Source organism: Lynx rufus, unplaced genomic scaffold (genome assembly GCF_022079265.1).
Source record: "Lynx rufus isolate CCGP_SWC_20201006 ecotype Redwood Valley unplaced genomic scaffold, mLynRuf1.p SCAF_8, whole genome shotgun sequence".
Lineage (NCBI taxonomy): Eukaryota > Metazoa > Chordata > Mammalia > Carnivora > Felidae > Lynx > Lynx rufus.
Genome location: NW_025814896.1, coordinates 121,547,482 through 121,835,839, shown reverse-complemented (window position 1 = coordinate 121,835,839; position 288,358 = coordinate 121,547,482). Strand labels below are relative to the sequence as shown.

Genomic DNA, 288,358 nt, shown 5'->3' with positions numbered 1-288,358 from the left:
CACTAAGAGGGAAGGTCCAAGATATTCACAGACACTTGTTAACCAAAGGGAAAGACTACACAATACAGTCTTAGACATGTAACAACCAATACCACTACCCAAGAAGCTCACCCTCAGATCTCTAACAATGTGCTGTCACCTGAATGGCCATTTATAGAACTGACTTCTGTTTCAAGGACAGGGTACCCATATTGACAAAGGTGTTAACTGTAAAGCAAGTATTATTCAAATGTATTGGCGTGGTTAATACTGGTTGATGTTACAGCAACTTTTTATGTAAGCATTTTATTCATTCAACCAACACAATGAGCTTTGGTTTCCTTATCTGCAAAATGGAGATACCTATCTTCACTGAGTTGTTAACATTCAATAAATGACAGCGCTGTAGAAACTTCCCACGATGGTTAAGCACTGGGCTGGACACCAGAGGCATTAAGAATACAGAAAAGTCTCTGCTCTAAAGAAGCTTGGTCTTGGGGCACCTGGGTGGCTCAGTTGGTTAAGCATCTGAGTTCTGCTCAGGTCATGATCTCACAGTTCGTGGGTTCAAGCCCCACGTCAGGCTCTGGGCTGACAGCTCAGAGCCTGGAGCCTGCTTCAGATTCTGTGTCTCCCTCCCTCCCTCTCTCTCTCTCTCTCTGCCCCTCTCCCACTTGTGCTCTCCCTCTGTCTCAAAAATAAATAAACATTAAGAAAAAAAGCTTGGTATCTATGACCACCTACCATCAAACAATTCTTGATACGGTTCAACTACGGATTTGTCTTTTTTCTGGGATCAAATAAAAGGGGAAATTTCAAGACAAAACACTGACATGTTTTACAAAAAGCTACAAGTTTATTCACATAACATATTCTAACAGGTATCAAAGTCTCAAGCAGGTTGTTTTGAATCTCAATTAAGAAATCACAACATTCAGTATTAATTTAAAAACAAAAAAGGGTGATGGTGGTTATTCATGGGTTTTAGTCCAAAATGAAAATGCAGAAAACGTTTATTTTGGTGGATCTGTGTTGATGCCGTATTTCTCCTTGAGAAGCTTCAACTGTTCTTCCTTCTTTTTTGTGTCCATCTTCTGAAATGCCTGAAAATGTGGTAAGCACCAAAGTTAACTTACTGACCTGTAGGTGAAATGAATTTCACCAACAGCACTAGCCAGAAAAGAACACACAGTACACTCTACCTGCCCACCCCACGGTACCCTAATTCTTACATGGGCTCCCCGGGTGACGAGGACAGTGACTAATACTTACCCTGTTGGCATTATAGTACAAAACCACCAGGTATCTGTTACAAACATTGAATCCTGAAAGGTGATCACATGCGTTTTTGGCATCAAAGATGTCTTCATAGACCACATAAGCTGTTCCTCTGGTTTCAGGTGTGTTCCCCCTGCAGCGTGAAATCAGACTTAATTAAAATACACATTTACCCGAGTTAGGAAGGACAACAGGTCTGAGGTTGGTGTCGAGAATAACTACCATGACTTCCAGTCTTTGACAAAACCTCAGATATGAGGCCTTCTGGCCAAGCACCTGTGATTTCATATGTGAGAGCATTCCCTGGGGGTTGTGGCTTTCTTTAAGTTTGCTATGGCCAAACCAAGAAAGAAGGATATGGAGATTTCTACAGAAATTACGATTCCATGGAAGATTTTAAAGGGACGAAGAAGACTGGTATCTTGCAGACTGCAAAGTGATTTTAGAATATAAAGAATTTCTTTGGGTTGAGTTCCATGGAGTTTTGTCACTGTCCTGTGTTCCTGAACTATGAAACATGAATACTGGGCTATGGAATAGTTTCTCTTTATAAATAAACTAATAAATACTGTGGGGAAAAAAATTAACCGGAGCATTGATAGCTGAATAACAACTGTCTTTTAAACCACTAACCAGAGAAGATTAAGGATAGTAAGTGAAGTTTTAAGTATTTTGAGATCAACCTGAACACCATTAGAGGAAATAAACATTATAGATAGGTATGTTGGATAAGCCTACTATTTCTTGAATTGAGGTAATTTTTGTTTTGTTTTGAAGTAAAACAGCTACAGGTTGAACTTGCTCTGTCGGGACTACTGCTGCAGCTGCCAAAGAACCAGCTTGAAACTGTCACGGTCTTCCGTGTACACTGTTCCAGTCTTTCTTACTTCCCATACTAAGAACCAGTTCCCAGTCTCAAGCTGAAAAGTACCGTACTTAGGGGTGATGGCTCCTATTAGTCAGTCATCAAAGTCTAGAATGAGGTTTTTCTTAGTGTGCATTTACGCAGAACGAAAACTTAAGTTATTTACCACAATTACCCCGTTACTAGTCCCTTGTTTCTAAAGATTTTGATTTTTTACCGCACTATTAGTTTCAATACTCCAAGACAAGCCCGTCTCCATGTTTCTGAGCAGTATTCTACTAAGGTTTACCAAATCCATAAAAATAAAACCTATTTTGTGTCTGTAGAGCGGGGTGGGGTTGGAGGGAAGCCCCTACCAAGATGGCAAAATTATGCTATCTAGGAAAACAGACAGCCATTAATCCTTTATGGCTGGGAAAGGATGTTCTCTAATGTCACGTTAACGTGGTTTCTCCCGCTTAGAAGATTCACTCACTGCCTTTCTAAAATGCGGTAGTCAGCTCCCAGCTTTTCATACATACGTTAATAATGTATGCACTTTCATGCATTACACAGCCCTGTCTGGCTCGGGAGAAGGGCTCGGCTTTGGCAGAGACCAGAGGGAGGGCGTGTGCTTATGGCTGGGATTATCTGCCTGCCAGAGGAGAATGCTGGAAGGTCACTGGGAGTGGAAGCTGGACCTTGCTCATGGATTCGGAGCTGCTGCTTGTGTAAGTTTTCCTTGCCACCTCCTCTCTTCACCTCACCAGCTTCCTTCGGCGGGGAGGAAGGGAAGTGTGAAGAGCAACAAACTGCAGGCAGCAGATGGCCATGTGCTTGTCAGTGGGGGCAGTGGGCACAGGTCCCACTCAGCTTATGCTCCCAGTGTGATAAAGATGGACCCTTCCATCTGTGTTCTAGCCACCCAGTGCCAACTGTGGAATAAGGTTTAAGACTGTGGGCTGCCTCTCCGTCTGCCATAGTCCCTGCAGAGGGTCAAGAAAAGGTAGCAGGCCATGGGAAGGGGAGGTACCTCTTTAAATGTGACCTAGGATGTGGCTACAGTCTTGGGCCCCAGTCACAGTTTATGCTTCCTATAAAAGGGTTAGGAAGAGATACAGGGTGCTGGGGCGGTGGGAGGGTGCCGGTGTCACTGAATGCTTACGGGCTGTCAGGCTACAGAGGGATTTTGTAATAGTCCTTACTCTCTGGGGATAGTCTAACAACTTTTGGACCTCTTTAAGTTTTCTTTTTTTTAAGTTTATTTATTTTGAGAGAGAGAGAGAGAGAGAGAGAGAGAGAAACGAGAGAGAGAATCCTAAGCAGGCTCTGCACTGTCAGCGCAGAGTCTGATGTGGGGCTCAAACTCACACAAACTCACGCGAGATCAAGGCCTGAGCAGAAATCAAGAGTCAGAGGTTTAACCAACTGAGCCACCAGGGTGCCCCTGGACCTTTTTAAAACGGATTTGTTTGTTTGTTTATTTGTAATCTCTACAACCAACGTGCAGAATCACATGCTCTTCCTACTGAGCCAGACAGGTGCCCCAACTTTTCACTTTTAATTTTTAATAATGCATTAGCTGGGGGGGGGGGGGGAAGCAATGCATTAGCTATGAAAGTTGGGGAATACCCAAAGAAAAAAACACTTCTCCAAAGATTTTGCCAAAATGTCTATTTTCCCTTTGGAATAAAAACATAAAAAAACCTTAATATTTTAGTTCTTGCTAACTGGGCAAAGAAGACCTTATATTTCATTTTACTCTCACACCATGCACCCAACAAGTGCTAATGAGCATTTGAAAAGTGGAGGTCTACTTTCTCCCACATATTCTCTCATACATCCTTTCTCCCGGAAGCTAAAAAACAAAACAAAACAAAACAAAAGCATCTCTTCCTCTCACATCTTAGGAACTAGAATAGGGATGGGCACTAACCCCATTTTAAAGATTCTCATCTCAAGTGTCCCAGCTCCTAATTAACAACCTAGTATCTTAACCATATTGTAACTTTGATTTTTAAAAGTATATACTTATACCTACTGTAGGGTAGGCACTGAGCCAACATTATTCTCTTGATTGGTGGTAAATCTTAGAGTAGGAATAAGAAAACCTAATCATGTGACAACCTCTCTTGAGCTTCGGTTGCTTCATGTGTCAAGTAACGTTATCAGGCTGTATCAGCTGCCCTACACCTTACACATTTTAATAATCGAAAAAGGTAAAAGGTATGAAAGAGCTTTAAAAAGTTCAATGCACCAGGGGCACCTGGGTGGCTCAGTCAGTTAAGCATCCAGCTTCAGCTGAGGATATGATCTAGAGGTTCACGAGTTAAAGCCCAGCATCAGGTTCTCTGCTGTCAGCACAGAGCTCTCTTCAGATCCTGTCTCCACCCCTTCCCCGCTCACGCTCTCTCTCCCTCTCTCAAAAATGAACATTAAAAATTTTTTCAAAAAAATAGAAGAGAAGCAGTAAAAAGTTCAAAGCACCAAGTGTCTGCTATATACCAGGTAGGCTGATCAATCATCCTAGTTTGCCCAAGACTGTCCAGATTTTGGTACTGAAAGTCCACATCCCAGAAACCATGGTCCTGGGCAAACTGGGAAGGTTGGTCACCCTAGTGCTAGGTGCCAAATATGTGATAAAGCATGAACACAGCTAGGGAACAGAAAAACATCTGTTTCTTAATCTATTAATTTAGACCCAAGTTCCTGCACACCAAACTTTTATGAATTTATTCAACAAATATATATTGTGTTCTTGGGGTGCCTAGATGGCTCAGCTGATTAAGCGTTGGACTCTTTGATTTCAACTCAGGTCACGATCTCACTGTTCGTGAGTTTGAGCCCCACATCACGCTCTGTGCTGACAGCGTGCAGCGTGCTTGGGATTGTCTCCCTCTCTCTCTGCCCCTCCTCCCCTTGCTCTCTCTCAAAAAAATAAATACAAATTTACAAAATATATACTGTGTTCTTTCTGTATGACAGGCACTGGAAATATAATAGTGAAAAAGACAAGCATCATCCCTCCCTTCAAGGACCTTTATTCAAGTGGGAGAAAGATAAAGAAATAATTACAGACAAGAAATCTTATTAAGGAAGTAGACGGAGATGAATGGGAGGACAGGGGATTACTTAAAGCTAGGGTGGTCAGGGTAAACCTCTCTGAGAAGGTGACGATGAGGCTGAGACCTGAAGAATGAGGAGCCAGACAGGAGATGAGCCAGGTGACAATCATTCCAGATGGAGGGAGCAGAGTACAAAGGCCCTGAGCTACTGTGCAGCCTTCTACACGTGCCACTGCTTAATTATCTGTCCTTTTACCTTGGCTCTCTGAAACTCTCTCCAATCTCACTGTGGACCATCAATACATTTTATAACACTTTCAAAGTCAAGTACAACCACTTTCTATATTATTCATTTACTTAGATAACTGGGGTGTTTAACATGAATCAGGCACAACAGCTGTCAACACAAAATGAAAAGAATATATATGGTACCTGCCCTAGAGGAGCTCACAGGCTGGCAGGAGAGACCAGGAAATACACAGACAACAACAAAATCACCTGTTAGGAGATGTTCACAGAAGGTGCTGTGGGAGCATAGAGAGGGGTGGCTAACACACACGAGAAGGAAATACTCCATGACAAAGTGCTTTCACAGGAATGATCTAATTTGATCCTTACTAGAATTCCTTTAAGAACACAGGTTAGGAAGATTGTGTTTCATAAGTAATTGAAGCTCAGAGGGGTTAAATATTTTGCCCAGTTATACGCAACTAGCAAATGTCCAGCTAGTATCTGAACTTAGGTCTTACAACCGATTCAGTAAATTTATCATACTGCCTCCATGTTAAAAACTGAAAGGCACTAGATTACCTTACATGTGAGGGTAAGAAAACCAAAAAGTGGGACACCTTGTCCAGGGTCACAGGGCCTGAAGCAGAATCTTGTTTCCTGACCTCCAAGTCAGGGGATCTTCTGTATGACATTCTTACGTGTCTAGGACAGGGTTTCTTAACCTAGGTTTCATGTACCCCCTGAAATCATATGCAAAATTTTGTATTCTTCTGTAGAAAGGGTCCAAAGCTTTCACCAAATATCCAGAGGACTGAGACTTCCTAAAGAGAATGGCTAGTCTATAACACTTCATTTCTATCCCTACTTGAGTACCAATGATGATGTATTGCTAGCACTTGGTTTACTTTCTGGAGGGACAGTGATCATTTCAAAGGACAGTCCTCAAGATCTCAAAGAGTTCTTAAAAAAAAAAAAAAGAAAGGAAAGAAAAAAATCTCTCAGAATGTTAAAAGCCAAGAAGAAGCTCTCAGGTCATTAAGGAAAATTTATTAAGAAAGAGATAGTCAGGGGTGCCTGGCTGGCTCAGTCGGGGGGAGCATGAGACTCTTGATAAAAGGATCATGTTGAGTGTACAGATTACTAAAAAATAAAGAAATAAACTTAAGGAAAAAAATATAAAGAAATCCTTCCAAATGGACTCTTAGGTAAGTAGAGTGTCAGTGGCTATGAATCTGAGTAGTGTCAATATTCAGTTTAGAATCAGAAGTTTTATCACTAAATAGCTGTGTGAATCTAGAAAGGTACTTGTACTCTATGGGCCTCAAAATAGTCTCACCTGTGAAACAGAGTATCAACTCCACACAGGGCTGTAGTACTGGTCATGGAAATAAAAGCACCTGTTACAATAAATGGCATTTTGTAGATGTTCAATAAATACCATTTGAAGATATGAACACCAATTTTTAGATTAAAACACGAATTCGTGTTGCAATTATTCTCCCCTCTTTTAAATCTTCAATAGAAAAAAAAAATAAATTTCAACAGAAAGCTATAGCTGAAAAAGAAAAAAGAGAGCTGTAGTTGAAAAAAAAAATCATTTTTTTCAGTTACTTGTCACTTAGTTTATTCAGAAATTCTGAGTAAAGGAGACACCAAAGCAAATTAGAGTTAATGGACATAAAAAAACAGAGTATTGTCTCTGACTTTACAAATAATAGTTACGCTATTATGTTAGTTCTTTCTTTTCCCACCCATTCCCCTGAAACCATTCATTACTGCTTCAAGCCTTCTCTAATTTCACTACTATCCTTGGCTCTCACTGAGCTGGATCAGGAGGGTCTCATGTTTTTCCATACAAAATAAATAAATAAATAAATCTCATTTCTCAGATTCCAATCTATTTAGTCTCTAGGCTCTTGGTTAGACCCTGTTGTCAGCTATAATTGAGATTATACAATCATTTTCCTGAAATGACATTTCAAAAGTCTCAGTTAAGACTCACACTCGAATTTGACGAATAGGTCCATATTTTCCAAATATATCATACATTTCTTCAGCTGTGATTTTGTACGGCAAATTTCTTATGTATAAAATCCGATTTACTTCAGGTGGAAGTCGAATCTAAAATGAGAAATACGTACTATTATTGTAATCAGGGGCAGGAGTGCTACCACCTAAAATAAACTTCTCATAATTATAAATTCTCACAGTAAAACGAAAACACAACAAAAAAAACATAATAGTCAAGAATAAGAATTATTAAAAAATAATAAGAATTATAATCTGAAATTATTTTCTGAAAATAGCATGCTTTTCAGAAAATCAACTGGGCTCTCATTTTAGGGAGTACGCTTTCAGGCAGTGCAGTTAAACACGGATTTCCAACCTCATTTAAAAGTCCACAATGCCTTAGACACATAGGGGAATGAAGGGAACTCTTCCTGTTTCTTACACAATAAAACTCCCACTGATGACTCTTATCTGGTCTTTTTAAGAACCTGTTACATTAATGATATCTTCTCCCTCTTGAATTTAGTGTTCCCTTCACTATGACCTTCTTCTATTCCTCCAATGAGCAGCTGCTTATGTCCTGCCAACTGTTACACAAAACTAAATACTTATTTGGATCCCTCGTTGTTCATTCATCAATATTTACTGAGCACCTTCCTTTTGTATATACCAGGCTAGGTATTAGGATTAAACAGTGAAGGAAAAAAGACAAGGTTTCTGCCTTCCCTGAACTTATTAGCTCTCTACTTATTATCCTATTTTGTTTTTTTTCCCCTCTCAGTCAAGCATCTGGAAAGATAAAGTTTGTACTCACTACTTCATATTCTTTCCTTCACTGATACACATCAACGTACCACAACCTAGCTTCCACCCCAGCACTATGACGAAATGCTCTTATTCACTAAGACCTCTTCACTGCAGTGTTCAATTCTCATCACACTTAACTTCTCTGGGGCTTCTGACACTGTTGACTATTACTTTCTTGACAACAATGACACTATTTCCTTGGCTTCCCCCTGTCTGGCTAGTTCTTCTCATTCTTGTCATTAACATATGCTCTTCAACAGAATTTTACTTTTAGACTTTTGTTTTAAGTTTATTTATTTATTTATGGGGGGGGTGGCAGAGAGAGAGGGAGAGAGAATTGCAAGCAGGCTCCGCACTATCAGCATAGAGCCCCTGAACCACGAGGTCACGACCTGAAATGAAATCAAGTCGAACACTTAACCGACTCAGCCACCCGGGCGCCCCCAGACTTTTCTTTACCTTTGTATACTGTCCTTAAGTCCACATTCTCTTTGGTCTCTTAACGACAACACATGGTTTCCACATCTCCCATCCAGGGTTCACTCCTGTGTTATTAACATATTCAACTACACATTGGATATTAATTTGCTCAAAACTATTAAGGTGGCAACTATTTCAGACATTAAACTAAGTGCTGTATAAAAGGAAAAAGAGGAGGGGCACTGGATGGCTCAATTGGTTAAGCAGTGGACTTTGGCTCAGGTCATGATCTCAAGGTTCATGAGTTCAAACCCCACATCAGGCTCTCTGCTGTCAGCACAGAGGCTGCTTTGGATCCTGTCTCCTCTCTCTGCCCCTCCCGTGCTGGTTCCCTTCTCTCTCTAAATAAATAAATAAATAAATAAATAAACTTAAAAAAAAAAAAGAAAAAGAAGATACTTCTTCCTTGCCCTCAAACTAGTAGTAGTGACAAATGGTCAACAAATAAGTATAATAAAGTTTTAGATTTAAAATTCAAGACTGCCTTCAAATAGACAATCAGCACTGCCAATTATAATACACGTCTCTAGTACATCTGCTTTCTCACTAAGACACTGTATCACACTTACTCTTTTCTCCTCAAGACTTACCACCACCACTCCTTCTAACAACTGAGTTGGGCGGTAACCTCTTCCCTGCCCATCTCAGGAGATGATCTTGGCTCTTCCTTATTGAAAAAATATATGACTAAATGGTAAGTACCTTATAGTCATATCACTAAACCCATCAATCTAAATTCATCCATATCCACCCCTCTCCCTCTCATTATTATGCCAACCTTCATCTATTCAAAACCTTAACTCCTGAACTTACTTCATCTTTCTCCCACATCATCAGTTTCTCCCACACTACTGAATCATTCTCTCTGGCATGCAAATACACCTCGTATCACACATCTTGAAAGAGAGAAGATATCAACCATCATCCAATCTCTCTGCTTCCTATTGACATGAAAACTTGTGGAAACAGCTGTCTCCATTTTCTTAACTTTCATCCTCTTTTCATCCCACTGCAACCAACTTTTCATCCGCTAAGATGATCATCAAGGTTACCAAACTTCTGCATCTCACCATATCTAATTATGTGTTCATTACACTATATCTCTCAGCCTTATGGCTGACCTACCATCTCCCTGGGACTATTTTTCTTAGGTTCCCATATAACACCCCACTCTTTAACAGAATGTAAACAGAAGAACGCTTTTATTCACTGTTGTATCCACAATGTGTAAACTATGTCAGGCACAAAGTAGGTATTCAATAAATATAACTTCTCAGTTGTTTCTTATCGCAGTTTTGGTATATAGTCGGTGCTCAAAAACACTGAGTTAAAACGTTAATCAAGGATCCACAAAGCTCCATGACTTGAGGAGAATCCCAGGCTCTGGTTGCCTGTGAGCTATTAGGTTATTTACTGGAGACTCGTCTGCGCTTTTGGCTTTTGGGTGAAGATCCTGTCGTCAGTTCGCAGGTGCAGATCAAGCAACAAAGGCTGTAGGATTAACACTATCGCTGACACCCGAATAAAAGACCGAGAGAACTCTCAAAAGGAGTGGACGCGGAAACGTGGCTCAGGGAGCATATCCGTAAGGATGGGGCTAAGATGGAACCCCCAGTGATAAGATAGCAAATTGTGGGCTACCCTGGCCCGGGGACCGAGGAAGGGCAAGATACACAGCGCCACACCGTTGAGAAAGTCCAACAGCGAAGTCCTCCCCCTCTTTGGCAGAAGGCCCCGATACTCACGTTCGCCCTCTTGGCCGCTTGCATCGCCATCTTGGCGGGCTGATAAGGTTACCGCTGCAGACACTGGAATTCCTCCGGACACCCCCGGAGCTGCTCTGCAAGACCCCAACACCGCGTCAAACACAGGACATCAACATCCACCACCGGAAGCTCTAAAACACGCCGGAATATCGCCGTCTCACGCCGAGACGTGCTTACGTAATATCCCCTTTCGAAAAGACTCTGGGGCAAAACGAGCCTGAGATGACAAAGAGGCGGGGCGGATAGTTGAAAGGTGAGGATTCAAGACGGGGCTGAGCTGTGCACCGGAAAGGGCGGGGCCTGGGCTTAAGAAGGGGAGGTGTTCCCGTCACGGCAGCCCTGAGCAAAGGAAGCTGGCCGGAGGTTGCGGGGCCTGGCCCCTGTGGGGCGCGCGCGGCGGTACCCGGGGACTGGTGTGTGGGCCCGGTCCTCCAGCGCTGGGCAAAGCTGGGCTTACGGGGTTGTGGCAGGTGGGGTTGTGGCCGACCATGTCCCCGTACCCGGAACCCCCGACCCTGAAGTTGAGCACTCCTGGAACGCCTGCGGCAACGCCAGTCCCGACCCCCACCTCATCCCCGCCCCGGCTGCCTCAGTCAGCGATCTGGGGCCGCCGAAGTGAGAAGGCCGCCCTTTAGCTCTACTTTATTTTTATTTCCCTAGATTGGCTTTACACGGGTCAGTTGAGGAGGCCGGGGAAGGGCCAATGGGTTACAGGGCAGCCAGGAGTCGCACCCGATCTCCTTCCGGCGTACTGTGAACTTTGTCCAAGTTTGTCCTGGGAAGGCCTGAGTACTACCCCCTCCTCCTTCATTGCGGCAGTTCCAGGACGATTTTGCCCACGTTCTTGTTGCTCTCCATGTATGCATGGGCCTCTTGGATCGCAGTCACGGGGTAGACTCTGTCCAAAACCGGCACTAGACGTTGTGGGCTCTCCGTGGAGAAGTGGGGCAGAATCTGTTTTGTGAAAGCCTCCACCAGCATTTGCTTGTACTTAAAACAAGGAAAAGGAGACCATCAGTCTAGACAGAGACTTTACCTTGCTACTCCCCATCCTGCTTATTTATTAGCTTTTGTGCTCTCTCTGAAACGTGTACACATCTGAAAATGCACACAGGGGTACCTAACTCCTTTACTACCAGCTTGTATATGCATGCCCCTAAATGTATAACCACTCTTCTGTAGCAGATAAAGACGGAATCCTGGACTAAAATATTAGTGGCACAGACCACAGGACTGTTTTTAAGGGTTTAAAGCAGGAGTTGGGCCACAGAACGGGCTTCTATAGGCTGAGTTCAAAAGGGATGTTTATGCTTTGCTATCCCACAGGTGTGAAAACGTAGGTTGGGAAACATTCCCAAATCTGGCACCTGCTAAAGTGCCACACAGAGAAGGTTTCAGTAATATATAATATGTTGCAGGTCCAGCCTTAACTAACCTTACTCACCTAAGCGGCTTTATATCACACTGAAAAGAGTTCTGCCTTTGGAGACAACCCCTATTTCCTAATATTGTCAATGCTTCATTCATTCTGTTACAAAGGTTAAATAATATGTGAGGGATTAGTTACCTTCTTTCCAAGATGTTGAGACTTCTGACCAATTTTAATTAGTTCTGTGAAAATGATTACTTATTTATCCATAGCGGGGCAGGTTTCTACATGGGCTGTCTAACAGAAGATGTGTCAGATCTAACTTTTTTGTAGTTATGTAAACAAATCACACTTTTCTGGGCAATAAAATCATGTTTTCTTTTCATTCATCATTCACCTTTTCGTCCCTTGATCTCAGCAGAGTGGTGATCAGACTTCCTCGTTTAAAAAGTAGCTTTGAAAGTAGAGGTCCATTGATGTCATTTCCTCCCATCAGACCATAGAGAACCCAGCGACCGTCAAGAGCCAGGCAGTTGACATTTTTCTCCCAGTAGGATCCACCTATGCAGTCTAGAATAAGGTTGACTCCAGCACCTTTCACATGAAATACAGATTTGTAGTGCTAGTCAGACACAGAAAGCTTTGTGCAAAGTAAGATTCCATGGTATATTTGTGAATATATGGATATGTACATGTATACAATGTATAGGTTAGAACTAGAAACATTGCTCAAAGAAACATTGCTGTAAATGGAGTTTAGATAGCTGAATTCTATCATACATGTGTGCTGTAGTTCATCTTTTATGATTCCTAGCCACAGCAAGAGGGAAATGGGGCAACACCATGACCTGGTATCTCTCTTGATCCCCATGTAAGTATAGAACCCACTGGCACCCAAGCATGAAAGAGAAAGAACAGGGGAAATCCACCCAGTCTACAGAGCAGGCTAATTCACATCTAAATTATGAAGTGTCTGTACTGGGTTGTCTGAATCATTTTACTAGCTTTGGTTTCATCTCTCCTTTTCGACTCAAAATGGAAAAGGGATGACCCCAAAATATACAGATTTGGCTTTGGAATACAGAGGCTTACCCATTTGGGGAGCTACCATCCTACCCCTCCTATGACCAGCACTAAACTGGTCTCTGCCCTACGCTCCTGGTAACTCATTGCAGAGTGACTTGGAAGAAGAGGTCCTGGATAATTCCGGGCCAGTTCTTTGGTTTATCCAGTTTTTAAAATGAGTAGGAATCCTATCACTTACAAGAATGCACACAGAAACATTTTAGTCCTAAATACTGTCTGCCTGTCTCCAGAGGTCAAACACCAGAGTACTAGAAATTGGCCAGGGCAGCTGTTGGGCATTTAGCAGAGGCAAGACAGATCCAGAGTACTGGCAACCTTCAGGCTGGTGAGGATTTTGTTTAATCACCTCTGAAATTCCTGTAGAGCTGCAGAAGCTATTGTTTACCTTTGGTGAATTTCAGTGTTGCTTCAGAAAAATCCTCTTCTTTGTAATTGAATCCAGCAGCTGCTCCAAGCTTCTCTGCCATCTGAAGCTTGTGCTGGGAGCCAGCTGTGACTAGAGGAATAGCTCCAGCCATCCGGGCGAGTTGGATGGCAGCTGTGCCCACACCACTTGATCCTGCATGGATTAGCACAGAGTCTCCAGCCTGAACGTGTCCTGTGACACAAAGTACAGGAACCATTCTCTTTACTTTGCAAGTGTTACACATTCCCCACGCAGGCATATTCTGCCACATGTGCCTGGCCCTGGACCACCGAATGCCAAATCTCTTGCTCTCTTCAGAGTGCTCGACAATTCTTTTTTTGTTTTCCTGCCTCTTGTCAAAGTGGGAAACAACCTTTTGAAACAGCTATTAGCAGCCACATCCATAATCTATATTTTCCTTATGAAGTAATACCGAGATGCACATCTCTGACATATACCTTAATAAGTAAGAAGTAACGGCTCTTCCCACTGTCACCACCTGAAGCCAGTCCCTCTTTAGTCTGAAACTGGCCTCCAGCTGGTCTCAGTGATCCAGGCACCATGGACAACCACCAGGCTTCTCTTCCTGAAATGGAGCTTTCATTATGTCACTTTCTCCTCAAAATCTAAAGTGGTTCTCAGTTGGCTTTTGCATCCAGTCCAGACAATGTGCCACTCAAGGCCACTACAACCCAGTCCGAGTCTCATCTGTCACAGATAATAATCATTGTCCTTCACTCTGAGTGGAGCAGCCAATCTCACCTTGACACTCTCTTAAGCTGCCTTGGCCTGCCTTCTGTGCACCTCAACTTTACTCACCCTTCAAGTCCTTCTCTTCCAGAAAGCCCTCTCTGACCACGCTTACCCACGCTAACTGTTGCCATCTGGAGTTTCTATTGTAGTTAGAGACAGGGCCACCTGCTGAACTCTATGGTTCTATGTGCATGCCTGGTCTTCCCAGTTTCACTGAGCTCCCTCATGGCAGGGACCAAGTCTTCTTAGGCTCCCTCCCATCAGAGGGATTGGGAAGAATAAAAGTTGATTGAATAGCCCCTTCTGCTGCATCAGGCTCACAGAGAGAAGCTCGGCAGGACTGTGAGCAGCTGGGACTACTGGGGGGCCTACAGTGTGAAGATGTGCACAGGCCTTCTATCCAGTGCTTTCCAGGCTCCATCTACCAACCATGATTTTCAGCCTCAACATCAGGCCATTGCTAACGTGGTATGAGGACCTGATACTACCGGCAGTACATTAGGGTGGGGTGCTGGGGTTGGGTGTGACTCAGTGGCCAGGCCAAAGCTGCCTCTGAGGGCTGCTGGGTTTTGAGGTGGCTGAGTCAGGAAGTAACTAAGCCACACTGTATGGAGCGAGCACGGTGCGGGGGGCCTCCTCACCCAAGAGATGTAACAGCTGGAAGGCGGTAAGCCAGGCCTCTGGGATGGCTGCAGCCTGGGACAGGGTCAGTCCTGCTGGAATAGGCATGAGGAGCCCTTCAGGGACAGTGACATACTGAGCCTGTCCCCCGCCAGGCAGCAGAACCATGACTGGGTCCCCAATCTTCCAGTGCCCCTGGCAGGCGGGCCCCAGCGCTGCTATGTGTCCAGATGCCTCCAATCCCAAAATGCTGCTGGCTCCCGGGGGTGGGGGATACTGGCCTTGTCTCTGCAGAAAGAGGGGTGCACTAAGTGGTGAGCATGATCAGAAATGTGTGTGTCACCATCCCTGGCTCTCTTCCAATGGCCCCTCTTTTTCTCAGAAAAAATAGGATAAAGTCAGGTTTTGCTAAGTCAGCACAGGAGACAGGAGAAGTAATTCAGATACTGTAAGTCACATAATAGGTGGATGTCAGAAGTGGTTGGGCCCTTAGCTATTTACTTCATCAAAACACCTTGTTTTACAAAGAGAGAAACTGAGACCTGCACAGGGAAATGCCTTGTCCAAGGTCACAAAGTAAATCAGTAGCAGGACAAGGAACAAAACCGTGGACTCCTTAAAGACAGTTTTCATATATCAAGTGCCAGGCTTTGTACTCACTCACTGCAAGCCTCAGAAGCCTCTGACTGGAGGTTTCAGACCAGAGGGGCTGAACTAAGACTGCACTAGAACCATTTGAGGAGCTTTTTCAAAGTACATATGCCTGGGTTGTGGTAATGTTTATTTTGGAAAAGTGGCCCAGGTGATTCTGGCACACATTTCTCAATTATCCCAATCAATGCAACTGTCTCAGTTTAGTGCTTCAAAGAGCAGAAAAAAGAAGATTCCTAGAGTACAGTCCCCTGCCAGCTCCAGGACCCTCAGAGCTGAAGGAATGCAGAACTTTGGAGCCACACCAGACCTCAGTTTGAATTAGAGCTGCCCTGATTATTAGTGTTCTGAGTATTGCTTAACCTCTCTGACTCTCAGTTTATCTATATGATACAAATGGTAAACAGGGTTGCCAGAAGAGTAAATGAGATAGAACAAGGCCTCACACGCACACACCCCACACGCTCAACAAATGGTAGTCCCCATCTCCTTATGTGGAAGCCTGAGCAGGTAATGGGGTAACACAGAGTAGATGCCGCTTTGCAAATATCCCTATATATTGTGGAAACAAAGGAGGCTAACTGGTTCTTTGTCTTAGAACCCCCGGCACACATTCTGCAGACATATCATGAAGACTGTTACTGGCAGTGCCATAGGTCATTCCTTTTATCTATCTGGTGAATATTTCTCTAAGGCCCCGAAGCCCCTCCCTGACCCTTGGGTACCTGGAGTAAGTCTGCCCGGTTCAGGGCGCTGGCCGCCACTTTCAGGAGGACTTCACTTTCTACTGGGCTGGGCTTGGCCACCTCCTTCAAGTAAAGGTTTTCTGGTCCTCCCGGCTTGTCAAAGTGCACAGCTAACATGTTCTCTGAGGACACTGTAGAAGCAAGGGAGGGAGCCCGAGGTCCTTCGGAGAGCGCAGCGCCTAACCCGACGCTGCAGCGCCTAACCCGACGCTGCAGCGCCCCCTGCCGGCCAGCGGCTTCCCTTAAAAAGTGGTCTCCAGGACGTCCGGCCCGCGCCGCGCCCCGCGCTCCTTCCCTGGAGGTCCCAGCCTCCCGCACACGGACCCCCTGCAGAGGACTCTGGTTAGGCCAAGGTGGCTCTGTCCCGGCTAGGATGCAGCGTAGGGGGAAGACACAGAAGAGCGTGAGGCAAGTTGCGCTCCCTCTGAGTTGGAACCCACCCCCACCCCGCCTCACCCGCCCGCGTGTGAGTTCCTGGACACTTACTGGGGCCGGACTCTCCGCTGCTCCGCGCGGCGCGGTCCTGCGCTCCCTCGGGTCCCTGGAGCAGAAGAACCCTGGAGTCCGGGACTGCCTCGGCCGCGACCGCGAAGGACGGCTGGACTCCGGACAGCGCCAGGGGTGGGACTGACCTGGACCAACCCTCCTCTTCCTTCTCCTTCTCCCCCACCTTGCAAAGATAGTGATAGCGAATCAGATTCTCTATTCATTTGAGCCTCGGAAACTAGTCTTTCTTCGGTTGGCCGGAAATCCTGTTATAGTCTCACTTCCAGAAGAGAAAACTTCCTTCTCTCTAGAGAACTAGTCTCTTGGCCGGCGATCGGTCCATTTTCCACCCAGGCCAGGCTTTTAACTCACTGACACTGCAGGGCCAGCATCTTGAGTATGGTTGGGCAAGATGGGTGCAGCTGACAGAATTGAGGAGGATTGGAGAAAGGGGAAGGTAAATGCCGTCCTGGGATCCTTACCACTTCTGCTCTTCCTCCTGGGGATGAGGGAGCAGCGCCTGGAAGATGCTGCCCAGGGAGGCAATTTTGACTGGTTAAAGTTGTATAAATAGGCTACATCAGGTTTCTCAGATTTGGCACTGTTGACATTTTGGACTAGATACATCTTTTTTTTTTTTTAATTTTTAATGTTTATTTTTGAGCGAGGGTGACAGTGTGAGTGGGGGAGGGTCAGAGAGAGAGAGGGAGACACAGAATTTGAAGCAGGCTCCAGGTTGGGAGCTGTAAGCACAGAACCCTATGCAGGGCTGGAACTCAGGAACCCTGAGATCATGACCTGAGCCAAAGTCGAACACTTAACCTATTGAGCCACCCAGGCGCCCCTGGACTAGATAATTATTTTTGAAAGACTGCCCGGTGCATTGTGCAATGTTTAACAGCATCCCGGTCTTCACCCACTATCCAGTCATGACAATAAAAAAATGCTTCCAGACATCCTCTGGGGGGGAGGAGGGGCTGTCAAAATTGCTCCTCTTTCCTCCCCCCCCCACCCCAGTTAAGCGCTGATTTAGAAGAATACACACATGTGTGTGCTTGTACAAAAACAAGTTAGGTAACATCTTGTGGTGCCTTATAATTTACAACCTCTTCACATGCATCCTCATTGGATCTTCATAACACTTTACTAGAAAGGAACTCAGATATAGAAAGACTAATTTGATTTCAAGGAGCACATAGCTAGTGAGTGTCAGAGCCAAAAATCAAATTCATATCTTCTGGGTCCTGGTCCAAGGCTCTAACTACAGCAAGCTGTCTTGTATATGTCTCTCCTGCCAATTGCAAAATCTTATCTCTTTATTTACATCCCTCTGCTGAGCACACCTCTTGCAAGAAGGTTATTAGAAAAAAAAAAATGTTTTTGTAGGCTTCATGCCCAGTGTGGAGCCCAACACGGGGCTTGAATCTGACCTGAGCTAAGGTCAAGAGTCTGATGCTTAACTGACTGAGCCGCCCAGGCACCCCCAAATTATGTTTTTTCATAAAGCTTTCTGTTTTACAAAAATGCCCATCAGGGGTGCCTGGGTGGCTCTGTCAGTTGGGCATCCGACTTTGGCTCAGGTCATGATCTCACGGTCTGTGAATTTGAGCCCTATGTCTGGCTCTCCGCTGACAGGGTGGAGCCTGCTTCGGATCCTCTGTCTCCCTCTCTCTGCCCCTCCCCTGCTCATGCTCTCTCTCAAGAGATAAGATAAGATAAGATAAGATAAGATAAGATAAGATAAGATAAGATAAGATAAGATAAATAAAATATAAAATAAAATAGAAAAAAAATGTAATGCCCATCAGCTACTGTCCCTCTTCTTGCCATCTATATCAAATGGCCAAGAAATATATGAAAAACAGTAGTAAGTATATTACCAGATGTCAGACAATGCTATGATAATGATAACAATGATAGTATAGTACATGTTTCTGAAGTGTTTGTTCTATAGAAATAAATGCCAGTATATAAGGACATATGTAGAGAAATGTTTCTTGCAGCATTGATCATAGAGAAAAAATGTAGAAACAAAATAAATCCCATTACTCAGGGAATGGCTGGATAAATGATGAACCCATACATCCATTTGAAAAATGCCTTAGAGCTATAGCAGTTGACATAGAGGGATTTCTGTGAAACATTCATTTAATGAGAGTAACATTTTGGTAAAAGAATGGCAAATGTCCATATATGCATATACATGGCTATACACATACTTATATGGTCATGTGAGCATGAAAAAAGATACAGAATCTTTTTATATGGAGTTATTTTTATATATCTTATTTTGGGAGAGAGTGCCTACCTCATGGGAGGTAGGGAACAAAATACAAAATACAAAAAGAATAAGCACTTTATGGGGCGCCTGGGTGGCTCAGTCGGTTAGGCGGCTGAATTCGGCTCGGGTCATGATCTCGCGGTCCGTGAGTTCAAGCCCCGCGTCGGGCTCTGTGCTTACAGCTCAGAGCCTGGAGCCTGTTTCGGATTCTGTGTCTCTCTCTCTCTGACCCTCCCCTGTTCATGCTCTGTCTCTGTCTCAAAAATAAATAAAAGTTAAAAAAAATTAAAAAAAAAAGAATAAGCACTTTATATGTAGAGCTATGTGAAAGAAATGAAACATTTAAAATTTAAAAAATTGAGTTGGAATGCTACACTCATAGTCTCAATGAACCATATCTCCCTGTAACCACACCAGACCCTGAGCTGGAGGACTCAGCTAAATTGTCCCCAGGTTCCTGACCCATAGAAACTGTGAGATAATACATGTTTGCTGTTTTAAGCCACTAAGTTTGGGGGGGCAATTTGTTATGCAACAATAGGTAACTAATACAAGAGAGAAAAGAGGAGGAAAAGATTATGGAAGAAGAGTAGGTAGGACAAAAGACAGCTCCCTTGAGCTGGGGAGTAAGGATCAGTTTGGCCTTTCCTCCAAATGCACAAGCCACTGCAGAAACATGCACATCTGTACTCTGCATGGCCTTCAGCCTCTTTGCAGAGAAGTCCTCCTTATAACCAAACCCCGTTGTGGCACCCAGCGTCTAGGCCATCTCAATTTTCTCCTTGGGGCTCGTGGTCGCCAGGGAGATGGCTCTGAATAGTCTGGCCAACTGAACGGCAGCTGTGCCCACATCCCCAGTGCCAGGAGGGATGAGCCCTCTCAGCCCCTCTTGTACGCCTCCTGTGGCAGCAACCCAGGTTAGAATATGCTGAGCCAGCAACGGCACAGGGGAGGGAAGTTATAGGGTTGGCTTTGGAAAGATAAACCATCTAGTGTATTGAGGGTGTGATGAGAGACAAGCCAAGGGTCAGGTGGGCCCTGGGTCACAGAAGGCACCGAGTGTGAGAAGCCATCCAGAGTTCTGGGGCTCAGGGAGCCTTGATCAGCACTGGGTTTGTACAAAATCAATCCAGCAGGCAAGGAGAGGGTTGAGGGTCAGAATTGTTCTAAAGGGGCCTCCTGGGGTGCACGGCTAGTTCAGTCAGTTAAGCATCCGACTCTTGGTTTCAGCTCAGGTCAAGATCTCGCCATTTCTCGTGAGTTTGAGCCCTGCATTGGGCTCTGTACTGACAAGGTGGAGCCTGTTTGGGAATCTCTCTCTCTCTCTTTCAACAAATAAATAAATAGATACACTTAAAATAAAAAGAGCAGGGGGTGGGGAGCTAAGAGTCTAGGGAGCTTCTGGGACAGACAGCCCCCAGGACAGATGGCTGGGCCGCTCTGTTCCCTCTTTGTAGCAGATGAATGGAACAGGAAGGTCTCCTCCACTGCCTGTGAGGGACCCAGCAGAAGGACCGAAGGACAGTTTCCTCTCGGGATGAGGACAAGCAGCTGGAACTGCTCTGAGAAGCTTGGTTCTGCCTCACATTGGTCATAAAAATTGTCCACAGTTATCTCCATGGGGGACAGGTCCCATCAACATTGGGATTAAAGGTTAGAGTGTGTCAGAGCATCGGTGAGGGGCTTAGAGATGAAGGTTAGGGCAGTCAGAGGCCTGAGTTGGTGTCAGCAGTTAGCTTTGAGTGACAGGGCAGGGCTAGCGGGAGGGGTCTCTGGGGGTTGAGGGTCTTCCTCACGCATGCAGTGTAGCGGCCAGAAAACAGTGAGCCAGGCCTTCAGGATAGCTGCCGCCTAGGGCAGGGTCAGTCCTCCAGGATGGGCATGGGCATGAGCGTGAGGAGCCCTTCGGGGATGGTGGCATACTGAGCTTGACTCCTGCCAGGCAGCAAAACCATGGCTGGGTGTCTGATCTCCCACTGCTGCTGGCAGCGTGGGCTCCAGCTCTGCCCATGTCTAGATGTCTAGAGTCCCAAAATGCTGCTGGCTACTGAGGGCTGGAATACTGGCTTTGTCTTGCAGAAAGAGGGGCACATGGGTGAGTAAGTGGGTCTGATGAGACAGGTCCGGGGGTCCAGTGCCAGTCTTGCCAGTCTTGCCAGTTGTTGCTGGAGGAAGATGGCCACCCCACAGAACAAGCTGCTTTTTAAAGCAACTTTTCCTGCTCTAGTTCCCTTTCTGTGAAGAGCTACATGTAGGGATTGGGTGGAATTTTTGCAGTGGCAGTATTTCACAATCCCCCATATCGCTGGCCTCTAAAGAGTCTCCCCCAAAGGTTTCTATTTTAGCAGAACAAACAAGATCTTCTGCGTTAGGAATGGGGTGGAGGAAGTGATCTGAGGTGCAGTTGCTGCTCCTGCTGCTGCTGCTGCTGCTGAAGTTAAATGGGGTTGGGGGCCTGGAAGAATCTCGTCCAGATGTCCAGCAGGCTCCCGGCTCCTTCAAAGGGTTTTTGCACAGTGCTGCTGAGTCACCTTGAGGCATTAGCTTCTCTGATGACCAAGCTCAGTGGTGACTCATGGTTCTGGAGCAGACCCTCTTCCCTGGAGGAGCTGGGCCAGCTCTTGTCTAGGTTGTTCGTGCAGCTTTTGTGCCTGCAGGCCTTTCTGTGGGCTCTTTCTCCCCTCCCTCTGTGCGTACTCCACACTGAGCTTGATGGAGCAAATCCTAGGAGCAGGGACTTAGGAAGGCTCTGGGAGAGAGAAGACTTGGAGTCAGCCTGGTGGAGTCCTCTGCCTCCATCTTCTGGGGTCTGCTTTTTGGCTACCTGCCCCTGCCATCTTCCTGGGCACCCATCCACATGACTCAATGCCCAAGGCACTTCTTACTCTGGGCAGTGGTCTTCACATTTTGTCTCGAACAGACAAAACTTTTTCAAAAACTATGTGTCTGGGGGCGCCTGGGTGGCGCAGTCGGTTAAGCGTCCGACTTCAGCCAGGTCACGATCTCGCGGTCCGTGAGTTCGAGCCCCGCGTCGGGCTCTGGGCTGATGGCTCAGAGCCTGGAGCCTGTTTCCGATTCTGTGTCTCCCTCTCTCTCTGCCCCTCCCCCATTCATGCTCTGTCTCTCTCTGTCCCAAAAATAAATAAACGTTAAAAAAAAAAAACAAAACTATGTGTCTGTCCCCGCTCACATTTTAAAGTTGATACCTAAAATATTTTTTCCTTTTTTTTTTTTTTTGAGAAAAAGAGAGAGAGAGGGAGGGAGGGAATGAGTGGGGGAGGGGCAGAGAAAGAGGGAGGGAGAGAATCTTCAGCAGGCTCCATGCCCAGGACCCAGTGAAGAACCTAACCCAGAGCTTGATCTCACTACCATGAGATCATGACCTGAGACAAAATTAACTGAGCCACCCAGGCACCGCAATATCTAAAATATTTAATCTTAAATGTAAATAGTGTAAAAGATATGATTTCTGGTCATAAATACTAACATTTTAAAACTCATATCAGGCTTTTATTTATTTACTTATTTTTAAAGGTTTATTTATTTATTTTGACAGCGAGAGCATGCAAGCAGGGGAGGGGTAGAGAGAGAGAGGGAGAGAGAATCCCAAGCAGGCTACATTCTGTCAGCACAGAGTCTGATGCAGAGCTCAAACTCATGAACTGTGAGATCGTGACCTGAGCTGAAACCAAGAGTTGGAGGCTTAACCAACTGAGCCCCCCCAGGTGCTCTACTCATATAAGGCTTTTATTTTTTTATTTTTTATTTTTTTTAAATTTTTTTTTCAACGTTTATTTATTTTTGGGACAGAGAGAGACAGAGCATGAACGGGCGAGGGGCAGAGAGAGAGGGAGACACAGAATCGGAAACAGGCTCCAGGCTCCGAGCCATCAGCCCAGAGCCTGACGCGGGGCTCGAACTCACGGACCACGAGATCGTGACCTGGCTGAAGTCGGACGCTTAACCGACTGCGCCACCCAGGCGCCCCCATATAAGGCTTTTAAATGCATCAAGTAGAATCCAGATTTCAGAGCAATTTGATATCTACGGTCATCCACTAAAAATGCCCCAAACAGTTCTTTAACAGTTAGAAGCTTTAAAATGTAATTTTCTTCTTGTACTCATATTCCATTCTACTTTTCTCATAGAATTATATACTGCTGCATTTCATGCTTTATTGATCATTGTTATCTGCAAGAAAATGTGTACAAAAACTGACATTAATTTAAAAAGTTATTTCCTGTGACCATAGGGCTGTGAGTGTTACATTTCTTCTGGAATTTATTTTTATTACAATATTATTAGTTCACAATTGATCAAAACATTATTTGAGTTTTTATATTATTATAAGTATTATTTCAAATATTAATAATTATTGAACATGAAAAGTAGAATTTTATTGGAAAGACATCTCTTAATGACCAATGGTGGGGTTGAATTTTTCCAAGTAATTACTATGTCTATGGATGAATATTACTCATTGCTGGAATGAGACTGGGATCAACATAAATTCTCTTCCTATTTTTCATTTTTATAGACAAGCTCTGAGGAATCTAATTTGCATAAATTAGATGGGAAAGAGAAATTTCATTATAGAAATGTCAGCCAATTCTCTGAATACCTCTGAGTTATATGATTAAAAACTATATAATGATCTATCATCAAAAATTATTTTCAAAGATTAGCTGGCAACTTAATTAGGTCTTTTTTCAATTTTGTTGAAAGCAAAGACTGGGAAACCAATCAACCTGTAAAGGATTTGTTACCCACCCCTAAGTGTTGTTCAGGATCTTAGCTTCTGGAATTATACAAACAAAGCTTTGTGAAGATTTATCACATGATTATTAATTATATCTACTATTTTTTCACTTAGAGGCACTTTTTTTTAAGTTTATTTATTTTGAGAGAGAGAGAAAAGGCAAGTGGGGGAGGGGCAGAAAGAGAGGAAGAGAAAGAGAATCCCAAGCAGGCTCCATGAGCTCGAATTCCTGAACCCTTGAACTGTGAGATCATGACCTGAGCTGTGACTGACTGAGCCACCCAGGCGCCCTAAGGCCCCTTGTTTAAATTAATATACTTACATGGGCGCCTGGGTGGCTCAGTCGGTTAAGTGTCCGACTTCAGCTCAGGTCACGATCTTGTGGTCCGTGAGTTCGAGCCCCGCGTCGGACTCTGGGCTGATGGCTCAGAGCCTGGAGCCTGCTTCCGATTCTGTGTTTCCCTCTCTCTCTACCCCTCCCCCGTTCATGCTCTGTCTCTCTCTGTCTCAAAAATAAATAAACATTAAAAAAAAATTTAAAAAAAATTAAAAAATTGATATACTCACAAAGGATTTGGAAAGTAAAAATGTTAATTTCAATACACTTTTTTAAAAATAATTTTCAGATTAAAAAATTTTTTTTACATTTTATTTATTTTTGTTTTTTTGTTTTTTTATTTTTTTTAACGTTTATTTATTTTTGAGACAGAGAGAGACAGAGCATGAACAGGGGAGGGTCAGAGAGAGAGAGACACAGAATCCGAAACAGGCTCCAGGCTCTGAGCTGTCAGCACAGAGGCCGACGCGGAGCTCGAACTCACAAACCGTGAGATCGTGACCTGAGCCAAAGACCGACGCTCAACCGACTGAGCCACCCAGGTGCCCCTCAATACACTTTTGCTATGACAGTTTTTTTTTTTTTTTAATTTTTTTTTTTCAACGTTTATTTATTTTTGGGACAGAGAGAGACAGAGCATGAACGGGGGAGGGGCACAGAGAGAGGGAGACACAGAATCGGAAGCAAGCTCCAGGCTCTGAGCCATCAGCCCAGAGCCTGACGCGGGGCTCGAACTCACGGACCGCAAGATCGTGACCTGGCTGAAGTCGGACGCTTAACCGACTGCGCCACCCAGGCGCCCCTACTATGACAGTTTTTAAAAATCAAATCCTTCTAGGGGCGCCTGGTGGTTCAGTTGGTTAAGTGTCCGACTTCGGCTCAGGTCATGATCCCACGGATCATGAGTTCGAGCCCCAGGTTGGGCTCCGTGCTGACAGCTCAGAGTCTGGAGCCTGCTTCGGATTCTTTGTCTCCCTCTCTCTCTGCCCCTCCCCCACTCATTCTCTGTCTCTCTGTCTCAAAAGTAAAAATAAATAAATAAATAAATAAATAAATAAATAAACAAATAAATAAATAAATCTCATTAAAAAAAATCCTTCTACCTTATCACATACTTCAAATACATTTTCATTAAAATGTATTCATACATTGAAGCTGCAGACTTAATTATGAAAAACATCTGTGACATTCTTATTGGCAAAGCCAATCCTCATTGTTAAATAATCAGCCAGATAAAATTACTTTCTATCAGAGGTTTCTCATTTTTCAATTCAAATAGTTATGTTAAATACATGTCCTATTCATATTAAAAAATTTTTTTTTAACGTTTATTTATCATTGAGAGACAGAGAGAGACAGAGCATGAGCATGGGAGGGGCAGAGAGAGGAGGAGACACAGGGTCAGAAGCAGGCTCCAGGCTCTGAGCTGTCAGCACAGAGCCTGACGTGGGGCTCGAACTCACAAACCGGGAGATCATGACCTGAGCTGAAGTCAGACGTTTAACCAACAGAGCCACTCAGGTGCTCCAACAATCATCTTAATTCTGAATTTTAAGAAATATAGGGGTGCCTGGATGGTTCAGTCGGTTAAGTGTCCAACTCTTGATTTCGGCTCAGATCTTGATCTCATTCCCTCTTAGGATTCTCTCTCTCCCAATCTCTCTCTGCCTCTCCCCTCCTCCCTCTCTCAAAATAAATAAACATTAAAAAAAGAAATATAGGTAAGACATAAAGCCTTCCTCTCATAGAACAATTATGACACAAAGATTTTCACTATTTCTCACTAATACTTTTTACTTTATTCTCATGGATCTCTCCACATATATTTTTTGACAGTAGAGGATGGATTTAAAAACGTTAAAAAATATTGAGAGTTTTCCTTTCCTCTGTCACACTGCAGTTTTTGTACTCCAAGCCAAGCATCATGGCAAGACTGGGGCTGAATGAGAGCATACCTTCCTTTTGTGTACTGGGGGAAGGGTGCTTGGGGAGGGGAGGTGGGAAGCTAGAGCTGACATGACTCCTCAACCACAGCGGTTTTAGGCAAGTACATATGGAAGTTGAGGATCTGGTAAAAAATTAATCACTTAAATCCATTCACGCCTGTGTGCCCCTTCTAAAGTCTTTGTGGACCACCAGGACACAAATCTCTTTAGTTTGGAGACCCCTGGACCAGAAGATCATCTGGCCAGGACACCTCTGCAGGTACTGTGTGGCTACACCAAAGGGTCACTTTGGTGGGTCTCTCTGAATAGCTGGACACAGCTGGAACTTTATAATAAGAATTGTAGAAGTAACTGGGCAGGTCTATATATGATGGCTGTAGGTAGTGAGGCATTTGCCTTGAGATGGTTTACAAAAGGGCCCCCCAGGCACCTAGCAGTGCAGTGAGTATGTGTCTAGGAAAGGCTGGCTGACCAGCTGGTGAGCAGGCAAGAGGCTTCATGATGGCCTCTAGCACTTTAGAGATTACCACGGGCCAGGGCCAGAACTTCTGCCTCGCAGGCTCAAAACCCCAGCTTGACAGCATGTGGAGAGCGGGTGTATAATGCACATGACTGAGTTATAAAATCCAGAAGTCAATGTGCTGATTTACAAGGAGAAATCATTGGCATGAGGACTGACTCCAAAATCTGTAGGTAGATCTACATGGAAAGCCCCAGATAGCATGTTTTCAGAATTCAGAAAACTGTACCTTGCTGCCTGATAATGTCAAGAACTGCAAAAGGTCTAAGACCTGATGCCAGTGGTGTAAGATGTTCCCTCCCCAGGGACACCTGAAGGGTGTGCCAACCAGGTTGGCCTGCAGTTGCTGTTAGGGGAAAGAAAGATGCATCATGGACAGGATGGAATACTAAATTTTCAAAATAGGTTGTATAACTCCCCACCCTTATTGTCCTGATCATCACCCTGGAGGTAAACAGCAGATGAACCCTTTCTGGAGATGACTGCATTCATTGCCCATACTAAGTTGTGTGGACTAGGAGGAAGGAAGGGAGACAGAGTCAAAAATCTTTTTGAGTTGATTAAAAAAAATTTTTTTTGGTTGATTTTTTTAAGTGTTAATTTATTTTTGAGAGAGAGGACAGAGTGTGAGCAGGGGACGGTCAGAGAGAGAGGGAGACACAGAATCTAAAGCAGTCTCCAGGCTCCAAGCTGTCAGCACAGAGCCCCACGTGGGGCTTGAACCCAAGAACCATGGGATCATGACCTGAGCCAAAGTTAGACGCTTAACCAACTGAGCCACCCATGCGCCCTTGAGTTGATTTTTGAAAGGCCATTTCCAATGTTCAACAAAATCAGATGCCTGCAGATGGTGGGGAGTATGGAATGCCCATCAAACACTTTGACTACGGCCCAAAGGGTGGCCTTTGTGTTGCCCTTCTCCCCAAATCCTACAGGGGTGATGTGGACCAGATGGCTGTCACACATGTGGTGAGCAGCATTATAGGGCAACAACACTGAGTTCAGGGAACTTACCTTTTTTTATAGCAAGCAGTAAGAAAGCTCGCTCTTTGCTCTGAAGGGAGACATTACTTCATTTTTCGGGGTTGCTTCCTGGAACATAACCCTGAGAAATGCCCTGGGTGAAGAGTGGTTAGGGCCTTGCACTCTTGACATACTCAGCAGGATGTGGGAGTCCAAGAGACTCATGGAGGAGTCTCTCAACAGATATGCCCGTGCAGCTATCAATGTCCTCACATTCATACCAATGACCAACGCTTAAAAAAATCAAACAAACAGGTAAAGCTTATCAAAGAATTCTAATTAAAGAAGAGGATCTCTTGAAATAAGAAACATCGCTCCCTTAACTCATTCTTCCTTTTTGGTACCTTCTTCCTAGTGTTTTTCAATCACAAAATAAGGCATTACTTTTTCTTTAGAATTGATTTCCTATAATAACAAAAGCTGTTTTTCATGGTCCTTTGATGACTTAATTTCCTTTTCTTCTTAGATATTCTCCTGAAAGAAACCAGAACATGGTTATTACTTGTGAGCAGCAAATTCTCACCACAATATGATTCATTAATTTATTTATTCCACAGACATTGGGAGTGACTACCATGTGCCAAATGCTGGACATACAAGGATGACTGGATAGTTAACCCATCGCTGCTCTCAAAGATATATATGTTTCCTAGAATCTTTCATAATAAAACATTTAAAAATAGTTATAATTCTTTATTTCCCAAATTTTCTGTAATTATCGTGTATAATTTTGATATAATTTTTTGATAGTGAAAAATATAATTAAAAGAAAAACAAGGGAAGGAAACAGAAGTAATGAGATAAGTAACTGGCTCCTGAGTAGGTGTCAGGCCTCAATCATCCTTCATGAGAATCCAACCACTTCCAAGATAGCCCATCCCTTCCTAGAGCAGGAGGATTTTTATTTATTTTTTTTTTGAGAGAGAGAGAGAGAGAAAGAGAGAGAGAGAGAGCAAGGAGGGGAGGAGCAGAGAAAGAGAGGCAGACACAGGATCTGAAGCAGGCTCCAGGTTCTGAGCTATCAGCACAGAGCCCGATGCAGGGCTCAAACTCATGAACTGTGAGATATGACCTGAGCCAAAGTCAGTCGCTTAACTGACTGAGTCACCCAAATGCCTTGAGCAGTAGGATTTTAGTAGCATGATGTCAGCTATCTCCTTCTAACTAGTATAGATTCTTTGGAGTATTTTGTGGTTGTAAACAAGAACCTCAACCTTTACTGCCAGCCACAGAATCTACTTTACAGGGCTGAGGCAACTTCCCTGGTCTCCACGGGAGACCTGGGGAATTAGCCCTGGGCCCCAGTTGATAGGATAGAATCTGGCCTCTTGACAGCCTAATTCCCCCTTTCCCTAGCCTCATCTTCTGGATACCTTTAATTATATAATTAACCCAAATCTACATGTCTCTGTTCTGTCTTCCTGCTCCAGCCCTAGTCTACTGAAACTGAACTTCCCTCAAATTTTGACACCTGCCCAGAAAAGGACCTTGGTGGTTGTAATTGCCTGTTCCTCCCATGTTGGAGGTCACTCCTTCTGTGTCTTCTTCAGGTTCAGTCCTATTTACTCTTAGAATACCTCATTGCCAGCTGTGTAGCATGGTTTATGACACTCCATGACAGGAAACTATTTATAACAACTGGGAAGTTCTGTGCATACATACATTTGTGTGTGTGTGTGTGTGTTTCTGTGATGGTACTTAATTTCTCAGTTTTTTGAGATTCATTTCTCTGCAGCCTTCCCTGATTCTGCTAGGCAGAGGCTATTCATTTATTTGTTCATCAAACATGTATTAATTACCTACTCAACACTAGAGGCTGTTTTAGGTACTGGAGATAGGAGATTAAGACACAATTCTTATCTTCTAGGGGCTCACAATCTAGGTAAACAAAGATCTCTAATGGCAATGATAGTAAAGGTATGCATAAAATGCATAGCATACCGGGAATATGCATAGTGCATAGCCCAAGAACTGACTTGTGTCTCCATTGATGATTAGGAATTTGACAACTGAATGTGAAGGGGCAGGGCAGAAAGGGACACTTATTTTTAGACAGCATGTATAGAGGCCTGGGAGGTAGAGACTATGTCTGCTTGCAGCTTTGATATCCTTGTTTATTTGGATAGAAGAACACACATGGTAGATCATCACTGAATATGTGTTGAAAGAATGAAAGAATGGCTGCTTTCCTCACTAGTAGAAGTAGAGGATTCTACTATCTTAAAGGAGTGTTCAAGTAACACCCCCCCCCCCAATTTTTTTTAGGAATTTAGGTTTACATTTAAAAATCTGAACACAAATATAATTTATCATTCATTAAGCTCAACTCTCATAGGTATAATTTCCCAGTTAGTCCTATATTAGATCTTCATTCAAAAACATAAAGACACAGAAGGGGAATGCAGTAGACATCAATAAGGTAGCTGCCTGGCTCAGTAATTTTTCTGTAAAAGGCTCCTTTACATAGGGTGGCCCCCAGCAGTTAACATTTCTGTTTTGTTTTGTTTCGTTTTGTTTTTTACCCTGCTGCCTTCCTCACCCCTAACCCCCCAAAAGCTGACTGATATAGGGGTAAACCATATGACCCAAGACTTGTCAAATCAGTGTCCTAAAAGAAATTAAGAGGCAGTATGTGAGCCTTGGCCATGATACCAGCCAGGAAAGGCTTTGCAATAGGACAGAACAAAGCTGATGCCCTTAGAAACAGACTAGAGGGGTGCCTAGGTGGCTCAGTCTGTTGAGCATCTGACTCTTGATTTTGGCTTGGTCATGATCCCAGGGCCGTGGGATTGAGCCCCACATTGGGCTCCGCACTGAGCTTGGAGCCTACATAATATTCTCCTTCTCTCTCTCCCCCTTTTTTTCCTCTACCCCCTCCCCTGCTTGTACTCACTTTCATGCTCTCTATCTAAAAAAAAAGAAAGAAAGAAAGAAAGAGAAAAAAAGAGACTAGAGAAGCATTCTAGCAGTATTTCTGTCCCTGGAGTCCATTTTCCCTGTGGCTCAGCTGCACTAACTCCAGTACTCTTCCAATAAATTCCTCCTTTCTGCCCTTGGTGGTGTGAATTGGTTCTCAGTTATTGGCAGTCAGAAGGCCTCACTACCATAGGGAACAAAGACAGGCATAGGGAGACAAACTTACCCAGTTTCTCTGTGGCTTCCACACAAACACTAGGATACATGCCTTCAGTGTAAGTTGCCACCAGAAGATACAGATGGGTCTTCACAACAACCACACCAGTGTTTTCCTGGATAAGAGTAAAACAGAATGCCCTTCTTCTGGTTCTTGTCACAGGACTAGCAGTTGCACTTCAGCCACATTTCTTGCCATTTCTTTACTTCCATAACGCTGATAAATATCTGTTTTTGGACTCTTCACTCTTTTCCACTAATTTAGTTGTCTTTTCTCAAAAAATTTCAGACTTGTAATAACAGCATGTGTGTTTTGAGAAAGTTCCCCAGCTGATTGTAATCTACCCCTATCTCAATGAGAACAAATGATATAATGAAAAGGTTATACATTTTGGAATTGGACAGCTTTGGGCTTGAATCCCGGCACCTCCATTTTTTTGCTGCATGACTAAGGAAGAATTATTTAACCTCGTTAAATCACAGTTTCGTCACCTGAAAAATGAGGCTACTTACTTTATAATACGGATGAAGTATGCTTATGCCATAATATAGGGCATCCAATAAATGTGAATTTCATCTCCTTGTTTCCTTACAGGCAACAGAGAGCCAAGAGAGGTTTTAAGCACATGAATGCTGACTTTTTCTTTTTTCTTTTCTTTTTTTAAGAAAGAGGATGTAGAGTATGGAGTAGTGAAAGGAGATACTTTAGGCAAGGTTCAGTTGACAGATTCTGGAATGAGTATTTCTCAGCTAGGCTCTCTGTTCATACTTTCTTTTACTTACGCCTTTCTGGCATTAGACTGCTGTCTCAGACATTGCCACTGCAGTAATGGGCTCAGTTTGTTTTATAAATGGGATCAGTAGGGACAGAGCAAATTGGAGTCAAATTCTTAAGGTTTTTTACCTAGCCATCTTCAAATCTTGAACACTCACATTCTTAGCATAAAGAGAATAGTCATCTGCCCGGACACATTTGTAGTCCTTTTCCTTGAAATACAGTCCTTCTCTTCTGGTTTGCAAAGGGTTCTTGGCGAATCCATTCACAAGAGTTCGGACATCACTGGGCATTACCTGCAGAAGTTAGACTAGGAGTGGGCAAACTATGGCAGGCTGGCCAAATTTGGCCCACTACCTGTTTTTGTAGGCCTGGAAGCTAAGAATGTTTTTTTCTATTATTAAGTCATTGGAAAAAACAAATAGTATGTTTTGTGATATGTAAAAATTACATGAAATTCAAATTTCAGTGTTCATAAAGATTTATTGGAACACAGTCACACCCATTTTTTAATGTACTGTCCTTGCTTGTTTCCCCATTAAAACTGCATAGTAGTGTACTTGTGACATGGGCCATATAGCCCAGAAACCGAAAATGTTTACTATGGCTCTTTACAGAAAGAGTTTGTAATGCTTATGCCGAAACTGGCTTTTTCTTACACTAAATCCTGGTGATGCTACACTCAAGCTTCGCTCCTGGAGTTTGATGAGGGCCGCACTGTCCACATGCTTTGTTCCCAGGAGGGTATCTAACAGTAAGTTCTGCAAATGGCTCATGCTCCCTCAGCCCTGAAAAAGGGAACCGCAGTTGATACGATTCACCCTATGAGAATACAAACCTCCCTAAGACCCTTTGGACAGGTCTCAGCGTGAAAACTGTGGTCCGTTACCTAATATCCAAAGAGGAAAATAGAATAATAGAAAATCACAGTTCACAAAGCAGGTTATTAAGTGAGCTTAGAAAATCACTGCTCATAATTTTCTAGTTATGTCAGTGGTTCACATCGGAATCACCTGAGACTATAAACCCCAAAGCGTGGCACAAAAACAGACACATAGACCAATGGAATAGAATAGAAACCCCAGAACTAGACCCACAAATGTATGGCCAACTAATCTTTGACAAAGCAGGAAAGAACATCCAATGGAAAAAAGACAGTCTCTTTAACAAATGGTGCTGGGAGAACTGGACAGCAACATGCAGAAGGTTGAAACTAGACCACTTTCTCACACCATTCACAAAAATAAACTCAAAATGGATAAAGGACCTGAATGTGAGACAGGAAACCATCAAAACCCTAGAGGAGAAAGCAGGAAAAGACCTCTCTGACCTCAGCCGTAACAATCTCTTAGTTGACACATCCCCAAAGGCAAGGGAATTGAAAGCAAAAATGAATTACTGGGACCTTATGAAGATAAAAAGCTTCTGCACAGCAAAGGAAACAACCAACAAAACTAAAAGGCAACCAACGGAATGGGAAAAGATATTTGCAAATGACATATCGGACAAAGGGCTAGTATCCAAAATCTATAAAGAGCTCACCAAACTCCACACCAGAAAAACAAATAACCCAGTGAAGAAATGGGCAGAAAGCATGAATAGACACTTCTCTAAAGAAGACATCCAGATGGCCAACAGGCACATGAAAAGATGCTCAACATCGCTCCTTATCAGGGAAATACAAATCAAAACCACACTCAGATATCACCTCACGCCAGTCAGAGTGGCCAAAATGAACAAATCAGGAGACTATAGATGCTGGAGAGGATGTGGAGAAACGGGAACCCTCTTGCACTGTTGGTGGGAATGCAAATTGGTGCAGCCACTCTGGAAAACAGTGTGGAGGTTCCTCAAAAAATTAAAAATAGACCTACCCTATGACCCAGCAATAGCACTGCTAGGAATTTACCCAAGGGATACAGGAGTACTGGTGCATAGGGGCACTTGTACCCCAATGTTTAGAGCAGCACTCTCAACAATAGCCAAATTATGGAAAGAGCCTAAATGTCCATCAACTGATGAATGGATAAAGAAATTGTGGTTTATATACACAATGGAGTACTACATGGCAATGAGAAAGAACGAAATATGGCCCTTTGTAGCAACGTGGATGGAACTGGAGAGTGTGATGCTAAGTGAAATAAGCCATACAGAGAAAGACAGATACCATATGTGTTCACTCTTACGTGGGTCCTGAGAAACTTAACAGGAACCCATGGGGGAGGGGAAGGGAAAAAAAAAAAAAGAGGTTAGAGTGGGAGAGAGCCAAAGCATAAGTGACTCTTACAAACTGAGAACAAACTGAGGGTTGACGGGGGTGGGGGGGGGTGGGGGGGGGTGGGAGGGAGGGGAGGCTGGGTGATGGGTATTGAGGAGGGCACCTTTTGGGATGAGCACTGGGTGTTGTATGGAAACCAATTTGACAATAAATTTCATATATTGAAAAAAAAAGTATAAAAAAATAAAAATAAAAATAAACCCCAAAGCGAAAAACACCTGCGGGATGCACAGCCAATGATCTAAGCAAGGCTGAATGAGGTCAGCTGATCCTGAGTCCTCACATTCTCTTACCGCTCGCAGACCAGCATCAGCGCCAACTATAGGCTCTGATACAGGGGACTGAATAAACCTTTAACGCATTTAAAGCGACATTTCCCGTCTTCATAAGGGAAACCTCCACAAACACTCGTCCTTATAAGGGATAATTCTGAGGGCAGCGCCCCTTCTCGGTCATCCCTGGGGTGTTTCCTGAAGTGGGACTGGAGGCCAGGCAGGAGGACCACTGTCTAGTCCGGTTGGCCGGGGGACGCCCAGACGGCTCAGGGGAGCACGGTGAGCCTGGCGGAGGCAGAAGGAACCAAGCACTCAGGGAAAGCCGTCCCGTCAACGGTCGCGGGGGAGGGCGGGGCGGGAAGGCGATGTGCCTCGCTATTGGCTGCGATGCCTGCCCGTCACCGAGAAGGGCTTCGGTTTGGCTCTCTAACCACGACCCGCCCACTAGTGCGGGCACCACAGGTGTCCAGGTTACAAACCCGCGGGACTGGTCTTGAGGAGCGCAGTTGGTTGCGGCTCAGGAGTTCCGGGGCCGCTCTCCAGGCCCTGAGCCCCGCAGAATTCTGACTCGTCGTCGTCTGTCGCGGCACAGGGTCCGCTGGGGGTGCGTCGGGAGACGCTAGACGCGAACGTTCTGCCATTCCGAGGCGACGGGCCCGAGCTGAGAGGGCCGCAGGCTCGGGCGGGCTCACTCTCTCTCCGCAGCCGACGACTGCTGGGCCGTGGGCCGTCGGGCCGGGCCCCCGCGTGCTGCAGGGAGCCGAGGGCCCAGTCAGTCTTGGGGGAGGGAGGAGCTGGGGTAGCTGTCGTGGTCTGCAACTCTCCTGCCGGGCCGGGCAGAGCACGCACGCATCTTGCGGACAGGGTGGGAGGGGAGGGATGGGGGTCGTGGTTGCTGTAGGTCTACAGCGGGCGCAAGCCTTAATGATAGCTTCCCCCTCAGATGACAGTCCTTGTGTGTGTATGTGTTGGGGGGAGTGCTTTGGGCGTCCTAGAGCTTGAGGTCACGCAGAGATGGTCTGAAAACCCCTCCTTTCTATAAGCAGCCCTGCTTGTGTGGGCTTCGGTAGCCAGGAACTTGCAACTCTCCGGGTTGGCGGCCCTCGGTCAGGAAAGTGCTGCAGTGCGACCCTTAGAGACCCGGCTGGTAATTGCCACCCCGGCTCCGACGGGCTGTAGGAGGACGTGGGAAGTCTGGAATTACAGGGGGACGCGGGTCAGTCCAGAGAGAACCTCCCCTGCTTAGAAGAGGCTGGGTCTGAAGACATCATCAGAAACTATGGTGAAGGCCTCTGTGTGGGTGGCTACTAATTCAGAATCCGTTCTACACCTGTTCATAGTGGCCAAGGCTTGTTAATTCAGAGAAAATAGGACTGAAGCCTCATTAATGAATAAGTGAATCTTCTAGTTTTTCTAGGGGCTCCGTTATTTGTGACCACAATGACAAATTTAGACAGTGATGATATGCTAACTGACAAGCTTCATAAGCCCAAGAGCTCGAAAGAATGGTTGGAACCACAGCCACTTCATCTTATGGAGGTAACGGTAGTATGGCATTTTGAAGTTTATATTTGGGCAGTTGCATTGAGATCTGGCTTGTGCTTAACAGTTTTTCTGTTTTGTATTTAATTTCTGTCCTTTATTATTCCATTTATTCTACTTTGTATTTTCATTTTCTAGTTTCTTAAGGCGGAATCATCGGTAATTGATTATAGGCCTTTACTGTATAACAAAGTTAATAAGTTTCTCCTGAAGCGCTCTTAAAAAAAATAAAAAGTTTATCCATTTTTGAGGGAGAGAGAGCTCACGTGAGCGGGGGAGGGGCAGACACAGAAGGGGAGAGAGACTCTCAAGCAGGCTGAGTCCTGCCAGCACTGAGCTGGACTTGGGGTGCCATCTCATGAACTGTGAGATCATGACCTGAACGGAAATTGAGAGTTCGGTGCTCAACTGACCGAACCACCCAGGCGCCACTCTCCTGAAGTACTCTTGCAAACTGCATCACCTAAATTTATATATGTTGTATTTTGAAAAACGATTGTAATTTCTTTTTTTCTAAACAGCTTTATTAAGGTATAATTGGTACACAATAAACTGCGTATATTTGAAGTGTACAGTTTGAACATTTTTGACACATGTAGCCACGCGTGAAACCACCACAATTAAGAGAATGAACGTATTCGTTATGCCCCAAATTTCCTCCTCCTGTACCTACCCTCCTTCCTTTGCCTATCCCCAACCAAGGCAATCACTGATGTGCTGTCACTTGGGTTAATTTTGCCCTTAAAAAATTTTATGCAGATGTAATCTTACAGTATGCTTTTTGTCTGGCTGCTTTTACTCAGCATAATTATTTTGCGATTCATCTGTGTTGTGGCATGTATCAGTATTTTATTTACTTATTTGCTAAATGCTGTATAGTTTATCCATCCTGCTGATGGACATTTGGGTTGTTTGCATTTTTTGGCTGTCACAAATAAAGCTGTTAGGAACAATCATGCACATGTCTTTTTATGGACATACACTTTCATTTCTCTTGGGTACGTATCTAGTTGTAGAAGGACTGGGTCATATGGTAAATGAATTTAACTTTTTATGAAAGTGCCGAACTGTTTTCCAAAGGAGTCTGCCTTGTACATACACAGTTCAAGGATCTGCCAGAGATTTGGTCAATTAATTTGTAAAATTTATGGCATCCGCTCTATGACTTTCTCCTTTCAGGTATTTCTCCTTTGACTTTCCAGCTACTCTGGTTTCCCTGAACTCTGTCTTCTAATTCTTGAATTTTGTAAAACTTCATGTTTCAGAGTTTGAGCCCTCTCCTTTAGCTCTGATGGAGGCCTGCTCTTAGACAAAAGTCCATAAAAACTGAAAATTTATCCACTGCCGTTAGTCTCTTTTTCTAATTATTGACTACATTCTTGTTTCTCCCTGTTTTTGGTCAGTCTCCAGTGTCTTCAGATTGTTGTTTTTTCTATTTTTGTCTAGAATATTAATTCAGTACCCATCTTGGTTTTGAGAACAACAGATTTGCCAGGAATAGCAATCCTGTGAGGCAGAAAGAACAAAGAAAGTAAATCTGGAGTTAGATACATTTGAGATTAAATTCTTGTCTGCAGGCAGGATTTTCTAGGCTTCTAGTTGTTGCTTAACTCCCATGACTCTTAATTTACTTGGGTGTTAACCATCCTTGGGAAGTTAGGTTCTTGGATTTTCAGATTTTACTCATCTGTTTTGAAAACAAGAGTAGTGGAACTGAAAACAGCTATTTCCAATGATAGTTAATTTGAGAATATTTTTTGTGTAATTATGAATGGATTTTAAAGGCCCACCCAAAATGTCTGTCACTTTGGGCAATTAAAAAAAAAATTAATCATGTTTCCATTGTGGTAAAATAAATATAGTATCAAAGTTCGCTATTTTTAACCATTTTTAAGTGTACAATTCAATGACATTAATTACAACATCTTGTATTTCTGGCGGATATTAATTGTGGAAGATTTGTTATAAAAATGGAAAAAATTAATGTTATGGCCTATTTCCAAAAGATTGTGTTGCTTTAAAATCTAAAAATGACTTGTATATAAACAAATTTATTATTAGTATTTGATAGCTATAATGACTAAATGAATTAAAGTAGAATTCACTAATGATTGAATGAATTCAAATAGAGGCCTGATTGTGTTTTAACCCAAAAAGGTGAAAGCGTTTTATGAAATGTGAAAAAAAAGATGAGTTCTGCTTACCATGTGACTCTGGGCAAGTCATTTGTCCATACTGGAATTCAAAATGTCTGTGATTTGAGTTATTTTTTGCCCTTGGATGAGCTATAGCAAATAGCAGAAAGATTCAAATGCTCTTTAAGAGTACTGGATGATATGATTTGAGGTAGAAAAATTGTATTTATGGAGAACTTTCCAGGGAGATGTCTGTGAGTCCAGATAGTATTAATAATTTGATTTTTTTTTAAGATTTGATTTTCAAAATTTCATTCTGTAATTATAGGCATTAGCTAAAGAAGATATTGATGCAGCTATTCAATCAATATTATATAGAGAAAATCATGTAATTAAGGTAAGAATTGGCTACAGAATGTGTCATGATTAAAAATTAATTTTGTTTTTCCCTTTTAGATGGAAAATAGAATTGAAAACACTCATTAGTGCCTAGGATTAACCTTAAGAGAAATCTGAGATTGTTTTAATTGACTTCCTATCTTTTTATTTGTGGGGATTCTTTCACAGGTACTTTTTTTTAAGTTTATTTATTTATTTTGAGAGAGTGTGGGCAGGGGAGGGGCAGAGGGAGGTAGAGAGAAAGGATCCCACACAGGCTCTGTGCTTAGAGCACAAGATGCAAGGCTTGAACTCATGAACTGTGAGATCATGACCTGAGTTGAAACCAAGAGTCTGATTCTTAATCGACTAAGCCACCCAGATGCCCCTCACAGATACTTTTATGAGTTTTCCCCTAGTCACTTGTTCTTTCATCTAATGGGGCTTCTGTGGAGTCACTGTGTATTCTTACGAGTTTTAAGAGCTGTTATTGGGACTCACTGACTAATTATTACTCAGGTATGCATAGGTAGAAGAAGGCTTTAACTGTATCAGCATGGGCTTAATTATAAGACAAGATGAATGTCCACGTGTGGTGAGCACTGGAGTGGGTAACAGGAAAAGAGCTATTCGTTAAGAATGATTAAAGTGTGGAGCTCCTGGGTAGTTCAATTGGTTAAGCATCGGACTCTTGATCTCAGCTCAGGTCTTGATCTCAGGGTCATGAGTTCAAGCCCTGCATTAGGCTCTGCCCTGGGCATGAAGCCTACTTAAAAAAAAAAAAAAGGTTGAAGTGTGCTATGACCTGAATCTAAGAAGGGGTATAAGTTAGAGAAGCTCTCAGGGTTCTTGGTTTATTTTTTTTTTTCATTTTGAATTTCATGTGGTTGATTGTAGTAATCACATGATTTCATTTGCTAGATGAAAGGTGGATAAGTTTTGGATAAAAAAAGTTTAGTGTATAGCCTAAATCAGTCATTTTCTTTATTTACAGGCTGCTTGCCATTTCATCCAGGTTGTGCTACATTTCTGCCTGTTTACTCTTGTCTTTTTTTTTTCCCAATAGATTTTTCTTCTTCCACATTCTCTCATACCTTCTCTTCCTAGATAACTCCTTATATTTTGAGAGAGAGAGAGAGAGAGAGAGAGAGCAAGTGAGCACGAGTTGGGGAAGGGCAGAGAGGGAGAGAGGGAGACACATAATCTGAAGTAGGCTCCAGGCTCTGAGCTGTCAGCACAGAGCCTGATGTGGGGCTCGATCTCATGAGCTGTGAAATCATGACCTGAGCCTAAGCTGGATGGTCAACTGCTTGAGTCACCCAGGTGCCCCCTAGGTAACTCCTTTAAGGCCCATCCCAAATGTGTCCCACTGTATGAATAAAAAAAAAAATTAGTCACTTTTTTCCATTGTGGTAAAATATATATAACATAAAATTAGCTATTTTAAACCTTTTTTTTTTTTTTTATGAGAGAGAGAGAGTGAGCGAGAGTGCACACTTGAGGGGAAGGGGCAGAGGGAGAAGGAAAAAGAATCTTAAGCAGGCTCCACACCCAATGTGGAGCCTGACACAGGTCTTGATCTCATGAACTTGAGATCTATGACCTGAGCCAAAATCAAGAGTCAGACACTTAACTGACTGAGCCACCCCGATGCCCCTTAACCATTTTTAAGTGTACAATTCAGTGACATTAATTATTCACAGGTTGTGCAATCATCATTACTATTTATTTCCAAATAGATGGATGTTGTGAAACCATCACCATTTATTTATCTCTAAAACTTTTCATCACCCCAGCCAAAACTGTATATGCATTAAGTAATGACTTTCCATTCCTCCCTCCCCAGAGGTCCCTCTGGTAACTTCTGGCTTACCATCTGTCTTTATGAATTTGTTTACTCTAGATAATTTCATATAAGTGGAATCCTACAGTATTTGTCCTTTTGTGTCTGGCTTATTTCACTTAGCATATTGTCTTCAAGATTCATCCATGTTGTAGCCTATGTCAGAACTTCATTCCATTTTATGGCTGTATAATATTGCATTTTGTGTATATACCACATTTTGTTTATACATTCATCTTTTGATGGACACTTGGGTTGTTTTCATCTTTTGGCTATTGTGAATAATGCTGTTACGAACATTGGTATATACGTATCTGAGTCTTTGTTTTTAGTTCTTTTATAGATACATGCTTATATCTATATGTATTACAGACAATCTATATGTATTACCTATATGTATATATGTATACATATGTGTATATTATATATACACACACATACATGTTGCTATATTGTCCCTCCTATTTTGTGTATTTGTCTTGTAGTCTATCTCTCTAGGGAGAGTAGGCATGTTGTCTAATTAATCTATATATTCATCATTTCTAGTGTAGTGTGTATCACACAGTAGAAGCCAAATAAATCAGTGAATGACTTTGTGAGTTATTCTTAGGAATATAAATGAAGTTTAAATTTTAGTACAAAATAACTTTAGGATAATTGCCTTTTCTGTCATTGTTTAATAGGAACTAGATAAGTATTTACAACATCATGACTTCTTAAATGCAAGAAGAAAAGAGAGGTTATATAAAAGATGGACTGACCACGTGGCAGATCCTCTCCAGAAGAAAATTATAGAAAAAGTTTGTTCACATAAGAATATTAAAAAAAGGAGACAAGAAGAATTAGATGGTTTTTTAAAACATGTAAATAAAAAGGTACTAAGAAGTCATTTGATACTTGTTTCAGTTGGTTTAAAATGGTGATTATAATCATTCAAATAGCTTATCTCTTCCACTGTATATATGTATAACCTCTACTCTGTTAGAGCATATACTATTCCTAAATCTAGGACATGTGGAAAGTATGGAGGGAAGAAGGTTAGGTCTGGATTTAAATATTTAAATGTGTATATTAGAGTTATTATTCTTTGCTTTTCTCATGTAATATTTTTGTATACCAATTAAATTTGGCCTCTAGGTTCAATAAATAGGTATAGTTCTAGAACACAGTTATTTACAAAACTATAAGATATTTCTGTTTTGGCATTTCTAAGAGATCTGAGATGTTGACTACTAAACATTTAAAAACAATTTCCCAAATCTGTTAGTGTTCCAACATTCATTATTAATTATAACAAATTTTAAGTAGATCCCTTCTATCAGTATAATATTTATTACTTGGCTACCTTAAGTTTAACTTCAAATTTGGCCTTCCCTTCCATTTTGTATTTGTCATTAATGCCGTTTTGAAGCAGAAGAATGGAATTGTGTGTTTGACTCTTGACTCCTGTTATGCTCAAAGTTGTGTACCTCTTGTTATGTGTAGTTTTATTTCCTTCCTGTAGGGAAATGCATTTATAGAGCATTATGATCCGAAAGAGTATGATCCTTTTTATATGAACAAAGAGGACCCGAATTTTCTGAAGGTACGATAGACTTCTAATTTTTGATATTATGTGGTTGGTTTTTTTGAGCAGCCCTAATGTATGGGTAGTCCTTTAGTGATTCCCCAGGAATGCAGTAGCATCTTTTTTTTTTTTTTTTTGAGAGATCGTGAGTGGGGGAAGGGCAGAGAGAGGGGGACAGAGGATCAAAAGCAGGCTCTGTGCTAACAGCAGCCAGCCTGATGCGGGGCTCAAACCCATGAACTGACCTGTGAGATCATGACCTGAGCTGAAGTTGGAGGCTCAACTGACTGAGCCACCTAGGTGCCCCAGAATACAGTAACATCTTAAGAATTGTTACCCATCTCCATATCTTAGGAAGAAAAAACCCCGAAGTCCAGGGGTGCCTTGGTGACTCTTGACTTTGGCTCAGGTCATGATCTCGCAGTTGGTGAGATTGAACCTGCATCAAGCTCTGTGCTGACGGTGCGGAAACTGCTTGGGATTCTTTCTCCCTCTCTCTCTGCCCCTTACCCACTCACTCATGCTCTCTTTCAAAATAAATAAACTAAAAAAAAAAAAAAAACAAATCAAAAAACAACAAAGTCCAAAGTAAATTAAACTTCAGTAAAAGTTGAAAATATTATATAATACTCGGATGATAGGTAACATTTAAAATTTTCAAACTCTAAAAAGTTTGTTACAAATGTAATACATTTTCATGATAAATGAACAGAATTGATACTTAAATAAAACCACTCACAATTCCATTACCCAGAATGAACTCATTAACACTTCCCTGTATATCATTTTGGATATCCAAGGTTTCTTTGTAAAATAGATTTATTTTACAAAAATGGAGTAACACACATTAGGTTCATACCCTGCATTTTTTTCCTCAATAGGTTTGTGTGTGTGTGTGTGTGTGCGCGTGTGTGTGTGTGTGTGTGTGTTTTAAAGAGAGAAAGATTGGGACGACTGGGTGGTTCAGTCATTAAGCGTCCAACTTCGGCTCAGGTCATTTCAAGGTTAGTGGGTTCAAGCCCTGCGTTAGGCTCTGTGCTGGCAGCTCAGAGCCTGGAGCCTGCTTCAGATTCTGTCTCCCTCTCTCTCTGCCCCTCCCCCACTCATGCTTTGTCTGTCTGTCTCTCTCTCAAAAATAAGTAAACATTAAAATTTCAAGAGAGAACTATAGCATGAGTAGGGGAGAGGGGCAGAGGGAGAGACAATCTCAAGCATGCTGTATGTTCAGTGTGGAGTCTGACACGGGACTCAGTCCCATGACCCCAGCCGAAATTAAGAGTTGGTTGCTCAACTGACTGAACCACCCAGATGCTCACCTTTTTTTTCTCAATAGTTTTATGATTTGCTCTTTCTTTGTCAATAAATGTAAATACATAATTTTAATCATTGCATAGTATTCTATTAATAATAACTGCTAACTTACACTGAGGGCTTAACCAAATGTTAGGACTTTTTTTTCCCCCCATCTTTACTACTCCCACATGAAGTAATTTGCAGATGAGGCAAGTGAGACACAGACTGGTTAAGTTACTTTTCACAATCACACAGCTGTAAATAGCAGAACATACATGGTGTTTCTAACCATATATGGTATCTTGCTATACCACCATTTTTTAAAAACATATTCCCTGTTTTGAACATTTAGATTGTTTTGTATTGTTATAAATGACATGATGAACTTCCCTGTAACTGTTTAATTTTTTCCTTAGGGTAACTTGCTAGAAGTAGAATTGCTAAGTTAAAGGTTATGCATGATTTTGATTCATATTGCCAAATCATCCTCCAGAATAGTTGTATAAATTTATACCCCTACCAGAGTCCATTTTCCCACACTTTTGCTAATAGTGGATATTCTTTCTTTTTTTTTTAAGTTTATTTATTTTGAGAGAGAGAAAGCACAAGTGGGGAAGGGGCAGAGAGAGAGAGAGAGAGAGAGAGAGAGAGAGAGAGAGAGAGAGAGAATCCCAAGCAGGCTTCTCATAACCAGTGCAGAGCCTGGTGCGGGACTTGAACTCATGAACTGCGAGATCATGACCTGGGCTGTAATAGGACATTTAACCACCTGAGCCACCCAGGCAGCCTGCTAATAGTGGATATTATTAAACAAAATTAAAATCCTTGAGTCATTGCCATTTTATTTTTTTAAATGTTTATTTTTGAGAGAGAGTGAGTGGGAGAGGGGCAGAAAGAGAGAAGACAGAGAAACCCAAGCGGGCTCCACACTGTCAGTGCAAATCCTGATGTGGGGCTTGAACTCACAAACCGTGAGATCCTGAGCTGAGCCAAATCAAGAATCGAATATCTAACCAACTGAACCACCCAGGCACCTGAGTCATAGACATTTTAAACTGTTGGCATTTGCAGGCAAAGCAGATTTTTGTTTTTTGTTTTTTGCCAAATTGGGGTGTGTGCATGTGCCATTGTCCCTATTTTAATAGGTAGGAGTTAAACTGAGAGTTTAAAGTTAGAGCCTTAGTTTACTAACTAGTATAATAACTAGTTAAGGGACAGAATTGGGATTTGAAACTATATCTTTTTGGTATCAAAATTCAAGTTCTTTTGCCATTCTTTTTTTTCTTTTTTTAATTTAAAAAATTTTTTTAATTTTAAAAATTAAAAAAAAAATTTTTAATTTACATCCAAATTAGTATATAGTGCAACAGTGATTTCAGGAGTAGATTCCTTAGTGCCCCTTACCCATTTAGCCCATCCCCCCTCCCACAACCCCTCCCGTAACCCTCTGTTGTCCATGTTTATGAGTCTCTTCTGTTTTGTCCCCCTCCCTGTTTTGATATTATTTTTGTTTCCCTTCCCTTATGTTTATCTGTTTTGTCTCTTAAAGTCCTCATATGAGTGAAGTCGTATGATTTTTGTCTTTCTCTGATTAATTTCACTTAGCATAATACCCTCCAGTTCCATCCACATAGTTGCAAATAGCAAGATTTCATTCTTTTTGATTGCTGAGTAATACTCCATTGTGTGTGTGTGTGTGTGTCTGTGTGTGTGTGTCTGTGTCTGTGTGTATACACACCACATCTTTATCCATTCATCCATTGATGGACATTTGGGCTCTTTCCATACTTTGGCTATTGTTGATAGTGCTGCTATAAACATGGAGGTGCATGTGTCCCTTCGAAACAGCACACCTGTATCCCTTGGATAAATGCCTAGTAGTGCAATTGCTGGGTAGTAGGGTAGTTCTATTTTCCGTTTTTTGAGGAAACTCAATACTGTTTTCCAGAGTGGCTGCACCAGCTTGCATTCCCAGCCATTCTGCTTTTATAAATGAACCTGATAGGTGACCTCTTAAGTGGAACACTTTGAGGTTATAACAGCAGTTCTCAGAGTGAGGTACATAGATCTTTGAGAGCCCTGAAACCCTTTTAAGGGACCTATTAGGCCAACTGTTTCATAATAGTGCCAAATATTATTTACCTTTTTTATAGTGTTGACATTGACTCTGATTGTGCAAAAGCAATGGTGGGTAAAGCTGTTGGTACTTAGAACAACTTAAATCAGTGTCACCAAATCATACCAGTCATTATTCTTCATTGCCATGTACTCACATTTAAAAAATTGCAATTTCACTTAAGGATGTCCTTGACCAAACACTAAAAATTATTAATTTTATTAAATCTTGCTCACATCTAAGTACACATCTTTTTAAATATGGTAAATATGGAAACAGTACTTCTGCCTACTGAAATGCAGCATGATTGCTTGAATTGTCAGCTATACTGGTTGATTTTTTTTTTCATGGTACATTTTTTTTTAAAGAATGATTTATAAATTGTGGTTATTAAGTGTTGGGTATTTGGCAGACATTTTTTGGAAAAGTAATGAAGTCACTTCAAGAAAAATAACTGACAGTGTTTGTTGCCAATGATAAAATGTGAGCTTTCAAGCAAAAAACTGAATTTTGGAAAAATATTCAGCATCATGAGTGTTACAGCTTTCTGCTACTCTTAGAATTTTCTGATGAGATTGATAATGATGTTAATGACTGTGATTATAGCATAATGAAATGTATTGACAATTTGGAAGATCTCACGTAACTCAGTGATATAATTTCTTCCAAATAATCCATGACATGGATAAAAGATCCATTCAAAGCTCAAGATAGACCAATGGGTTTTTATGTAACTGAGGTTGAATAATTTATTGACATAGTTTCACATTCCATGTCATAACTTTTAAGAAACTACAACTTATTGAATTTGGGTATAGTGTCTAAGAAGAATATCCACAATAATCTGAAAAAACCATTAACACAAGAGCTAACCATGACTGGTGGGCCTTGCAAAGAGATGTATTGGAGTGCTCCCATCTCTTTGTAAATGGATAAACTGAAGTAGTTTGTAGATACTATATTCTTGATTTTTTCAGGCTTAGGTGTCATACACAGATGATTAGGATACACTGAAAAAGACGCAATCCTGCCCTTAAACACTTGCTTTTCTTGTAGGTTACCATTCCACCATTTCGTGATCCTTTGAAAAAGGCACAATATGACAAAGATGATGATAAAAGAACTCTTCTTCAGTGTGAGACTGGTACTTAGTGCCTAATTGTTACGTGATTTCATAACCCAGAAGCAATGGGAGTTGCATTTAAGTGTGCTGATTTAGGTTACTAATCTTCCTACAGGCAAAATATGTACAATGAAAGAATTTAAAGAGGTTGAGAAGGCCAAACTGCATTCCAGGTTTCCAAGAATTTCTAATTCAAGGCACTTTATGACTCCAAATAAATGGCTTATGCTGCCTACAACCTACATAGAAAGTGAATTTTGTAAAAGGAGCAGGTAATGGTTAATAGAAATTATTGAACCTCTTGGAATTTGAAAACTGGAGACAGTGGTATAAATTTTGTCATAATTATGATTTTTTTTAAATTTCATTTTTCAATGAGGAATCCATAATTCTTTGTTCCTTTTTGTGATGTTTCTTTTCTCTTGGGCACTTTCAAGATTTTCTCTTTGCTTTTCATTAGCTAGGTTATGTTGTCTTTATTTTCCTTTCTTTCTATTTATCCTACTTAGGGTTCTTTGAGATTCTTGTATCTGTGGTTTGACATCTTTCATTATTTGGAAAATTTGAGGCCATTATCACTTGAAATATTTCTTATGCCCCATTCTTTGTTTTTCTTTTCCTTCTGAGACTCCTTATATGTATGTTACACCATTTGATATTGTCTCATAGCTCCATAGTTCTTTGTTTTTTGTGTTAAAAAAATTTTTTTTCCTAGTTGTATTTCAGTTGGACAATGTCTACTAACCCATCTTTTTTTTTTTTTTTTTTCTACTACCCTATCTTTAAGTTCACTGAGCCTTTCCTCAGCCGTGCCTCATTTGTTGATCAGCTCATCAGAGGAATCCTTGGTCTCTGTTGTGATTTTTATTTTTAACATTTCCATTTGATTTTTAAAAAATAGTTTTAATTTCTCCTGAAATTTGCCATCTGTTTATATATGTTCACCTTTCCACTAGATGCTTTAACATATTAATCATAGTTATTTTAAATTCTTTATCTGATAGTTCCCATGGTAGGGGGGAGGGGTCATTTCTCAATCTGGTTCTGTTGATTGCTTTCACTCTTGACAATGGGTTATTTTGTCTTGCCCCTCTCCCCAATATCTTGTAATGTTTTATTAAATGCTCGATATTTGAGGTTATTGTGTCTTGCCTTTTTTTTTCTTTGCATGTCTTGTTATTTTTGATTGAATGCCAGGCATTAGAGGTAGACCAGTATAGACGGAGTATGTCTAGAAAACGGATATGCTTTTTCTTCTGTCAACCATTAGTGTGGAGAATTGGGCTTATCTAGTCAGAAGTTGAGCTGGGTTTAGGTATTATTGCTATTGTTACCTTTAGTGCACCTTAGGCTTCAAATACCTCTAGTGGTGAGCTGCTGTTACCTTGTGCTTAGGGTGGGGGCTGGTAGGCCAGAAGGGTTTTCTGAAGTGTTCCTGCTCCCTCTTCATTTTTTGGCTATCTCTGCAAGCCTGCATCACAGAGGTGTGTGTGAGAGGTGTGGGGTGAGTCTCTCTGTGTTCTTGCTTCATCCCCAGAAGTACACTGCTATTGCTTGTTGCTTATTGCTAGGCTTATAGTGGCAGCAGAGGAATTTTTCTGTTTTCTTGTCCTGCCTCAGTTTTAGGCATGTTCTATGTGGTTGGGCCTCAGGAGCAGCATGTTCTTAGAGTTCCTTCCCCTTCTCTGTGGCAGTCAAACTATCTTGTGTGGTTGTTCTTGGGTAATAGTTTCCTGCCCCTCTGCCAATAGTAGCAGATCTCTGCTTGGTATAGGTATAGGATTCTGGACTGAAAGCTGTTTCTTGTCCCTCCTCCTGGGACAGAGGGTTTTTGCTTCTGTCCTTATCCTAGTAGCAGTGGATCCTTGCCTTGCTCCTGGGTGTACCCCTCTTATTCCTCCTCCATAGGCAGGCAGGTTTTGCTTTTCTCTCCCAGAAGCAGTATATCTTTGCTTGTTGTTCTGGAGGGGGGTGGGAAGAATTACTTGCCTCTTTCCAGCAGCTTAAGGCTTTTGCTTTATAGTAGGGAAGGATCCAAGGAAGGGGGTAGGGCATTGCGCTTGTTTACCTGAAGCTCTTGATCTCTTCCTATACTTCTTTGCCACTGATGGTGCCTTTCTCTGGTGTTCTGCTCTGTGCCCATTCTTTTTTTGAGGAAAACACTGTTCCCAAGACTTTGTTAAATGCTACTTTAACACTTCCTCTGTGAAATATTTCCAGTTCACCTCCTTATACTAGGCAGTCTGGTCCAGGCCCTCTTTTGTCCCACCAGTTGGCATACATGTATTTTTTCACTTATCACACAGTTTGCAACTGTCTGCTTATCTGTGAAGTGAATGAGTATATGACCAGTCACTGGTTAAGTCTGTGAAACTAGGTTGGAGCAATTTTGTGAAAAGCCTTCAATACCAGCTTAAAATTGGGATTTTATCATGTAGAGATTGGGGAGTCATTGAGGACAGCATGAAATCCTGGAAACTTTAATCTGGCATATGATGTATACGATAGATTGGAGATAAGATAGGACAAGAAGCTGGAGATTGTTGAAGTTTTATAAGGATCTATCTTCTGTTGATAAAGGCCTCAGGATGTGGCAAAAGGAATTGAAATGAAGAGACTGATGTGATGAAACAAAGGAATTTTAGATTTTGTTGGCCAGATTTGGAAGGCCAGGGAAAAGAGTCAGAGAGGAATTCAGATTTGAGATTTATCTTATATATTAGTCTCCTAAGGCATTTGTAACAAAGTGGTACACACTGTGTGGCTTAAAACAACAGAAATTTATTCTCTCATAGTTCTGGAGGCTGGAACTATAAAATCAAGATGTCAGCAGGACCATTCCCTCTATGAAGGCTCTAGGGGAGGCTCCTTCCTTGCCTCCTTTCTAGCTGCTGGTGGGTGCTGGCAATCTTTTTAGTTGGTTTACATACAGCCTTAACACTCTAATGTCTGCCTCCATGGTCATATGGTCTTCCCTCTGTGTCTGCATCCAGTTTCCCTCTTATAACATCTGACACTGGATTAGAGCCCACCCTAATCCATCATGACCTCATTTTAACTTGATTACATCTACAAAGACCTTATTTCCAAACAAGGTCACATTCACAGAGATGAGAGTTTAGGATTTGAATATATCTTTTCTGGGGGACACAGTTCAACTCCTATATCAAATTAATTCAATCAAAGTATCATGCGTTGAGTTGTAATTGCTTTAAATAACTTAGAGAAGATAGCCATTTAAAATAATTCCAGGGGCGCCTGGGTGGCGCAGTCGGTTAAGCGTCCGACTTCAGCCAGGTCACGATCTCGCGGTCCGGGAGTCAGGCTCTGGGCTGATGGCTCAGAGCCTGGAGCCTGTTTCCGATTCTGTGTCTCCCTCTCTCTCTGCCCCTCCCCCGTTCATGCTCTGTCTCTCTCTGTCCCAAAAATAAATAAAAAACGTTGAAAAAAAAATTAAAAAAAAAATAAATAAAATAGATAATTCCATTACAATGTGGCAAATGTGATAATACTGATATGCACAGGTTATTATGGAAGCACAGAGGAAGGACACTTAACCCAGCCTAGTAGAAAATATAACAGTGGGATCTTGGATAGAAATAAAATAACGAAGAGGAGCATCAGTTTCTTGGGACTGAAATCATTCAATGTTTGTCTTATATAATTATATTAATTAAAAAAAATGATGTCTAGTTTGGGTGAATCCAAGACTTAGCAGACACATCTGTAGGAAAATCAATATGGGAGACCGCTGTATACAGGAGGGACTCCTCCATAGAGGAGGGTTGCCATTCTGTCTTCCATTTTATTTATTTATTTATTAAGTTTATTTATTTTGAGAGAGAAACAGAGCGAGCAGGGGAAGGGTAGAGAGAAAGGGAGAGAGAGAGAATCCCAAGCAGCCTCCACACTGTCAGTGCAGAGCCCAATGTGGACTTGAACTCACAAACCATGAGTTCCTCACCTGAGCTGAAACCAAAAGTCGGTTGCTTAACTGACTTGAGACGCCCAGGGCCTCCCTGTCTTCCATTTTCTACTGTAATAGTGAAGACATTTTCTCCCTGAAATTCAGCCTTTAATATTCAATTTTAGTGTAGCTTAAATATCTTTATTTTATTCTCATTCTTTAAAGACAGTTTGCATTGTAGGTTGATAACTTATTTTATCTGAATGCTCTAAAGATATAATTCTCTTGCTTTTGGTTTCTATTGTTTATGAGAAGTCTGCTGTCATTCTGGTTTTTGTCCTTTCTCCGTGGCTGCTTATAAAATCTTTGTCTTTAGTGTTCGGCACTCTTGCTACAGGTGTCTAGGTACGGATTTCTTTTTATTTAACCTACTGGTATATATTGTGCTTTCTGGATCTCTGTATTCATGTTTTTCATCAGTCAGGAAAATTCACAGCAATGATCTCTTTATTGTTTTTTTTTTATTCTTTCCCTTTTTCTTCTGGATTCAGACATATATTAGACCTTTTTATATCTTAATATCTTTTAATTTGTCTTTCATATTTTCCATCTTCTTAGAATGGAATATGTTTTGAATATGTTTTCCAGTTTACTAATTCTTTCCTCACTGTGCTCAATATTAGCATTTAAATTTCTTAAATTTCCTCCTTCCAATATGCTTCTTCATTTCTGATAGACTCTTAACTGTTTTCTTATATTGGTGATTGGATCATTTCTTTCTTTAAAATACATTGGTATATACTACATTCTACATTTGATAATTCCAAATTCTGTATTCCTTGAAGAAGCTAAATCTATTGTTTTCTCTGCTAATTCTCAATTATAATGGTTTATTTTCTTGTATGCTTTGCTTAGTGAATTTTATTTATGATTTAATGACATGATTTGAACTTTGGGTATCCTATTGGCCCAGTCTGGGGGAAGATTTGTTTCTGTTTCTGCCTCTGCTTGTAGCTAGGATACCATTAACCTGGGCCTACTTAAGCTCCCTTAAAAGTCTATGCTTAGTGTGATAGTCTCAAGTTTGGTGTCCTCACATTATAGCTGGTACATGGCTTAGTATCAAGTTAACTCTGTTATTGGCATCTGCCTTCAGGTGTGTTCTACTTGCTCTTGCTGCCCACCACTATAGATGGACCCAGCTTCCCACATTTCTGGGCTCTACTGTGTGTGTGTGTGTTAAGATGACTTTTTTTTCCCCTTTAATATCTCTTGTGAGATAGTGATGCCTCAAAGAATGAGTGGGTTCCCTCTAAGCTGTGAATTTCAAACTGGCATAGACAGTGCAGGTTTCTATAGACTTTCTAAGGTATTCACAGATACTTTTAAGGAACTCAATTTTCCTGATTCTGAAGTCTATATGTACTCTTTTTAAAAATTGATCTGCCTGGGAACAAGCCTGCATTCACATCACATCTTAACTCACTTTTTAAAAGAAAGTCATACCTTTCAACCTGGGTGTAAAAAATTCCAGGGTGCCAAATAAAGGGATAAATAAAAATACTGTCTTTATTTGTTTTTTTTTTATTTGTTATTAAAAAAATTTTTTTTAATGTTTATTTTTGAGACAAAGAGAGACAGAGCATGAACGGGGGAGGGTGAGAGAGAGGGAGACACAGAATCTGAAACAGGCTCCAGGCTCTGAGCTGTTAGCACAGAGCCCGAAGTGGGGCTCGAACTCACGGACCGCAAGATCATGACCTGAGCTGAAGTTGGCCACTTAACCAACTGAGCCACCCAGGCGCCCCTAAAAATACTGTCTTTAAAGAGAATTCCTTTAATGATGAAGCAAGGAAATTCAACCCATAGGTCTTTCTGTATTTCCCTGTCATGTATATTTTATTTTACTTTAATTAGTTGATTGATGATTGATAGATTTAAAGACTTGCCTTAGAATCAGGGTACTTGGTCTGTGTTGGGTTGCTCTGAATTTGGAATAAAGTCCTATAATTTAGTGATACTTCTTATGAATATAACTGGAATGTTTTGTGGAACTGATAAAATTTTCAAAGTACATTGGCTATAATGCTCATCTAACAGTTTTATGTGATTACTTTCAGATTTGGTGTGCTTTATTAATATGTTGGTTAAAATCCATTTTATCAAATTATATCCTTAAAGTTTCATAGTAAGACCAACAACACTCATCTTATCCCAAATCTGTTTGAAACAAGAGTTACAAGAGAAATGAGAAACAAAGTTACTTAAACTTACAGTGAAAAATTTTAGGTGTGTCAGTTTTTTTTTTTTTTTTCAATGTTTATTTATTTTTGAGACAGAGAGAGACACAGCATGAGCAGGGAAGGGGCAGAGAGAGAGGGAGACACAGAATGGGAAGCAGGCTCCAGGCTCTGAGCTGTCAGCACAGAGCTCGACGCGGGGCTCGAACTCACGAACTGTGAGATCGTGACCTGAGCCAAAGTCGGACGCTTAACCGACTGAACCACCCAGGTGCCCCTAGGTGTGTCAGTTTTAAAATGTGCAAGGTGGTGTGTGGTGTTTCAAACTTCTTTTAAGGAGTATATAAACAAAACTCTTTAAGATCACTGTTTCGTTTTCAAAATATCCTTCAAAACATCCTCACACATGTTATCTTGTTAAAGGTTAAAAGTGAAAGTGAATTTTAACAATGGTAATTTTGATTTGAAACCCGTGGCAAGAACTCCTCATCCCCTGGAATCTCAGGAAGCAGGAAAAGCACTCATTTACAAGTAAGTCTGGCATTCCATGGCTTTACTGTTTTTTCATTAAAGACGCCTGGCTGTGTTTCCACTCCCACCATCCTTTCAAGTTCTTGGAGCAGTGCTGAGGCATACACCGGGCTCTTGTAGTGTGACATCAGGCATCTCCCACCTCTGTGTCTGGGTGAGGTGGCAACTTTCCTCAACTTCTTCTGGTCTTAAAGAACAAACTGCTGGGGCACCTGGGTGGCTTAGTTGGTTAAGCATCCGACTCTGGATTTCGGCTGAGGTCATGATCTCACAGTTCACGAGTTCAAGTCCCACATCGGGCTCTGTGTTGACAGCATGGCATCTGCTTCAGATTCTCTCTCCCCTCTCTCTCTGCCCCTACCCCACTTGCACGTGCACATGCTCTCTCTCTCTCTCGAAACAAGCAAAAAACCCCACAAACTGCTGATACATTCAGAAATAACAAGCACAGACAGAAAATAAATTGTTAAAATTAAAAGTTAGGAGATATTTCATTGGAGTTGGAGCTGTAAAAATGGAATTTTGGACTACTTTTGTTGGATAGTAGGTATAGTCGGAGTGAAGAGATGTTATAAGCAGAGTGGTGGTCCTTACTCTTGTGTGTGTGACTGAGGGAATCATCTCAATTAACTAGTTATGGAATTAAAGTAAGAGATCTCTCTATATAGTTACATAATGTGTTTAACTATCTGATTAAAACTAATGAGAACCCTCAGATGTTGCTGCAGGGAATGTGAAATGGTCCAGTCACTTTGGAAAATAGTTTGGCAGTTTCTCAAAATGTGAAACATTAAGCAATTCAGCTCCTACCCAGGAGAAATGAAAACATATGTCCATAAAGACTTATACATGAATTCACAATAGCCAAGAAGTGGAAATAACCCAAATATTCATCAGCTGGTAGATGGATAAGCAAAATGTGGTATATCTATACATGGATTATTTGGTGGTTAAAAGGAAAGAAGTGCTGATACATGTTACTAAATGGATGAACTTCAAAACCATTATACTCAGTGAAAGAGGACAATCACAAAAGAGCACATATTGTATGCTTATATTTATATGAAATGTTCAGAAAGGCAGATCTATAGAGACAGAAGTAGATTGTTGTTGAGCTAGGGCTAGGGTTGGGAAATGGAGACTGACTGTAAATGAGCCTGAGGTTTTTAGACTGATAGAAATGTTCCAAAATTAGATTATGGTGATGGTTGCACAACTCTGTAAATATACTAAAAGTCATTGATTTGAATCACTTAAAATGAATGAATTTTATGATGTGTAAGTTACACCTCAGTAACACTGTTGATGATAATAAAACAAGAACCTGGAGTGCCTGGGTAGCCTAGCTGGTTGTGTCTGACTCTTGATTTTGGCTCAGGTCATGATCCCAGGGTTGTGGGATTGAGCCCTGTGCCAGGGTCCACACTGAGCGTGGAGCCTGCGTAAGATTTTCTTCCTCTCTCTCTGCCCTTCCCCCGCTTACACAAGTGTGCTTGCACATGGGGTCTCTCTCTCTCTCTCTCTCTCTCTCTCTCTCTCTCTCAAACAAAACAAAAAAACCCTAGCAAAGCAGAAGAAAAATGAGCTTGTGTAATATTCTCTAGGATGTTGGTGTACAATTCTCTGTCCCTAAAAAGCCCCAAAGTAAGCTGCAGTATTCTTTCCTTTTTCTGAATAGGCTCAGAATTTGATAAATAAATGCAGTATGGCAGAAGGCACAGGGCTTTTAGAGATGTTTGATGCTGGCATGGGCAGCAGAGAGAATGACTAACTGTAGAAACCGATGACTTTAGAGATGGAGCTGGCCGTCGTTCTAGAGGTGTGGTTTAATTATTGGCTGCCTTTTGAATGGGAGCTGAAATTAAGGAATAATAGAAAGTATTGACGCTAAGCCTTATTCACTTGGTAGCTAAAGGCCTTAAAATGGAATATGTCAGAAACACTCTTGTATACTCGGTTTCAATAGAGTAAGTTTCTGTATAATCCCTAACTGCCACAGTCTCATGCATACCTGTTTGGGTCAGGTTTTAGGACAGTAAACATTTAAATCCTATTTAATTTCTATATATAATGTAAAAGGAGGGGTTTTGTCCTCAAATATCTCTTCTAGCAGAGTGGGATCCAGATCTGAAGGAGAATATTGCAAGTTGGAGTACCTGGGGGCCGATATTTTAGACTACTTAAGTCTCTGAGTTCCCCTTGGAAAAAGGAGGTGGAAGATTAGATTCTGGTCTGTGAATTAGGGAAATATCCCAATTATGACATCGGGGAGGCATATTTGTTTTTGGCAAGTTAGACCTTCCTTGGGAAGACACAGTGGACAGCTCTTTGAGGGGGTCATTGACCCTGAAAGAGCCTCACTCAGCTGTTTGATTAAGCAGCAAAGAGATTTCAAATGAAACTATTATTAGAGTAAGGTAATGCTATTTATTTGGGTTTCTTTTTCATAAAAATGTGTGGATTCAAATAGAACTTACCAACTTCAGGGGCGCCTGGGTGGCTCAGTCGGTTAGGCGACCGACTTCAGCTCAGGTCATGATCTCATGGTCTGTGGGTTTGAGCCCAGCATCAGGCCCTGTGCTGACCACTCAGAGCCTGGAGCCTGCTTTAGATTCTGTGTCTCCCTCTCTCTCTTCTCCTCCCCCCCTTTGTGTTCTATCAGAAATAAATAAACGTTAGAACTCCTCAACTTCAAATTAAAATATTAAACGCTGCAATTGAGTTGCTATTTAAGAGAATTCTTTCTGGTTCCTTCCTGCAGAAACAAAGGATCATCCTTTCTGGAAAAAGAGCCTCTATGTTTTCATGAGAGAAAAGAAACCAAGTCCCAAAGAGGTCAACTCTGAAGGGCACTTTTCTTCCATGGCCCTCAGCCAAGAAATAGAAAGGGATGAGGACCAGGATGTGGTGAGTGCTGGGATGGTCCTGTTTTGCCATTCACAAGGTAGCAATTGCTGATGCCAAAGTCTGAGTAGCTGGGAGCTTCTCTGTATGACAGGCCTTCAGGAGGAGAGGAAGCAGGGGACTGTACCCCTTTACTCCCAAACAAGGCAAGGGAGAGAGTAGAAGAAACTGAGAAGCATTCAGAGGGAATGGAGAGAATTTCCCTGAGAGTTTCACAATGGATATGCCCTCTGGTGGGTGGGCTATCAGATTTTCCTACTTTCTTGTGAATTTTTGCCCTTCTGTCTCCCCACCATCTCTAGTATCTCTACTATTTACCACTTATCACACCCAAGCCAGGCCCTAAATTTTGTTTCCCTTAACTCAACCAAAACAGGCAGAAAATTATCAAAAGAACCATGTACTAAATTCAATGTGGTAAAATTTAAGGAGTAAAGTAAAAGCCCCCAAATGTAAAATGTATACAAATGTAAGTGTTCACAGAACACAGATTTCTCATCCTAAGGTGACTACAATTAAACTTGGTGACCATGTGACTGGTCTAGCGTAGTCTACTGCTTCTAGGTCTAGGTCTACTTGCCACTTTTCTCCTTCAGTTTTCTTCTCTACCCTATGTACAAGGCTCTGGAGTAGAGCCTGTTTTAGGAGTGGATTTGGAGGAGAAGTCACAGCCCACCCTCCTCATCTCCTGGTTAGAAATCAGTATGGGAATGGTGTGTTAGTCTGAATATACAGTCTTTCCATCTTCTTCTCTGTCTCTCCAGTTCCTTACTCCCACCCCAGAAGATAAGGGAGCTACTTTTATTTTTACTCACTCATAGAAGTTTTAGTAAAACTTTATTTTGTAGTTTAACTCCTTTTACTGTCATGTTTTAGTATCCTCCCCTGTGCTTGCTTGCTTGCTTCCTCAAAATATAACAGGCACCTACTCTGAGCTGGGCAATCTTTGAGGGGCATAGTGGTAAACAAGAGATAAATCTCTGATCCTTAGGAACTTACATTTGATGGGGGAGCCAGACAATAAACCAATAAGTGTGTAATGTGTGAGCTGGTAGTAAGTGCTATGAGGAAAATAAAACAGGTAAAGCAGGGCAGGAGAACTACATCAACAGAACAGGCTTAAATAGACAGCGAGGAAAAAAAGTAAGTTGCTTTATACTGATACCTTATGAACCCTCCTTATATATTGTAGTGGTTACGAGTATCTTGAATTTAACCAGCCCCCAGAAGGATTATTCTTTACTTTTGTATTTGCTCCCCTCTTGCTGCCAAACTCGCTTTGCCTTCAGATTTCCCCTTGATTATAATCCAACCAGGATGCCTCAGGACAAAAATCCAAGTGTTGTCTTTGATTTCTTGCTTTACTCACTTTCCACGTCTAACAGGTACTGAGTTCTGTCAGTTTATTCACTTTTCAGTTCCTCACTACTACCACCAGCTCAAGCCATTGTGATCTTAACTGGCTTAGTGCACTGGCCTCCTAACTGATTTTCCTGCTTCTGCTGTTGCCCCTGTATAACCAGTTCTCCATGAAGAAGCTATATTCATTTAAAAAATGTTAGATTTCTTCCCTACTGTAAACCTTTGAATGACTTTCCCTTCACGCTTTGGATTTTATTCTAATTCCTTAGCATGGTCTCTAAGTCCCTATACCATTAGGCACCTGCCTTCTCTCCACAGTCATTATGCTCCAGCCTCACCAGCTTTGTTTTTGTTTTCTTAATATACCAACTTCATTCCCATCTCAGGTTTTTGCTTCTGCTAGTCCTTCCACCTGGAACACTCTTTCCCTAGATCTCTCCATGTCTCCCTCAGTTCACTCACACCTCTGCACAAATACCTTCTCAGAGAAGACTTCTCTGACTTCTCTACCTAAAATAGTCCCCCTCATCCATTCGCCTATCCTCCCTACACCCTTTACCTGTAAAGAGGTGGGATCCAGGACTCAAATGGAGGGCAAGACAAGCCATCCATTTTAAGAGGAAGGAAGGCAGAGTACATGGATATAGCATGGTGAATTTTGTGAAAGAACATCATTCACTTCTGTTTACCTCATTTTCTCAGTGAAGTGAGAAGGTCATCTGTCAGCTGATAGTGAAGGTGGAGGATCAAGTTTCAGAGGTTTGAAAAAAGGGAAGAAAGGAAGGTAGTATTTTCTAAATCATGATAATCCCAGTATAACTTAGTATCCCAGATATCCCGACATATAAAAGCAGGACCACGGGGGAGGTCCCTCAACTCCTAGCACACGTCAGCAATCTACCCCACCTATAATAGGGTTGGCTGTGTCCTGGAATCTCTGCAAGTTTCTGAATCCAGATAGAGTGAGGAGAGGCTGAGGCAGGTTTGGATGGGGCCCTGGCCTGCGAGATGAATCACTTGGCTCTGGCCGCACTAGGCTTCAGAGGGTTCAGCTGAGCTGAGGAACTCTTTCTGCTCTTGTTGGCCTCTCATTCCTATATCACACGTATCTCTTCTTTTCTGTCACCTTCCAAAGGTTTTAGCAACAAAGGAGCACACACCTTGATCCTTGATTGGTAAGAAGACACAAAAGAAGGCTGCTGTAGAGAAGCCATTTGCCAGCAGGATTCATTCATGCTGAGGACCAAGGAAGGCACTCAAGCACCTGCAATAAACTCCACTTAAATTCAGTGTCTGTATGATAATTAAGAAATCACAATACCTTGTATTGATAATTATTACAAATGTATGTTCCCCAGAAGTTAAATATTGCCTGAAAGATCCAATAAAAATAATGACAGCTGGGGCACCTGGGTGGCTCAGTTGGTTAAGCCTCCGACTCCTGATTTCTGCTCAGGTCATGATCTCATGGTTAGTGGGGTTTGAGCCCCATGTGGGACTGTGTGCTGATGGCATGGAACCTGCTTGGGATTCTTTTTCTCTCTGTCTCTCTCTCCCCCCCCTCACCCCTCCCCTACTGGTGTTCTCTCTCACGAAATCGTTGAAAAAAAAAATGATAGCTATTTTACTGAATGCCTGTCAATTCACTTGATCTTTCCCTAAATCAAGGTAGGTGTGTCCCCTTTGGTCAGACACCCTTAAAATCCATTGCCACATATTCTCCCCAGGTTTTTCTAACAGTTTTTAGAATATTAAAAAAATTTATTTTGAGTATGATTACACACTTGCTGATTCTGATTCTGCATAGCACCCTCTGGCTCATGTTGAGGCTGACCCCTGGTCTTGGGAAGACACAGTAAGACCTAGAACACAGGAGAGAAGAATTTTGTTTTCCTTAGGCAAAGGGAACACTAAAAATCATTCCTCTCCTGATTGTAGCCCTAGATCATGCAGATAAACTGTATGTTCTTTGTAGTATCAATTTAGAAGACGTCTGTTCATTTAAAGCCAGTCAAAATGTAGGGTGGTGTTGGGTTGGACAGTTGAAGGCCCCAGGTGGGTGGACATGGCATCTCCTGGGGACCCTCCTCCTCCCTGACCTGCCCTCATCCTTGGCGTCCCCTGTGGGAACAAGAAAAGGGTAGGGCCTGTTGAGGGAAGTGGAGCTTCGAGTTTCAACCCAGTGCTTTGTTTTTATTTATCTATCTATCTATCTATCTATCTATTTATTATTTATTCTTTTTTTTCCCCCCAGTGCTTTGTTTTTAAAAGGACGCCCCCTTTTCCGTCTTGCAATACTCCGTCTGGTGGTGGGTTAGCTGGCTGGGGAGGGGCTTGGGGGTTCAGGAGTAGCTGTCCTGCATCTTGGAGAGCCCACGCCGTCCACCGTGGAGCCCCAGGCTGGGTGGGTGACCCCACAGCAATATGTGGGGGAAGCGTAATTACCCCTTTTGAAACTGAGTCTTGGGGGGTGCCAGGATTTTGTTTTTGTTTGTTTTACTTAGGGACTTTACCACGTGGCAGAGCCAGGATTCAAACTGCTTTCTGCCTTACCAAGTCTCTTCAATTTACTCTCTCCCCTCAGGGATCCTATTATCTATGGCTTCCAAGAAAGTGTCTACGTGTGGTGAACATTTCAGGCCAGAAAAATTAAAAGAATGTCCAGAGCTCGAGTCAGTTGCTTTAATGGAGGTAAAGTAACGTGGCACTTAGGGACATTATTTTGGCGATGGAACATAAATCCCTTGAGAAGTATTTTGTCTTAGTCACGGTTGGATTCCCTAGAACTAGAACAATGCCTGGCAGAAGCAAGGCACTGTTGAGAATTCACTGAATGGGAATGATCCGGGACCAAATTTGACCAAGAGTGGTTCGAGTGCCCCTGCTGTCGCTCACTAGAGGTTCAGGACACCCACAGGGCGGTACGGTGGGTGGGTACAGGCTGCAGTCCCGGAGCTCTGCCGGCGGTGGAGAAGCCAGGTCTGGGCTCGCCAGTTGATTCTGCTACTTAAGGGTCTGGTAAAGCAATGATTTCCTCATAAAGGAAGTGTCATTATTTTACATGATCCTATAATTTGCCTCACTGTAAAGAGAAGCTCTTGGAGTAGTCCTTTATTTTGCTCCTTTTGCAGTGGTAGCAGTAAAAGTGGTGAGACCTTTAAACATTTGTGTCTGTGCGCGTGCGTGGGCATGAAAAGCTGTGGGTTTCAAAAGTGCTGCCAAAAGTCATTAACATCTTCCTTATGTTTTCTGGCAAAATCACAAAGAAAGCTCGGAGCTATGGAAGTCAAAAATGTTTATTTCCTTAAACAAACAAAAAGTAGTTTGAAAATCAGACACATGATCAATATTATAATATATGCTGAGAATAGAATGGGTAAAAAAAATGTGATTTTCCACGATGTTTGTCAAAGTAGATGTTTCTACTTCTCCAAATAAATAGATTGATTTGTTCTAAGTCTATAGTATCAGGGGAAAACACTTAATTGTTTTACATGGTTTTTCAATTGCCATCTTAAAATGAGTCTAAGAAGGAGTCAAAGCAAAATTCTGCTTACATCAACAAGATAGTTTTATTTTGAAGACCTGAAGAGCTGTCTGAATATTATTTTAGATTTCATGTGTTGCTGTTAAATATATGGGTAACAATGCAACTCTCCTTTTTGAGATTTCTTTTATTCACAGATTTGTTATCTGAGTTTGGGGTCTAGTTTGTTTTGATGCATTCACTTGAAAGAACTGAAAGAAGAGCCAGAGGTTGAAAAACATAGTTTTAAGAACCTGTATTATTTTACACTAGTTCTAGGTAATAGCATATTTCTTCTAGATACTGGATTTTTATTGTCTTTCCATTTGTTCCTTCTTAGTCCTATAAGCATAAAAGTTGGACGATCAGTTCATAGTGATCCAGATGAAAAACCCTAAGGTGATAAATATTGAACTTGGGTTCACAGAAAATCGTGTTTGAAAATTTCTCGTAATAACACAAGAAACAACAGCTGTTGGTGAGGATGCAGACAAAGGGGAACCCTCTGGCACTGATGGCGGGAATGCAAACTGGTTCAGCCACTCTGGAGAGCAGTGCGGAGATTGCTCAAGAAACTAAAAATAGAACATCACCCACCATCCAGCAATTGCACTGTTAGGTATTTACTGAAAGGATACAAAAATACAGATTTGAAGGATACATGCACCCCGATGTTTATAGCAGCATTCGTCAACTATAGCCAAACTATGGGGAGAGTCCAAATGCCCATTGACTGATGAATGGATAAAGAAGATGTGGTATATATACACACTGGAATATTACTCAGCTATCAAAAAGAACGAAATCTTGCCATTTGCAATGACATGGATGGAGCTAGAGTGTATTATGCTAAGCAGAATAACTCAATCAGAGAAAGACAAATGCCATATGATCGCACTCATATGTGGAATTTAAGAAACCAAAACAGATGAACATATGGGGAGGGGGAGAGAAGAGAGGGAAACAAACCACAAGAGACTTTGAGTGATAGAGAACAAACTGGGCTGATGGAGGGAGGTGGGTGGGAGACGGGCTAGATGGGTAATGCGTACTAAGGAGTGCACTTGTGATGAGCACTGGGTATTGTATGTAAGAGATGAATCCCTGAATTCTACTCATGAAACCAATATCGCACTGAATGCAAATTAACTAAAATTTAAATTAAAAATTTCCTTAATAAAAATGTTACAAAATATTCTTTGAGGTATAAGCAGTAGATTTACAGTAAAAGTATTGGTAAAATACAATGAATTTTGTCATTCTGTTTTATTTCTTTAGGATTTACATCCTGACATTCAGTTCTGTAATTTTAGGTGTTAGCTAGAGAAGACATTGATGAAGCTGTACATGCAATATTATTTAGAGAAAATTACATTGCCAAGGTAAGAGTTGGCTACAGCCTGGATTCTAAGTATGTTCCAGGTAAGCAAGAGTGGTGCAGAGCAACACGGCTAAGAGGATGTCACTGTGTCACAGAGATTCATTTTGCTGAGAGAATGAACCTCCTCTGGTTGATCTGTTTATACAACATAGATCTGAAATTGTGCCACCTCCTTGCAGGGTCACTGAGAGGTCTGGATTCCTAGATCTGCCCGTAAAGGATCTGAGAGATCGTTCTAAGAGCTCCCCCTCTTTGTTCTGGTACTGAATAGAAATTCTTTCTGACTAAAACTTACCTCTTTCTCATGTGTTCCCACATCGAAAAGGGGATATATAAAACCACCAGAAATAGTATTTAAGGGTAATGTCCAATTGTACTCAGAGTTACTATGAAATTAATAAAGTTAAAGGAGTTTTCATTTTAATGAGATTGAAATTTGGTGTTACAGTGGTACTTTAATGTTTGTGTTCTAATTTACAAAGGAAGTTCACGTATATTTTCAGCTAAGCATCAAAAAGAGGTAGGTGGGGGGCACCTGGGTGGCTCAGTGGGTTAAGCATGTGACTCTTGGTTTCGACTCAGGTCATGATCCGGTCATATTTGAGCCTGGCAGTGTGGAGCCTGCTTGGGATTCTCTGTCTCTTCTCTCTCTGCCCCCCGCCCCCAACTTGCTCTATCTCTGTCTCTCTCAAAAAAATAAACTTAAAAAAGAGCGGGGGACACCTGGGTGGCTCAGTTGGTTGAGCGCCGACTTGGGCTTAGGCCATAATCTCATGGTGAGTTCGAGCCTTGTGTCAGGCTCTGTGCTGACAGTGCAGAGGCTGGAGCCTGCTTCTGATCCTGTGTCTCCCTCTCTTCCTGCCCCTCCCCCTGCTCGTGCTGTCTCTCTCTCAATAATAAACATTAAAAAAAAAGGTAGGTGGGATTACCCTCCTATAGATTCAGACAGAGGTGCTGGTGTAAGTCTAGCGCTCTTTCTACTCTACCAGTTTTGTCACAGACTTTGATGATGAAGGCTAGAGACATGCAGTGGGTGACAGGAATGCTTTGAAATCCTTAAAAAAAAAAAAAAAGGAGTTTCATGAGTTAGAAGTGGTTTGAATGTGGTTTAATCTCCAGGTACACTTCTGCTTTAGAACCTTTCATGGGTTCTTCCTGCTCTATGCTCTCAGGTTCCCCTGAGAGCTTTATTATGTTCTTTGATTATCTTATGCTAGGACCTTGCAACCCTAATGTGTTGAGAGTTTAAAAGTGGGAACAAGTGTTTCTCCCCCTTATTCAAATGACAATAAATGGAAACCTTAATAATTTGTTTTCCTTGTTTGTATCATTTCATTAAAGACTGGATATGTATTTTCAGCATCTGGATATTTTTAAGGAAAGACGAGGAGAGGTGTTACATAAAAAATGGATTGAAAATGTTGCAGAGCCTGTTCAGAGAATTGCAGAAAAAGTAATTTCATACGGAGGGTTGGAGAAAATGAAACAAGAGAATCTTGAATGTCTTTTAAAGCGCACAAATAAAATGGTACTGAGAGTTCTTTGTTTTCTTAATAAAGTATACTTTAAAGAGTTGGGCCAACATTTTCACTGGTTATTATGCAAGCAGTCCTGACATTATTTTTGTATTTAAGATGAATTCACTGAATTGTAATACAGCTTACTACATTTTTAAACTTGGAGTTTCAGAAGGAAGGAATAAAAGTATTGATTTGGAACTAGATTTATCAGGAATGCTTTTAAGTAAATGTAAAGAGAATAGCAGTAGCTTAAATCATAAGGACACTTATTGTTCACTTAACAAGAAATTGATGGGTAGGTGGTCTCACTGTGGGTTTTGGCAGTGTAGAAATGTCATTTATCACCCAGGTTTTTTCCTATAATTCTTTTCTGCTATCCTTAATATTTTTGTTTTTTCCTCATCACTCTTACATTTGTAAGCACATTTGGTTACTTACAGCTTCAGGTGTTAGGTCTGTGCTCAAGACAGGAAGAAGGGGTAAGGAGTGGTGCCAGGGTACCTTTATCTTATACCTGATCCTTTGATCTGGAAGCAAAGAGTCCCCAGAAGCTCCTAGCAGATTTCCCCTTAGATCCTCTTCGCCATAAATGGGCCACATTGCAAGTCCTAGCTAGAAGCAGGGCCAGGAAAGAGAGAGTAAGGCACTCTAATCTTTCAAGTAGGAAGAGAGCAAGGGAGAAGGGGATTCCATGCTATTCAGTCAGTCAAACATTAGGTGTAGGGACCATAGCTTTCTACATACTGTTCCTCAATTTGGCTTTATAAAAGAATAAAATTTTGCTGCTGCTTTTGGAAATTTTTCTGTTTTAACCTTGAGGTCAAGACCCTCTTTTGGAATTTAGGTCTGCCTAAGTTCCCAGGTACTTACTGGAGATCTAGCATAGTTTGCCTGGAAAGTTAGAGTATTGATTTTGTGAGCAAAATTTCTGGATATGAACATTAAATACTTCTTTCTAAGCACTCTAAGAGGCAGAGCTCAGTGTCAAATCCAGGTGTCTTTGAAACCAAAGTGCACAGGCTTACAGTTGTGCTCAGAAATGTGATTGTACAAGTACAGGATGGGGAAGCCATGCCTTAGAAAAGGCATGTGTTGAAGTCCGAGTGGTTAAAAAAAAATTTTTTTTTAATGTTTATTTTGAGAGAGAGAGAGAGAGAGAGAGAGAGAGAGAGAGAGAGAGTGCAAGCAGGGGAAGGGCAGAAGGAGGGAGATAGAGTATCTGAAACAGGCTCCAGGCCCTAGCTGTCAGCACAGAGCCCAACGCGGGACTCAAACTCACAAACTGTGAGATCATGACCTGAACCAAGGTCAGATGCTTAACCAACTGAGACACCCAGGCACCCCTGGAGTGGTTTTAAATGACAGTAAATTCAATGTGAGTTGACTATGGGAGCGGACTTCTAAGAAAACATCTGGGCTCTTAGGCTGTATTGAGGGAGGCAGTGCTTGGAGTGGGAAGCATCAAAGTCCACCATGTTGCTATCTTGTCACTCCTGATTCACATTGTAGAGGGGATCTTCAGCAGTTGCAGAACCTTTAGAAGAGGGTGGAAGCTTGACAACATCTCCTGGGAGGAAAAGTGGGAAGAAATATGGGTTATTTAGTCAGAGGAAGAAATGACAGGAAGGGGGATGAAAACGAAACATTTAAAAGACAGATGGGTGGGTGATGGGTAGATAAATTTTGTGTTGTTTTGAGGTAGAGTATTAGTGTCTCCAGTGCCAAGGCAGATTTCAACTCAGTCTAAGGACAGACTGGTGGTTAGAATGACCAAAAGAGTACTTGGCTGGCAGAGCAGAAAGTTCTCAGACTAAGGCTAGTTGATGACTTCAGACTAAACTTGATGATTACTACCCCCAGAAGGTGGCGAGCTGTCTCTGCAGTCTAAATTACTTCTGAGGTTTCTTCTAACCCTTTGAATCTATGATTTTCTACAAAAACAGAATAAAGCGTTTGGCTTTTTTGAATCTTGCAAAACACATTGTATACAGTGATTTGCTCTTAGGTGTATTTTTTTTTTCTAAAGGAAATTGTATTTGGAAATCTTTATGATCCTGAAGTATACAACCCTTTTTATATGACAAAAAAGGACCCAAATTATGGAAAGGTAAGTAAGTTTCATTCATTCATTCATTCATTCACCCTTAGAAGCTCTGGGGTTGGGGAAAACCTAGTCATTTTAGAAGTCTTCTAGTTATCCTGTATTCATTAAAGAAAGTCCATAAAAGCATTTCCTCTGAGTTTTAGATTAGGAACCCAAAATAATTTCACCTACTGGGAAAATTACATGTTTGTGTGATAATGTTTCTGCTCATTCATTCTTCCATTCACATTTAGCAAACTGGAAAGGAAGACATGGACAGCAAGATATGGGTGTGACAAGTGTCACAGAATTAGTACAGGGAGCAATGGCCTGAGAGGCAGAGCTCCTTTCTGTGAAAGGTGGAAGGAGGGATGCAGAAAAGGCTGCCCAGAGAACTAGTAGTTGGGCCTGTAACGAGTGTTCACGTTTTAAACTTGCCAATATAGGAGTTAAAATTTTGAGATGTAGATTCAGGTTTTTTACTCCTGTGTAGGAAAAGTACCCACCAGGTAGCATAAGTTATTTAAAAGTATGTGTGTGGCTCTGAAGAAAGAAGTGGTTGGTTTTGCTTCTCTTGGAAAACCAAGGCAGATCACTGTTATGAAGATAAGAAGGTTCCTTTGGCTCTGAGAGACTCGCTAATATGGTGTAGGTTAGTCATTTTGCTGCCTTGCTTATCCAGTAATTGTTTACCTCAGACATACTTTGGGGACCAGCATTGGGCCAGGTGTATGGGGGAAAAAAAAGAAGGGGAATATGGTTTCTAGTGTAAAGTGTGAAGTTAGGAATGGGGAGGAGAAAACCACCTCTCTCCACAACCTCTGTACCCCAGCCTCTCGACACTCACCCACACTGAGGTTTACCTGCCCTCCTGTTTTCACAGACCCTTAAAGACTGGTTGTCAGCTCTCCCAGGAGCACTCTTACTCCCAGGCCACTCACTGCCTTGTGCTCCTAAAGCATCCTCTTCTGATACCTCTCATGACTAGATTGTCACTGTATATGATTTTCTGTTCTAGACAGGTTCTTGAGGATAGGAACTCACTGGGAGGTGGCACCCAGTGGCATCAGCACATATTTATTGACTGGTGCACTGATGCAGTAGAAGTCTTGATGGAGTGTGCTACTTCTATCGGGAGGCCCTCCTTCCAGTCAGCCACTTATGACTCAATGAAATGTCCTAATGTGAGACAGATAACCTTTACCCTTTCCCTGCTCTATGAGTTGACATTATTCACGGGTTGACATTATTCATGGGTCATTAATCTTTGGTGTACAGTAAGGCCATACTCGAATGCTTCAGACAGACTTAGAGAGCTTAATACAAAGCACTTGGATCCTCGAAATTATTTTTCTTGTAGGTTATGTTGCCTTTGTTTTGTGATTCCCTTTTTAGAAGATGGCAAGAGATGGATGAAGAGAAGAGAGCTGTTTTTCAAAATAAGACAGGTATTTTGTGATCATTGGGCTTTATTTTTAGAGACTTATAATCGTCCGGTGATTTCCTACCAGAAGAGTGACTAAGTTGACATTAAGACTGTTTATTTAGATTTTTTTTTATCTTCCTATAGGAAAACGATACACCTTAAAAGAATGTAAAGACCTAGAGAAGGCCAGGCTTTATGCCACATTGCCCCATTTCACTTTTACTCTACATGATGTTATTCTAAGAGTGGCATAAAGCCTCTGCGAGATCTGTGAGAAACAAAACACCTAGTAAATGCAGGTAAGGGTGCACTAACTAATGAATGGATCCTTTTACCATCTCCATTGTTTTGCCTTTTACAGAATGTCATGTGGTTAGAATCGCACAGTATAGCTATAGCCTTTTCCATATTTTATCTTTATCCTTAAAGGATGTTTTCACAGGATTAAGAATATTAGGTTGGCAATTCTTTTTCTTTTTTTTTTTTTTAAGTATTTATTTATTTTGAGAGAGAGGTAGAGAATGAGCAAGGTAGGGGCAGAGAGAGAGAGAGAGGGGAGACAGAAGATCCGAAGCAGGATCTCTGCTGACAGCAGAGAGCCTGATGTGGGGCTTGAACTCAGGAACCATGAAATCATGACCTGAGCTGAAATGGGACGCTTAACTGATTGAGCCACCCAGGCACCCCAGCAATTATTTTTCTTTAACACATATCCCACTGTATTTAAAAAAAATGTTTATTTATTTTGGAGAGAGAGAGAGCGCAAGCAGGGGAGGGGCAGAGAGAGATGGAGACACAGAGTCCGAAGCAAGCTCCAGGCTCTGAACTGTCAGCACAGAGCCCAGTGGGTTCATGGGGCTCGAACCCACGAACTGTGAGATTATGACCTGAGCCAAAGTCTGACACTTAACCCACTGAGCCACCCAGGCACCCTTGTATTTTTTTATTCTACCCAGAAGATAGTTTTATTTTATTTTAAATTTATTTATTTATTTTGAGAGAGATAGAAAACGGGCAGAGGGGCAGAGAGAGAGAGAAGAGAGAGAATCTCAAGCAGGCTCTGCACTGTCAGCTCAGAGCCTAATGCAGGGCTGGATCTCATGAACCGAGAGATCATGACAGGAGCCCAAATCAAGAGTTAGATGCTTAACTGACAGAGCCACCCAGGTGCCCCTCCCCAGAAGATAGTTTTGATCAGCATACAGGAGCTTGATAAAAAAATCCATCCACACCTGTAGGATAACAGCCCACTTTTAAAAACTGGTCCCAGTACACTGACCAAATTTCCCAGTGAGTATTACTAATAGCAAATTTATTTATTTTTCTTTTTCCTCTCATAACTATTTTAAAGATTTTTTTCCCACAGACTTTTTATTTTATTTTTTAATAACTATTTTAATCACCCAGTGCTCATCACAACAAGTGCACTTCTTAATCCTCATTACCTATTTAACCCATCCCCTAACCCACCTACCCTCTGGTAACCATCAGTTCTCTATAGTTAAGAGTTTGGGGGTGCCTGGGTGTTCAGTCATTTGAGAGTCCAGTTCTTGATTTTGGCTCAGTTTCTTAATTTTGTCCAGTTCTTGATTTCATGATCCTAGGGTTGTGGGATTGAGCCCCTTGTTGAACTCCACGCTGAGCATGGAGCCTGCTTAAGATTCTCTCTCCCCAAGAAGAGGTGGTATGTATGTATGTATGTATGTATGTATGTATGTATGTATATGTATGTATGTGTGTATATATACATACGTACATACACACATATACCTACATACATACATACAATGGAGTATTACTCGGCAATCAAAAAGAATGAAATCTTGCCATTTGCAACTACATGGATGGAACTGGAGGGTATTATGCTAAGCGAAATTAGTCAGAGAAAGACAAAAATCATATGACTTCACTCATATGAGGACCCTAAGACACAGGACAGATGAACATAAGGGAAGGGAAGCAAAAATAATATAAAAACAGGGAGGGGGGACAACACATAAGAGACTCTTAAACTGGAGAACAAACAGAGGGTTACTGGAGGGGTTGTGGGAGGGGGGATGGGCTAAATGGGTAAAGGGCACTAAGGAATCTACTCCTGAAATCATTGTTGCACTATATGCTAACTAATTTGGATGTAAATTAAAAACTTATGGGGTTTCCTTTGTATGTAACTATCTTTTTTGGATTACTGCATTTAATTTTTTTTATTACTATATTTTGCCACCTTAATTACAATGTCTTGGATATGTTTTGTTGATTTTGTCGGGGGGTTTCTCTGTGCCTCCTGGATTAGATGTTTCCTTCCCCAGATTAAGTAAATTTTCAGCTATTATTTCTTCAAATAAATTTTATGCCTCCATTTCTCTCTCTCTTCTTCTTGTGGGACTCCTATTATATGAGTGTTATTACATTTGATTGAATCACTGAGTTCCCTAAGTCTATTCTCATTTTGCATAATTCTTTTTTCTCTCTTTTCAACTTGATTCTTTTCATTACTCTGTCTTCCAGGTCATTAATTCATTCTTCTGCTTCTTCCAGCCTGCTGTTCATTCCATCGAGTGTGTGTTTCATTTTGTTTACTGAACCCTTTATTTCTGCTATGTTATTCTTATCTCTGTGTTAATGGTCTGATATCCTCCATTGTTTTCTCTTCCAGTGTGTATCCTTATGACCATTACTTTAAATTATCCATCAGCCATATTACTTATATCTGTTCCATTTAGATCTCTGGCCATGGCCTTGTCCTGTTCTTTCATTTGGGACAAAGTCCTCTGTCTTCTCATTTTGTCTAAGTCTCTGCCTGTTTCTGTGTGTTGGGAAAGTCAGCTATGTCTCTTGTTCTTGAGGTTAATGGTTTTATGAAGAAGAGATCTTATAGTGCCCTGCCATGCAGTGTCTCCTGTGTACTAGGGCCTAGCAGTTCCAGGGGTGTCTCCAGTGTGTGGTGTCTGTGCTCTGCTGTTTTGTTCTGCCTGCTTTATCCTTCAGGCCAGTTGTCTCCATAGTCTCTCTTTGCCTGTTGTGGGCAGTGTTTGGTCTCTGGTCTTAATGTGGTGTGTTTTAACTAGGTGTGCCCTGTCTGCTTGTTAAATGAGCTCTGTCACCACCGCCCCTGGAACTGAGGCTCTGCAAAACTCCCAGGTCAGGAAGTGTGGTTTGGGCAGAGATTTGGGCCCATCTTTGGCTGCACTGGGACTGAGGCAAGCATGACTTTAGAAAGGGCAGTTCCACTGAAGCATGGGGTGTGACAAGGGTTGGTGTAAGCAAGTTAGGTAGGGAGTATTTGTGCTGTGCTGGGTCCCACAGGTAGCTCTGTGCTTTTGCTGAAGGGTAGGGGAGGGAAATGGCACCTGCCAGTTCCTTGGTTCCTGGAGGAGTCTCTCTGTGAATGCTGCTTCTCTGGGACACGCCCTGATAGGAGCAACTGATTTCCCCACTGTGTGCCCCAGGTGCTCTTGAGGTTGTTGTTTCCATGCTGTATATCTGCAAGTTGTTTGCCCTGCCTTCTCTCCAAGAGCATTCCTGATGTCCTCTGAGATTTTCCAGAGCCAAGAACCCTGACCTTTAGAACTCCAGGCTTTAAGTCCCACTGGTTGCAAGAACTCATGAAATTTGGCCCCTCCTGCTTTCCAAGCCAATTACTATGGGGATTCATTTCCCCCCCTGTGGGCTCCCCTGTTAGTCTGGCTCTCATCCTTTTCCACTACCATGGCTCCCTTCCCACTGGCCATGATCTGTTTCTCTCCCAGACTGTGTCTCTGCATTTCTTACTTTCTTTGATGTGGCTCTTCTCTGCCTTTAGTTGTGGAGTTAGTTCTGCCAGTCTTCAGGTCAATTTTTGGGGTATTTAGGATGATATGATAGTTGTCTAGTTGTATTTGTGAGATGAGGTGAGTTTAGCCTCCTTCTACTCTACTGCCATCTTCCCCTTCCTCCTATCCCGTTGTCTTTTACTCTTTCAGTTGAAAACTCAGCTGCTGGCCTCACTGTTGATCCTTTGAAGAAAATTGTCTTTTTCTCTGGAGGTTTTTAAAATTTTCTTATTGTCTGATTTTCTGTAGTTTTATGAATTTCTTTTTATCTTTCCTACTTGGAATCCATAGGTCATCTTGTACCTGTAAACTGATGTCTTTAATCAGTTCTGGTGATTATTACCTCTGCCATATTCTCTCTCTCCTCTTTCTGGCACTGCAGTTAAATATATTTTAGATTTTCTCACTATCTCACTGCATCCTTACTGTCTCTTACCATTTTTTTTGTGTATTTTCCATCTTTTTTGTTACTTTGTATTTGATTCTAGATATTTTACTAATTTCTCTTCAGTTATATCTAATACTCTTTTGTTAAACCTATCAATGAATTATTTTTAGTTGTTTTATTTTTATAGTTCTAGCTCTAGCATTTTATTTCTTTTTCAGGTAGGTTTTGGGGAAGGCTGTCTGGAATCAGGGCCTGGAGTATCTCTATCCTCTACTGGGACCCTATCTCAATGCACTGCTTGACTTGCCTGCCACTAGGAAGGAGTTGAGAACAAGGTTAACTCCCCACCTGCCAAGATCACAACCAGGCCTGGGAGAAAAAAAAATCCACAAAAGAAATGCTGAGACCATGGAGAAGTGTGTGTACCCTGCTACCTGAGGTTGGCAAATTCCCCCAGTGGAGAAAATAGCCAGAGATTGCCAGCTCATTCTGAAAGAGCTGTCTCCTCTCTGAAAATTTCCAATGACTTTAAAATTACAAAAAATTTTTTTTCCTAGGGTGGGGCAGTAAATATTCTGTTTTTCTAGTTGTTGCAGCAAGATTGTTGGCCTGTGCAAAGTTCTAAATCCTATATGAAACATGGAAGTCCTGTCATGCTCTTGACATTTCCCCTTTTTAAAAAAATTGTTATTTATTTATGAGAGAGAGAGTGAGTGAGCAGGGGAGGGGCAGAGAGACATGGACACAGAATCTGAAACAGGCTCCAGACTCTGAGCTGTCAGCACAGAGCCTGACACAGGGCTTGAACCCATGAACTGTGAGATCATGACCTGAGCTGAAGTCAGATGTTTAACCGTCTGAGCCACCCAGGCACTCCAACATTTCCTTTTTATCTTTCATCCAGAGTTTTACTGGAGTGAACAGTGCTACTTACTGTTTCCCCTTCTGATTTGGAAGTTTTATGTTTTATTTCTTGGCTTGTTTATACATTTTAACAAACAATTTAGACTTCAATAATTATATAACTTCCCATCTTCCAGCAAGACAAAGGCTTTATTTTGCTTTATTTCATCATCCCCACTTTGTAGCTCCTCAGCTCCTTAAGTGGTATTCTGCCCTTTAATCTGGTATCCTCCAGTGAATTCTCCACCTAGCAGCTGGAGGAATGTCTTTGAAGTGATGGAGCTTCTCCAGTCAAAAACCCTTCAGTAGCTTCCCATAACCCTTACAATAAAGTCCAGACACTTAACATAGCACATAAGGTGCTATGGGCCTTGCCAGCCTTTCTGGCTTCATCTAAAAATATCCCTTTCCCTTAAGGAAAAGAAGTATAAATAAACTACAAAAATATCTGGGTCAAATCAGCACAGTTATAACTGCCTGACCTGCCATGTTGTTTCATGGCTTTGTTCCATTTTATTACTGGCCATTGTGATCCAGCCAAGAGAGGGAATTATCACATGGTGTGATACCATTACACCCTCCATCTGCCTTTTCCCACCCCAGCAAGCCCCTTGAGGGCAGGGACTGTGTCTTATTTATCCTGGTGTTCCCAGCACTTAGCTGGAATGCAGTAGAGGATGAGTAAATGCTTGTGGAAGGAAGGAAGGAAGAAGGCAGGCAGGCAAGAATGAAGGCAGGAATGAATGGAGGAATGAAGGAGAAAGCTGCTTTCCCTCCACAGGTCTGGGCTTCTCTGGATGGTGCTGGAAACCCTCTGGGAGGACACACCTGGAAGTGTGTTCACATGGCCGCTCAGTAAAGTAAGAAAAGGACTTAAAGACAAGGTGTCTATGTTAGAGACAGTGTGATTACAAAAAGCAGAATCCTTAAGTTAAAAAAAAGAGTGAGGAACCTAGGTAGCTTAGAAATCACTGGTCTGTTACAGAAGCCATGGTCAGTGTCCCAGTTCGTTTGACTCATGTAACAGAATGCCAGAGATTGGGGGGGCTTATAAACAACAGAAATTTATTTCTCACAGTTGTGGAGGCTGGAAAATCCAAGATCATGGTAGTGGCAGATTCAGTATCTGTTGGGGACCCACTTTCTTGTTCTTAGATGGCACCTTCTTGTTGTGTTCTCACATGTTGGGAAGGGTGAGGGAGTTTTCTAGGGTCTCTTTTATAGGGGCACTAATCTTATTCATGAGGGCTCTGCCTGCATGACCTAATCACCTCCCCTAAACCCCACATCTTAATACCATCACATTGGGGGTTAGGTGTCAACATATGAATTTTGGGGGGACACAAACATTCAGACCATAGCAGTCAGGAGGACAAACAGGCTGCTTACGGGACTAAGAGCCATGTTCTTTCCTCTTTGGGACTATGTGGCTTTCATCAGAGCTTCTTTGTGAACCTACTTCCTTACTTTCTCTGCTTTCTTATGCATGTGCTGGAAAATGGATGCCCCAGGCCTGCCTGAGTTTCTGGTTTGAGCAGTGACAGACTGCCTGGAAGCCACCCTATCCCACTTACAACTCTAGGGGTTTGAGGCTCTGGCCCAGGTGCCTCAGCCACGACCAGAGAAGGGTCACATGACTCACTGCCTACCTAACGGTTGTGCCAGCAGGAGTGGGGGGGGGGGAGACTGATACGTGGACAGCCACCAAGTGATGTCTACTCAGTCCTTCCTTTTCATGAAGTATGAGTTTGCTAACTTAATTTGCAGCAATTATTGAATAATACAATTCTGTTTGTATGGAGTTGAAATACTTTTCTCTGTTTTTCTTTGCAGTCCTGAGAAACTTATCTGTTCAGAAAATAAATATCTGCCTGATAAAGAGAATGAGACTACTGACCTAAGACCATTTTTGAAAGGCAATTTCACTCCTCAAAGCTCAGCCAGGAGAATGGAAGGGAAGAGAGGAATTGTGTGGTGAGCAGAGATCTGGGGGAGCAGGGCTGGGATGGCACAAGTTGCAACATGCACAAGATGACAGGCATTGATTTTGGAATTTGAGCCATTGACACATCCCTCCTTGTGACACAGGTTCCCCAGGGTAGAGAAGGCAGGAGGCAAAAAAGGGAGTGGAAAGGATGTTGCAGAAGATTTACTTCATGCACAGGAAATGGTGGGGTTGCCTCTGGGCTTGGTGCTGCTGCGCCCTGTGGCAGGGAGTCTGGGGTTTGGAAACTCAGAAAAGGTGCACACAGTGGGACCCCGGAACCTGCTTTGGAGGACAGATTGTGTCCTCACGAGGTGAGAGAAATCCTGGTCAGAGAAATTTTCAGAGAAAATTTTCCTTGAATTTTTGCTCCTCTGCCATTTTCCTACCATTTATACATCCACACCAGACCGAAAAAAAAAAAAAAAGAAAAATCTGTTCTCCTTAGTGCAGTCACAGTAGGTAGGAATCTTCTGAAATTTATACTAAAAAAAAAAATTAGGCCAAATGATGGTTTACACACGTAAAAGTTATTTATTTAATCATAAAAGTTGTTTTATATGCAAGCGTTTTCCATGCACAGATTTCTCATCCTGAGCTCACAATCTGACTGGCACATGTATAGCTCTTGCTCGCTTTTCCCTTCCATCCTCTCGTCTCCCACATCCCGTATCCTAATGCCTTTGGGTGCTTGGGAGTTGTAAGGGTTCGTGGGTGTCTTAAGTGCAGTGGATCTGTGTGTTCACTGACCTCCCCACTCTTGCCTCCATTGCAAAGAGCGTGAAAATCTTGTCAGATAGGTTGTTAACCCAGGTTCCACCCAATCCCATTGTTTTCCCTAGTCTCTCAAGAGAGAAACGGATTTTCCTAAATGGGAGAATGGAAGTTTCCATTCCACAGCAATTTTCTCTGTGAATAACTGAGAGCCAAGCCCCTCTGTCAGATCTGGATGGGACTGTAGTCAGCTCTGCCCTTCTGGAAGGGTAGCCTCACTGCTGTCACCAGGAGAGCCAAACAATGGAGTCTGGTTTACACACAATAGAAGTTTATTTCTCGCTCATGTACCAGAAAAGGTTAGGTCAGCAGGGTGTCAGGCTGTCCCTCTTTCATGAGTTTGGCTGATGGATCCTTTGTCATCTTCAGTGCCTGGCTTCCAAGCTTGCCCTGGGGAACCTGAAAAGGGAAGAGGTCATGGAGGAGTTCTCCCTGGGCATAAAGTGTAGGTGGGCCAGGTCTCACATGTTCCACTGGGGAGGACATGGCTGTCCCTAACTGCAGAGGGAGGGTGCTGGGAGAAGTAGCCTCTGCTGCTCTGAGCACAATGGCAGGGAGAGCAGGTGTTCTGTGGACAGCTAGTCACCTCCACCCTACCATGGAGAGGTCAGTACTGTGTGGAGTCCAAAGACCTGGGAAGCCTTGGCTGAGAGTTGCAGAAACCAAAGAGAGTAGGGGAGAGGTGAGGAGAGGACTGCCTGGAAGGTCTCAGCTCAGGCAGGAGGGCGGAGTGTTGGGTGAGATCCACTGGGGCCTTCTTCTCTGCCCCAGTCAGCCCCTCTTCCCTGCCCTACACTTAGCACTTCCCTTCTGTTCACAGGTTCGAGGTGCCAGACAGCACAGACCACAACCCTGGGTGCCTGGGGAAGGCCAGTGTAGGTGGGGGTCACAGCCCGTGTTAAGAAGAGTGATGATGGCAAAAGTCCTGGGGTGGCACCCGGCCTCCCTGCAGCTGGGGTTCAGGCATGGCTGCCGGGAACGGTGCCATCTGTAAGGAGGCCATGGTAATAAAGCTTCGCTGAGCTTTACTTCCTCATTTGTGTGCCAACAGTTAAAATGCTGCCAATGGGTTTTCTCTCTCCAGAAGTGTAAGATGTTGCAAGCAGTAACAAACAATAATAGTTACTGTTTATTGAGCTGTTGTGAACTAGGAACTGTGTGAGATATTTTTATATATTAAAAAAAAAAATTTAAGTTTAGTTATTTATTTTGAGAGAGAGAGAGTACTAGTGGAGGAAGGGCAGAAAGAGACAGGGAGTGAGAATCCTAAGCAGGCTCCACGCTGTCGGCAAAGAGCCCGATGGGGGGCTTGAACTCACACACTGTGAGAACACGACCTGAGCTGAAATCAAGAGCTGGAAGCTTAACTGACTGAGCCACGCAGGAGCCCTGGAACTGCGAGAGGTATTTATATTCATGTAAAAGTTTTCACAGCAAAATGACAGCATGATCTCCCCTTACGTGAAGCTTGGAGAGGGGTTGAGTAACTTGTTCAATGTCAGCTGCACGGCTGAAAGTGGTGGTGGTCTCGATTCCAAGTCTAGGCCATCTAGTGCCAAAGCACCGGTCCAATCACCAGAATACACACCCCACTCAGACTCTGTCATGTCAGTCAAATTGCTCAGAGTTTCGGTCCCCTTCAGAGAGTGGTTATCCTGTTGGCGTGCCGCAGAGTCCTGATTCTGAAGAGCACTGGGGGTCGGGGGAGGGGGTCGGTGGTGGCTTGCTGGGCATCTCTCCTATCTGCTCAGTCCTTCTCCAGGGGACGCAAGGAGTCTAAGGGCACACCCCCCTCCCTCATCCTTCAGAAAATTAGGCTCATGTTTTAGTCAGGAGAGAACTTCATTTCTTAAGAGGCAGAGCTGCAGTCCCAGGTCAAAGCAGGTGACTGGAGTTGTGAAGAGCATGGACATTGAATGTCCTCTGGAGTTTTGTAGAAGTCTGACTCACCTCCTGCAGGCTCCTCTGTCCTAAATCTGAAAAGAACCCTGACACATGTAGACATGGGGAAAGGGCAGTAGCCACAGTTCATCCCAGGGAGAATTCAAGTCCCTGCTGTCCTGGGAAAAGGATTATCCTTTAGCTCGGGTCACAAGTAAACCCACAACTGGTTTTAAACTGGCCTTGACTCATCAGAGACTGTCTCAGGCTTTGGAACTCAGCCAGTCAGAGGCAGACTTGTTGGACATCGCCCCATACCTGCCTTCAAGACCCTATAGAAGATCAGCAATTTGCTTTGCTCAGTGAGGCTGCGCCTGACCAGCCAAACTTTCCCTTAATTAATACATTCAGGTGTTTTGGTTTCAGATGTTGAGTGGCGTCTCTTCTATTGACACTGGCCATATTTCTTTTACATCTAAGTTTTAACAAATAAGTGCCCAGGATTAATACCCAGAATGGCAGATTTTTTTTTTTTTAACTTGAACATTCTGAGTTATGTTTTCCAGCCCTTTGCTCAGTGGTTATGTTTAGACAGAAACGGGGTCTGTGGTGGAGGGACATTTGAATCTTTCCTGTTCTTCTAGCTCCCTAAGACGTGCTCCCTGAGAATCAAGGCTCCTATAGCCTGCGTGGTTCCTTCTAAAAAGCAGATCTTTTTCCAGTTGTACTCATTAACCCAGGAATTTAGTGGGTAAGACCTGATTTTTGTCAATGTTCAAAACAAATCTCACACTACAAAATCCAGAGCCCAAACCAGCAGCGCTGACAGGTGTGGATGTGGGTCTGACAGGACAGGGGACAGGGAGAGACAGGTGATTCTGGAGCTGGAGGCCGAGGTCCTGCTGAAGATGTTTAATGCCTGTGTATTTTCTTGACTCCGAAGTTACCTCTGAGGTTCCTGCTCAACCAAGTAGGCAGAAGGACTCAAGAAGGTATGGTCTTACTCCCACAGAGATCAGCAGTCTAGCCATCAGTGACACCACGCCCCAGAAACCGTAGGTCAATTTACTAGAGTCATGGAGCAAGTCAGAGTCAAGACGAGGCTCCAGGGTCTCCTAGGCACCACACCCTCCCTCCCCCACCCCCTCTTGGTTTTTGCCACTGTCACAGAAAGGAAATTTGGTTTCACTACAAGCAACCCCTGAACTTACCTTTCAAGAGCTTTTCAGGTGGAAAGTAAATCAGTCAAGCTTTGAAAGAAGTTACATTCATAAACTTATATTTTTATTCTCTTTCTGTACATATTGGCAATGATAAAGCTTAAAGATGCATGTCCTATGAAATATGCAAAACAAGGAATTTACATAAATAATTTATACTTCAGAAAATTAAAGTTGAAAAATATTTTCCACATCATTAGAGTTCACAGTATTTAAAGTAAATCAAGCTTTCCCCTTTAGATTTCAAACTATATTGTCTGAGCAGAGATGATAAAATCTAGTCAGGAATAAAATGATCAAGTTTCTGTTTTCATTCAGTGCACGAGTAGACCTACTTCGGTATCAGGCTGTTCCTGCGCTGAGGCTGCAGCGTTTCTTCCCGATCCTTCGCCTCCTGAGTGGCTGTGACCCCGCAGAGGTCACATGGCGTGGAATGGTTACAGCATCACCAAAACCACCCACACTGGACACATTCAACCAAGTGGTAACGTCTGCTGTTCCGATGCCTCATTTCCACATAATACTTTTTATAGCCCTGAAAATGGAAACCTTGGCATCTAAACACAGCCAAACATGTTAACACTAATACAAGGCACTGTGCTGTGGGTTTGGTTTATTTCTAGGAAAGATCATGTTTGCATAGATTGCTAGCTATTTAGTGTGCAATAAAATAGAGGGCCGGACCTGGCACGTGTGGCCTGCGATGGATGAAGCCTTGTGATGCTCCTTTAGCCTAGGGGCAGCACCGTCCGTCTCTAGCCCCAGCCTTTTGGGCAGATCCCTGAGGCCCCTACAGGAGAGTTTTTTGCTCAAAAAGCTGCAGGTCAAAGCGGACCCAGACCTCCCCGGTGGGGACCTCGTGCAGCAGGAGTCGGCGGGTTGTGGGGCCTTTGCTTTCCTGTTCTGTGCGAATTTTTGCCACTGGAACTTCAGTGCGACCCAGGAAATCTGGAGAATAGACATGTGAGAGTCAAAGCTACTTCTTTATAAGGAGGAGTGTCTGAAAACATTCATAAGACTTTCAAGTCCAGAACAGTTAATTTCCTTTGGTTAGTGGCTGTCTGATAACTACATGGACGCATGCCCAGGGAGAGGTCCGTGGGAGGGAAACTGCCTTCTTGGAATCCAAGTTCCTTCAGGCAGAGCATGTCTCACCCATTCAGTAGGTGCTGGGAGCAATGTCTCTGTTGTGTACGTAGGGAGTGACTGGGGTCCACGACTGACACATGCCGGAGACCACCCTTTCCCCCTGAGAAGACCCCTGACCCACTTCCCACACGAGCTGCAGGTGCCCATGGGCCCGTGTCATTTCCCGTAGGTATCACAGGGAAAAATAAAGCCAAGTACCCTGGATCTAGACCCTAAATTCTGGAGTATTCAAATTCCTCCCTGGTCGAGTTATACTTTACCATCTGGTGAAAACTGGTCTCTGTCAAACATGGTGAGACACAGCACATCTTGGTAAAGGTCCTTAATAAAGAATTGGCAGTTAAAGTTCCACTTGGGATTGAGTGTGTCCTGGAGGGTTCTGGTGGTATAGCTCTGGGAGCCCATGCTGATTTCACAGTATGGATTGCTCTTTCCTGAACAAAAACAAACCAAAGACACATGTGACATCTGTACGTAAAATAAATGACAACAGGACCTTCCTTGAGCAGAAGCAGGATCCAAATGGATGCTTCTCTGTAAACCACGACAGCGGGGGCACTGTCTGAGGGCCCAGATCTGCCTTGTGGGCTCCAGTGCCCCAAATGCTCCCCATGAGCCTGGACGAGTGTTCGTGCAATTTCTACTCAGAAGCACTGAAGAAAGGGGCACTGGTACTTATTGGGAAGAGACAGTGAGGATAATATTGGTACGATAACCATTTTAGTGGCACTGGAAACACTGCTTTTTAAAAAGCGTCCCGTTATTCAATGTACAGAAGAGTCATCAGCAAAGAATAGGGCAGTTACCACATCTGTTGAATGAAAGAAGCATTTACCATTCGGTTTACAGGCTTTTAATTCTGTAGCTTCGATGACGTGCACCATCAGACGCCCAATGCCTGAAGTCTTTTGAGAGCGAGCTACAAAAGAAGACAAGTGACGTCAATTTCTTCTCTGAGATCGAAGGACGTGCATGGAATGCACGGAGGACACTGAGCTGTGAGTATAGTCTGTCCTTCTAACCAATCCTGACACTCCCCAGTGTCACCTGCCACTGCACTGGGCCTGGCAGACCAGCATCTGGCTGCTGTGTGCCTTTGCCCAGGCCATGGCACCCGCTGGAATACCTGTCCACCACCTCTGCTTGTCTGCATCCCACCCAGCCTTGAAGATGTGCATCCAATCTCACATGTCACTCTCCCCTCTCTGCCCCACTCTGCGCATCCATTATCCTCGACTTATGAGCGTCCTGCAGCCTGCTGGTTCTGAAATTCCGTGTCCTATCCATCTCCTCTGCCAGGAGAGGCCGCTGCAGAGTGCGTATTGTTTATTCAGCCTTGTATTAATAAACACTCAATTGCCTAGCAAATGGTAATATTAATTAAAAAAAATACATTATATCCATTCAGCACTTAAAAGCAGCTAACATTTATTGGATACTTACTTTGTGTTAGGCATGTGCTAGACCTCTACAAAAATTTTATTATGTAAATTGTACAATTATGCTGCATGGTAGCTCTTTATAACTGCCATCTCCATATGTGGGAGAACTGAGGCTTAGAAAAGCCCATAACCTGCCCATGTCAGAACCTAGGAGTGGCAAGGTAAAAAATTAACTAGCAGGTACCAAAGTCAATTTGCCACCCACATCATTCCAATTACATGTAAACACTTCAGCTTATAAAGCAGTTTCACTTAAGACCTTATTCTATTTGAGGATGGACTCAAAACTCTTTTCATATGGAGGGAAATGGGTCTGTGAACTCAGATTGGTAAATATGAAGTAGTTAAGCAGGTGTTGCCCACAGGGGTTTAAAAAGGCTGCTTAGTGAGCTATTGATTTTTTAAAACTTAGGGCAAGTAGAACTTATGAGAAGCCCCCCAACCTTGTTTGTGCCAACCTCTCCAGTGCGGCACCTACACTCAGTTTCCCTTAAAGACAAATAAGTTCCCCTTATTCATCTTTGAAGGTCCGGTTAAGACTAGCATAGGGCTTAGCACAGAGTAAGTAATCAATAAATGTCTAAAGAACACATAGAAAATGCATAACAATATGTATAGATATTGATACTAAGCAAAACTAACAAAAACTCTTGATTTTTATCTTTACCAATTAAGAGATCATTATATGCTTTCCGAATCATTCAGTCGTTGATTTTTTTAATAGCAAGCTTTTGAAGTACCATTAAAACAAGATTCAATCAGCAAAAGCCAATTTACACATACCTTTCAGGAGTATATAACAAAATAAGGGAAACCTGAATAAAAAAACATACAAAGAGCTGCAGCTCTAGCAGCCAGGAACAGAAGAGGGAGGACCGAACAGGGAAGGCCTGGGGGTGGGGGGGGACAGGCAGGGGGGCTCAGAGGTGGTTTGTTCAATCAGGCAGTGGTACAGGCGAAGCAGAGAGAGGAAACGGGGCTGGGGAACAGATGATACTGGGGATCGGCCCTGAGTCTGGGGTAAGAATTTGTTCTTAATTTGGGAGGCAATGGGGAAGATGCTTCAGCAAGGAGAGTCAGCCCTGTAAAAAGAATACTCCAGGAATGAAGGGGATGGTGATGGGGGCCTCATGCCTAAGTGGAGACTGGAGGGTCTGTGCCACTGGGAAAGGCCCAGGACACGGGAAGAGAATGGGGTAGGACCTGGCCTCTGACTAGAGAAGCAGGAGGGCTGAGGGCACGCTTCTGGTCTGGGTGGTGAGGACAGTACTGCCATCTGCAGAGCTGCTCAGGAGATGCCATGGTGTGAAGCCTGGCTGGTGGCGGGGAGAAGTCGAAGTGTGTCTGGAGCGTGGGCTCGGGGAAGCAGCCCAGCACGATTTTCATGAAACTGAGGGAGGAGAGGGACAGACAGGCTTGGGCTTGGGTGGAGCTCCAGGTACAAGGGGGAGGAGGAGCCTTGACTTCCTGCCATCGGGTGCAGGGGGCAAAGTGAGTCAAGCGGTGGGTCAGGTCACTGGTGTCGAGCGAGGGAGCCCTCTGAACAGAATGAGAACTGCAAGCGGGTGAAGGGCCGGTGATGGGGAGGAGGGCCTCGAGGTCCAGGACCTGGTGTCAAGGGAGGGAGGACGGACGGATGTGGAGGAGGGCCGGAGCAGAGGCCGGGGTGGGAGAGGAGGAGCAGAGCTGACGGGGAAACAGGCCAGAGAAGTGAAGTTGGGTGAAGCAAAACGGACCACGCAGAAGTGGGCTTGGTTGTGCAAAAGGACCCTCTTCCTTCACCACAGACTGAAGGGAGGTCCCGGGGCTGGCCTGGGTGACCCCGTCTGTGTAGTGGGCAGGGGGCTCGGGGAGGCCCCAAGGGCAGGAGCCACCAAGCAGGTCCTGCTGTCGGATCCCATAGCAAGTCTGCTCCTTTAGGCTGTCTCTGTGCAGTCCCACCCTGCAGGAGCAGCAGCTTGTGTCCAGAGGGTGGGACCCTCTCCCTCCCCCTCTCCCGGGAGCCCTGGCGGCTGCTTCCAGCTCTCTAGGGCACCACCAACTACCTTGATAAGCCTTCTCCCGTTTCTTCTTTTCCGTGTCAATGTACTGCTCAGATGCCGCCTTGATCTTCTGGACCCAAGCAGTCCTGGAGGAGAAGCAGAGCACAGCCATTGGGTGGCTTTTCCGAGTACCTCCCAGGTTCAGCCAGGAGCCCCAGAGCTCTGCACTTGTTCTTCACTCCTTTGTTAACCTTGGCTTTGACAAGTTTCCCATCATAGACCTAATATTAGTTTAACTGAAAGACTTGTTTGCTAACTGACTTTGAAGCTGAGAATTTCTAGAGTTACTCACGGTTTATAAGACACCAGGCACTTGCAAGATGCAGGCACACAGAAATAGAAGATGCAATTTGCCACATCAGTGGCAATTTGGCACAACAGAGCGACATTCTACCGTACAAAGAACACCAAGAACCACATGCACAGAGGGGAGGAGCATCCCCTGGTTTGCCATCACCCAGGTGCTGAGCTATCCTGTAGAGGATGCAGGGCTGGCCAGGCAAAGAGCAGAAGGAAGACATTCTGGCTGGAGTACAGGTCCTGTTCAGTAGAGGGATGGGACTGAGGCTGAGACACACAAAGAGGGCCTCAGATATCAGGTGAAGGAGCCCGGACTGCTGCAGAAGGGATTTAAGGAAGCAAGGTGCTGGCTCTCCCATTTTGGAAGATCCTAAGGAGAGACTGGAAGCAGGGACACATATAGAGGTGGTTGCAGTAACCCAGCATATCTAAACCAAGGCTGACCAGTGGGACCAGGGTGGAGAGCACTGGTTAGGAGAGCTCGAGGATACAGAATTAGTAGGACTGAGCACGGACTGGAGGTGCATTTATGGAAGGGAGACGTCCAGGCTTCAAGGCAGGTCACACGTGGTCAAGACTGACCTCTCGTTAATGTTGTCTGTTCGGAGGGTGTAGACCCGGTCAATGTGAGAAATGTGGAAGACAGGCTCATCGCTGGAAGGGTCTGTGGGCAGTTTCACCAAGACTTCATTCAGGAAAATGGGCTGAAAGAGGGCCAAAACACAGAGTGTGAAATGTGCCAGAACCCTCCACCCACCTACAGCTAGGGAGAGTTCTGTCTGTCCTGAAGAGCCTTTTTGAGGAGGAGAGAAGGGTCTAGCTTCTTGAGTCTTTTACTTTTGTGGAAGAAAACATCTTGGGCAGATGAGATGTCACTGAACTGAGAACAGGAGCTCCCAGTGTCTATGACTGCTCATGTGACAGGGTGTCTCCTCCATGTACCTACACTTAGCACCTTGTCTCAGTTTTACAGAGAGACCTGCTGCTGAGTGTGGACAGAGGCGGGATCATATCACATCTGCCAGGGAGGAAGCCAGAATCCAAAGCTGGAATCCAGTTGTTAGAGGACAGTGAGGACCCAGCCACGCTGGGGCTTCTTCCCTGGGAAATGACAGAGGAGGAGTGACCCATCTGGAGACGGGCAAAGAGTGTCCCATGAGGACAGGAAAGGATCCTGGAAGGAGGTCCTCCAGGAGAAGGACACACCTTGTTATGCTCCTGATGCCACGGCCAGGAATGTGACACTTACCGTTTTATACATTTTGAACTGGGCATTGGACTTAGAGCTGAAAAGCTTCTCAGAACCTGAGGAAACAGCAAACTGCTTGACCATGTAGGTAAGAAGCAGAAAGTCATTGAAGAGGAATCCGTGTAGTTCCTTGTTGCTCTTGGTCTTGTATAGTTTCCCACTGTGCAGAAGCTTCCGGGGCCCCAGGCAGTTGGTGAGGGAGTTGAAAATAAGTTGCTTAAAAAGAAATTGTCACTTTGTGAGTCCCAGCGCAAACCATCCCAGAGCTCCATGAGAGGCCCGTGCCCTGGATCTGAGGGTGCACTGATTTTCCTTCAGAGTCCAAACTGACATGGGAAAGTGATGACTTCTACCCACAGAATATGGATTCTACTGGCTGAATTCAAAGAACTCAAAACAAAAATATCACATTTCCCTTCTAAGAAAGGAAAATGACAGCCCAAGAAGGGGCAGGACACTGAGTGCACATGGGCTGGACTGAGGCATATCCTGTCCACACTAGGGGAAGGCTTGAACTGGGTTCCCCACCCAGAGCCTGCCTAGTGGCACCCAGCTCAACACCACAGGCCTCACCTCTGCAAGACCTTCACACTGAACGTGTGCCTGGATCCACTCGAGTCGGTCTGAATTTTCTTTTTCCCGAACTCCTTCATTAACTTGGGAACAAAGCTCCTCTGCCCGCTCAAGAGCCAGCTTTAGGGAGGAATGGTCCACATGACTCTCCAGGGTGTTCTCCAGAATCTGGAAAAGAGCGGTTCTGTCATGTGGGAAGTAGAGTGTCTTCCACCCAGAAGTCCTACTGCCTGCTGTATGTGCTGGGCACTGGGTATACGACAGTAAGACGATTGTTTGCCCTTAACAAGTGGATAGCCCCAGAGTTCTTGGGGAGCCAGGTTGACTCAGTGCCAATTGCTACGTGGATCAAGTGCCCTGAAACCTGTGGGTGGCCAGCGGCTCTGGCTTGGTCTTGGTACATGCGTTACCACACGTGGCTCCCTCCCTCCCCCCAGTCATTTAAGCCATTGCCTTTAGGGTGAACCCACCACATAACCTGGCTGCAGCTTTCATAAGCGTATTAACTTGCTGAATAGCAATGGCTTATAACATTTTTGGGGTCACTGATCTTTTTTATAAATCTGAAAAAAGCAATGAATCCTCTGCTATAGGAAAAATAGAATAAAATCATGTCATCAGCTTGTAGGAAAACATACTGTTGATTCTAAAGTGACTTCAAACTAATGTGACAAATGTAAAAGAATAGAGGCTGGCATACAACCGTGTCGTGTCCCTCTGGAAGTTAGCAGTCCCAACAGCAGATGGCTCCTGTCTGGACTCTGGCCACCTGGGGCCACCGTCTTTTGTTTACAACTCCAAAATGGGAAAAAGCCCTGAAAGCCTAAAGCTTTTCTTCAATATTCATTTGGTGGCAAAACCTGACCTAAACTGAAGAGATGTATCTGTTTATTCTACTTAAAAGTAATTATTCATGTATTTCGCTGTAGAAATATTACTGTGTTTGGCTATAGGTGATGCCCAGGCTTTGTTGGGGTATCATGTAATATGCCATTTTTGAATTAAATTCTGAATTCTGAAAATACATCTGCTTCAAAGTATTTCAGGTAAGGGACTGTGGGTTATTATGTATGAATGGGTCAGTTTTGTATCATAACAAACATAAGCTCTGTAACATAAGGTCCATAATGAGTTAACATGGCTTAGAGATCAATGGTCAAGGGATAATCAATAAAAGTAACGGTCTTATATTATTTCTACTGGTTTTCTTTGTAAGATGATTAAAATTGTATCAGTGATAATTTGTGGAAAAATCCTTTGTAAAGTACACCTTCTCCTTAGAAGGCATATTGGCTCAAGAGGCCCACATCGCTTATGCTAAAAGATGGATGGTATCTTAGGACTGTTTAGTTAGCAGGTTGAAGTGGGGAACAGCAAGGGGATGGTGATGAGCTCAGGGTAGGACACAGTGAGCTGGGGACTCCTGAGACATCTAGGGAAAGGTGTTGAGCTGGTGGATGAATTTAGATCTCAGCAGAAAGACTGGAGTGGAAGACTGTGCCAATAGTGGACTCCATATGGGCTCACGACAGGCTCCACAGATGCAGACCTACAGGGCACTTGCCCGGTCTAGAAAAACACATTCGTGACTTTGAGAGACCCAGGGGAGTTTCCCGGGGGGGGGGGGTGGTGAAGAGGACAGGTTACCTAAGCAACACTGGATGGCTTTTCTTTGCCTAATCCAGATTGTATGTGCGTGTTCGTGCCCACATACATGTGCGTCTGGGTGCATGCACACACGGTGCCTGGTCCATCACCCATGTGCCAGGGCCGGCTCCCTGACTATGGCCCCTGTGGACCTCAAGGGGTCTGGCTCCTCTGTCCCAGCTGGGGCACTCACACTTCTGATGAGCAGAGGGTAGCGGGTGATTCTCTGCATGGGCTTCAGCAGGAAGCTGGAAAGGGGCATTCCTTTACATCGAGGGTCAGATGCCAGCTTCTACAAATAACGGACAGGCTCATGAGGAAATCAAAGCTTCAACGAGAACAAAAGAAACACCGACTGTACTCTTGACTTTGACCATCTTTTAGATTTCTAATTTCTTTTAAAAACTCAGGATTCAAAATAATATATATCAGATTAACAGCAAGGGTATCTCCCTTCGGTTGGTGAACCCAGCAGATGCTTTTCAGCTCTTTCTTTCTTACGTGGACTTGGCAGCCTGTGCCATCACGCCCTCCTTTGCTTCCAGAACAATTGACGGCTGTCTTCCCAGTCCACTCCTTCCCAATCCTCACTTCTTTCTTCTTCTCTACCTGCTTTTAACTGTAGGTGCTGCCCAAAGACCCCCAGCAGTTGAGTCCCAGGGCACCACCCGGACCCTCCCTAGAGCTCCATACTGGCCGAGTTACTCTCCTTCTTACCTGGACCTCCTACAGGTACCTCAATACCTCAGTACACCCCAAAGTCTTCATCTTCCTTCATGAAAGCTTCTCTTCCACCTGCATCCCTGAGTTGGTAGCACCATTCTGCACCACCCACCTCCCTTCCACACACCTAGGAGTCACCTTCAACTCTGCCTTCTAAACGGCTGGTGATTTCCCCTGCCTCTGCCTGCCTGCTGTCCCTGCTTTATTAGAAACAATCACTACCATTTATTGAGCACCTATGATGTGCCAGGTAATGAATGCATTAGCCTTTGCTAAGTCCCTTCTGTTCTTTCTTCACTTGGCTAATTCATACTCATTTATGTAGACTCAGATTATGACTCCTCTTGGCCAGGCTCTCCCCCTTCCTTGATGCTTTCCCTCATGTTCAGTGACCTTTCTGGAGCCCCTGCAATCATCCGTGGCCACCTTTATCAGGACACCACATCTGGACTGGGGAAGACAGGTAGTGGTACCCCATTTGAGGTGTCTCCATGATCTTGAAGACTGTTATCTCCAGGAGACAAAGGACCACATCTTATTTGCCTCTACTCCTTTTATTAACACAGTACTTGAATAGAGTAGCTAGTACTCTTGGATGACTTTTTTTTTTTTTTTTTGATGACCATTTTTAATAACTGAAAAGCACAGTTACTATAATTTACCTATTTGTTTCCCACTATGGGTTATTAAAACTGCCCCCTCCTTTTGTTTTTGGATATATCTATATATGTTGCTACAGCAAGCATCTTCATGCTTTTTCTGTATTTTCTGAGACTTTTTAAAAAGTAACATTTAGCACACAGATTATTGCTAGATTTTGTTGTTAATGTAATCAACACAATGCCTTTTATTATTAAACTATAAACTTTTTATTTATTCTTTCTACTGTTATAGTTGTGATGGCACTGATACCTTATTTACATTCCTATTGTTATTACTATTTGGAAAATTAAAAAAAATTACTTAGAAGGTAAGTGTCCAATTTGTTTTTAAAGATTTTATTTTTGGGGCACCTGGGTAGCTCAGTAGGTTAAGCAGCCAACTTCAGCTCAGGTCATGATCTTGCAGTCCGTGGGGTCAAGGCCCACATCAGGCTCTGTGCTGACAGCTCAGAGCCTGGAGCTTGCTTCGGATTCTGTGTCTCCCTCTCTCTATGCTGCTCCCCAACTCATGCTCTGTCTCTCTCTCTCTCTCAAAAATAAACATTTTTTATAAAATGTTTATAAAATAAAAAATAAAAAAAAATTTTTAAAGATTTTATCTTTTTTTTTTTTTTTTAATTTTTTTAATGTTTATTTATTTTTGAGACAGAGAGAGACAGAGCATGAACGGGGGAGGGTCAGAGAGAGAGGGAGACACAGAATCGGAAACAGGCTCCAGGCTCTGAGCAGGCAGCACAGAGCCCAACGCGGGGCTCGAACTCACAGACCACGAGATCGTGACCTGAGCCGAAGTCGGACGCTTAACCGACTGCGCCACCCAGGCGCCCCAAAGATTTTATCTTTAAGTAATCTCTACACTCAACATGGGGCCTAAATTCACAACCCTGATTAAGAGTTGCATGTTCCACTGACTAAGCCAGCCAAGCTCCCCTAAACATCCTATTTTTAATTCTACTATTATTATTATTCATTCATTCATTCATTCATTTTTATTTTAGAAAGAGAGAGAGAGATAGAGCATACAAGTAGGGGAGAGGGACAGAGGGAGAGAGAATCCTAAGCAGAGCCCCCCTGATGCAGGGCTCGATCCCACGAGCCTGTATCATGACCTAAGCTGAAATCAAGAGTCGGATGCTCAACCAACTGAGCCACCCAGATGCCCCTCTACTATTTTAAAACATTTGCATGCACTCACAATCCCACATTTATCTTATTCTGACCAGTGTTTGTGTCTGTGGTTTTGGTTCCCTTGTATGTTGTCTCTAGTTCACTTATTTTTTTCTTTGTTTAATGTCTATTTTGAGAGAGAGAGAGAGAGAAAACACATGTGGGTGAGAGGGGAAGGGGCAAAAAGAGAGGGAAAGAATCCCAGGCAGATTCCACCTGTCAGCACAGAACTCAACATGGGGCTCAATCTCATGAACTGTGAGATCATGACCTGAGCCGAAGTCAAGAGCCGAAGTCAAGATGCTTAACTGACTGAGCCACCCAGGCGCCCCTCTTCTAGTTCATTTCTAAGCAACCCTGTGCCACCCACCCTTATCACCAATTGAAGAGTCGGTCCTCAGTGCCTTACTTATATTGAATCATTTTTGCATCCCTAAGATCATCATAAGGAAGGTAAATATAATTAGCATTTATTGCTTATTATGTGCTGGTCTCTGTGCTAAAAAGTACTTTAAATTGTTTTTAAAAATGTTTTATTTTTGAGAGAGACAGAGAGTGCACACAGTGAGGGAGGGGCAGAGAGAAAGGGGGACAGAAAATCCAAAGCAGGCTCTGTAATGACAGCAACGAGCCTGATTCGGGGCTCAAACTGATGAACCGTGAGATCATGACCTGAGCCGAACCCAAGAGTTGGATGCTTAGCCGACTGAGACACCTAGCTGCCCCTCATTTTTGTAATTAAATACAAATGTGAAAACAGGCCTTGGGGTCAGGAACTCTTTTGGTTTAAACAATGAATTAGGTGGATTTCTGTTTTTTTTTCTATGATCTGTAATAGTTTGTATAGTATGGAATAATCTATTCCTTTATAGTTAGAAAGAATTCACCATCAAGTCCATCAAGTGCACCTAGCTCCTCTTTTGGGGGTAAGCTACTCAGTTTTATCCTTGGCTAATAGTATCTTCAGATTTTCTATTCTTACTGAAGCAGTTTTCAAATTGTAATAGAAAACTACAGATTTTGTCGATGTTTTGACATTTATTAGCACATATTTTTGGCTTATATACTCTTTTACTTTAAGAAATACTTTCATGTCTGTTCCTTTTGTGTTTTTCTGTTTTTCTATTAGATTTACCACAGTTATATTTTATTCTTTTCAACATACCTGTTCTTAGATATATTGATATCATTTGTGCTTTTATCTTTATTACTTACTCCATTTTCTTGTTGGAATTTTTATCCTCTGCCTAAACATCTTATATTTTATGCTTAATTATGTTTCCATTCTTTTTGGATAATGAAGACATTAAAATTATGCATTCTCCCTTAAGGCACTGTGGCTGTATAACAGATCCCGACAGGCACTATTTCAGAAACCAAAAAAAGAAGAAGATATGTAAAAAAAGCTAGAAAACAGATTTTACTTTCATTTCCCTTGCCACCGTCACATGTGTAGTAATAGTTTCTGTTACCAAACGACGCCAGGGAGATGTTCTCACACATGACACTCTATGATAACAAGCAGCCATGCGAAGCGTGTGGCTGGATCACTCACAGGGTGTTGTTCATGCGTTATTACACTGTGTTCTCTGAGTGTCGTGCTAGCATTACTTTTCCTTACCAAGTGTTTGGTTTTAGTTTATAACCATGGCATCATGGAACCAATCATGTCCTCCTCCTCTCATTGGTTTCTGGATGCTGTGAGGACATCTCGGTGCACTTTGGAGCACAGGACAGGGTCCCACATGTGCATTTATGAAGCTGCCCTAGTCCTCTCCTATCCTTTCGTCCCACTGTATTCGTCCACTTACATCATGTCATCTTATCTTGCTGCATTTTATATATTTGAGTAGGCTATTTTATACCCTTGGTGGCATAAGATGGATATAGAATAAATACAATTTACAAAATTAATAAAGTGACATTCTGGAAAATTTTGGTGTATAAAATAGCTGATTTAAGTAAATAGGCTTAAATGACACTACTAATAGATGGGCAAAATTATGGCCCCAGTGCCAAGAAACACCAATTCAACACGGAAGGTAACACAAGCACTCAGAAAATTCTCTGCCGTATTGGTGTTTCCTTTGGAAACTGGTGGGATGCCCTTTCCCATGCGGAGTCCTGACTGCGCAGCTGCACATCTCTGTCTCCAGCTCGGAACGGGGCTGGCCTGCTCATGATTCCAGAACGGAGTTACCTTTAAAAATTCCTTGAAATCCGTGTCTTCATCGGTCTTCTGCTGTAACAGAGCTGCTCCATTAAGCTGACAGCTACAGAACCGGATATAAGCCTGCATGTGGGACAGCTCGGCTGCCAGGATGTCCCCAATCATCTGCACGGGCATCTTCTCTCCCCCGGTCTTCTTCCGTACCCGCAAGGCCCTGCAAACAACACACTCTCACTGTGAATGTGGTTGGTAAATAAAGGATGACTATCACGGGAACAATGGTAATGATCCCTAGTGAGTTACCGACAAACCTGGCACTGTGAGGGAAGAGTCAGGAGGAGGAGGCAGCTTGTGCCTATGTTCTGCTGGCAAGCCAACCTGGGCAAAATGTTGGCAAAGAAGAGTAAGAAAATGAAGTCTATACACTTGGGTGTTTCCAGGTCCTCGGAATTGTTTTGGATTTCTTCATTTCTTAGCAAAGTTCCTTTAGAAAAATTCTAACTTGTTCTCAGCTGAACCAAGAAGAAAGGAATTTTCTACACTCTGTAGGGAAAAAAGGGAGCAGGAGCCCAGTTGTGGAGGTGGAGGTGAGCACTGTCCCCAGGAGAGCTGCTGAGCTGGGTGCCTCCACGAGGGCGGAGACACAGGACAACTGGGACTGCTGATCCCGCCTGCCAAGGAGTCTGTCCTCACAGGCTTCAGGGATGGGAAATCACCCCAAGGGGACTTAGGAGAATGTCAGACCAGCCAGTAATGTCCAGGCCATGGGCTACAGCTTCTCTCCTACTCTACCCGGTACAGTCAAGTATATTTTGAAATCATATGTTAATATATTGTTTATATTATGATTTCATTTTTTCATTGTTTAATCAAAGTATTTTCTTTGTTATATTTCTCGACTTCAGAAATTATGTATTTTACAGTTACAAGGCATGTTGTAAAATGATAATAAGTAAAAGCTTGAGGGAGAAGACAGTTCAAAGTAACTTTGCTAACTAAATAGCCCTGCAGGGAGTTACGTGTGAAAGTGTCAGTCCTGGGGGCTGGCAGGCCGGTGCACACAACTCACTTGAGTAGCTTTGTGTTAGACATGATGAGTTCTTTCCAGTTTACAAAAATCAAGGCCATTTCTCCTTCACTGAGAAAGCCCGACTCCACCATCCGTTTCTGAAAAACCTAAATTCAAAACATAAAAGAAAAGTTATCTTAGGTGTGCATATACAGTGGTCTAAATCAAACAGTATCTTCATAGAGTGAAACTAATACAATCATGATGTTTTTATTTTTTCGATCATGATGTTTTAAAATAAGCCTACTTAGAATTGCTAAATTTTAAACTGTATAATTTCCCTAAATTCAAAACCTAAAAGAAAGAAGTTGTCTTAGGTGTGCATATACAGTGGTCTAACTCAAACAGTATCTTCACAGAGTGAAACTAATATGATCATGATGTTTTTGTTTTTTTAAGATCATGATGTTTTTAAATAAGCCTACTTAGGATTGCTAAAATTTAAATTGCATAATTTCCCTACTGTTTGCTATTTGGGTTCTTCTTAGGCTAATTCTCTCTCTCTCTCTCTCTCTCTCTCTCTGTAGGCTCCACCCCAAAGTGGGGCTTGAACTCACAACTCAGGAGCTGCATGCACCACTGACTGACCCCAGGTGCCCCTTATTAGGGCTAATTCTAAGGACTGAGTCCAGTAGCCTCATCAATAAGAGGAGAGGCTATCTATCTGCAAGAGAGATCAGGAAAGTTAAATAAAACCATGTGCATAAAGCATCTACACCCTGTAAAAGCTGCAGAACTGAGGAAACTGTCACATGGGTGCCTCAGAGGTCGGGAAGCTGTGAGAAGTTCAGCAAAAGAAACAGTGACAACTTATACAATGCCCGAGACTGACCACCAAGCAGACATGATTTCAGAGGCTGGCTGACTGAAGGGGAAATGATAATGCCGTACATCTGCACTGTGGAACACTGAAGGATTTACAAAGTGCTGATACGTATATGTGTGCACATGCCTGTGTGTGCATGGGTTCTGAATGAACTTCACAGATGACACAGGTCAAGCTGAATCAGCTATGATTATTCCCGGGGCACTCAGGAATAAAGGCTGGGAGAGTGATCTGCTCAAGGTCACAAACCTAGAACACGGAGGAGCCAGAACCAAAACCCCAGTCTTTTTGGTTAGAAATCCAGGTTTCCATAAAGAACTAGGATTCCTAGGGAATGACTTTAAAAGTCTTAAGGAAACTGTGAAGTTATCTGAGACAACCCTTCTTGTGTGTGATCTTTCCAAGATACACACAACAGGTCAGTCTATTTAAATCGTTCAGTGGCCTGTGATAAGATGCAGGCTCTTTCTTGAGGTTCACCAGGGCTGTGCGACCTGCCCCCTGCCCACCCTCCCAGCTTGGGCCTCAAGAACTTGACACTCCAGCCACCGCAACTGCTTGCAGGATCTTAATTCCCCAGCACAGGCCTTCCTGCTTCCATGTCCTCTTCTGGGCACAGAAAACTCATCCTTGTCCTTCTAGCCTTGGCCAGAGCCTAACTGGGAGGGTCCTTCCCGACTCTCCTTTGTGGCAGAGGGTGGTTATCCCTCTCCCGGCCCCCACCTCAGTGTTCTGCAGCTGTCTGTCTGTCTCTCCACACGACCGTGAACTCCTTGAGGGTAGGAGTTCTCTCTTCTCTCTCTTCTCCAGCACAGTGCTTTCTGCATACGGTAGGTTTTGAATTAATGTTTATTTACTGAGTTGAGTTGAACACAGATTCGAAGAATTCAGATAACAGTGCCATGAACTGGGCATCTCTAAATCTCTATAGTTCCCAAATCAGACTGAAGATGTCAGGACCCTCCCGTGGGAGTGAGCCCTGGAGAGGTGGTGGATCTGCTCTGAGGGGCTCCTGAAGGACAAGGAAGGCATCTGGTGATCTCTTCTTTCATCCACTGCTGAATATATGTTACTTTTTTATTCATTCCATTTACCTGCTCAGGGAGATAAGCAGACGAGGAAGGCGGCTGGGACCTCTGGGAACCTCTGTGGGAATGGCAACGAGAACACCTAGCCTGGGAACAGTGCTTTTGCCCTAAATCCCTGACCCTGACATGACCTCTTGCCCCTCAGGCAAGGTAAGGTGGGCAGAGTGGGAATGACCAAGGCCCAAGTGGTTAAGTGACAAGTCTCAGTGGGGCAAGCATGTGGCCCCGGTCCCCTCTGTGCTGGGGTCAGAAAGGTACTTCCATACCCATTCAGCCTCTCGGGACTGGGATCTGACCAGCAGCAGGGCTGATACTCGTAGGGGTTAGTAATAAAGACGGGCTTTTCTTCTAGGCCGTCTTTCCTGGTCAGAGAAGCGGGGAGATAAACATACATAGTTCATTTAGTACTGACGGGAAGGCCTGCAAAGGGCAGGTGAAGTTTTGGGGATGCAGGATGTGGGGTACACGCCCCTGCTGTCACGAGCTCAGAGCCTTGCGGGGGACTTCTCAACTGAGAGAAGTTAGCAACTGAGACGTGCGGTGCAGTGTCCACGTGAGAACACGTATGCGGGTCTGCAGGTCCCCGCTGGCGTGTCGGGTGGAAACGAATCAGGGGAGGGCCTTGCTGGGGTGCAGATGCAGAAGGATGCTCCGTGCCACTAGCGAGGTCACGGCCAGGCATAACGGTGCACCTGCTGGGCCTGTGTGAGGACACGTGCTCTCTTCAGGTCCCTTGTTTATTTACTGGGTTTCTCATCTGAGGGCCCTGACACACTGAGTGGGAACTAAGTGCCATGGAAACAAGAGTATAAGTATACAGTCTCACTGTGTGTACCCAAACACAAATCCTTTCAGAGTGCTACTCCAACACCTGTTACTGGCCTACAGGTCACTGGCAACATTAATAGGCACAAACAGTAAGGACATCACAACTGGGAAATATTTTACCACGTGGTCCTGTCGGTTTTCCAAAGCGATACAAACGTTAGATGAACACTGCCACTGTTTCACAGTCCCTTTGGAAACATCAAAGTCTATGAACACGGCAGGCGTCAGAAGAGCAGAGCAAACAGGCAAAAACTGAGGGAGATGAAGTTTGCTTCAGTGCCTTCCGACCGGCTCTACCCTCGTCCTTCCCCTTCCTCGATGGGGCCTCTCCCAACATGCAGCTGAGGCGTCTCTTGTTCTCTCCACCCTGAATGGCCTCGTCTGGGGGAAGGAGTGCACTTGGGCTCTTCGGGCACCCTCCCAGAGCCACAAAGCGTTCTGAGGGTGTGAGAGCTCCTGTCACTACTCGCTACTCTACTCGTGAATTCCCAAATCAAAGGTGATGCCTGACTCTGAGGCCAAGGCCCGCCCCCCCTCCGCGGGCACAGCCCTCACCTCCACGACGAGCTGAAGGTCGTCCACGTACCGCTCTTCGGTCTGAATCAGCTCGTGAATATAGCCCTGCCTCTTCCTCTCAACTGGCTGCATGGTGTCCAGGCTTTGGAGATCAGCACACCCTGCGGAAAGACAGGGTAGAGTTTCAAAACAGTATCTGAGTCTTCTTGGTAGGGAACAGACATTTACCAGATGTGCTGGGTTTGCAAATGGTGCCTCGAAAAAGCCACGCACGGCTTTTCCAACTCGTGCAGAGCCTCGCACCTGCGGAAAGCTGGCCTGACCACCTGCCGCTCAACCAGAGCAGCAAATCGGCACCGCCTGTAACATCTCAACATGGTCCTGACTTCTTTCCCAAATGAATGACCGATTTAGGACTTTTTAGAAATGGCCTCAGAGAGTTCAGAACTGTGATGAACTTGTGAACATCTATGCGGTCCTCATCACGTCAGGCCATTTTCAAAGATATTGAAATGATTCAATGAATCATATGCTTAAGACCAGCGTTTTCCAAATTGCAGGCTATGAGCTATCGGTGGGTCCTGATGTTCATTTCGTTTTTAAAAGTGTGGGTCAGGCCTAGCATTGAGACAAACACACAAATAAACACAAATTACCTTGTGCACAGCTCTCATAAGCACTGAAAGTGAACACTTTTAGTTAGGTATTAATGTGGGGATGCAGAATATATTTCCCACTGTGAGCTACTGTTAGAAAAATGAGACACATTTGTTTTCTCAAAATGCAGTGTTAAGGTTAGGAAACCTGAAATTCCCAGGATCCAGCAGTTCCCAACAAGACCACTGCCTTAACTCACCAGAACAGAGAAGTGGTTTTGGGACACCACAGACGTTAAGTGAGACTTTGAGGGAAGTCCCTAGCAGCCTTGCATCAGGGTGGGCGGCACTGCATTCACTTCGGGTCAATTTACAGGCACATGGGAGCCGAACTGAATGTCAGGACTGCGAAGTAACATAATTCCAGAATCGCTTCGTAAGAAGCTGAGGGCTTGCTTCTTTGCACAGCGGGAGGGGAAATATCTCAGGTAGCCCCTCCTCCGGCAAAAAGAAAAAGCAGGTAGGCACCTAGCAAGCTACAAATGAGGGAGAGAGAAAGCCCAGCGAGGCGTGGATGACCCTGAGGCAGCAGGTGTCAGGTGAACCTGGCCCCAGCCTTCGTAGGCAGGGCAGGGTCGGCACAGACACAGAGGCACCTCGCTGGCAACACAGAAACAAAGCCACAGAGGCCGAGAATGCAAGGAGCAGACTGGGTATTTCAAGGGGGTTTACCTTTGAATTTGTTTTTTCATTTTTTTTAATGTTTATTTTTGAGAGAGAAAAAGAGAGAGAGAGAGAGAGAGGCAAAGAATGTGAGTGGGGAGGGCAGAGAGGGAGACAGAGGATCCGAAGCAGACTCGGAGCTCGAACCCGTCAGCCGTGAGATCGTGACCTGAGCTGAAGTCGGACGCTCGACCGACTGAGCCACCCAGGCGCCCCCCCCTCTGCTTACCTTTGAGTTTTTATGTGTTTTGTATAGATTTGGACTAAGAGTTCTCATGAAGACGACTGGTCTATTTTCTGTGCATGTTGCCAACAGCTTAAAAAAATTATTCTCACAGTAAAACAAAAATAGAACAAGGCAAGAAGACGTTATGGTGCCACTGTCATGTTCAAAATTATCGAGCTTTTCTGGGGATTGTATTTTATTCTGTTCTGTGGGAGAGCACTGCAGGAAAGCTAAGTGTTCTGAGCCCAGGCGGCTAATATAGACACCTGTCTGACTAGGTTGTGTGTAGCCAGGAGGCTGGAGGCAATGGCTGGGCACCTAGTGGCAAGTGGCTCTCATGATGTGAGCCGGGGTCACCGGGCAGAGGAACGAGCGGACTCTGATGGAAGCCATCGGCTCAGTTTCTAAGGTTACCCCACCCTCACACTAGGCACTAGGGTTCTACAAATTCCAGTCACTGACATTCTGCCACATCCACATTCTATCTCTACTTTTATGTCATACTTTTTAATAAATTTACTCATGTTTGAGTTACATATTTGGGCAACCATGGGTTTTATGTACTGGTTACATGTCTTCTAATACTCACTAAAATAAATATAACCATTAGAAAAAAATAAGTCTCCGAAGGTACTATTTTGTGTGCCATCACGTATATCACAGGGATAGGTCCATCGCACTTGGGGAAACACTGATTTACATTAAAACCCACAAGCAACGGCCTCTCTAACTGTTCTGTACCTCGGAATAATAGGAAAAGTCCCAGATATTTTATCATTTCTAAGGTGAGAACATGCATGACATTAGCTCCATCAGGGTGGATGTGAGGACAATCCTTACACTCCACCTCTGACCGACCCCTTTGCATTTCATTACAGTGGTTCTTAAACTTCTGTTCTCTTCAAGTTTTCAACGTGACCCTGATTCTCACTTTCAGATGTTCTTACCTCTTATGTCAGGGAAAAGAAAGAAAGGTGGTGGCCCTTTTACTTCCTGCCTTTCATCTCCCTGCTCACTCATCCCTGTACTTCCTTCCTGTGTCAGGGGATGAGGAAATCCTGTTTCTTCCTGAAACCAGCATCCTTAACTGACCCTTTCCTTTTGACCCCTTGCCATCCTCCCCACACTGTACAACATGGTAGCCATTAGCAACACGTGGCTATTGAGCATTTGAACTGTGGTGGCCGCTCCAAACAGAGAAGTGCTCTAAGTGTAAACTACGCACCAGATCTCAAAGACCTAATATAAAAAAACCCAGAATGTAAAATAATGCACTAAAAATTCTTACGTTGATTACATATTAAATGGTAGTATTTTGCATAACGGTGAGCTGACCCAAAGAATTATTCAAGTTTTAATTTCACGTTTTACTTTTTAAAATGTGGCCTTTGGGAAATCTTAGATTCCATCTGGGCTGCATTTGGGACTTTCATTCCATTTCTATTGAACAGCTCAAGCCAGCCACTGATTTTTTATTACGTTCCTTCCTGAACAATGTTTTAGTGGCTTCTGCTATTTGCAGAATGAAGTCCTGGCTCAGCAGCACAGGGCTCCAGAGTCTCCATAATCCACCCACGGCCTCCATTTGCAGCCTCACCTCTGACCATGCAGCCCACCTTTCGGCCACCCTGGCCCGGGTTCAGTCCTCAAGAGGTGCTGGACACGCTGTGCACACTGTCTGTGGCCTGCTCCTCCACACACAGCCATCTTACCCTTCGAGGTGCAGCTCACACGATCCTACTTGGGGGAAACCTTCCTATGCCCTGTCCCACTTACCCCCAGACCGCCTCTCTTTTGTGTTTCTGGGGTAGTCTGCGTCTGTATTTAACACTTCCCACGCGGTCACCTGCATCGTAGTTCATCTCTGTAGTGTTAGTATGGCTGTTGCTCCCACTGGAGGTCAGCGGCTGTGTCTCACACAGTTCTACATCAGACTCAGCACAGTGTTTTGACCACGGGAGCCAGGAAATATTTGCCAAATGGTGGACTACCGGGTTGGTCCCAGACCTGTTTGTCACCTCTCCTCTGCTCTGGACTGCAGGGAGGTCAACCCCACAGCCTGCTTATGTAAGCTCCTACTTCACTTGGCCTCTGCCCACGTTTGGCCGATGAGAGGAGGCTCTGGCAGGAGCCTGAAGACTACAGGGAAAACGGGGAAAACACTCCTTCTGCCAGAAAAGAGAGGACAGGAGACCTTTTAGTCTCCGCTGGGCAGAGAACATTAGAATTGCTGGGCTCGCGTCTCATAAATTTGGAATTCAAGGATTCTACAACTGATGGATTAACAGAAAAGTTGGTCCCTGGTTGGTGATACCCTTAGGGTGCTTGGTCAAAGAAAATGTACAACTGTCCAGAGGGTCTCCCTCACAACCTTGGTGCCACAGGATTTCCACATAAAAGCCAAGTGTCACTAAAGATGAGCTCAACATAAAAAATTACAAGAAATAAGGAGTGATCCACCATAAATAAAAAATGATGATTAGAAAGGACCCCAAGAGGGGCACCCGGTTGGCTCGCTTGGCAGAGCATGTGACTTTTGATCTCAGGGTTGTGAGTTTGAGCCCCACATTGGATATAGAGATGACTTAAAATCTTGAAGAAAAAAAAAACAAAAAACAAAAAAAAACAACAACCCAAGAACATAAGGTAACAGAACAAAATCTAAAAAAAAAAAAAAAAAAAAAAAAAGTAAAAATATGTCTATTTAAAAAATAACTCAAGACATATGAAGGGTTGAAACCACAGAGTCTATAAAAAAGAATAGGCAGATTTGAAAAAGAAACTAGGGGCGCCTGGGTGGCTTGGTTGGTTGAGCGTCTGACTTCGGCTCAGGTCATGATCTCACGGTCCGTGAGTTTGAGCCCCACATCGGGCTCTGTGCTAGCAGCTCAGAGCCTGGAGCCTGTTTTGGATTCTGTGTCTCCCTCTCTCTCTGACCCTCCCCCGTTCATGCTCTGTCTCTCTCTGTCTCAAAAATAAATAAACGTTAAAAAAAAATTTGAAAAAGAAACTATTAAAAATGGCAAATCTTATGGAAATAATAACACATAGCTGTTCAAACATATCTGAGGAAAGGATTAGTAAATCTGAAGACAGATATGTAGAAATTAATGCAGCCTACGGGCACCTGGGTGGCTCAGTCAGTTAAGCATCTGACTTCGGCTCAGGTCATGATCTTGCCATTTGTGGATTCGAGCCCCGTGCCGGGCTCTGTGCTGACAGCTCAGAGCCTGGAGCCTGCTTCAGATTCTGTGTCTCCCTCTCTCTCTGCCCCTCCCCCACTCACACTCTGTCTCTCTCTCTCTTAAAAAAAAAAAAAAAGAATGCAGCTTAGAAAGACAAAAAGATGGAAAACATAAAATGGAGATTAGGAGAATAGAGGACAGAATGACAATGTCCAACATACATCTAATGGGAGTCCAGGAGGGGAGAACAGAAAAAATGGAGAGAAGTAATATAGAGATTATAATGGTTGAGATTGCCTAGAACTGATGAAAGATAGACCTCCACATACTCAGAAAGAAAAATGACTCCTGATTAGGGAAAAAAATAAAAATAAATCCATACCTAAACTGCAAAACACCAAGGAGAAAAAAAAAATGATTAGAACAGTTAGAAAGAGGGGTGCCTGGGTAGCTCAGTCAGTTAAGTGTCCAACTCTTGATTTGGGCTCAGGTCATGATCTCAAGGTTCTGTGGGATCGAGCCCTGTGTCAGGTTTTGTGCTGGCAGCATGGAGCCTGCTTGGGATTCTCTCTTTCCTTCTCTCTCTGACTTGCTTGCCTGCACTCTCTCTCTCCCAAAATAAATAAATTAAAATAAAAAAAAAAGAGAAATAAAAAGCAGAATAACTACACAGGAAGGGCAGTCAGACTGACTGTACACATCTCCACACAACAACAGGGGGTACTGAGCAAAAATAACTGTCAAATCAGAATTCTAATTATACTACCTTTTGTGGGTAAGGAAGACAAAGGCATTTTTAGGCAAAGTTTGAAAGCATTTACTACTAATAGGTTGACTAAAGGAACTATAAAGAGGTGTGTTTTTGGAAGAAGGAAATTGAATAAGAAGGAAAAAAGAGTAAGGAGTGGTGGAGAGGAAGGAAGGAAGGAAGCAAGGAAGGAAGGAAGGAAGGAAGGAAGGAAGGAAGGAAGGGACAGAGGACAGGAAGGAAGAAGAGAGGGAGGGAGGGAAGGGTGAGTGAAAATACTAGTAAATATGTGAAGACTCAAAATAATCATTGATGATCTAAAATAACAATATACCCAATAGTGGGTATATATTCAAGATGGGGGGGGGTGTCTGGATGGCTCAGTCGGTTGAGTATCCGACTCTTGATCTCTGGGTTGTGAGTTCAAGCCCTGCTTTGGGCTCCACACTGGACATGGAGCTTACTTAAAAAGGAGTATAAATTCAAGGTGGATTTTAAATTTACCTAAAACTAACCTTTTTAACACAAAAAAGCAGTAACATGAGAAATAGGGGAGAATCCTTACAGATAAAGCATCCCACCTGCACTGATTAGAAGAAGTAAGATAAATATGAAATTTAGACTTTGTGGAGACAAACACATATGTTAGAAATGCAAAGGTAACTACTCAAAGAATAGACATTGAAACCATAACTTCCAAACCAGTAAAGGGAAAGAAAGGAAGTACATTTGATCAAAGCAATAGATGTATAGGCAGAACAACAATAAGAAAAAAAATTCATGGTAAATAAAGAATATATAATAAGATAGCTATAAATAGGAGTATTCCATTATTCCAATAAGAGTAAATTGCTTCAATCTGTCAGTTAAAATAAAACTTTAGATTGGATTTTAAAATTCAGCTAGATGTTGGGGAAGATGGCAGAGTAGGAGGATCCTACTCACCCCGCCCCACATAAACAACTAGATAACACCCATATCAGTGTGAATAACCCAGAAAACAACAGGAAGACTGGCAGAACAGAGTCTCCATAGCAAAATGTAGAGAAGAAGCCACACTGAAAAGAGCTGCAAGGGCAGAGACTTGGTTGGGAGCCAAAACTGACCCACAGGACTGTCCTTGGGAGGTAGGGATGCTGTGGGCAAAGAGAAGGGCCAGAAGCAAACTCCACCCCAGGCATCCCAGGCCCAGGGGACCCTCACTCGGAGGATGAATCCCCATAAAATTGGGTTTTGAAAACCAGAGGGGATGAAGTTTGAGAGTTCTTACAATCAGTGGGGCTTAACACTTGGAACTGTAAAAATCAGCGGGCATGGCTCTGAGGGAGCCAGAGGGTGATAGGAAACTGAGTCCCCACGCTTATAGAGACAGCACAACAAACAGCCCCACTGAGAAACAGCATAGAAACAGCAGTTTGAAAAACTCCTGGAATATATAGGAAGGAGATTTATTTACTAATTTCAGAATGTGTGTTGGAGGGACAGGGATCTTTGGGAGACTTCTCCAAGGGCAAAGGAGCCGGTGGGACCATTTCTCTCCATTGCCCCCCAAGCCTGGATACACGAACACCTGTGGGAATCAGCACATTGAAAATATTCTCCATCTAGCTTACCAACACCAGGGGCCCACCCTTGTGTTCTCCTGTGGACCCACCCCTCAGGTTGACCCTGGCCTCAATAGGAATCCATCCAAAGTGGTGCCCAAACACGGTAGTGTGCAAGCAGCCCCAAGAAGGGTCAGCACCACCCCAAAGTGATTCCTGCCCCAGGGAGAGGGGAAGAAAACCACACATACCAGTTCCATTTCAGCCCCAGCAGTGGGCTGGGGGCAGAAATCTGGTCTGACTACAGGCCCCGCCCACCAGTGAAAGCTTCTTGGGGGACAACACAGGGAGAAAGCCCTACAGTACAGTGCTTCGCAGCTCTGGCAAATGACTGGTCTGACTCAACTTAAGCCCAAGATGGCCTCAGACTGGCCCACTAACAACACAGGGGCCAAACCCTGTCCACAACAGATAGAGCTACTGTAGATGACTGGAGTGAAGGCAAACACAGCTCAGCCACAACAGCAGGGCACATACAACACACACAGGAGACATCCCTGAAGTGCCAGGTTCTAGTGAACAGGGGACATTGTGCTGCAGAGCACTACAGGACTTCATCTTCATAAGGCCACTACTTTCAAGAGCAGGAGACATAGTTGACCTTAACACATAGAAACAGACACACAGAGTCAGACAAAATAAGGAGACAGAAGACTATGTACCAGATGAAAGAACAGGACAAACTCACAGCAAGAGAACTAAACAAACCAGGGATGAGTTATATGCCTGATAAAGAATTTAAAGTAATGGTCATAAAGAGACTCAATGGACTTGAGAAAAGAGTCAAGGACCTCAATGAGACCCTCAACAAAGAGAGAAAACACAAAAAAAGAACCAATGAGAGATGGAGAACTTAATAGCTGAAATTAAAAATATACTAGAAGTGGGGCGGGGGGTGCCTGGGTGGCTCAGTTGGTTAAAACATCTGACTCTTGCTTTTGGTTGGTCATAATCTCACGGCTCATGAGTTTGAGCCCCGTATCGGGCTCTGTGCTGACAGTGTGGGGCTTGCTTGAGATTCTCTGCGTCTCTCTCTGCCTCTCCCCGGCTTGCATGTGCTCTCTCTCTCTCTCTCTCTCTCTCTCTCTCAAAATAAATAAATAAATTTAAAAACAAAAACAAAATACACTAGAGGGAATAAAAAGTAGACCAGAGGAAGCATGACCTGGAGGACAGAGTAATGGAAAGCATTATCACTGAACAAGAGAAAGAAAAAACAGTAATAAAAAATAAGAATAGAAGGGAACTCAGTGACACCATCAGGTGTGATAACATTTACATTATAGGGATCCCAAGAGGAAAAAAGAGAGAAAAGGGGACAGAAAATTTATCTGAGGAAATAATAGCTAAAAACTTCATGAATCTGGGGAAGGAAACAGAAATCCAGATTCCAGAGGCAGAAAGACTCCAACAAAATCAACTCAAAGAGGTCCACACCAAGACATAATAATTAAAATGGTAAAAAACAGTGATAAAGAGAGAATTTTATAGGGCACCTGGGTGGGTCAGTTGGTTAAGCATCCGACTTTGGCTCAGGTCATGATCTCATCGTTCGTGGGTTTGAGCCCCATGTCAGGCTGTGTGCTGACAGCTCAGAGCCTGGAGACTGCTTCAGATTCTGTGTCCAGCACCTCCCCCCCCAACTCTCTGCTCCTTCCCCACTTGTGCACTCTCTCTCTCAAAAATAAACATTGAAAAATTTTTTTTAAAAATTAAAAAATTTGAAAGCAGCAAGAGAAAAGAAAATAGTTACATACAAAGGAAACCCCATAAGACTATCAGCCTATTTTTCAGCAAGAACTTTGCAGGCCAAAGGGAGTGGCATGACATATTCAAAGTGCTGAAAAAAAACCAAACCCTGCAACCAAGACTACTCTATCCAGCCAGGCTATCATTTCAAATAGAAGGAGAGATAAAGAGTTTCCCAGACAAACAAAAGTTAAAGGAATTCATGACTACTAAACCCGCCTTACAAGAAATGTTAAAGGGGACTCTCTTGAGTGTAAAGGAAAGACCATAAGCAGGAGGAAGAAAAGTAGGAAGCACAAAAGGAGTAAAATTAAGTATATCTATAAAAACAAAAATCAGTCAAGGGATTCCCCAAATAAAAGGATGTAAAGTATGACACCATATACCTAAAACGTGGGAGGAAAGGGGTAAAAATGTGGTGATTTTTTTTTATTTTTATTTGTTTTTTGAGAGAGAGATAGAGTGCAAGCAGGGGAGGGGCAAAGAGAGAGGGAGACAGAAACCCAAGCAGACTCCACACTGTTGGTGCAGAGCCCAATGTGCGGCTTGAACTCAAACCATGAGATCCTGACCTGAGCCAAAGTCAAGAGTTGGAGGCTCAACTGGCTGAACCACCCAGGCACCCCAAAAATGTAGTGCTTTTGGAATGGGTTCAAACTTAACTGACCATTAGCTTAATATAGACTGCTATATGTATAAGATGTTATATACAAACCTAATGGTAACCAAAAAACAAAAAACTGGTAACAGATATGCAAAAAATAAAGAGAAAGGAATCCAAGAATAGAAAGCTAGGAAACTGTGAGAGAAGGGCAAGAGACGAAAGAAATAAAGAACTATAAAACAAATATAAAAAAGTAGCAAAACTGCAATAAGTACATACCTATCAATAATTACTTTGAATGTAAATGGACTAAACACTCCAATAAAAGACATAGGATAACACAATGTATGTAAAGTGATGAATCACTGAATTCTACTCCTGAAACCAATATAGCACTGTATATTAACTAAATAAAATTAAAAAAAAAAAAATCAAGACCCATCTAGATGTTGCCTGTGAGACTCACGTCAGATCTAAAGACCATGCATATTGAAAGTGAAGGGATGTAAAAGTTTTTATCATACAAATGGAAGTGAAAAGAAAGGCAGGGAGCAATACTTATATCAGATGAAATAGACTTTAAAACAAAGACTGTAACAAGAGACAAAGAAAGACCACATAATCTTAAAGGGCACAATCCAACAAGAAGATATAACAAGTGTAAACATTTATGTACCCAAAATGAGAGTGCTCAAATACATAGAGCAGCTAATAACAGACATAAAGGAAGAAATCAATAGTAACACAATAATAGTAGAGGACTTTAACACTCCACTTACATCAATTGATAGAGCAACCAAACACAAAATCAACAAGGAAACAATGGCTTTGAATGACACGCTGGACCAAATGGATCTTACAGATATATTCAGAACATTCCATCCTAAAACAGCAGACTACACATTCTTTTCAAATGCACACTGAACATTCTCCAGAATAGATGGCATGTTAGGCTACAACACAAGTTCTCTGAACAAATTAAAAAAGACTGAAGTTGCACCATCCATCTTTTCTGACTGCATACTATGAAATTAGAAATCAACCATAAGAGGGGGTGCCTGGGTGGCTCAGTCGGTTAAGTGTCCAACTCTTGATTTCAGCTCAGGTCATTATCTCACAGTTTGTGGGTTCAAGCCCTGTGTCAGGCTGATAGCACAGAGTCTGCCTGGGATCTTTTCTCTCTGCCCCTACTCTGTTCATGCTCTCTTTCATCTCTCAAAATAAATACATAAATAAACTTTATTTTAAAAAGAGCTGTTAAAAAAAAGTAAACCACAAGAAAAAAATCCAGAAAAAACACAAATATATGGAGGTTCAATAATATGCTACTAAACAATGAATGGGTCAACCAAGAAATCAAAAAGGAAATAAGAAAGTACATGGAGACAAATGAAAATAAAAACACAACTGTCCAAAAATCTTTGGGGTACAGCAAAAAGCTGTTCTAAGAGGGAGGTTCATAGCAATACAGGCCTACCTTAAGAAGCAGGAAAAAATCTCAAACAACCTAACCTTACACCTACAGGCACTATAAAAAAGAACAAACAAACCCCAAACCAGCAGAAGGAAGGAAATAATAAAGATTAGAGCAGAAATAAGTGAAATAGAATCTAAAAATTAATAGAACAGATCAATGAAACCAGGAGCTAGTTCTTTGAAAAGATCAACAAAATTGATAAACCTTTAGCCAGACTCATCGAGAGAGAGAGAAAGAGAGAGAGAGAGAGAAAGAGAGAATTCAAAATCACAGATGAAAGAGGAGAAATAACAATTGACACCACAGAAATACAAAAGATTATAAGAGAATATTATGAAAAATTATGTGCCAGCATATTGGACAACCTACAAGAAATGGATTAAATTCCCAGAAACATATAACCTCCCAAATATGAATCAGGAAGAAATAGAACATTTAAACAGACCAATTACCAGCAATGAAATTGAACTGGTAATCAAAAACTCTTCCAACAAATAAAAGTCCAGGACCAGATGGCATCACAGGTGGTAAATTCTACCAAACATTTAAAGAAGACTTATACCTCTTCTCAAATTACTAAAAAAAAAAAAAAAAAAAAAAAAAAAAAAAATTGAAGGGGGAGAGGCGCCTGGTGGCTCAGTCGGTTAAGCATCTGACTTCTGATTTTGGCTCAGGTTATGATCTCACAATTCATGGGTTTAAACCCCATGTTGGGCTCTGTTCTGACAGCATGGAGCCTGCTTGGGATTCTCTCTCCCTCTCTCTACCCCTCCCCCACTTGCACTGTCTCTGTCTCTCTCAAAATAAATAAATAAACTAAAAAAAAAAAAAGTAGGGGCGTCTGGGTGGCTCAGTCGGTTGAGCATCCGACTTCGGCTCAGGTCATGATCTTGCGGTTTGTGAGTTTGAGCCCCACGTTGGGCTCTTTGTTGACAGCTCAGAGCCTGAAGCTTGCTTTGGATTCTGTGTCTCGCTCTCTCTCTACCCCTCCCTGCTTATGCTCTGTCTCTGTCTCAAAAATAAATAAAACATTTAAAAAAATAAAAAAAATAAAATAGAAGGGGACAAAAAACTTCCAAACTAATTTTTGAGGCCAGTATTACCCTGATACTAAAACTGGACAGACACTACAAAAGAAAAGAACTATAGGCCAATGTCTCTGATAAACATAAATGTAAAAATCTTCAACAAAACATCAGCAAACAAAATCCAACAATACATTAAAAAAAATCATTCACCAAAATTGAGTGGGATTTATTCCTGAGATGCAAGGGTGGTTCAATATTTGCAAATCAATCAATATGATATATCACATCAACCCATAGCTAACATACTCAATGGTGAAAAACTGAGAACTCTTCCCCAAAGATCAGGAACAACACAAGGATGTCCACTCTTACCACTTTTATCCAATATAGTACTGGAAGTCCTAGCCATAGCAATCAGACGAGAAAAAGAAATAAAAGGCATCCAAATTGATAAGGAAGAAGTACAACTTTCACTATTTACAGACCCTAAAGACTCCACCAAAAAACTACTAGAGCTGATAAATGAATTCACAGTATACAAAATTAATATACAGAAATCTGTTACATTTCTATACATTAATAATGAAGTAGCAGAAAGAGAAATTAATAATCCCATTTACAATTATACCATTCATCAGTTTTTTTATTCAAAAAAACCCTCTTTGAATAAGCTTAACCAAAGAGGTGAAAGACCTGTACTCTCAAAATTATAAAACACTGATGAAAGGGACATCTGGGTGGCTCAGTCAGTTAAGCATCCGACTTCGGCTCAGGTCATGATCTCACAGTTTGTGGGTTCGAGCCCCGCGTTGGGCTCTGTGCTGATAGCTCAGAGCCTGGAGCCGGCTTCGACTTCTGTGTCCCCCTCTCTCTGCCCCTCCCCTGCTCACACTCTGTCTCTCAAAAATAAACATTAAAAAAAATTAAAAAAAAACTGATGAAAGAAATAGAAGATGACACAAATGGAAATATATTCCATGCTCATGGATTGGGAGGACAAATATTGTTAAAATGTCTCTACTACTCAAAGTAATCCACAGATTTCATACAATCCCTAACAAAATACCAACAGCATTTTTCACAGAACTAGAATATCCTAAAATTTGTACGGAACCACGAAAGACCCTAAGTAGCCAAGGCAATCTTGAAAAGAACAAAACCAGAGGTATCATAATCCCACATTTTAAGATAAACTACAAATCTGTAGTAATCAAAAGAGTATGGCACTGGCACAAAAACAGACACATTGATCAATGGAACAGAACAGACAGCCCAGAAGTAAACCCATGATTAAATGGTCAATTTATCTTTGACAAAGGAGACAAGAATATTCAATGGGAAAAAAGACAGTTTCTTCAACAAATGGTGTTGGGAAAATTGTACAGCTAATGCAAAAGAATGAAAAGGGCCCATTTTCTTATACCATACACAAAAATATACTCAAAATGGATTGAAGACCTAAATATGAGACCTGAATCCATAAAAATCCTAGAGAAGAGTACAGGCAGTAATCTGTCTGACATTGGCCACAGCAACTTTTTTTCTAGATATGTCTCCTGGGGCAAGGGTAACAAAAGCAAAAATAAACTATTGGGACCACATCAAAATAAAAAACTTCTGCACAGAAATAGAAACAATCAACAAAATAACAAGACAACTTAATGAATGGGAAGAGATACTTGCAAATGACCTATCTGATAAAGGGCTAGTATCCAAAATTTATAAAGAATTTACACAACTCAACACTAAAACCCCCCAAATAATCTAATAAAAAATGGGCAAAGGACCTGAAAAGGCATTTGTCCAAAGAAGATATCCAGATGGCAAACAGACACATGAAAAGATGCTCAATATCATTCATCATCAGGGAAATGCAAATCAAAACCACAATGACATATCACCTCACGCCTGTCAAAATGGTTGAAAGCAAACACAAGAAACAACAGGTGTAGCCACTGTGGGAAACAGTATGGGGGTTCCTCAAAAAATTAAAGATAAAATTGCCATATGGTCCAGGAATTCCATTACTATTTACCCAAAGAATATGGAAACACCAAACCAAAAAGATAAATGTACCCTGATGGTTTACTGCAGCATTATTTATGATAGCCATATTATGGAAGCAACCCAAGTGTCAATCGACTGATGAATGGATAAAGAAGATGTGGTATGGGGCGCCTGGGTGGCGCAGTCGGTTAAGCGACCGACATCAGCCAGGTCACGATCTTGCGGTCCGTGAGTTCGAGCCCCGCGTCGGGCTCTGGGCTGATGGCTCGGAGCCTGGAGCCTGTTTCCGATTCTGTGTCTCCCTCTCTCTCTGCCCCTCCCCCATTCATGCTCTGTCTCTCTCTGTCCCAAAAATAAATAAAAAACGTTAAAAAAAAAAAAAAAGAAGATGTGGTATATATGTACAATGGAATATTAGCCATAAAAAAGAATGAAATCTTGCCATCTGCAACAACATGGATGGATCTAGAGGGTATAGTGCTAAGTGAAGTAAGTTAAGTCTGCAGGGGCGCCTGGGTGGCTCAGTTGGTTAAGTGTCCAACTCCGGCTCAGGTCATGATCTCGCGGTTCGTGAGTTCGAGCTCCGTGTCAGGCTCTGTTCTGACAGCTCAGAGCTTGGAGCCTGCTTTGGATTCTATGTCTTCCTCTCTCTCTGCCCCTCCTCCACTCATGCTCTCTCTCTCAAAAATAGATAAATATTAAAAAAAAAAAAGAAGTAAAGGTTGGAAAACGCTACACATTTACAAAATATTAAAAAGCAGCTGAGGTGGTTTGATTAGCAACAGACAAGATAGGCTTTCAAGGATCTATGTAAACGTTATAAACATTTAGGATGATACAATAATTTTGATCTTATTTGCAACTAACTGGAGAGCCTCAAAAGGTAAAATTAAAAACTGACAAAATTGCCTCTGGAAGGAAGGAAGGAAGGAAGGAAGGAAGGAAGGAAGGAAGGAAGGAAAAATAAAGATCTGAAAGATCTATAATCAAAGTAGTCAACTGTAATATCTCTCTCAATGAAAATGAGTAAATATGAAAGATTTGAACACTATTAACAGGTTTAATATAATGAACATATCTACAAAGCAACAACACTTTTTTCAACAAAAACTACTGTGTAAAAAAATTTCCTGAATATACCCGGAAAATCAAACATTAAAATTATTTTCAAGAGGCACCTGGGTGGCTCAGTCGGTTAAGTGACCGACTTCAGCTCAGGTCATGATCTCAAGGCTTGTGGGTTCAAGCCCCACATCGGGCTCTGTGCTGACAGCTCAGAGCCTGGAGCCTGCTTCAGATTCTGTCTCCCTCTCTCTCTGCCCCTCCCCTGCTCACTGTCTCTCTCTCTCAAAATAAACATAATAAAAAAATAACTTTTAAATGTTGTAGTTTAAAGAAGAGGTTCCTAAAAGCTCCATGTACCTTCCTCCTTCCACCTCAATTTGCTTGACCTATCACAAGCATTTGTGACAGTGGATCACTCCCTCCTCTTTAAAATCCTCCTTTACTTGGCTTCTAGGTCACCACCTCACCTCATGTCCTCCTACCGCACTGGCAGTCGCCTCCTCTCCTTTCCTAGCTCCTCCTCAACCCACAGACTTAATTAATGTTGAAACCCAAAGACTCTGCCGTAGAACTCTTCTCCACATACTCACAGCGTTGGTGGTGCCACCGAGTCTTGTGGCTTTAAGTATCATCTATGCACTGATATACTCCCAAATGCACACTCCAGGCTGAATATATCCTCTGGATCTCACTGTGTTCTACTGCCTACCCAGGATCTCCACTTACCTATCTTAAGGGTGGGTGAAAGTAACATATCCAAAACCAAACTCCTAATAGTCTCTCCTACCCTTCCTCTCTCATCATGTGCCTTCACTTAATGGTGATTCCATCTCTCTGCTTGCCTGGGCCAAGATCTTTGGGGATATCCTTGATATTTTTCTTTTTCTCACACCCCTACATTCAATTCTATCTGTTGAATCTATCTTCAGAATATACCCACAGTCTGACACTTCTCACTATGTTCACTACTATCATTCTGATCGCGCCGTCATTGTTCACCCGGATTACTGATCTAGCCTCCTAATATGTCTCCTTGGTTCTGAGCCCTTCCCTGCCCCAACCCCTGCTTTAATCTAGCAAGCTAGAGCTATTCTGTTAAAGCACATCGGATCATGTCCTTCCTTTGATTAGAACTCCTTGATGGGTTCTTGTCACTCCCAGCCAAAGCCAAAGTTCTTACAAACAGCCTCCAAGAACTTAAGTAGTCTCCCCCATTTCCCCAGTCCCCTCTGTCCTCACTGCCTCTTTTGCTTCTCCCTCTGTTCCAGCCACCCCGGCCTCAAGCATTACCGTCATGTTCCTGATTGGGGCCCTGGCATGTGCTGTTCCCTCTGCCTAGAATGGTCTTCCAGCTATTTACATGACTCTCTCCAGATATCTCTCATGTCCTTTAAGTCTTTGCTCACATGACATCATTTCAGAGAGGCTTTCTCTGAGAAGCTTGTTTGAAATCCGTCCAGCTCCATCCTCTTTCCACCAACCCTTCACTCACTCCCTTTCCCTAACTTGCTTTATTTTTCTAAGGTACGGCATATTTATTCATTTTGTTTTCTGTCCTGCCCTACTTAAATGTCAGCTCCAAGAGGGGAGGAATTTTTGCCTATTTTATCATCTGCTATATCCCTAGTGGCTGACACATAGTAGGTCTTCAGCAAGCATTTATAGAATGTGATACGAAGATAAACTGTGAGCTGCAGGAGACAGTACATCATATTAACTACAGGTGGCCGGAGAGAATGATGAAAATTTCCTGGTAAGTTCTTCCTAGAAGACAGGAAGGGTGGGAAAATGAGAAAAATGAGAGACCACGCTACTATCAGGTCAAAGTCCTCAGGGCCACAAGACCCCCCCCCCCCCCACTTGTGAGAGGACACGGAGACTGACAGCCAAATTATGCATAACGAATAACAGTCACATAAACTGTGTCCCACAGAGTTGGGAGGCCATTGCAGATTACAGTGCAAACAAGATCAAGAAGCAAATGAGAGACGCCTGAGAGGAGAGGAGGGAGCGACGCGAAGACTCCAAAAGGTGAAGGACAAAAGATGGTCTGTGACGACTCATACAAAGAGAGCTTGTTCGGATTATGTCATAAAGTCCCAGAAAAGTCCTTGCCCATTGTGAGAAGAGCGATGTCACTGAACAACGCTATTCTCTGTGCCCGAAGCAGCAGCCAGGGTTGACATAATGGTTTTCAGTCTCACTGTGTTGACGCTCAGTGAAAAGACAATTTTTAGCAGTAAATCCAGATAACTAAGCTGTGTGCATTTTCTGAAGGCTGCCTTTAATGCAGAAGTTTTGTCAGAGCACTAGAAAATCATCGAATATCTTATTTTGTACAAGAACAGCATTTTATGCACTTGGCAACTATTTATTGAATACGAACTGTGTAACAGGTAGTATGGTCCCACTTGGAAGCCACAGATATTTGTGATTTTGTTTCCAGAAATTTAAAGATTGTTGAACAATTTTTAAAACTCTGTGTCTCTTTGATGCCTATCAATTCTTTGTCACCAGGAGTTAGGTTGCCTGTTTAAGCATGAAAAGGGAAGAAGTTAATACTGTATTCTGATGCTGCACACCGTCAGAAAGCAAAAGATTTGGTTATCAGAAAATGGAAGTATTCCAGAACTTCCCAAAGCAACTCTGTTGATAAATGCAAGTGGAGAAAGAAAAATGTTGTTGGTTGTATTTTTATTTTTGAATCTACAGTGATAGGTCATAAGCCTAAAAGAAAGTAGAGACCTCCTGGGGCACCTGGGTGGCTCAGTCAGTTAAGTGTCCAACTTTGGCTCAGGTCATGATCTCACGGTTTGTGGGTTTGAGCCCCCTGTTGGGCTCTGTGATGACAGTGCAGAGCCTGGAGCCTGCTTCAGATTCTGTGTCTCCCTCTTTCTCTGTCCCTCCCCTGCTTGAGCTCTGTCTCCTTCTCTCTCAAAAATAAACAAACATTAAAAAAAAAAGAAGAAGAGAGCAAAGACCTCCTAACAGTAGACAGAGGGCCCTCCGAGACTCGGCCTCAGAGAGTAGTTCTTTCAGGCTGATACTTGCAACACCTTCTAGACTGCCAGAGTCCTATCGCTGACTCAACTGAGAGAATTAACGTGCCATCCAGATACAGAACATTATGAAGAGAAAGTTTTTTCATGTTCGCTGAACACATAGCGTGTAATCCTAACAATCAAAATAATTATTACGCACATGTGTGTGATGATTTACCACCTCTGATCAATCCTCTGAAGAACTGATACAACTTTGAACCCTACTGTATATACAGAATCTAAAGGTTGGTGGTGAAGAGACAGTACAGAATTCAGAGCTACTAAACCCCTACATCTTGGCTCAAGTCTTACACTTTGAAATGCCAGGCCATTTTATATGGTGCTTACACTGCAATCCGCCTTGAGACAAAACATGGATGACAGGGTGTATAAACTTGACCTGGTCTCATGCTTGCTGGACTGAATTCTAGAGGAAAAAAGGGGGTTTAGGTTAAGTATTCTGAATGCCAAATGGCGCAAATGCACTTCTCTGGAAATGCCAATAGAGTTCTCACTCTCCTTTGACTCATTTTTGTGTCTAAGTGACGACGGGTCCCTACATACCTTCTCCTCTGTCACATATGCAATGAGTAGCTGTGTCCAATAGCCAATTTCATGTTGACTGTTCCAGACACTTGAGCCCTTCACGTCATACATCTGCTACCACACCACCACTGTCCTGGGGGGGGGGGTTTCATGCACACGTGTATTTTTTTTCTCATGGTTACTGAACAGCTTGCTGTACTCCTAATTTTCCCCACTGGTATGACCACACAGCCCATACTTTCAAACTGTTTGTGACTCCATAACTGGTCACTCCGCCCCACTGTGCTCAGTGTAGGACACACGCACTCTGTAGCCCTGCCTAACTTCATGGAGATTATCATATGACCGCTGGGGGCCCAGGGATCCCAGTAGCAGGTCCTTCTAATACTTTAAATGTAACCTGACCGGCCTGGAGGTACTGAAAACAGCTAATTCTCCTTACATTCTTCTCACCTGAATCTTGGGATTAAGTGATGGTTGTTCTGCTTTTATGATCTGGAGTAACAGCAGCTCTCAGTTAATGGAAAGGTGTGTGGGCAGAGGCTAGGAGCACGAGCTTTGGAGTCAGACTGGGACTCGAGTTCTAACTTCCAGCACTGACTAACCCAGACACGTACCCGAAGTACTCAGTCCACTGCTCAGCACAAAGCAAGCACTTAGTACGTGTTAGACAGTGACCTAGCACTTCAGAAATCCCTGAGTCTCATCTGCAATGTAGGTATTATCATCATTATAGGGGCGAGGCTAAGGTTCAGCAAGTGAGTGGGAAGAGCCAGGGATTCAAAGCAACCCTCCCAATGCACTCCCCCCACATTCACTCCATCGCTCTCTCTGCTTTTTTTCCTTGACTAAGTGATTCTGCCTTCTGACAACAACATTGAGACATCTCTCTCAAGGGTGTTTCATAATTTGTTGTTCTTGTTTAAAACAAAGTTTAAAGCATGAAGACAAATGACTCAAACGAGAGGCAAAGGATCTAAACACACATTTCTCTAACGAAGATCTGCAAATGGCCAAGAAACACATGACAAGATGCTCAACATCATTAGTCACTGAGGAGATGTCAAGCAAAACCACAGAGAGATGTCTGTCGCTCCACACCCAGAGGGATGCCATAGTAAAAAGTCAGATAATAACCAGTGTTGGGAAGGACATGGAGAAACAGAAACTTCGTGCACTGCTGGTGGGAATAAAACGGTGCAGCTACTTTGGAAACCAGTCTGGCAGTTCCTCAAAAAGTTAAACACAGAATTACCGTTTGACACAGACATGTGACAAGACATGTCTGCCCCAAAACTTGTACACAAACATGCACAGCAGCTTGTTCTTAACAGCTAAAAAGTAGAAACAACCCAACGTCCACCAACTAAAGAACGGATAAACAGCGTGGCGCCCAATACAACGGAACACGCCTTTGTCATAAAAAGGAATGAGGTACTGACACACAGACAACATGGATGTACCTCGAAAACATCATGCTAAGTAAAACAAGCCAACCACACGTTTTATGATTCCATTTATATATGTCCAGAACGGGCAAACATACGCATGGAGACAGCAAGGAGGTTGTCAGTGGCTGCCTACGGCTCCCCGCGGCGGTGGTATAGCGAGATAGGAGGACAACAGCTGAAGGGCACAGGACTTCTTTTGGGAGTGATGCAATGTTCTGGAGTTAACCATCCTGGGTGCCGGTCACACAACACTGAATAAACTAAAAACCATTCGGCTGTACACTTTAAGTGGGTGAATTGTATGCTATGTGATTTGAATCTCAACAAAGCTGTTACCAAAAGAAGTGATTACGTCCAGCTTTATCTTTCTAGACACTATTCTTAAAGATTCCTGTCCTTGTTTATCACATTCAGTCTTTGCCTCCTGGCCTCTTCTCCGTGTGTACCTTCTACAGAGAGAAAACACAAGGCGGCCTCTGTCTTCTCTTTTCTTTTCACTGGTTCCAGTGATGACTGTGGTGCAGGAACTTCACTGCTACTAACAGGGTGGCCGTGACCACACGCTAGGGGAGGTTTAAGAGCATGGGCTCTGGAGCCAGACCATGTGGGTTTGAACCCAACCCTCCCACTTACTGGCTCTGTGACCTTGGACAAGTTATTTAGCTTGTGCTTTAATGGCCGTATCTGTGAAAAGAAAATAATAATGAGGTGAAACATTAGGGAACCTCAGAAAAGGACCCAGATCAGTAAGTACTCAATGAAGGGCACTTTTCGTCTTTTCTTTTTACCGGTATGGGCAATGGTTGTGCAGCCAGAGCTTTGTTCACTATTCTCCTATAGAACCTGTTCCCTGCCTCCACAGGTCCCTTCGCTACCCCACCCTTAACTGTTGACACCCTCAAAGGGCCGGCATGAACTCACTCTCCCCGAGTCATCTCATTTACTTTCATGGGCGCAGCACCATCCATCTGCCTTCACCCCACCGGCTGACATCCTGCTGCTGTGGGTCTCAACCCTGTCTGACCACCCGGGTGCCCCACTGGTGCTTTGCAGTCAAAACCAAACTCCTCCTTTCCCCAACTGTGACTCCTTACTGTAGCCGGTGGCACCACTATTCTGCCTGTCACCAAGATAAAATCTGGGAATCAAACTGACACTTCCACCTGCCTACACATCCAATCAGTTCCCAACTCCTGCCAATGTTCCTTCAGAAACGGTTCTGAGCTCTGTTTCGTCACACTTCCCCCACCTTGGCAACGTATCAGAATCATCTGGGAAGCTCTGAAAAATCCCCACACGCAGGCCATGCTTTAGACCATTTAAATCAGGACTCAGGCATCAATAGTTTTTTAAAGTTTCCCAGGTGATCCCAACGAATCTCTGATTCAAGCTAGAGAATCTCTGATTCAGCCCCTGGCCTGCCTCTCAAGCCCCGAGTTTCACTGTTCCTGGCTTTGCACTTCCACTCCAGCTTATAGAGTCCCCTCCCCTCCTCCGCTGTTTCTTGTCTTTGTCATACTCTCCACCATCCCACCCCACCCCACCCCCCATCTGCCTTACTCCTATTTACCTTATGGGTCTCACAGTTGCCACCTCCGGGAGGTCTCCTCTAATTCACCAATCTATGGTTGAATTAGGTACTCCTCCTCTGTACTCTCTTGGTGTCCAGTAAATACCTATCACTGTGCTTAGCATGTTGTTCTAGAATGATCTGCGTATGTGCCTGATCCCCTCACAGAGCTACACACTACCTGAGCCAAGGACTGACACTCTTTTTCATATTCTCAGAAGTTAGTCCTTTGCTTGGCCTTATGCAAATGCTAAGTTAGTTGAATGATTTTCCAGAGACGAGGAAACGTTTTCTGGAAAGAGGTTGTTTATGCCAGATATTCATGGATGGGTTGGATTTTGATCCATATGTTGCACTCAAGGTGAAAGCACCAACTTGATTACTTAAGTGTAAACTTCTACTTAACTCTGGTGCCTCCAAGCATTCACTAAAGTTACTTTGTACTAAGAATGTTTAATTCTACGTTTGCAAAGAGTATCAACTTGTAAGTTCCCTCCAATGTTTTCAGAAAAAGGTTGTGGAGCAAAAATTGTAAATAATAACATTATCCATTTATCCTAGATATTGTCTTTTACTTTCAAATCAAAATGTCTTTTGCTTTTGAGATACATATGATTATTTTGGATCAAACTATCTCAAGCTTGACGATTTAAAATTTCTTTTGCCCCTTGTGATATAAAACAATTCACTGGCCTGTACCCAGAGACCATGTTAAGGAAAAAGAGAAATTCCAAAGAAATTCAATCACGACTACATACAAATACTTAAAAATAAGTTTTAAAGGATGCTTCAAAAGAAATACACAATACAAGTAATGTAGTTTGTGTCATTTTAATAAACACACTTGCATAGTTATATTACAACTTTGTAAAAATAAAAACAGATTACCTCATGCCAAGCGTGCCCAGCATCTGCACAATCTCAAGACCTTTAATACTATAGTTTCAAGACACACAAAATAAAAATTTAAGGCAAAAACAGCACTTTGCAACAATTTAATAACTTATTACAGTAGCATCACAGCAGCATCCAATAATGCCACTTTAGGCAAAGTCTCTCAGTATTTCCATTATAGATTCTATTTACAAGAGTTTATAACTTGGTAAAATGTATTCTAAGAAAACTTGGCAAATAAAGCTTTGGACTGGAATTGGCATTTCTTTCTCTACTTTTCCTTCCCCCACTTTCTTTTAAACTATTAGTATTTCTTATTGTATTTTAAAATAATAAAACAGCAGTTACATTTTTTAATAGTTGTATTATTGTAAAATGACTCTTTAAGATAAAGTTTTAGAGGAACCTATGCAATGGGTAGGACTGACTTAAATTTTCAAGTTTTCTAAAAAATCAGCTTTGGTTTTACAACTGATTTTTTCATTGCTGGAAAACCTATGAGATTTAATCACATACTTTAAAAATGATTATCACATACTATAATCTTTAAATAAATAGGTATTTTTAAAAATAAATAGGTATTTTGATTCTTTACTTCCCATGGGGTTCAGATTTATTCCATTTTAAGATTCTGTGTTCCTGATAAGCTCTTTCCTTCTACCGTTGCTTTCTAAGCAAACTGAAAGCTGCCCTCCCATACTGAATGAGGGAGAGAGCAAGTACTTGGCTGAATATGAGGTACTACAAAGGAATGACTGCATGCGTTTTTAAGAAGGACTATTACATGTCATACAATTTCCTTTACTTTTAGCTTTCTCTCAAATATATGGCAAAATACCTACACGAAGAGTAGTATTTCAGTAAATACAGTAATTTTATTTTCCAGACCAACAATTCAGCTTAAATATGCCATTATGTGATTTGATTTAGCTCCTGGGTACCTGACAAATACATTATTTTCGGATTGATTACAGATGCTAAGCTCCACCTGAATGTCATTCTTAGTCACTTATATTTATCAGTGTTACAGTGAAACAATTTGAGCTGTAAAAATACCTTTGAAATAATTTACCAGTGTATTAGATAAGCCCAAATTCAAAATTATAAAGAGAAAATATTATACCAAACTATGCAGCTAATTAACAGGTCTGATTTCCAACCCCAGGTTTTAAAATAGATTTAAAGTAACTGTACTTAACCCGAACCCGCCCAAAGAGTGCAAAAGCGGAGAGTTCAGAAAATACAAGGTGAGACCAAGTAATCCATACAATTTGGAAGATCAGGTGAGTTCACAAGGACTCAGTCTTTGCGCTGTCTCCTTTAGTGACTGCGGGCAAATCTGTTATTCCACTTTGTAAAGTGTTATTATTGCTTTCCTATTAATGTCATATTTTATAAAAGTTATCATGATGATGCCAAATGCTAAAAATTGAGGTGGTCTAATAACTAGAAATCCCTGCCCCAGGGAGCACACATACACATCATCATACATCCCTGTAATGTTAATAAGCATTTTGAAACACAGACATTTGAACTTTGTAAAGTTCTAACTAGAGTACTGATTCTTTCTCAAAAAAAAAAAAAAGTTATGATTTAGGCAATGACTGAAATTATTCATTCACAATGTATAGGCACATTAACATAAATATTGCACAAAATATGCCTCTAACTGAAACTCAGAGATATAAAAACACACTTCACTCTTCTTAAAGAACTCTGTGAGGAAATAAGATTCTATGATTGTATGTACACTTTTCCTGATAATACTCTGACATTCATAAACAGTAGATTGCACTGCAGTTTGTAAACATTTTAAGTTGCATAAACGTCTCATTGATTTTCAAACATAGTTTAATACTGCCTACTAACAATCCTTTTTGTTTCAGCTAAGTACTCTCCAATTTACTTGTTTATAATAATGTTTATTATCTTTAAAGTGTTTTCCATTCAAGGAAAACAAGTAAAATCCTATGCCGAAGTAGCCGATGTGTCTGAAGACAAGATATTAGCCAGAGAATTCTGGATGGTAAAATCAATCTTCCAGCCTCAAAGCATCTTCATGGACAGAGAAGAATGCCAGCTCTCACACATCATTCTTTTGCTTGAACTCATTCCTGACTAGATAGAGCCTACAGGCCCGCATCAGGGGCATTTAAACTCTTCAAGGATTCCTTATGATTTTTACTAAACACATTAAGAAGAACGTCAACCAGTGTCCTTTTGTGACCTGAAACAGGCAGTCACCTAATTAAAATAGATAACATGAATTCTGACTTTAGAATGTAGTACAAACGTTAAGCAAGGGAAGGTTTTCCTGTCTCAACTGTCAATGATGGGAGCCTTTCATTCCTCAAAAAGAATCCATTTTTAGGTCACCAAGAAAGAAGTGACAACTGACTGCTATAGCACATGATGCACTATCTTGATTAGCCCAGAGCTCACAGACCCTAAGGGAACTCCCACAGTGCAGTACTCGTTTGTGGGCAGCCGAGACAGAAGAAACCCAGCCTACTTTGCATATACTGCTGGAGCAGGGTGCTTTCCTCTTTTCTGAGAAAGCTTCCCCAGTGTGTTACTGCTCCCACCCCGAAATACACAGAAAATAGAGAAAAGGTTATTTCCAGTTATTGGCCTTTAAACGAATTTAAATATTGGTACTCATGATGGCACACTAGAAAGGAACAGAGCAAACAGTGCATATTTGGGAGCAAATCACGTACTGAACCAGTTAAGAGCTCACTGTGATTAGGATTAGATCAAACATAAGAGCAAAACATAAGCAAGTTTTATCTGAATTGTAATGAATATACATGTTGCGGTAACATTAGAAAAGCATGGCGGCCCATTCCAAACCAGTGAGAATAGTCTGTGCAAATAGTGGGTCTTTGTGTGTTTGAACTCCCACCATGTACGGGCAAACTCAATATGCATGCTAATGACCTACAATTACCAAATTAAAAAAAGAAGAAAAATGCTAAAAGATGCCAGAGTGAACAGCAGGGAAAGCCACACAAAGACCCACTATCCTTTAACTTGTTACAAATAAATTTTAACTGTAAATTAGAAACACAAAGAAATAATCACAAGTGGCTCTAACATTCAAACGAAGTTAATGAATTGTGTAGGAGATATTTGATCAGGGCTGCCTGCCCTGCCTCCACGCTAGAGTCAAACTTGGATAGTGGGTCTCTGGGGTGCTTTCACACTGGAAGACAACATTGGGTCCTATAAAAAGAAAAATGAGGAATAAAATGAACATAAAGCAAATTAAGTGGGTGAGAAAAAATTTGACTAGTAACATGCAACATCAACTAAACAAATTTGAACTATTAAAATTCTCAAACTTTAAAAAACATCCTAATTGCATTACAAAATGAAAATAATAATTATAAAGGCCCAAGAAACTTGCAAATGGTAATCTAAAATTTAACCAATCTTCACGGACTCATATACTCCTGGCTGTTCTTCCTCTAGAACAGCTTTTATCTGTTCTTTATATTCCTGACTACCTAAGACTTAATTGGAAGAAGCGTTCTGCCACTGGAAAACAAGATAAACAACAACAACGCATCTGGAGAACGACCACTTTACATCCTAGGTGCTGTAACAGCCAAACATCCTGGAGAACTGGAATGCCTCCAAGAATCACTAGCCAAAGAGCTTCCAGCCCTGGTCCACATGAAAGGCAGCTTCCTCTCTCAGGGCCAGGGAAGGCCCTCAGCTATGTCTAATTAATTAGATGAACTGGCTATAGCACCGAAAGCTGCCAGACCATCAGCGGAGCTTAAAACCGGTCATTCACTTAGGTAGCCCCAGTTTTGGGGGGGATGTTCAAATCATAAAAAACTGAACTGTTCCCATATTCAAATTAGGAAATTTAGTTGCTTTATCTAAATGAAAATCTCCCAGGATCAAAACTATCTTTAGAACTATAAGCCCTAAAGTATAAACAGTGCACTAATATTTCAAAATTATAGATACAGTAAAAATTCTTAATACTCGCACTGAATCACGAGTGTATCTCTAGCTTTGACCGAGTTACCATTTATATGTTCCCAAAACTCAATTAAAATGAAAGGCTAAATATTTTAGATAATTTCACAAGAATGATAAAAATATAAATCATGATGTATCTTGTAAAAAAAAAAAAAAAAAAGAAACCAAAAATCAAAAGGGTGGGAAAAAGTGACATTTTACAAAGGTAAAAAGTATTTCCAAGTGCTGTTTATTCTCTATTATGAATGCATTTTTATTGTCAAATGTAAGTAAGGCTAGGTAACTACGAAGAGATAGTTTTATATATAATACCAAATTTCACACTGAGATCTGGATCCTTGTTCTAAAAATAGTGAAAGAGATCTTGATTCATATGTCTCTTATGGCATCAGGTATCTTTTTAAAAAAATCACCTAACAGAGTTTTGCGCACAGTTTAAACCGGTTTTTAATTTTCTCCTAATCTGGATGATCTGTAAATATGTGAGTAATAAATGAGAAGGTTGCAAAGATTAATAGCACCTGTACACTAAAAGGGTAATTTGAATAGGTGAGTACAGTAATTACTAGATACTCTTTATTAAGCAGGAAAAGATTGTTAGAGGCTAAAAAAGGATGGTGGTAATGGGAAGTTGAAGCATAGACTGCTTACACCCAAGAACCTGTTAAAGACTTACAAATTTTTTCAGATGAAGTCTAACAGTAAGGTCTAAAGCTAAGAAAAAAGTATAAAATAAAGCAGTATAATTTTTGATTTTGTAAAAAATTTTCTTTTGCATTTTATTGCTTTAGTCACTAATATTCGCTTGCTAAGAGTGCTGAGTTTAAGATATGCTCCAGGACAGAATGAGTACAGTGCTGTGTCTATTAAAGCTTTTGCACTAGTTGAGGGGCAAATAGTTGGATATTACTCACACTGTTGACTTGGATCGGAGTCTGTTGTCATCTTAACATAGTTTGAAGGAAAAAGACCAGTCAGCCCGTTGATTTCTCCTTGCCACCAGTCAGGATCATCTTTGTTCAAAACATTGATAAGTTGTCCCTTGGAGAAATTCAGCTCATCCTCGTTATTTGCTACATAGTCATACATAGCAATCACCTGACATACTACGAGAAAAAGAACCAAATAATAAAGTAAATTAATTATTAATACAAAGATCACATGTTATAACTCGCCTAGAACTTAAATGACTCTACTATTAAATGTTAAAATTAGGGTAAAATTTTCCTTGAGCTGCTCTGCTTCACCCTCCTTCCTCCATTTTCCTATTTTATAAAACAAGAATCTCCCAACTACGGTTAATCCAAGTGAACTGCTTCACTTTAAATAGTTGCCTTTTTTTGCAGAGAGTGAGAAAGAGAGAGTGCAAGTGGAGGAGTGGTAGAGGGAGAAAGAATCCCACCCAAGCAGGCTCCTTGCCTAGCCTGAAGCCTGCACAAGGCTTGATCTGGCAACCGTGACATCACGACCTGAGCCGAAATCAAGAGCTGGACACTTAACCAACTGAGACACCCCAGTACCCCAACTGCTTCACTTTAAGTATAATAGCATAGCAATTCCACTTTGAAAAATTTCAAGGAATGAAGTGGTTCAAGTATCACTTAAACAGTTGGCTGTTTGTATACAGATCTTTTTAGAAAGGAAGTTCTCATTGTAACATTACTTTCAGACAGAGTTAGAAAAAGAACCAATTTTTAATATTTTTCAAAGCATATGCTAATCTAAGAAGTGGCTGAATTTCAACAAAACTTCTGTAAGATGAAATACAAGTTAATTCACTTCCATACCAGGATGAAAGGCAGGTGTAGTTCTTTCACTACTTGGACCCAAAAGTTTAACATGGCTGGCAGGAAACCATCCTTTCTGTCGCTTTTTTCCTCTGGCCTATAAAATTAGCAAAAGGAATATGAAAGATGGGATCAAAAATAATTACTGAGACATAAACTAAAAATGGCTGTGCAGTAAAGAATTTACCCTTGTCCCAAGAGAGGTCTGGACTCTACCTTTGGCTCCTGGGAGGTAATCTCTAAACCTGTGGTATGTCCTGACTGATAAGTGTCTTATTTCCTCTGGGCCTTGACCATGCCAGACAGTCTAACAATGTGACTTATGGGGGGCGCTCTGGGTGATACAGTATGAACTCAACCTCTAAAAGGATTGGAGACTAAGTTTAGCCATAAGTGCAGAACCATGTCTATGATGTAAAAACTCTGGACACCAAGGCTCAAATGAGCTTCTGTGCTTGGCAATACTTGATGTTTATTGTTGCCAGGAGTCAATGCTGTCCATGACTCCACTGGGAGAGGACAATGAAACCTCTGTTTTTGGAACCCTCCTGAACTCAGCCCCATACATCTCTTTCCTTGTCTAATTATAATCTAAATTACTTTGCTGTAACAAACTGTAACTATGAGAAGAATAGCTCTCAGTGTCTCATGAGTCTTTCTAGTTAATTACTGAACTTGAGAGTGGTCTTGGGGACCTCCAAACTTCCAGCTGGTGTCAGAAGTCAGGGTGGTCTTGGGGACCCCTGAATTCTGCACTGGCCTTCCAGGTCAGTATTAAACAACTGGAAGGCTCAATATGCATATCAAAATGGCGCTGAGAACACTACTTGCAGAAGTCTGTTAGAGAAGTCTATTAGGAGGTCTTCTGGACTCAAGAGTTCTCTGGATACTTCACACAAATAATATTTATAAACTAAAAAGACCCTTCCAGAGTTCTCCTAGGAATCAAGTCAGTACTTAAAATGGTACTGTGCACAATGAACACCTCTTGGGGCTCTGTCAATAATTAATGCAGAGATCACAAATAAAATTTGTGGAAAGCCATGCTCGTCATATTGTTGGGTCAATCTTTAAAGCAAATCAGGAAGGTGGGATTTCAAGGAGTTACTCAAGAAGATACTCAATTTTGAACCTCCAGTGTTCTTTAGGATTGTTTAAGACTGATGTGCAAGAATGAAGCTGTGTTTATCCTCCATATTACAACCCTATATCAAACCTACATAAAAATATAGCTATTATACCTCTCATGATCTTTTCATCTTTTTTAAATTTTTTTTTTTCCAATGTTTATTTATTTTTTTTGGGACAGAGAGAGACAGAGCATGAACGGGGGAGGGGCAGAGAGAGAGGGAGACACAGAATCGGAAACAGGCTCCAGGCTCTGAGCCATCAGCCCAGAGCCCGACGCGGGGCTCGAACTCCCGGACCGCGAGATCGTGACCTGGCTGAAGTCGGACGCTTAACCGACTGCGCCACCCAGGCGCCCCTAAAAAGCTTTTTAAGATTAAAAGATGGGGCGCCTGGGTGGCGCAGTCGGTTAAGCGTCCGACTTCAGCCAGGTCACGATCTCGCGGTCCGGGAGTTCGAGCCCCGCGTCGGGCTCTGGGCTGATGGCTCAGAGCCTGGAGCCTGTTTCCGATTCTGTGTCTCCCTCTCTCTCTGCCCCTCCCCCGTTCATGCTCTGTCTCTCTCTGTCCCAAAAATAAATAAACGTTGAAAAAAAATTTAAAAAAAAAAAAAAAAAAGCTTTTTATTTTTAGTCTTTCTAGTAAGGAACTTTTAAGAGAAAAGAACTTTCTGTATCAAAACATATGCAATAACTACTTCTGTTAACATTTTAGGAAAACATAGGTTCATTTATGCCTGCATTTCCTTTCCTTGCATTGCTGTTTCAAAAACATAAGACTATGGTAGAGAAAGTCCAATGAGTAGCATTTTCTCAGTACACAGCCTGGATAATGTTTCTTCTCCTAGATAGAAGAGGCTATATACGGTAAGCCTGGGGTTATTCCAGGCAAAGATGATAGTATGCTTTCCTTTAAGACGGTGACCTGTGGTTTATTAAAGCAGGTATTGGAAAACAATTATGTCTGTAGAGAAAATTATTCTTGGTATCGTTACTTATACCAATTCAGCTGTGCTAAAAATAAGCAGGGAAGAAACTAGAGGGGAACATAATACACCACAATGTTAATATTGATTACCTCTAAGTGGTATGATTATAGGTGATCTAAAATTGTTATTAATTTTATTTTCTAATGAGCGTGCATTATTTTTATAATAAAATTGATAAATATTATTTAAAGGTTATTACCTGTAATTCCCCTTGCCACCACCCACTTGAATTTTTCTTTAGGATTAGTATTAACTGCCCGGGTGCAAGGCTAAGTTGTTCAGAACCAGAAGCCACATATGCTGAAGTTACTTGAGCAATCTCTGAAAAGAAGACAGACAAGAAACTATGAATTCAAGACTATTAAACACTGTAGTACTTTTTTAACTCCATTATTATACATACCAGGTTTCTTGTTTGATGTTCCAGATTTGCTAGCACTCCCAAAACTCTGTAAGGAAAAGACATACTGTTTTATCATTTTCTAATAATCCAGATGTAAGAGTACAAAGGCTATTATGAATTAGATTTCTAATCCCCAGGGTTCTTCTTTCTTTAAAATGAAGGTCTACTAACAGACATTACAAATGGATGATGCTGGCATCTAGTGACTCAACAAGAATAGCTCATTTTCTGCATCTTACCTGAATATCAAACATGAGCATCTGGGCCAGATACCTCTCATTTATCAGGTTAGCATCAATGCCCACTACATACAATATATCTTAAGGCATGTGTGAGTTCTGCTTCCTCTACCTAGGAGGTTTTTAATTTTTTTTGTATGTTCCCCATGAACGTAAGAACAACAACAACAAAAATCCATTTCCTGGGTGGCAACTATAACCTCAGTCTGACTTAACAGGATAGGGGTGCCTGGGTGGCTCAGTCGCTTAAGCGTCCGAGCTCTTGATGTGAGGTCATGATCTCACAGTTTGTGAGTTCGAGCCCCACACTGGGCTCTGGAGCCTGCTTTATATTCTGTGTCTCCCTCTCTCTCTGCCCCTCCCCAGCTTGTGCTCTCTCTCAAAAATAAATAAACATTAAAAAAAAAAAAACCCAAATAGTTGGGCCAACTACATTCCTTCTTTTCAGGAATTTGAACAAATAAAGGGATGGAATAGACAATTTTTTTGTTGTTGTTAGTGAACACAGTTATCGTTCAAGTATTGAAGTGGAATTGATGGGAGTCCTGGCCTAACATTTTCTGGGTACTTATGACAGAACAGTGGTCTAAGAATCTTACATATATTCATTTATTCAGTTCTCATGACACTAGTAAGTATTATAATTGTCCCCATTTTACAGAGAATGAAACTGAGGTACAGAAAGGTGAAATAACTTGTACAAGGTCACCTAGCCTCTAAGTGTTAGAGCCAGAAGTCAACCTACATGGTTGTCCCATGTGGTGTGTGCATCCCTGGGGATAGTCCTTGAGGCCCTTCCAGGAATCCAGAAGATAAAGACTTTTTTGCATAACATTTTTAAGACATTATTTGCCTCTTTCACAGTGTTGACATTTACAGTGGAGGGTAAAACTGCTGATGCCTTAGCATGAATCATGGCAGCGGAGCCACATTATACTAGCAGTCCTAGTATCCTCACCACCACAAGCTCACAGGAAAACAAACAAAATGGTTCCACTTAAGAATGTCCTTGATCAGGGGCGCCTAGGTGGCTCAGTCGGGTAAGCATCCGACTTCGGCTCAGGTCATGATCTCACGGTCCGGGAGTTCGAGCCCCGCGTCGGGCTCTGTGCTGACAGCTCAGAGCCTGGAGCCTGCTTCAGATTCTGTGTCTCCCTCTCTCTCTGCACCTCCCCTGCCCATGCTCTCTCTCAAAAATAAACAAACATGAAAAGAATGCCCTTGATCAAGGGGCGTCTTGGTGGCTCAGTCAAGTTAAGTGTCTGACTTCAGCTCAAGTCATGATCTCATGGTTCTGTGCTGATAGCTTGGAGCCTGGAGCCTGCATCGGATTCTTTGTCTCCCTCTCTATATCCCTCCCCCACTCTCACTCTGTCTCTCACTCAAAAATAAATAAACATTAACAAAAAAAATATTTTTTTTAATTTAAGAAAAAATGTCCTTGATCAAGGAGTAAAAAATTAAATCTTAATGAAATACAATCTTTTAATATTTTTATTTTATTTTCAAAGTATGTTCCATACCCAATGTGGGGCTCGAACTCACAGCCCAGAGATCAAGCTCCACCAATTGAGCCAGCCAGGCGTCCTGAAATAAAATCTTTTAAAAATTCTGTGTGACTCAACAGAAGCATGCCTGCGGCCATTTCCGCCGCATACTGAAGAACCAAGACAGCTGTCTCAAGGAGAAGCACTTGTGTGATTACACTGTGAGCTAAACTAGGTTTGTCATGGAACGACATTTTTACTTGAAAGCACGACTGAATGACAAACTATCCCGACTTGGGGTTTAGCAGACATTTTCTCCAAGATAAAGTATGCTTGTCATATCAATGAAAACCGCTGACAAATTTGCTGTCAATGATCAAATTCAAGATTTCAAGAGAAACCTGAAATTTTGGAAAACTTGAATCTACTACCCTGAGCTTGACAGTTTCACAGTATTTAAAGACTTTCCTATGAGGGGCACCTGGGTGGCTCAGTTGCTCAGGCGACCGACTTCAGCTCGGGTCATGATCTCGTGGTCTGTGAGTTTGAGCCCCGTGTCGGGCTCTGTGCTGACAACTCAGAGCCTGGAGCCTGCTTCGGATTCTGTGTCTCCCCCTCTCTCTACCTGTCCCCTGCTGAAACTCTGTGTCTCTCTGTCTCTCAATAATAAATAAACATTAAAAAAAATAAAAAAAAATAAAGATTTTCCTAGGAGATCAGTGGTGACATTAACAAATGTTAACTTTTTGGTATTGTATGATGAAACGTGTCAATACTAAGAATATGTGCATAACTCAGTGATTCAGTATTTTCCAAATGACCAATGAATGATGTCACCACACGGGTAATGAATAATGTTACCAGCATGGGTAAAAAATCCATTCAATTTTAATTCAACAGTAAGAAATGTTCACTGATATGGCTTTAGATTCCATGTGTAACTAACCTGTAAAAATTTAACACTTACCAAGTTTTGGTGTAGTAATATCAAGATATCTAAAGATATCTAAAAATGTTATTAAAGTATGTCTCTGATGGGGCACCTGGGTGGCTCAGTCGGTTGAGCATCCAACTTCAGCTCAGGTCACGATATCACGGTTCGTGAGCTCAAGCCCCGCGTTGGGCTCTGTGTTGTCAGTGCAGACAGAGCCTGCTTCAGATCCTCTGTCCCCCTCCCCACCCCACCCCCACTTCCTGCTCATGCTCTCTAAAATAAACAAACATTTTTTTAAAAATTAAAACAGTATTTTTCTGTTTTCTCCCATATGTGCGTGAGGTTGAATTTTCTTTGTGCACGTCAACCAAAAGAATGTATCACAACAGACTGAATACAGAAACAGGAGAATCCACCTGTCTTCAGGTTAAGCCAGACATTAAAGAGATTTGCAGAAATATAAAACAATGCCCCTCTTTTCACCAAACTTTTTTGTTTGAAAATATATTGGTTTTCATAAGAAGCAAGTTATTTATATAACCATGTAATGGGTTTAATTTTGTTACTTTAAAATAAGTAAATATTTTTAAAACTGCAGTTTTAATTTCTAACATGGAATATATAACTATATTTAACCCATGAATTAAAAAAAACTCTTTAGAGTCCCCAATTTTTTAAGAATGTAGAAAGTTCCAGAAACCTAAAAGTTTGAGAACTGCTGCACTGTACCATACTAGTAGAAGGATGAAAAGCAGCAGGAACTCATAATGTAGGGCAAGTCACATTAACATCAGGGCCTTAAGGTAAAATTTTACAGACTCCTTCTTGGTGATCCCTTGGTAAGCTTGCCTGGATCTGGGATCATCCCTAGCTTTAGTTACCATGAGACCAGCCCTACCTCTGGGTCCTGTTCTTAGAAATTTAATGAAATCCTGTCTCTCTTACCTAACAGGATCCCTATAATAAACTGGTGCTACCTTAAGTGGTTTTCTTACAACCAAATCCTGACCAAACCCATATATACAGGAGTCTCTGTTTTAAGTATGAATCTCAAGACACAAGAATGGAATCATTTTGTTTCTATATCAAAATAACTTTACCTCTTGATCTTTTGGTTTGACATAATTTGATGGAAAAATTCCAGTTCTATCTCCAATACTTCCTGTCCACCATTCTCCATCTTTCTGGGTCACCAATATTTCTTCACCTTCAGTGAAAGTCAAATCTCCAGGTTCTACACTTGAATATGGATAAAGTGCAATATATTCTGTCGGAAACAAAGCAAAAAGAAACTAACTTGGGTTGTAAGATTATAGAAGGAAAAAAATTATGTTAATCTCCAAATCCTGTGTAAATTACTGTAAAAGACCTTATAACTTAAGAAAACCTAATGTAAAAAGATCTTAAAACAGAAAAAGGAATGAAGCGATTGTTTAATAATTTCTTAGAAAAAGACTACTCAACATAAGTCATTATCATCGAGTTTCTTTTTTTTCCAACTGTATCATCATCTTATCACAGAGAATAATCCATAAACACAAACAGATCCAAGTATCTCTACAGAGTCAAGATATGGAAAGTATTCTTCAACCTCCTTACACAAAATATATTTTAATATGCTAGGTTCTTTTCTCTTTAATTCTTATACAAATACAGTTATGAAAATGCCCAATATTCAGCTGACACCAGCACCAGAGGCCAAGCTCCACCACAATGACCCAGCTTCTAGCACAGTGCTTGGCACACAGATGCTCAAAAAATACTTGTTAACAAATGGCGTCAAGGGAAACGTCTACATGTCAATATTGGCTTTGGTTTCCGTCCCTGTTATTACTACTACTTGGAACAAACAGTCGATGATCTGGCTTTAGTCTTTCTTTTCTAGTTATTTTTATTTGTCAACCTGGAATTTCATCTGTACATCCTAAACTAGAGATGACCGGGAACATCATCTACGACCTGTTTACTATTCACATTGCCAGGATTACTCAATTTACGGGATTTAACAAAACCAGAAATGCATGCAACATTTAGGTATGCAGTAATAAGCAAGGTCCTTCCCAAAAAACTCCTCACTACTTTCCCAGACTCATCCCATAGCACTCACTCCACAGTGAACCTATTATTCCAGCCTTGCTGGTGACATGAGTTTCCTAACCATTCATAGCTATGTTCTGGCTCATAACTTTCTCTCATTCCACAAGACCTGTCTCTTCCTAGGTCACTATGCAAAACGCTACTCCTTTCTTGAGATGATTCAGTACTGCCATGTCTGTGGATTCCCAGTTCCCACTTAAAACGAAGTTATGTCCACTCATTATAGAATTTATTACAATGGTACCCCTATCTTCCCCAGTCTACTGTGAAGACTCGGGAGACTGTGTTTTATTCATCCTTGTATCTTTTAGGCGCTAGCATAAAACCTTAAACACAGTAGCTACTATATAAGCAGTTTAAATTACCACTAAACTGATTTTCTTGAGCAAAAACAGAAACATATAATTACTTCACTTCAACTAATTTTACAATGGACGTATATAATTCATTTATAAATAACGTTAAATAAAAATGCCCGAAATGAGGATAGACAATCTTTCATTTTTTCAAAATAAATAATAAGTTATTAGTCAAACAACCTAAAGGGCTACAGAAAAAATTTTTGTAATAATTATAATAAAACATACATTGATTTCAAATCCTACTTAATGATTTATAGGATCCACCATAATTAAAATGCAATTTGTAAACATCTAAACGTACTAAAATTGCCTTATTTTCTAAATTACTGTAACGCAGGTGTATTATAAGAAAACAAAAAATTTCATGCTATCTCACTGCGGCATCTTTTATTTATGATCTTACTTACCAAGTCTATGCTGAATGTTTGTAGTACTGATTCTCTAAAAATATGCCCTATTTTTTCTCTAGTCTCAATATTCACATGAAATAAACAAAGGACAGGTTTTCCTAAACTCACTTTAAGACTGAAGACACAGAAACAGGGAGGATAACCACTGAGGGAAGTCAGATAGTCAATAGCTAATCTGACGCCCATATAATTTACAAATTGCCGAAAACTCACCCTCTCCACCTGTGTAGGCTGCAGAGGTAGGTTTCTTGTTTACAGCTGCATACAAAGCTTCTGGTCTGCCAGATAAATACAGAAACAGATAGGAAAAAACAACAATGAAACAAAAAGCCATCAACAAGCAAAACCAAGAAACGTGACAGAAGGTGTTTGCGGTACATTCTTTTAGGACTTTCTAAAAGGAATTTAAATATTGTCTCAGTAAACAGGCTAGAAATATTCTCATACAAAAAACTGTAGGGGACTAAGAATGCCTAGTTACAGACTTCTAAATTTTTTACTACAGTCAAGTAATTTCAACATGATTTTTAAATAGTTTTTTAAGTGTAAGATATTTTGCCTTTCTAAAAGAATGTAAAAGTCACCAATGCTTTGGTAAATGGACAGTTATTTGGAAAAGCACATGGCAGGCTTGGCTTCATACAGGGAGAACAAGGACAGTATGTAAATTTTAGTACCTGTTTAGAGTACACTACACTTAAATATATAAAAATAACAACTTTATTTTTTATATTTCAGAGCAGGTAAAACTTTAATTTCTAATTTAACCCAGGAAATGGAAAAAATCTGGAAGCCTGTCATGTTTAAGAGCTAGACATCTGGGGGAGCCTGGGTGGCTCAGTCAGTTAAGTGTCCGACTTTGGCTCAGGTCGTGATCTTGCAGTTTGTGAGTTCGAGCCCCGCGTCAGGCTCTGTGCTGACAGCTCAGAGCCTGGAGCCTGCTTCAGATTCTGTGTCTCCCTCTCTCTCTCTCTGCCCCTCCCCTGCTCACACACTCTCTCTCTCAATAATAAATAAACGTTAAAAAAAATTAAAAAAAAAAAGCTAGACATCTGTAGCATGCACCAGGACTTCCCAGGATCCTTGAGGAAACTATATAGCAATAAGTCAGTACTCAGAATGGAACCTTGCTACAACTCATGGCCACAACTGAACGCACCACCGCCTTGTTTAGGGCATGATCTCTCCATTACTGCAGGTTTTCAAATTACAGGTCTTATCTGTTAGAAAAGATCAGTAATGAATGAGAAGTTGGGGGGAACAGCATTTAAACTTACTGCCTTTACGCTGAAGTTTTCTTCTCTGTAAAATGTTATGGCGTTTAAGATAATTCCTGTAAAGGGCCCACCACAGTGCCACACGTCAGCTCTGAATTGTTATCATTTACACACTTCTAAATCTAAAATTCTGTGTCAGTCTGAAGAGCAAATTTCTGCACTGGAACTAAAAATTCATACAGAGAATCTCAGCCTTGAAAATGTTTTTAAAGATTAATTTACTCTTTTTATCCCATCAATTGGAAAACCGAAGGCAAATAGGTTATTCCACATAGGCTGACAAAAAGAACAATCAGAACTCAAGCCTCTTGATTTCCAAAGACCTGTCTCTTTTCATTCAATCAGATCACTTTTTTATTTGGATCAACTTCAGTATAAAACACAAGGAGACAGCTGCCCATCACTACTTTTGTACTTATTTCTTAAACATCTTAAACATGCCTGGAGATCTCACTCCTCTACAGACTGGGAAATTAAGGCCAGAGACCTTATTTAGTTTTTACTTGTTCTTCACTTGAAAATTGATTCATCTGATTGTTCATTCAATGAATCCTCTCCTTATTCACTGAGCTAATATGACTGAGAAGCTACTATGCATTGAGATTACACTAGGCAGGAAAAAAACCTGAAAAATAAAGACACGGATCCTGCCCTCCCAGAGCTTATGATCTAATAGGAGAGATGGGTAAGAAAATAAATAATTGCAACCCAGTCTGTTATGTGCAGTAAGAGAGGTATGATCTTCAAGGAATTCTGGAGGCCCAGAAATGGAATGCCCTACACTTTGGCAATGGGGAGGCCGTTAGCAAAGGTTTATTTAAATACTGACAATGCACGGTAAATAACAAGGGAGAAGTGCTCCAAAGGAAATGAAAAGTAACTCTTGAGCTGCCACAAAGAAAGCAACAGATCTAAAATTTTAAGCACTCTGAAAACTTTAGGCATCTGAAATAACTAGAATAAAAGATATTTTAAAACTGGTACAAATATGTGAAGTACACTTTTTTTCACTCTAGAAATCCCCCTCTCGATATTCAAACTCAAGCATAAATGTTTTATTTTATGGTATAGCCAGTTGTTCTTCAGCCGACTCATTAGTGAAAACACCAACATCCACATCTCACGTAAACACAAAATGCTTACTCTTCCCGCTTGACTTCACTCCCAGGGAGTATTTTGACATAAGATTTTGGAAACCACCCTCTTCCTCCATGCACCTCTCCAAACCACCAATTTTCTTGCTGTTCCAAGACAGTGATAATATCATGTTTTGAAAAGTTCAAGTGGTTATCCTTCTTTGCAGTCCAAGAACACAGGGCCTGCGCCTTTAGGTTTTCTACAACCTGTCCCTGTGAATATAAAAACACAAAATTTTTAAAAAAGTAACCACAATTTTTGTTTCCTACTATATAGGTTGTTCACAGTTCAAACAAAGACCAGTTTGGTATGGTGGTGCCTTAAGATAACTTTTATCTACTAAATGATTTACAATTATATATGACGGACAACCATTTGAGTAGCCTTCTGTTAAAAGTTTTTCCCTGATCTCTGAACAGTGCTAATATCATTAACACCTTTGTCTTTCCAGAAGCTCACCCTCTGGTGACTGATGGGTCCTCTTTGTCCAGTCCCTTTCCCTTCCTGTTTCACACGATTTTCCTAAATTATCTTATTTATGTCTATGCCTTCTCTAATCTATATCTTAATTTTAACTTTATCTCCTGAGCTCCAGACTTGTAAGTCAGACTACTCATTGGGCCTTCCCACCAGGTTGTCTCTAAACCAGATGCCTTAAAGTTGCACGGTGAGACATCATTTTTAGAGCCCACAGAACCCACTCCTCTTGCAATGCTCACCCAAGACAATGCTATCACCATCCTTCCAGTTACTCAAGCTCAAGACCCTGAGGAACCTTCTTTAACTCCCAACTTCTTCCTTACTCTCGACATTTCAATGGATTGCCAATTTTATGTCAGGTCCTAGTAATCTTAAATCCACCTCCTCTTCTATGCATTTTCTTTACTGTGGTACCAGTTTACGTCATCATCTCTTGTAATTAGCTACTGTGGCATCCTTCCTTGCTTGTTTTCCTTCCTTTGCTTCCTTACACCAATCGACCCCTGTACTACTGCTGGGAGTTAGGTTTCAAAAATATACACACCTCTTGGAAACCTTCAGGGGCTGCCCACTGCCAAGCAGCTAGGCATGGTATTAAACACTTCACACATAAACCTCACCCTCTAGCTTTCCTGCTTGACCCTTTCTCCAAGATTCCTGTACTCTAGCCACACTATAAATAATTCTTGTCCTGGAAACTCTGTGTTAACATGCCTCACTGACTTTCCCCAAATTATTTTTTCACAGGAATAACTTTCCTTCTCTGTTTGCTAAAATCTTGCTTACCCTCAAAGGTCCTGCTCAAATACTTGGTCCTTTGTGAACCCTGCTCCAATTCCCAAAGAGTGAATGAGATCTCTCTCAGCTATATAGTCCTCAAGATTTTGTAGAATATCTTTATTACAACCCTTCACATACTTTACAATTATTTATATATGTGTCTGTTTCATTAGATTATGACTCCTTAATGGCAGAGATTTTTTTCCATTAAATTTCTAGCATATAAAGAAACACCTGGAACCTATCTATGGTCATGAAGTAAACATTTTTTTGAGTGAAGGTGAAATTTGTAGGGCTCTGTTTTGACAAAGTCTGTGATTTCTTTTCAATAATATTAACGTAACAATGCCTGCAATGGTTACATGTAAAGCAGAGGCTAAATATATGTAACATAGTTCCCACACAAATTTCTTACCAACAAAACCCCCAAAACCTCCAAGCCCACATATCTTCTCACAATAACTACGAATTAAGAATAATATAGCCAGATTTATAAAGATGACATTTTGAGCTTAGAAACCCTAGCTGCTAGCAACTGGGTGCTATGAAAATGAATTGTTGAGAAACTTCTAAGTAATAATAATAATAATTTCTTTACATCATATCACATGTCAATGACAAGTACAGAAACCAAATACTACAAACTCTGGTTAAATGAGTAAGTAAGTGATGTCTTTGTACAAAAATTTTCTATTTTATGTGAACATGAGCAATGTCAAAGAATAAAGCAGAGAAAAATTAAAGATACACACCTGTCCATGAATCGGTGATATAGATCCAGGGGAAACAGTACGAGTAAAAGCTGATTTTTTCTGCCATGATGTATTAACAGTTAGGTTTGTAAAAGATACATTTTGATAATCAGTCACTGATGCTGGTTGATTTGAAGAAAGTGATCTGTAAAATACAACACTTTGATGTAAATACACTTCATCATTTAAAATCTAATGAAGCACTACAAATTTATCAACTTATACATAATTCACATTGTGTTTAAACACAATTTTGGAAAAAAGAATTCACGAACCAAGTACTGACCTACATTTTTGTTTATTAAATTTCAGTATGAAATCTGGAACAGAAGGTACTCTTGAAGAGTCCAGCACAGATTATAATATGATTAAGTAGCAGGTTGACACAAATACATTTGCAGGGCTAAATACACTGCACTGTTAGCTAAAAACTTACTCAGAAGAAGTTGAGGTAGCAGATACTGATACTGTAGGGGGAAGTAAGGCCTTCTTAGGAGACACAGATTTTTCACCTGATGGCATTTTTTCTACGTAGTTGCAAGGAAACCAGCCAAAATTTCCTTGAAAACTACCATAAAGCCAACCAGGTTCTCCTACGGTTTTTTCATCAACCTATGGAAACAAAAAGAAGGGTTAACAATGGTTAGAATGTCACACATTTACAAAGGAAAGAGACGCAGACTATTGTACAATAGCCTCATTTTCAGAATTAAGCTCATGTAACTAAAGAGCTGAGGCATTTTCTTTTCTTTTTTATTTCTTAAAACAAATTTTTTTTAATGTTTATTTTTTTTGAGAGAGACAGTATGAGCAGGGGAGGGGCAGAGAACAAGAGGGAGACACAGAATCTGAAGCAGGCTCCAGGCTCCACGCTGTCAACACAGAGCCCGATGCAGGACTTGAACTCATGAACCGTGAAATCATGACCTGAGCTGAAGTTGGACGCTTGACTGAGCCACCCAGGTGCCCCTTTTCTTGAGAGAGGGTGCAAGTGAGCAAGGGGGGCAGAGAGAAAGAGAGAATCCCACAAGGTGGGGGGTAGAGAGAGAGAGAGAGAGAGAGAGAGAGAGAGAGAGAAGTGGGGCTCACCCAGGGCTCATGTTTTTACCCAAAGCAGGGCTCCTGTTCACCCGAAGTGGGGCCTGAGCTCACCTGATGTGGGACTTGAACTCATGAACTGTGAGATCATGACCTGAGCTGAAGTCAGATGTTTAACAACTAAAGCCACCCAGGCACCCTGAGCTGAGGCATTTTCTACATATTAATAGGTCACTATCTCTAATGACAGACGAAGGTGCCTTTTAGAAAAAAATGTTCACTTGTTTTGAGAGAGCAAGAGAGCGAGAGAGCGAGAGAGCGAGCGAGAGAGAGAGAGAGAGAGAGAGAGGAGGGAGTGCATGAGCAGGGGAGGAGCAGAGACAGAGGGAGAGAGAGAATCCCAAGCAGGCTCCGTGCTGTCAGTGCAGAGCCTGACATGGGGGTCAATCTCATAAACTGTGAGATCATGATCTGAGCTGAAATCAAGAGTCAGATGCTCAATTGACTAAGCCATCCAGAAGCCCCCAAAAAATGAAATTTTAAAAAGGCACCTTTGGCTCTTGATTTTGGCTCAGATGATGATCTCACAGTTAGTGAGACTGAGCCCTGCATCTGGCTCTGTGCTGGGGAGGGAGTCTGCTTGGGATCCACTCTCTCCCTCTCCCTCTGCCTCTGCCCTTCCCAACCTGTGCCTGTTGTGCACTCTCTTTCTCTCAAAAAAATTTAATTTCATCCAAGTTAAATACACAAAAATAGTTAACAGAAACAAACAGCATTCTATATGGCTTATGATGGAAGATCCCATCACTCATTATGCCCTGATTTCCACTCCTGATAACAACTTGCCATTCGTAGTTGTTTTTCTATATCATCCTCTGTATTTCTTCTTCCTTCCTTCCTAACCTCTCTCCCCCCGCTTCCTTCCTTCCTTCCTTCCTTCCTTCCTTCCTTCCTTCCTTCCTTCCTTCCTCCCTCCCTCCCTCCCTCCCTCCCTTCCTTTCAAGTAGGCTTCACACTCAGTGTGGAGCCCAATGCAGGGCTTGAACTCATGATCCTGAGATCAAGACCTGAGCTGAGATCAAGCCAGATGTTTAATACCCAAGCACCCCTATCTTCTATATTTCTAAATAATGTATTTATACTATTATTTCCTGAATGTTTCAATTTTAAACATCATCTATTGGATTTTGATTATGGAAAATCAACATTTAACTTTTACTGCATCTTATTTTTCTATCAACACTGCTATCTCAAATTTTTTGGTTTAATTATATTTAATGTTTATATTATTATGACTAGGTAAACAAATATTTCACATCTAAATCATGTAATGTTCTGATAATTACATTTCCTTTCTTGCAAACTTGTTATTTTCCTATAGTTAATCATTAATTTTTGTTTTGTTTAGTTTTGTTTAGTTCCTATTACAGAGTCTTCTTGAGCTAAGAGAACTAGAAAACTTTCTCTAAATACTATTTTCAACTGGTAACACATACAGGTGATTTGTAGTTTCATCTCTTCTCCCTTTTATTGCTGAGTAATATTACATTGTATAGATGTACCACAATTTGCTTGTATGTTTACCTACTGATGGACATTTGAGTTGTTTCCAGTTTTTGGCTATGATAAAACTATGAACATCTGTCTTTGTATATTGATCTTATATCCTGCAACCTTGCTAAACTCACTCATTAGTTCTATCATTGCTATGTAATAATTAAAAAATGGTGTTCTAAAATACAACAAAAGGAACCACTGATAAAATATTATCTTGTAAATCTAGTTTAAGGCTAAATTTAAAACAGCTACGCCACAGCACTAAAAATGAAGAACACAATAGACCTCAAGGAATTACTCAACCTAAAGCAGAATGCTCAGCAATATACCTAATTTAAATGCTGGTCTCAAGGCAAGGATCACTGACAGGTATGAATACTGGCATTCAAACACTAACTTCCTTCCTTCCCTACAAACTTTTAAAAGCCTACTTTCTTCAATACTTTTTCCTTAAACTTTCTAGCTTTTCAAGAAGACAAGCCCCATTCATTTAATCTTTAAAATTAGACCATGTTTGCTTTTGTAACAGGTTAATTTTAATAAATTCTGTATCTATAATTTATGGCCCTAATTAATTTTTAGTTGTCAATTTACATAGAAAGTGAAACTAAAAAAATTTATGTAAGTTCTCAGAGGTTTATGGAAACTATTACCTCAAAAATAGCTTTAACATATAAGAATGCTAGAAAAACAGGTTGTCACGGAAAATGTTGCCAGGACTCAGTGGAATTTCTAATCTTTTTTCACCTTCAATCAAATCTCTTCTGCCACCCTTATCCATTAAGTTGACTAGGTCTTGCCTCCTATCTGACCAAGAATAGGGAAACCATCAGATCTGAGCTCACCTTCGAATTCAGCAAAATGTATTTCTAGTCCCATGCATCCTTTCCTTCAGCCCTCTAACCAAAATGGAAGAGCTGTCTAATCCTCCCACTACTCTCTCCTCCGATGCTCTAGGTCCTGAGCCCTCCAGCCTTACTGAGAATCATCTTCACCTGTACCCACTGGTCAGAACAGAGAGGTCTGCCAGGGAGCCATGAAGTGCCTTCCTGAGTGTTCTGTATGTTGATCTGAGTGGTAGTTTCACAGATATATACATGTGTACAAATTATCTGAGCTGTACACTAACAATTGTGCACTTTACTAAATCCACTATCATTAACCTTTTCCCTCTCTGCAGATCCTATCATTATTTAAACTTGCAAATAAACCAGCAAATTCGCTCAAGCCAAGATAAAAAAACCAAAAAATGAAACACAGAACTTCCTTCAACCCACTCTCCTCATTAATCATTTTCTCTCCCTTCCCACTTTCAAAAGCTAAGCTCCTTCAAAGAATTTTATATATTCACTGTCTCCTCTTCCTCCCTTCCAATTTCAGGTCACTGAAATCTGGCTTGTTCACCACCATTCCACTCAACTGTTTTCCTCAAGGTTAACAATAGCTCTGATACTGCTAATCTAATGGCTGTTTTCTAAGTCCTATCTTATTCACATGCAGACCACTCTTCTCAAAGTTCATTGACACTAAACTCTCCTTTTTCCTAATGATTCTAGTTGTTTCTTTTTAAGGCTCCTCTTCTTCTAATAATCCCTTTAGTGTTAGTGTCTCTTAAGGATCTTCATTCATCCGATACGCTCAAGGCAATTACCATCACAACACAATGATGACACTCAAATTGGCCTCTGATCTCTGCCTGAGATCTCTCTAGACATCTCTGGATATTCAACTGCTATCCAGAAATCTGAAACTCATCCAAACTTGAACTTATTATAATTCTCACCTAAATTCCCTCCTTTTGATCTTCCTCTCTCAACGAATGACATGGTCATCAACCAAGTTGTCGAAATCAGGTATCTGGTAGTAACTCATGACTCATTGGTTATATCAGTGATTTGGCAGAGAACACCCCCAAGAAACTCCAGCTGACTCAATGTTCCTGTTGTCATCGCCATCAGATTGGCTTGATGACCACGGGGGAGGTCTGCTGTAAAGCTAGTAGCTTTCTACCACCTTCCTTCCTCTGCTTTAGAATGTCCTTCTCATCAGACTACCAGCTCATTAAGTGCAGAGACTGTGTGTCTTGTTTACTATATCCCTAGCATAGCCCTCGACAAATATTTGTTGATGGTAAAAGACAGAACCAAAAATATAAATAGGTTCTTGACCAAACATGTCCAGAGATAGGCTGCATCTCTTCATTCTTAGACACAACTTCATCATCACCAACAGGTGGAGGAGGAACAGGAGGGCCAGCAGACTGTGGATTGTCAGTGGTGGCAACGGTAACAGAAGGAATGTGTAGCTGGGGATTAACCTGAGTGTTTGAACAGAGGTTTCTGGTAAAACCTATGCCAAGTACCATTAAACAGTTGCAGTGTAACTGATAAAAGACACCAAACTGGTGACTATGCAGGCTAAAAAGAAAACACCCACTGGCTAGGTATTCTAGGTAATATTACTTTAATTTACTAAGAAGAAAAGTGACACAGAGACTAAAATCCAAGTTACTATGCTTCTAAAGCCTGCATTCTTTCCATTATATCACAAAAGCTGTATCATATGCTATTCCCTCCATCTTCTCTTATTCATCCATTTTACATAGTTTGTGACTATATAATAAAGGCCTTTAGTTTCAAGGAACAAGGGATTACATCTAGTTAGGGCTATAGAGTCTACTTCCTTCAATTCTTTTAATGGTTGTCAGAAAATAATCAGCACCCCCAAATTTCATTGGTAATTTATTAAAACAACACAATCAGCATCACTTTTTAAAAAATGTTTATTTATTTTTGAGAGAGAGAGAGAGAGAGAGAGAGAGAGAGACAGAATCCAAAGTAGGCTGAGCTGTCAGCACAGAGCCTGACACAGAGTTTGAACTCAAGAGCTGTGAGATCATGGCCTGAGCCAAAGTCAGACGCCTAACCGACTGAACCACCCAGGCAACCCTCAGCATCACTATTTATGCTGTGAAGCAGTATGGCACAGCGTAAAGACCACTGGATTTGGAAATTAAAGATGTGTACTTGTGACCCACTCTGGCACTGTCCTACTGACTGTTAACATTTTGTGTAAGTCTAAGCTTCCTTACCTAGAACACAGCAGTGATAAATAATATGCAAGTCTGCAGCATCTCATTAGGGACAAATCAGATAAAGCTTAAGGTATACATTTTAAATGGTATATCACTATATAAAATTATAGAGTAATATATTACATTGTATTAAGCTTCTTCATGAGCAAAAAAGACTGTTTCCTACCTGTATTATATCCCCGGAATTAAAACTCATCTCATCATGGCTCCTGGCTTCAAAGCGGTACAATGCTCTATAATTCACCAAAGCAGTAGCTGGCTCACCTAAAGAGAAAATAATTGTCATTATCTGCTACTTTCACATATACCCATCTTTGCGATGACTCAATATAAAGCGCCTGTAAAGTCAAAAAGAAAAAGAACTGAACATCAAACAGCAAAATGAAAATCCATTTGACAAAGGCTTGTTACAATTTAAATATGTTGTATGGCCACAGAATCAATATAAAAGCAAACAAGGAGGTTTATCTTTAGGAAAGTAGGAGGCAATGATACAAAGACATGACTTGTGGGGGGCCACGAGTGAGGATGTATGGGAAGATGTAGGAGTGGTGGCAGGCGAGGCTGTGCAAAGTGCAGGCGGCTAAGCAGCAGGGTTTGATCTGTGGCAGTCAGGATACAACAGGAAGAGACAAAAAGAGAGGTCACAAATCAGGAGATTGGCAGCAAACAGGGTTCAGTGAAGAAAGAGCTCTAAATGCACCAGTATGGTTCTAAAAGAAAAACAGAAGAGCTCACAAATACACTAGCTTTGATAAGAATAAAAATATTTTACTTTATTCATTTGCAGAATGAATGCTTTAGCTTATAGAAATTTCAACACATGTGCCAATAATAAGGATTGAAATATTTGTCTGTCCAAAAGAGATATGTATCAATAATATTTAAAGTATTTTAGGAATGGACTCTGAGGTGCATCAAAAACAAAGTATATCTTTTGAGGAAATTTCAGTGTGCAAAGACTTAAATTTTATTGGTGTTTCATTAAAATAAACAGTTTAGGGGCACCTGAGTGGCTCAGTTGGTTAAGTGTCTGACTTTGGCTCAGGTCATGATCTCTCAGTCTGTGAGTTCAAGCCCCACATCAGGCTCTGTGGCTGACAGCTCAGAGCCTGGAGCCTGTTTCAGATTCTGTGTCTCCCTCTCTCTGCCCCTTCCCTGCTCACTCTCTCTCTCTCCCTCTCTCTCTCAAAAATAAACATTAAAAAAAACAGTTTATAGTTAACACCAATTGAAGAAACTCTTTACAGCTGTTTACTTCAATAATGAAAATGTCAGAGTCTGTTCATAGCTAGTCAGTGATTACAATTTTCTTTTCTACATGCTGTTTTAAGACTTCTACCCTCAGTCTGTTTTAATAAGCCTACACACTCCTCCAAGTTTAATTTAGAAAAAGGTTTTTTCAGACTCAAAGGTTAACATCTACTTATATATATTTTTTCCCTCTCATCAGAATCTTTTTTTCTTGTTGCTTTCGTTGCTCTGTCTCAGAAAAATCAAATCTATCATTTTTATCCTTACCCTTACATGGTTTCTCCTCAGCCTTCCGTTCCTCTTCTTGAACTTTTTCTTGTGTTTTTTCTTCCTGGAGTCGCTTTTGTTTTTCTTCTTCCTCTTTTCTAAGGTTTTCTCTCCATAAGTTTTCTTTTCCTTGCTTTGCTTTCCTTTACATAAAAGAAAGAGAATTTGGTGCGCCTGGGTGGCTCAGTTGTTAAGGGTCCAACTTCGGCTCAGGTCATGATCTTGCGGTTAGTGAGTTCGAGCCCCGCATTGGGCTCTGTGCTGACAGCTCAGAGCCTGGAGCCTGCTTCTGATTCTGTGTCTTCCTCTCTTTCTCCCCGTCCCCTGATCGTGTTTTCTCTCTCTCTCTCTCAAAAATAAACATTAAAAAATAATAATAAAAAAAGAATTTGTATCATGTCCTAAAATTTGTTATGCAAAAATATCAGATCTTGTGCTCAACATTGCTCCTCATCAGGGAAATACAAATCAAAACCACACTCAGATATCACCTCACGCCAGTCAGAGTGGCCAAAATGAACAAATCAGGAGACTATAGATGCCGGCGAGGATGTGGAGAAACGGGAACCCTCTTGCACTGTTGGTGGGAATGCAAATTGGTGCAGCCACTCTGGAAAACAGTGTGGAGGTTCCTCAAAAAATTAAAAATAGACCTACCCTATGACCCAGCAATAGCACTGCTAGGAATTTACCCAAGGGATACAGGAGTACTGATGCATAGGGGCACTTGTACCCCATTGTTTATAGCAGCACTCTTAACAATAGCCAAATTATGGAAAGAGCCTAAATGTCCATCAACTGATGAATGGATAAAAAAATTGTGGTTTATATACACAATGGAGTACTATGTGGCAACGAGAAAGAATGAAACATGGCCCTTTGTAGCAACGTGGATGGAACTGGAGAGTGTGATGCTAAGTGAAATAAGCCATACAGAGAAAGACAGATACCATATGGTTTCACTCTTATGTGGATCCTGAGAAACTTAACAGAAACCCAATGGGGAGGGGAAGGAAAAAAAAAAAAAAAAGAGGTTAGAGTGGAAGAGAGCCAAAGCATAAGAGACTCTTAAAAACTAAGAACAAACTGAGGGTTGATGGGGGGTGGGAGGGAGGGGAGGGTGGGTGATGGGTATTGAGGAGGACACCTTTTGGGATGAGCACTGGGTGTTGTATGGAAACCAATTTGACAACAAACTTCATATATTGAAAAAAAAAAGAATAGAAACATCAAAAAAAAAAAATCAGATCTTGTTCCTGGCAAACTGTAGAATACACATTTCTTATGTATTTATATGCAACCTTATGAAATTATATATTATTATATAGCAAAGATGTATTAGTAGGGGATGTGGACAAACACCCTGGGGTCCTTTCTTAATTTCAACTACCGTTCCTTTTCCCAGTTAGTTCCTCTGTAACCTTCTCTGACGCTCTTTCACACCTAAGATGAATCTAGCCTTTATTTGAATTCCCAGAGCATTATAAATACCACTATCAGAGTATTTACCACATGTTTCCTGGGATAAAGCAGACTAGAGTTAACAGAATATAAAATTAAAATTCTGGTAAACTTTTTTATATATGTGTTAGTGGATGACAAACTGGTCCAGAGCCAGAAGATGGCACAGAAGCTGGACAAAGGGCAGAGGCCACATCTACAATGTGAAAACCTGACTATAACCAACAGCGTGGGACAAGGAGGGAACCTTCCTGGGCAAATGGCCAAGAAACCAAGTTGTAGTTGTTAAGACTCAGCTCTGGACCGATTCTACATGTGATTCTCCTCTCATTTCTTCCCTCTTCCACTGCAGAAGGTGTGAGGAGGATGAGTGACATAAAAATGTACGTTACTACTATGGTTTGTTGGCCTGAAAAAAATTGTGAGCGGTAATGAAGAGATATCAAGATACTGGCAATGGGTCAGTGGAAAATTCTGACACTGTGACTAGCTGTGTAGTTACTGCATAAGGATCAGTGGCACAGTTAAGTGGCAAATAAAAGCATTCTGAATTTGAACCTCACTGTCTCTGCTTCTATATTATTTTAGTGTCTCTTGTTGGGGGCCACAAAAGTAGGGGCCTTGGAGTTAAGAGTACCATAATGATCTGTTTAGCTGTCTCCATTTCCTATTGGAATTATGAGGAATCGAGGAGCCAGGAGTAAAACCAGAGTCTCCTTCATCACAGCCAACAGCAGCCACTCATTAAAAATGTGCTGGGAGTAGCTATTCTGAAGCCATTAAAAAGAGAGACCTGCCATATGGTAATGTGTCCTTCTTGCCTCCCTAGTAATATTAGCTCTTTCATGGGCATTACTCATCTACTTATCACTGAGGCAAAGGAATGTTGGTTCATCAATATCTGTTAATTATATTGATTTCTCACACTAGAGAACTTGGGGAAGTAACTGAGGAACATATTAGAAATAAGATTCTGCAGACAGAAAAAAAAAATCATGCCAAGTCTCTAAATAAATGGTTCTGTCAAATTCCACAACTGTCCTACTTTTCCTAGCTATAAATGGAGGCAATTGATAGATATCAGCGGTACAAAGAGAAATATGTCAACATAGCATTATACACTCCATCTTATCACTCTGTAAAATTAAGTATTTGGTTTTTGTGATCTTTCAGGAAACAGTAATAGATTTACAGTGGAGAGATGGAAATGATGACTGCCAGACATTTATGCTTGGCTCTTTAGCTAGATTATTTTAATTTAATTCTCAGTTACCTATGAAGCATACATCAATATTTCTATTTCTGAGATGGAGAAACTGGGGTTCGAAAGGTAAAGTGACTCAACCAAAGTCACCCAAATCATTAAGTGGCAGATCAAGAAGTCCAAGAAGATCAAGAAGGCCTGACTCCAAAGCCCCTATTTTTCACTAATGGAACATAAAATTGATTACTATAAACTCAGTCCCAAAAGAAGACCTGAATTTCTAAAACTGACAATCTAATTAGCATCCTAGAATAATCCTTTTATTTCCCTTAAATTTTCATAGTCAAACTAAAGATATGAGCAATAAAGTTAGAAATCTAATAGTAATACAGTATAATAAATGTATCAGTTACATTACCTTACAGCCTCATCTTCTAGTTTCTTCTTCTGTATTAGCTCTGACCTTTTTCTTTCAATTTCCTTCAACTTGTCACGTTTGATCTTATAAAGTTGTTCAAGGGCTAACTGCTGTGTATTGTAGCTTTCTCTCAGTTCCTAAGGAGAAAATGAAAATAAGTCAATATACCGTTGATTTAACTATTTTTGTCTTACGTAATAATGTGGTACTTTCATTAACAGACACAAATCCTAAAGCAAGTTAAACTAAAGTAAAAAGAGTAAAAGTTTTAGAAATCTCTGGATGATTAAAAAAAAACTTGAAAACAAATATTTAAGCCTTGTAACTAACCACTGAGGACAAACATATGTTAAAATCACCTACTTTTGTATTAATTCATTTCTAAGGAATACAGATAAGACAATTTTATAAGCCAATTCTTTGATTTGGTACTTTATTTTCAATAAAAAGCCAATCCATTAAAAATGTGGGGAAGAAATTTGCTTATTATTTGAAGAGGAATTTTGTTCAATCATATTTTTTACATATGTAGTTTAACTAAGTTACCCATAACTTTTTAACAATTAACAACCCGTCAACAATTATTGAATAATTCAGTTAAAACTAAAAATGGAAAGGACGTCTGCCATGACATCCTTGACTAGAGAGAGCCAAAATAACGAAAAGTATTCCAAACAGGAATTGAAATAAACTCTTGTTTATTGAGCATCTAGTTCTGTGCAGTGCTGCACAGATATGCAGGGGATCAAATCGAGGGCCCTCTAACTCTCAAGGCTGCAGTCTTTGCTTTCAAAGAGCTCACTTATCTCAAAGCAGCAAAAAGTGCCAAAATGTGGGATAGAGCTCAGTGCCTTAGTGGAAACCTGTGGTTATCTGTTCAGCATTCTTCCTTATATCTTCTTCTAAAAGCACCTTTCCCAAGTACCTGCTCCAACCCTGTTTGATATGGTTGTGATGAATCTGTCAAATTCAGTGCTCCTCTCACTCCCACTGGGGTGCAGTCATTTAATTTAGGCCTAACCCATCAGAGCAACCCACCTCCCTGGCCAGAATGACTGGTCCAAAGGACATCTGATCCAAGCTGGGCCAGAATCCTTTCCTGAGATTCGGACAGACTGAAGAGGGGAGAAAGAAGTCTTTCCTGCTTGAAGCTCATTAAACTGAAGCTAACCCTGGAGATGCCCCACTACAGTGAAGCCATTGGGGTAGAAATGAAATCAACACAGAAAAGAGAGAAGCAAAGACTGGAGGCAGAGAGGGAGGACTGGGGGAAGTGAATCTCCAAGTGCATTCCTGTGTCTTAGAACTGCCCCTGCCCAGGAGTGCTTCTACTGACTCAGTCAGCAGTCCTGGTACTCTGCCAGTAACTACTCTCATTAGCTTAACTATTTTGAACTGACTTTCTTTTACATGGAATCTACAGAATCCTGAACAAGAGAGTACAAAAAGGCTGGAATATGGAAGAGGAAATAAAAGCACAAACCAACCCCCCCCCCCACAAAAACTTAAAGTAATCAAAAGAGGTTTCATGGCAAAGGTGAGACCTTAAATAAACAGTTCAGCTGACCCTCAAACAACCGGATTTGAATTGCATGTCCACCTATACACAGATTTTTAAAAATAAATATGGCATAATACTGTAAATGTGTTTTCTCTTTATGATTTTCTCAGTAACATTTTCTTTTCTCTAGCTTAATTTTAAGAATATAGCATAATATACATATAACACAAAATCTGGGTTAATCACTGTTTCTGTTACAGGTAAGATGTCTGGTTAATAGTAGGCTATTAGCAGTTAAGTTCTGGGGAAGTCAAAAAGTTGTATGCAGATTTTCAACTATATTGGGCATTGGCGCCCAACCCATGTTGCTCAAGGGTTAACTGTGTTTGGTAGAACGTTTTGGTAAAAAATGTTTTGGGGGTATCTACACACACACACAATAACGAAACTCCAAACCAAAAAATCTTCCAAAACAAAAAAATTCCAAAAACCCAAACTCAATTTCTTTCCAGAAATAAAATATTTTATAGGTGAACCCTTTTAACTTGATTGAAGTGATAGATTTGAGTACAACGTGGTGTCTGAAGACTATGTCCAAAATGTCTGAGATCAAGATGGGCAGCTTGAGCCAATAACAACACAAATACTGCATTCTGAGCAGTTTCCACAAATCTCGGCTTCTATAGTTCCCTTGGTTGTACCTTTCTCCAAATTCTAGTGAAAAGCAGAAGAATAATGGTGGTTACAGTCTATGGAGAAGCAGTTTGCTTTAGTGATAAGGACTCTGGGAGCAGAGGTCTGAATCAGGCTCTGTCAGTGATGAGCTGAGGAACCTTAGGAGAGTCACTCAGCAGTTTCCCCATTTGTAAAATGTAATTATAATACATGCCTCACAATGTTCTTGTGAGGATTAAATGGGTTAATACACACAAAGTGCTTACAAACTGTGCAGGGCACATGTTAAGTTCATAATAATTTTAGCTATTATTATTGGCTGAGGTCCTAAAGAAGGGGAATCGGAAGTTTAAAAGGAGAGTAAAAAGGAGCCAAATTAATGTCTGATCTTATTGTTGCAAGGTTAGCCCTCCAATTTGTCCTGTAAGATACCGCTCTAAGTCTTTCTTTATGAGCTCCATTCCTCCAGTGGCTGAGTTCATGAGCTTCCCTTGATCCCCAAGGCATCCAGTGCCCCTCCCTCCATCAAAGTCAGCATCTTCTGACTGTACGGTTGCCCACTCCACTGGAGTCAGTTTCTTGACAACAGGACTGTCTTTCATCAAAGCATCCCCACCCAAGAGGGCCTGGGATAGTGTGGATATTTAATTAGTATTTATTGGATGCATGAGAATGCATAAACAATTGTCTATACATACTAATAACATTTGAAGAGCACCATAAGTCTTGCCAGAAACTTCCTCTGCTTGACTGCAGTGATCTTAGCAATTCCTAGCACTAGACTCACTCCTCTGGATCAAGTCACCCCCTCCAGGAGGCCCTGGTTCAATATATCAGTTAACTCAGAACAAGTAAACTAATGAAGTAACTATGGACAGAACTACTGCAGTCTTAATAGAATGACAGATCTTTTTCAGGTTAAGGAAGTTCTAGTCCTAATTTGCTAATAAGTTTTTCATGTTTTAATCATGAATGGATATTAAATTTTACAAATGCCTTTTCTGCATCGAATGAGATATATACCATTTTCCCCCCTTTAATCTGTTTATATGGCAAACTACACATTTTTGTATGTCAAACCATCTTTGCATGACTAAGGTAAATCCAATTTTGTGGTCACTATGGATTATCCTTTTTTTTATAAATTCTGCATTCATCTTTTTACTATTGTTTAGAACTTTTATCTCTATGTTAAACTGGCCCATAGTTATGCTTTCTCATACTGTTCTTATCAGGTTTTGATATGTTTATGATAAATAACTTCATATAAGTTGGGAGTATTCCCACATTTTCTGTATTTCAGAACCGTTGTATAAGACTAGATTTACTTGTTCCTTCAGTAAAAACTCTGGGTCTGGATTCTCTTTTAGGGAAGATTTCAAACTATACATTTAAAATATTTTATGATGGGGCGCCTGGGTGGCTCAGTCGGTTGAGCATCCGACTTCGGCTCAGGTCATGATCTCGCGGTGTGTGAGTTCGAGCCCCGTGTTGGGCTCTGTGCTGACAGCTCAGAGCCTAGAGCCTGCTTCAGATTCTGTGTCTCCCTTTCTCTCTGCCCCTCCCCTGCTCATGCTCTGTCTCTCTCTGTCTCAAAAATAAATAAGAACATTAAAAAAAAAATTGTTTTAAAAATAAAATAAAATATTTTATGATGATAGAGCTACCCAGATACTTTATATTTTGATTCAGTTTTGGCAAGTTGTAACTTCATCTATGTTTTTATATTTATGTGCAAAAATCTGTCATAATATCCTTTTCTTTTTATGTTTGCAGCATATTCAATTGTATTTCCTTTTCACTCCTAATGAATAATTTTCGTTACTTCCACTTTCTTTTTTTTTTTTTTTAATTTTTTTTTTCCAACGTTTTTATTTATTTTTGGGACAGAGAGAGACAGAGCATGAACGGGGGAGGGGCAGAGAGAGAGGGAGACACAGAAACTTCCACTTTCTTTTAAAATCGGTCTTGCCAGAGGTTTCATTTTATTAATCTTTAAAAGACTCAAACACTGGCTTTCTTGATTCTTTGTATTAAATGTCTGTCTTTTCTCTCATGATTTTCCTTCTACTTTTTTTGCTTTATTATGCTAGCCTTTTTCTAGCTTCTCAAGTTGAATGCTTAGCTTAGAAATTTTCATCTTTTTTCCTTCCAATATAACCATTTAAGGTCAAATGCTAACTATTTGGGTTGAAATTCTGCTCTTACACTTACAAGCTGTAGGACTCAACTTCTGAGCCTTAATTTACTTCTATGTGAAATGTGGAGAATAATATCTACCTACATCATGGGGTTAAGGTAAGGATTAATAAGTTAATATAAATAAGACAGAATGGTATCAGTCCCAGAGAAAGCCCTTCATAAAACTTGGCTAATATTAATAGATCTTCATTTATGAATTAGAAAATGGCTACTGACACCTGGTATGCCAGATGACTAATCTGCTCATTTACACTATCCCCCTCCCTCTCCATTGCCCAGTGTTGATATCTACCCCTGGTTAATCTACTTAGTACCCTTATAACTTGAAAACATATTTTATCTACTTTTTCATTTTTCAAACATTTGACATTTTGCCATTCTAAATTTTTCTCTGCTTTTTTATTTTGAAAACTTTCAAACCTACAGAAAATTTGATTAAGTTGAAGACAATGATGCCTTCAGATACTTCATCATTAGTCTACATAACTACAATGCCAATGCCAGTACCAAACTAAAGAAATTTAACACAGCCATAAAATGTCACTTAATAGAGTTTATATTAAAAAATGTCCCCACTAGTGTAAATACTGTCCTCAATAATAGTTTTCTGATCCATGATCCAATCAAGGGATCGTTTCGCTGTCACAATCCTTCAGTCATGGCTCATGAAGTGCCCTTCGGTCACGGCTCTTTGGTCTCTTTAAATCTGGAAACTTTCCTCCATCTTTTGTGAGAGTCACATTTTTAGAGACAATTTGGGTGTGTCTAATTACTTCCTTACACCTAGATCAAATATTTTTGGCAAAAACAGTATAGACATGATGTTGTGTTTCTTTCAGTGCAACATATCAGGAGACAAAAAGTTGGTTTGCACCATTTTGGTAATGTTATATTTGACCACTTGGTTAGGATTGGTTTACTTAGTTTTGGACCCAAGTGTACCTCAACAGGGCTCAACAAAGCACTCACAAAAATGTTTAAATCCAGCATCTACTTCAATTGTTTTCATTTCTCAGAGTACTTCTTTCTTCTACCATCCTGATAGAAGTGAAAGATGTTAACTCACTGAACTTTAACCACCAATACTGAATATCTCCTAAGTGACAGGAAGCAATCTTATATTCTGATTTTGCTTAAAGAAAGCATGTGATGTTCTTTCCAAAGGCCAAGACATGAAAGAGATTCAACTGACAAAATACAACTCAGCTGAATAATGTCACATAATCAGGACAAAATGTTACTAGTCATGAAAAAAAAAAAAATCATAGGGGCGCCTGGGTGGCTCAGTCACTTAAATGTCCAACTTCAGCTCAGGTCATGATCTCATGGTTTGTGGGTTCGAGACCGGCGTCAGGCTCTGTGCTGACAGCTCAGAGCCTGAAGCCTGCTTCGCATTCTGTCTCCCTCCCTCTCTGCCCCTCCCCTGCTCACACTCTTTCTCTCAAAAATAAACATTAAAAAATTTCTTAAAAAAGAAAAAGAAAAGAAAAAAATCATAGAATGCAAATTAGCTCCTCAAACTTAACATCCCCTAAGCCCCCTGAACATCTGTGTAGCACTTTAATGTGCTTTTACACGTAACACCTACATTTGATCTCGATAGTGTTCTCACAAAATAGATATAATGATCATCCATTTTTAAAAGATTTTTAAATTAAAAAAAATGTTTATTTTTATTTTTGAGAGAGAGTAAGCAGAGGAGGGGCAGAGAGAGAAGGGGACAGAGGATCCAAAGCAGGCTCTGTGTTGACAGCAGAGAGAGCAATGAGGGGCTTGAACTCGCAAACCGCGAGATCATGAAGTTGGACGTTCAACCAACTGGGCCACCCAGGTGGTGACCACTTTTGAGGCTCAGAAGATGAAGGGACTTGCCTAGTTTTGAACTACCTCCACTATGCCATTCAAACTCCTGCACATACTAGATTCTATATTTACTTTCACTTAAACTCACTGTCAGATAAATTACTAAAATATCTTTTATTAGCTAGGAAACATTTCTAAGATTAAATGATTTAAAGGGAATTGAAACAAACAGTATTTCATGTCTGTTCTAAAGGGGGTGACTGTGATGCAAGAACATAAAAGCAGTATTCTGAATAAGAGGCACCATCAAGCGTAAGTGATGACCATTTACCAACCCAGTGTACTGATTCTCTCAGAGCTTGTTAACCAACAAGAGAGATCACCTGCCTCCATCCTGAATCGGATGAGCCATCAGTAAAATTCAATTTTTTTTAAAAAAATTTTTTTTTTCAACGTTTATTTATTTTTGGGACAGAGAGAGACAGAGCATGAACGGGGGAGGGGCAGAGAGAGAGGGAGACACAGAATCAGAAACAGGCTCCAGGCTCTGAGCCATCAGCCCAGAGCCTGACGCGGGGCTCGAACTCACGGACCGCAAGATCGTGACCTGGCTGAAGTCGGACGCTTAGCCGACTGCGCCACCCAGGCGCCCCGGTAAAATTCAATTTTAGAAGCACTGTCCACAGTAACTGAGGACTAGTCAGCAAGGCCAGAATGACAAAAGTCCCAACGGAAAGGTTTAGAATAGAGGTCTACGATAAGCCACAATTCTGGTGTTGACACTTTCTCTCCAAGGAATAGGATCTCCTCAATCATTATCCCAAGTCAGCAGTGGTGACCTTCCAATGCACTAAAAGTACCGTGGAGATTCAGGATAATCCCTACCCTGATAAGAACAATAAAAAGATTTGTATAGCACATAATAGTTCACAAAGCACTTCTGTATATATGCTATCTCATTTAATTGTCCTAAGACTGCAAAGAAGGCAGAGCACATATTGTCAGCTGTAACTGAAGAAAGCAAAATTTTGAGGTTAAATGACAGTTACACAGCTAGCAAGTGATATGGATAGGACCAGGACTCATTTCTTCAGACTCCACGGCCACGACTGTTTTCACTGCAACTCAATGCTAAAGACAGGACAGTGTGTGAATTTCCTTAATGGAATAAGGGCCTGTCAAATATCTCACCTTTGAATCCACTGGCTGTGCTATGTGTCCTAGTGTGACTTGAGCAAAAGAGTAAAAATTACCACTGATCTTGTACATGAACATTACAGGGTCCAGAAAACAAACTTACAATTTTATGCTTCCATTTCACCACAAGTAGGCTAAAGCAGTGATCACTCCAAACACTGTCTCAAAGACCACAGATTAAAACTCACTGCCTGTCTTCCTCCAACACCAGAGACCAATTCTATCTCACCTGTCAACCCACCTGGCCTTCCTTGTCATCCTTTACCACCTAAATTCTCATCTCTAGAATGCTGTTTATCTCTTGATCTGACCCAATTCCCCACCCTTTCTCTCCTCAAACCCTTGCACTGCCCAGGAACTTCCTGTTTGTGGTCAGGAAGTTCCCCAAATATCCACACATCTCTGAACGGAAACTCCCTTAGCTCTTTGCCCTTTTGGCTGATCCCTTAAGACATGCTTTTCCTCGATTTCCCTCTCAGTTTATCACCACATATTCCATTTACATTAGGGTGAAGGGAGAACTAAAGTTATTTTCCTTGCTCTTCACTGCCATTTCCAGACCATTCTCTTCACTCTTACAAACTAACGCTTTTCTGAGGCTCACACCATCTTGCAACACCCCCTCTTCTTCCTCTTTATTGTCATCTCTTGATAATCTGGTCTGATCCTCATTCATTAATCTTCACTACTCCAAGGGTTTGAAATCCACATGGACTCGATCAAAACCTCAACTCTCCCTTTTACTCCATTTAATCCGCCATTTCCATTATTATACCTTGAATCTTGTCATCATTAGAAACAGAACTACTGACTAAATATCTCATTCTTCAAACAGAAGTTCTTATCCTTCAAGCTTTTCTTATACCTGGTGCACCCATTTCAAGTTTTCCAACCTAAGACCTCCATTCTTGACCCCATCATTCTCTCCTTTTTCATCAGCACCCCTTCCTCTCCTCATACTCCTACTTGTCCAGCCCATATTTCAGAGTTCACCTTTACTGTAATTAGTGTGTCAAGATCTGCAACTCCTTGTCCCCCTGCCTCGTTGCCACGTCTATTAAAACCTCAAACCTGGGGCGCCTGGGTGGCTCAGTTGGTTAAGCTTCTGACTTCAGCTCAGGTCATGATCTCACAGTTCATGGGTTCGAGCCCTGCGTGGGGCTCTGTGCTGACAGCTCAGAGCCTGGAGCCTGCTTTGGATTCTGTGTCTCCCTCGCTCTTTGCCCCTCTCATCCTCATACTCTGTCTCTATCTCTCAATAATAAATAAATGTTAAAAAAAATTCTAAAACAAACAAACAAAACCCCTCAAACCTGTATGAACCTATGAACCTACTTCATTAGCCTTCCTTGTGCTCATCCCAAGCATACAGTTAGGTATGTTGTTTTCTTTTCTTTTTAAATTTATTATTATTTTTTGATGTTTATTTACTTAAAAAAATTTTTTTTAACATTTATTTTTGAGAGAGAGAAAGAGCATGAACGGGGGAGGGTCAGAGAGAGGGAGACACAGAATCTGAAACAGGCTTCAGGCTCTGTCAGCACAGAGCCCGACACAGGGCTCGAACTCACGGACCACGAGATCACGACCTGAGCCGAAGTCGGACGCTTAACCGACTGAGCCACCCAGGCACCCCTTGATGTTTATTTTTGAGAGACAGCACACGAGCGGGGAAGGGGCAGAGAGAGGGAAACACAGAATCTGAAGCAGGGTCCAGGCTCCATGCTATCGGCACAGAGCCCGACATGGGGCTTGAACCCATGAACTATGAGATCATGACCTGAACTAAAGTCAACGCTTAACTGACTGAGCCACCCGTGTGTCCCAGGTATGCTGTTTTCAATTTATATTCATGACCTCCAACTTCAAACAGGCATTCAACATTGCTCAGCACATCTACTGTTTTCCTCCACTAAGTGTGCACCCCCTACCCTCACCAGGATGTCTATTCCTCACCAGGCCTACTTCTCTCTCTTGCAACTTCCTAATCTTCCATCCATTCTCACTACCAGCTAATAATCTTGCCTCATTACATCTCCCTCATTAGACTTCCCTCATCTTTCCATCTCAAAAATCAATAAAACTTCCTGCAGCTGCACCCATCTTCTTCTATCCAGTTGGAATTACTCCATGTCCTCAACTACCCAGGAAGATTCCTTGTAATGGTCCAACTTGCTTCTGATTTTAAGTCTTGAAGCTGTCAGCTTCCTACTCTCCACCAGCAAATTTAGCTGTATCCACACTCATCTTTTCTCCATATGCTACACTCAAAGTCTTTTTATCTAATCCTTAAATCCAGGCTCTGGATTCTATCTCAATCTGGTTCCCTAGGACTCTATCAGTTACTACCACCTCATATCTCTCACTCAATCTCTCACTACCTTTCTCCCTTTCTCTCCTCAGTCTCCTTCAAGGTTTTTTTTTTTTTTTTTTTTTTTTTTTTTTCCATTTAAAAAATAGCCTTTATTTAGCAGAAAAAAATACATGGAGTCACAAGTGCTGCTGGCATCTGGGATACATGGCTCTCTGCTGTTTTTTGGTAAATTTCTTTCTACCTTTTTTCCCCATAAACTCTATATACTAACCCTAAATGCTGCATATTTTCTGAGAACATTCAAAACCATTCATTCATTCCACAAGTATTTCTTGCCACCCACTACATTTCATGTATATGCTCCACGTAGGTGCTGGGAATTCAGCAATGAGATATTTGGCTTGAGCCAGGCAATCATCATTAAGACAGATATGCTCAGTTACCTAACCAGCTCTGTTTTCTCCATTTCCATTCCTCTGTCCTAACAGAAGCTATCTCTTCCCCATGTAACCATATACCTCACAGAAAGCTGATACCATCTCCAAGCGTGGTCCCAATTATTCCCCACCTCCAAGCTTTATTGAGATATAACTGACAAAGATTATACATGTTTAAGATATATAATTTGATGTTTCAATATTAGTATATACTGTGAAATGATCACCATAACCAAGTTAATTAACATCCCTATCTCACATAGTTACCATTTTCTCTCCTATTTAGCAAATCTCAAGTGTACAACAGGATATTGCTAACTATAGTCACCACGCTGTACAACAGATCCCAGAACTTATCCACCTTGCATAACGGAAAGTTTGTATCCTTTGTCCTTCAAGTCTTTCTGAAACCAAAAAAAAAAAAAGGTTTTCCTTTGACCTCAGGCTTTCTTTGCATTCTCCTCCCAGAGCTGTTCATACTCAGCCCTTCCTCAACTCCCGTTCATTCCTGATCTGTGCAGGCCAGCTTCTGCTCACTTAACTAAACTGGCAATGTAATAACGTCTGCAAAGGTCTCACTGACAATTCAATGGATAGTTTTCAGCAATATGTTAACCAACTGCTCCACATTGCTTTGCAATGATGACTACAGTTCTCATCCCCTTTTAATTTCCTAAATTGCCTCTGATGAAAGTATCAATAAGCAGTGAAAGGCTGGAAGGCAGGAAGCAGAAGGAAGAAAGTAAAAAAAGAGACAAGAATAATCTGCTGGCCTGTGAAGAATCAAATGCTAACTGAAATAATCAGGCTTATGTGTGTGAGTACAGTCCATAAATCATCATCAAACCTCATTTTATAGACGAAGAAACTTAGGTTGAAATTTCTATGCAACCTATAGTAGAAGTTCTAAGACCAGATATTCTGGCCATTTATGCTATAAAGAAAAAGCTGATACTATCTTTCCAACTTGCCCTACCTTTGCTTAAATAACAAATGAATTCTACTTATCATGTTCCTGTCTTCACTGTGTGTGAAGACATATACATATACATGCAACTGCCTACTGCCATCCATAGAAGGGAGTAGAATGAACACTCAAAATCTAGGGTCAGCAAGCGCTAAATGCAAAGCATCTTTCTTTAAATTATATTAAAACAGGAATTCATGGAGTATTTGAAATACTCTATGTGCTACAAATGACAAGGTGAACTATTTATGTATATGACTTAAACATTTTTATCTGAAGGGCAAGCATTCTAAACATGAGGCCTGGTAACCAGACGTAACTAAGGCCACCCCTGCACTACTGGTTCTTTCAGATTTTTCTTTACAGCAGCATTAGGAAGCAGCCTGGTATATACATGACATAACCTTGCTCTGTATTTCAGAAAGTATAACTTTTATTTTAAACAATGATTTCCAGTGATATGGGTAAATGATTTACCCTTAGCTTTCTTTTTTATTGACTCAGTAATCATCCCAGCAGTTAACCCAATGCACAGGGACGTTTTAAGGGAATTTTGAGGGATTTTTGAGTGTCTTGGGCTCCTCATGAGACAGGTTACTCTGGGCAACCCTACGAATTTCTGGCATTAGACTCAAACAGGCAGTTAGACAGCAGAAGGCTATTCAAGCAAGCAGAAAGAAAAAAGGTCTACATTGTGTATGTTATTTCAAACAAAGATACTCAGATAAATGCAAAGAATAGTCCAGTTTTTAAGAAAAGAAAACAGTAAAGTAACTCAAAGAAAAGGAGCTAGATATTAGAAAATAACCTTAAGTAAGAGGAAGAGGTTGTTGAGACAGCTTAGCAGAGACAAAAGGCACTGCAGAACAGAGTCATCCATATTCCCACACTGTAAGATAAGGCAGATAAAAAGCCAATTAAACTATGTACAGATTAAAAAAAAATAATGTAGGGAAGATAACTTTGCTGGCTTGTCTGTCCCTCAATGACAAATTACTTGGTTTTCTTTAAATTATTTTCTACAAAATATATGCTTGTGTAAAATGTATTATCAACATTATATGCCTAAAATTTCCCCTCCTTAACTGAAGCCAGCGTGGTCTCTTTTCTTTATAATATTCACTCTATAGTTGGTGTACTATTACTCTGAATAAGTCAGCAAAAGTCACATGAAGAGGTGGATAGCTGCCTGAAAAACTATGGAATACTTTAGGCTCTGAAAACTTTACATTCAGTTAGCAAAGAAATCGCTGAGACTACTACCAAACTCGAACGCTGGCCCATCAGCATTCTAAAAACCTAGAAGGTTTTTACCTTTTAATACAGCTTTCATAGCTATGGCTTCATTATATTGCTAACACTGCAAAGAATGGTAAGCATACAGTAGGTACTCTGGGCATCTGCTCTGCCACTACGGCAAATAATGAATCGTGAACTTACTTTTCATGCAAAGTTCAGAGTGCCAGGTTATGCTTTGGATTTCACTGATTATTGCATTACTTCACAAAGGTTAATTAAATCAACAAAGAAACAAAAAAAAAATCTAGTGTGTTATAAAAGCCTCTATCACCAGAATTAGTTTCAGTTTTCCATAACTACCATCTTAGAATTTTGCCTAAGATCATGTTGACTGAGATCAGTTTTCTAATACTGATAAAGGCAACTATCCTTAAAAATGTATAGATAGCAATAAAAATAGTCAAGAACTGGAAACTATGATAAATGATAGGTTTCACTACATAACAGTATTTATAATATCTACAGAGAACATTAAAAGCAATCTTGTAATCTGGTATCGCTCAAATTATAAGATAAATTATGGAAATACACTACATATAACAATAATAGCTTTAGTTACTTATTCCACTAAATCAAAAAGAGGAAGGTAAGAAGGCAGTAACTACAAATGAATATAACAGAAAATAAATACCTTTAATTGATTGTTAAATGAATCCATTTCAGATAGCTTAGATGCAGTTTCTTTTTCAAGAGCATCTAATTGTTCTTTAAGTCTTTGGCATAATTCTTCCTTTTCCAATGATTTTTTATGAAGCAAACCAATCCCTAAATCTGAAATATAAACATCAGGTAGTTTACATTTAGTAAAATTTCTTATGTCGCTATTGGTAAGTGACTTATACTGTCACAATGTATCTAAGCCAAACCCTTATGCTGTATACCTTAAACTTATGCAGTGATGTATGCCAATTACTTCTCAGTAACACTGGATAAAAAAAGACATAAAATTTCTCCATGGTAGTCTACATTATGGCTGTTTCACAATTTATATAACTATTCCCTTTTGATTGGCATTAGGTTGTTTCTAATTTTCTACTATCTACATAAAAATGCTGCAATAACTATCCTTACCCATGCATTTTAAAGCACTCGTGAAAGTATTTTATATGGCTAAGAGGGGAAAGAATTGCCATGTAAAAGGACTTGAACACTTTAAATTTGAGAGAAACTGCCAAACTATACTTGCACAAAGGGGCACCAACACAAAATGACACCCAAGTACCTGCTTCTGCATACCCTCATCAATAATGGATAGTCCCAATCTTTTTTCATTTTCTCTAACTGGCAAAAAAATGAAACCTCACTGTTATTTTAATTTGTATTTTCTTGGTAATAATTAAAATCAAATCAACACCTGTTTATAGGCTTATTGGCCACTCTCTTGAATTGCCTCACCTCATCCACTGCCTTTTTTCTTCCCATTGGGCTGTCTTAATTTGTGATTTGCAGAAGCTCCAAATTCTTGTTGTACTATATGTATTTCAAATGTTTTACTATTTATGATGTCTTTCATCATGAAAAAGCTCACTTTTATGTCATCAAATTTGTAAATATTTTGCTTCATAGCTCTAGGTATTATTTGAAGAAACTTTCCTGACACCAAGATCATACAAATGTTTTCCTTTGTTTTTGTAACATATTTTCTAGAGTCACTTTTTATATTTACCCTCTTATTTTACCTAGAATTTATTTCTGTACATACAGTGAGGTAAAGAGCCGCCCCCCTCTTTCGGATAGGCAAGTGCCCCAAAACACTAACTGAAGTGATGGTGATTACTGACAGCCCGTGCTTTCCCCGCTGGTGTTAAATGTCAACTTTATCGTATCCTAAACGGTCAGATACATACAGACCTGTTTTTAGACCCTCTATTCAGTTCCATTATTCTATGTCTTCTTTCTGATCAATAATACACTACTTTAGGGACTAGAGCTTTCCTAACTTATGTTTTGATACCTGGTAGAGCTAATGTCTTCCCCGCATCAATGTTACTCTTTTTCAAGTCTTGCCTAATCCTGCATATTTTCTCTTCTGGGTTAATCTGTGAATTATCTTGCCAGGTTTCAATTAAACCTCAATGGAACTGAATGTATGGACAAAGTAGTAGAAAACTGACATCTTTACAACACTGAGCTAGATCATTCAGGAATATAACACGCACATACTTATCCAGGAATCTTTTATATCAGTAAAATTTTACAGCTGTACATTTCTTTATTCATAATAATGAGAATGCTAATGTAAATGAGATTTGTTCATAACATTTTCTAATTAAATACTTCTGATACAGTGTAAAGTTACTGATTTTTATAGGCTCACTTTTTATCCAGACACCTTGCTAAGTTCTCTTATCATTTTCTAGTGCTTTTCCGATATTTCAACAAATATTTTATCATTAAATTACACATCTGCTATGTACAAGGCCCTGCACTATGTGCAATAGCAGGTAAAAAAGAAGGATAAGTAAGGCATGGGTCCTATCCTCAAGTAGTTCAGAATCTAGTTGAGTTCGGAGACAAGCAATGTGGAAAAAATAAGTTAGTATACATTCCTAGTACTCTTCAAAACGAGCATCAATAGTAACAGATGTTTTAATACTGAATTCGAATATATCATATCTATGAACACCTTGTTAGGCAACTGAAAATCAAGACAGACAATGTGGTGGCACAGTGGGCTTTAGACTTAGACAGACAAGAATTTGAGAACCATTACTCCACCATCTTGGGCTACTTAATCTTTCTGAGCCTCAGTTTTGCTAAGCTGCACAAAGGGAATAACAATAACTACTTCACAGGGCTGTTGCAAAGATTAAGAGAAATAATGCATGAAAATTGCCTAGCATGGTGCTGGGCCTATGGTTGGTAATCTTAAATGGCAACAGAGATGGAGAGAGGAATCTAAGGGATACAGGGTACTTTGCAAATTCCAAACAAAAGCTTCCTATTTTAACTGGATAACTATAAAAAAAAAAATTTTTTAATGTTTATTTATTTTTGAGACAATATGAGAGACAGAGTGTGAGCAGGGGAAGGGCACACAGAAGGAGACACAGAATCTGAAGTGGGCTCCAGGCTCTGAGCTGTCAGCACAGAGCCCGATGCGGGGCTTGAACTCACGAACCGTGAGATCATGACCTGAGCCAATGTCGGACACTTAACCGACTGAGCCACTCAGGCACCCCTGAACTGGATAACTATAATAACAGCTGAACTGGATCACATTCTACAGAGAAAGAGTAGCTCTACCAGGTCCCCAATAAGATATATTCCACATTCCATTCACAATCCAAATACTAAAACAATGAGAGTTGATGCTATCCTTTCTGTGACTGTACAGATCAGGAGGGCTGGCTCACCTTGCCCCTGGAATGCCTGTGGAGGGGCGAGGTGGGGATTGATATATTCTGAGCAGCCAAGAAAATACTTATGTGTAAGAAGACAGTCTGAGAAGAGACGTGGAGAGACTATTTCAGTGGAAGGTGGGGGACATAGTAGGAAGAGTTCACAACAGTAAAATTCTCTATTCCTGGTGTTTCTTCCATGCAAAGTGCCCTTCACTAAGACAACATTCTCAGCTTCTTTCCACCCCTTCAGTCACGGCTGAGCTCAAGATAAGGACTTGGGCATACACAGCCTAGACCCTTCCAGTCCTTTGTGTTCTTTTTCTTTTTTTAATGTTTATTTACTTTTGGCAGGGGGAAGACAGAGGGGGACAGAGGATCTGAAGCAGGCTCTGTGGCTCGAACTCATGAACTGTGAGATCATGAGCTGAGCCAAAACCAAGAGTCAAACGCTTAACCGACTGAGCCATCCAGATGCCCGCACCCTTGTATTCTTGAGACTGAACTGCCACAGGAAGCTTGTTCTACTTGGTTTTACAGGTGTATCTGTCCCACTCACAAATAAGCCAGGCTGTCCAATATCAGCTGTACCAAAAATGAGGTGGTATTTTGGTCTCTCATATGTCTTGCTCTTTTGCCTCACTTGGGCAAAGTGAGGCACTTGGGCAAAGATGAGGGATGCTATTTATTGGACTTCTTAAAGAGTCAAAAGTGTAATAATCCTGGAATGGAAAGGCTGACAGATACTCAAAGGGAGACATTTAGAATACTTCAGTTAGTTCTAACACGGTACTTGCAGATTTACTTTTCTTTAATAAACCTTTCTTCTGCTATGTTGTTATTGGCATGCTATCTGACATAGAGGTCTTTTCTTCAATATTCTGGTTGAGACTTGGATCAAGAAAAATGTTACTTTCCCACAAATTATCTTGGAATATTTTGTTCCAAAAATGTCAGAGGGCCAAGTTGGTAAAATCCTTTCTATGAATTCTTTCTATGAATCTGTTAAGGCCATCATTGCTGTAGACTATCACCCAGAATCACACAGCTTTGCTCCCATGGCAAAATCTCCTCCTGAATAGTTCTTTACAATGAGGGTAGGATTTTGCCGGAATGCACATACAGTCTTGGGTTAGAGCCAAACCCAGATCTTATTTAATTATAGTCTAACATTTTATTTGATATTTATTTGAAACATATAAATAAAATGTTATCAAGATAGGAAGGCATACCACAATGATTACTTATTTCATTTTTATTTACTTTTTATTGGTAAAAATGCTCTAACATCTGTGATATTTTTTTTCACATAATTTTGAAAATTTTAACTGTACAAAAAATGTTATTTATAACAGAATAATGCTATTTTCACAAGACTATGACTGGCACCTTCACGCAGAGAAGAATGGAAGAGGAAAAACAAACCTTAGAGACTTACCAGGTGTGTTACCAAGCTGCATGTTCTTAATTCTTTCATTTAATAATTGCTTCTCCGGTACCAAATAGATAAGTTTATTTTGATAATCCTTATAAAAAGAAAAAGTAGTGCCTGGTTAAAACTCTGTCACGTTGTCTGAAAATTTTTTGGAAACTTAAAAACATGACTTAGTCACTCTTAAAACTTAGTATAGGAATAATACATAGCTGTAAAATACTGTTTATACTTCATGAATAAACTAGAATGGAATTGTGTGTGACTTAAAATACAAGTATTTAAACATGAATTCCCATTTATGAACGACTGGCTGGAAAGAAAAGGGGGTGAGGAATGGGGTGTGTCTGAAAGTCTTACAGTTTTCAGCATACTGATGGATGACAGCAGGTACAAGCTAAGAGGTGCCTTTGGTATCTGCACTGAATGGTATCTGTAAGCAGGTCATGGCACCCCAGAATGAATATCGAAGAGAAACTGATAACTCAGGAATAACTAGGGAAGCGGGTTTAAATTAGACAGGAAATGTTATGTGGCCTGTCTGTACCTGCTGTGACACAGGAAGAAGACTCTGTTAATTAACTGCTAGTCCATACAGAAAGAGTAATTTTGGTAAGAGGACTCTAAAGATTCAGAATGCTTCCAGAGTCCCCATAATAACTGAACTAGACCCTACTGCACAAGTAAAGAAGAGATTACCAGGTCCCTGAGGGACACACACATTTAACACTCTCACCACAACTCTGAAAAGAAAAATGTTAGGTCAAAATTTCCTAAAAGAGTACCAACAATCTTAGTTTAACGTGTAGGTATATCTACACATTTATTAAAGACTTAAAACTCAAAGTGATAAACATCCATTTATGTACAAATATTAAGTAGAATTTAACCAGAGGTCTAGTAGAGTTTTCGGGGGCATGTGAGCTTCTTGATATAATATACAAGATGGTATATACTTATATCCTTCTAGAAATGAAGTCTATCAGAGACTCAGAAAGGTTCATCACCCTTAAAGCGAAAACTATTCTATCAGGAAGAATTATTAATGACTGCTCATATTTATGGACAATTCAGCAGCAAAGGACTAACCTGAAGTTCTTGTTGGAGTTGCTTGATTTCCATAATTTCAAGGTCACACTGTTTATCTAGAACTTCCAGCTCAGTCTTTTGAGTTTGTTTTCGGAGTCGGACATCTTGAAGTCTGCCTGAGATCTGCTGGTGTTTGCCATTCTATAGGAAGAGCATATAAATACACAGCAACATAAGATGCTAATAGGAAATGTTCCTGTCAGGAGAATCATATCCTGATTTAAACTTTTAAATGTCATTTATCATTTATACTCAGTCTAGATAAATGTCTAAAACTAAATGGGGAATGCCTGCCTGGATGGCTCAGTCAGTAGAGCATGCAACTCTTGATCTCAGGGTCGTAAGTTTGAGGGTGACTTTGGGCGTGGAGCCTACCAAAACCCGCCCCCCCCCAAAAACCCTACAAAAACAAAGTAAGTCGAATGTGTTCTAGAGTTGTATCTGTTAACTACAAAGTTGTTAGCAGAAAACATACCATTCTCAGAGCATAAGAAGGGCCCATATGTTAAGATGAGCAAGCACAAACAGAACACACTGAATTTTTTCTGAATTCAGGATTTAGGCATTAATTTATATTAAAATAGAGACAATTTCAAAGAATAATGAGAAACAAACATCTACATGTGACTTTTAGCATTACCTTCTCTGCGCTTCTATTTCTACCCTCCACACTGCCATCTAATTTCCTCCAATTAAACAGGGTCCAACAGGGCCTTTTGGGTCACAATTTTCTTCTCCCATACCAAATATTCCTTTTCTCTTCTTCTGAGAAGTATGGGGGAAAAAAGCAACAACAGCAGAGATTCTCAATGGAGGCTAGAGAGAAGGGTGAGGTGTTATGGGCTGAAGTGTACCCCTCCAAAAAGTTATGTTGAAGTCTTAATCTCCAGGACCTCAAAATGTGATTGTATTTGGAGACAGGGTCTTTAAAGAGATCATAAGGTTAAATGAGGTCATATATAAATGGGCCCTAAAATAATCTGACTTATGAGGCTAGAAAATGTGGACACGAAACAGACACCAGAGATGCGCAGGCAGAGGAAAGGCCATGTGAGGGCACAGCAAGAAGGCAGCCATCTTCAAGCGAAGGAGAAAGGTCTCAGAAGTAACCAAACCTGCTGACATCTTGATCTTGGACTTCTGCTTCCAGAACTGTGAGAAAATTAATTTGTGCTGTTTAAGCCACCCAGTCTGTGGTATTGTTATGGCAGCCCTAGCAAACTAATACAGTAAAGGGAGGAGGAGAAATAAGGCTTAAAAATCACTCATAAAGTTTTTACTGGAAAGTATGCTTCATACTTGAGAAATACACGCTAAAAGGAATACGAATAGGTTGTGTCTACCCTGGATTTCATGTTACTTATCTTCAGCATGTGTAAGTATAGGCTCTGGGCCTTCCAGACTCTGCACATTAATCTATGCTACTTCTTGGTATGTAATCCAAGTTCTTGGGGGGGAAAAAACCATCAATCTTAGGATTCTCTCCCACTATATACTAAAAAAAAATTTTGTTTAGTATTTATTTTTGACAGAGAGAAACACAGGGTAGGAGTGGGGGAAGGGCAGCGAGGGAGGGAGACACAGAATCCGAAGCAGGCTCCAGGCTCTGAGCTGTCAGCACAGAGCCCGATGCAGGGCTTGAACCCATGAACCATGAGATCATGACCTGAGCCAAAGTCGGACGCTTAACCGACTGAGCCACCCAGGCACCCCTGGCTCCCATTATATTTTTAAAGAAAAATATAGAGTCAAAATAATGGTTGAGACAGATACCCAAGTAGCTACACAAAGAAGTTAATGTTTTTTAGGACAGTTTTGTAGTACTATGGCAGGATCAATAATTGTGATATACTTTCCTATCCATTTGAAGTACCTTTATGATTACAAATATTGCTATTTTTAAAAATTTTAATTTCAAGTCATCAACCAAATAAAATGTGAGACTCCAACTAAACAAGATCTATACTTGGCTCTATAACAAGGCTACACAACCATTTTTGCAAAATCCTATTATACCATCAGGTCAGGCTTATGGATTCTAGGGTCGTAGTAGAAAAGTATACTTTCCCAACACCCTTTATACCTTCCTACCTTTCATTTGCAACAAAGTCTTTTAAACAACTTGACCCTCTGATATCTGATGTGTAAACATTGGTAAGCATAGTGGTAAGAACCACACAGTCCTACGGAACTGGAAGGAATCCCAAGAGATCATTTAGATCAGGAATTTCAAATCATTTCTGTCTTTTTAAAAAGCAGTAGAACCCTTTTTCCAAGCAAATCTCAGATAAAGCTCCAATAAAAGCAAAGCAGGTAAGTGTGGAGCTTCTCTGCTGTGAACGGTGGGAAGCACTGGGGAGTGCCTTAGCCTCCCCTCTCCCGCTGCTGGTCACCCCACTGGAGTGGGCTCTTCCAGACAGCAATTTGGAAAGTGAAAATTACTGAACTAGTGCAGCCTTTTGTTTTATAGAAGGGGAAAGTGAAGCACAGAGAAGGGAAAGGTCTTGCCCAGGAATGCGTGGTTTGTCAGCTTCTGAACTGAGACCACAATGTAACTCCCAGCATTCTGAGTCACTATCCTGTTTCAGTACACTATACCATCCAGACTGTTAAGCACACATGAAAACGTGACGATATAATCACATGAACACATAATATATTCATGAGGTAGGTTTAAAAAACAATGACGTTTTTCAACAAGTAACTCTAGCATCATTCAGGGAAATTTCACTTAAACTTCAGCCATACCAGTGCTTCCAACTCGAGATGAAGACTCTTCTTTTTAGAGTTTAACCTGACAATTTCTTCCTGTTCTCTATTCCTTTGATTGAGAAGCTCCTGGCGACGAATCCTCTCCCATTCTAAACGACGTTGTCTTTCAAGTTCTTGTTTTGCTGCCTGAAAATAATGACTTAAGTTTGACTTTTAAATTAACAATTTTTCATCATTCAAAAACTGCTGGGATAAAAAAGATAAAGGCGAGGCAGCGTTTAGCACTTAGTGGGCTTCAGGGCCTAAGGGTACCTGGGCAAACCCAGTTTTACCAGTGGGCCTAACCTACAGACTTCCACAAAAGCGACATCACCCATCAGACTTTTTGATTGTTTCCTGGGACCATCTCTTTGTTTCTAGTTACTTTTCGTTTAAACCAAAGGACAATTTCATAAACATAAACGTTAATAGCAATAATCGCACCTGTAGTCTGGTATCAGGGAAGAAAAACCCTTCTACTGATATTACTTCAGTATCACTATGATTTACTGTGCTCCATCCTAAGCCCCTTGAAACAAAGCCAGTCCTCTTAGGGATGCCACACGGCACCATTTATCCCAAGGACCTGCGCAAGCCCACCCTCGTGCTTCTCCTCCAGACCTTCAAACTCCCCAGTCTCAGCCTTCTGCTGCACCAGTTCTGTGGCCTCTCACTCTGGATCCTAAGCTTACTTTTGTTCAGTGACCTGCCTGGACAGACCCCTTCCTCTGGCTCACTAACCTCAGCTCCTCACTCAACTCAGCTTTGCAATCAATCCTTCTTTGAGTTGCAAATCCTTCTTGACCTACAGAAATACCACCTTTTCTACCAGTTACTGGCCCTGAAAACTCTTTACAAGCAAGGGCCCTCTTCCAGTCCACAAGGGAAGGAAGGTTCAGAATGGGAGAATAGGTAAGAATGAATGAGGCAGAGAAAAAGGCACAACAAAAACAGCCATTTTTTTTTTAAATCAAGTAAGATGTATCCACTTATCAAATATAATCATTTTCTTAGGCAATAAAATAACTTAAAAATAACCTCTCGTCTTTCTATCTCTTTTCTCCTTTCTTCCTCTCGCTGTCTCTCCAATTCCCTCTGCTTCTCCAAGCGTTTTTCTAATTCAAGTTGTTTCTTCCATTCTTGCTCCTGTAATTCTCTCTGTTTTCGCTCCCACTCTTCTTTTTCTTTCTGGGCTTTTCGCTCTGCCTCCCTCTGCTGCTGCTCCATCAGGGCTTGGCGCCGCTTCTCCAGTTCCACGTTCCCTCGCTCGTAGTTGGCCTTCCGCTTGTCCTCGAAAGTAACTAAATAAGGTAGACAGTAAACACTCTCACATGAAGAGCCCAACAATGTGGACTCCAATTTCAACACACTCTTGCCTCGTGATCATCTGAGTGCTGTTACTCTGTGGATACTTCTCTTAAGGATAATTTTACCTCAAATATAAATAATAAAATATTTACTTTTGTCTAAGAGTATTCATTTTTGGAAAACAAATTTCTTTTTTTTTTTTTTTTAATTTTTTTTTCTACGTTTTTATTTATTTTTGGGACAGACAGAGACAGAGCATGAACGGGGGAGGGGCAGAGAGAGAGGGAGACACAGAATCGGAAACAGGCTCCAGGCTCCGAGCCATCAGCCCAGAGCCTGACGCGGGGCTTGAACTCACAGACCGTGAGATCGTGACCTGGCTGAAGTCGGACGCTTAACCGACTGCGCCACCCAGGCGCCCCAAAACAAATTTCTAAGTATGAATTCATCTGAGAGAGAAAAAATAATTTTACTATTCTTGCCAATAAAACCATTTTCCAACTTTTTTCTTAGCATTTTCTTCAAGGACAAAGCTAGATGGCTATATATTTATTTGATATATTTCACTATATTTTTAATACTTTAGAACATCTACATATGTACTTCTTCAACCAATATTTAAACTGTTCTTTAGAGCTTAAGATTTTATCACATCACCTGCTACAGTGATTTTTCCTAAAGTGAGAGAAACATTTTAACTAGGATATCAAATACACAAACTCTTGCCAAATGTGCATACTTTCTTCCTAAATACACTTCTTCTCATTTTTGACTATCTTAATTTTTGCTTCAAAATCCATCCCATTCATCAAATAGTTTTCTCTTATGGTATATAAAATATTAAGAATGTAAAAATTCTAGGGGCGCCTGGGTGGCTTAGTCAGTTGGGTGTCCGACTTCGGCTCAGATCATGACCTCGCGGTTCCTGAGTTGGAGTCCCGTGTCGGGCTCTGTGCTGACAGCTCAGAGCCTGGAGCCTGCTTCGGATTCTGTGTCTCCCCCTCTCTCTGCCCCTCCCCTGTGCTTGCTCTCTCTCAAAATAAATAAACATTTAAAGACAGAGAAAGAATGCAAAAATTCTAGATACTCATTTACATCTCAAGGTAAAATTTAAGAGAACCCACTATAAATATACAACTTAGACACTCGATGTTACCTGGTAATTTTTTCTGAGGTTCCTCTTCTTGAATTTTCTGATATGAAGGCAGAGTTCCATTAATGGAATCAATTTGCTTTCCTCCTCTAGGAAAAGCAAACAAACATATTTAGCAGTCTGGGAACTCTAGACCAGACTATATATACAGTTATACTACCAAATGACTAGAGCCATTTAACATTCAGAATACAGCATCAGAGACATTAAGAGTGCAATATGGTCTGTAGTAACCATGTACAGCAGGATACGGACTGAGAAAGACAGAGAGATCTGGATTCCCACCACAGTTCAGCTGACTGCAGTTGGTGAGCAAGTTTTGTTTTTAATCTCTTTAAGTCATCAGTTTCCTTATCTATAGTATGGTGGAAACACACCTACTTCTACTCCTTCCTGGCATAACTCATTAAATACCAAAATCAAATGGCAGTGTAAATGTTTAACTTCCCCCTAAACTAGAGCAGAGGCCTCAGGAAATCGCTATGTAGTAATCATGTCTGTCCCCAGGGATCAAAACCATGCCTCTTCCGTCCAGAGGCGCCCACCTGAAAGATGGAGGGACAAGTTCAGGAGGCAACGTCAGTGGCAAGGGCTGTCCAGCTTTGGCCATGTCAGTGAGATGCATCGCAAGGATGAACTCTTCAGCTTTCAGCTGTCCGTCGCCATCAATGTCAGCAAGGGTCCTAAAGCAAATGTGAATGTTCCCAGCTTAGAAACAAAGTCTATTTAAAGTATTTTCAAAAGAGTTCAATATTCTATTTTTAAAACAAGAAAAATGAAACAGCTGGATTAACATACTTTAGGGAAATGTAAATATATATGGAAAAGTGAGCTTATTTTTACCCTTAATTGTCCTATTGTACAAGAGAGGGGAGAAACTTTGAAACAGAAAAGGAAACGTTCCTTCTGAAAATGTGGCTTATCTTGTTTCATGGATAATTCACCTATCAAATCAGTTATCTCTAAATTAAAAATGAGATATTCTCAAACTCTCCGCAGACACCATTATGAAAAAGCAAACTAATTTTACCTGCAAAATAATTAATACCAAATTTTCAAGAATAACATTTTGTACAATTTTACTGGCTTTCAATGTTGCATTGATCTTCAAATGGCTGCTCTTATGGAACATCTCTGAGTCACAAACTTTTTCAGAAACAGGATCTTTCTTACCATAATGGATGTATAGTTGAAAATCTTGACAAACTCACCAAATAGTAGCTAGCTGAGTTTGAGAAAGATTTGACTGAAGAAGGGCATTTCTAGCTTGAAAACCTGATTGAACAAGGAAACCATAAAAACAAAAAAAGAAAAGAAAGAAAGGAAATTCTTTAGTCTCTTTAAAGTTATGAAAACCTAAATAGCTGTATCTACAAAATAACACTGCTGCCACCCTGGGAACTTTTAACATTGGAAAGCTTTTACCACATGCAGGTACTGAGCATTCAGCACCAATCAAAGCACAACCCTTGCCCCAAGGAATTTAAATCTAGAATTAATAAGTCAAGTGCTCCCCCAGTCCTTTTAGAAAATAACAGTCCATGCCACTGACCAACATGAAGGACCAAGGGCTGGCACAGAAAGTACTGGAGGCCAAGCTCTCCGCCTTCCTCATGCTCCCCATGCAGCCCCAAGCACAGCTTTTTTAGTGTCTTCAGATTTTCTCTTCTCTCTCTGATCTTTCCTCTTCCAAATAACCTGTAAATGCTGGCATTCCCCAAGGCTCTGTCCTGGGCACTCTGTTCTCTGTGTGTTCACATCTGTGAACGTTCTGTGACTTTTAATAGCACCTAAAAGCTGATGATTCACAAATGTACACCCCAGCCCAAACCTCTCCTCTAGGTTTAGACTTCTATAACCAACTGAAAAACCTACCTAAGTATTTCACAGATATCTCAAACCAAATTCATACAAAATAACTCTCTCAATCCCCATTCACACCCCTCTTCCTAACCATCACCCCAACCATTCTCCCTCAGTCTGCCCTTCTCTCTGGGTGGCATCACTGCCCATCCAGTGGCTCAAGCCAGAAACCAGAAAGTCACCCTTGATCCCTCCCTCTCATGTACACCTATATCCAACGTCAAGTTCTACAATGTAACATCACTGCATGTCTGGGTCTTTCTCACCTTGTAAGTCCCAACTTAATGTCACCTTCTCAGAAAGCCCTTCTCTGTCCACCCTATCATCCAATATACTTCTGCTGGTTTCCTTCAGAGCTCATGTGACAAACTGTAATGTAACATTTATCTTCCTGTTTACCTGTTTATTGTCTGTTTCCACTATCATGCTAAGTTCTACAGAGACCAAAACCTTCATTGCTTTATTCACTAACATATTATACCCAGTGCCAGGTACATAAATGCTTAATATTTGCTAAAGTAATGAATAAAGTTGTAATCCAAACTACTCTAAAGTGCAGTAAGGACTTATGGGATAGGGTCTGAGAGTAATAGCAGTTAGCATTCACTGAATGCTTACTATATGTAGTAAGCTGTTCCAACTTCTTTTCCCTGCCTCAATGTTCAAAAATACGTAATAGGCTTCCTGATCTGCATTTTCATGTCAGGATAATAGTCAGACAGGAATCTCAGGCATCTATTCAGAACACAAAGTCCTCGTCTGATTCACAGGAGTATTCACTCCTGGTGGGCAACTCTGTGGCTTTCTGACCATGGATAAAATCACATGGCGTCTCTAGGGAAGGTCAGCTAGTCACTAAAGCAGGTGTCGCACCTCCCATTCCCAGGTGACTGACTGAGCCCTGAGTACTGGAAGAGTCAGGCCCTATTCAGGGTTCAGCCTGAGTTGAGGCCCACCCAAATAACTCTGCACAGAAGACAGTACATCCTCCAACTCCTCCGCAACAGGTCCCACCACAGAGCCAGCACGAATGCTGCTAACACAATGTTTCACTGAGCTTTGAACATGAGATCTTGGTAATCAAAGCGACATATACTATATGGAACAAACACAAATACACCATAAATTATAACATGCAATTGGATGTTTATATTACATAACTTTAAAATATTTTTCACTCTCTTAAAAAAACCTGGTCATTCAATAAAAATCACATAAGGAAAACCACTGGAAATAGCTCATGGCCTCATCCAACTAATTACTCCTTAGTAGATTTCACATAGGAAGTAAGATTTGAGGAGGTTTTTGCATTAAAAGGAGAATTCTTCTAATAAAGAGAAATGGAAGGCTATTGCAAACCTAGAAAAAAGGTCTAATAACTAATGTTTCAGCTCTTGGACAAAGAAAACTGAAAGTAGATCCCTTAGCATTAGGCAACAGAGCAAACAGGAGGAAAAAGAGAAGGAATGTAATTGGTTAAAAGCATACTGGTGGAAGGCTTAAATGTGTGCAAAGAGTGAATAATACAAAGTGTTACAGAGAGCTAGCAGAGTACTTCACTAAGAAAAGCTCACTTGAAGGTGCCCTGCCTTCAAGTTGGTCTACCAATCCTTTGGATATCCTATTTCCTGTGCCTATAATGTTAGTCCCTCATTCTCTATGTGGTGATCTACTCATCCTCGAAGATCCAGCTCAGATGTCATCTCTTCTGTGAAACTCTCCCTCTCGTATCTTCAGTGTTAGTCACTTTCTCATCTATATTAATCACAGCACTTTCAAACCACTAATCAAATACTATGATTATGTGACGACCTATATACTATGGATTCTTCAAAGACATGGACTGTGTCTTCCTCCTCTGTGTATTCCAGTGCATCACAGAGTGCCCAGAAATTATGTGATTCAGAAACTATGAGTCAATGGATTCATTTAAATAAATCATGAGAGTTTAGGGGGGAGAGAAGAGGAAGAACAAGAGGAAGAAAATTAGATCACCACAGGCTACACTCATTGAACAAAGCACATCATATAAGTCTAAGTCAGCCCCATCCTCATATACTTGGGCTTCTGCTGTTTCAGGACACCAGAAACAACTATTTTTTTTTTTTTAAATCCTTAACTATGAATATATAACTTTACTCTCATAGGTCTCAGAACAGTAACATTCTCTGAAAACCTAATACAAAACCTTCATACAGTGTGGCATATACAAGTAAATAACAGTAGGGATTCATTCTTTACAGCAGCTCCCCACGGACCGTCAAATTCCATCTTTGTTTATAATGTTTTTAGTACATACAGAAAATGTACTAATTGTAAGTTTTCAGCACCTCAGGAGGTTTGTGCATGGCCCCTTCCCAACAGAGAAACTATAATATTCTGATTTCGATCACCATCAGTTACGTTTCCAGTTCTTCAGCTTCATATAAATGGATTAAATAGTATGGATCCTTTGGGCCAGGCTTCCTTCATTCAATACATTATTTTGCTGTGTTCTGTTACAGAAATATACCACGATTTATTTATCCATTCTCCTACTGATAGATACTTAGGCTGTTTCTTTTCTGGATGTTTTGAATGAAGCTGCCATGAACATTTTTGTATGTCTTTTTACCACTTTTATTAATTTGAAAAAAGAAACCATTTATTTATTTATTTATTTAGAGACAGAGAGAGAGACAGAGAGAGGGAGAGAGGGAGGGGGAGAGAGGAAGGGACGGGGCGGGGCACAACAGAGGATCTAAAGCGGGCTCTGTGCTAACAGGAGAGCGCTCAATGAAGGGCTCAAACTCACGAACCATGAGATCACGACCTGAGCCGAAGTCAGACACCTAACTGACTGAGCCACCCACATGTCCCTAGTAATGTATCTTTAAAGAAAATATTGTACATTTTTGCTTGTCCCATCAATTTCAAAGCCTTCTTGCTCCCTTGCCCTACTGCACAGAGACCTCATACTCCTATTCCATAGACTACTTTTCAAATTGTCTAAATATGCCATGTACTTTTAGCTCTTGGGATTTCTTCTCTGTCACCCTCAAATGTTCCCACCTTCAATCTCTATTTGTCCAAACCCTAACTCTTCATGATGGAGCTTAAATGCTCCCTTCCTATGTCTTATCTGATCTCTTTAAGTATTAGTATCTCCCATTCTATGTTCCCTAGCACTTTAGAGCTCTATTATTTTAAAATACTTATTTTATTATTCCACCTAAACTGTAGATTAGTTGCTGAGTGAAGAGAGAGGGGGAAAGTTAGGAGGTAGGAACTCTACTTGCCTTTCACCCTGTTTATATCCCCTTCACTACTCTTAATTGGAAAAGTTTGGATAATGTTCTAGCATGGACTCAAATGTTCTATAGGGACCTAAGGGCAATTCTTATGGAAGCATCTGGGTTGGAACACGAAAGGGTAGACAATGCTCCTGGGAGGTTTCAGTAAGGGCAAGCAGAGAAAGACCCAAGTAGGGAGGGGACCCACAGGGAAAATAAGATGAAGCTAAGTGCCACACACTCTTCCCTGTCACATGAGGGTCTCCTTTCACTGCACTGGAGGATGAGGCTTCATCTTCTCAAGAGAGAGGTCTTTCTTCCAAAAAGTTGGGTGTACACCTGTGTGCTCAACTTGACTGTAAGAACTTTGAAGAAACTGATCAAGTTGTATCCATCTTTGAGCTCTCACACAACTTAAGGTATCTGTATTTATCAAATGCCTGCTAAATTTTTTGGATGCTAAAATTTTAGGTGAGTTACAAAGTACAAATTCAAATAAGAGTTCTTCAGTAGGAATTCATATAAAAAAACCTTAACTCTCACATTCTGAAACACTGTATGCCACCTACCTGAGAGGTATCCACTCATGCTTTTGTCAAGACTATTAAATTTTTGCCGATATTTTAACCTTGAAGGCTGAGGAACCGCCCACTCTAAGGTCCCAGTCTTGGGCGAGTTTCCAGAGAGTGAAGCAGTTGAGGAAGTTGAGCTACAACAAAATTTATTAAAAAATTTTATGTTACTAAAAAAAATACACACAAACTTTATAAGACAGAGACATTAAGAATCACACCTTCTATGGTACAATAGTAATTGCTTTTGATATTTTAAAAATTTAAGAAATTTAACCTCATTCTTAGGAAAGCAAATACCATATGAATTACAGAACTACCAAGAACCTATTATGTGCCAGGCCCTGTATGGTGCTAAGGCCTTAACAAAGACAATTTCTAATCCTCCTAACAAACTCAGAAGGTTTTACTGTCCCCACCTGTTTGACGGGCAAACTATGGCTCAGTGAAGGTCACACACATCCATTGGGAGTCTAAGCTAGGATACCAATCCTCTTCTGAGTTAAAGCTAACACTCTTGGTACACTGCCTTAAGGAGTACTATTATGATTTATATAAGGGGTGATGAATGAACACTGAAGCTTTTGTGCTTTCTAAAATTGAAAAGCTATTCAATCAGTAGAATTTGCTCAAGAAAAAAATTAATAATACACCATGGCTATGAGACTTTTTAAGAAACATATATATATATATATATATTTTTTTTTTTTTTTTTTTTAAAGGAAAAATATGTAATTTGGGGGCAAAAACTTGACAACTGAAAATACAGCAGGGGCACCTGGGTGGCTCAGTCAGTTAAGTGTCCGACTTCAGCTCGGGTCATGATCTCACGGTCCGTGAGTTCGAGCCCCATGTCAGGCTCTGTGCTGACAGCTCAAAGCCTGGAGCCTACTTCGGATTCTGTGTCTCCCTCTCTCTCTGCCCCTCCCCTGCTCATGCTCTGTCTTTCTCTGTCTCAAAAATAAATAAAAACATTAAAAAAATTAAAAAAAAAGAAAATACAGAACATTTTTAGTTTACATGGAACATTTTTTTTGAACATTTAACCATTTTATTTTTTTTATTTATTTTTACATTTATTTATTTATGAGAGACAGAGAGAGAGAGACAAAGCACAAGTGGGGGAGGGGCAGAGATAGAAGGAGACACAGAATCTGAAGCAGGCTCCAGGCTCTGAACTGTCAGCACACAGCCCGATGCAGGGCTCGAACTCACAAACTGTGAGATCATGACCTGAGGTGAAGTCGCACACTTAACCGACTGAGCCACCCAGGCGCCCCAAACATTTAACAATTTTAAAAATAAAACCTTATTTTATGTGAGTTAGAAGTAGTAAATTTACTTAAGCATTTTACATTTGGCCATTCTAACGTAAAACCTGGATAAGCTCAGAGCTACTCTTTATTGGAAGCATAAAAAGCTGGAGGTTTTAAGCCTTCATACCTACTAGATCCTAAATCAATCAGAGACTGGGCTTTCTGTAAACTAGCACCGCCGAGTCCTCCCATCATGAGACTGTAAGATGACGTATGAGGCAATGCTAAAAAGAAAAAAGAAGAAGAAATGAAAAAGGTTCACACAAAACGATACCACAAACTATGAAGGAAATCTGTATTTATTGGGACAAAAACGTAACGGTTTCTTTCTTTAACAGTTTCTGACTCATTAGATAGTAAGTACTTACTTGAAGAAGAATAAGGAATGGATAACGGCTGAATGAGGCCAGCGGTTCCATTTGGTAGTGATGATGTGCTAACAGAAGGCACTAGGGGAGCAGGCATCATTAAGGGAGGAAGGGTGGTCCCTGAAGTCGCAGAGGGTAAGGGGGTTGCCATAGGTGCAACTGGAGGCAATGAGTGAGGAATGGACAGATTGGGCATGCTTCCCATTCCTAAAGACAAAACAGAACACATTTTCCAGTGCTCGTAATCAACTATAAAAGCACATGCCAGAAAACAAGTTTACAGTACAGTGAGCAGACCCATGTTTATAGAGACAAACTAGGCTTCTTGTTAAAAAGTTCACTAAAGCAGCTTGGTGACCTAGCAGTGAGGGAGATACTGCTTTCGATATCAATATTCTGACCTGTGTGAACTCAGGGAATGACTACTAAGGAGTTAAAAATTCTCTTCTAGCATCATCATGAAAGCTAAGCAGCCTTTTCCAATTAAATGTTAGAAAGACTGTATTACCTGATTAGATGTGGGGTTTTGTATAAGGATAATAAATACAGTGCTGTTGAGTCACTCAACTAACACATACACATACACACATTCCCCCGATGTCCCCAATCCCCAAAGAAGGATGTTCTAGTTACTAGATACTATAGGAGAGCCATTTATGCATATGCATTATTTGCAAGAAGAAAATATGCCATATATTTCACTTTTCTTATAAGTAACACATCCATGCATTTAAGGACAATTCTTTTTAATTTTTTTTAATGTTTATTTTTGAGAGAGAGAAACAGAGCATGAGCAGTGGACAGGCAGAGAGGGAGACACAGAATCCAAAGCAGGCTCCAGGCTCTGAGCTGTCAGCCCAGAGCTCAGCGCAGGGCTCCAACCCACGAACTGTAAGATCATGACTTGAGCCAAAGTCGGATGCTCAACCGACTGAGACACCCAGGAGCCCCAAGGACAATTCTTTAAAAGGAACAAAATGATGACTTTTATTTATTTACTAACTAGGTGCACGATAAAAGTACAGTCACACAATGATTTGGTATTTATGTCCAGAGCTCACTACAGTAGTGAAAGAATTTAGTGGTTTAAGATCTGACATCTGGAATGAAAGAACAGGTTTCAGATACACAAAAATGCCTAATCCAATGTTCTATTCCAGTGAGTGCTTCTCATACATAATCAATAAGAAACTATCTAATCGGGGCGCCTGGGTGGCTCAGTCGGTTGAGCGTCCGACTTCAGCTCAGGTCATGATCTCATGGTCTGTGAGTTCGAGCCCTGTATCGGGCTCTGTGCTGACAACTCAGAGCCTGGAGCCTGCTTCAGATTCTGTGTCTCCCTCTCTCTCTGCCCCTCCCCTGCTCATGCTCTGTCTCTGTCTCAAAAATAAATGAAACAAACAAAAAAAAACATTAAAAAGAAAAGGAAAGTATCTAATCAAAATTAACAGAAAACTGATTCCCTCTGATGAAAGTGTAAATCAAAGTCCATAACTTTTAGCCCTAAATTTAGCTGGGTAATTAATATTTAAATCAGAAAAATTTCTACTTAGGAATAGTTTTAAATTACCCCCTAAATTAAACCATTTCAAGTGAGTTTAAAATTGTTCACATTTTTTCTGTTACTCATACAGAGTACAGAGGAAACTAAGAACACTATTTAAGATTAGCTCTAACCAGGGGTGAGGTCATATAATTTATCATCCATCTGGGAACTGTGAAAGGGGACACTAGCCAGACTTGAGGCCAGAGCAACAGGCATAAATCAGAACCGTCCCTGGAAAACTGGGACACGAGGACACCCCTGCTATGACAGCGACTTTAATATTTCTTATCTCAGACATGAAATTTAACTTGGAGTCTAAGGATTATTGTTTTTGCTAACAAACCCTTTTCTGTTATTGTGTCCAGGACAAGTTTGACTATCAAATGCAGCTAATTCAATTAATAAATGCATACCAAAACGAGCAGAAATTAATGGAGAGAACATAGGAGGTTGTTTCATAATAGGAGGGAGGACCACGGGCAGCTGCTGGCCTTGTAGCTTCAGTTTGATGAGCTTCATCGCTATGGAGAATTCTTGCTGATCCATCTTCCCATCCTTGTTCAGGTCTGATAAAGCCCTAAAAGGACCATGATGTGGGCAGAATGCTATGTAGGGTCACCATTATTTTTGAGGATCATAAAATATGAACAATGACATAGCATTCACATATAGATCATCACTTAATGATAATCATACATATAAAAATAAACAAATAAAACCACCAAAACTAAATAACTTATACATTAAGAAATACTGAACAAGGATACCATCTTATAAAATACTGCCAGTCTACACAGAATCCACATAGAGAGAAACTATGAGACCTTTGGGATGAATTCCACCAGTATGGACAGAAAGAAATTATCCAATAGTATAATCATTCTAAATTTAATTTATTAATTTGTTCAAATATTTATTGAAAGCTTGTGATGTGTCAGTACTCCGCCAGGCATGGGAATATTTCAAGTGGAAAGAAAGATGGGGTAGCAGTTGATATTTACTGTAAACATATTAAAAAACAAAACACTAGATAATATAAAGAACAATTTTGTTTAAGGTCAGAGCAGGAAAAGGGCGGACTAATTTGGTGTTTACAGATGATGAAAGAAATGAAGCAACTACAAAGTAACAGAAAGAAGATTTTGAGAGTCTGCCAAATTATAAAGAAATGTTTTTCAATGGCAATGTATACATCTTTCCTCAAAAATTCTAAGGACATTAAAAATTTGTCCAATAGAACAAAATCCCAATTATTCTCATTTAGTCAATAAAATTAACTTTTCTAATAGCTGAATACTTAACGACAGACTACAAGTAAAAACAACTTTTTATTAACACTGTATCAAAAACAAAACAAAACCAAATCAGACTACCGGAAATTTAAGTTCATCTACAAAAAAGAACACTTTACCATATTTCAGCTAAAACAGGAGCCGGCAGTCCTGACTGTAAGAAAAAGGTACGTGCTTGATCACCTGAAGGTAGTAAAAACAAACATTAAGCAGCACATTAGTAAATGGAATTCCTCCAATGTCTCTGAATTATGGTAGTGGGCAATAACAATAACGCTACCGATTTATCATCATTTTAATTTCAGTCATTAAACAATTACACAGAAATACACATATACAATTATTTACATTACATTAATAAGACTTAGATGTTTTAAAACAAAAAAGTCACAAAAAAGGTTACAGGTGGGGCACCTGGGTGGCTCAGTTGGTTGAGCGTCCGGCTCTTGGTTTTGGCTCAGGTTATGATTCCAGGGTTGTGGCACTGAACTCTGAGCTGGGCTCCCTCCACTCTAACTGTGGAGCCTGCTTAGCACATTGTTCCTCCCTCCCTCCCTCCCTCCCTCCCTCTCTCTGTCTCTCTCTCTCTCTCCTTCCCTCCCCTTGCCCCTCTCCCCCACTTGTGCTCTCTCTCTAAAATAAATACTTAAAAAAAATGAAGTTATATGCATTAATCAATAATTAAAGTTATATTATTCATCTTAGTTTCTCCATATTAACTGGGATATTTGATAATATCTCCATTTAATAGAATTCGTAATTGAAAAACACTATTCTCTAGAAGAATTCTAAATAAAAAATACCAGGTGTTGGGAAACACAGTCCCCCATGGGTCTCTCACAATCCTGTATGTCCTGCTGTGTGGGCCAAGAAGGCAAGACCCTTAACCACTTTCTACCTGGGTCATTTCTCAGAGTTGGGGTTGCAGTGAGCAATCTTGAGGCATGAGGTAATGTTTCCCCTGGGCCAAAAAACAAGCCTGCGTACCAAAAATGGTGGGTTCCCCTGGCTCAGGGTTCCTGTCCTATAACACAATCACTGCATGTTTAACATCCTTTTGAGCTCTCTACATCACCCCTTAGGACTCAGGGGACAAGAGAAGCCAAGAGGAACATGCTGATGCTCAAGCTGCGAGCTGTGCCACTCGTTAATAAAGTCCTTTGTCTCTGGATCAGGAACCTTGGGTCTTGTGCCAGCATCCATGAGACGGTAACAGACTACATTGTTAACTTACCAGTAGGGTAATCAAATTCTAACCCTGATACCAGGGAAGGTAGCTATTATTATAGAAGTACAAACAATATTAAACTCTAATGGCTAAGAGGATGGATTCCAAAAGCAGACTAAAAAGTTTCAAAGCCCAGATCAACACTAACCATCTGTAAATACAGACAATATAGCTATCTTACAAGGCTACTGCAAGATTAAATGAGATAATGCACTTAAGTACAGCATCTGAAATACAGTACAGATTTGGTAAATATTATTCATTATATTATTATAAATAAAGTGCTCACGTGCTTTGGCACAGAAAAAAAGTTTAATTTATACAAAAAAAAAAAAAATGTGAAAGATACACCTAAATTGATCCTCCTTAGGCTCCGGAGGTCATTTTGCAAAACAAGGGCTAGTGCCAAAAATCAACACTTGGTATCACCCTCAAAAACAGAGGGCTAGCATTATAAAACAGATCACAGAAAAAAAATTCTAGATTATTTTCAAGGAAATGGACCTGACACATATTTCTTCTAGACTTAGTAATACTGATTGTTATACAGGTAATTGGCACAACATATTAGGAGCACATTAATAAATTTGCTTGGATAAAAGTCTCAATTACCTCAAGAACTAACCTGAAAACATTCTAGAAATAATGTTAAAGTGTGAAACTGGACAAGTAAACTGAACTTCTTGAAATTCTTGATTATCATTTAGGATTAGGAAAAGATCTTCCATATGCCAATTCCAAAACAACAAATTAAACCAGTTCCAGATAAAATAAAACTGCTGTTTTTTTTTTTAATTCATGAAATGTGATAGGAATTTTATTACATAATAATTCAAATTTGATGGTAATCGAATTAAAATTCTAAATTCTAAGGTATTACATGAAAAGGAACATAATTCATAATTGAAATATAAACACAAACCTGTTATGTAACCTCCTGAGGGTTTGAGGTTATCAAACTGCTTGTCATGCTTAGTCCGTTCTTCAGAGGTAATAGCCCACATGTTTGGCCCTCCTAAAACATAAGTGAAAGACAAAGAAATTGTAGTATATATATGAGAATGCTCAAAATAATTCTAAAATGTAAATATAAAAACAAGTGTCCATTTACTGACAGTACTCTACCCCCACGTGACACAAAAAGTAAAACTCTTTCATGACCATATGTACATAGCACAGCCCTGAGGCTTTTCACTCATTCATCTAATTAACATCTATGGAACAATTACTATATACCACTCACTGGCAATGGGCAACAAGCTAAATTCTGGAAATAAAAAGATGAATAAAATATCATTCCCATCCTTTCGACACATTGAACATAGCTGATACCCACATATACTTCACTTCTGACTACCTTTTCAGTTTACTCAACTCCCAACAATAAGAATCCAAATGTTTAAATATATCGACTCATACACACTGGCTGTCTATTATATGAAAATCTGCCTTACAAAGCTGTTGCCGGGAATGCGTTTCATTGAAAAGTAGGTGCCCACTCTAATTTGAAACACTAGATGGATCTGATTTAACAAATATTTCTTAGCCCTAAATGAATGGATTAAAAAAATCTATAAACATCCTCTCTTAAAGACAAGTTTTAAGATTAAAGTTAAAAATAAAGAAACAGATGTACTGAAGAACTAAGTTCCTAAAATAGTTAAACCTACACACTTTCTAAATAAATACCAAACACATAGTAAAAACCTACTTAGTTTACTGGTTTATTATAAAGTAAACAAATTACCCTGTCATGCCTCCTGTGACAATTTGGAAAAATGATGATGACAATAAAAAAATAATGACAACAAAAGACGACAGAGGGAAGCAGCTGGCTTTTACTGAGCCCTGACTCTGTGTCAGGGCCTTTTTAATGCAGTAAACTCACGGACTCTCACCACTACCCTATACATGAGATACTATTATCATCATCCCCATGACGCAGGTGAGGAAAGCAAAAGCCCTGACGGCAAAGCTAGTTGCTCAAGGTCGCACAACTAACTAACAAGTGGCAGAGCTGAGATTAGAACTCAGAGAACCCAAACTCTGCTACGCAGTCTCCCAATATTTATGGAGAAGAGGCTCACATTCCCTGTATCTTAGCTGCTGCCTCCAAAAATTAGGAAGATTATGTAAGCTTATGGGGTGGTTGTAAAAACCATATGTAATGTGTAATGTATCTATTCTAAAAATAACACTAAATATAATTTTTCATCTATTAGATTGGTAAAATAACAACAGCTAACATTTCATAAAACTTGCCACATGTTAGGTATTTTTCTAAGAGCTTTATGTGTATTGTTTCTTAAAGTCTCACAAGAATTCTATCAGGTAACTATTACTACTATCACTGTTTTCCAGAGGAGGAAACAGAAGCATGGGAAAATTAAATAATTTGCCCAAAGTATCAAAGTTGTTAAGTGTTAAAAGATAGGATTAGAATCCATAGGCTTAATTAAGAATCTTAAACTACCTGCCATGATAGTTCAAAAGAAATAGACCCACAAATATATCGTCACTTGATTTCAACAAAGACATCAAAATAATTTGGTGGGGAAAAGATAGCCCTTCCACTGAAACATGTGGATGTTCTGAAAGATGTTCTGAAAGAACCAGACATCCACAGGAACAACAACAAAAAACCCAAACCACCTCAATCCTGCACCATATGCAATAATTAACTCTAAATGGATCATAGAATTAAACACAGGAGCCAAACTATGAAACTTCTTGAAGAAAGCAAAGAAGAAAATCTTTGTGACTTTGGATTAGGGAATGACTTTTTAGGGCAAAAACTACCTAAATGATTTAAACTTTTTGTTAAGCTGGACTTCTCCTTTCTTAAAGACACTGTTAAAATAAAAAGAGAAGCTACAGACTGGAAGAAAATATTTGCAAAACATAATAAAGAACATGTATCCAGCATATATAAAGCACTATTCAACTCATTAAGACAATCCCTGCTCCCTGCCTCAAATAATGGGCAAAAGATTTGAACAGACATATGAACAGACATATTGAAGATACACAGATGGCAAAAAGCATGTGACACGATGTTCAACGTCATTGATCATCAGGGAAATGCATAAGAAAACTACAGTAATAATTCCCTGGGTGTGGAGTCTGCTTGAGATTCTTTCACTCTTTCTCTCTAAAATTTAAAAAGAAAAAAAAAGGAAGAAAAACTACAGTAAGATACCACTCCATGCCTATAGAATGCCTAAAATTTTTTAAAAAACTGTTGGCAAGGATGCTGAGCAACTCAAACTTTCACATAACTGATGGGGAAGGAAACGATTTAGAAAAAAAAGAGTCTGATAACTTCTTATGAAGTTAAAATATGCATTTCCCATTGCAACCCAGCATTAAACTCCTAGGTATTTACCCAAGAGAAATGAAGACTTTTTCCAAATAAAAATCTGTCCTCTGACGATTACAGCAGCTTTAGACATTTGGTTTAGAGACCAAAATCTGGAAATAACCCAGAGGTGTTCTGCAGATGAATGCACAAACAACTTGTGGTACACATTTATACAATGGAATTCTACTCCGCAATGAAAGAATTTCATTTATATGACATTCTGGAAAAAGCAAAACTACAGGGACAGAAATCTGACCAGTGGTTGCCAGTGGCAAAGGAGGGTGGTGAGGGAACCTTTTGGGTGACGGAAATGTTCCATACCCCGATTTACATGACTGTATACATTTGTTAAAACTCATCAAACTATATACTTAAGAAGGGTGAATTATACCTCAATACGCCCAACTTAAAATAAAAATACAGCATCTAATATATGCTTGCTACATGGAGGCTACTCAATAAATTAGTTTCCTTACTCAACCCAATCCCAGGGAACAGTATAATTAAGGAGAAGTCAGAGCATTAAAATCTTTCTCAGGCTCTTTCCTTTCTGGTAAAGGTACCCTTGCCAGAAAATACTGAGAGCGAGGCTTTTTAGTCAGAAAACTGAAGACTATTTAAAGTCTGGAGAGTCTGGTTAGGAAGGCTTGAGCTGCTCTAACACACAGCAGGGCACATCCCCTGGGCAAGGGAGACTGCTTCCTAAGACTCCAGAGGGCCCCGTGGCATCAGGATAGTGCTTTCTTATGTCCCACCACCTCCTCACCTTTCCTTGGCTACCTATCTTGACAGTGGCCAATGCAACCTATCTGATTTCTTGCTCAGTTCTTCATTACTCCAACCAGCCACCCTTACACCTTTGTATACATTCAGTCAAAAAACACTTAGGGGGCACCATTGTGACCAAGGACCAGGGGTACAAGGATGAATGAAATGGACTCCTTAAAGGAGCTCAGAGACTCCCTTAGCCAAAAGAATCACATACAACAATCATGATTAAATATTATGATTAATGTCACTTACAGATTAAAAATGTTCTAAAGCATTATAACAAGGAATAATTTTCAGGTAGTATTTAATCTTTAAATGTGAGCACTTCAAAAAAATGACATTAAAACAAAAGATATTAATGCACTAAAAGTTTTACAGAAAGGAAAAGTTAAATAGCAATAAGAAAAGTAGGAAAAATATATACTTGAAAAACAATTTTAAAACAATTGATCCAATTCTGGCTTTCTTAGAATATATACTAACAGAATCTTTTAAAGAGCCAACAGTTTATTATTTTGAACTTCCAGTAAAACATCTCCCAATATTAGTCTTTAGTTGTTTGTAAGCCTTATAGAAAGTCAGAAAAACCCAAGTTTTGGGGTTAACGTTTAATATTTCCTTAAAAAGCTAACAACCTTTTACACTGTCTGACCACTTTAGAAATGTATTAAAATTCTATCCACTTCCCCCACTCATCACTAAATTGAGAATGTGGTATTTTCATAAAGATTTCTGTTGCTTATTCTCATCTTCTCACCTACTGGCTCTGTCAAAAATGTTCTTATGGTCTATGCAGAAGGAAAAATACACATTTATAGAACAACCACTATATGCTAAATCCCCTGCAGTAAATAGTGTCATCTCTGTTTTACATATATAGATACACCACACATGTATATGGATATGTACACACACACACACACTCCACAAGGTTAAGTCACACAGCTGAGCAGTCAGAACACTTAGTTCTGAATGTACACAACTCAAACATGTTATACCCTGCTCGTATGCTATGAAATTAAATGAAGACTATTTCTGGGTCCAGTTCAAAATAATCGTCAAATGATAGATGTTGACCCAGTACAAACTTCAAGCTCTAAAATACAACTAGAATACTGGTCTAGATAGAACTAAAGCCTCAACTGGGACTTGAATAATAAATCCTTGGGCTGTCAGAAATGCAGACAGTACTATATATGATTCTGTAGGCCCAATGTTAACAATTTCCTAATTACAGAGATGAAAAGACTAATAAACTCTCAAACTCTAAAAAGGTAATGAAACTCTAAAAATAAAATGGCATTTTTTTCTTCCTAAAGCCATTTGCTGTTCCTGTTCCCTCCCCTCTTCCATATTTTGGATATGGCCACTGCCACAGGCTTCAGAACTTCTTACTCAGAGAACCAACTTCAGTACCCCCATGATTTTAAGGCTGGAACAAGCTACGTTACACTGCAATCAACAGGCAGTGACATGAATCTGAAGTACCCTCTTGCTTATCACCTGATGACTCAAATATCAGGCTCTCTGTATTTACAATTTCATTACATGTTTGAAAAGCAGAAAGCAAACCTACCATGATTAAAGAAGACTCTGGCAAGGATGATTCTGCTGGTGCAGAAGACACCAGAATTAGAGTCACGAGTGGTAAAAATATGACGCACTGATCTTTTTTGCTCTGTTGAGGAGATGGGAAGTGAAGCATCAAAGAGACTAAGAAAAGAATATCTGCTCAATAGAACTTTCTAAGATGACGTAAATGTTCTGTATCTGTATCCCACACCATTTCCAACACAATGGCCACTGGCCACATGTGGCTTTGAGAACTTGAAATGTGGCTATGTGACTGAGGGACTGAATTTATTTAATTTTTATTAATTTAAATTTAAGTTGAAATAGTCACATGTAGCTAATGGCTACTATATAGGCAGCACAGCTCTGTGAGACCAAGTAAGTCTAAAGTCTGTGGTTAGTCTTGGGATGATAAAACAGGGCAAAATACGAGAAATACGTCAGAAGCGTTTAGAAACACGGCTTGGTCTAGGGCACTTATAGACAAGTTCCAACAGTACTGGGCATCGAAAAGATTTATCATCATCTATAATTGAGGATTTGCTAGAAGAGCAAACACTGCTTTGGAAGGCTTTGTGCTACATATGTGGATGCCTCTTCCAATAAGATCTTAATCTCTGAATTGCACTTCATTTAGATACATACAAGATTATCCTCAATCTTCAACTACATTATAAACAAAGTGGGAGGATATCACAGTCTACATTTGTTATCAATTCTTCAGAAGTTTTAAAAAATTACTACCTTTATTCCTATACACCACTTATAAGTAACTGTTCAACATTTTGTCTGATATTATTCATTCTTTTATATACAATGCAATGAGCTACAAAGTAGATACATAAATGTTAAGGGAATGGAAGAAACAGAATGAAGTAAGACTGAGCCTACACTGCTTTCTTTCATGTTCATTTGGTTTATAATACTTCTTAACACTTTGGTTGAAGTTTATAACTAAACTATGTATTTAATACAAACTCCTTTGTATGGTGCACAGAAATCCTCAAATTTGGGAAGAGCACATTACTACCATAATTATTACCCTGATTCTAAACTTATGTTTACTACTCATTGTGGAAAAAAAAAACCCATTATTTAATTTTTAAAAATTGTGGCATCAAATAATCTTCATAATCCCACACCATTTCCAGCAATGCTCACATTGATCTTTAAATAAGAGTTCTGAAAAGGCAAAAAAACAAAACAAAACCTTTATCTCAAGCTCCTCAACACTGAATTCTTCCACACAGAATTTAGTTTTACCTCTTACACAAATAATTCATTTTTACAAAACTTTCCTAAATCTCACAAGGTCAATCCTGAGTCTTAAAATTTTAGATATACAACATGTATTTTTGTATTAATGATGTGCTTAATTTGGCCTTATGACTGAAAATTTTTTTAAAATGTAATTGATCAAATACTAGATGGTAACATTAAAACAGAATTGCTTTTTTGCAAGTGATAGAATTATTCATGATGCTTCCCTCTTTTTTTCCCCTAATGTTCTTTAATATAACTGCTTTCAATTTAAATGTTAAAGAATTACTGACTAGACTATTATTTTTTATTTGTAATTGGCTAATGAAATTTACCACAATATTAAGAACTTTGCATTTTAGATTTCTTTAGCAATTTAAAAACATAATGCATTTTCTCAATTAATTCTATATGACACACACAGTAACTTAATACTAAGGTGGGTCAATTTGTATTTGGGAAAAGAATTAAAACTAGAATCAGAAAAGAAGCTTTAAAAGATTTCTGTTACTGAAATTACTTAAACATTTTCTTTAAAAATGTTTCATATTAAACAATTATGTGTGTAGGCATACACAATCCTTAATAAAAAGAAAACTTAACTATATGCATAGATTACTAAATGAATCTTTATTGGCTTACTCATTATACAATCATCCCAAGCTACAGAAAACATCTTTAATATTCTTCACCTTATAGCACTCTGCTTTCTGTCCTCCCATTTTATGCAACAAACACGAAATACCTTTAGGTTATTCTTAACTGCTCAAAGGCAAACACACATACCAGATGATACTGCAGACATGCTTATACTGAGTCACAGGAACTACTGCAGTGTTCTGAAGTAAACTATCAAAACATTTTCAGTAAGATTACTTTAAGTTTTGCATTTACAAGCTTAAGGAAAAATATCAAAATGAGTATTTTATAACCTCTACAAAAAAAACACCCCCAAAACCCATAACCTCTTTATCTTGCCACAAGCACAAAGCGGCTTACCATTCATAGTTGTGGGAAACTGAGCCATCATGGTCTTGAATTTTCCTTGCTAGCTCTCAGCCATCTGCAACATAAAAACATTGTGCCATTAATAATACAACAAGGGCAGATCGGAGCGTTAGTGCACCAGCTTAGCAGTGGGAATGTCTGTCCCCTTCAGCTCACACTTCCAATGGAAGACAATGCAGAGTGCTGCCGCTGCTGAAGAGGCAGGATTTACATTTGGGGAAGGGTAGGAGACTTTGTTGGGTAATGGTGCTGCCTTTTAAAATAGGAACACTTATAAGAAAAACAGTCACATATGTCATAGAAAATACTGAATAAAGAAGCTGTTGGCATGAGCCAACTTTGTAGAAATTAGCTTGGGAGAGAGGAAGGTTGTTCTAACAAGGCAAGATTTTATTTCAGAGATATCAATTGTATAAATTAAGTATATAAAATGACATGGAAACCAAGATATTCTTTTTTTCTTAATCCCCAAACAAGAAAAATATCCAAAATAAATGTAGCACAGCGTTCTACAGGTTTAAAAAAATTATCTAGAATTACTATAACATATATGTTTATCTAAACATAACTAAATGCACTAGGGAAAGAAGTAACTTTGGGAATTAACAGCTGTGATTTAAATCCCAACTCTGCTATTTTCCTAGCTGTGACCATGGGAGAGTTATTAACCTTTCTGAGTCTCAGATTCCTTATCTATAAAAAATACTTTGCATTAGAGTTGTTTTAAGTATTAAACATAATCCAGTACACTGCTTGAGATACAGTGAGTGTTTGATAAATGCCTGCTATTTTGCAAACATCCAGGAAGGAAGAGTGCAGTATAATTTTGAATCCTGAATTATTTTACTATGAATAAATTCAAAATTCAAAATTTATTCCACAAATCTTGAGGGTAGGACTGGCTAGGGCGAGTGAAGACATAGCAAATTTACAACAATGTACTTAGTAATTAAAACCATGGATTATAACATTGTAGGGAAACATCACTATATTAAAAGACCATTCAGTAGCTCTCCAATTTACCCAAATCATTGAAATATTAACATTTTTAGAAGCCCAAAGAAAAATGTTTGCACAAGCCATTGGAACAAAGAAGTCATAAACAGTTACCCATCATGGCAAGGTGTCACTGGAGAAGCTGGCTAACCAGCTACCAAGAAGTGCTACAAGGTACTATATGTTAGTCAATTCAGTGTGCTTGAAGAGATATATAACTGTATCAGTATAACCACCAAAAGTCACACTAACAAAAGATTGGTATATAAATCCAACATACTGATTTACAAAGAGAAATTTAATAGCCAAGAAACTAACAGTAGTTTTTCTTCCTATAAAGCAAACTATAATGTCTACTAAATGTTGATCAGATCATTATGTGGTGAGCAAAGGGAGTCGACAGTGATTAGAATGCTTAATGCTATCAGGCACTAACAGGCTGACACATTTTATCTACACAAGAACATGCGAGGACTACCCAACAGGGATGGTTCAATCTCCAATAATACTTTGAATGGCACTACCAACTTTACTCTTCTGACTCCCACCTTTTCTGTATGCTACCAACCTCCCTCTTAAAGTGTACATTCTTTCTTTAGAATGTTAGTTCTTTCTTTAGTGCAGCTTCTACATAGCTAAGGAAACTGTCAATAAAACTGAAAGACAAGCTACTGAATGGGAGAAGGTATTTGGGAATGACATATCTGATAAAGGGTTAGTATCCAAACTATATAAAGAACATATAAAACCCAACACCCAAAAAACAAATGATCTAATTAAAAATGGGCAGATGAGGGGCGCCTGGGTGGCGCAGTCGGTTAAGCGTCCGACTTCAGCCAGGTCACGATCTCGCGGTCCGTGAGTTCGAGCCCCGCATCGGGCTCTGGGCTGATGGCTCAGAGCCTGGAGCCTGTTTCCGATTCTGTGTCTCCCTCTCTCTCTGCCCCTCCCCCATTCATGCTGTGTCTCTCTCTGTCCCAAAAATAAATAAACGTTGAAAAAAAAAAATTTTAAAAATGGGCAGATGAACAGACATTTTTCAAAGAAAGACATATAGACAGTCAACAGACACATGAAAAGATGCTCAATATCACTAATCATTGGGAAATGCAAATCAAAATCACAATGAGATATCACCTCACACCTGTCAGAATAGCTAAAATGAAAAACACAAGAAACAAGTGTTGTTGAGGATGTGGAGAAAAAGGAACCCTCTTGCACTATTGGTAGGAATGTGAACTGGTACAGCCACTATGGAAGACAGTATGGAGGTTCCTCAAAAATTAAAAATAGCATTACCATATGATCCAGTACTTCCATTAATGGGTATTTACCCAAAGAACATGAAAACACTAATTTGAAAAGGTATATGCACCCCTATGTTTACTGCAGCATTATTTACAATAGCCAAATCATGGAAGTAGTCCAGTTGTCCATCTACAGATAATGAATAAAGAAAATGTGGTATATATATAAAATAGAAAATTACTTAGCCATAAAAAAGAATGATCTTGCCATTTGCAACAACATAGATGGATCCAGAGAGTATAATGCTAAGTGAAATGAGTCAGAGAAACACAAATAATTTCACTCATATGCAGAATTTAAGAAACAAAGAAAAGAGACAAACCAAAAAACAGACTCTTTTTTAAAAAAATTTTTAATGTTTTTATTTATTTTTGAGAAAGAGAGAGACAGAGCATGAGCAAGGGAGGGTAAGAGAGAGAGGGAGACACAGAATCTGAAGCAGGCTCCAGGCTCTGAGCTGTCAGCACAGAGCCCAATGTGGGGCTTGAACTCACAAACCCTGAGATCATGACCTGAGCCAAAGTCGGACGCTTAACCGTCTGAGCCACCCAGGCGCCCCCAGACTCTTATAGAGAACAGGTGGTTACCAGAGTGGACGTGGGGTGGGGCTGGGGGTGAATGTGTGCACTAGGTGAAGGGGATTAAGAGTACACTTAACATGATGAGCAGTAAGTAATTTGTATAAAGTCACTGAATCACTATGTTAACTTTACTGGAATAAAAAAAAATCTTTACTGCAATGGAGCTTTAAACCTGTTACCACACTTAGACTTCACCTGTAACTATACTCTTCTTAGGTAGGGAGGAAATTCTACCTATGTACAAGTTAGTTTTTTCTTCACTCCTTTCTCCAAAGGTAATATAAAGTTCAGCTTTTTGAGTTGTCTACCGCACAGAAAAGTAGTATCTAAACCATGGTGGAGTAGTCAAGAACTCACTTAAGGAGTAAGAATTAGTTATAATTGTAACATTAAGAACACTGAATTTGAACCCATAGCTCGCTAGGAGTTTTAAAAAGGTTTTAAGGAGAGGCACACAGATTTCACTTAAGACAATCAATGGTGAAGAAAAGACCAAGACTACATCAGGGAGATCAGTTAGGTAAGAGATGAAAACAACAACTGGCACCTGATCTAAAATAGTGACAGACAGATGGGGTACCTGGGTGGCTCAGTCGGTTAAGTGGCCAACTTCAGCTCAGGTTGATCTCACTGTTCATGAGTTCGAGCCCCGCATCAGGCTCTGTGCTGACAGCTCAGAGCCTGGAGCCTGCTTTGAATTCTGTGTCTTCCTCTCTTTCTGCCCCTCTCCCACTCATGCACTGTCTCTCTCTTTCTCTCTCAAAAATAAACATTTAAAAAATAAAATAGTGACAGATGGAACAGAAGAGATAGGATGAACTAGAAAAACAATGAAGGGTTTAAAACAGGTAGAATTCAGCGACTCTTTATATACAAAGGACTATGAAGTAAAAGGAATCAAAGAGATGACTCCCAGAATTTGTCTGTGAGACTGGGTGAACTAGTTTAAAAAAAAAGTGAACAGAGAGGAGGTCTCATAAATCAATTTATGACGAAAACTTCCTCAATATAGAAATTCTACAAAAAAGAATAACACTTTTACTTTCCCCATTTTAAATTATCATCAGTAATGTTAAACCAAAATAAGTTACATGCCTGCAAAGAAACTATTTACTTACAAATATGCAGTAGGTCTATTTATTAGGTCTCTGAGACTGAGATAGTTTTAAAATGTAGGAGAAAAATCCTCCAAAAGCATTACATGCAACACACTGTATAACTGCATAAAAGCTTGTGAATTACCAAAGACAGTTTGAAGAGAAAGCATGCACTTACAAAAGACAAAGAAGAGGATCCCAGGATCACAAAGCCTTAATCAGTTAGATCTAGGTTTAAAACTTAAAGATTACCTATCTAGGACTTCTGGCTAGTCATTACATATTCTATGAATACATCAGAATGCCACATAACAGATGCTCAATAATCACAGGTATAATTCTGAAATAAAACCAAAGAATGAATCAAATAATATAAAGGGCAGGGAGGGCAAATCCCTTCAAACAAGCTGAAGGAACTGGTATTACAGAATCTTTTTTTTTTTTTTTTAACATTTATTTTTGAGAGACAGAGAGAGCATGAGTGGGGGAGGGGCAGAGAGAGAGGGAGACATAGAATTTGAAGCAGGCTTCAGGGTCTGAGCTGTCAGCACAGAGCCCTATGTGGGGCTCAAACCCACTAACCGTGAGATCATGACCTGAGCCGAAGTCAGACACTTAACCGACTGAGCCACCCAGCAGCCCCCAGAATCTTCTTTACCTGGTACACGAGATCTAGCCTGCCATGCATACAGGTATCATATTCCTACTTGTATGTATGCATGTGACATTTGATTGACTGTGGTAACATCTGACTACGGTAGCACAATTTATTGGAACCAATAAGCTTTTAGCATGCTATTTCATACCTGTTGTCTTTGTATCAATTCTTTCTGCCCTGTCGTTGAATTGCTTAACAATTCTACTAATCTACCTGGATAGTACCTACGCAAAAAAATAACAATTGGAATTTTGAAAAATTCAACAGGTACATTTTACATTAAAAATATCAATTGTTTTACTCTATGTAATCATAATAGCTACCATTTAATAAGTGCCTAGTATTAATGCAATACACTTCTATTACTCACTTATGTGTCATGCTCAATACTGAGAATCTAATATGTTCTCGGAGCTTCAGAGGAGAAACAGACAAGATTGGAGAATCGGCTTCCAGGTGCCAGATACTGCTGGACACCTTTAATAACACTAATAATCTTCACTATATCCCTACAAGGCAGGTGATACTGTATTCATTTCACAGATGAGGAAAGTGAAAGGTTAAATTACTTGCCTAAATTCACCAAGTGATGAAGCCAGCATGCAATCCCAAACCTAACTCTAAAGCCCATGGGGCTTCCCAGGGGCTTTATCTGCCTCCTCTTCTCTTAAATGGGCATAATAATTTTTTTTTAATTTTTTACATGTATTTATTTTTGAGAGAGACAGAGCACAAGTGGGGGAGGGGCAGAGATAGAAGGAGACAGATTTGTTTTTCTTAATTTTTTTTTAATGTTTTATTTCTGAGACAGAGAGAGACAAGAGCATGAGTGGGGGAGGGGCAGAGAGAGAGGGAGACACAGAATCAGAAAGCAGGCTCCAGGCTCTGAGTGGTCAGCACAGAGCCCGATGTGGGACTCGAACTCACAAACCGTGAGATCATGGCCTGAGCCGAAGTGGGTCGCTCAACCAACTGAGCCATCCAGGCGCCCCAAGGAGACACAGAATTTGAAGCAGACTCCAGGCTCTGAGCTGTCAGCACAGAGCCCAACACAGGGCTCGAACTCACAAACCTCGAGATTATGACCAGATGCTTAACTGACTGAGGCACCCGGGTGCCCCAATGGGCATAAGAATTAATGATGAATGGGTCACAGCTTCCTGCAAGGAGCAGGTCAACTTAATGTTGGCACATTTGTAGGGGAGAAGGCAAACATACCAGAGATGTCTTCCAACACATAGGTCCACACATATAGGTCTATGATGTACACAAATTAGGGGACAGCTAATTCTTGGTCCTCTTGGTGTAACCCTCTCAGAGGAAGAAAGGAGTAATCAGCATCTCCCCAGCTACATGCCTGCTGCCAGTTTCAGGCATGTGTGATTGGAGTCAGCATCCAACACCTGTTCCTATTCCTTAAAAGGGGTAACATGTAATGATGGGCAATCTTGGCAGTTTGCAGTTATCATATATTTAAAACACTGTTATTAATTACCTATGGCTTTAGGATATTCATATGGAGACTTTCTTGCACATTATAAATAGAGGACTGCCACTGTTACCTTTTTAGACACCACAAACACATGTGTGGTAAATGGCAGGCACACGGCAAAGAAGAAAGCAGTGGATTAATACGATGCAAATACCACTTGTAGAAAATGCAGGAACTATGTTCATACTAAGGAGAGAAAAGTAGAAATTCTTCAACAGGAGCAGGAAATCCTTCTTTAAAATCCAGAGAGGGGAAAACTGTAGCCATTTTAAGTTAAAAATAGCTCGATTAAAGCTGGATTTTTTTTGTCTGTTTAGAAGAACAGAACTTTAGAAGGAAACAATCACAGTAATTAGTCCAAAACCTTCAATTTTCAGGACGGGAAAACTAAGAGACTTGTATAATCTCACAGGGCTAGTAAGCAGCAAAACTGGTTCTAGAAACCACATCTCTTCTGTCCAATGCTCAGGACATAGGAGTTTCCCAACTCACCTGACTGTATCACTGGGGACACTTCATAATCTAGAGACTCCCAGGTACATCACTGGGAGATTGTGGGAATTAGGGCATGAACATCCTAAAATGGTCTTCCTGCCTTGAGACCCTTCTGGAAAGCTACTAGTTTTCTTTCTTCCACAATACCTACTAATGCCCTTCTCCTGATAAAATTATGTCACGATTGCAAGTTCAAGCCCAAATTTGTTAGTAAGAAACATGGTATGAAACATGATTCAAAACCTCACCTCAATCTATTTTACCACATTCATCTCTAGACATGACCCCTTGACTCACATGTTCTAAGAACATCACCTTTTGAGGGGAGGGGGAATCATGATGCTTTTTTCACTCCTCGATTTCTCTGTAAAGAACTGCTCTGTCACATTCACCACACCTCCTTCTCATTCTTCAACTCCCAACTCAAAGGTCACCTCTTCTCTGAGAGACGTGTGCGCGCCCAGTTAGTCATAGTCTCCTAGGTTGTCCACAATCTAGTGCATGCCACAGTAACCTCATTTATCATACTGTATTTCAATTTCACATGTTTCACTTGTTCTGGGCAGAGGCCATTTTTTGTTTAGGTCTAGTGCTAAAACAGATCTCCCAGAGAAAATGCTCAGTAAATATTTGCTGAACAAATGAATTGGGTAAATGAGTAGTATGGGTAAGATAAACAAAAACAAAGCAAGGGAAGCACGGAAAGAGGCACTGTGGAACTGAATACACAGAAAAGAAACTGGCTACACAAATGACTTCCTTGACACCCTGCAGGCCTCAGAGCTGTGGCTTTTAGAGCAAATTGTTCCTTGCAATATCCCTTTCATAATTTGTTTTTTCTTTTAAGTATGTTTTTAGAGAGTAAGTTTTATTGCCTATTGAATTCCAATTTTATATTGGGATAGGAAGGAAGGCCTGGATTTTTCAATTCTACTTTGAATCCTGCTGGTTAGCTTAAGTAAATTTGATTGAAGGCCTGCTATTCAAAAGCAAGATAATCGAGTTCGCGAAGGCATATCTTACAAAACTTTCGCCAGTGCCCCCTCCACTTCACGTGCTGTGTACATAGAGCCAACTCTTCAAACTTACTGATTAGTTAGGAGAAAATGTTCCTTCCTCATCTAATTCCTAAGGAGATCAAGGTCAGTCCCATGAGAGAATGACTGAAACAAAATTACCTACTTCTTTATAGTTTCTACAGTAAGATGAAATTTAGAGTACATATATTCTCTACAGCTGTTCCCTATCTATCCATACCTTCTTTCATTCATCCATTTATATATTTATCAAACATGAATAGTCACTATAATAAGGATTTGAAAAATGTTATGAGAACCCAGAGGACAGAGCTAACACTCCTTGAGAGGTAAATTAAACTAGGGCACATATTACAAAGGAGGTAATATTTGTGTAAGAATGACCTAACGTGAGGTTAGTGACAAATTAAGTGGGTCCCATGCATGTTCAGAGTGAAAGACACTGTATAGGTGTGTGGACAGGCACTGATACAAAGAAAGGAAAAGTACCTGAATCTAACAGAAGGACTGGTTAAAAGGAAAGTACACAGTGGGTATCACAGTAAAGCCTTTCCTATTCAAAGACAGTGTGATGTGACAGCCATGTAATTTCAAAGAACGCACTTAATCTTAAGTGTTAAAAGGGACCTTAAGAAACCCAGTAGATATGGGGCACCAGGGTGTCTCAAGTCAGTTAAGCATCTGACTTTGGCTCATGTCATAAGCTCACGTCTGTGAGTTTGAGTCCCACGTCGGGTTCTGTGCTGACAGCTCAGAGTCTGGAGCCTGCTTCCGTTCTGTGTCTCCCTCTCTCTCTGCCCCTTCCCCGCTTGCACTCTATCTCCCTCTCTCAAAAATAAACATTAAAAAAAAAAAAAAAAGTAGTTTTAAATCTTGCTCCTCCCAGTTCTAGAAATTTCAAAAAGAGATACAACAGAGGTAGGATAAGGAAGAGGGAAGGAGGCTGGAAGAGGATATCAAGTTCAATGAAAGTAGCTCTGTTTTTGTGTTTTATATACTGAGGCTTCTCTATAATATTTTATCTGATGATTTTTCTTTTTAAAAAAAGAGTTAAAAGCATACTGAATTCCATCCCCCTCATTTTAGAAACAAAGAGAAGCCAAATAGATTAAGTAACTTGCCAAGATCACACAATTTAAGGAACAAAGTATGTCATGCTAATGATTTTGAATTTCACTGTGCAAGTCATAGAGAGCAAGTATTTAAAACACAGTATATGTTCCAGCTAGAGGCCCAGATTTGGTAGTGACCAAGGACCAGGAATAGGTGTCTTAATGTCAGTGAGTGACTTTATTCAGGGAAAGCATATATAAGAAACACGAGAAGAACCTCATCTTTTAAGGGCAAAGGAAGAGAATTCTGAAAATACGGCAACTGAACCGGACAAGAGTATCTTGAGAAAGGGATACCAGTTATGAAGTGAAGGACGTAATTCAGATGGTGTGAATTTGAATGTAGACAATAGAGAAGAGGGATTTCCGAGGTAGAACGGATAGCATTTTCTGATCAGCTAAATGCTGATGAAAGAAGAACATCAAGATCAGTTTCTATCTTGGGTGACAGGAGAGTGGTAATATTAACCAAGACAGAAGCTCTAAGAAAGTAGAAATCTGGATATAAGATTTGGGGGGTGGGCAACAAAATGTTCAATTTTTAACTTACCTAATCTGACATACCTATAAAGACACACAGGTGGGAACATCTAAGAGACAGTAAGGATTCTGTCCAGGCTGCGGACCCAGATTTAGTAGTTCTCATGGACTGGGAAGGGTTGTACACGTCAGTGAATGACATTATCCACAAAAAGCATGTACAGGAAACAGGAGAACAATCAGAAAAGAGGTTAAAAAAAAAAAAAGGAGAAATCAGGATATAAAGAAAGTGTTTCAAGATAATGGTCATAATTGTCAAATGTCACAGAAGTCAAGACTAAGCCATCAGTTTCGGCAATCTGCTTGAGAGTAGTTCCAGTGCAGGGAACTGGCTGTAAAAGTCAAACTGAAGTAAACCAGGCAGTAATTGGCAGGTGAAGTGTAGGTGACTCAAGAAGGACAGAGGAAAAAAGGGTGGGAGGAGAGATAACAGGCTTTAGAAAAGAGGCAAGGTTATAAGGCTCTCCTTTTAGATGGGAGAATAAAACTATTTTTAGAGGAAGAGGGAGAGATTTAATTTCCAAAAGGAGGAGGAAAGGAGGTTACCTAATAATGGAAGCTGGAGTCCAGAGAAAGGAGACAGCTCTACAGTATAAAGCAAGAACATGGGGCACACAGTTCTGGCTCTGGGAATATAGGACAAGAAAGATACATACGGGTGAAAGATACATATAAGTTGGGAAGCAAAAGGAAAAGGAGTTGACAAAGTACAGCTTTTCTTTGCAACCCTTTTTCCTCTCTTCTCTTTGGGCCCAGACAGTCTAAAGGGCAGGGCTGAAAACAAACTCTTGGATCTCCTGGGCCCCCAGGTGCCTACGCACAAATTTCTCTTCAAGCAACAAGAGAAGGTCACATGCAAATATGTTTGTTCCCATGAATCAACTAGATATGTGCATTTCAGATTGTGTTCAATTAGCTTATGCCTTACACATGGAAACATCTGTTACATGAAAGAATGTGGGAGAAAAACATTCTAGGCAGAGGTAATTGCATGTGCAAAAGCAGAGTGAAGATGGGGCGCCTGGGTGGCTCAATTGGTTAAGACTCTGACTTCAGCTCAGCCCAAAGCCTGCCTCAAATCCTGTCTCCCTCTCTCTTTGCCCCTTCCCCGTTCTCTCTCTCAAAAAAAAAAAAAAAAAAAAAAAAAAAAACTTTAAAAAAAAAAGGAGAGTGAAGAGCATGGCCTGGGAAAATAGGTGGCAGCTAATTCACATGAAATAGTGAAGAGCTTAACAATGCAAAGAACTCTAACAATAGCTGTAAAAAGAAGTATTATTATAATAATACCTAGCGGACATATATGAAAGGCCCACAGTTAATATCATCCTCAATGGGGACAAACTGAGAGCTTCCCCTTAAGGTCAGGAACACCCTAACCTCAGCTATCAGACACTTAAAAAGAAATGAAAGGCATACAAATTGGCAAAGAAGAAGTCAAACTTTCACTCTTCACAGATGACGTGATACTCTACATGGAAAACCCAAAAGACTCCACCAAAAAACTGCTACAACTGGTATGTGAATTCAGCAAAGTCTCAGGATATAAAATCAAAGTACAGAAATCAGGTGCATTTCTATACACCAATAATGAAACAGCAGAAAGAGAAATCAAGGCATCGATCCCATTTACAACTGCGCCAAAATTCATAAATACCTAGGAATAAATCTAACCAGAGGTAAAAGATCTGTATACTGAAAACTATAGAAAGCTTATGAAAGAAACTGAAGAAGACACAAAGAAATGGAAAAACATTCCATGCCCATGGATTAGAAGAACAAGTATTGTTAAAATGTCAATACTACCCAAAGCAATCTACACATTCGACGCAATCCCTATCAAAATAACACCAACATTCTTCACAGAGCTAGAACAATCCTAAAATTTGTATGCAAATAGAAAAGACCCTGAATAGCCAAAGCAATTCTGACAAAGAAAACCAAAGCTGGAGGCATCACAATTCCGGACTTTAAGCTGGATTACAAAGCTGTAATCATCAAGACAGCATGGTAGTGGCACAAAAACAGACACTCAGATCAATGGAACAGAATAGACAACCCAGAAATGGACCCACAAACGTATGGCCAACTAATTTTTGACAAAGCACGAAAGAACATCCAATGGAATAAAGACAATCTCTTCGGCAAATGGTGCTGGGAAAAGTGGACAGCGACATGCAGAAAAATGAACCTGGACCACTTTCTTACACCACACACAAAAATAAACTCAAAATGGATGAAAGACCTAAACATAAGCCAGGAAGCCATCAAAATCCTAGAGGAGAAAACAGGAAACAACCTCTTTGACCTCGGCCGCAGCAGCTTCTTACCTGACATGTCTCTGGAGGCAAGGGAAATAAAAGCAAAAATGAACTATTGAGACCTCACAAAAATAAAAAGCTTCTGCACAGTGAAGGGAATAACAAAACTAACAGGCAAATGACAGAAGGGGAGAAGATATTTGCAAATGACATATCAGATAAAGGGTTAGTATCCAAAATCTATAAAGAACTTATTAAACTCAACACCCAAAAACAAATAATCCAGTGAAGAAATGGGCAGAAGACATGATTAGACACTTTTCCAAAGAAGACATCCAGATGGCTAACAGGCATAAGAAAAGATGCTCAACATCACTCATCATCAGGGAAATACAAATCAAAACCACAATGAGATACCACCTCACACCTGTCAGAATGGCTAACACTAACAACTCAGACAACAACAGATGTTGGTAAGGATGTGGAGAAAGGGGAACCCTTTTGCACTGTTGGTGGGAATGCAAACTGGTGCAGCCACTCTGGAAAACAGTTTGGAGGTTCCTCAAAAAATTAAAAAGGACACAGCAGTTGCACTACTGGGTATTTATCTAAAGGATACAAAAATGCTGATCTAAAGGGGCACATGCACCCCTACGTTTAACGCAGCACTATCAGCCAAATTATGGAAAGAGCCCAAATGTTCATCAACTAATGAATGGATAAAGATATAGTGTGTGTGTGTGTGTGTGTGTGTGTGTGTGTGTGTACAGAAGATATAGTGTATACACACACACATACACACACACGATGGAATACTACTCAGAGATCAAAAAGAATGAAATCTTGCATTTACAACAATGTGGATGGAACTAGAGTGTATTATGCTAAGCAAAATAAGTCAGACAAAGACAGACAAACATCATATGATTTCACTCATATGATGAGTGAAAATTCTACAGAATTTTTTTTAATGTTTAATTTAGAGCAAGAAAGAGAGTACAAGTGGGAGAGGGGCACAGAGCGAGGGAGACACAGAATCTGAAGCAGGCTTCAGGCTGAGCTGTCAGCACAGCACCCAACAAGAGGCTCAAACTTATGAACCATGAGATCATGACCTGAGCTGAAGTCAGACACTTAACCGACTGAGCCACCCAGGTGCCCCCACTCATATGTAGAATTTAAGAAACTCAACAGATGAACACAGGGGAAGGGAAGGAAAAATAAGATAAAAACAGAGAAGGAGGCAAACCATAAGAGACTCTTAAATACAGAGAACAGAGTTGCTGGAGGGGAAGTGGGTGGGTAGATGGGCTAAATGGGTGATGAGCATTAAGGAGGGCACTTGTTGGGATGAGCACTTGGTGTTCTATGTAAGTGATGAGTCACTGGGTTCTACTCCTGAAACCAATACTACACTGTATGTTTACTAACTTGAATTTAAATAAATACATTTTAAAAAGTAATAATAATACCTAGCTGAAAGAAATGTAAATTAGCACAACTATTTGGAAAGGAATTTGGAAATGTATTCATTTATAGCCTGCCCTTCTTCCAGAAATAAAGCTCCTGCAAAAATATAAAAAACATTAAAAAGTAGATGGGTAAATGAAGGTAAACAAAAAATAAGTGATCACTTATACTTTTAACTTTTGCATATGTCTGACAGTTTTCATAAATAAAATTTGAAAAAGAAAATTAGTTTTGGCCTTCATACATCTGACTTGACCGCTAGCTCTCCTTCAGTGTTGTCCCCTACAATCACCAGGGCAATTCTTTGACTGCTTTCACATCTACTGCACTATCCCCCCTCCAACATTATTCCTATACTTCCTATATCCTATATCCAGAGGATCCTGCCCACATCCTGGCCTCCAAGTCTTTGACCCCCTGTATTCCAAACATCTTATCCTTCATCTTACCTCAGCCAGGCACTCCCAGGTCACACCGTGGGCCTTGTTATCACTGAAGACTGCTCTCCTCTGTAACCCACCTCAAGCCCCCCACTCTCCCTTCACCAGAACCTCACTCAAAAGCCCATTCTCTCTAGTTCTCAGACTCTGGCAATTCTTAACTCTACCAGGACCTACAAAATATTGGTCTCAGCAACTTTCCACCATCCCTCATTCTTCCTTATGCCCTAATATCCCCTCCCTTAGGTCCTAATATCCCTCTTTACCCAAATAATTACCACTATTATTAAGTAACTCATTGTATACATCCTCAAGTTCACGTTCTTCTCTCCCTTTATACTATTCATCTGGTAAAATCTCACTGCTATTCCATGGCCATACAAATGAAGGTGCTGACTGACGTCACTAAACTCTGACCACTCTTGATTGCCTGACAAGTTCATGTTTCCCTAGCCTATCTATCTGCTCCCGTCTCTCCTTGATGACCATTTCACACTCCTCTCCCTCACTCTGCCAGACTCGTAACATGTGTCATAAAAACTTTTCATCCGGCTTGTTGCCTTTTGATTTGAAAGCATCTTTTACTATACCAACCTCTTTATTTTTATACCAAAATTTGTCAGTCTTTTCCTTCATGACTACTGATTATTGTTATGCTAAGAAAGCCCTGTCTCATACCATACATACCAAATATGTATTTTTTTAATTTTTTAAATTTATTTTTGAGACAGAGAGACACAGAGACACAGAATCTGAGGCAGGCTCCAGGCTCTGAGCTGTTAGCACAGAGCCTGATGCCGGGCTCGAACCCACGAGCTGTGAGATCATGAGCTGAGCTGAAGTCAGACATTTAACAGACTGAGCCACCCAGGCACCCCCCAAATATGTATTTTTGAAATTACATATTTGATCTGGATTTTTATTTTGGAGTGGAAAGAACAGCTATGAATCTAAAGTGTTTACTCCTCTACCATCATCACCACTTACAACGACTAGTACTTTTTGTGAAACCATTTATGAAATAATTCAGCCTTCCCAACTGATCTAAAATGCATCTCTTTTCTCGTACACTAAGTGTACACACAAGGCTACACTTATTTCAGTTTGTGGGTTTTCCCATGGACTCTTGTATGAGACTTCTAACTACCACAGCACTAGAATATGCAAATCCCTATCTACCCACTATCATCTTTTTCTATAATTTTCCTATTTTCAGACGTTTATTTTTATGTCTTTCAGTGGGATTTTACTCATCTCATTTAATTCTAGGCACTTTATGGTTATGGTAATATTACATATTAATTTTATGTATTTTTGGTATATGAGAAAACTTTTCATTTTGGTAAGTTATTACTTTTTTAAGTTTTATTTTTATTATTTATTTTGAGGGATGGGCAGAAAGAGGGAGAGAGAGAATCCCAAACAGGCTCCGTGCTATCAGTGCAGAGCCTGACATGGGGCTCCTGAACCAAAATCAAGAGTTGGACATTTAATGAACTGAGCCATGCAGATGCACCTTGTTAAATTTATATTACAATGAATGTGTCAGGTTAACTTGCCTGCCTGGCCCATGTTTATTTGTCTCACAAGAAGCACATCAGACAAATTCCAACAGGAGAGCATCCTACAGTATAACCAGTACCCTTCAACACTGTCAAAGTCATCCAAAACAAGGAAAAGTCTGAGTAACTGTCACAACCAAGAGGAGCCTAAGGGTCCATGACAACTAAATGTATTGTGGTATCCTAGATGGGATTCTGGAACAGAAAGAAAAAGCACCAGATAAAAACTACGGAACAATGAATAAAGCATGGATGTTAGTTAATAATACACGCATTGATACTGGTTAATTGTAACATATATGCCATATGAATGTAAGTTATTAATAAATAGGTAAAACTGGTTGGAAGGGTAGATGGGAAATCCTGTACTATCTGCTCAGTTTTTCTGTAAATTTTAAGCCGTTCAATAAAGGTGTATATATTTTTTCTTAAAAAGGCAAATACCATGGAAGTAGAAAGCTTCGGGCAGAGTAAAGGTAAAACATGTACCTCTAAATTTGACAACATTCATCTAAAACAAAATACCTACTTAGCCCACTTATAGGAATTTATCTTAATAATCCAAAGAGGGAAAATAGAATGTAAGGATGCATATTACAGTGCCATCAATATTTTTAAAAAATACAAATAAGGTTACTTTATCCAACAGAGAAAGGAATAAGAAAATAAATTTCACTCAATACTACACATCTACTACAAATGATAATTTCAAGGCTATAGTGGATACGTAATATCTGTGATATAAAGTTTTTAAAAAATACAAAATTCTGGGGCGCCTGGGTGGCTCAGTCAGTTAAACACCTGACTTCGGCTCAAGTCATGATCTCATGGTTCATGGGTTCGAGCCCCACATCAGGCTGTGCTGACAGCTCAGAGCCTGGAGCCTGCTTCCGATTCTGTGTCTCCCTCTCTCTCTGTGCCTCCCCTCTTCATGCTCTGTCTCTGTCTCTCTCTCAAAAATAAAAACACTTAAAAAAATTAAAAAAATACAAAATTCTAGAATATGGAGGCAAATACTCAAAATTACATACGCACATGTCAAGGATTAGAAGAAAACCTCTAAAAGGAAAGGACTTTATCCTTGTGAAACACCTAATAGAGTATGACAGACTAAATGTTTAATATATATTCACCAAATAACGTTTATCACGGTTTTGTTTGTAATAGCAAAAACTTGAACAAACCAAACATGTGAAAACAGGAGTATGGGTAGTAAACAGAGTCTATTTACTAAATAAAAACAACACAGCCATTAATACTTATGAAAATTATGGAGTAACACAAAAAAAATATCTTCCAGGTAATAAACAGACAAAAATCTATAGTGATTCTAATTATGTAAAAATTACATAGGTGTATATATATATATCTATCTATATATGTATATATATATATTCTGATTCAAAAGCATTAATATGCTAAAAGTAGTTGACTTAGGCTGAAAGACTGTAAAGAATTTTCTTTTCTCTACTTTTCAAGTTTTGTTGTTGTTGCTATTTTTTTTAATCTCATAGGAACCACATATACCAAAAGGTCAAGCAATTAAAAACAGACAAATATTATGACCTTAGTAATTCAAAGAAGTCATGGTAAATTTACAACTTGTCTTTCAAAAGTTAGCAATGTCTTCTAAGGAGTTTTTTTCTCTGACACCAACCAATTCTCCAATTCTCTGACACCAACTGGGTGTCCAACAATTCCATTCAATTCTGATACTATCTAGAGTTACGCAATCCTCACACATTAAGGCCTCAGTCCTGCAAGACTGCCTCCACTTCAGACACTGGTCACAAGTCCTGGGCCATCTTCTGACCAGCTGGCTATAAACCAGGGGTTCCCATGATCCCCTCCCTGGATTTGACAATTTGCTAGAAAAGTTCACAGAACTCAGAAAGAGTTAATCTGTGTTTACTTAAAAAAAAAAAAAGTTGTGTTTACTGTTTTGATATAAAGGATTAAAATTCAGGGGCGCCTGGGTGGCGCAGTCGGTTAAGCGTCCGACTTCAGCCAGGTCACGATCTCGCAGTCCGTGAGTTCGAGCCCCGCGTCAGGCTCTGGGCTGATGGCTCGGAGCCTGGAGCCTGTTTCCGATTCTGTGTCTCCCTCTCTCTCTGCCCCTCCCCCGTTCATGCTCTGTCTCTCTCTGTCCCCAAAATAAATAAAAAACGTTGAAAAAAAAAATTTAAAAAAAGGATTAAAATTCAGGAATAGCCAAATGGAAGAGACACATTGGGCAAGGTCTGGGGGGCAGGGCACGGAGCTTCCATGCTCTCTCTGGGCATGTCACCCTCCCAACACCTCAGTGCCTTTATGAACCTGGAAGCTCTCTGAAATCACTGTTCTCGAGTTTTTGTACAGCTCAATCTCCAGTGCCCACCTCCTCTTCCTAGAGGTCAGTGGGTAGGGGGAAAAGTCCAACCCTCTAATCTCTTGGTCTTTCTGGTTGTCCAGCCTCATCCTAAGGCTATCTAGGGTTACCACTCTAAGTTACCTCTGAGGTAGCATACCTCAGGTGTGATGAGAAGGGGTTTATTATGAATAAAAGACACTCATCACTCAGGAAATTCCAAAGGTTTTAGAAGCTCTGTGCCAGGCACCAAACATCAAATATACTTTTGCACGCTTTTTTAACACAATAGCAAATATAACCCAGAGCCTTGCTCTTGTCTATATTTCAGTCTATTATAAACAATATTACGCAACAAGTCTGTTTTACCAAAAACAATTAACTAAAATTACCAATCTCCTCTCAAACCCAGCCATGATACATCTAGTGCTAAAAACTACAAAGGAAAGTACACTCCTCCAGACACAGCCTACTGCAGAGGCCTAAAGAGACTGGCATCCAAAACCAATGCCACACCCCAGAAGGTCCTGTGTGGGAATAGCTTCTACCTGTGAATGGTAGTTTCCAATGTCAACCAAAACACAAACAGAACAAGAGAGCAGAGGAAAGAAAATGAAACTAGTAGCCAGTGGATACAAAAGCATTATCCATTTTCCTAATTCTATCAGTTTAAAGTTTTTTTTTAAAAATATCAATTCGTTTTAATTACTGGAAAGTATGCTATGACTGCAGCAAAAAGAATACTCTAAAATAGAACGTCCTAATTTACTGAGAAAGCAAATATAAAATAATAAGTGTGGAACAAGGATTTTAAAAGCAAACTCCAAGTTCTGACAGGGAGAAAAACTACCACAAAATAACAAGAGATACTCTTACATGGAAATAGTCATACTAAAACCAACAGTGTATCCAGAAAATATCTCTGAGCAATAACACCTAAGCAAAACAAGGCCTTACTTCCCCCAAATACTTCAAAATCACAAATTTACAAATTCTCTTCACCAATCTCAATTCTGAAGAGTCATGGACTTAAAAAAAAAAAAAAAAATCTGGCAATGGGGCACCTGGGTGGCTCTGACGGTTAAATGTCCAACTTCAGCTCAGGTCATGATCTCATGGTTCCTGATTTGGAGCCCCATGTCGGGCTCTGTGCTAAAGCCTGCTTCAGATTCTGTGTCTTTCTCTCTATCTGCCCCTCCACTGCTCACATACTCTCTCTCAAAAATAAATGAACATTAAAAAAATTTTTTTTTAAACTGGCAAACCTATCGTTGCTCTTTCTGAAAAAAACACAAATGCACAAAATGTGGCATACAATTCCAAAAGTTTCAGACCTCCAAAGCCAAAGTGTGAACTTACAGAGGATTCGTGTATTTCATAGTTAAGCCCCTTAATTATAAATACATGAATTCCCATTTTAAAAAATGTATACAATATTAGACTGTGAAAGAATCCTTCTATTTTATATTCCATTCATTCTCTATTCTAACCATGGCCCACCTAAGTGGGACAAGAGACCCAATCTAACCCCCTGCTCCCATTTTTCAGTAGAAAAAAAACTTCATGATGAAGAATTATACAATGCAACAGTTACACAAGAGCAAAATGGGCAACAAAATTGGGGTGCCTGGGTGGCTACGTTGGTTAAGCATCCAATTCTTGATTTCAGCTCAGGTCATGATCTCACAGGTTCGTGGGTTTGAGCCCCATGTGGGGCTCTGTGCTAACAGCACAGAGTCTACTTGGGATTTTCTCCTCTCTCTGCCCCTACCCTGCCCACACTCTCAAAAACAAATAAATAAATAAGTAAATAAGAAACAAAACTAAATCTAACACTGATTCTATAATTTTTTTAACATTTATTTATTTGAGAGAGTGCACGCGTGTGCACACATGAGCAGGGGAGGGGTGGGGGGGTCCCAAGCAGGATCTGCACTGCTAGCACAGAGCTGGACATGGGGCTTGATCCCATAACTTGAGCTGAAATCAAGAGTCAGACACTTAACCGACTGAGCCGTCTAGATGCCCCAATTCCATAATTACAGCTAATTCAAGAATAGCAACTTAAACCACATCAAACTCAAGACAATACCCATGATGCACTGAAAATCTAAGTGTGGGTGTGCACAGTAGGAATTTTTCAATGCTGGCAAAGCACTGTATAGCTAAACTAAATTAGAGCCCTCAGTAAGCTCTACAAATTGGTTAATTGTAGTTTATGAACACTAAATTTCAGTAATCGTTACTAACTCAGATTATCAGTAAGTAGTCCATACTGATATACAAAAATCGAAGACAATGGACATGAAAAAACAATAGCTCCTAAGAAATGAGGAACTAACTTGCATGTTAGTTTCATTTATCAGGAAAAGCCTTCTGCCCCAGCATGTGTCTCGAACCATACTGAAGAAGCAGCAATCTGATCCAAACATTTTCAGCCATTTTCCCACTGTGATTCTGTAGCATAACTCATCAGTAGCATAAAATCTAATCTCCTAAATTGGATCCTTCACACATTGCTGGTGGGAATGTAAAATGATTCAGCTGCTTTGGAAAACAATTTGGCATTTCCTCAAAATGTTAAGCATAGACTACCACATAACTTAGCAATTCCACCCCTAGGTATGAACCCAAGAGAAATGAAAACATAAACCTATGTCCACACAAAAGTCTGTATACAGATGCTCACAGCAATATTATTCATAGCCAAAAAGTGGAAACAACCCAAGTGTCCAACCACTGACGAATGGATAAACAAAATGTGGTATCCATACAATGGAATATTTGGTCATAAAAAGGAATGAACTATTCATATATGCCATAACAAAGATGCACCTTAAAAACATTATGGTTGTAAAAGGAACAAATCACAAAAGACCATGCATATTTTATGTTCCCATTTATATAAAATACCTAGCAGTGCAATTGCTAGGTAGTAGGGTAATTCTATTTTTCATTTTTTGAGGAGCCTCCATATTGTTTTCCAGAGTAGCTGCACCAGTTTGCATTCCCACCAACAGTGCAAAAGTGTTCCCCTTTCTCTGAATCCTCTCCAACATGTTATGTACCACAGTTTCTTTATCCATTTATCCACTCATGGCCACTGGCTTGCTTCCATTTCTTGGCTATTGTAAATAATGCTACAATAAACATAGGGTATGTATATCTTTTCGAGTTAGCGGCTTCATTTCCTTTTTTTTTAGGTCAATTTATTTATTTATTTTTTTTAAATCCAAGTTAGTTAACATATAGCGTAATAATTATTTCAGGAGAATTTAGCAATTCATCACTTACATATCACACCCAGTGCTCATCCCAACAAGTGTCCTCCTTAATGCCCTTTCACCCCTTTAGCCCTTCCCTCCACCCAACACCCTTTCAGCAACCCCGAGTTTGTTCTCTGTAACACAGTATTTATCTTTTTTTTTTTTTAATTTTAGGACAGTTTTAGATTTTTTTTTTTATTAACCTGTTTTATTTTTTATTTTTTTAAATTTACAACCAAATTAGTTACCATATAGTGCAAAATGATTTCAGGAGTAGATTCCTTAGTGCCCCTTACCCATTTAGCCCATACCCCCTCCCACAACCCCTCCCGCAATCCCCTGTTCTCCATATTTATGAGTCTCTTCTGTTTTGTCCCCCTCCCTGTTTTTACATTATTTTTGTTTCCCTTCCTTTATGTTCATCTGTTTTGTCTCTTAAAGTCCTCATATGAGTGAAGTCATATGAATTTTGTCTTTCTCTAATTTCACTTAGCATGATACCCTCCAGTTACATCCACGTAGTTGCAAATGGCAAGATTTCATTCTTTTTGATTGCCAAGTAATACTCTATCATATATATACCACATCTTCCTTATCCATTTATCCATTGATGGACATTTGGGCTCTTTCCATACTTTGGCTATTGTTGATAGTGCTGCTATAAAACATGGGGACGCATGTGGTCCTTTTGAAATAGCACACCTGTATCCCTCAGATAAATGCCTAGTAGTGCAATTGCTGGGTCATAGGGTAGTTCTATTTTTGTTTTTTTGAGGAACCTCCATACTGTTTTCCAGAGTGGCTGCACCAGCTTGCATTCCTACACAGTATTTATCTTAATTTCACTTAACAGGTACAACAAACGAAAGTCACCAATTACTAATAAGAAGGACATATTTTTCTCACTTTAGTCAATATCTGAGAAAAAGGTTACTATTATTTCTACCTAAAGGCTTAGGGCCCCAAATTCACAAAGCATGTTGAGACTTAAAAGCTTCAAAGATTAACTTTTCTATAAAAACTTATTACTAGTTCTAGTTCTGCAACTTGGCAACCTCAGTTTAAGATGTTTAAATATAAATTATAAGTCTGACCTTTTATAAATGTTAAGTTTAGCCTACAAAGAATCAACCATTAAACCGAGCAGGTATAAAAGAACAGAAATGGTAAAGTAATACTGAAGTAGTTACTATTCCAATAATATTGCAGATTTAAATTAAATCAATTCTAGAAGAACTAGTCAACAACTTTGAACAAGATAATTCACCCACACAGAGGGGAAAAAAAACACCTAAGATTAGCTTGTGACTCAGCCTGCATTGCTATGAGGGGAAGGTGGGGGAGCTGGCTATTAGGTCTGTTCTCTTCAGTCTCCTATCAGGACTAAATATGAAAACAAAACTATTTACTTGTCTTGAATAAGAAGTATAGAGGGAAAACATTCATATAGATGCTTCACCTTCAAGTAAAATATTACCTCTCTGAAACAAAGATAACTTTCTAAGTTCTGAAGCCATTCACATCTATATAAGTATTTTAAATTTTTGCTGAAAACAAAATTAAAAGGTAAATGGGGAAAATGAAGAAAAACCACAAGTATAGTCAATATTTAAAAACCTTTTTTTTAACGTTTATTTATTTTTGAAAGAGAGAGAGTGTGAGCAGGGGAGAGGGAATCACAGAATCTGAACCAGGCTCCAGGCTCTGAGCTGTCAGCACAGAGCCTGACACGGGGCTCGAACCCACGAACTGTGAGATCATGACCTGAGCCGAAGTCGGACGTTTAGCCAACTGAGCCACCCAGGTGTTCCAAGTCAATATTTTTAATGTACAGAGAACTATTAAAGCAGATAAAGAAAACATTAAGACCTCAAAAAGACAGTTTTCCATCAACACCCAAAAAACAAATAATCCAGTGAAGAAATGGGCAAAAGACATGAATAGACTTCTCCAAAGAAGACATCCAGATGGCCAACTGACACATGAAAAAATGCTCAACATTACTCATCATGAGGGAAATACAAATCAAAACCACAATGAGATACCACCTCACACCTGTCAGAATGGCTAACGTTAACAACTCAGGCAACAACGGATGTTGGCAAGGATGCGAAGAAAGAGGATCTCTTCTGCATTGCTGGTGGGAATGCAAACTGGTGCAGCCACCCTGGAAAGCATTATGGAGGTTCCTCAAACAAAAATAGAACTACCCTAAAACCCAGCAACTGCACTGCTAGGTATTTATGCAAGGGATACAGGTATGCTGTTTCGAAGGGACACATGTACCCCAATGTTTACAGCAGCGGTATCAACAATAGTCGAAGTATGGAAAGAGCCCAAATATCCATCAACGGATGAATGGAAAAGAAGATGTGGTAAGGCACACCTGGATGGCTCAGTCGGTTGAGCGTCCGACTTCAGCTCAGGTCGTGACCTCACAGTTGGTGAGTTAGACCCCTGTGTCGGGTTCGTGATGACAGCTCAGAGCCTGCAGCCTGCTTTGGATTCTGTGTCTCTCTCTCTGCAACCCCCCACTCACATTGTGTGTGTCTCTCTCTCAAAAATGAATAAACAGGGGCGCCTGGGTGGCTCAGTCGGTTAAGCCGTCCGACTTCGGCTCAGGTCACGATCTTGCGGTCCATGAGTTCGAGCCCCGCATCGGGCTCTGGGCTGATGGCTCAGAGCCTGGAGCCTGCTTCCGATTCTGTGTTTCCCTCTCTCTCTGCCCCTCCCCCATTCATGCTGTGTCTCTCTCTGTCTCAAAAATAAATAAACGTTAAAAAAAAATGAATAAGCAAAACAAAAAAAAGATGTGGTATACATATACATACATAGTATATACATGTATATATGTATATATATACATACTGTGTATGTACACATATATACACAGTATGTATATATATACATATATACACAGTATGTATATACACACACACACACAATGGAATATTACTCGGCAATCAAAAGGAATGAAATCTTGCCATTTGCAACTACATGGATGGAACTAGAGGGTATTCTGCTAAGCAAAATTAGAGAAAGACAAATGTCATATGACTTCACTCATATGAGGACTTTAAGAGACAAAACAGATGAACATAAGGAAAGGGAAGCAAAAATAATATAAAAACAGGGAGGGGGACAAAACATAAAGAGACTATTAAACACAGAGAACAAACAGAGTGTTGCTGGAGGGGTTGTGGGAGGAGGGATGGGCTAAATGGGTAAGGGCCATTAAGGAATCTACTCCTGAAATCACTGCTGCACCATGTGCTAACTTGGATGTAAATTATAAAAAATAAATATATTACAGAAAGTTAAAAAAAAAAAAAGACAGTTTTCAAAAGGGGAAATGAAACTAATGAATGTCAATGTCACAAATAATCAAGGAAATGCAAATTAAGTTGCTTCTTCCAATAAACTTATTTTATTTATTTATTTATTTATTTATTTATTTATTTATTTATTTATTTTTTAATGTTTATTTCTGAGAGAGAGACACAGAATCCAAAGCAGGCTCCAGGCTCTGAGCTGTCAGTACAGAGCCCGATCCAGGGCTCGAACTCACAAACCCACAAACCCTGAGATCATGACCTGAGCCGAAGCCGGAAGCCCAGCCGACTGAGCCACCCAGGCGCCCCTAAACTTTTTTTTTTTTTTTTAAAGAAACATGGCTGGGGCGCCTGGGTGGCGCAGTCGGTTAAGCGTCCGACTTCAGCCAGGTCACGATCTCGCGGTCCGTGAGTTCGAGCCCCGCGTCGGGCTCTGGGCTGATGGCTCAGAGCCTGGAGCCTGTTTCCGACTCTGTGTCTCCCTCTCTCTCTGCCCCTCCCCCGTTCATGCTCTGTCTCTCTCTGTCCCAAAAATAAATAAACGTTGAAAAAAAAAAAATTAAAAAAAAAAAAAAAAAAAAAAGAAACATGGCTAATACTCGAGGCCAGCAAAGGTGAGGGGAATGAGTGCTGCAGACATAACTCATGGGGGTGCAAACTGGTATTGCTCTTCAGAAGGCACTTTGAGAACATACAGCAAGAACCCTACCACTGTTCATATCCAATAAACCAGTAATTTCACTTCTGGGAATCTGTCATAAGAAAACGATGATAAATGGGGTAAATGTGAAGATGTTCACTGCAATTATTAGTTATTATAGAAAAAAACCTGGAAATAACCTGAGTGCCCCACAGTGGGGCAAATCAAGTATTATGCTGCTACTTAAATCAAATTCATTGTGACCTGTAAATTATATCTCAATAAACCGATTGTTTTAAGTTTATTTATTTATTTTGAGAGACAGCAAGAATGGAAGAGGGGCAGAGAGAGAGAATTCCAAGCAGGCTCTGTGCTATGAGCTCAGAACCTGCTATGGGGCTTAAACTCATGAACTATGAGATCATGACCTGAGCTGAAATCAAGAGTGAAGACACTCAACTGACGGAGCCACCCAAGCACCCCTCAATAAACCTATTTTTAAAAACACAAGTTTGGCTAGACCATATGATAACCTGGAAACGGCTTACATTCTTATAATTAAAATTTATGAAAATAATAGCAGCCAACAATCACTGCATACTTCCCAAATTCCAAGCCTGACACTCAGGTTTCTATGTGTTATCACTGACATCATCATTATCAGGGCCATCCTAGAAGGGTCTGAGGCTCAAGGCCACTCACCAATTATGGGGCTGGCCCCAGATAAATTACACTTTAAAGAAGGCCTTATTGTAAACATTTTCATAGGTCCCTTGAGAATGTTAAAAAAAAAAAAAAAGAATTTTGAAATTGAATTTTAATTATTTCAGAAAAGAGAGGTACAGTGCCCCTGACATGCCCCCTTCCCTCCAAGCATAGCCAAGGGCAGCAGTCCTGGCTGACCTAAGCAAAAGACAGGCTTGATTATTATTGTTACCATATAGAAAGAATTTATTATGAGATGGTCACACTAAACATACATTATCTCTTCATCCTCATAAGAATGCTATGGATAAGTATTATTATTAAATCTCCACTTTTTTTAAGGAAGAGAAAACCAAGTCTTTTCGAAACTTACATTCACAAAGTTAGTAAAAAGCCAAGCTGGAACTAAAACTCACTCAGCAAAAGCCATGTTATACTCAACTACCAGGCTGTATTATAAAACATGCACAATAATATATATCTAAAAACACAAAAAAGAAAAGATACGGTGCATAGGAAACACCAAAATGTGGTTGTTATTGGTTGCTGGACTTGGAATGACTTTTTCTCCTACTTCTTTTTTTTCCTATTCTACAAAGTTTCTTCAATCAGTACATATTATTTCCACAGTAAATATATGTTTAAGTTACATAATGAGAAATAATGTTAAGGTGAAAAAGTAAAAGAATTTGGAAAAATATTTTCATTAAATGGCAGGTTATATTGTTAATATAACTCAGAAGACAAGCAGTCAGTATACTTCAAAATTAAACTAGTAAATTTAGAGAAAAATGCCTCTTAACAAAACTAGAACAGAAACATAATGAATGCTGGAGAGAAAAAGGAAGTGATATCTAATCAAATGCACCAATAGCCAGAGAGAGGTGTAACTAGAACCCCAAGTCTTCAGGGTTTGCTCTTTCTCCTAAGGCTCTGACTTCTGGCAGAGGCTGCCAGTGGGCCTACCCCACCAGTTCACCAAACTTCCCAGGGCATTTCAAAATCTTACCAAGATTACATCAGGACCCTCTAACTTCCCCCATTACACTGGAAAAAAGGGGGAAGTCAGAAGAAAAACTGAGCCTTGTTTTAGAGAAGAGATCTAGAAGGAAGATTCAAATACTCTGAACACCAGAAAAGGTACACTGGGGTGAAAGAGTTATTTATTTTATCAGGCTTTCCCAGAGGCAAGGTTAATAATCCTGTAAGTAACTTGCTGTTCCCAGAATGGGAAACTTCCAAGCCTGTTTTCATTCAATTTGTCTCTGGGCCCCTCCCTCTCTTTCCCCCCTTTCTCACTGAAAGCCCAGTTCCAATGCTACTTTCTCCATGTAAGTTTCTCTATTTTATATACTTGGAAGGTTGATTCCCTTCCTGATATCAACAACATCACCATAAGCACCTTTAATCCAAATTGACAAATATTTACCAAGTCATCAGATGTATAGCACTTGGATAAGATGTATAACAGCAGGGAATAGAGGTTCCTGGGTGGCTCAGTCAGTTAAGCCCCCAATTCTTGATTTTGGCTCAGGTCATGATCTCCCGGCCACAAGACTGAGCCCCACATCAGGCTCTGTGCAGAGTGTGGAGCCTGCTTGGGATCCTCTCTTTCCCTCTCTCTCTCTGCCCCTCCCCTACACGTACATGTGCACTCTCTCAAAATAATTAAATAAACGTTAAAAAAAAAAAAAAAAAGAGCAGGGTATACACAAAAGGAAAAGGCCAAAACTTAGAATTCCATATAGGTACTAAAGAAAGGACAAAAGATGAGCACCTAACTTTGCTTTAGGGAACCAGAAAATTGTTAGATGAGTAATCTCAGAGGAAATGACTCCTCAACTGAGTAATGTGAACTAATCAATAGGTATTACCCAGTAGGCTAGAAAAAGAGATTTTTTACGAATTAGGAACAGAAACAGGCAAAGACACACAGGGAAAAAAAAGCTGAGAATTAAAAGACAATGTCACAGGACTTCATACATGAGGCTAATAATAGCACCTACCCCATAGGAATGCTGTAAAAATTAAATAAGGGAGTAAATATAATGAAATTAGAATAGTGTTATATATGAGAAGTCCTATATAAACGTTAGCTATTATCGTTGATAAAAATCCATAAACAAAACTAAGAAAGAAACTTGGAAAAAAAAAACTATAACTATATGGCAAAGAGTTACTATTCTTAAAATATAAAGAATCCTTAAAAATAACCAAGCGATGAAAATGCCAAAGAAGTGAGAAAGAGCAGAGGTAAATATTTCTAAAAGTAAAATCTTTAAAAATATGCCTTCAAAAATAGAGAAAGAAAAACAAGGTGGTCTTTATCAAATTAGGAGATTAAAAAAAAGAAGCCAATGTTTCTGACGATATGGGAAACAGGATCAGTTTCACTGGTAGGAGAACACTTCGGTACTGACAAGTTTTTCTAGAAGACAACTTGGCAATGCTTTTACATGGGCCATAGGAAGTGTCTATACCTTTTGATCCATGACTACGACCACTACAACTACTAGCAATTTATTCTAAGGAAATAATCATAGATGTGAACACAGATATGGTTACAAAGATGTTAACTGTGGCACAATTTAAAAATATAGGGTTGCCTGACTGGCTCAGTCAGTAGAGCCTGCAACTCTGTTTTTTTTTTTTTTTTTTGTTTAAGTTTATTTATTTTTGAGAGAGAAAGAGAGAGAGAAAGCATGAGTGGGGGGGGGGGGGAGAAAGAGGAGCAAGAGAGATCCTAAGCAGGCTCTGCACTGTCAGCTCAGAGTCCCATGCAAGGCTCAAACCCACAAACTGTGGGATCAGGACCTGAGCTGAAGTTGGATGCTCAACCAACTGAGCCACCCAGGCACCCACCCCACCTTTTTTTTTTTAATGTTTAAGAGAGAGAGCATGAGCAGCGGAGGGGCAGAGAGAGGGGGAAACACAGAATCTGAAGCAGGCTCCAGGCTCTGAGCTGCTAGCACAGAGCCCAAAGCAGGGCTCCAACTCACAAGCCATGAGATCATGACCTGAGCCATGACCTGACCGACTAAGCCACCCAGGCACCTCCCCACCTTTTTTTATGGGGAGCCTGCAACTCTTGATCTCAGGGTCATGAGTTTAAGCCCCACATTGGTGTGGAGCCTACTTAAGTAAATTTTTACAAACAAATAATAAAACTTAAATTTAAAAAATACAAACTACTTTAAAGTTACAGAACCAATATGAGAGGATAATATGAGCATATTAGCTGTGAGATCTTGGTAAAATTACTAAACCTGTCCTTGTTCAATCTTCTCAACTGCAAAATAAGTAATAATAGAATAGCTTTTATGGAGAGGCTGAAGACTAAGTGAATAAAAAAATACATCAAGTGTCTCAAAAGTAACTAGAAAACAGTAAATGCTCAGTAAATGTCAGACGTTGTTAACATTCTATAGTAGCAAAGCAGTATTATTTAGCCAAGAAAATTATGCTGTAGATAAGTATGCAATAAAATATAACTATTTTTTGATAAATGTTAGTAAGCGTAAAAGCAGGTAACACACCACAGTATATAATCCCATTTTTTGCAAAGACAAATTTCTAGAAGGATATCTACCAAAGTATTAAGAGAGACCATTTCTCTGGGTAATATGATTCTCAGTGACTATTTTCTTCTTTCAATTTCCCCTGTTGCTTTCGAATTTTCCAAAAGAACATATATTACTCATCACAATAAAAATGGTATAAACAGAAAGCCTATAGGGTTTAAAAACAAACACAATATAGTGCTTTTAGGAAAAGTAAAATTAAGGTATCTATTCCAAACCATTTGATAAATCTCTGCTCTAGTCATGTTGTATCTGAGGTTTGTTTGTCTGCCTTTAAGTTATTAGAACATAGAAATATTCAGGGATCTGCTGGGTGCAAACCCAATAGTTATATTAAAATGACAGGGGTACCTGGGTGGCTCAGTTGGTTAAGCATTCAACTTCAGCTCAGGTCATGATGTCGCAGTCCGTGGGTTCAAGCCCTGTGACGAGGTTTGTGCTGACAGCTCAGAGCCTGGAGCCTGCTTGGGATTCTGTGTCTCCCTCTCTTTCTGCCCCTCCCCCACTCATTTCTCCATCTCTCAAAAATGAATAAACGTTAAAAAAGCCTTAAATAATAAATTTTGCTAAATACAATACGTGAAATATAAGTTAACACATAAAGCACAAACAATAATCTTTTCCCAGGTCTTTCATTTTTTAATAATAACCTTGAAAAAGGCAAATTTACTTCTCTCAATTACCCCCCACCCAACTACCTACACATTCCCTACTCCCATTTCCTGCCTTACTTTTTCTCCACAGCACCTGGCAAATTCTAACTTCTAGACAGTTGATTGTCTCTCCTCTTTCTTCTTGAATATAAGCAGCATAAGGGCAGGGATTTTTGTATATTCTGTCAACTGCTTAAATGCTCAATGCTTGGGGCAGTTCCTAGCCTGTACGCACACAATATTTGTTAGAGGAATTTGGTACCATGAATGAGCAGTAACTTCTGTTGGGTTTAATTTTTAGAATGAAAGATGGTTGTTAAGAACAAAGAAAAAGTTAAAGCAGATGACAGAAAACAGAGGGAAAAGGCATTTTTCCCCCACCGAAGCCCCCAGAAAGACAAAGATGAGGTAAAGTCAACCTAATGTAGAAAGCGATAACAAAGATGTATTTAAGAGGGAGCTACAGCATGTACTTTATCAAGATGAGATTACCACCATGCTACAAAGACTATAAACCCAGGTATGGGAGAGTAACGTTCAGAAAAAGGTTGGGGTTATCTGTATCTAGTCTAAACGGCTCTTAACATCTCAATCATACAAGTGATTCTGTTCTCTAGATCCTGAAGGAGCCAAAAACTCCAAGTCAGAATCACAGAATGAGGACCACACATTAGAAGGAAGGAGAGGTGGACAGGGAAAGCCTTCCAATACAGGCTGTCTCTGCAGCAGGACAACATCAATTTATAAGCATTTCACTGGAACATTAGCAGAAGAGAAGCCTAAAATGCTCACAGTGAAAGAAGGTTAAGTGGAAATTAAACCATGACTTCTCTTCTACCATTCAGGTTTTCAGGACTTACCACAAAGTAAGAAAATGCGTGTTACACGTGCATCTCAGTCCACATCATTCTCTGCAAATTTCATGAGTCTTGAATTCCTCACTTATACTTACCAAAATGTATTTCATGTCCACCAAAAAGTAAAATCACCAAACGCTACACATGTGAAATTCATGCCAATGTGTTTAAGCAAAAAGAAAATGATAAAGCAGCAGTTAACAGTGTCCTCCTGTCAGAGAAAACCCTGCTAGGGTTTATCTACATGGACTCTATAGTTTGCCACTGCCCACCATTCTTTTTTATTAATATTTTTATTTTTAATGTTTTATTTATTTTTGAGAGACAGAGAGCATGAGTGGGAGAGGGGTAGAGAGAGGGAGACACAGAAAGCAGGTTCCGAGCTGTCAGCACAGAGCCTGACATGGGGCTTGAACCCACAAACCATTGAGATCATAACCTGAGCCAAAGTCGGACGCTTAACCTATGGAGCCACAAAGGCACCCCAACTGCCCACCATTCTTGACTATTCTTTCCCATTGTCAACCTCATACTAGTCAAGCGCTCCTCACGCTGAAAAGCATAAGTTGTTTAACCACCTGGATTCAAAGACTTGGAAGTGATAATCCAAAGCAGTAGTCTCTTTTGCAGATACAGACACTTTCCTCCTTCAGGCTACATCCCACCACCCCTAATTTAAGGGGGGCGGGGGAGGCAGATTCTTTAGGGGGAGATGAGATTGTGGGTCAGTTCTTCTGTTTTCCAGACTTCTTACATGGATTGTTTTGATGATAAGATTAAAAATTAAGGTGCCAAAAAGGGTATTTCTTTTCCAGTCATTTAGGTAAAAAGACCAAAAAAGAAACAAAAAAAGGATTAAGCTAGTTTGAAATTTCTCACTGAAGCTAGCTGGAATAATGGTAATGTTTATTGAGCACCCATACTAATTAGTCACTGTGCTAAATACTTTCTATTACATACAATACCACTATGAGACAGGTACGTTTTGTAAATGAGAAACAGAAGCTTAGAGAATTAAAATCAGTTGCTCAAGACCATACAGGTATTTCATGTTGGGAGTTAGGAGCAGGAGGTTTCATCTTGAAAGCCTATATCTTATCTACTATAGTTAAAATGAAAATAAATGAAATTTTTATTAACCACATATACTTTTTCTAAAATGAATATGCATTAGTGAAGAAACTAATCTAGAAAACATAGAAGAGTTGCTTAAATCAAACAAGTTAAATGTCTACTGTCTGGTAATAGATCTCCTAAATGTCTCCCATAACTACTGCTGAATAGCTTCCCAAGTAACTAAATCATTCAGTGTCCTGATATAGCTGTGAAATGATTTTTCAAGTGACTCTCTTAAAATAATACTATTTGCAAATGAAATATGCTGCCCTCTTACAGTTGTATAAATACCTTATTTCGTGATGTATTCACTGCCCTATTTCTGCTCAGTTTCCTCCTCTCCTCCCCCACTTCCTCTCTGCCTTAAGATCCTTTAAAACCAGTTCAGTTCCCCCTTTTCAAAGAATACCTACAAATATGCACCATCTACATCTACCCAACAGGACTCTAACATCAGTGACTATGTTCAATAGTTACAGGAGGATACAAAGCAAAAAATGAACTCAAGAAAAAAACAACAGCACTTCTGATGCACCTTCATCTTTAGATCTACTCGTTTACAGATTCTAAACATTCTTATTTTCCTACTTCACACGTGGAATCCTGACTTTAACAACTAATATGCCAAAAAAAAAAAAGCCTGCCTTTTCTTAGTCTTTCTTTAAAAACAGTTGTTCCACAAATTTTTCCATAAATAAGGTATTGAAAAGATCAGCATGCCAAAAAAAAAAAAAACCAAAAACCAATGCACTGTTATAAATATACCACATTTTTAGTAATACAAGTTTTAGTGATATAATTTAGTAACATAATTAGTTTATTCTGAATCATTTCTGGAACTTGTTCACAAATTGCTTTACAAGTAAATATAGTACATACAAATGCTAGTTACTTACCAGTGGATTAACATGTACTTTCATTCATTTACTCAACAAATATTTACTGAGTGCCCAAATGACTTTTTTTTTTTTTAATTTCTGAATCAAGAGGAGTGATAAAGGCACAGGGGCTGAAGTTAAAAGGTCTTGGTTTGAAACCTGGCTCTTGTACTTACTAGCTCAGAGACTAAGGGTGGTCAGTTAACCTCCAGGTTAGCATTTCACCTATCTACTTGATAGGAGAAAAAGTAATTACTCATAGGATCTTTGTTGATTATGCTTTAACTGATTATGCAAAACAGCACAGGGCCTAGCAGTAATAAGTGTTCAATTAATGATAACCGCAGTAAATATATTTTAATACTGAGGAAAGTAGTTGAAGGAGATGACCAATAAATGTTCTTTTTGTCTTTCTAGAAAGATGGAAATTTGTGAAACTTGATATTAAAGACACATTAAAAATAGAAATCTTAAGGTTATGGAAAAAAACTTCCACTTTTTAAAAAAAAAAGATGTATTAAGTATGTAGGATGAAATAACAACAACAACAACAAAAATTAAGGTATGAAGGAAAAAGAGATGGATAAAGAAAATCCTGAAAGCTCCTGTGTGGGTGATAGGTGTATAGAGGTTCCTTATACCACTCTATTTTTGCAAAAATGCAATTTTTTATAACTATAATTGCAATCCCAGAACATGCCTAACACATTTCCTCATATTCAGAAGAGACTAGGATTTTAGCTTTGAGATCTGTTGAACTAATAATAGTACCTCCCTGCTCAATAATTCAGTACAGGTCAAATTTTGTCAGACAATTCTACCTTTCACTATAAAGGTGAGTGGAGGGAATAAATGTATTAAAGCATTAAAAAATGCAAGCTCTTCTGCTGCTCATTAATATTACAATAGCAATAATGCACATTTTCCCATGCCTTCCAAAAATACAAAATTGCTTGTTCTTAAATTAAGCTTTTAAAAACAACTTGCACCTTCTACACTTTTGAAATTACAAGGGATATATGTCAATCATATTTCAATAAAGCTGGACAGGAGAGAGATATTACTAGAGAATCATAGGCACAGCCAAAGAAACCTAAAGATATGCAGAACAGAGTTGCTACTATCTTTAAAATTTGAGGGATATTATTATCAATTCATGTAAAGGTTTTAGGTGATGTTTATAGACTGCGTTTAGGTTTTATCACTGATTAACAATATAGCAAACAAGCAGAGGGAAAGAGGCAATTTTTTTAAGAGGCTTAAGAAGCTTAACCTACAGAGTCTATGCCACCTAAATTAAGCTGACTAAAACAACACAAAATTTCAAGTCACACTTCGCCGATCTCTGGGTAAGCAAGTAAACACTAGTAAAAAACAAACTAGAGCATTTAAGAAAGCAATCATGTTTGTGTAACCCTTAATTCCTAAAATAAACTGGTTGGCTCTATCAAACATATTCTTAATTCATAATTAATTCAAGTCTCAAATGAAGCATACTTGCCATCGGCAATCATTCAACGACAAAGCGCATGATTAATCACCCAAATACAGCATCTTTTTAAAGAATGCAAAGCCATCTGCAGTTTCCGCCTGGGTTTACACATTCACTAAGCACAGGCAGGCATCTTTAAAAACAACAACAACAACAACACAACAACAACAATAATTAGGAATAAACTACGATGGCCTGAGAGATTACATCTCTCCGCGCTTTTGTATACCCTGGAAATCAATAACGCTAAAGTCAAATTGTAACATTCCCCAACTTTGGTTTAACCCGAGCGGTGGACGCCGAGCATCCGCCCACTGGCCTCTCGTGACTCGGACTACTTTGACGCACCGGGATGCGGCTCACCTGACATTCCGAACCAGCCATTACCAAGAAAAGCCAATTCTGCGGGGAGGAAAAAAAGGGGGGGGGTGCCCCCTTAGGGTGCCCCTAAGGGCCCCCTTCTGCCGGCACCCTGAAAGCGAGGGGCCACGCCACCCCCGGCCCTGAGCGGCGTCCGCACCTGCCAGGAGAGACTGGGGGGCCGGGGTTCGGCCGCATGGGAAGGGGCGGCCCAGCCCCGGCCCCTCGGCGTCCGCCCTGGCCCCGCCGCTGGGGCAGGAACCGGGGCCGGAGGTTTCCGCCCGGCGCCGCCAAGCCCGCCAGGGGCCTAGCTCGGGCTCCCAAGGGCCCGTCCGCGGCGGCGGGGGCGCGCAGCCGCCTTCCTGCCCGGCCCGCCGAGCCTCCCCGCGGCGAGCGCGGTGGCGCCCGCACCTGCCTCGCGCCCTGCCGCAGCCCCGGCCAGTCGCTTCACCCACCTGGCGCCCCCGCCGCGCCTCCCGTACGTCACAGCGCGACCCCGTGTCCCTCGGCACCCGCAGCGCGGGAGCGAGCGGACGCCGGGAGACCCTGCTCGGCAGTCGCCGCCGCCGCCCGGTTCGTCGCCAGGCCGCCGACAGCGAACCTGTTGCGCAGCGTGTCACGGCCGCTCGGGCTTCGCGGCGCCGCCTCAGCCCCACAACAACATGGCGGCCGCGGCCTCCGCAGGAAGCCGGGGGGCGGGGAGGTAGGCGACGGGCCGGGCGGCTGACGGCCCGCCCGCCAGTCCGCGGCCGGCACCGACTCCCCCACCGTCGGGAACCCGAAGTTGGCCCGGGCGCGGCTCCTCACCCCCAAGAGTCCCGGGGCACCGAACCCCGCGGGCCTGGTGCCAGAGTTCCGCTCTCCCCTCGGGGAGGCCTCGAAGCCCCGGGACCCGGCAGCCCTTCCTGGAGCAGCGACGGCCCACCTGGCTCCTCCTCCCCGAGGTGACATGTTGAGGTTGGGTGGTGCGTTTCCTGCCTCTGCAGAACCCCCAGGGTTTCAGGGAAGGCCTAGCCGAGTCTGACACATGCCTGTTGCACCCCACATGGGGTGCTCTCCGGCGTCTTCTCCCTCTCTCGGGTTAATGCGCTGATCTGAGCTGGGATTCTCCTAGAATGGGAATCTGGGGCAGGAGAAGGAGGCTGTTCCCGCGCTTGTTTATGGGTCTGTTACAGCCAGCAGAAGAACTGACCATCCCCAATGGTCATCCATTCAGCATTCCTCACTCCTCTGTAACACATGACAAAGGCCGACAAGGTAGGGACCTCCCCACCTGCCTCCACTTGGGAGAGCAACTACCCCGTATACTCTCATGAGCAGTAAGAAGACGTTCATCTCTGCCCAAACTCCACTACCTGCAGGTCTGAACATTCTTCCCCACGCTATAGTTGCCTGACAACTGAAGATCAGAGTATCACCTTTTTCTCAACCCTTCTGGTCCCTGGTCTCCCCACAAAACACCAGACTTCAATTCAAGTTACTACCATATACCTTTGCCCTTAACACAGCATTCTTTCAAGAGAAAGGGTTTCTGTTAGCTGGGGTTAGAGGAGGAGTCACTGTTCCTATGGGTGTAACAAAATGGGGTTACAAGACCCAATAATTCTCTTGGCTTTTTGAGGCAGAGTGGGGCTGGTCCCAGGTACAAAACTCAAACCCCCCCCCCCCCCCCCCGCCCCAGGACTTAAGCAGATAAAGGAGAAATTTGTGCAGATCAAATGATCCCATGGCTTCATTTACTTACCTGTTAGGGCAGGTGAAGATGGCAAGGCTGGCCTGAGAGGGATGGCTCCAAAGCTTAGGCCTATCTGGCCAACCAACCCATGTGAGGGACTTAGCAAACATCAGTGATGATAAACAGGCTTTTCCCGCTCTCACACTCGGTGTTTTTCCTAACTTCGGATTAGGACCTGACCTAGACCTGACAGACAGGTCCTGTGCTTCAGTGACATAGTGAGGCCTGACTCCTTTGTGTTAGTCCAGGAAGTCTCTTATCTACTGGGGACCAGTCAATCTGCAAATAAGCCACCCAAGCTAAGGACAACACTCTTGAGCATATGGTCTCATTCTCATGGCAGACCTCACGAATTAATTGTGGTACTCCCTTTCAGAGCCCATATTTAAGGGTCTAAACCTCTGAATCCTTCTCAACATAATGCTCCAGAGACTTGGCCTAGTGTGAAACCTCTTTTTTTTTAATTCTTGATAGGCAGATAGCCAGTCTCTATATCCCTCCCACCATTTGGTCAATGCCATTTGTGTTTTCTGGGTTCTGGACCTGGGGAAATTCACCGAGTCCTTTTTCTTTCTGAAGGAGGTGCTGAATCCATGGCTGGATAAAAATGAAGTTTGTAAAAAGGAGTATTTATAAACAAATAAGAAATATTTCAACATCTCCCTAAAATAAGTAAAAAATTTAGCAACCTGTCGTGGAAATTGGTGTCCTGTATACAACTGGGAACCTGTAGTATCCCAACTGCTAAAACATTATATCTCAGGGTTCGTAAGGAATCTTGAAGCCAATTTGTCCATCCTATCCTACTCATTCAGTATTTATGATTTACATAGGTGATATATCCACAATCCTACTTCTTTGACATCCTCTTCTGCTCACAGATCATACCTTGGAACTGTATCTGTAATTTCTCTCCTTGGTATTTCCCAGATCCCACCACTCTTGTTTACCTGCAGCCTAATGGGTGATCAGATACTTGGAGGAACTAGGTCCTACCTTAGACATATAGGCATACCTGTTAAATCTAAAGAAGATTAGGAATTACTATAGTATGAGAAGGCTGAGAGGTCAAGAAGGGGACTAGGTATATTTTTCTTCCCCAACTTCTTCCACAATTTAGGATAGATTCTTGGGTCTATTCCTGGTAATCTAGCTTTTACCATGGGAGCATTTAATCTCAATCTGTTTTCCTTACCTGCACTGGTTCTTCCCACCCCAACCATATATATGCTATGTTCTATCAATCTCTCTTTGTTTTAATTAATTAGATTCCATCCTTAACCCCATTCCTACTCAGTCTACCCTCAGAACAAACCCACAATGGTGGGAAGAGGCTATAATAGAGAACATAAGCAATTTCAGAGTCTAAGCATCCCATGAGATAAATAAATTATCTATCCTATAGAGTAGGAAGGCTATGAGAATCTAGAGCTCATATGTAATGCCTCCAGTAGTAGTAAATCTCCAAGACAATGCAATAAATAAATAATTTAGAACTTCCCTTATTGTTTCTTGTAGCGCAGGTCTGTTGGGTACAAGTCTTCTTTGTTTTATCCAAAAATGTTATTTTACTTTCATATGAGAATTGTATGTCCCCTGAATATGGAATTCCAGATTGACAGGGTTTTTTTTCTCTTTCAGCATTTTAAAGATGTTTTTCCATTCTCTTCTGGGCTTCTTGGTTTCCACTGAAAGTCAGGTGTTGATCAGATCATTTTCTCCTCTATGTAATATGCTATTTTCTCTTGCTGCTTTCAATGTTTGCTCTTTATCTTTGACTTTCAATAACTTGACCCTGATGTGCACCAGTGTTTTGTTTGTTTGTTTGTTCTGTGTGGCATTCATTTACAATCCTGTATCTACAAATTTCTGTCTTTAATCAATTAGGAAAAATCTTAGACATTATTTCTTTAAATTTTTTTAATGTTTATTTATTTTTGAGAGAGAGAGAGAGAAAGCAAGAGAGCATGAGCAGGGGAGGGGCAGAGAGAGAGGGAGACACAGAATCTGAAGCAGACTCTTCACAGAATCTGCGCTGTCATCACACAGCCCGACATGGGGCTCAAACCCACAAACCTTGAGGTCATGACCTGATCCAGAGTTGGGCACTTAACCGACTGAGCCACCCAGGCATCCCAGACATTATTTCTTCAAATACTTTTTTTCTGCCCCATTCTCTCTCTCATCTCCTTCTGGCATTACACGTATATTTGATTATTTGCTATCATCTGGGTTCATATAGATGTAGCAGTATTAAACTACTATTGAACACCAGAAACACCTGCTCTACCTTCCTGATCCTTAGGGCATCTGAAGATAGGAGCATTGTGCAGTGGGAATCTAAAGCTGTGCCCCTTTTACCTTCTGTCTTTGGTGGGAGTAATCTGCCTCTATTGTTAGCAACTGAGCTTTTTAGCCAGGGTGTCTCTTTTATTCTGTAGGAAAAAAACCCTTAAAATATCTCTATACTACTCTTGAACACACACACACACACACACACACACACACACACACAGATACAGACATACCCGCACACATTCTATCAGAATGATTCTATTTCTTCTGAGAAATAGCTGGAAAGTGAGGTTTGTCTCTTTTTTAGTCTCTTTTTTCTTTCAAAACCCACACAAAAGAATAGATGTGCTGACAGTCATTCTTTGTGCATATAGAACATAAAGTCAAAGTCAATCTGGGAAACCAAGCTGAGGCTGCCCTAGTATTTTGACCATAAGAGCAGTTGAAAAGCAGGTCAGGGATATGGGAAGTCAGGGTCCTGGAAAAGGCCTAGGGTTTCATCTGGTATGTATTTGCCGATTCATTAATTTGATATTTGTTTTCATTCAACAAATAGTTATTAAGAACCTATCATGTTTTAGCTACTGGAAACAAGGAGTTAGCAAGGAATTAGCAGTAGTGGAAGCAGCTGACCCAATTCAGAGGCATGGTTAATGGGCCAAACTGGTTCCTTTGCCCTGTTACTGGCTTGGTAACCTCCTGCATCCTATTTTGGAGCCCTGGCGTAGATAAGAAATATGGAAGAAGCGGAAATACGAATGATTTAAGGGGAAAGAGGAGGGAAGGGAAATTCCCGAGCACGCAGGAAGGAGTGTTCTCATTATTGGGCCGCTTGTGTCATGCAAAACTTGAGATGCTGGCTTAAGGCCTGACGGTACTGGAAGAGGTAGTACCAGGCATATTAGAGGGGAAGTCAGCCCAGACTTGGCTCTGGGCCAGCACAGCAGGGTGGAGCCAAAGGCCAGACTGGGGCAAGGCCCTAGAACTCTGGACAGGACGTGCCCATTCATGACTGAAGCACTAGGGGCTTCCAGTCTGGCAGGTGTAGCTCAGGGAAAGGGAATCCAGCCTGTATTCAGAAGTCAGACGTGCTTCCTGTCTGGCACATTTGCCCAGCTGTCTGTTCAGTTCGTTGCTGCCGTCTCCAGCACAAACCTGGAGCGATTCCAGTTCCCTTCTTGTAATAACCTCACTAGTATTTATGTGGCATTTTGCACTTGATGGAGTAATTTTGTTATTTCATTTAATCCTCACAACAATTCTGGGAAGCAGGGTAAGGATCTGTTTGTGATCATCTAACCTTGGTTGGTATGAAAGGAAAGAGGTAAAATCAGGCCTCAGTCTTGTGTGGGTAGTTTTCCCATGCCCAGTTGTTGTGATTTTTCTTTCTTCCCTTTTAAATAGAGAAACAGGCTATGCTATTCTGGGTTCAGATAGCAACAATGTTTTTGTTTAAAACCTACAGTGGATCAGATCATTTTGTACTATGTGGCCCAGTCTAGCTGGACAAACATTTTTATTTCTAGAATTACCATTTTCTTCTTTCTAAGTAAGATAATATCTTGAGCCAATGAAATACAAGAAAGACAACTGCCCCTACACTGGCCCCCACCCCCACTCACAGGAGAGAGAGAGATGGAGTTCTGTATTTTCTGTGGTGCAAGGGTAGATCCCTGGCAAACGGGAGGCCACATTTTGTTCATTTAGATGATACCCTTATAACTTGCCCTGTCTTGATTTACCCCAAGAACGAGATGAACATCTAAAAATTAGGGCAATTAAATCACTGCCCAAAATGGTGTCAGCAACCTCATCTTGGTTGCCATTCTCATCCACCTGAGGGCAGAATGACCAGAATTCTCCACCCAGGAGAATCTCTGCACTGGGACTCAGATGGAGATTAGGATTGGGTGCTTAGTGCTATTTGCCATTTCTTTTGTTTTCCCCTTTGTGTTGCATGTATCCAATAAATAGGCCTTGTTCTTTTTCGAGTACCTATAGTTTAAAAATGTTTAATTCGGTAGAATCACATAGGAGGGCAAAGAAGCACAAAAATAGACTTGCTCGCAAATTAATTGAACCTTAGAAGCCATTCCTCAACAGGTGGATGTTTGTGCCTTTTTTGCATAACTTGAGTGTCAAAAAAAGTACAGCATTTGAATGAAGTCATTCAGCCATAAGTGATGAGAATGGCTGCTATCCAGTTTTCCTAACATTTAACCACCACGACCATTGCTTGCCTAGTGTGCCTGGCACATATAAATATAAATATAAATATAGTCTCTAACAAAAGGTAACAGTGCATGCCAGGTATTATAAACCGCACTTCACAGGTGAAGAAACTATCATTTAGAGAAATTGGATCATTTTTCCACAATCACATATTTAGAAAGTGGAAGAGCTAGAATTTGAATCCTTATTTTTATAACTACCAAGACCATGGTCTTTCTACCCTACAATACTTCCTCTCACTATATTACAGCATTAGCAGTTTCTCTGTATTAAATATACATGAGTAGGAAATTCCAAAGTAATTTATCTTGGAAGAACAGTTCCCCAAAATATGAAGATGCAAATAGTAGGTCAGGTTCCACTGTGCAGTCAGACACATGGTGTCATGCTCCTGGAGCATGTGATTCCTGCCACTGCAGTCAGGAATTCATGCCACAGTGCACTCCTCTTCTCTGTGTTGGCCATGGATTTGGAGGGTGTGACTTAGATGGTCTTATTCCTTATTTTCCTTTAAGAGTCTGTCATGTAAATACTTTTTAAGGAGAATCCCACCTGATCATTTGAAGAGGAGTAGAAGCAGTGGCCTTAAAGATGTACACTCAGTCTGGCCAGTGTGAGCCATAGCAGTTAATTAAATGAACATCTTGCCATTCGCGACCACCCACATTGACCCAAGGTAATTTAGTAAGGTCAGATTACTCAAAATACTTAGAAGAGCTTCATTACATTCCAAATAGACAGCTGAAGGAAAATAAAATCTTAATGTCTGTGTCTGATTTTCAATTCTGTGAAACGATCTGACTACAGAACATTTTTTTTCTTCTTTATTGAGGTATAACTTGCAGATCGTAAAGTATGCACACTGTAAATGTGCCAATGCCTAGATTTTACATAAGTGAAACACAGTATGTACCTACCTGTGCCTGGCTTCTGCCCAATGTTATAGACAGTCCATTTGAAGCAACAGAATTTTTACCCCACTTTGAAATGCTTCCTACAATTCACTCATTTGTAGGAGGAGAAATTTTTTTAAAAGATTTCAGACGAGGGGCGCGTGGGTGGCTCAGCTGGTTGAGTGTCTGACTCTTAATTTTGGCTCAAGTCATGATCCCAGGGTTGTGGAATCCAGCTACCACATCAGGCTCTGTGCTGAGTGCAGAGCCTGCTTGAGATTCTCTCCCCCTATTTTCCTCTGCCCCTCTCCCCCACTTACATGTGCTTTCTCCCTCTCTTAAATAAATAAATAGATAAATAAATAAATAAATAAATAAATAGGTAGATAGATAGATAGATTCCAGACTAAGTCATCTTTAAGAGATTGCCTATTATTTTCATCAAGAAGTAATTAGTGAAAATCTTTGTGTAAATGTTTTGCATCCATTTATCTCTCCATCTCTCATTTTGTTCTAAAAAATAATTCCAAGAGAATTGAAAACTCTTTGTTTTCAATTCTCTGTTCTGGAAAATGCCAGCATTGTGTTGGTATTTAAGAAAGTTGTTGACCAACCTCCCCATATCCAGCAATGTTTTTATTTTCTAAAATTCACTTTTTTCTTGAGAAAAAAAGGGGTTTTATTCCATTTTATTTTTATTTTCCAAACAGCATTATTTTAATAATTCTATAGTTTTGAAGTACAGGTAGATTCTAAATAATGCAGTTGCATCATAACAACAACTCAAACCTCTTTCATTTTCCTCCTAGGATTTGTGTATTTAAAAATACACTTATTATTTGACTGATTCATCGCATAATATAATTTTCAGCTTTTCTTCACTTAAGGTAAAGTCATAAATACTTTTCCATGATAGCATATCTTCTGTATTTTCCACATTTATCTTTAGAAACTGCATACTTTCTCTTGACTAAAGTACTGTAATTTACTTAATGATTCTCCTGGTATTGGCTGATTTTAATTTTTCATTATTATAAATTACATTTTCTTTCTAAACACCTAAACGTATATAAAAAACATTTCACAATAAGTGTTTTCATAGGTACCATTTTTCCTTCTTTTGGCGTTCATCGTTAAAATTAATTCTCAGAACTGTAATTGCTGCATTAAAATAATTATTGATAGTTTCTATAAGACTATTATTAAGTTACCGTCATAGCAGTGTAGGAGTGTACCAGTTCCACTACACCCTCCTCAAAATGATATTTCATCTACATTTAAAAATTGTAATTACGAGGCAAAATAATTTTTCAATTTAACTTGTTTTTCTTAGGTCATTATGATCTAACTTGATGGTCAACATTTTTATACTTTTATGAATTAATAAAAAGTAATCTTTTGGGGCACCTGAGTGGCTCAGTCGGTTGGGCGTCTGACTTCCGCTCAGGTCATGATCTCGCGGTCCGTGAGTTCGAGCCCTGCGTCGGGCTCTGTGCTGACAGCTCAGAGCCTGGAGCCTGTTTCGGATTCTGTGTCTCCCTCTCTCTCTGACCTTCCCCCGTTCATGCTCTCTCTCTCTCTGTCTCAAAAATAAATAAACGTTAAAAAAATTAAAAAAAAAAAGTAATCTTTCTTCTGTGAATTATTCACATTCTCTGTTCATTTACATATTATGGTATTCCAATTTTACCAATTCATATACAGTAAATTCTTTTCAAACATTGAGATATAATGGGCATATAACCTTGTATACAAACACATACAAACTCGATATTTGCATGTGTTGCCAAATGATCACCACAATAAGTCTTGTTAACAACTGTCACCACACATAGTTACAATTTTTTTTTCTTGTGATAAGAACAAAGATTTACTGTCTAAGCAAATCTAAAAAAAGATTTCATAGATAAGTGAGATCATAGTGGTATTTATCTTTCTCTGTCTGACTTATTTAACTTAGCATAATGACCTCAGGGTCCATCCATGTTGCCACAAATGGCAAGATATCATTCTTTTTATAGATGAATAATATTCCATTGTATATAAACATATTTATACCACATTTTTTAATTTATTCATCCATTTATGGATACTTAAAAAAATTTTTTTAATGTTTATTTTTGAGAGACAGAGAGAGACAGAGCATGAGCAGGGGAGGGGCAGAGAGACATGGACACAGAATCTGAAACAGGCTCCAGACTCTGAGCTGTCAGCACAGAGCCCGACACGGGGCTTCAACCCGTAGACCGTGAGATCATGACCTGAGCCTAAGTTGGCGCTTAACCAACTGAGCTACCCAGGTGCCCCCATTTATGGATACTTTGATTGTTTCTATGTCTTGGCTATTATAAATGTTTATATTTATTTTGAGAGAGTGAGGGAGCATGCACATGTGTGCTCCAGTGAACAGGGGAGGGGCAGAGAGGGGGAGAGAATCCCAAGCAGATTGCACGCTGAGAGCACAGAGCCCAACGTGGGCCTTGATCTCATGAACGATGAGATCATGACCCGAGTGGATATCAAGAGTTGGACACTTAACCACCTGAGGCACCCAGGTGCCCCTGTATCTTGGCTATTATAAATTATGCTGTAATGAACATGGGGGTGATATATCTTTTTGAGTTAATATTTTCATTTTCTGTGAATAAATACCCAGAAGTAGAAATGCTAGATCATATGGCAGTTCTATTTTTAATTTTTGGGGGAACCTCCATTCTGTTTTCCATAGTGGCTGCACCAGTTTACATTCCACCAACAATACACAAGGATTCCCTTTTCTCTATGTCCTTGCCAATACTGGTCATTTCTTCTTAATAATTCCCATTCTAACAGATGTGAGGTGGTGTCTCATTGGTTTGCATTTCCCTGATTATTGGTGGTGTTGAACATCTTTTCATGTACCTGTCGGCCCTCAGTATGTCGTCTTTGGAAAAATGACTGTTCATATCCTCTGTTCATTTTTTAATTTGATTTTTTTCTTTTTAAAAAAAAAATTTTTTTTAACGTTTATTTATTTTTGAGACAGAGAGAGACAGAGCATGAACGGGGGAGGGTCACAGAGAGAGGGAGACACAGAATCTGAAACAGGCTCCAGGCTCTGAGCGGTCAGCACAGAGCCCGACGCGGGGGCTCGAACCCACAGACCGTGAGATCGTGACCTGAGCCGAAGTCGGACGCTTAACCGACCGAGCCACCCAGGCGCCCCTAATTGGATTTTTTTCTATTGAGTTATATGAATAATTCATGTATTTTGGATATTAACTCCTAGTTAGATCCATAATTTGCAATTTTTCCTCCCATTCATTATGTTGCCTTTTCATTTTGTTGATGGTTTCCTTTGCTATGTAGAAGCTTTTTAGTTTGATGTAGTCCCACCTGTTTATTTTTGCTTTTGTTCCCTTTGCTTTTGGTGTCAAATCCAAAAAATCATTACCAAGAGCAATGTCAAGGAGCTTACTGTCAATGTTGTCTTCTCAGAGTTTAGGTCTTACATTCAGGTCTTTAATCCATTTTATGTTAATTTTTGTGTATGGTGTAAAAAAGCGATCCAGTTTTATTCTTTTGCATTTGGTTGTCCAGTTTTCCCAGCACCACTGACTGAAGAGGCTGTCCTTTCCCCATTGTATATTCTTGGCTCCTTTGTCATTAAATTAATTGACCATATATGTGTGGGTTTATATCAGGGCTCTCTGTTATGTTCCATTGATCTATGGGTCTGTTTTTATGCCAGTACCATATTGTTTTGATTACTATAGCTTTGTAGTATAGTTTGAAATCAGGCATTGTGATGCCTCCAGCTTTGTTCTTTCTCAAGGTTGCTTTGGCTATTTGGGTTTTTTTATATTTTGTGGTGCCATATAAATTTTAGGTTTGTTTGTTTTATTTCTATGAAAAATGCCATTGGAATTTTCATAAAGATTGCATTGAATCTGTAGATTGGTTTGGGTAGAATGGATTGTTTAACAATATTAATTCTTTCAATCCATGAGGATAGAATATATTTCCATTTATTTGTGTCTCCTTCAATTTCTTTCGTCAGTGCAGGTCTTTCACCTTCTTGGTTAAGTTTTGTTTTGTTTTTTTTCAGCATAAGAAAACATAAACAGATGCTTTAGTTATAAAGCTTACATAAAACTTAGGAATTTTGCTTTCATTATTTTTTTCCACTGAGAACTTATATTTGGGACCTTCTTGGTTAAGTTTATTCCTAGGTATTTAATTCATTTTTGATGCAATTGTAAATAGGATCATTTTCTTAATGTCTGTTTCTGATAGTTCCTCATTAGCATATAGAAACACAGCAGATTTTTGTATATTGATTTTGTATCCTGCAACTTTACCTAATCCATTTACTCTAAAAGTTTTTTGGTGGAGTCTTTAGGTTTTCCGATATAATATGTCATCTGCAGATAGTGACAGTTTTACTTCTTCCTTTCCAGTTTGGATGCCTTTTATTTCTTCTTCTTACGTAATTGCTCTGACCAGGACTTCCAAAGTTATGTTGAGCAAAGGTGAGAGTAAACGTCCTTGTCTTGTTCCGTAGACAATGTTGCTGTGGGCTTGTCACATAAAGCCTTTATTATGTTGACGTACATTCCCTCTATACCCACTTTGTTGAGAGTTTTTATCATAAATGAATGTTGAATTTTGTATAATGCTTTTCTACATCTATTGAGATGATCATATGATTTTTCTTTTTCATTTTGCTATCGTGGTGTATCATATTGATTGATTTGTGAATGTTGAGCCATCCCTACTTTCTGGAACAAATCCCACTTGATCATGGTATATCATCCTTTTAATCGATTATTGAATTTGGTTTGCTAGTATTTTGTTGAGGATTTTTTGCATCTGTGTTCAAAATATTGGGCTATAATTTTCTTTTCTTGTGGTGTCCTTCTCTGGTTTTAGTGTCAAGGCAATACCAGCCTTGGAAAATGAATTTGGAAATGTTCCCTCCTCTTATTATTAGTATTTTTTTTGAAGAGTTTGAGAAGGATTAATTCTTCTTTAAATGTATAGTAGAATTCACCAGTAAAGACATCTGATCCTAAACTTTAGTGTGTTGGAAGGTTTTTAACTACTGATTCTATCTCCTTACTAGTAATCAATCTATTCAGATTTTCTATTCCTTCATGATTCAGTTTTGGTAGGTTGTGTGTTTCTAAGATTTATCCATTTCTTCTTTTTAAAAAATGTTTCTTAATGTTTATTTTTTGAGAGAGAGAGAGAGAGAGAATTCAAGCAGGGCAAGGACAGAGTGAGGGGGACTTAGGATCCAAAGCAGGCTCTACATTGACAGCAGCGAGCCTGATGTGGGGCTCAAACCCACAAACTGCAAGATCATGACCTGAGCCAAAGTCAGACTTTCAACTGACTGAGCCACCCAGGTGCCCCTATCCATTTCTTCCGTGTTGCCAAATTTGTTGGCATAACTGTTGATAGTAGTCTCATGTCCTTTGTATTTCTGTGGTATCAGTTGTAATGTCTCCTCTTTCATTTATTTTATTTATTTCATTCTAATTTTATTTATTTGAGTGTTCTCTCTTCTTTTCTTGGTGAATGTAGCTAAAGGTTTTTCAATTTATCTTTCCAAAGAACCAGCTCTTAGTTTCATTTACCTTTTCTTTATTTTATTATTTTTTATTTTAGAAAGAGAGAGAGTGTGAGTGGGGGAAAAGGGGCATAGGGAGAGAGAGAGACAGAGAGGGAGGGAGAGAGGGTGAGGGAGAGAGAGAGAGAATTTTAAGCAGGTGCTATGCTCAGCATGGAGCTTGATGCAAGGCTTGATCCCACAACCCTGAGATCATGACCTTAGCCGAAAGCAAGAGTCAGCTGCTCAACCAACTGAGCCACCCAAGCACCCCTCATTTACCTTTTCTGTTGTCTTTTTACTACTTATTTCTGCTCTAATCTTTGTTATTTCCCACTTTCTACTAACTTTGGGCTTCATGTTGTCTTCTTTTTCTAGTTCTTTGAGGTGCAAATATTATAGATCTAGCAACCTAAAATAAGGTTGAATCTTTCAGTTCCAATTCCAAATTGCTTGGGATGAAACTCTGATGGTCCAACTTAGGAACACTCCTGTTCCAATCAACTGCAGTCAGGGAGATAGAATCAAAGTGTGTAAACATGTCTGACTGGATCTACTCTTGTGATTTTGGCATTTAATGTCTGGAGGAAAAAAGGAAAGGAGGAACAATATAAACCTGACAGATATGACAAAAGATTTCTCCTGTAATATTTTTGTCAGGCAGACATTGGCACTGATGGCAATTTTCTTATGAAAGAAAAAAAATAAATATCAAAATGTCTCTGCAATATGCTAAGAGTCTTTGGGACTTTTGTTATGGTGGCCACGATATATTTTAGTTTTTTCAGATGCTTAAGGAGAAGCTGCTTGATTTATCATTTGGGACAAGAGAGAGTAACTGAAATTATATTACAACTCTAGCATTCTCTTTTTAAGTTCAGTGTTCTTTCCCAGAGCAGTGACAGTGACACTGTTAGAAGTTAAAACAAAAAATATGAAGTTCTAGGGGTGCCTGGGTTGCTCAATCTGTTAATTGTCTGACTCTTGACTTTGGCTCAGGTAGTGATCTCATGGTTTGCAGGATCGAGCCCTACATCGGGCTTCTTGCTGGCAGTGCAGAGCCTGTTTGGGATTTTCTCTCTACCCCTTCCCCTCCCACTCCCCCTCCCCCCACTCTCTCTCTCAAAATAAATAAATATATACATGTATACAAACAATAAAATAAAAATAAAATTCTATCCTCCAACCAACAAATTGTAGTTAGAATTATGGTAACTTCTGGGCACCTGAGTTGGTTGAGCATCCAACTCTTGATTTTGGCTCAGGTCATGATCTCAGGGTCATGGGATCAAGCCCTGCATCGGGCTCCATGCTGAGCATGGAGCCTACTTGAGATTCTCTCTCTCTCCCTTTGCCCCTCTCCCCAGCTAATGCTCTCTCTCTTTTTCTCTAAGAAAGAAAGAAAGAGTGAAAGAAAAGAAAGGAAGGAAGGAAGGAAGAAAGAAAAGTTATGGTAACTTCTTAGGGATTTACAAAAATGTCCTTGAACTTTGTGTCCTTCAAATTTAGCCTTGCTTTTAATTTGATGTAGTGCACAGTCTGAATTGATTTGGTTTGTCATTCATATAGTAAGTCTCAGCACAGGGAGCAGGTTTTGACATGAGCTCTCAATACTTAGAAAATAATAATTAATGGTTAGGTACTGGGTGTTTGGCCCAAAACTCTAATTAACTTTAAGAGCTATTTTGGTGTATGATGAAAGTGAGATGTGAAAAACTTTTCATGGCTTCTTAGAAGGAGTCAGGAATGTATCCACTGGCTGAGAAATGTTGAAATTTGGAATACATAAATATAGTTGCTTGATGAATGTGAACATCAGGTGGTTCTCATGTTAGGAGTTATAAAAACATTTATACTAGAATAAATGTCATCAAGATTGGATTAAGAGTTTAGAGGCCCTGAAATTAAAGTACCCATGTGTGAAATTAAAACAAAACACCAGTATACACTAAACTTTAAAATCAGGAAGTCAATTCTATGATTTGTTTATCTTGTCATTTTGCATGGTGATTATTGCAATGCTTTTTTTTTTAACTCTTGAATATTGAAGTATTTCCAAATAATTGTGTGTGTGTGTACCCGCACATGCATGCATGAATACACTGTGTGCATGTTTGCACACATGCAGATATGCATGATCAAGGCATGCCTTTGCTTCAAGTACCCTAAGATATGCTTAGTCTGCTTTTTGGATAATCCACAGTGGCTACACCATGTTCTTCAGAACTCGGAACATTAAGTGGATTGTATGGATTTTGGTTCCAATTACAGAAAATTTGAATAGATAAGTTGGCAAGTAAGGACACTACACCAAGGGGCAACTCCTTTACGACTCCTCAAAAGACAGCTGTGCCTGGTGTCTTCTACCCAATGTGGTAGGGGCTCAGATTCATATTGGAGCATAAGAATTTTGCTCCGATATGATCCTGATTGAGGAGCAAGTGAGCAGCTCGTGAAGGCCTTTTCGTGTGATGGTTCCTAACTTCTTCAACAAAAACTCTTTTCATTATTTCCCTTCCTGATTTGAAATATCTTTTAAAAATGCATTTAATATTTAGAAGTTTGTTGTATGTAAATGCATATTAAAATGCCCTTTACAAGGGGCGCCTGGGTGTCTCGGTTGGTTGAGCGTCTGACTTTGGCTCGGGTCATGATCTCACAGTTCGTGGGTTTGAGCCCCACCTCGGGTTCTGTGCTGATAGCTCAGAGCCTGGAGCCTGCTTCAGATTCTGTGTCTCCTTCTCTTTCTGCCCCTCCCCCGCTCACGCTCTGTCTCACTATGTTTCTCAAAAATAAATGTAAAAAAATAATAAAAAAAATAAAATGACCTTTATGAAAGGAAATTAAGAAAATAAGAATCTTCAGACTTAAACTGTCAGAATACAACATTGCATAAGAAAAAATAGTTAGAAATTACTTTAAAGAAATGGAATGGCTCCGGTTCTGAACAATATGACTGTAGATGTTAAGGGTGCAATCTGAAGGAAACGGAGGTTTGTTAGTCTGGGGAGATTTTTATTAAAGGAGAATCTCTGAGATAATATTTCGCAGTGCCCATCCATCTACTATTGTCCTAGGAAGAGAGAATCTCAGACTTGTGTTTATAGTTCATGGCAAGGCCATGTTTATTGAGAAGGTTACTGCCTGCCTGCTTGAGTCAGTTCCCATTAAACTTTCCAGTTACTGCCTGCCCCTACTTTGATTCCAGGCCTAGCAAGCAGCATTCTAATCACAGTCTGGTTCCCTATGTCACCACACAAGGAAAAACTGTGCTGGTCATGCTTGGAGTGCTGTTCTGGCCTATGTGACTGTGATCATTCTCAGCACAAATTAATACATCATCCTAGTTTGTTCATCAGTGAATTTGAATCATGAGAGATAATCACAGATGGGCTGACAAATGGGATTTCAGAGCCAGCAAGGCCGAGAGCCAAGGAACTTCACCAAGGAATGTGGCCTTTAGACTCTTGGAGGGCCAAGAGTGTGTCCAATTCATCTCTATCCCCAGCTTGCAGCACAGGGCCTGGGACCCAGCAGAAACTCAGTGCTCACTTATCTAGGCTAGACATTCATTAATATTAAAGCCCATTTTATAATTGCAATCTCATTTTATAGTTACTCAAAAGCATATGTTCATCAATGAGAGACTTACACAATACTTTTAAAAAGTTACCTAGGTAATATACATTTTTAAGAAAATTATAAAATATAAATAAAAAGAAAAAGTAGTTATCCACATTTCAATTACTTAGAGAAAACCATTGTTAACTTTTTGGTACATACCCTTTGAGACTTTTTTAATGCATAAAACATTATATATATATATACACACACACATATATATATATGGATACGTATATGGATACGTATATGGATATATACATATGTATATGTGTATATGTATCCATATACGTATCCATATATATATATATATATATATGTTTTACAAAATGCAAAATACCATTAAGCAGTTTTGTAGCTTATAGGCTTTCTACAACTTAATATCATGTGACATGATAGGAGCTTAGGGCTATACTATAACCCACAGGATTCTTAGCAACTAATTGGTATACCAGATGCAGCTTTTCTGGTCAGCTCCACCATGCTTTTCAGTCCCAACTATTGTCCCTCCACACCTAAGCTCTAGCTTCTCCCTGACTTCCTGCCTTCCTTCCTTCCTTCCTGCCTGCCTGCCTTCCTGGTCTTGAAGTTCCTTCGGGGAACCTCTGAGTAGGTTGTATGATTGCCAGACAAAATACAGGATGCTCTGTTAAATTCAAATACTAAACAATGAATATTGCATGAGCCAATAGTGTAAAAAATTATTCTTTCTCTGAAATTCAAGTTTAACTGCATATCTTGTATTTTTATTTGCTAAATCCGACAGTCTTCCCTGGGTACTCTTTAATACCATCTGCCCTAAATCTAGTAAAATTCCTCAAAGTGTCTGATATTTATTTGTATGTTTCTCTTCTGTATCGTCAGTGCTGATACAGAATTTTTCTTACTCTATATTTCTTTGGCTATTTTGCGGGGGGAAGGGAGTGTATGAAATAGGGAAAGGAATCAACCATGTCTTCTCAAGCTGCCATCTTTTTTCCAGAATTATGAAAGTTTTATGGAAACAGCAACAACAACAGCAACAACAACAACAACAACAACAACAACAGTGAATTTGAAGGCTATGAAGTAGGAGATCATTCATGGCATATCATTTGGAAAAAATAGGTTACAATGCATGTGTACGATCCCATTTCAATTTAGAATATTCTACTTCAAAACGATAGAAATAATTTTTAAATGAGATTCTAAACCCAGACCTCAATTAAACTTCTGGTTATGCCTTTCCACCAGTTTTACCTTGGAGTGGTTATATATAGTCTTTCTGAGTCTTTTCCTCATCTTTAAGGGGACATATAATCTCTTTCGTAAGTTTATTTCAAGTGATAAGGTAACAAGTATATTGCCTGGCACACTCTAGGCCTTCTCTACTTCTCCACTGAATGGAAGAGCACACACAGAACTGTCTTAATGATTGGATTATTCTATAGTTCATTCAATTTTTGTTTTTTATGACACATTCTAGGGAGTCTTAGATTAAGTTTGGGAATATGATTCAATCTATTTTCTAGGTCTATAAAGATAAAGGGGCTTTGGTATTTAGATATGTATTTTCTAAATCAGATTGGATGTTCACATGTGGTATATATATTTTCTGTATATTCAGTTATACATCATCAAGGTTAGTTGTGTGTGTAAAAGAGAGATTTTGGATTTTGGATTCCCAAATACTCCACCAGCCATCCAGATGGACAGGACACCCCACTAGATCTCTGAGAAAAAATGCCTGAATAGAGGATAAGGACATTATTTACTCTTTTACCGGCTGGGAATTTGGTCCAATTGCTATTCTAAGTTTCTGTTAAGCCAGGCAGGACTTCAAGATCCAAGGCTAAGTAAAAAACAGGCCTTACAGGTCCTTTGCCCTCGGGGGCCATACTTTGATCTTATCCTGGGAAGGGCAAGGAAAAGGATGGAAAAGGATACCTAGGAGAAAAAGGACCCTTTCTCCATAAACCCCAACAAAGACTCTCTCCTTGACCAAGCTTTAGTTGGATTCCTCTGTGCCCTCTTCCTGACTGGACCTCAACTTTGGCCTCCCTTTCAAGGCCCCTTGCCTGGTCTGCACAGCCCAGTTTTAGCAAGAATCCCACAAAGTCAGTTGAGAGAGAATCCCTCACCTGTGATATCTGATCAGCCTCTATATCTGATCAAGTTCTTCATTCCCCACCTTTGAGTCTTAAGTCCTTGGCCTGCCTTAGAATCCTGCTAAGTCAGTTTAGCACGAAACCCCTTACTCTTGGTGTCTTCTCTAGTAATTTTCCAACCAGTGACCCATTCACTCTGTTCCATGGCCATCGATACCCACTTGTCCTTATCATATTCAGAGTTCAGCCTGATGTTTCCCCCCATTTGATAGTATTGATACTATTACAACATTCGTGAATAAAGTCTTTCTTACCATTTTAACAAGGGTCAGAATAATTTTTCATTTTTTCTCACATTTATTGAGATATAATTGTCATAAAACATTGTGTAGATTTAAGGTATACAATGTGATGCTTCTTATACATGTTTATATTGTGAAATGAATAACATCTCACATGGTACTTTTTTTTGGTGTGCTGAGAACTTTTAAGATTTATTCTCTTAGCAACTTTGAAGTCTACAATATTTTTAGAATAATTTTTTCTTTAACAACTGTGGCAAATCCAGCCTGGGCTACCTCAGAAAACCACTTTTTTTTTTTTTAAGATGCAAAAATTTAAAGAGGAGCCAGAAAGAAAAGACATTCCATGTGTAATGAAATGCTTTTAACCTTTAGCTCCTACTATATTTTGCTCCACCTTAGCAATAAAGCCCCTCAAAGACCTTGACCCTGTGTTAAATTTCTCCTTGCTAGGGAATGGGGTTTGTGTGTGGAAATCCTTGGGCTCCCTCTAGTGGTTAGAATGAGCATCCAGCACTGACTGGTAAATTACCTGCGTGGGGGGGGGGGGGTTGTTGTTGTTGCTGGTGTTTTGGTGTTAAAGTAAGGAAACTTAGAGTGTTGCTTTCCCTCTCCAGGAAGCTTAGCAGAGTATCAGAAATGTCCTGTCTGTACCATCATGCTGCTGATTCTTTAGCCCTTTCTAGCTCTCCCCTTGGGACTCATGAAGTGGATAGGTAGTTCAGCCCTTTTACAAAGGTTCCTTTGATGTTCTATCCAGGGAGCCAGAGTTAGGTAAAGACAGTCTCTCAAATGTAGCCCAACTGTTTTTCCAAGTGTGCTCTGTGGACCACGTGCACGAAAATATGCTAGAGTGTTTCTTTAAAATGAAGATTTCTGGGTCCCGCCCCAAACCTCTGAATCATAATTTTCAGGGGGTGGGATGGGGGTGGTGAGGCAATTCTTGTGCACACTAATATTGAAAACCAGTGCTATATGCTTCTTGAGAAGGCGTTTCTCCACTTGATGTCTCATTTAGTTATGGCACATGATGCTGTAATCAGACTCCTCAGACAAAGTTACATTCACAATGAGCACACTATAATAATGTAGCATGCCAGCCTTTCCCTCTGAAAACAGAACACAGTATACACCCTTCCCTTATTTAATCCCTGAATCTAAATCCTCAATTACATAGAAAACGCTTTCCTTCTCCCTTAAAAAAAAATCTTACTCTGTTTAGTCTTTTTAAATTTTTTTTTAATGTTTATTTATTTTGAGAGAGAGAGAGAGAGAGAGAGAGACCGATACCGATCGTGAGCAGGGGAGGGGCAGAGAGAGAGGGAGACACAGAATCCGAAGCAGGCTCCAGGCTCTGAGCCGTCAGCATAGAGCCTGATGCGGGGCATGAACCCACGAGACAGATCATGGCCTGAGCTGAAGTCGGACGTTCAACTGAGCCACCCAGGTGCTCCATTCAGTCTTAATAGAGGGGTCTTATTTATTCCTTCAGCTACTCCAAAGTTGGATTAATTTAGCCCAAGTCTCTCAAATATCCTCACCTTTCCATAGTTCTAGGGAGCCATCAGGAACAGGCCTTTTGCACCAAATTTAGAAAACCTGACCAAGTGTGCATCAATATGATTGCCCAAGATCTAAGCATAATTTCTCTTTGGAAGCATGTTTAAAATGCACATTCATAGGCTTTATTCCCAAATTTTCTGGTTTGCTAGGAATCTACTTTTTATCAAGCATCCTAAGGTGGCTCTGATGCAGGTGATCCTCAGAACACATTTTAAGAAACTTTGCCTTGTATGCCAGAGTTTCTCAAGCAGATATATTCTTAGAATATTTTACAACCAAGCCCCTTATAAATCGTATAAACTACAGTTGTAAGCAAATATTTAATGTTAATCTGCAGAAAGGAAGTAGACTTGAGATAATAAATGGTGGCATAGAAGCTATAATTTCACCGTTTTTTTTGTCTATTTTCCATAGCTTTAACCTTTATTGTGGTAAAATATACATAACATAAAATTTGCCACTTTAATCATTTTTAAGTATAAAATTCAGTGGCATGAATTATTCTCACAATGTCGTGTAGTTCCCACCACTATCTATTTTCCGAACTTTTTATTACCTCCAACAAAAACTCTGTATTCATTAAGCAATAATTCCTTGTTCTCCCCATTCCCCCAGCCCCTAGTAATTTTTTCTTAAGTAGGCTCTATACCCAATACGGGACTTGAACTCATGACCCTGAAATCAAGAGGCACATGCCCTACTGACTGAGCCAGCCAGGCATCCTATCACTTGGTAATTTCTAACCTACTTTCTGTCTCTATGAATTTCCTTATTCTAGATATTTCATGTAGGTTGCATCAATCATTTTTCCTTTGTGTCTGGCTTATTTCATTTAGTATGTTTTCAAAGTTCCTCCGTATTGCAGCATGTATCAGAACTTCATTCTTTTTTTGGCTAAATAATATTACATTGTATGTATATACCACAATTTGTTTATCCTTTTGTCTATTGATGGATACGTAGGTTGTGTCTACCCGTTGACTATTGTGAATAATGCTACAGTGGACACTGGCATACAACTATTTGTTTGAGTTCCTGTTTTCAGTTCTTTTGGGTGTATCCCTTAAGGTGGAATTGCAGGGTCATACAGTAAATCTGTGTTTAACTTTTTTAAGGCCACCAAACTGTTTTCCACAACTGGACCATTTTGCATTCCCACCAGCAATGTTTCAACTTCTCCACAACATTGCCGACACTTGTTATTTTCTCTTTTTTTGATAGTTGCCAACCTAAAGGATGTGAGATGGTATCTCATTGTAGGTTTGCATTATCCTTTTTTAAAAATTTAAATCGAAGTTAGTTAACATATACTGTATTAATAATTTCAGGAATAGAATTTAGTGATTCATCACTTCATAAAACACCCAGTGCTCATCCCAACAAGTGTCCTCCTTAATGCCCCTTGCCCATTTAGTCTTTCCTCCCACCCAACACCCTGCCAGCAACCCAGTTTGTTCTCTGTGTTTAAGAGGCTCTTATAATTTGTCTCCCTCTCTGTTTTTATATTATTTTTCTTCTCTTCTCTTAAGTTCATCTGTTTTGTATCCTAAATTCCACATATGAGTGAAAATCATATATTTGTCTTTCTCTGACTTATTTTACTTAGCATAATATACAATAGTTCCATCCACTTTGTGCAAATGGTAAGATTTCATTTTTTTTAATCATCAAGTAATATTCCATTGTATATATATATCACATTTCCTTTATCCATATATCAGTCAAGGGACATTGGGGCTCATTCCATACTTTGGCTATTGTTGATAGTGCTGCTATAAGGATTGGGGTGCATGTACCCCTTTGAATCAGCACTCCTGTATCCTTTATTTAGTTATCCTTTGGATGAATACCCAGTAGTGCAATTGCTGTGTCCTAGGGTAGTTCTATTTTTAATTTTTTGAGGAAACTCCATACTGTTTTCCAGAGTGGCTGCACCAGTTTGTATTCCCACCAACCGTGCAAAAGTGTTCCTCTTTCTCTGCATCCTTGCCAACATCTGTTGTTGTCTGAGTTGTTAATTTCAGCCATTCTGACAGGTGTGAGGTGGTATTTCATTGTGGTTTTGATTTGTATTTCTCTGACGATGAGTGATGTTGAGCACCTTTTCATGTGTCTATTAGCCATCTAGATGTCTTCTTTGGAAAAGTGTCCAGTCATGTCTTTTGCCCATTTCTTCACTAGATTATTTGCTTTTTGGGTGTTGAGTTTGATAAGTTCTTTATAGATTTTGGATACTAACCCTTTATCTGATATGTCATTTGCAAATACCTTCTCCCATTCCTTCAACCAAAGGAATGTTAGTTTTGTTGATTGTTTCCTTTGCTGTGCAGAGCTTTTATCTTGATGAGGTCCCAATAATTCATTTTTGCTTTTGTTTCTCTTGCCTGTGGAGATATGTCAGGTAAGAAGTTGCTGCAGCCAAGGTCAAAGAGGTTGTTTCCTGTTCTCTCCTCTAGGATTTTGATGGCTTCCTGGCTTATGTTTAGGTCTTTCATCCATTTTGAGTTTATTTTTGTGTGTGGTGTAAGAAAGTGGTCCAGGTTCATTCTTCCGCATGTCGATGTCCAGCTTTCCCAACACCATTTGCTGAAGAGACTGTCTTTTTTACATTGGATATTCTTTCCTGCTTTGTCAAAAATTAGTTGGCTATACATTTGTGGGTACATTTCTGGGTTCTCTATTCTGTTCCATGATCTATTGTCTGTTCTTGTGCCAGTACTATACTGTCTTGATGACTGCAGCTTAAAGTCCAGAATTGTGGTGCCTCCAGCTTTGGTTTTCTTTTTCAGGATTGCTTTCGCTATTCAGGGGCTTTTGTATTCCATACAAATATTAGGATTGTTTGTTCTAGCTCTGTGAAGAATGTGGGTGTTATTTTGATATGGATTGCATTAAATGTGCAGATTGCTTTGGGTAGTATTGACATTTTAACAATATTTGTTCTTCCAATCAATGAGCATGGAATATTTTTCCATTTTTTGTGTCATCATTTTCTTTCATAAGCTCTTTATAGTTTTAAGTGTATAGATTTTCACCTCTTTTGTTAGGTTTATTCCTAGGTATCTTATGGTTTTTGGTGCAATTGCAAATGGGATCAATTCCTTGATTTCTCTTTCTGCTGCTTTATTATTGGTGTATAGAAATGCAACCAATTTCTGTACATTGATTTTATATCTTGCAACTTTGCTCAATTCATGTATCAGTTCTAGTAGTTTTTTGGTAGAGTCTTTGGGTTTTCTACATAGTGTATCATGTCATCTGTGAGAAGTGAAAATTTGACTTCCTACTTGCCGATTTGGATGCCTTTTATTTCTTTGTGTTTGTTGTCTGATTGCTGAGGCTAGGACTTCCAAAATGATGTTGAATAACAGTGGTGAGAATGGACATCCCTGTCATGTTCCTGGCTTTAGGGGGAAAGCTCTCAGTTTTTTCCCATTGGGGATGATATTAGCGGTGGGTCTTTCATATATGGCCTTTATGATCTTGAGATATGATCCTTCTATCCCTACTTCCTTGAGTTTTTTTTTTTTTTATCAAGAAAGGATGATGTATTTTGTCAAATGCTTTTTCAGCCTGTATTGAGCGGATCATGTGGTTCTTATCCTTTCTTTTATTAATGTGATGTATCACATTGATTGATTTGCAGATACTGAACCAGCCCTGCATCCGAGGAATAAATCCCACTTGGTCGTGGTGAATAATTCTTAATGTATTGTTGGATCTGGTTTGCTAGTGTCTTGTTGAGAATTTTTGCATCCATGTTCAGGGAAGTTGGTCTGTAGTCCTCCTTTTTAGTGGGGTCTTTGTCTGATTTTGGAAGCCTTATAGACTGAGTTTGGAAGTTTTTCTTCCATTTCTATTTTTTGGAACAGCTTCAAAAGAATAGGTGTTAACACTTCTTTAAATGTTTGGTAAAATTCCCCTGGAAAGCCATCCAGCTCTGGACTTTTGTTTGTTGGGAGATTTTTGATTACTGATTTAGTTTCTTTACTGGTTATGGGTCTGTTCAAATTTTCTATTTTTTCCTGTTTCAGTTTTGGTAGCTTATATGTTTCTAGGAATTTGTCCATTTCTTCCAGATTGTGCAATTTGTTGGCATATAATTGCTTATAAAATTCTCTTATTATTGTTTGTATTTCTGTGGTGTTCGTTGTGATCTCTCCTCTTTCATTCATGATTTTATTTATTTGGGTCCTTTCCTTTTGCTTTTTCATCAATCTGGCTAAAGGTTTAGCAATTTAATTCTTTCAAAGAACCAGCTTCTTTCAAAGAACTAGCTGGTTTCATTGATCTGTTCTACTTTTTTTTTTTAAATTTTGATATCATTGATTTCTGCTCTAATGTTTATTATTTCCCTTCTTCTGCTGGTTTTGGGCTTTATTTGCTGTTCTTTTTCCAGCTCTTTTAGGTGTAAGGTTAGGCTGTGTATTTGAGACCTTTCTTCTTTAGGAAGGCCTGGATTGCTATATACTTCTCTCTTATGACTGCCCTTGGTATCCCAGAGGTTTTGGGCAGTCATGTGTTCATTTTCATTGGCTTCCATGAACTTTTTAATTTCCTATTTAATTTCTTGGTTGATCCATTCATCTTTAGTAGGATGTTCTTTAATCTCCAAGTATTCATGGCCTTTCCAGATTTTTTCTTGTGGTTGTTTTTGAGTTTCATAGGGTTGTGGTCTGAAAATATGCGAGGTATGATCTTGATCTTTTCATACGTGTTGAGGGATGATTTGTGACCCTGTATGTGATCTGTTCTGGAGAATGTTCCATGTGCACTTGAGAAGAATGTGTATTCTTCTGCTTTAGGATGAAATGTTCTGAATATATCTATTAAGTCCATCTGGCCCAGTGTGTCATTCAAAGCCATTTTTTTCCTTGTTGATTTTCTGCTTAGATTATCTGACCATTGTTGTAAGTGGGGTGTTGAAGTCCCCTACTATTACGGTATTATTATCAATGAGTTTATGTATGTTTGTGATTGATTTATATATTTGGGTTCTTTCACATTGGGGGCATAGTATTTACAATTGTTAGATCTTCTTGGTGGATAGATCCCTTAATTATGAAATAATACCCTTTTTCATCTCTTGTTAGTCTTTATTTTAAAATCTTGTTTGTCTGATAGAAGTATGGCTGCTCCAGCTTTCTTTTGACAACCATTAGCATGGTAGACAGTTCTCCATCCCCTTACTTTCAATCTGCAGGTTTCTTTAGGTCTAAAATGAGTCTCTTGTAAGCAGCATGTAGACAGTGGCTTGTTTTCTTATCAATTCTGATACCCTATGTCTTTGATGGGAGCGTTTAGTCCATTGACATTTAGAGTGAGTACTGAAAGATATGAATTTAAAGTTTTTTTTTTTCAATGTTTTTATTTATTTTTGGGACAGAGAGAGACAGAGCATGAACGGGGGAGGGGCAGAGAGAGAGGGAGACACAGAATCGGAAACAGGCTCCAGGCTCTGAGCCATCAGCCCAGAGCCTGACGCGGGGCTCGAACTCCTGGACCGCGAGATCGTGACCTGGCTGAAGTCGGACGCTTAACCGACGGCGCCACCCAGGCGCCCCTGAAAGATATGAATTTAGTGCTATTGTGTTGGCTGTTGAGTTGGTGTTTCTGATGATGTTCTCTGGTCCTTACTAGTCTTTGTTGCCTTTGGTCTTTTTTGTTTTGTTTGGTCTTTTCTCCACTCAAAGAATCCCCTTTAAAATTTCTTGCAAGGCTGGTTTAGTGGTCATGAACTCCTTTAGTTTTTGTTTGTCTGGGAAACTCGTTCTCTCTCCTTTTATTTTGAAAAAAAAAAAAAGTTAATGTTTATTTTTGAGAGGGAGAGAGAGAGAGACAGAGTGAGTGGGGGGAGGGGCAGAGAGAGAAGGAGACACAGAATCCGAAGCAGGCTCCAGGCTCCAAGCTGTCAGCATACAGCCTGACACAGGGCTCAAACCCACAAACCATGAGATCATGGCCTGAGCCAAAGTCGGACGCTTACCCGACTGAGCCACCCAGGCGCCCTTCTCCTTCTATTTTGAATGACAGTCTTGCTGGATAAAGAATTCTTGGCTGCATATTTTTCCAATTCAGCATGTTGAATATATCCTGCCACTCCTTTCTGGTCTGCCAAGTTTCTGTGGGTAGGTCTGCTGTGAACCTGATCTATCTTCCCTTATAGGTTAAGACTTTTTTCCGTTGCTGCTTTCATAAGTCTTTCCTTATCTCTGTATTTTGTGAATTTGACTATGATATGCCTTGGTCAGTTTTTGTTGAATCTAATGGGAGTTCTCTGTGCTTCTTGGATTTTGATGTCTGTGTCCTTCCTCAGATTAGAAAAGTTTTCCCCTATAATTTGCTCACATAAACCTTCTGCCCCTTTTTCTCTCTCTTCATCTTCTGACTCCTATGATTCGGATGTTATTCCTTTTTAATAAGTCACTGAGTTCTCTAAGTCTTGTATTGTGCTCTTTTACCTTAATTTCACTCTTTTTTTCTGCTTCATTATTCTTCATAATTTTGTCTTCTGTATCACAGATTCTCTGCTGTGCTTTGTCCATAGCATCCATTTGAGATTGCATCTCGGTTATAGCATTTTTAATTTTGTCCTGACTAGATTTTACTTCATTTATGTCCAAATAAAGGGATTCTATGCTTTTTTCAACCCCAGCTTGTATCGTTTAAAAAAAATTTCTTTTTACTGTTTATTTTTCAGAGACAGAGAGACAGAGAGATAGAGTGTGAGTGGGGGAGGGGCAGGTAGAGAGGGAGACACAGAATCTGAAAACGACTCCAGGCTCTGAGCTGTCAGCACAGAGCCTGACGCAGGGCTCGAACTCCCAAGCCGTGAGATCATGACCTGAGCTGAAATCAGATGCTCACTGACTGAGCCACCCAGGTGCCCCCCAGCTAGTATTCTTATTATCGTGGTTCTAAATTCTAGTTCAGACATCTTGCTTACATCTATGTTGATTAAGTCACTGGTTGTCATCTCTTCCTGGTTTTTTTTTGGGGGGGGGTAAATTCCTTCATTTTGTCATTTTGGAGGAAGAAAATAATTAATAAAACAAAAAATTAAAATTAAAAAAATTAAAAACAATGCAAAAAGTCAAATAAAGGATGCTAGATTCTAAGTGTATTTTGGTCTGCTTGTTGAAAGAAGCTTGATAGAACAGGGAAAAAAGAGAAAGAAAGGAAAAATAAGAAAAATTTAAAATAAAAAAATATATAGTAAAATAGAATAGAATGAAATAAAGAAAATACAATAAAAAATTAAAAGAAATAAAAAATAAAGTAAAAAAAAATAAAATTTTCTCTTTCTGTATCCAAGAATGAGGAAGAAAAGAAAGAAAAAAAGAAAACAATTTAAGCAAAAACAGAAGCAAAGAAAATGAACAAATAAACAAACCAGCAAACAATGAAACCGGAATGGCATTACATCCATTTGCCCCTAGAACTGAAACTATGAAACTTTTTATAGTCCCTACACTAAGCAGGTGGAGTAACTTGTGCTAGTCTTCTAAGGGATGTGCTGGAGGGTGCAGTTGGGTTCTCCACTAGGTGGCACTGCTTAGCTTACTGGGGTGGATCAGTGTGGCATGCATGCTCCTGTGTGTGTGCATGTGCGTGGGAGAGGTGGAAATGGCTTCACCCAGTTCCCTAGTCTCTGGCACGGGAACTTTGTGCTCTCACCGACCCATGATCAAGTATCCCTCCTTTGTCTCAGGTCTCCATTCACTCCCCACCTCTACCCTGTCTGTGTCCAAGCTGTCCACCTGAGACACCCTCCAAGAGTTTTATCTCAGATGGGGTTGTGTTTCAAAACCCCATGCTTCAGAGACCCCTGTAGCTTGGACCTGCCGACTCTCTGGGGGAGGGTCTCGCTGAGCAATGACTTGGTGCCAGCTTGTCCCAGAAAACATTCATGTGATCGTGCAGCGGCAGAGGTTCAGAGATTATGGCAAACCATAACACACAGCCAGCGCTAGGTCTTACCACACTCTGGAGTCTTTGTCTCAATACCAGCAAACGGGGCTGCTCTCTGGGGTCCGCTGGGACCTTTGCCTGTGGGGATGCTGTATGGCCTGTTCCAGATGCACTCCAAGCAAGGGAACCGCTTCTCTCCGTGTGGCACTTGGACACCTCAGACCCTGCTGCCTGCTCCTGCACACTTCTCTACCAGAACACTGCCAGGCACTGAACTCCAGAACTTCAGACTATGCACTCCACTGTTTACAGAATCCTGGTGGTATTTAAACCCTCTCCTTTCTTCCCATCAATGGTTTTGGGGAACAGATTTCTTGTTCAGTCCCCTGTGAGTGTTTTCACTCTTTCTTTCTCTTCAGCTACTTTCAGAGGAGTGTTTTTCTTGCATCAATCCTGATGCACCATACTCTCCTCCTTTCTCTCTGTCCTCTCTCTGCAAAAATAGCTCCCTACCCTCTGCAGCTTTTCTCTCCCCCAGTTCACCTCTTCACACTGTGTACCTCCTGAGTTCTGTGGCTCAAGTTATGCAGATTGTTCTGTTAATCCTCAGATCAATTTCCTAGGTGTTCAAAATAGTTTGGTGCTGATCTAGCTGTGTTTCCAGGATGAGACAACCTCCAGGTCTCCATGTTGCTCTGCCATCTGAACTCCCTCTTGATTTGCATTATCCTAATGATTAGTGATGTTGAGCATCTTTTTGTGTGCTTGTTGGCCATTTGTATATCTTCTCAGGACAAATGTTTATTTAAGTCCTTTGTCATATTTTTTTCCTTTGTCCAGTTTTGAATTGGGTTATTGAGTTTTTGTTGTTGTTGAGTTATAGGAGTTCTCTGTATATTCTGGGTGCTAATTCCTTAGCAGGTGTAGTTTTTTTTTTTTTTAAGTTTATTTATTTATTTTGAGAGAGAGAGAGAGAGAGAGAGAACATACATGACCAGGGGAGGGGCAGAGAGAGAGATGGAGAGAGAGAGAATCATAAGCAGGCTCCATACTGCCAGCACGGAGCTGATGTAGGACTTGAAGTCATGAGCTGTGAGGTCATGCATGACCTGAGCCGAAATCAAGAGTCGGATGCTTAACTGACTGAACCATCCAGGCTCCCCAGCAGGTATAGTTCTGAAAATATTTTCCCTCATTCTGGGGGTTGCCTTTTAATTCTCTTGATATTGTCTTTTGATACACACAATTTTTAAAGTTTCATGAAGTCCAACTTGTCTAGTTTTTATTTTGTTGTTTGTGCCTTTGTTGTCATAGCCAAGGAATCACTGCCAATCCCACACTGTGATGATTTTGCCCTATGTTTTCCTCTAAGAATATTGTAGTTTTAAGTCTTACATTTAGGTCTTCCACTAATTTTGAGTTAATTTTTGTACATGGTATTAGGTAAGGGCCCAACTTCTTTCTTTTGCGTGTGAGTATCCAGTTTTCCCAGCACCATTTGTAGAAAAGACTGTCTTTTTCTCCATTGAATGATCTTGGTACCCCTGTCAAAAATCATTTGACCATATATATAAGGTTTATTTCTTGGCTCTGTATTTAATTTCATTGGTCTGTATGGTTGTCTTTATACCAGAACCACAATGTTTTGAGTACTCTAGTTTTGTAATATGTCTTGAAATCAGAAAGTGTGTTTCAGCTTTATTCCTCTTTTTCAAGATTGTTTTGGTTGTTTAGGGTCCTTTGAGATTCTGTATAAATTTTAGGATGGGTTTTTCTATTTTTGCAAAAGCTGTGGGATTTTGATAGGGATTGCATTGAATCTGTAGATTGCTTTGGGTATTATTGACATTTTAATAATATTAAATCTGGCAATCCATGAACATGGGTTGTTTCCCTTTATATATCTTCTTTAATTTCTTTCAGCAATGTTTCATAGTTTTCATTGTACAAATCTTTCACCTCCTTGGATAAGTTAGTTTCTGAGTATTTTATTCTTTTTGATTCTGTTATAAATGGAATGGTTTTTGTAATTTTTTTCAGATTATTCATTGTAAGTATATAGAAATGTGGCTGATTTTTGTGTGTTGACCTTGTATCCTGCTACTTCGCTGAATTCATTTATTAGTTATAACTGGGTTTTTTCTTTGTATGTGTATGGAGTCTTTGGGGTTTCTACATATAAGATCATAACACCTGCAAACAGACATAATTTTACTTCTTCCTTTCTAATACAAATGCCTTTTATTTCTTTTTCTGGCTAGAAATTCCAGTGCATTGTTGAACAGAAGTGGTGAAAGCAGGCATCCTTGTCTTGTTCCTAATCTTAGAAGAAAAGCTATCAGTCTTTCACTACTCAGTATGATTTTCACTATGAAGTTTTCACATGTGGCTCTTATTATATGGAGGTACTTCTTTTCCTAGTTTGTTGAATGTTTTTATCATGAAAGGGTATTGGAATTTTGTCAAGTGCTTTTTCTGCATCAATTGAGATGCTCATGTGGCTTTTCTCTTTTATTCTGTTAATGTGGTGTATTACGTTGATTATTTTTTCATATTTTGAACCATCCTTGCATTTCAGAAGTAAATCCCACTTGGTCATGGTGTATAATCCTTTTAATATACTGCTGAATTTGCTTTGCTACTATTTTGTTGAAGGTATTTCCATCAATGTTCATAAGAGATATTGCTCTGTAGTATTATTTTCTTGCAGTGTCTTTGTCTGGCTTTGTTAGCAGGGTAATGCTGGCCTCAAATAATGAGTCATGAAGTATTCCCTTGTCTTCAGGTTCTTGGAAAAGTTTGAGAAGGATTTGTATTAGTTCTTTAAATATTTGATAGAATTTGCCAGTAAAGCCATCAGGTCCAGTGCTCTTCTTTTTAGGAGATTTTTTGATTACTGACTCAACATCCATACTAGTTACATGTCTATTCAGATTTTCTATTCTTTGTGATTTAGTCTTTGCAGATTTTGTGTTTCTAGGAAATTGTACATTTCATTTAGTTATCCAAATTGTTGGTGTACAATTGTTTAGAGTATTCTCCTATAGTCCTTTTTGTTTCTGTAGAATTGGTAATGTTACCATTTTTATTTTTGATTTTAGTACTTTGAGTCATCGCTTTTTTTTTCTTAGTCTGTCCAGCTAAAGTTTTGTCAATTTTGTTGTTCTTTTGAAAAAAGCACCTTTTGTTTTTATTAATTTTCTCTAATGTTTTTCTATTCTTCATTTCATTTATCTTTTCTCTTATCTTTGTTAGTTTTTTCTTTCTGCTAGCTTAGGGTTTAGTTTGTTCTTACTTTTCTAGTTTCTTAAGTTGTAAAGTTAGGTTGTTGATTTGAAATCTTTCTTGTCCCCCTCCCCCCACTCAGTAATGCTTTCATGGTGTCCCATAAGTTTTGCCATATTGTGTTTTCATTTTCATTCTTCTTTAAGTATTTTCTATTTTTCCCTTGTGATTTCTTCTTTGATCTCTTAGTTGTTTAAGAGAGTGTTATTTAACTTCCACAAATTTGTGACTTTTTCAGTTTTACTCCTGATAATCCTATTGTAGCTGGAGAAGATACTTTGTATGATATCAGTTTTTTTTAAAAATTCTATTGAGACTTAATTTGTGATCTAACATATAATCTATCCTGCAAACTGTATCATGTGCACTTGAGAAGAATGTGTATGCTATTGTTGGGTAGAATGTTCTGTATTTGTCTGCTAGATCTACTTGGTTTATTTTGTTTTTTAAGTCTTCTGTCTCCTTATTTATCTTCTGTCTGGTTGTTGTATCCATTATTGAGAATGGGGTTGTTCTACAACTATTATTATAAAACTGTCTATTTCTCCCTTCAATTTTGTAGTTTTTGCTTCATATATGTTGATGGTCTGTCATTAGGTGTGTAAACGCTTATAATTGTTGTATTTTCTTGATGTATTGACTTACAGTCTATTTTGTCTAATATTAGTATAGTCACCCTTGCTCTCTTTTGGTTACTATTTTCATGGAATATCTTTTTCAAACCTTGCATTTTCTTTTTTAAAATTTTTTCTTTAATTTTTTTAATGTTTGTTTATTATTTTGAGAGAGAGAGAGAGACAGAGCATTAGTGGGGGAGGGGCAGAGAGAGAGAGGGAGACACAGAATATGAAGCAGGCTCCAGGCTCTGAGCCATCAGTACAGAGCCCAACATGGGGCTTGAACCCATAAACCATGAAATCATGACCTGAGCCAAAGTTGGACACTTAACCACCTGAATCACCCAGGCACCCCTCCAACCTTTCATTTTCAACCTATTTGTGTCTTTGGATCTAATGTGAGTCTCTTGTACATAATATATATTTGGATCATGTGTTCTTATACATTTGAACAATCTCTGTCTTTTGATTGGAGTGTTTAATCTACTTACATTTAAAGTAATTGCTGATAAAGAGGGACTTCTGTTCTTTTGTATATAGGTGATTTTCTTTGGTAGTGAAATGTTTAAATTCCTTTCTCATTTCCTTTCGTGTATATTTTATAGCTATTTTTTGGTGGTTACCATGGGATTGCATTTAATATCCTAAATTTAAAACACTCCAATTTGAATTTATACCAAATTAACTTCAATAGCCTATAAAACTTTGAACCTTTAAAGTTCCATTCCCACGCCTTTCAACTGTTGATGTCCCAAAACATAAAGTAAAAATTCTTTTAAATACATTACTCTCTTAAATTATGTAGGAAATAAAATGTAGAGTTATAAACCAAAGTTACAATAATACTAGCTTGTAGACTAATATATTTTTAATGTATTAGTCTCATGAATCACGTAGAAAACAAAAAATGGGAGTTACAAACTATTGTTACAATAATACTAGCTCTTATAATTGCTATATATTTATCTTTATTGAGGGAAGTTTCTATTTCTTTATATGGCTTCAAGTTACTATCTAGTGTCCTTTCATTTCACCCTGCAGGATTCCCTTGAGCATTTCTTTTTTTTTCTCTTTCTTTCTTTCTTTCTTTCTTTCTTTCGAGAGAGAAAGACAGCATGCAAGCAGAGGGAGAGAGAGAGAATTTTAAGCAGGCTCCAGGCTGAGCCAATGCAGGGCTCCATCCCATGACCCTCAGGATCATGATCTGAATCGAAATCAAGAGTCAGATGCTCAACCAATTGAGCATTTATTGAAGGTAGGTCTAATGGTCACAAATTCTCTCAACTTTTGTTTGCCAGTAATGTAGCAATTTCTCCTTAACTTTTAAAAGAAGTTTTGCTGGATATAGGACTCTTGGTTGACAGTTTTTTTTTCTTTTAGCACTTTGAATATATTGGCTTCCAAAATTTCTGAGGAGAAATCTGCTGACAATCATCTCCCTTGCATGCAGTGAATTGCTTCACTCTTGCTGTTTTTAAGATTCTTTTTTCATCTTTTAAAAGTTTGATTATAACATGTTTTGATGTGGGTCCATTTCAGTTCTTCTTACTTATAGTTCACTGAGCTTCTTGGATGTTTATATTCATGTATTTCATCAAATTTGACAAGTTTTCAGCCACTATTTCTTCAAATATTCTCTCTATCCTTTTCTCTCTTTTCCTTCTGGGACTCCCACAATGTGTATGCTGGTCTGTTTAGTGGTGTCTTTTGGCTGTTCTGTTTGTCTTTTTCAGTCTTTTTCTTTCTGTTCCTCACACCCAATACTTTTCATTCTTATCTTCATGTTTACTGATTCTCTCTTTTGTTTGCTCAAATCTGCCTCTGAATCCCTCCAGTGATTTTTTTTCAATTTTTTAATTTTAAATCTGAATTCTGAGGGATTTGATGAGATCCAGTATGTCCTCTACCACATGTCTTTCCCCTTAGGCATTTCCTCAGTTTTTTTTTTTTTTCTCCAAGTCCTGAGTAAACCTTACTATTTTAATGGCAACACATACATCTTTTCTTCCTTTGTTTAAAAGTTACTTTAGCTTTTATGAAAGTGAAATACATACATTATTTGAAAAAGTCTAATATGATGATAAGGTTTATAATAATAGTAGAACCCTGAACCACCATTCCCATCCTTGAAATGTGCTCCCTATAAGCAAAATTTTGAATTATTTTAGCTGTTTCTTCTGTTTTTAATTCTATATTTCCAAAAATATTCTTTAAAAAATTTTTTTTTAATGTTTATTTTTTTGAGAGCGAGACAGAGTGTGAGCAGGGGAGGGGCAGAAAGAGAGGGAGACACAGAAGCTGAAACAGGCTCCAAGCTCTGAGCTGTCAGCACAGAGCCTGATGTGGGGCTTGAACTCACAGACTGTGAGATCATGACCTGAACCGAAGTTCAGTAGTATAACAACACAAGCATATTATAAATATTGATTTAAACAAAAAATGTGAAACAAATATTTTGGGAGTATGAAGGGAAGGAAGGAGGTGTTAAGTGTACTAAATCCCACTATTCTATAATATGAAGTCAATAGATAGCATATCAAGAGCAATATAAGAATGTTTTGGGGGGGCACCTGGATGGCTCCATCATTAAGCATCCGACTTCAGTTCAGGTCATGATCTTACAGTCTGTGAGTTCAAGCCCCATGTCAGGCTCTGTGATGACAGCTCAGAGCCTGGAGCCTGTTTCAGAATTTGTGTCTCCCTCTCTCTCTGCTCCTCCCTTGCTCACACTCTCTCTCTCTTTCTCAAAAAAAAAAAAAATTAAAAATTAAAAAAAAATTATCTTCTAAAAATTGGTTGACATCTCTTGTCTGTGCTTGTGTTATTTATCTGTATTGCTCTTCCAAATCCATTCTCCATCTCTTTTTGCCCTGCTCTGTGTGCAGAGAAATGGACATAGGCTCCCTTGACTTTTGGCTTCCAGTTGGATTCAGCTAATTGGAGGTGCTGGCAGAAGACTGGAGAGTAGGAGGAGATAGAATTGTAGATGTAGGAGTATTTATTCCCATTGCTGCCTTCTCCCTGCATGCTTGCTCCCTGGAAGGCCACTGTCTTTTTGGTTGTGGCATAATACTTCTGCCTAATTCTGTGGCTCCTATAGGGTTCTTCTCTCCTATGTCTAGGGCTTTTACCACGTTCAGCAGTCATTCTTTCCATTTTCCTCTAAAGGCTTAGAGATGGTGATAGTTTCCAAATGCTGTTAGACCCCATGTACCTCGCCATCCCTTGTTGGTTCTCTTGATCCTGCCCACACCTCTGTAAATAGTTTTCTTATTAAATTCTATTCAATTCTCATTTGAGTGTGCCAATCTGTTTTCTGCCAGAACCCTGACTGCTACATCGCTGTTCGTGTTCTCTCTTTACTGTGTTTATTCATTTCAAAAATTTTATTCTCATTTTAGCAGAGTTTCTAGAGGCAACAGAAATAAGTGCCATATGTTCAATCTGCTATGTTTAACTGTTAGATATCCTTTTTCCAGGATCTTTTCCTATGCAGAATATCTGACTATTTTCTTTGATATAACATACTGATTTCTCTCCTATGCCCAAAGCAGAAAATTGGAGGTTTAATATCGGAGTAAATTGAAAAGACAGGCCCCAATTCAGGGACAAGCACAGTGGTGGGCAAAGCAGTAGCATGGTACCATAAAGAGTGAGACTAAGACAAAGTCCCTATAGTAAAGGATGACTCTCCACCCACTCTTTTGAATCTCTTTGTGGCAAGAGAGGTGAAAACCAGAATGTTTATAGCTCTATCCCCATGTACCCACCACCAGCCAGAAAATTCAGCTTTCTTCCCCCAGAATAGCCCTATTGAATGGACAACAAAAGATCAGTCAATATTTGAAAAAGACTCAAACAAAAAAGACAAAGACAACCAATGCGAAAGAAAGAAAGAAAGAAAGAAAGAAAGAAAGAAAGAAAGAAGCCATAGTAAGAATTCAAGGGAAGGAAAGGCAATTCAGGACTCAGAAAAAGGAAAAAAAAAAAACAAAGAGAAATAAAAAAGAACAATAGATTAGTCTGAGGGAAAAAATGGAGCCAGTGGCTTAGAATTCTGAGGACAAATCCTATCCAATCTAAAATTCTATACCCAGGAAAATTATCACTCAGATAAACAAGTAAAATCCTGACACTTTTATTCAGAAATACTAAATGATGTAAAAAAGGAAGGCAAGGAAGAGAAAGACACAGCACATAAGTAAGGGGAAAAAAAATACCCTGGATTTTAGTGATGGGAAGTTTCAGGATAACAGCTGGGCAACAGGCTTAGTGAGCAACCAGTACCAATTAGAGAATGAAGACAGAGGGCTCCATGAGAGATTCTTCCAGAGAGAAAACTAAACTTATAGAGTATCCAATGTATTTTAATATATTCAAAAATTATTTTTAGTTTTGTTGGACCCATTGGAGTTGAATTAGTGATTTTGACATGGAAAATTAAGCAAACAAATAACAAAAACCAAAGCAATTATTTATACTGGAAAAAATATAAAGTTCAAAAAGGAAATGTTATCATAGTATATACTATCACAGCTATGAATAGTAGAAACTATAATATATATTTAATATATATTATATATATTTAAATAATATTTATTTAAACAAAATTGCCAATATAACAAATTTGGGAAAATGGGAATGAAGAATATTAAGTGAACATACAGACGCACTTTAGATATATTTAGTTCTGGACCATGGCAATAAAGCAAGCATCGTAATAAAGTGAGTCAAATGAATTTTTTGGTTTCCTGGGGCTTATAAAAGTTATGTTTACACTATGATGTAGTCTATTAAATGTGTCATATCATTGTGTCTAAAAAAGTACATACCTTCATTTAAATATACTTTACTGCTAAAAATTGCTAGGCATTATCTGAGCTCTCAGTGAATCATAATTACTAATCACCGATCACAATAACAAATGTAATAATAATGAAAAAGTTTGAAATATTGCAAAATTGCCAAAATATGACACTGGGACATGAAGTGAGCAAATGCTCTTGGAAAAATGGTGCCAATAGACTTGCATGACACAGGGTCACCACAGACCTTCAATTCATAAAAAAATGCACTATTTGTGAAGTGCAATAACATGAAGCACAGTAAAACAAGGTGTGCCTGTACTTGAGGGAGATAATTTGAGCGAGCTAAATTTCCATTTACCATAATAGCAAGTCAACAGATGATAGCTAAAGTAAAAAATGAAAAAAAAAAGTCTATATAAGCACACAGTTTAGATACATGGAGATAAAACCAGAATAAACAGCCAAGAAAGTTCAAAGAAGTTGCTTAAGAGTAGTGGGAATTTGGGAATGAGAGTCAAAGGGGCAGAATTCCACTATTTTCTTCTGTAAGCTAACTGTTCCACTTAAGTTTTTAAAAAAGAGATATACTCATTGGTTTCATAAAAACAAAACAAACAGACAAAAAAAAAAAAAAAACCCTGAAAAGAAACACATATCCCATGTGTGGACCCAAATAGTAGTCACACAGCAGTTTCTCTCTCTCTTCCCCCACCTATTCTAAGAACGCCTCTGTTTCCTCGTAAAGAGTTCTTGGAATCTCTGTGTGGTATCTTGCAAGTGTTCTGTGAATTTATTCTCTTGGCTGCCTTGAAGTTTCTGTTCTTTCTCTTCTCCCTTCAGAGGCCAGCTGAAGGCCACACCCCTGCCGGCTGCAGACTCTCACTGATCTCTGTTCCCAAGGCTGCCAATACCTGGTGTCAAATTGTTGATGTTTGTGCCAGGGATGCTACTTCTTGTCACTGCCGAAGCTGCTGGCTCCAAGGCTGATGACATTTAACACCCTCACTGCCCCTCCCTCAGTTGTCTTTTTCCTAAATGGGAGAAATTTCTGTCAGTTCATAGAATCAGGAAGTGATATTCTCTTGAGCATATGCTTTTGTCTCTTACACTGCAAAATTGACTGTACAAATCAGTGTATATGGACGGTACAAATCCTTTTATCAACTCAGAAAGAAACCGCATTCCCATTAGAAGTCATAATCCCATCTATTGAAGGCCTTAGCAAGAAAAGCCTAAGGTCCCTGGAAAAAGAGGGACTTGAGCCTGCCATACCAACTCTTCCCTGAATGTCCAGCCTGCTGGTCGATTTTAACTTGCCAGTCTACACAGTCATGTGAGCCAGTTTCTTCTCTGGAGAACCCTAATACAGATTTTGAAATCATACAATATGTGCCTTTTCTCTCTGTTTTTTTTTTTTTTTTCAGTTAGCATTACGTTTTCAGGGTCCATCCATGTTCCAGCATGAATCCATTCTTCATTCCTTTTTACAGCCAAATAATATTCTATTGTGCAGATATACCATATTTTGTTTCTCCATTCATTAGTTGATGGACATTTGTGTTGTTCCTACTTCTAAATATTACAAATAAGACTGCTACAAACATCTTTGTGCAAAGTTTTGTATGGACAAGTTTCAGTTCTCTCAGGGTTCTCTTCAATATGTGGCTGTGGCTGTACTGTGTTATATTTCTGCCAGCATTGTATGTGGGCTCCAATTTCCCCACATCCTTACCAACACTTGTTAGTGCCTCTTTTTGATTATTGCCATTCTAGAGGGGGTAAAGTGGTATTGTTCATTGCGGCTTTAGTTTGTATTTCCTTGATGGCTAATGAGAAGCTTTTTCTGTTTATGTTTAGGTCATCCAAGAGCTGCTCCATGCATTCTGTCCAAGTTTTGTAGCTGTGTTCAGTGGGAGAGAGAGGAGGGGATAGCTTACTCCCTCTTACCTGGAAACAGAAATGTGTTAGTTTTTGATACTTACAAAAATAGTATCTTTGCATTTTCTAATTACTATTGCTGGTGAATGAATATAAATGCATTTGATTTTTTAATCTTGATTTGATTTCCTGAAAATTTGCTAAACACTCCTATTAATTCTAATAATGTTTTATCATCTGCAGACAATGAAGATTTTGTTTCTATTTCTCTGATTATTTGCTTATTTATTTTACATTATTGTGTGAGCTAACCACTCCAGAACAATAAGGTAAATTAGAAATGGTGATGATAAAAGACACACTTGTTTTCTTTCAGGTCTTGCAGGGAATATTTTCAATATTTCACTGTAACATTTGGAGTAGGTTATTTGGCGTAGATACAGGTTACCAGGCTAAGAAAATCCTTTTGGTGTTTTTGTTTAAATCTTTAATGGGTATTGGATTTTACCAAATGCATTTTCTGCACATATTGAAGAGAAGGATCTATGTGTATATATATATATATATATATATATATATATATATATGTGTGTGTGTGTGTGTGTGTATGTCTGTGTGTGTACATATATATGTTTGTGTATACATATGTGTATATATATGTATGTGTATATGCACATATGTGTACATATGTGTGTATATATGTATGTGTGTGTGTGTGTGTGTGTGTATGTATTGCTTTTTGGCTCTTAACATGGTATAGTTGATTTTCTAATATTAAACCAATGTTTAGATTGTTTACAAAGGTGGCCACAACACTCCTCTCTTCCCATTCTTTATATTCCTTTGCCATGTGACTTTGGTATTCATCCCCCTCAAGAGGTGGAGTCCCTTCCTCTTGAATCTGCTTTGGCCTGTGTTTTGTTTAATTAGAATGTGGCAGGAGAAACACTGAGTGATTTCTGACCCTTGGGCTCAAGTGATTTTGTTCTTTTGCTGTCTCCTTCTTAGAATGCTTCTCTCAACATGGAAAAAGCCCAGGATTGCCCTCATGGAGAGAGAGGCCACAAATCCCAGCCTTTCCAGACATCCCAAATGAAGTCCCAGATATGTGAGTAAGGTCATCTTAGGCCGTCCAAACCCAGCTGACTGCAGCCACGAAAGTAACCCGGGCAAGACCAGCCCAGCCAACCCATAGTATTGTGAGAAATAATAAACTTTTGCAAGCCACTGTTTCTAAGTGTTGTCATTTTGGTTTTGGTGTTTTGTTTTGCTTTTAATGCAGCATAGGTAACTGATACACTCATCTTGCATTCTTGAGTGAAACCCAACTTGGATGTGGCATATTATCATTTCATATATTGCTAGATTCCTTTTCCTAACATTTTGTTTAGGATATTTGCTTCTATGTTTGAATGAGTTTGGTTTGTAATTTTCCTTTCATGTAGTGTCACTGAGTTTTTGATGTTGAAGGAGTTGGGTGTGTTTCTCTTTTTCAGTCTCTGGAATAGTTTATATAAGGCTGAAATCATTTGCTTCTTGAATTATTGAGAGACCTCACTACTAAAATTGTCTGGGTCTATTGTTTTCTTTTGTGGGAATAATTTAAGCTGATTCAGTTTAAAAAATCCTACAGGTTTTCTATTTTTTCCTGAGTCAGTTTTAGTAAGCTATATTATTCTGTTTTCAAATTCATTAGCAAAAAGTTGCTCCAACTATTTCTTTTAAAATGTTGTTAAAAAAGTATCTTCCTATGTTTAAAGTCTCTTCAGCATCTATGGTTATATCCTATAGTTTTATTTCTAATATTATTTGTACGTTCCCTTTTTTGCCTTGATTGATCTTTAAAGAGGTTTGTCTTTTCAATGACTAATCTTTTGGTTTGGATGCTCCTCTATTTTCTACTTAATTTTATATAAGTGTATTATGCATATATAAATATATTTACATATAAATATATATAAACATTCTATATTATTTAATATACTTACAAGTTTATATTATTTAATATATATTTAATATATGATACACATATAAATATATTTTAGTATTTCTTTTTACTTTCTCAGTAATATTTTATTGTATTCTTGTGCCACAATTTATTTATCCATTCATTTGTTGATGGATATTTGTGTTGTTCCCATTTCTATCATAAGCAATGTTACTATGCCCATGCACATGAGTTTCTCCAGGACGTATAACATAGAGTCGAATTTCTGCATCCTAGGGGGATGTGTCTGAAAATTTGGTAATATAAATACCACACTCTAATCATCCCATTTGTTCCATATGCCCACCAGCATTTGGCATTGTCAGATTTTATTTTATTTTTTATTATTTTTAAATATGAAATTTATTGTCAAATTGGTTTCCATACAACACCCAGTGCTCATCCCAACAGGTGCCCTCCTCAATACCCATCACCCACCCTCCCCTCTCTCCCACCCCCCATCAACCCTCAGTTCTTGGTTTTTAAGAGTCTCTTATGTTTTGGGTCCCACCCTCTCTAACCCTTTTTTTTTTTTTCCCTTCCCCTCCACCATGGTCTTCTGTTAAGTTTCTCAGGATCCACATAAGAGTGAAAACACCTGGTACCTGTCTTTCTCTGTATGACTTACTTCACTTAGCATAACACTCTCCAGTTTCATCCACATTGCTACAAAAGGCCATATTTCATTTTTTCTCATTGCCACGTAGTATTCCATTGTGTATATAAACCACAATTTCTTCATCCATTTGTCAGCTGATGGACATTTAGGCTCTTTCCATAATTTGGCTATTGTTGAAAGTGCTGCTGTAAACATTGGGGTACAAGTGCCTCTATGCATCAGCACTCCTGTATCCCTTGGGTAAATTCCTAGCAGTGCTGTTGCTGGGGCATTGTCAGATTTTAAAGTTTTGGCAATCTGGTAGATGTATAATGGTATCTCATGGTGGGGTTTTTTTTTTGTTGTTGTTGTTTGGTTTTTGGTTTTTTTTCCTGCTGCGTATGTTCATTTTTTATTATTTGTTATTGCAAAGTAAATCAATGAATACAGAATTATTTATAGATCACATACACATATGCAAATAATTTATAATGTAGAAAGTAAAAATCTCTAACCACTTACGATATCTCTCTACCTCTTTCAACACCCATCCCCAAGCAGTAAACACAGTCAAACTTTTGGTATCTTTCCAGACTTTTTTGAAGAATATTCAGGCATACACTTTATTTTCACAAAATGATATCATACTTTACCTATTGGTTTAAAAAAATTTTTTTTAATGTTTTACTTATTTTTGAGAGAGAGAGAGAGAGAGACAGAGCATGACTGGGGAGGGGCAGAGAGAGAGAGGGAAACACAGAATCCGAAGCAGGCTCCAGGCTCTGAGCTGTCAGCACAGAGCCCGACGTGGGGCTCAAACCCACAGACCGTGAGATCATGACCTGGGCCAAAGTCGGATGCTCAACCAACTGAACCACCCAGGCACCCTTTACCTATTGTTACATGATCGTTTCACTTCATAATTAATAATAATTCAGACTTACCTCTAGTTAAAAAAAATTTTTTTTAACATTTATTCATTTTTGAGAGACAGAGCCTAAGTGGGGGAGAGGCAGCGAGAGAGGGAGACACAATCTGAAGCAGGCTCCAGGCTCTGAGCTGTCAGCACAGAGTCTGATGTGGGGCTCAGTCTCACAGACTGCAAGATCATGACCTGAACTGAAGTCGGATGCTTAACTGACTGAGCCACCCAGGCACTCCCAGACTTACCTCTAATTTTTTAAAAAAAAAATTTTTTTTTCAACGTTTTTTATTTATTTTTGGGACAGAGAGAGACAGAGCATGAACGGGGGAGGGGCAGAGAGAGAGGGAGACACAGAATCGGAAACAGGCTCCATGCTCTGAGCCATCAGCCCAGAGCCTGACGCGGGGCTCGAACTCCCGGACCGCGAGATCGTGACCTGGCTGAAGTCGGAGGCTTAACCGACTGCGCCACCCAGGCGCCCCAACTTACCTCTAATTTTTAAATGGCCACTGAGATTTCCATTTTACAACTATTTTGGCATCCAAATTTTAGCCATTCTCCTACTGTTGACATAGATGTCTCATAGTTTGAGCTATTATAAATAATATTCCATATAAATATATCCTTGCACATGCTTGTGCAAGTATCTCTATAGAATGTAAATCTAAAACTGTAAGTTAAAAGTATTTTAAATTTTGGGGCATCTGGGTGGCCCAGTTGGTTAAGCATCTGACTCTTGATTTTGGCTCAGGTCGTGATCTCACGGTTTGTGGGTTTGAGCCCCACATCCGGCTCTGCACTGACATTGCAGAGCCTGCTCGAGATTCCCATTCGCGCTCTCTCTCTCTCTCTCTCTCTCTCTCTCTCTGCCCCTCCCCCACTTGTGCATGTGCCCTCTCTTCTCTTTCAAATAAATAAATATTAAAAAAATTTTTTTTAAATATTTTAAATTTTGATAGTTATTATCACACTGTGATGATATTTATTATTTGACAGTTATTCGTTGCTCTGAATAGGTTGTCACAATTCACACTTGCACCAGGAGTATATGAGTTTTCTTTCCCCATATGCTAGGCAAACCTGGACTTCATATGTTTTAACTTTTTGTAATTTGGTGGGCACCAATAGGACCTCATTTTTTACAATTTTTTAAAAATGTTTATTTATTTTTGAGACAGAGAAACAGAGCTTGAGCAGGGGTGAGGTAGAGAGAGAGGGAGACACAGAATCCGAAGCAGGCCCCAGGCTCTGAGCTGTCAGCACAGAGCCAATGTGGGGCTCAAGCTCACACTGTGACATCATGACTTGCGTGGAAGTCAGCCACTCAGCCAACTGAGCCACCAAGGCGCTCCATTACCTCATTTTTAATTTGCATTTACCTAATTGCTAACAAAACTGAATATCTTTTCATATGTTTATTAGGTATTAGCATTTTGGGTTTTTGTGGACTACTTGTTCATATTTTTTGCCCTTTTTTTTATTGGGTGTTGTCATTTATTTATTTATTTATAGGAGCTGTTCTGTTTTAATTTACATTACCTTGATTATTAATCAAGTTTAACATCTTTTCATACGTTTGTTAACCATTATGTTTCCTGTTTGTGAGGAGGCTTGTCAAGTGTTTGACCGTTTTCCTACTGGATCCTCAGCTTTTTCTTTTTAACTCTCTAGGATTTCTTTATAGATTATCAATGTAAACCTTTTGTTAGTTTTATGTATTGCAAAGATCTTTTTCTATTTTGTAGTTTGTTTTTTCTCACCTTTTTATGGTGTGTTTTTTTTTTTTTTTTTACATTTTTTTTTTTTCAACGTTTATTCATTTTTGGGACAGAGAGAGACAGAGCATGAACGGGGGAGGGTCAGAGAGAGAGGGAGACACAGAATCGGAAACAGGCTCCAGGCTCCGAGCCATCAGCCCAGAGCCTGACGTGGGGCTCGAACTCATGGACCGCGAGATCGTGACCTGGCTGAAGTCGGACGCTCAACCGACTGCGCCACCCAGGCGCCCCTATGGTGTGTTTTGATAAACAAAAGTTCTTCATTTTAATTTGGTCAAATGTATCAAACTTTTTCTCCTTTATGGTCAGTGTGCTGTTTCTATGTCTTGGTAGGAAATATTTGCATCTTTTTGAAGAAACTGATTTCTACCTCAAGTTCATGAAATTATTATCCTAAATTGCCTTCTTAAAGCTTTATCATTTTGCCTTCACAGTTAGATCTGTAATCTATCTGGAATTAGTGAAAGAGGTATGTTAAAATCCATCACAATGATTTTTGTTCTGTTTCCTTCTTTTAGTTCTTTTTGTTTTGTTTTGTTTTGTTTTATATATTTCCAGGTTATGTTATTAAGTGCACATAAATTTAAAATTGTTATATCTCCCTGGTGAAAAAATCTTTTATATTATGAAGTTACCCTCTTTAGTCTTAGTAATAGTTTTGCCTTAAAGTCTATTTGTCTGATAATAATTATATCTAATCCTGCTCTTAGGGGATTAGCATTTTCATATTTACTTATTCCTACTAAATTCATTGACATGCAATCTATCTTTAAAGATAGTTTATTTTCATGGAAAATATTGAATGTTACATCATCTATTTTGTAAATTTAACATGATACATAATTTTTGATCTCTGTCTTTGATAAACAAAATTGTATAGGTCATGCTGGTTGTTACTGTTTTGCTCCTCATTCTTTCATCTCCAAAATTGTTAATACCTTTTGGGATTTACGGACTATGGCCCACTACTTGTAATCACTACACGTGATTAGAAAGAGCTCATTTATACAACATCGCAGCCAAGTAGAATAATAGGGAATTTGTTAAAGATCTGCTCCTTGTATCACTTCTAAAAAGAAGGTTGCCTTTTTGTTGTTGTTTTTGTATATTTTTACAATACCATTTCCCTCATCAAACAAGAATTTTATGTTGCTTCACTTTATCTCATTGACTTTGAAAAAAAATTTTAATGGTATATAAGAGGGGCACCTGGGTGGCTCAGTTGGTTAAGTGGCCAACTTCAGCTCTGGTCATGATCTCATGGTTCATAAGCTTGAGCCCCACATTGGGCTCTGTGCTGACAGAATCCGTTTGGGATTCTCTCTCTCTCCCTCTCTCTGCCCCTCCCCTACTTGTACTCTCTCTCTTTCAAAAAAAAAATAAATTAATTTAAAAAAATAAAATGGTATATAATATGCCCTATTCAGTCTCTGTGCATAAAAAGAATAAGGTAAAAGTAATAAATCCTTCTTAAAATTTAAAGTTTTCTGTTTTAATGCTATCCAGTAGTAAATTTTTCAGGACAAGTATGAGTGTGGTTATTACATCTTATAGTCTCCCTTTTTTTTTTTTTTTTTTGAGCATGAGGAGGCGCAACTGAATGAGGGGCAGAGGGGGGGTGAGCAAGTTAGTGAGGGGCAGAGAGAGAGGGAGAGAATCCCAGGGGCTGAGAGGGAGAGAGAGAGAGAGAGGGAGAGAAGTGGGGTCACTCGAAGTGGGGCTCATACTCACCAGAAGCGGGACAAAAGCTCACCCGATGTGGGACTTGAACCCACCAACCATGAGATCATGACCTGAGCTAAAGTCAAATCCTTAACGACTGAGCCACCCAGGTGCCCTTATAGTCTCCATTTTTGACCAGGTGTTTTTCATAGTAGTCAGTGTTAATTTTGTTTCCAAGTAGGAAAAGTTTCACTGCTCTCAAGATGACTTTCAGAGTTAATTTTTTTTTCTTTGTCATTATTTCTTTGTTTTTTAAAAAATCCTGAATTCATCATGCTTCACTGGATCCTGGATTGAAAAACCCAATAGCTATGATAAACATTACTTGAGGGGCACCTGGGTGGCTTAGTCAGTTAAGCGTCCAACTTGAGCTCAGGTCATGATCTTGTGGTTTGTGAGCCCTGCATCCGGCTCTGTGCTGACAGCTCAGAGCCTGGAGCCTGCTTCAGATTCTGTGTCTCCCTCTCTCTCTGCCTCTCCCCTGCTCATGCGCTCGCTCTCTCTCTCTCTCTCTCTCTCTCATTCTCTCTCCCTCTCAAAAATAAACATAAAAATATTAAACATTACTTGAATAATTAAGGAAATTTAATATGGGCTATGTATTAGATAATGGTATTGTATCAATGCTCAATCTCCTCAAATGTGATAATAGTATAGTGATTGTAGGAATTTGTCCTTGTTCTTAAAAGAAACATCTGTGAGACTTAGGGGTGAAGGGTCATGACAGTCTGTAACTAACTCTAAAGTAAATGATCCAGTAGAAGGAGGGAAGGGAAAAAGGAAAAAAAGGAGAGAAAGAAAGAGTGTACAGAGAGGGTAAGATAAAGCAAACCTGACAAAATATCAACTATTCCTGAATCTAGATGAATTGTGTGTATGGAATGTTTGTTGTTCTAGGCTCGTCACTTTCTGTAAGCTTGAAATTTTTCAAAATAACAGGCTGGGAAAATGAACTCATGTCCACTAAAAAGAATTCCTGATTTCAATATGTTTGTGACTCTGACTTAGTATCAGTATGGTGCAGGTAGAAAGGCTCTAGCTCATCATTTGTCTGAGGCAGGTTCCCCTTGTATTTTAGGAATTCCTGGATTTTTCTCTGACCTAACATCCTTAGGATTTTTTTCTTGCCTTCTTTAGGGATTAAAGATTTACTACCTTTTGATCTTAACTACTGATTTTTATCTGTGTTTCAAAAAACAGTCTAATTAGTATTAGTCTAGCCTGGATAAACTGAAGGTATCCATTGTGTTTAGAAGTTTCTCTGGACAAAGTGGGAGAGAGGAAGAGGATTGTGGTTCCCAGGACATTGGAAAACCAGGGAGAGCAGGTTGGGGTTGGGGGGGAGGAGGGGTGGGAGGAACGTCACATTCTCCTGTCTTAGAAAGGTTCTCTGATTCAGCAGAATTAGATTTTCTTCCAGATTTCAAGGTCATTGCCATTGGCTGTCAGCTCACTGTGGGAGGCCAGACAGGAGCTCTCTCCACCTGAACTGGCTCATCTGGCTCCAGTATCCCCTTATCTGATAATGTATAATTGCCTTTTCTGTACAGAACAAAAACAATGTCAGGCTCCGATCTAGAGCTGCTTTTCCCTAAAACAATGAAAACAGAAATATTTGTCTTTTTATAGTGAAATAGAATTGACAAGCAGTTAAAAATAAGGTAAGATAAGGCAAGCTCAGAAATAACCAAGTAAATCACCTCCCTTTATGTTGATGAGTCTTTAAAAACTAATGTGACTTTGAATGAATACTCAGCCACAGCCATGTGGAAGCACTGATAATATGTTTCAAAGTATTTCCCCACAGCATACTTCTTCACTGAAATAGATTACCGCCCCCCTAACCCCCCTACCTCTACTATATACAGACTAAATTTAGAACTTTTGAGTAACGAATTTGAAGAAAAGAGGGAAATGATCAAATTATCTGAAGCTCCTGGGGCACCTGGGTGGCTCAGTCGGTTGAGTAACTGACTTTTGATTTCAGCTCAGGTCATGATTTCACGGTTTGTGGGATCAAGCCCCGTGTCAGGCTCTGTGCTGACAGTACGGATCCTGCTTGGGATTCTCTCTCCCCCTCTCTCTCTGCCTCTCTGCTGCTCATGCATGAACATATACTCTCTCTGACTCTCTCTCTCTCTCAAAATACACAAATAAACATTAAAAAAACGGTACAAATTATCTGAAACTCCTTAGAATATACTGAATTATAACATTTTGGGGAAAGACATAATATTTTATTTAAAAAATACCAATAGGCTTGCTGGGTGAGAGAACTGGAGGGTTAGCAGGACAAAGGAGTTGACCTTTATGCAAGGGAATGGTTATAAGGATGGGGTGGAATCCAAACTGGGGAAGGAGCCCAGTAGTTCTGTTGTTACAGATGTGATTACCGGCATTAATTTATTACGGGTATGACCGAGTAGGGTGAGTCTTCCACTCTTAATGTTTCAGCTATACTACTGAAGTCATTGTTTTTTGCATTGTGATACTTTTCCCCCCTCATTTGTGCTACTCGTTTGTCTACCTTTACTGTCATCTTCTGTCAGGAAAGAAGACGCATAGAGAAAACTCCATTTGACAAGCTACTCTCCAACCATATCTTCATATTCCCCCACAATATTTGATTTTGTCAAAAGTTTTTCTTCTCTGTCTAGGTTTCTGTCCTGCAGTAAACACAGGGCGTTGCATAGATATGATCTCACTATGAGATCTTCGTAGAAAAATGTCACTCAGTACTAAGGGAGATTTGGGTTGGAATAAAGTGGGAAGCACTGGTGATATATGGGTAGTTTGGATAATTTTCTTTTTTTGTTTTAAAAAGATTATATTTTTAAGTAAACTCTACACCCAGTGTGGGGCTCAAACTTATAACGCTGAGATCAAGAGTTGTGTGCTCTACTGACTGAGACAGCCAGGTGCCCCTTGGATAATTTTCAATATCCTGACTTAAATTTACAAAGTCAGTATATTTAGAATGATCACCTAAAAACTTTAAGGGATTCCATACAAACATACTTTGGGCAGATTTCTGTTTGAAGGTCATCTAAACTGTGGCATATTTTGCTTTAAGAGGATTTGATAGGCTGTCATGTAAGAAGGTACCAAAATAGGGGCGCCTGGGTGGCGCAGTCGGTTAAACGTCCGACTTCAGCCAGGTCATGATCTCGCAGTCCGTGAGTTCGAGCCCCACGTCAGGCTCTGGGCTGATGGCTCAGAGCCTGGAGCCTGCTTCCGATTCTGTGTCTCCCTCTCTCTCTGCCCCTCCCCCGTTCATGCTCTGTCTCTCTCTGTCCCAAAAATAAATAAACGTTGAAAAAAAAAAAAAAAGAAGGTACCAAAATAAAACCCCATACACAAATGGGTGAAAGACTAGAACAGGAATTTCACAGAGAGAAAACCCATTTAGACAATAAACACAGGGAAAAATGCTCAACCTCGTTATTTTCAAGGAAATGATACATTAAGGTACAATTTTATACCCATCAGGCTGACAAAAAATAATGTCTGATATTAAGTGTTGGCAATGGCATGGAACAATGCAAACTCTAATTGAGAATGTAAATTGAGACAGTAACTTTGGAAAATAATTTGGTATTATGTAGTAATATATTACACATTATATATTATTAATATGTATTAATAGCTCATATTTTAATATATATGCTGTATATTTATGTATTATGTATTAATATAGAAAATTATATAGTTATAATTAAAGATTATATAATGATATAATAGAAAAGAATATTTTTTCCTCTTCTTAACAATTAATAAAATCACTTTCAAGTGAAAAGAAAAGTCACTAATATGTGCATGTCTTTAGAGTTACAGGGTCAGTTCTCATATTTATTTGTTAATTGCTCAAACAGTTGCTTTTGCAGTTTAGTTATGAAGCTACCATAGGTACCACAGCCAGGAAAGGTGAGCTGTAGAGGATTCATATTTAGCCGTATTTAGCCATGCATTTTCATTTTAAAATAAAAGAGCGTATTTATTCCTTAACACATTTGTTTAAAATAGCAAAGCAGGTAATATTTTTGAACAGTGATTCTCAACTCCTGGCTGTACATCAGAAGTACCCAGAGGCTTTAAAAAGTGCTGGTGCCCCCCCCCCCCCAGCCCTCCATCCTAAACTAATTGAATTAAAATCTCAAGAGGTGGAGACTGGGCTTTGGGTTTTCTTGAAAAATTCCCCAGGTTATTCCAATTTAAAACCAGAACTGGAAAGTACTATTTTAAAAAACAACTTTCTAGGGGCGCCTGGGTGGCCCAGTCAGTTGAGCTTCCGACTTTGGCTCAGATCATGATCTCATGGTTTGTGGGTTCAAGCCCCGCGTCGGGCTCTGTGCTGACAGCTTAGAGCCTGGAGCCTGCTTCGGATTCTGTGTCTCCCCCTCTCTCTGCCCCTCTGCTGCTCGCATTCTCTCTCAAAAAATAATAAAAACATTTTTAAGAAGTAAATAAATAATAAAAACAACTTTCTAAACCAGCAATTTTTACCCTGCTGGTGCAAAATTCTTCACTGGATAGGAAATCAATTTTGGTAGGTTTATAGCATTTGGAAATTACAAATAACCAAGATTAGAAAATATCAGAGTGTAGCACATTTTGTTTCGGATGTGTGTGTGTGTGTGTGTGTGTGTGTGTGTGTGTGTAATGAGCAGTTATGTAAAACACAAGATTTCTTAATGTGTGTCACAGTACATTTGAAAAGCAATTGTAAGCAAACCTTTTCTAAGGTGCTGTTAGGTATTTTTTCTATTGAGTTTGAGGTGATGGGGCCGCAATAGAATGTGGTGGTTGCAACGCCTATGTTTGAATCGGGCTTTTCCTCTTTGTGAAAGCTACTAAACTCATAGTTCCATTTATCATTGGCGAGGGATACAGATTAGAACAAGCCGGAGTAGATGCAGACGGAGCTACGTGAGAGAGTTCCAAACGCAAAGCTTCCATCATCCTCAGGGTGCGTTCCCCTCCCCGCACTGAAGTGTGACAGTGCCCACAGGGTACTGCCGGCCTGAGAAGCTCCTCGGGGCTGCGGTGTCCAGGAGTTTTCCGGGGGCTTCATTACACAGGTGTGATTGATTGAATTTTTTCCCACGTGTTTGAATTCAATCTCTCTGTCCTCCTTGGAAGTCAGGCTGGTATCATGTGGCCCAAAGCCCCAGCCTTCTAGTCACATGGTTGGTCCGTGCCGTGACCAGCCCCCACCTTGAATCATCTTGTCAGCGCAGACTGCCCAGGGGCCCACCATGGGTCACCTTGTTAGTGTAACTCTCAGGTGTGGTCCCAGGGGCCCCGTGGACAACAAAGACACTCCTTGGAAAATTCGAAGAGTCTAGAGGTTACCTCCTAGAGCTAGACAAAGGCCAGCCGCTCTTTTAGGCTAGATTCTGGTGCATAATTAAAGTTTTAGTTCAAAACACAGAATTCTAAAAAAAATTATTCCAAGTTGACATAGAACATGTTTTGTTATGTTAAATAAGGTTTTTGAGGGCTCTTAAGTGACATTAGAGATCATTCAGCCCAATTCCTCCCTTTTAAATATAAGGCAACTATCCAAGAATAAACAAAGTTCCATGCTGTGTTTTATGTTTGAAGCTGTCAGAACCTCTTAAAAAATTAACCACTTTGGCGGGAGACACAGCAGAGGATCTGCTGCTTCAATACTGGAAATTACACCGTGGATTTCCTATTGTTTCAGGAATAACTCTTACTTGGAAATATTTCAAGGAGTTCATTTTAAGTTCAGTCACATTTAAAGTGAGGTAATTTATTATAATTTATTAGTCACTGAATATCCATGTGCTCCCGTACATTTCCCAGCTCCCTTGCAGTTAGGTGGGTCTAAGTGATGAGTTCTGACAAGTGAGCTGTGATGGAAGTGACATGTGTCACTTCTGGGACAAAGAATAGAGAGAAGAACACTTTTTAGTTCTCGATGCTTTTCTCCTTTCCTGCCGCCACAACAGCAGAGGCTAAACGCGGAGATGGTGTAACCACAAGATGGAACAGCCTGGATGTCAGGCGTGCTTGGAAGGGAGCTGTCGGGAGGAGCTCCAGACCTGCAGCCAACTTGGGGTGAATGAAAAATAAACTTTCCTGGGTTAAACCAATGGGAGTTTAGGATTATTAATCCCTGCAGCATAGCCTAGTCTGTTCGTTAACACATTAACAATATAATCTTACATTAGCCATGTTTTAAACTTTCCACAATTATCCAAAACATAATTTATAATCTTTGGCATTCATACAGATTTGAAAGCTCAATGTTTGTATGGGTAAAACATCTCATCAAAAATATTTGACAACTGTCAGCATGGAGCCTGCTTGGGATTCTCCCTCTCTTTCTTTCCCTCTCTCTCTCTCTGTCCCTCCCTGGTGCTCTGTCTCTCTCTCTCTCTCAAAATAAAAAAATAAACATTAAAAAAAAATTGACAGCAAGGTAATTCTTAGTTTTTCTTGTTGGGTGAGAAGAGAGCCAAACAGAAAAATATGTCACCTGTGACTAATACAGAACAGGGTCAAATTTAATCTCATTCAGGATCTGGATTAAATCTGAATAATTAGATAACCAAAAAATTTTTTTTGGTTTAGTTTATAAGGTTGTTATTTTGCTATGTTTATCAGCATAGACTAAGCCATTTTGGAAGATAACACAAAAGTTCTTTCAGGCCTAAGTGATATATTTTTCTTTTAATTCCCTTGAACATTTTCCTTAAATTTCCTTAAAGATTTGGGGTTGTGTGTGAATTTTAATTTGTTTCCACAAAATTGAGACTCAAAAGTTAGGTCATTTGCTCTAAACCATACAACAAATTAATGGAGAGGGCAGTACCAAAATCCCAACTTTCATTGTTTCCACGATGTCTGTGCTTCCTAGAAAAGTCATGGGGTGGTAAGTAGGAGAAGAAAAGTTAAGGTTAGCCTTCCATTTCCAGGAACGATGAATTAAGTAATTTAAACAAATCCTCCCATTGAGGACAACCAAAATGCTGAGCAAAATATAAAATCACCTTTCTAGAAATAGCAAACAAACAGTGAGGAGTTACCAGGCCAAGTTCCTAGAGAAGATGAAAATCTATAAAGACGAACATGGTACTGGTGCCATTTTATCCTGAGGACATGGTAATCCACAGCAGGCGATTGAGAGGTTTTTTTCTTTTAAGTTTATTTATTTTACTTTGAGAGAGAGAGAGAGAGAGAGAACATGTGCATGCTCAAGGGAAAGGGAGAGAGAGAATCCCAAACACAGAGCCTGACGTGGGGCTCCATCTCACAGATTGTGAGATCGTGACCTGATCTGAGATGCTTAACCAACTGAGCCACCCAGGCGCCCCGATTGAGAGGTATAACAGTGCCTTTGGGGCTAGGGAGACAAAAGTTGGAGGCTGGGGCCCAACATGGGTAAGTGCCCTGCACCCTGAGTTGAGACTGACACACACTAGAAATAAGAGTGAATTGGAAGTCAACCAGTCCTATATACTGCGGGCTGTCTTTGAGTCATCTGGGTGGCCTGGAAAATCTCAAGCTTAAAATTGGATTGGAGTAATATTGGAATGTTGGTGCCTTCAAGTGCCTGGCAGAAGCAATGAAAATTCTCTTTGGAGAAAGAGAACATCATAGTAGGCCTCAAGTTATTTTGACAAATAAAATCATCAGGATATAGGAAAAAATAACCATGTATACAAGATGATAAAACACTATGGACAAGAAAAATAAAATATACCAGACTGCAGAAATAGACCCTCAAGGATTCCAATATAGACTGTAAAGCAGTTATGCTTATAAAGTTCAAATAGAAAATGACATAGATTTGACAAAGAACCAAGTAGAAATGCAAATCGTCAAAAAATAGAGTACCCTAAATTAAATCAGTGGATGATTTATGAACAAATCAGACACACTAAAGGAAGAATTCTGGCAAAGATCCGATGAAACCATTCAGAATAAAGCGCAAAGAGAAAAAAAAAGAATGGAAGAGAAAGGAGGATAGAATGAAAATGTCTAACCCATTCAGTGGGAGCCTTAAAAGAAGAAGTAAAAGAGAATGGGACAGAAGCAACATTTAATGAGAAAATAGCTGGAATTTTTTCAGCCATAGACATTAAGCCACAGAAGCTCAATAAATTGCAGGGAACATAGCAGAAAGCAGGCCACCGCAGACACATCATAAAGAAGCAACGAATACCAAAGGCAATGAGAAACTATTAAGAGCAGCCAGAGGGAAAAGGACAGTTTACCTTAAAGGAGAAACGGTTAGGCTGACTGCTGAATTCTCGGCAGTGGTTATGGAAGCCAAAGGATCGGGGAATGATATCTTTAATGTGCTGCAGTAAACAGCTACCAACCTAGTATTACACACTGGGTGAAAACATCACTAAAACACGGTGTGCAAATAGCCCCGACTCAGTAATTAAATCTTTTCCCTGCTGGTACCTGCCGCAGACGCACGTTGGTATGTAGTTGTTCTTTTTCTCACTCTCCTCTGCAACCTACAAACTGTGTGCTCATTGTTAGTAACTCTGCAAGGAGCCAGGGTAGAGGTGAGCATAGGGCTGGTGGGAAGGCAAGAGGAGGAGTAACAAAGTTAACTTTGTCTACCGTTTTGTGAGATGGCTTCACAGACTGGAGAGCTAGTAAATGTTGGAGGCTGGCTCGCTCTTGGGCAATTTCCAGAATTCTTCATGAATACCCGTTGGGTGGTCCATATTTTTCTTACTGATTTGTAAGAATTCTTCATGCATTTTAGATGCAAGTCTTATTTATTTACTTATTGTCTCTTTTCAATAATAGATGGTACCGATATGATTTCCCATTCTGTGGCTTACTTTTCCACTCTCTTAATGGTGTCTTTTGATAAATGGAAGTCATTAATTTATCACTCTTTTCCTTATGGTTAGTACTTTTTTTCATTTTTGAGAAGAAGTTCCCCTGGGTCATTTTTAATAACACATGCCAAGCCTTTTTCCTCAGTAATTTAAAATCTAAATTTAACCGTGTGATATTGAACAGGACTTGGTAGTCTAATTAACAGCCTTTTTCTATCTCTTCTTCCCTGCCTACAAACTAGAATAGATGGAGGAAGGGATTAGGGGAAATGTATACTCTGAAAACATAGGATATTTGGACAAAGGCACCCGATATTTGACTCACTGAATCAGAGTTCTTGGACTAGAGCTTGGATGTGTGTAATTTTTTTTTTTTTTTGAGAGAGAGAGTGTGTGAGCAAGTGGGGAAGAGGCAGAGAGAGGGGGAGAGAGAGAACCCCATGCAGGCCCCGTGCTGTCAGTGTGGAGCCCGTCTCAGGGCTGGATCCCACGAACTATGATATCATGACCTGAGCTGAAATCGAGAGTCAGGCACTTAAAGGACTGAGCCACCCAGGCACCCTGGACGTGTGTAATTTTTAAAATTCCCCCAGATAATTCAGCTATATCTTGATGAGGACTACAAAGGAGAAAAAAAAAAAAAACCCTTAAGTGTCTGGAAAGCCGTGGAAGGAAGGAGAGAATTTCAAGCAGTGCTTGGGAAACAGTCTCAGATGTAGCAGATAATCCAGACGGCATAAAGATTAAGAAGAGGACAGACTTCTAGTTCTAAGATGAGTAAGTTCTGGAGATCTTCAGATAGCATGGTGACCATAATGAACAGTACTTCACTGCATACTTGCAAGTGAAGAGAGTAAGTCTTAAATGTTCTCACCACACACGCAAAAAGGTAATTATGTGAGGGGCTAGAGGTGTTAAGTAACCTTATTGTGGTAATCATTTGCATTATTTACATGTGTCAAATCATCACATTGTACCTTAAACTTATATATGTTATATGGCAATAAATCTCACTAAAGCTGGGGAAAAAAATCACCCAAGGCATATGTGGAAACTAGGAAAGATACAGGCAACAAGAACGCCGATGACAGCAAGCAACCCTCTAATAGTGGAGGCACATGTATGAGAATGAGAATTCTCAAAACATACGTTGATTCCTGGTAGCATTTGCAGAAATGAATTATCTGGTTTTTTAGTAAAAGGCAAGAGATTTATGCAATCTGAAGAGAAACCAAAGCATTGGTTTTTTAAAGATTAAGAAAAATGTTGGATTTTGCTTGGATCTTCCGTCATTAGTAAAAGAACGCTTTTGGTACAGAGGTGGGGTATAGACTATGGGTTACGGGGTATAGACTATGGGTTACAGGGTGAAGGGGTAGCCAGTCAGAAGGTAAAAACCTGGGTATCAGGTATTTACAGAGAAGGATAGTAATACAGTTTTGCAGAGTCAAACAAAAAAGACGTATTTCAGTTTTAAGATTTGAAATCCTTGAATCTCAGAGTTGAGAAGAACCTCAAATACCATTTTGAATAATTCCATCTGACACTTAAATTTCCTTTACAAAGTCCTGTCATTCTGTTTATACTTCAACTCCTCTGTGGGTAAGGTCTGCCATCTGCCACCACCCTCATGAGCGGCCTGTTGTGTCTCTGCATGGCTTTGAGTGAAGGCTTTTCCTTATCATGGGCTCAGAACTGCTCTCTTCAGATTGTACTGGTTGCCATATTTGAAACAGGAGGACAGGTGTCAGCTGTGAGGGAATGTCATCTTACCAATACATTCTGATACATTTATTGAATGGCTTTCCAAAGGAACTGGTAAAAGAAAATAAGTCTGGCTAGAATCACTTTGTGGGGAGATCAAATGTAAACAAATTTGACCAGATCAAATAGGAACAAATAGGACAGTTTAAGAAATAGTGGTCCTGCAAGAATGACTGTTTGAAAGTCAGTCCTTTGTTTCAGGCTCTGTCAGGCAAATACATAACCTCCAAATTTAGCCGTGTGGTGTTCAGTATGGCAACCGCACGTCAGAAATTTGAAAGGATCTGTATCATTTACAAGTGACTTTGGCGGAAAGAAACAGAATATCCAGCTAAAAGTGCTCAAACCACATGACCCATAATGTGCCACTTAACAAAACGTGTGGAAGCAGGTGATGACTGGGCTGTTCAGCAGCTGGCCGTCTGGGCACAAGTTGGCTGTGCTCCTGGCCTTCCCCTTCTGACCAGCAGATGGCAGAGCTGCTCTAAACACTACATCCCCAGCTTGCAGAGTCCTGAGCAGATAGGGAGGAGACCAGAGCAAAAGGGCTTTCTCTTTCTCTTCTAAGTCCCCCTGAGCGGGAAGAAACATTGAGGCTCCCAGCAGACGTCTTGGGCCAGAATTTGACCAAATACCCATGACTGGACTGACAAAAGGGAAATGAGAGTGGCATGATTTACTTACTCCTTGAAGCTGGGCACATCACTGCCCAATCGAAATAGGGCTTTTATTTTACTTATGTACTTTTTTTTTTTTTTTTAAAGTCAAAAAGAAGTGAGGAATAGCTGTTGGGTAGGCTACCCATCGCCCCTGCCAGAGGAGCTCAGGAGAAATTATACACGCTAAATCCACTGGGCCCAGTGCCAAGGGCAGGACAATGCCTCTACAGAAACTAGTAAAATGTTTTTCTTCCTCTGATAATTATTAATCCTCGGCAGTGACTTAGAAAAATTCTTGGGCTAAATTTCTTGCTATTAAATGCACGATGGGTATAGAAACTGACTGTAAAACTGTTTTTAAAAGTCACTGTGCTTCTAACCCAAACTTCTTACTCTAATGCTTATCTTACCACGACATGAGTGGTTACGAATCACCTCCAATTTACATATTATAGAGGAGCCTTACATGGTAAAGAATAAATCATTTTCAAATTAGACATTCCATCTAGAACTGACAGCAGCTGATTCCCAGCACTGTCTTTTATTTCTGACATGCTTTTAGATGAGAGTAATCTTATATTTGCAGTAATTCTCAGGATAAAATTTTCTTCTCAAAGCTTCTTCTACGAAGTGGTCTTTTATTGTTGTTGTTTTTGTTTTTTTAGTTTTGAGGAATAAAGCAATTATTCTCTCTCTTTTGAAATTGCATATCAAGTCCAGAAACATTGACTCTTTAATTTAAAATATTAATGTCAAATGATGGATGTAAACATGTATTTTCCATCCTGTTTCTTTGCGAGTGCCTTTCTCGTTCTTGGTAGATCCTCATTCCTATTGGATTTCCATCGCACACTAATTATCTCCGGCTACAGCTGCTTACTGACAGCTGTTCCCTTCACTGCCCACCATGCAGCCACCCTTCTGCGGGCGACCCATACTGTAGTTCCCATCTGTGGACACCCCTGCCTCCCCCGTGTGGTTGCTTCCGCTGGGGCTTTCACCCTGCCTCAGACGCAGAGCTTGCAGCCTAAATCATTCCAAATGTTGCATTCCCCTGGCCTGACTGACTGATTAACAGAAGCCTCATTTAGCACCAGTGAGAAGTAATACTTTTGCTAGGACTTCTGGGAGAGATTCTTTCTCTGTCCTGTCAGATTTTTACCTTTCAAGGAAGCCCAGAGTTGCTGTAAACTATCTTGATATCTTGAGTGGGAACTCGTCTCAGAATGGAGCTGAGAGGGGTGCCTGGGTGGCTCAGTCGGTTAAGCGTCCAACTTCAGCTCAGGTCATGATCTCACGGTCTGTGGGTTCAAGCCCCGGGTCGGGCTCTGTGCTGACAGCTCAGGGCCTGGAGCCTGCTTTGGAGTCTGTGTCTCCCTCTCTCTGCCCCTCCCCTGCTCATGCTCTGTCTCATTCCCTCTCTCTCTCAAAAATAAACACTAAAAAAAAAAAAGAAGAAGAATGGAGCTGAGAGAGAGAGAGAGAAACAGACAGACAGACAGAAAGGCTCCCTGGTGATACATTTCAGCCTTCAAACCAACACAGCAGCATAGCAGCAAGGCCTATTCCTGGACTGTTCAGTTACATAATCTAGTAAGTTCCTATTTCATTTAAGCCAGTGTTTGGATCCGATTTTTCTCTCCCTTGCTACCAAAAGAGTTCTAACTTATACATAGGTTCAGAATCTCTCACGACCAAGGAATATTCTCAGATACTGAATATGTCATAAAAATTAATATGAAAAATACTTAAAAGGGAGTAAGTGTACCTATAACTTATGTCCAGTATCTTTGCTGTCTTTAAATAGTAATGTCCACCTGTGATGTAATGCAATATAGAAAAGAGTTTAAACAGGTATTCCTGATATTATATGACTTAATGAACGAACTCTAGTCGTTATTATGGTAATGTGCCCTGGGGGCGGTTTCCTCAAGTCTGAGCATGTACTTTTGTTTCCTTTTCGAATCTAAATTATTTCTCATTATCATGGAATAAAATAATCTTGAAGATATTTAGAAATATTGATAAATCATTGGCACACATAAGCCTATAATTATAAAAGTGGTGGTCTCATGCTGTGATGCTTGAATTTCTCTGGCTATTTCTTTTACTCAAACAGTGCTGTTCTGCGAAACAGACACAACAGGCTGGTCAGCATGACCACGTGACATGACCACAGTCTCTTGGCTGAGAGACATTTGTGCCTGGAGTTGGACATCACTGTGAAGACACTGTTCACTTCAGGAAAACTTCGTTGTTCAGTCAATACTTCCAGCCTTCCCCGCGGTGACCTTTGCGCTCTCCACCCCAGGTGTCCACATCCTTGTCAAAGGGTGAGAGACCTTCTGTAATTGGCAAGATGATTCCAAGACAAGGGGCCAGCCAGGTTGTCTACCTGGAGCATTCCCTAGAAACAGACCCAGTTCCTTTCCCTGTAGGAACAAAACAGATAGTAAGGCAGATTCTGTTTTTTGTTTTTTGTTTTCACGGTGAAAAAGGACACATTGATTGTGCTAAAAGAAGTTATTTTCCTAGGGAGCCCTTCTGCCATATATCCTACAGCTATATTGGTTAATACTACACCAGGAAAACCTAGAGTTTATGTTAATAGGTAATTATTTCACATGGCTCAAAATTCTAAGATACAAATATTTGTGAACACTTTCTTTCCCACTCCCGTTTCCCTGAGGCCCCCGTTTTCCTCCCCAGAGACAATCCATTTTCTGTTTCTGCCATGTCTTCTCAGGGCGACGTTCTGCACATTTAAGCAAATGCATGTAAATATTATCTTTTCCCTTTCACCTCAACAATGGTATATTTCCTACTCTGCAAAGATATAGATTTCTTTTTTCACCTAAGCTATCCTGGATCCACTTCCATTTTGGTACACAAGGAGCTTCCTCATTCTTTCTCATAGCCTCTGAGTATTCCATAATTTCATAATACCATGGTTTTACCAGTGTCCTATTGGTAACATTTACATTTCTCCCCCACCCCCCAATCTTTGGCTCTCACAGACAGTGCTACAGTGAAAAACCTTGAACATACATCTGTCTGCGTGTGAATGAGTGTATCTTTGAAACAAATTTCTAGAAGTGAGGTTTTTTTTTTTTTTGGTTAAGGGCAAGCATGTTTGTATTTTTTCTCATTTTTAGAGGTTTTACCTGAAAAAGTAATACATACACATGGTAAACAAACAAAACCAAACCAAGCAGTATGAGAATATATATAGTGAAAGATGAGTCCCCCCACCTCCTTTGGCCTCTATCCCTTTTTCCATAGGTAGCCATTGTTGTGTGCACACTTTTAGAGAGTATAGGCATATGCAAACATGTATATGTGAATAAGCATTTGTCATTTGTCTTTGCTTGAAACAAATATATGAGGAACACACACCATTTTGCACCTTGCTTTTTTCACTTAATATATTTTAGAATTCATTGTCTGTGGGTACAGATCAATCTCATTTTTAAGGCAATACAAGATTTCCTGTGAGGAGACTGACATTAACTTTTTTCATTAAAAAAATTAAGGTATAATTTATATACAGCAAATTTTACCCTTTTAAGTACATAGTTCTGCAAGTTTTGACTAATACATACCATCCTTTGTAATTTAGATAGATATTGCCATATAGCCCTCCTGAGAAAGTTGGTTAAGTACGCGTACCTGCCCTTCCACAAACTTCCACAACTGAGAGGTGTCATCGGACTTTTTGATCTTTACCAGTCTGTAGGGGAAAATGGTATGGCATTATCATTTAAAATTTTATTTCCCTTATTACGATGAAGCAAAGCATCTTTTCTTTTCATGCACCACTGACTGAGCCAGCCAGGCACCCCTATTTTTATTTTTTTAAAGTAAACTCTACACCCAATGTGGGGCTCGAACTTATGACCCTGAGATCAAGAGTTGCATGCTCTCCCAACTGAGACAGCCAGGCACCCCAGCATCTTTCCATTTGTATAAGATTTATTTAGATGTCTTTTCTTGGGAACTGTCCGTACTTTATTTTTTTGTCCCCTTTTTCTCTTGTGGGTTGGTCGTCTTCTTCATATCAAGTAGGGAATCCTGACACATTAGGAAATTGTCTGGTATATAAATTGCAAAAATTGGGGAAACTTGATGTTCATAGAAACATTAAGTAAGGACTACATTCCCTATACAGCAAATACTTAAATCTTTTTCAATCATTGGGAGGATATTGCATGTACAGAGTTCCACTTCAGGAGAACTAAACTTCCAAAATGACATTTGGCTCAGAAGATTGTCATGTTTTGTAAAAGTATCAGATGTCTGTTATCCTGAAACAAAATAAAATTGCACGTATGTGTGCAATTGACTATATAGTCTTTGAGTAAACTACCAGGATTAAAAGAGTGTTTTATCATATATCATATAGCTGACCTGGGTCTCTCTGATTAATACATGTGAATATCCACCAGTTCATTTCAGGCACATGCAAAGATGAGAAGTCTCTTCTGGATGCTTCTTGCCGTAGCTCTCCAAGGTGATTACATCATACTGAAATGAAAAATAATTCACAGTTTCGGGTATCTATCTCCAAACTGCATACCTGATGTTTGACACAGATATCTATGTCTTAGGATGCAATGGAGAGGAGTTGAGACATAAGAAAATGAAAAACTGTCTTGTTTTGACATGACAGGGAGAAATAAAATTTGTTATCTGGCCCCCAATCCAGGAGAAGACAGCTTGTGAACTACAAATGATGGGAACGAAAGAACTTCACTTGATTTATTTGGATAAATAAATTTATAGAATGTTTAGGAAAGAAACTCCAGGAGGAAGGCGGTGGCAATAGACAGGAGTGAGTCAGTACCCCTTCTTACCTGTGGACTCAGGGACAGAAGGGTATAATTAAGTCATCCATTATGAGCTTGAACCAGGTGAGCAATGGTCACTGGCTTTGATTTTAATTTGTGTATTGAGATGAAGCTTTTTGCATAGTCTGTCATTATATATGACTTTCTTCAAGCATGGATAATTGATACAAGTCATACACATTTGTAGCCTTTTCATTCTTTCTCTTGATGTCTGCACATATCTTGATCAACATCTACATTTGATGTATATTAATAGAGCTTTCTAATCATTCATGATGAATCTAATCACTCCTAATTGGAATGAAAAGTAATGAAAAGACTTCACACACAAAATCAGATCTTTGAGTTTATTCTTGTTAACTACTCGTTTTGCGCGACTGGCTCATCAAACAATGGAAGCCACTTTCTTTGTGTGTCCTACTCTTCTCCCCTCTGGGCGAAGACTCCAGCACTTCCTTCATTTCTCGTCACTCGCAGGTAATAACCCTCCTTGTGGTCACACACACAGCCTCAGCCTCCTAATTACAGCTTCTCCCTTCCTTTGGCTGGGGCCTGTCTGTGGGCCCAGGAAAGCGGGAGGGGGAAAATGCTTCTCTTTGTTCGTTGTCTTCCCACCCCTCGGTGCTCTCTGAGAGGAGCTCTGCCAGGAGCTGGGAGTGGGTGTGGTACGAAGGAGAGAGGTGACTCTCTGGCTTCCCCTCTCTGGGCCTAGAATTGTTTGAGACATTCTCCTGGGCAACTTCATAGACCCTTTATACATTCTGCTCCTGGGCCTTGACTGACAAACCCACTGACCTGAGCAGTGCCCTTTCTTCCTTTTTTTTGAGAGAGAGAGAGGGAGCATGCAGGCGCGCAAGAGAACTTGTGTGCAACCAGGGGAGGGGCAGAGAGAGAGAGAGAGAGAGAGAATCTTAAGCAGGCATCACACCCAGTGCTATCTCATGACAGTGAGATCATGACCTGAGCCAAAATCAAGAGTTGGTCGCTTAACCGTTTAACTGACTGAGCCACCAGGCACCCTGAGCAGTGCCCTTTCTATTCGCTGGCTGTACCTGTTCCCCTCTTGGCGTCTGCTCCTGCCAGTGTCCTTTTTACCTGTGTCCTTCACCACAGCCAGCTGCCCTGGGACAGGATCTATTTAAAATGACCTCTAGGGGCATCTGGGTGGCTCAGTAGGTTAAACGTCATGGAATACTACTTGAAGAAAGAGGCAGGTTTCTATGTGCTGATATGGAATGATCTCCAAGGTATATTAAGTGAAAACAGCAGGGTACAAAAAAGTGTGTTATATGCCATCTTTATGAACAAAAGTTTTCATAAATATATGCTTATATATAAGCATGAACCATTTGCAACAACATGGATGGAACTGGAGGGTATTATGCTAAGTGAAGTAAGTCACTCAGAGAAAGACAGATATCATGTGTTTTCACTCATATGTGGAACTTGAGAAACTTAACAGAGGATGATGGGGGAAGGGAAGGGGACAAAATAGTTTCAAACAGAGAGGGAGGCAAACCATAAGAGACTCCTGAATGCACAGAATAAACTGAAGGTTGATAGTGGTGGGGGAGGGGGAAATGGGTGATGGGCATTGAGGAGAATACTTTTTGGGATGAGCACTGGGGATTGTATGTGAGCGATGAATCATGGGAAGCTACCCCCAAAACCAAGAGCACACTATAGACACTGTATGTTAGCTAACTTGACAATGAATTATATATAAAAAACAAAAAACAGAACACAAAAAACATCAGACTCTTGATTTTGGCTCAGGTCATGATCTCATGGTTTTGAGCCCTGAGTTGGGCTCTGCAATGACAGTGCAAAGCCTGCTTGGGATTCTCTCTCTCTCTCTCTCTCTCTCTTTCCTTTTCTCTTTGTTTCCCCCTCCCACCCCACTCTCACTGTCTCTCAAAATGAAAAGTAAAGTTTTTTTTTTTAATTTTTTTGTTGACGTTTTATTTATTTTTTTGAGACAGAGAGAGACAGAGCATGAATGGGGGAGGGGCAGAGAAAGAGGGAGACACAGAATCGGAAGCAGGCTCCAGGCTCTGAGCCATCAGCCCAGAGCCCGATGCGGGGCTCGAACTCACGGACCGCGAGATCGTGACCTGAGCTGAAGTCAGACGCTTAACCGACTGAGCCACCCAGGCGCCCCTAAGTAAAGTTTATTTTAAAAAACTAACAAAATGACCTCTGGGCCACAGGAAGTGTTCTGTTGATGCTCTTGGTGAGGCGGGCCCTGTTTCCCTCTTCTTTGCGACCTGGCCCCTTTAAGGTTGTCAGTCTCGACCTCCAGAATTAACCACACAAGGATAACAAAACGAGTTTCCATGGGGTCATGCTGAGCTGAAGCTCCTCTACCCTTGAGCAGGTTTTATAGCTCCTTCCAGAGAACTCCTCCTCACCAGATCCTCCCTTTCTCATCAACATGTTAGGCCTTTAATGTGGGTCAGTCGTCTAACCTGCTTTTGGCATCTATTGTGAACTTTCCATATGGTCTCACACCTCACTTTGGAATCTGAAATCTATCAAACTTGGTCAGTCAAACCTCCCTATTAAATACGTCCTGTCATGTTTGTTTTCTTTCTTTCCTTTGAAGGATATTCCTTTTATTTTATTTTTTAATTTTTTTAACGTTTATTTATATTTGAGAGAGAGACAAAGAGACAGAGAGCAGGTGGGGGAGGGGCAGAGAGAGAGGGAGACACAGAATCGGAAGCAGGCTCCAGGCCCCGAGCTGTCAGCACAGAGCCCAACTCCGGGCTCGAACTCAGAAGCCGTGAGATCACGACCTGAGCCAAAGTTGGACGCTCAACTGACTGAGCCACCCAGGCGCCCCAAAGATATTCCTTTTATTTAGAGTGTTATCTCTAGCAAAACTTGCCCCCTGCCAGAGGGCCTCACTCAGATTCGTGAGATGGTTTTTATCTTCCCATGTCTCTGGGAGGCCCCTCCGCTTTCTTTATATCTATTTATTTAAATCACATGTT

At 40.3% G+C, this 288,358-nt stretch overlaps 7 protein-coding genes across 21 annotated transcripts; 3 read left to right on the top strand and 4 right to left on the bottom strand.

Annotated features, from left to right (window-relative positions):
- Positions 1-813: 813 nt before the first annotated feature.
- Positions 814-10,616, bottom strand: SF3B6 (splicing factor 3b subunit 6). 2 transcript variants are annotated; one of them, XM_047069354.1, is made up of 4 exons: positions 10,440-10,616; positions 7,400-7,518; positions 1,252-1,390; positions 814-1,082 (listed from the first exon to the last, which is right to left on the bottom strand). In XM_047069354.1, the coding sequence occupies exons 1-4, from the start codon at positions 10,467-10,469 to the stop codon at positions 993-995; spliced, it is 378 nt and encodes a 125-aa protein (XP_046925310.1). In that variant the 5' UTR covers positions 10,470-10,616; the 3' UTR covers positions 814-992. The 2 variants fall into 2 exon arrangements, with proteins under 2 accessions (XP_046925310.1, XP_046925311.1); XM_047069355.1 differs by lacking the exons at positions 7,400-7,518; positions 10,440-10,616 and adding an exon at positions 6,734-6,822.
- A 474-nt stretch (positions 10,617-11,090) lies between these two features.
- TP53I3 (tumor protein p53 inducible protein 3) lies at positions 11,091-16,767 on the bottom strand. 3 transcript variants are annotated; one of them, XM_047069607.1, is made up of 6 exons: positions 16,579-16,767; positions 16,072-16,223; positions 14,716-14,983; positions 13,301-13,513; positions 12,227-12,423; positions 11,091-11,450 (listed from the first exon to the last, which is right to left on the bottom strand). In XM_047069607.1, coding segments are annotated over exons 1-6 (1,014 nt in total). In that variant the 5' UTR covers positions 16,580-16,767; the 3' UTR covers positions 11,091-11,267. The 3 variants fall into 3 exon arrangements, with proteins under 3 accessions (XP_046925563.1, XP_046925564.1, XP_046925565.1); XM_047069608.1 differs by having other exon boundaries at positions 13,301-13,474; XM_047069609.1 differs by lacking the exon at positions 12,227-12,423.
- An 11,122-nt stretch (positions 16,768-27,889) lies between these two features.
- PFN4 (profilin family member 4) lies at positions 27,890-32,127 on the bottom strand. Its single transcript, XM_047068139.1, has 4 exons — positions 32,011-32,127; positions 31,510-31,647; positions 30,587-30,692; positions 27,890-27,918 (listed from the first exon to the last, which is right to left on the bottom strand). Exons 1-4 carry the CDS (start codon positions 32,125-32,127, stop codon positions 27,890-27,892), a joined length of 390 nt encoding a protein of 129 aa, XP_046924095.1.
- A 2,702-nt stretch (positions 32,128-34,829) lies between these two features.
- FAM228B (family with sequence similarity 228 member B) lies at positions 34,830-58,258 on the top strand. Its single transcript, XM_047069792.1, is given in 10 exon segments — positions 34,830-35,443; positions 37,910-37,978; positions 40,486-40,677; positions 41,307-41,387; positions 45,835-45,922; positions 46,017-46,173; positions 52,472-52,579; positions 55,341-55,389; positions 55,391-55,486; positions 57,981-58,258. Coding segments are annotated over 10 exon segments (969 nt in total). The 5' UTR covers positions 34,830-35,344; the 3' UTR covers positions 58,011-58,258.
- On the top strand, positions 58,076-74,041 carry FAM228A (family with sequence similarity 228 member A). The gene is given in 8 exon segments (XM_047069793.1): positions 58,076-58,136; positions 59,430-59,536; positions 61,685-61,753; positions 66,716-66,803; positions 66,926-67,022; positions 67,024-67,080; positions 73,718-73,782; positions 73,785-74,041. Coding segments are annotated over 7 exon segments (627 nt in total). The 5' UTR covers positions 58,076-58,136; positions 59,430-59,443; the 3' UTR covers positions 73,943-74,041.
- Positions 74,042-77,785: 3,744 nt separating this feature from the next.
- ITSN2 (intersectin 2) lies at positions 77,786-224,254 on the bottom strand. Of its 12 annotated transcripts, none has more exons than XM_047067905.1 (41): positions 223,884-223,957; positions 189,147-189,210; positions 186,892-186,993; positions 182,106-182,198; positions 180,075-180,138; positions 179,077-179,240; positions 177,118-177,324; positions 176,877-176,973; positions 175,431-175,570; positions 170,938-171,001; positions 170,272-170,409; positions 169,730-169,815; positions 168,304-168,566; positions 167,263-167,412; positions 164,515-164,655; positions 163,432-163,519; positions 159,284-159,423; positions 158,162-158,242; positions 146,258-146,394; positions 143,175-143,317; positions 141,820-141,917; positions 136,401-136,576; positions 135,965-136,109; positions 133,959-134,164; positions 131,752-131,816; positions 129,770-129,936; positions 126,010-126,055; positions 125,806-125,927; positions 123,492-123,588; positions 122,619-122,810; positions 95,234-95,355; positions 91,937-92,043; positions 90,898-91,081; positions 86,339-86,437; positions 84,499-84,666; positions 83,926-84,141; positions 83,259-83,380; positions 82,380-82,462; positions 79,728-79,811; positions 79,153-79,326; positions 77,786-78,691 (listed from the first exon to the last, which is right to left on the bottom strand). In XM_047067905.1, exons 2-41 carry the CDS (start codon positions 189,175-189,177, stop codon positions 78,534-78,536), a joined length of 5,160 nt encoding a protein of 1,719 aa, XP_046923861.1. In that variant the 5' UTR covers positions 189,178-189,210; positions 223,884-223,957; the 3' UTR covers positions 77,786-78,533. The 12 variants fall into 12 exon arrangements, with proteins under 12 accessions (XP_046923861.1, XP_046923850.1, XP_046923851.1 ...); XM_047067894.1 differs by lacking the exon at positions 158,162-158,242 and adding an exon at positions 94,799-94,930; XM_047067895.1 differs by lacking the exon at positions 158,162-158,242 and adding an exon at positions 94,799-94,930 and having other exon boundaries at positions 143,181-143,317.
- LOC124503980 (translation initiation factor IF-2-like) lies at positions 213,735-263,471 on the top strand. Its single transcript, XM_047069228.1, has 3 exons — positions 213,735-213,760; positions 223,596-224,372; positions 263,257-263,471. Exons 1-3 carry the CDS (start codon positions 213,735-213,737, stop codon positions 263,342-263,344), a joined length of 891 nt encoding a protein of 296 aa, XP_046925184.1. The 3' UTR covers positions 263,345-263,471.
- Positions 263,472-288,358: the final 24,887 nt, after the last annotated feature.

What these genes read in the sequence shown, in the direction of transcription:
- PFN4 (XM_047068139.1), bottom strand. Translation starts at nt 32,127, where the DNA reads ATGAGCCATTTGCAGAACTTACTGTTAGATACCCTCCTGGGAACAAAG. An exon ending in TAGCATCACCAGGATTTAGT is followed by an intron (nt 31,648 to 32,010) that starts GTAAGAAAAAGC and finishes TAACTTCTGCAG; the next exon opens with GTAATGCCCAGTGATGTCCG. An exon ending in ATTCTCTTTATGCTAAGAAT is followed by an intron (nt 30,693 to 31,509) that starts GTGAGTGTTCAA and finishes ACTCTTATCCAG; the next exon opens with GAAAACACTGGTGTGGTTGT.
- ITSN2 (XM_047067894.1), bottom strand. Translation starts at nt 189,177, where the DNA reads ATGATGGCTCAGTTTCCCACAACTATGAATG. An exon ending in AACTCCAACAAGAACTTCAG is followed by an intron (nt 163,520 to 164,514) that starts GTTAGTCCTTTG and finishes TCTTTTTATAAG; the next exon opens with GATTATCAAAATAAACTTAT. An exon ending in AGTTCAAAATGTATAAAACG is followed by an intron (nt 83,381 to 83,925) that starts GTAAGTGTCACA and finishes GCCCTCTTTCAG; the next exon opens with CCCATTTTCCTGAATGAAGT.
- SF3B6 (XM_047069354.1), bottom strand. Translation starts at nt 10,469, where the DNA reads ATGGCGATGCAAGCGGCCAAGAGGGCGAAC. An exon ending in CCTATTCGTCAAATTCGAGT is followed by an intron (nt 1,391 to 7,399) that starts GTGAGTCTTAAC and finishes TTCACGCTGCAG; the next exon opens with GGGGAACACACCTGAAACCA. An exon ending in TGTACTATAATGCCAACAGG is followed by an intron (nt 1,083 to 1,251) that starts GTAAGTATTAGT and finishes CCACATTTTCAG; the next exon opens with GCATTTCAGAAGATGGACAC.
- LOC124503980 (XM_047069228.1), top strand. Translation starts at nt 213,735, where the DNA reads ATGGCTAATACTCGAGGCCAGCAAAG. An exon ending in AATACTCGAGGCCAGCAAAG is followed by an intron (nt 213,761 to 223,595) that starts GTGAGGGGAATG and finishes CGCACCTGCCAG; the next exon opens with GAGAGACTGGGGGGCCGGGG. An exon ending in CCTGGCTCCTCCTCCCCGAG is followed by an intron (nt 224,373 to 263,256) that starts GTGACATGTTGA and finishes TCTCCTTCTTAG; the next exon opens with AATGCTTCTCTCAACATGGA.
- TP53I3 (XM_047069607.1), bottom strand. An exon ending in ACCGGGCAGACTTACTCCAG is followed by an intron (nt 14,984 to 16,071) that starts GTACCCAAGGGT and finishes CTCTTTCTGCAG; the next exon opens with AGACAAGGCCAGTATCCCCC. An exon ending in CCAGCTGTTACATCTCTTGG is followed by an intron (nt 13,514 to 14,715) that starts GTGAGGAGGCCC and finishes TTTGTGTCACAG; the next exon opens with GACACGTTCAGGCTGGAGAC.